This window comes from Pseudophryne corroboree, chromosome 2 (assembly GCF_028390025.1).
Source record: "Pseudophryne corroboree isolate aPseCor3 chromosome 2, aPseCor3.hap2, whole genome shotgun sequence".
NCBI lineage: Eukaryota > Metazoa > Chordata > Amphibia > Anura > Myobatrachidae > Pseudophryne > Pseudophryne corroboree.
The window spans coordinates 570983649-571191686 of record NC_086445.1 but is presented as its reverse complement, the minus strand read 5'-3'; the positions used below and the strand labels follow the sequence as shown (position 1 = coordinate 571191686).

The window sequence follows — 208038 nt, the reverse complement described above, 5'->3', positions numbered from 1 at the left end:
ACTGTATGCTAATAATAATGAACATTGAATTTCAAGTTTTAGAGAGATAATATTATTAAGCTAATGTTGGTTTGTTAATATGTTCTCTGGAGTTGGTGCCTATGCGATGACTCACAACAGCCGAGTAGTGAAGTGGTTAAATAATAAAGCATCCTTATAAGTGTTCCAACTTTAGATGTACACACAGTGGGAGGGGATAAAAGACAAAACTGTGGCCAGAGGGGGCTGCTTATGCTTACACAGAAAACTTCCTGGAGCTGTCAGTATAATGCGGGTTGTGCTATACTAGCAGTAGCAAGCTGCGTAAGTGAGCACAACAGGACTCTTTTGTGATCATAGTACATGTATCAGCCTGAATTGCAAGCCAAGTGTTCTCTGCAGACATAAGACAAGGAAAGATATCAGGATGAGAAGGAACATGACCCTGCAATTGCTTAAGTGCTGCCTCATGCTGAATGTCTTCCATATATTGATGGGATCCCACCTGAAAGGAATTGACATCCCTGAAAAGAAGCACCACAAAGTTCAGCATGGACATTGCAGCTACACCTTTCTTCTCCCTGAAATAGATAACTGTAATCCACCTCCTGTTGATTACCAGGTATCCAACTCTCTGCAGAGGGATGAACCGACACAACCTGAGCACCACTGGCACAGCAAGAAGATACAAGAACTGGAGGGCATCATGGAGAACAATACACAATGGCTGCAGAAGGTAAGAGACAGATATACTTACTGCTACTAAGGGGGAAACTCATGCACTACAGTAAAGCGGGTTCACCGGGCAGGGTCACCTTGCTCATTTTAACTGGCATTCCATAGAGGTGTGAGCAGGGATGAGGTTTTCCCATAATAATCTGAATGTATGCAGTTGCACATTGCTTTAAAAAGACGTGAAGTCGCACATAGCAGTCAATCCCTTTCTAGTATCATCTATCTAGTACTTTCTATAAAATGATAGAATCTGATTGGTTGCTATAGGCAACTTCTATACCTCTCTGGTTTTAGAAAGTTTGAAACATCTCTCCTCCTCACTTCCAGTGGAAAATAGCACTTAATTTAATCTGTACCTAAATGTATAGAATGGAAAATGTACTAAAATAAAAGCAAATACAAATGATAGACTGTGTATCAGAGTGCACTACAGATGTCCGCATACACCTATCATGGTGCGCCAGGAAAAAGGCAACTTAGCTGCACCATGGTTCTTATTCTCTCAATTATTTTGTTCATTTGCATTGTTTTCCCACTGGGTGAAAGCAGGGCCGGATCAAGCCTTGGGGGTACCCGGGGCACATTAGACAGGGGGGCCCTGGTGAAGGGGGAGGGGGGGGGGCTGTATATAAGATTGTGCATACTTCCCAACATGACCCATTCCAGGAGGGACAAAATGCTCTTTACATGGACTTCCTCTTAATATATGATTGTAGTCACCTGTGTTGAACTATCTAATTGATGGTGGATGTGTTTCAACACAGGTGATTGCAATCATAAGTTACAGTAAGAAGGAAGTCCAGGTAGAGAGCATTTGTCCCTCCTAGAATAGGTCATGTTGGGCTGTATGGATTGTGTATATTAAATTTAGCCCAATGGTGTATATTAGATTTAAGCTAATACTGTAGTTTAATAATGCCTGGGTACTGTTTATAGCTCCACCTAATTGAAAGACAACTATTTTATAAAATGTTATTGTAGTGGAATAAAGACAACTTAAACAACCTTAAAATACACATAGAAAAATAAAATCTATAATTTATCTTGTCACATGCAAAAATAGCAGCAGACTATGTACTACTACTTACACACTGGGGCAGGACTCAGGAGGACTCTGTGTGTGTGTGTGTGTGTGTGTGTGTGTGTGTGTGTCTCTCGACCCTCATTAGATAACAAGTTATACAGGACTCAGACACCAAGGTGTGGAGAGAGCTGTGAGTGACACAGGGATCCCATGATGTGTTACTTACAGCTCTCTCCACCCTCCTATATCTCCACTGGTCGGGAAGCTCCATCGATAGTTCATGAAATCTGATACTCTTGTGTCTCTGCCTGCACTGCATACTTTTCTGCTGCTGCATAAGAGGGAAAGCTAGTGATGTCAGTGTGCTTTGGCCAGACAGAGGGGGGCCCGGGGTACAGCATGCACTGCATCCCCCCCTTAATCTGGCTATGGGTGAAAGCAATAGGTATTTGTAACCTGTACACCACTACTGGGTTTGTGTGTTATAGCTGGCAAGAGACCGGGGACCAATATCAATGAGCCCCTCACGTAGCATTGTGCCAATTGTACAATACAGGTCTGTAAGTGTGTGGATGAAGTGTGCAAAGATGCTGTAAATGTGAGAAACTCGTTATCACTGGATCGCCTTAAGACGCCAATTGTTTTGAGCAAACGGGAATTTTTAGATGCCCAAACAATTGTCACAATTCAACTGTGTTTGGGCGCCCATGCACATCGCACATGTTGCGCCCAAACAAACCGGGTTTGACCGTCTAAAACAGCTAAACCCGTCTAAACTCCCTTTTTTAGATGTACAAACTCCCATTTGGACGCCAAAATGCCCAGTTTCAACACGTTTTTTTTTTCTCACACCTCAGGAGGCTGCGAAAAACAATGTGCCCTTCGCGCTCACTGAGTGCCCAAATGGCAGAACAATTGAATTGCTGTCATTGGGCGCGGTCTAGTGGCGGTCGCGATAATAACATCTGAATCAGCGCCCTAGGGGTATATTTACTAAGGTCCCAAATTAATTTGAATCTATTCGAGGTCCATTTTTTTTTCTAAGTGTGATCTCAGGAATTTACTAAACACAAATCTCGGCAGTGTTGGGGCTATTCGTATTGAGATACACTGCTGACCACACAAATATGAATGAATAGACCATGGGTCAAACACTGCTGTTATTTAATAGAACGCGGTAATTTACTAAGAATTCGCATTCTCAATTACTGCCGATAATAGCCAAACACTGCCGGGAAAGCATAGAATTCATTTAAAAAAATGGAGCTTTCAAATAGAACTGCTTTTTGCTTGCGGTCTGCGGCTAACCGCAAAGTTAATTGGGGTCACCCACAAGAGTGACCCCAATTAACCTTGCAGTTAACCGCAGACCGCAAAGTTCCCATCATAGGCTAGAATGGAGCGCCGCTAAGCTCCATTCTAGCCGGTGCGCTCCTCCTGATTGGCTGTGCGCTCTTTGCCTGTCAATCAGGAGAGCGCCATGATGTGGCGCTCCCTGATTGGCTGGCGGGACCTCTAGTGACAGCAGGCACAGGGGGTCCCGGCATTCGGGGAAAGGGGTTCCATGTTCACACATGTTTATTCTTTAAACCAAGTTTTTTGCAGTTTGTGGACCCTGTGGATTCTATGAAGAGGACCAATCATCACTGGATAATAGGTGAGTATTTTTTATTACAGGTTTCCAATTGGATTCTACTTGACAAGGGGACCGATAGGCTCCATGGGACACTAGGTAAGTATGTGTGAGTGTGTAAGTGTGCATGTGTGTTAATTAAAGTTTTACTTCCATGGTGTGTGTGTTCTGTTTTTATTTGGGTATTTTATTTGTTGTGGAACTACAGGTACCAGCAGGCTCGTTATTTCCCTGCATGCTGGTACTTGTGGTTCTCCAAGTACCAGCAGGTGAGGGAGGCTTGCTGGGACTTATAGTTCCACAACAAAAAACACCTATTCTACTTTTTACATACTTATGGCTATCAGCCCGGCACCCACCGCCCAGGGGTGCTGGGGACAGCCTCGGGCTTCACCCCTGGCCCTTGGGTGCCTGGAAGGGGAGGACACCTTGATTTAAGGGATACCCACTCCTCCAGGGAACCTCAGCCAGGGATGACTAGTTGGGGGGGGGGGGGGGGTAATGCCACGGCCGTAGGGACCTACATAAGTGTGTCCCCTGGCTGTGGCATTATCTCTCTGGCTAGTGGAGCCCGGAGCTGGTTGTATAAATACGGGGGTACCCTATGCATTTTTCCCCCTGTATTTTAACAACCAGGACCAGCTCAAAGGCTGGTTATGCTTAGGAGGGGGGTGTCAGGAATCGACTTACTGTAGCTGCACCTGTCCGCCGGTGCAACCTCCGTCTGAGGCTCCCATGTCTCGCTGCCACTGGTCACCTTGTCGCTAAATGCCATTCTGGGCCTAAGGACACTCCTGTTGTCAGCAGGCATGCACGCACGCCGCATTCCCGCCAAACCACGGCAAGGGCGCCGCCATGACAGTCCCACGTCAGCTCTTCTGCATCAGCCATCCGCATCAGCCAATCCAGAGCCTGGCCGCACCTCCCATTCACTCCCAACCAATACCTGCAGACCGGGGGGGTATATCAGGAGCAGCAGGGTGAGTCAGTCCTTGCCTTGTACTTCGTGTCATTCCTCTGACCTGTGTCTCTGGCTCCGTTCTCCAGTTACTCTTTGTACCTGCACAGCCTTCCAGTCTGGTCCTGCACTGCCGTGGAACCACAAGCACCAGCAACCCGGGTACCTATGATCAGCTTCACACCTTATCCAGCTACAGTGTGCTCCAGTCCTCTGCAGTAGAGACTCTCCTCCAGGTGCATCTCGTTAACCTACACCTGTTCGTCAGCCTGCAAGCTGCCAGTGTTATTCCAACCTGCACTGAGGATTTTAACCACTTGTTCCTGTCTCCTGCAAACAGTTACCTGGCTCGCTATTCCCACCATCATCCCTGCTGTGCTCCATGATCCAGGAACCATCGGTTCCCATAACGATAAATCGGTCCCCTGATCGATTGTTGCTCACGTCACAGACTTTGCCATAGAATTTCAGCTTCCACGCTGTTCCACCCACAATTGCATATCTTCTGTTGTCATCAGTATTCCTGCTGCCATATTGTTTGAATCAATTGCTAAATAAACAACACAGCGCACATGCGCAGGAATCTTATCCAGCCTCCTCGTTTTCTCCATCCCATCTCCACTGACCCACTAGTGCCCTCTCCGGGAACACAAACTAGACAGAGCCTAACAGGGGGACTCCACACTATTTTTTTTTTTTTACTTTTGACACTTTCAATACTATACACAATGAAGCCCTGCACGGATCTCACTGATCCAGCTGGGCTTCATTGTGTTAAGTCCGGCAATGTTTTACTATTCTCTCCCGTAAAACACTGCCAGCAATACGAGTGACTTCGACATCGGTGAACTCGAATTGAAAAAACACGGTAGTTTAGTAAATTATCGTGTTTTTAAAAAAAGTTGCATGTGTACACTGCCGATGTCAGCCGAGATTGATCTCGGCTGAAATCGGCAAAAATACTAATCGTAGTAAATATACTCCCTTGAGGCTTCTGATTATGTGGCTGAATTAGAACACTTCTATATGTTCATATTTTAATTAATATTATGTCAACAGTTAAAGAATGAAATGAAATAAGTGCTATAATTGTTATTAATCAATAAAATGCATTTATTAATCAATAACATACACTGTTGTTCATGTAAAATTAATTGTGTGTACAGTAGGAATATCCATATACTCTCAGTTCCCCTTCTGACAACCCCTCCTTCCTTCACAAGGACCAATGGGTCTATTTACTAAGCCTTCTCCATCTACTTTATCTCCATCCAAGGCTTAGTATATAAACCCCCAAATAACTAGAGAAGGCATCACTGGAAAAAAAAATGGCTTGTACCCATACTTCATAGTTCATAAGCTCAGTGTTATGTGGCTCGATATCTATAGGGTGATGCAGATTATTGGTATTATATTGCTCCAAACAGAAGTGCACAGGAAAATGTATACATTTGCCCCAATACAAAGTTATATGCATGTGCAGTGCGAATACATGCCAAATGTTCTCCGCAACTGGCATGCGTTCAGCTGTGCATTAGCCCCAAAGTGAATAATGGTTGACAATCATGGTCAAAAGGTTGACAGGGTCAAAAATTTACAATGAAATGGTCGACACATGAAAAGGTTAACACACTTTTTTTGGGTGGGTTTGTGTCAAATTTTACCTTGCAGCACATGGAACTCTAAATAGTGTACCGCATCCCCTAGCATGCATGGCTCACTTCACTCACCATGTTTCGGACATTCCCGATCCCCGGTTATTCCCAATCGTAGTCCATGTGGATGGAAAAGTATTATTTTTTTTTTATTTAAAAAAATTCATATCGACCTTTTCCTTACGTCGGCCATTGTCATCTCGACATTTTGACAATGTTGACCATATACATGTCGACCATTTGGTGTCGACCTATTGACTGTTGACCTTTAAACTGTCGACCTATCATCCGGATACCATTGGAGTTGTGGTTTATGTGTATGTCTGTGCATTCTGCTAAATTAAAATGCAGTACTTTGAAAATTCCTGAGAAGACTTTTATCTGACTGACTTAAGTAAATGTAAGTTGCACTAGAACAGGCATGTCAGACTCAAAATCCCAACTGGGCCGAATAATCAAGGTCTAAGTTTGGTGTGGGCCGCAAGAAAAATAAAGTGTTATATGCAATTTTCAAAGGTTTTTTAGAAAAACCAACAATAAAGTATAATCAAAGAGATGTCAAGTATCGTGAAGAAAACATTTACTTTAATGCAGTGGTGCAAGTAGGAAAAATTTCTTAGTGGTACTGTGTGTGCACAACGAAGGTGCGCATGCCAAAAAAATTGGTGTGTGATACACATATGGGGGCCAGATACAAATATGCCCTCAGTAGTGCAGTGCCAGATACACATAGCCACCAATAGTGCCAGATACACATATGCCACCAGTAGTGCAGTGCCAGATACACATATGCCCCCAATAGTGCCAGATATACATATGCCCCCACTGTGCCAGATATACATACGCCCCCACACTGCCAGATATACATATGCCCCCACGGGTGGTCTTCTGTTTGCCGGCGGTCGGGCTCCCGGCGCTCAGTATACCGGCGCCGGGAGCCCGACAGCCGGAATACCGACAATTATTTTCCCTCGTGGGGGTCCACGACCCCCATAGAGGGAGAATAAAATAGTGTGGCGCGCGTAGCGCGCCACCGTGCCCGTAGCGTGGCGAGCGCAGCGAGCCCGCAAGGGGCTCATTTGCGCTCGCCAAGCTGTCGGTAAGCCGGCGGTCGGGCTCCCGGCGCCGGGATGCTGGTCGCCGGGAGCCCGACCGCCGGCCAGCCGTAGTGAACCCGCCCCCACACTGCCAGATATACATATGCCCCCACACTGCCAGATATACATATGCCCCCACTGTGCCAGATATACATATGCTCCCACAGTGGCAGATACACATATGCCCCCACAGTGGCAGATACACATATGCCCCCACAGTGGCAGATACACATATGCCCCCACAGTGGCAGATACACATATGCCCCAACAGTGGCAGATACACATATGCCCCCACAGTGGCAGATACACATATGCCCCCACAGTGGCAGATACACATATGCCCCAACAGTGGCAGATACACATATGCCCCCACAGTGCCAGATATACATATGCCCCCACAGTGCCAGATACACATATTACCACACTGTGCCAGATACACACATTACCACACTGTGCCAGATACACATATTACCACACTGTTCCAGATATACATATGCCCCCATAGTGCCAGATAACATATGCTCCCAATGTGCTCGCCACCGCTGCTGCTTGGGATCTACTGTCTGGCTGTGTGTGAGGACAGGAAAGCGCAGCGCGCGCCTCTTCTGCTCCTCAGTCTGGTCTCCGGCGGCGCGGGTATCTTAAATCAGGTGCCGGTTCGTAAGCCAATCAGAGCTCGCGGACCGGCAGGCAATCAGGGGGGTAGGGATCAGTATTAACCTAACGTGTCAGTCAAAACTGTCTAAAGCCTCAAAAGGAAGGACTAACAGAAGCTTCTTAGAGTGGCTTCTCCCTATTTATGCTATCTGCATAATAAACAGACTGCCTCCAAAGTCTATAAACTGTGTTGCAACATCAAAACAAAAGGAAAATGATAGTTGAATAAATTGACTCTCAATATATGGGACAGCAACGTAACCTTGATTGCTGTTAATGCCCTGTCTCTACTGTATGTCACATAACAATCAGGAGAGAATGACCCAAAACAACAGGGAATGGCACAGTGAACTTTCCTTAGACTGCAGAACCCTCAAAACTAACTAATTTTCTTTTTTTTTTAAAGAATATGTTTATTGAAGGGCAAAACAGAACATAGGGGGTCATTCCAACCCGATCACTCGCTGCAGTTTCTCGCAGCACAGCGATCAGGTCGGAACTGGCTGGTGACGTCATGCCAGCCGTCGTTGCCTAGCGATCGCCTCTGAGGCAGAGGCGGTCGCTGGGCGTGAGAGGGCTGGATGGCAGCGTTAAGCCGCCGTTTAGAGGGCGCGGTCCAGCCAATGCAGACATGGCCGGACCGTTGGGGGGCGGGCCGCAGCGACTGCATGACGTCACACGTAGCCGCTGCAGGCCGGGGAGCGACGAGTAGCTCCCGGCCAGCACGCTAAAGCTGCTCTGGTAGGGAGCTACTCTTGAAGTGCAAAGACATCGCCGCCGTGCGTTGCCTTTGCACTTCTGCGGGGGGGGGGGGGGAGGGGGCGGCACTGACATGCAGGGCGGGATAGCCCTGTGCTGGGCGTTCTCCCGCATGTCAGTGTGAATGATCGTAGCTGTGCTAAATTTAGCACAGCTATGATCAACTCGGAATGACCCCCATAGTCCAATAGAAAAACACAGAAGTTGGGAAATACATGTTAAGGCATTAAGTCTGAAACCTGCAGAGTTTGTTGAATAGTGGAGACAAAGGCTAAATCGGCCAACAGCATGTAAGATATGTCATTGCTAGACCCAATTTTCAGTTTTATCAACAAAAGAATTGTCTAGAAATATAAAGACAAACAGCATAAAACAATAGACTAGAGAAGAGGAAGGAAAGAGAAGAAAAAAGTAAATGGCGTGGCAAGAACCATAAAAAGAGAAAGGGAAAAAGGACAGAGACAGGGAACAATTGTGGAAAGAGAAGAAAAAAGTAAATGGCGTGGCAAGAACCATAAAAAGAGAAAGGGAAAAAAGGACAGAGACAGGGAACAATTGTGGAAAGAGAAGAAAAAAGGAGATTTATGGTAAGAACTTACCACTGTTAAATCTCTTTCTGCGAGGTACACTGGGTTCCACAGGGATAACATCGGGGTGTAGATTAGGATCTTGATCCGAGGCACCAACAGGCTAAAGCTTTGACTGTTACCAAGATGCTGAGCGCCGCATCCTCTATAACCCCGCCTCCGTGCACAGGAGCTCACTTTCATTAACCAGTCCAATGCAGTAGCAGGCAAAAGAGATGACAACCGTTAGTAGGCACGTACGCCACATTCTGACGACAGGAGAAAGTATCAGCGACTAATACCATATAAACCCAAAAAAGCTAAGTGTGTCAGGGTGGACGCCTATGTGGAACCCAGTGTACCTTGCAGAAAGAGATTTAACAACGGTAAGTTCTTACCATAAATCTCCTTTTCTGCAGCGGGGTACACTGGGTTCCACAGGGATAACATCGGGGATGTCCTAAAGCAGTACCTGTTGGGAGGGGACGCACTGTAGCGAGCATAAGAACCCGGCGTCCAAAGGAAGCATCCTGGGAGGCGGAAGTATCGAAGGCATAGAACCTTATGAACGTGTTCACTGAGGAACACGTAGCCGCCTTGCACAATTGTTCAAGAGTCGCACCACGGCGGGCTGCCCAAGAAGGTCCAACAGACCGAGTAGAATGGGCTTTGATGGTAGCAGGAGCTGGAAGGCCAGCCTGTACATAAGCATGTACAATCACCATTCTAATCCATCTGCCCAGGGTCTGCTTATTCGCAGGCCAGCCACGTTTGTGAAAACCAAAAAGGTCAAAGAGACAATCAGACTTCCGAATGGAAGCTGTCCTCTTCACATATATACGGAGAGCCCGTACCACGTCCAAAGACCGCTCTTTGGATGACAATTCAGGAGAGATAAAGTCCGGAACTACAATCTCCTGGTTAAGGTGGAAAGAAGACACCACCTTAGGTAGATAACCAAGGCCTATCCGAAGAACCACCCGGTCACGGTGAAAAATCAGAAAGGGAGACCGACAGGTTAAGGCACCCAAATTTGAAACCCGTCTAGCAGAGGCAATAGCCAGCAGAAATAAAACCTTAAGAGTAAGCCACTTAAGGTCTGCAGACTCAAGAGGTTCAAACAGAGACTCTTGCAAGGCCTCCAGAACCACCGACAAATCCCAAGGAGCCACAGGAGGGACATAGGGTGTTTTGCGGATTCAACCTCCCTGAGTGAATGTATGAACATCAGGCAGAGTAGCAATTTTTCTCTGAAACCAAACTGACAAGGCAGAAATATGAACCTTGAGGGAGGCCAGACGAAGGCCCAAGTCCAGGCCCTGTTGCAGGAAGGCCAAAATTTAGTCTGTACTAAACCTGCAAGCGTCATGATTGTTAGCTGCACACCAAGCAAAGTAAGAATTCCAGATCCTATGATAAATCCGAGCAGAAGCCGGTTTACGGGCCTTCAACATGGTTTGAATGACCGCCTCAGAAAATCTTTTGGCCTTCAGTACTGAAGCTTCAAGAGCCACGCCGTCAAAGCCAGCCAGTCCAAATCCTGGTATACACAAGGGCCCTGAACGAGGAGGTCTGGGTGTTGCGGAAGTAGAAGGGGACGCTCTATCGAGAGACCCTGCTGGTCTGAGAACCAATGCTGTCTGGGTCACGCTGGAGCGATGAGAAGTAGTATTCCTCCTTCTTGCTTGAACTTCCTAATCACCCTGAGCAGAAGTGACACCAGAGGGAACACGTATGGCAGCAGAAAGTTCCATGGAATTGCCAGTGCATCCACGAACGCTGCTTGAGGATCTTTTGTCCTTACTTCGAAGACCGGAACCTTGTGATTGTGTCGAGACGCCATCAGGTCTACGTCTGGTAGGCCCCACTTGTCCACTAGGAGTTAAAATACTTCTGGATGGAGGCTCCACTCTCCGGCGTGTATGTCCTGATGTCTGAGGAAGTCCGCTTCCCAGTTTAGGACGCCCGGAATGAACACTGCCAATATGGCTGGCAGATGGCATTCCACCCCATGAAGAATCTTTGACACTTCCCTCATTGCCATGAGTCTTCGAGTGCCGCCTTGATTTATGTACGCCACCGTGGTGGCGTTGTCCAATTGTACCTGAATAGGCCTGTTCTGTATCAGATGCTGGGCCAGGTTCAGAGCATTGAGCACCACCCGCAATTCCAGAATGTTTATTGGGAAGAGAGACTCCTCCTTGGTCCACCGACCCTGAAGGGAGTGTTGCTCCAACACCGCACCCCAACCCCTCAGACTGGCATCTGTCGTCAGAAGGACCCAGTTGGAGATCCAGAAGGGACGACCCCTGCTCAATTGTTGGTCCTGGAGCCACCAGTTCAGTGACTGACGAACCTCCGGAGACAACAAGATCATGTGAGACCTGATCCGGTGAGGCAGGCCGTCCCACTTGGCAAGAATCAATCTCTGCAGAGGGCGGGAATGAAATTGAGCATACTCCACCATGTCGAAAGCCGACACCATGAGGCCTAGTACTTCGCAGAGTGAATCGACACTCGTGGGCGAGAGAGGAAGCATTGAATTCTGTCCTGAAGGTTCAGGACCTTCTCCTGAGACAATAACAACCTTTGGTTGTGAGTGTCCAACAATGCCCACAGGTGTACCATGCTCTGAGCAGGGACGAGGGAAGATTTCTTCAGTTGATGAGCCAACCGTGGGCTGTCAGAAACTGGACCGTCAGATCCAGATGACAGAGGAGAATTTCTGGGGAATTCACCACGATCAGCAGGTCGTCCAGATACGGTAGATGGCAGCGTAAAGCCGTCATTACCGCCTTAACCTACGTGAAGACTCGCGGAGCCGTGGTCAAACCAAAAGGTAAAGCCCGAAATTGATAATGGAGGTTGCCAACAGCAAACCACAGGTACTGCTGATGCGACATGGCAATCGGAATATGGAAGTAAGCATCCTGCATGTCCAGGGAGACCATATAGTCCCCAGGCTCCAATGCCAGAACAATAGAGCGAAGAGTTTCCTTATGAAACTTGGAGACTCTTACAAATTTGTAAAAGGACTTGAGGTTGACAATGGGCTGGGAGGAGCCATTCGGTTTCGGGACTAGGAACAGCTGTGAATAGTACCCCTTACCTCTCTGAGCCAGAGGCACCTGTACTACCACTCCTGTGTCCAGGAGGGATTGTACCACCAAATGAAGAGTTTTTGCCTTCACCTGATCCTAAGGGATGTCCATCAGGCAAAATCGATGAGGGGATCGAATCTTGAAGGATATGGCGTATCCGTGAGTGACGACTTCCCGTACCCAGGCGTTGGAAGTGGTCTTCAACCATTCCTGGGTAAACCTTAGAAGTCATCCTCCCCCAGGGGGAGGCCCGTCCCGTCATGGAGTAGGCTTGTCTGATTTGGAAGCCCAGGCACGTTTAGATTTGGGCTTAGTGGTTTTACAGGAGGACACCATCTGCACTCACCCCACGGGTAGTACACAAGACCAATGCTGCTAGGTAAGAGGGGTCCAGGGGTCTACTGATTAGCAAGGCTTGCAGAGGTCTAAGCCGCCCAGCACACAGGCCAGCCACTGTCAGCAGGGGGGGTTGTAGATTCAAAGCTGCAGCCGCAGCTTACAGCCCAGTTGTGCCCTGCGCTGACATCGCTACACTACAGGGTGACCAGTAGCAAGCAGCTGGAGCCCCCACAGTGTACTGCGCTGTCGCCTCCCAGGCCACTATCGCCTCTCACCTGCAGTCGCGGTCCGCGGCCGCCGTGCGTTCTCCTGGGACCTGCAGGCTCTGGCGCTGGTCACACAGAGAAGCCTCCTCCCGGCGCGTACAGCCGCCCGCCCTCTAGTCCCTGCAGCAGGACAGAGCAGAGACCCGATGTGCGACCGCTGATATTCAGAGGTAGGGGTGAATACCCCGCAGCGGTCTTCTCCAGGGGGGTGATGCTAGGGGATAATCGAGGTCCCGGCTTGGCGTGGGTGGAATGGCCACAACCTGCAGTAGTGGGTAAACACACTCCCCGGCTCGGTGACTCAGGTCCACCAGTGCTAGGGAACAGTAGAAGGCCGGGAGATCCACGAGGAGACTAAAACAAGTCAGGGACAGGCTATAAGGCACACTATAGGGGAATAGTAGGCAGAGCTCATCCAAAGCACGTCCAGACAGCTTGCTTGGCAAAATAACATTCAGCTCAATCGTTCACTCCTTTGAAAGTGCACCAACAATATCCTGGCCGTGAGGGACTACCAGGAATAGCCTGGAGTTAGGGTAGATGGGATTATTCCCTTATAAGTGTATTTAGAGGCATGCATATAGTTATGATCCTGAGGCATATTTTCCGTGGGTAACTTATAGTTTAAAAACCACATGCACGTAGGACTCCTGTATTTTAATGACATTAAGCCTGTTCATAGTTAGAGGAGGAAGAAGATGTAGGTACATATAGTAACTGTTTCCTCTATTAAATTTATTTGATGCTTAATGAAGTGTCAAAATGTATAGAATGTTTTGTGGTATTGTTTCCATTTATGCATAAATAGTTCTGTAATTATCAAATGCAATTTTTTTGTTAATATAAATTCCTTGTAAATATGACTAATTAGCACATATACATATTGATGTAAAGTGGTTATTGCAGTTGCTCTACACTGAGCAGAGGTACTTTCTTATTAAACGAAGATAAGCTCATTTAAAGACATTTGCAATTATTCTTTACAACCAAGAGTAGACCTCCTTACCTCTCTGTCATCTCAAAAGGATTACAAAGAAGACCGCATGATCTAGGTCTGGTAAGGTTTGGCAGAATTTCACTGCGTTCTCTTACATCATTTAGTGGGGTGTTATATTATACTAGCCTGGGCCCCATATCAAAATTAGCAATTTTCACCTTCACAGCATTGATGAATACTGGATAGGATCCATCAGTATAGTAAGACTGGTCATCCACTGTGATTGCATTTGGCATGGTGTGGTAACCAGAGCTTGCAGTCTGTGAGGGAGTACCAGCAGTAAAAAGAGTAGTTAGTGCACAAATTGTGTAGCAAAGTCATTACAGCACTTGACATCAGGCACATCTGCAAGGGGGTAATGTTCCATTCCCAAAAATGCATACATAAGCAAGATGTTTTATACCAGGGGCCCAAAAGTGGTAATTTTTTTTGTAAAATAGTAAAAATACTTCAAATACATTTCAATCATGGGACTTCCGTGGAGGGGATACATACGATCTCCTGGCAGACGGGATGCCAGCTGTCAGTATCCTGCCAGCAGCATCCTGTCTGTCAGAATACTGGCGGCAAGACAGCGAGCCCCCTCGCAGGGTCGCTGCGCTGCCACGCTTCGGGCCCGGTGGAGGGCTTAGCTTACAGAGGGTTCTATTCCCACTTGGTTGGTGGTATGGACCCACCAACCAAGTGGGAAGTACGAGCACGTGTCGGGATGACAACTGTCGGCTTATTGGTGGGTGTCGGGATTCCGATGGGTGCCGGGATTCTCCAACAAAACACTGATGGCAAGAACAAGTTGTGGGACATAGCTGGTCAGGTATTCGGTCTACAGTTCTACACTAAAAAGGTCTACAGTCAATAGGTCGACCATGATGATCACTGATAACTTATTCTTTGGAAATTATGTGTGATCACCAGAAAACAACCGCGCCCTGCAGAAATTAGTATGAAGTATTAGAGATGGAAGATATTGTGTATATATACCATCATGGATCAATAAACTCAGGGGACACCCTTATTGGAAAGAGAAGAGTCCCCTCTTTCAAATGATGTGGTTCCGTAGTGGTTATTATTGTATCTGGTGATCTCCTGTGATCACCAGGCAATATAATCCTGCACCACAGAAATAATGGAAGACGTGGAGGATGTGGTGGTGCTTAATGTGAGCAATTTCCCTATATTGCATCCTTTAACTGCTGCATAGTGCATGACCTGTATTACTCTGCACCTGCTTTCTACCAGTTAATAAACCAATCCCTATTTAAGTTACCTGCCATGTGTATTAATCTCAGGGGCTGGCAACTTTCAGCCTGGGGACAGAGGCGTATCTAGGGTAGGGCGAGTGGGGCACGTGCCCTGGGTGCCTTGGCAGGCCCAGGAGAGGGGGGCGCCGCCGGCGGCCAGGGCATCATGCCGCACTCGACCCCATCACGCCGAAAGCCGAAATGTGAGGGGAGGAGAGCGCACCGTCTCTCCCTCCCCTCACCGCCGCTGAAAGCCCTAGCAGCGCTGCCAGCAGCGCTGCTGTGTCCGGCCTCCGGCGGCGTTAGCCAATCAGAGCTTGCGGACCGGCTCCTGATTGGCTGCCGGTCCACGAGCTCTGATTGGCTAGCGAACCGGCGCCACACAGCCGCCGGAGAGGAGCGGTGAGGGGAAGGAGAGGCGCTCTCCTCCCCTCACATAGAACAAGCGGAGCCGCCGCGCCGGTGACTCGGTAAGTGACCGGGGGGTGGGGGAGAGAGCACAGTGGGGCATGTAACTGGCACAGTGGGGCATGTAACTGGCTCAGTGGGGCATGTATCAGGCACAGTGTGGGGCATGTATCTGGCACAGTGAGGTATGTAACTGGCACAGTGGGGCATTGTATCTGGCACTGTGGGACAATGTAACTGGCACTGTGGGGCATGTATCTGGCACTGTGGGGCATTGTATCTGGCACTGTGGGGCAATGTAAGTGGCACTGTGGGGCATGTATCCGGCACTGTGGGGCATTGTATCTGGCACTGGGGGGCAATGCAATTGGCACTGTGGGGCATGTATCCGGCACTGTGGGGCAATGTAACTGGCACTGTGGGGCAATGTAACTGGCACTGTGGGGCATGTATCTGGCACTGTGGGGCATTGTATCTGGCACTGTGGGGCAATGTAACTGGCACTGTGGGGCGTATATCCGGCACTGTGGGGCATTGTATCTGGCACTGGGGGGCAATGTAACTGGCACTGTGGGGCATTGTATCTGGCACTGTGGGGCAATGTAACTGGCACTGTGGGGCATTGTATCTGGCACTGTGGGGCATTGTATCTGGCACTGTGGGGCATTGTATCTGGCACTGTGGGGCAATGTAACTGGCACTGTGGGCCATTTTCAGTGGCCACACCCCTTCTTTTTTCGCCGCACATGCCTTCGGCGCGCGCACATGCTTATTTTGCTATGTTTTTTTTTCTTTGGGGGGGGGGGGGGGGGGCGCCATTTTACATCTTGCCCTGGGCTCCAAAAACCCTAGTTACGCCTCTGCCTGGGGAGCAGATTCAAGCAAGCGGCCCAGCTTTTCACAGGGAAAGAACGCTGAAGGCACTTGCATGTCACCGAAGCGTCATAAACCTCCTGACTGTGGCTGAAATACAGAATTTTAATAGCCTGGCAACTGAGGGGATAACTTTTTAGTTTGGGAGGGATTGCATGATGACTGCAGATGGTTGTCGATTGGTGGATTTAAGGTAGGAGGAACCATAGGGAAACAAGTGAGAGGATGTTGTATTAACTTCATCCTCTTTGCCAAGAAGCTTTTGTGAGGTAAGGTGCCCACATTTTGTGTACACCATTTGCTAATCAATTGTTGTACTGTATATTAATTTCTTTCTTCTCTATTCCTTATATTTCTATTTCCTTTTACTTCTTCTTTTTCTTACTTTCCTTTCACTTCACTATCTTTGGTTAGGCTCTGCTATGTCGCGGCCCAGGCGTGCTGCGGGGGTCTCTGTACGGTATGCGGAGGCCTCCGGCATGCTGGCTCCACAGGAGGAGAACTCCAGGCCTCGTTCTCGGGGGCGCCAAGCGCAGCGGCTGCCCGTCGCGGGCAATGTGGGCTTCGCGGCTGCCGCAGTGTCTTGAGTTGACCGGATCAAAGGTCGCACTCCGTTTCGCGCTGTTGCGTGGGCACCCTCTGGTTCCCCTCTGGGGTCCGGGCGCGGGAGATGCAGTGAATCCGTGAGGCACCCGCAGCGTGCGGCACCTTGCGGTACTGCCGTCGGCCTCACTGCTCGCTCAGGTCCTGGCGGCGGGGAGGCTGGAGCGGTTGGCACCCGCGTGACAGGGTGGCATGATACGCGGGCTAGGGGTGCAGTTTCAGATACCGCCGCACCTGTAGTTAGTCGGCAGGCGGGGGCTCATGGTGGGGCTTCTACCGGGAGAGTTGCTCCTGGTGAAGCTGCGGCATTGCCCCCGGTTACCGCTAGGCGCAGGGTGAGTGGTGGCAGGAGCGGGTACCTGCCTGCTGATGGGAATCTAAGAGGTTATAGGCCTCAATGCAAGAGGATGGAGGGCTGTCAGGCGGTGCAGCCATTTTGCAGCAGTGGAGGCATTGGCGGAGGTGCTTGACTATTATGATGGGATGGCTGCTGATAGTGGTGGAAGTGCGACATTGGCGTCGGCACATAGCTCTTTTCAAGGTGGGCAGCCATCAGACCCGGTGCGATTGACCTGTCCGCCGGAGGGTTAACGTGCTGGTGGGCAGGACTGTCCTGAATCAAGGAGACTTTGTCATTCACCACACGTCAATCTCCTAGCTGTCAGCGTCCGGAGTCTTACCGGTACGCTGGGGCCGTGGGCCTGGCTCCTCTGGCGGTGTGCGGGCAGCGGCGGAGGTGGTCTGCTGCGCCGGGTCCGTGGGCAGCAGTGGCGGCGGTGAGGGGGTCCGCTCGTGGCGGCGGGTTGCCGCTACAGCGGGTCGCTCTTGCTGAGCCGTTGCTAGGAGACCAGAGGCAGTGAGCAATGTGGCTTTGCAGAAAGGTCTGCATTACTGGGCGCAGCCATGTTGGAGACCAAGTTTTAAGCATAGTTCCTGTTTCCTGTTTCTTCCAGCCAATCCAGGGGAAGCTCTCCCTATGAAAGGGGGCTGGTTTAGGGCAGGGACGCCAATGCTTCAAGTTACAACCCTGTTGTAGGTGCTTTAGCCTGTGCTCCCAGGATCCTTGTCGTATTCTGGTTACTCCTGCTCCTGCTTGGTCGGTTCCTTATTGCTGCTGCAGTCCTGCCGTTCCTAACCTGCTACTGCCTGTGGAAGCGCTCTTGGAAAACCCGGTCCAGTAAGACTCTTTGGGCACAGTCGGCCTCGGGTCTTCTGCCTCGTCTTTCAAGCCACACTCCACAGATCTACTTCATCAGCCACGTCTTTGTACCACCGACCACAACCTGCAGATTGTTATCTTCAGCCTCATCCTCCAAACCACAGTCCACAGTCCTTGTCTCCAGCCACGTCTTCAACTACCATCCACAGTTCCACAGTTCATCATCTACAGTCTCGTCTTTCATATCACAGTCCACAGTTCTTTACCTCCAGCCACGTCTTTTAACCACCATCCACAGTTCCGCAGTTCATTATTCGAACCTGCAGTTCTTTATCCGCAACTACGTTCTTTAACCACCGTGCTCCAGCCACAGTTCTCTACCTCAGCCCTGTACATAATAAATACTATTTATTGACTTTCAGCCCCGCCTACGTTCTTCATTGCTCCGTGTCCCATGCGAATGAACTATATCCAACCCCCTCATCTTGTTCACCCACAGCCATCTACCTCCTTGGGCAAGTCTCAGCTGCCGGATCCTCAAACTTTGTTAGACGTGGCAGTAAGCACTGGCCCAATGGATTCGACAGGTGATCAGGCCTCAGGAGGGGATTCAACTGCAGATATCTGGTTTCGCTTAAGTAAGCAGGTGGCCACACAATCTCAAATTGTGCAGTTCATGCAGAATATGTCCAAACGTCTCGACTCTCTCTGTGCTGCCATGACGGCCCCTCAAGTATCTACAGCTGCTCCCACATTAGCACCTCCGGTCCCGCTTCCTCCTGTACCAGTACCACTTCCACGGTTGCATTTGCCATCTCCCAGTAAGTTCGATGGGAATCCAAAACAATGCCGCGGGTTTCTTAACCAATGCGAAATCCAGTTCGAACTACAGTCGGCCAACTTCCCATCACCACGAACCAAAGTAGCTTATATAATATCTTTACTTACCGGGCAAGCGTTGGAATGGGCTTCACCCTTGTGGGAGAGGATGGATCCCATCCTGTCTAACTATTCAGAATTCGTGGCCACCTTTCGAAAAATCTTCGACGAACCGGGCAGGACTTCTGCCGCCTCATTGGAGATCCTGCGCCTGCGTCAGGGCACGCGTATGGACAGTCAGTACGTGATCCAGTTTCGTACTCTCTCCTCAGAACTGAACTGGAATGAGGAGGCTCTCATTGCAGCTTTCTGGAGTGGTCTCTCCGAAAAGATCAAAGATGACCTCGCAACTCAGGATGTACCTGATAAGTTGGATAAATTAATTTCTTTATGCAATAAATTAGACCTGAGGTACAGAGAACGCTGTATGGAGAGGTCGCGGTCAGATCGCCCTAAGCCTAGAGTTGTTCTTCCACCAACACCATCATCACCAACTGCGGAAGAACCCATGCAGATCAATCGCTCCTGCCTCTCCAACGAAGAACGCCAGAGACGGTGACAAGGGAACCTCTGCTTGTATTGTGGTGCATCTGATCACTTTGTCAAAACTTGCAATCTACGTCCAGGAAACGCCCGCTCCTAGCTTGTGCTGGAGAGGTCAAGCTAGGAGAATTCTCAGAATTACATACCAAGAAAGAGTCTGTCTTGTTAACCAATTGGAGCTCCCTTCTTCTCTTCTCATCCCTGCACTACTCGACTCCGAAGCAGCAGAAAGCTTCATTACATCAGCTCTGGTCAAATGATCTGGAATACAAACGGTTCCTTTGGATCGTACCATTTCTGTTACTGCGGTGGATGGAAGTTATATCCCTGAGGGTATTATATCCTTTAGTACTATCCCTCTCAAGATGAAGGTTGGAGTTCTTCATTCAGAAAAAATCTCTTTCCTTGTGATTCCTAAAGCCTCTCATGAACTGATCCTAGGGTTTCCATGGTTAATCAGGCACAATCCCCACATAGACTGGCAAACTATGGATGGTCTCTCTTGGGGACAAGACTGCTTCCAGAACTGTTTACCTTCAGTAAGACCTCTCTGTTCTTCCAGTCCTTCCAGCCTTCCTGTGGAATACCAAGCCTTTCAAGATGTTTTCAGTAAGCATGGGGCGGACACCTTGCCCCTGCATCGTACTTGGGATTGTCCCATTGAGCTAGTACCTGGTAAGACTCCTCCCCAAAGGTTGAATCTACCCTCTCTCACTTCCCGAGACACAGGCCATGTCGGAGTATATCCGGGAGAACTTGGATAAAGGGTTCATCAGGTCTTCCACATCTCCGGCCGGGGCGGGGTTTTTCTTCGTCAAAAAGAAGGATGGGGGTTTGCGGCCCTGTACTATAGAGGTCTCAATGACATAACAATTAAGAACAGATATCCGTTACCCCTGATTCCAGAACTGTTTGACCGTGTTAAAGGAGCTACTGTATTTACTAAGCTGGACTTAAGGGGGGCCTACAATCTTATATGTATTCGCCCAGGTGACGAATGGAAGACGACATTTAATACCCGCAATAACCATTACGAATACCTGGTAATGGCTTTTGGCCTATGTAACACCCCAGCCGTCTTTCAAGAGTTCGTTAACGAAATCTTCAGAGACCTCCTCTATGACTGCTTGGTAGTGTATCTGGATGACATCCTCATTTTTTCTAGGGATCTGAAGACCCATCGGGAACAAGTCAGAGAAGTGCTAACTCATTTATGAAGGATTCAATTATTCTGTAAATTAGAGAAGTGCACCTTCGAAGTACCCACGATTCCATTCCTCGGTTCCATTCTTTCAGGGCAAAGGTTACAGATGGATCCTGCTAAAGTCCAGGCGATTCAGGATTGGGCACTTCCAGCTACCCTTAAAGGAGTTCATCGTTACCTGGGTTTCACTAACTTCTACCGAAGATCCATTCAAAATTATTCTTTTGTCATAGCTCCCATAACCGCATTAACTAGGAAAGGAGCCGATCCTGCCAAGTGGTCTCCGGAGGCTTTGGAAGCCTTTTCGTTTTTAAAGGAGGCCTTCATGACCGCTCCAGTTCTTCGACAACCTGATCTCAGCCATCCGTTCTTGGTGGAGGTTGATGCCTCTACTGTAGGAGTAGGAGCAGTATTATCCCAGCTCTTGGAGGACAAGAAGGTCCATCCTTGTGCGTTCTTCTTCCGAAGATTTTCCCCCACTGAACAGAATTATGCTATTGGGGAACAGGAATTACTGGTGATTAAGTTGGCCTTTGAGGAGTGGAGGTATTTGTTGGAGGGAGCTCAGCATCCAATCTCGGTAACCACGGATCACAAGAACCTCCTGTATCTACAGTCAGCCCGATGTCTGAACCCACGCCAAGCAAGATGGGCTCTCTTCTTTACCCGTTTTAACTTTAAACTTAGCTACCGACCAGGTTCCCTCAACAAAAAGGCAGATACATTATCTCGCTCCCTAAGTTCTGAAGAACCCTCTGACCGTTCAAAAGAGCAATTCATCCTGGAATCCACCTCTTTTTCAGCAACTAATACCTCTCCACTTCCTCCTCCAGGAAAGATCTTCGTTGCACCAAATCTTTGCAAAAAACTTCTTACATGGGCTCACTCCTCCTCCTTCATGGGCCATGCAGGCGGTCATAAAACACTCAAATTCATTCAGCGCTCCTACTGGTGGCCTCATCTCAGAACTGATGTTCAGGAATTCGTGGCTGCCTGTCCAAAATGTGCCCAGCATAAGAGTCCCAAAGGTCCTCCAGCCGGGTTACTCCATCCGTTACCTGTGCCACTAAGACCATGGATGCATATTTCTATGGACTTTATTACTGATTTACCTACGTCTGTTGGACGGAACACCGTATGGGTCATAGTTGACCGATTCTCTAAAATGGCACACTACGTTCCTCTGGCTAATTTTCCATCAGCATCCCAGTTGGCAAAATTATTTATTACAGAGATCTTTCGACTTCATGGTCTACCGCAGGAAATCGTGTCTGATAGAGGTCCTCAGTTTGTGGCCAAGTTTTGGAGATCCCTATGTTCTGCTCTTGGTGTGAAATTTAAATCCTCAGGATATCATCCCCAAACGGATGGTCAAACAGAGAGAGTGAACCAGGATCTGGAGACTTTTCTGCATTTATTTATGTCCTCCTCACAGGACGACTGGCTGGACTTCCTCCCGTTCGCAGAGTTTGCCCATAACAATCTCTATCACTCTGCCACAAAATCTTCTCCATTTTTCATTAATTATGGTTACCATCCGAGAGTTCCTGACTTCCAACTTCTGCCTATGCTCGAGGTTCCTGCCGCAGAGTCAACACTTCGACAATTTACTGAAACCTGGAAACAAATTCACAAGGCCTTGCTCAAGACATCCAAGAGGTATAAGGCTTATGCAGATCTGAAGCGAAAAGCTGTACCAAGCCTTATGGTAGAAGATCGGGTTTGGGTTTCCACACATAACCTAAGGTTAAAGGTTCCTACGAAAAAGTTTGCTCCCAGATTTATTGGGCCCTACCCAATCGAAAAAGTTTTGAATCCTGTGGCTTATAAAGTGAAATTACCTCCGCAGTTAAGAATCCCTAATGCATTTCATATTTCTCTCTTAAAACCTTTGGTACTTCATCGATTCAGAGCTGCTTTGCCTAAATCACCCAAGATCCAAGCAGCACAAGGAGACGAATTTGAGATTCACAAGATCCTCGATTCTCGCAGATGTTATGGTCGCCTCCAGTACCTTGTTGATAGGAAGGGATATGGACCAGAGAAGAGATCTTGGGTAGAAGCAGACGATGTCCATGCTCCAAGACTTCTTCGGACATTTCATGCCAAGTTCCCAACTAAACCATATAGGTGTACGGAGACCACCCGCAAAGGGGGGGTACTGTCAGCGACCGGAGTCTTACCGGTACGCTGGGGCCGTGGGGCTGGCTTCTCTGGCGGTGTGCGGGCAGCGGCGGAGGTGGGCTGCTGTGCCGGGTCCGTGGGCAGCAGTGGCAGCAGTGAGGGGGTCCGCTCATGGCGGTGGGACGCCGCTACCGCGGGTCGCTCTTGCTGAGCCATTGCTAGGAGACCAGAGGCAGTGAGCAATGTGGTTTTGCAGAAAGGTCTGCATTACTGGGTGCCGCCATGTTGGAGACCAAGTTGTAAGCATAGTTCCTGTTTCTTCCAGCCAATCCAGGGGAAGCTCTCCCTACAAAAGGGGGCTGGTTTAGGACAGGGACGCCAGTGCTTCAAGTTACAACCCTGTTGTAGGTGCTTTAGCATGTGCACCCAGGATCCTTGTCGTATTCTGGTTACTCCTGCTCCTGCTTGGTCGGTTCCCTATTGCTGCTGCAGTCCTGCCGTTCCTAACCTGCTACTGCCTGTGAAAGCGCTCCTGGAAAACCCGGTCCAGTAAGACTCTTTGGGCATAGTCGGCCCCGGGTCTTCTGCCTCGTCTTTCAAGCCACACTCCACAGATCTACTTCACCAGCCACGTCTTTGTACCACCGACCACAACCTGCAGATTGTTATCTTCAACCTCATCCTCCAAACCACAGTCCACAGTCCTTGTCTCCAGCCACGTCTTCAACTACCATCCACTGTTCCACAGTTCATCATCTACAGTCTCGTCTTTCATATCACAGTCCACAGTTCTTTACCTCCAGCCACGTCTTTTAACCACCATCCACAGTTCCGCAGTTCATTATTCGCAACCGCGTGTTTCAAGCCACAACCTGCAGTTCTTTATCCACAACTACGTTCTTTAACCATCGTGCTCCAGCCACAGTTCTCTACCTCAGCCCTGTACATAATAAATACTATTTATTGACTTTCAAACCCGCCTACGTTCTTCATTGCTCCGTGTCCCATGCAAATGAACTATATCCAACCCCCTTTTCTTGTTCACCCACAGCCATCTACCTCCTCGGGCAAGTCTCAGCTGCCGGATCCTCAAACTTTGCTAGACGTGACACTAGTGGGAAGGTCGGTGGTACGGGGCTGATGGAGTGCATCTGTCGGAGGCCAGCGGGGCCATATTTCTGGAGGATTTGATGTGAAGTCTGCGTTTTCAGTCAGTTTTTTGCTGATGGTTTATTTTCCTGCAGTTTGTTAGGGTTTCAGGTTTGAGCTATGGTGGCGGTGCTGGTTCTTAGGAACCTGGAAGTTGTAGGAAAAAACTGTGTTCCCTAATGCACACCGAGTGAATAATATTACTATATAATAATAGTCAGATAATACGGAGATCTTAGTTGCGTATATCTGCAGATATAGGGTTAAGCCCCCAGGCCGATCGACAAGGCTTCTCCGTCACTGGGGGTCCCTATTACTAGGTATGGGCCTGGGGTGCAGGACCCCACAATGTCGGCACAGGTCGGCCACCCCAGGTCAGCACACAGGTGAAAATTAATAGGGGTTAATAAGAAGCACAGAAGTGCTATGTAAGTGGTGTGATTAAAAAATATATACAAAGTGATAGGAAAAATAATAAGTGTTAATAAAGTGTTAGGGTGTGCCGACCTGCAACAGCCCACCCATACCGACACAGGGGCCACTGCACCCCACACCCACCCCATAAATGTATTACATATATATATATCTGGGTTAAATTCCCAGTGTAAGGCCACATGGTAATGGCACCTACAGCATCTGAGAGCCAGCTTACCTGGGGATACCCCTGACTTCCCCTATGGCACTACTAGAGTCAGCAATCCCTCCTAATGCTGACCCATTTGTGCCTCTCTATATACAATACACAAGGTGGGAAGCTGCTCAATCAGATTGTAATGTCACTCAGGTGCTAAAAGGGGAGGGGTAATTCTGTGTAGGAAAAAACTGTGTTCCCTAATGCACACCGAGTGAATAATATTACTATATAATAATAGTCAGATAATACGGAGATCTTAGTTGCGTATATCTGCAGATATAGGGTTAAGCCCCCAGGCCGATCGACAAGGCTTCTCCGTCACTGGGGGTCCCTATTACTAGGTATGGGCCTGGGGTGCAGGACCCCACAATGTCGGCACAGGTCGGCCACCCCAGGTCAGCACACAGGTGAAAATTAATAGGGGTTAATAAGAAGCACAGAAGTGCTATGTAAGTGGTGTGATTAAAAAATATATACAAAGTGATAGGAAAAATAATAAGTGTTAATAAAGTGTTAGGGTGTGCCGACCTGCAACAGCCCACCCATACCGACACAGGGGCCACTGCACCCCACACCCACCCCATAAATGTATTACATATATATATATCTGGGTTAAATTCCCAGTGTAAGGCCACATGGTAATGGCACCTACAGCATCTGAGAGCCAGCTTACCTGGGGATACCCCTGACTTCCCCTATGGCACTACTAGAGTCAGCAATCCCTCCTAATGCTGACCCATTTGTGCCTCTCTATATACAATACACAAGGTGGGAAGCTGCTCAATCAGATTGTAATGTCACTCAGGTGCTAAAAGGGGAGGGGTAATTCTGTGTAGGAAAAAACTGTGTTCCCTAATGCACACCGAGTGAATAATATTACTATATAATAATAGTCAGATAATACGGAGATCTTAGTTGCGTATATCTGCAGATATAGGGTTAAGCCCCCAGGCCGATCGACAAGGCTTCTCCGTCACTGGGGGTCCCTATTACTAGGTATGGGCCTGGGGTGCAGGACCCCACAATGTCGGCACAGGTCGGCCACCCCAGGTCAGCACACAGGTGAAAATTAATAGGGGTTAATAAGAAGCACAGAAGTGCTATGTAAGTGGTGTGATTAAAAAATATATACAAAGTGATAGGAAAAATAATAAGTGTTAATAAAGTGTTAGGGTGTGCCGACCTGCAACAGCCCACCCATACCGACACAGGGGCCACTGCACCCCACACCCACCCCATAAATGTATTACATATATATATATCTGGGTTAAATTCCCAGTGTAAGGCCACATGGTAATGGCACCTACAGCATCTGAGAGCCAGCTTACCTGGGGATACCCCTGACTTCCCCTATGGCACTACTAGAGTCAGCAATCCCTCCTAATGCTGACCCATTTGTGCCTCTCTATATACAATACACAAGGTGGGAAGCTGCTCAATCAGATTGTAATGTCACTCAGGTGCTAAAAGGGGAGGGGTAATTCTGTGTAGGAAAAAACTGTGTTCCCTAATGCACACCGAGTGAATAATATTACTATATAATAATAGTCAGATAATACGGAGATCTTAGTTGCGTATATCTGCAGATATAGGGTTAAGCCCCCAGGCCGATCGACAAGGCTTCTCCGTCACTGGGGGTCCCTTTTACTAGGTATGGGCCTGGGGTGCAGGACCCCACAATGTCGGCACAGGTCGGCCACCCCAGGTCAGCACACAGGTGAAAATTAATAGGGGTTAATAAGAAGCACAGAAGTGCTATGTAAGTGGTGTGATTAAAAAATATATACAAAGTGATAGGAAAAATAATAAGTGTTAATAAAGTGTTAGGGTGTGCCGACCTGCAACAGCCCACCCATACCGACACAGGGGCCACTGCACCCCACACCCACCCCATAAATGTATTACATATATATATATCTGGGTTAAATTCCCAGTGTAAGGCCACATGGTAATGGCACCTACAGCATCTGAGAGCCAGCTTACCTGGGGATACCCCTGACTTCCCCTATGGCACTACTAGAGTCAGCAATCCCTCCTAATGCTGACCCATTTGTGCCTCTCTATATACAATACACAAGGTGGGAAGCTGCTCAATCAGATTGTAATGTCACTCAGGTGCTAAAAGGGGAGGGGTAATTCTGTGTAGGAAAAAACTGTGTTCCCTAATGCACACCGAGTGAATATATTTTTTAATCACACCACTTACATAGCACTTCTGTGCTTCTTATTAACCCCTAACACTTTATTAACACTTATTATTAACACTTATTATTTTTCCTATCACTTTGTATATATTTTTTAATCACACCACTTACATAGCACTTCTGTGCTTCTTATTAACCCCTATTAATTTTCACCTGTGTGCTGACCTGGGGTGGCCGACCTGTGCCGACATTGTGGGGTCCTGCACCCCAGGCCCATACCTAGTAATAGGGACCCCCAGTGACGGAGAAGCCTTGTCGATCGGCCTGGGGGCTTAACCCTATATCTGCAGATATACGCAACTAAGATCTCCGTATTATCTGACTATTATTATATAGTAATATTATTCACTCGGTGTGCATTAGGGAACACAGTTTTTTCCTACACAGAATTACCCCTCCCCTTTTAGCACCTGAGTGACATTACAATCTGATTGAGCAGCTTCCCACCTTGTGTATTGTATATAGAGAGGCACAAATGGGTCAGCATTAGGAGGGATTGCTGACTCTAGTAGTGCCATAGGGGAAGTCAGGGGTATCCCCAGGTAAGCTGGCTCTCAGATGCTGTAGGTGCCATTACCATGTGGCCTTACACTGGGAATTTAACCCAGATATATATATATGTAATACATTTATGGGGTGGGTGTGGGGTGCAGTGGCCCCTGTGTCGGTATGGGTGGGCTGTTGCAGGTCGGCACACCCTAACACTTTATTAACACTTATTATTTTTCCTATCACTTTGTATATATTTTTTAATCACACCACTTACATAGCACTTCTGTGCTTCTTATTAACCCCTATTAATTTTCACCTGTGTGCTGACCTGGGGTGGCCGACCTGTGCCGACATTGTGGGGTCCTGCACCCCAGGCCCATACCTAGTAATAGGGACCCCCAGTGACGGAGAAGCCTTGTCGATCGGCCTGGGGGCTTAACCCTATATCTGCAGATATACGCAACTAAGATCTCCGTATTATCTGACTATTATTATATAGTAATATTATTCACTCGGTGTGCATTAGGGAACACAGTTTTTTCCTACACAGAATTACCCCTCCCCTTTTAGCACCTGAGTGACATTACAATCTGATTGAGCAGCTTCCCACCTTGTGTATTGTATATAGAGAGGCACAAATGGGTCAGCATTAGGAGGGATTGCTGACTCTAGTAGTGCCATAGGGGAAGTCAGGGGTATCCCCAGGTAAGCTGGCTCTCAGATGCTGTAGGTGCCATTACCATGTGGCCTTACACTGGGAATTTAACCCAGATATATATATATGTAATACATTTATGGGGTGGGTGTGGGGTGCAGTGGCCCCTGTGTCGGTATGGGTGGGCTGTTGCAGGTCGGCACACCCTAACACTTTATTAACACTTATTATTTTTCCTATCACTTTGTATATATTTTTTAATCACACCACTTACATAGCACTTCTGTGCTTCTTATTAACCCCTATTAATTTTCACCTGTGTGCTGACCTGGGGTGGCCGACCTGTGCCGACATTGTGGGGTCCTGCACCCCAGGCCCATACCTAGTAATAGGGACCCCCAGTGACGGAGAAGCCTTGTCGATCGGCCTGGGGGCTTAACCCTATATCTGCAGATATACGCAACTAAGATCTCCGTATTATCTGACTATTATTATATAGTAATATTATTCACTCGGTGTGCATTAGGGAACACAGTTTTTTCCTACACAGAATTACCCCTCCCCTTTTAGCACCTGAGTGACATTACAATCTGATTGAGCAGCTTCCCACCTTGTGTATTGAACCTGGAAGTTGGCCGGGTTCAGAACGGTCATTTAATATCTGGTTGGTTTAGTGAATATTTTTCTCTGAGGGACAGCTCCTTTTAACAAAGTGGTTAGAGTCTGTGCTAGTTTTTAACTGTAGGGACATCACTGGACCAGGTCGGTCCCTAGGTACACTTTAGTTGAGCTGTCCTTTGAGTTGAATAAATAGGACAGTTGGTCCAAGTTTCTGTTTGGTGGTACCCGTAAGTGCAGGATGAATAGCTTGGCAGATGGAGTTGGGGAAGGAGGCAGTAGGCCCATCCCAGTGCTTAAGGGCAGGAGGCACTGAAGAAATTCTTAATTTGAATTTTTTATTTATTTATTTTTAGATATTTTTCTTTATATGTCAATGATTTATGCACCGTTCTTCTCCCCACCACCATAGTTAGAGGAGGGAATTTTTATTTTCAGTTTAGATTCAAATACGTAGGCCTTCCTCACAAAATAAATAAGCTGTCCCTTTTCACCGCATTTTCAGTTGTCTGTGTCATTTTAGTATTAAGAGGGTATGAATGAGGTATGGATGCTATCTGCCATGGAGAGTTTATCTGCAGTCAGGTGACCCTGGAACACTTAAATTGCACTGGCCCAGGGGGGTAGATGGCACCCTGCCCCCCCTTCCCAGCCAGCCCCTGATTAACCTCCATCGTACACCACTGACATCTATTACCATCACAGGATCTGGCAATAATAACACCTATTAAGAAGTCCAGAGATGAGGGGTTCTGATTTATTAACATTTACTTATACAGTGTTAACATACAGTAACAATGCTATTTCACTTACAGTGAAATAACATTTATAGTGCAATAGAGATTGGCAATAAATAGCCACAAGTAATTTGTCTGCGGGAGACGGAATTGATGATGCTGTAACACGTTTCATTGGACTACTGTGTTCTGTATCCAATGTCCGTGACTTCTCAGCTTTTATTGAAAGTAAAAGAATTTGCCTAGCGTTGGTAATGGATGGTATGCTTGTTGTCCCTTTGAGAACTTAACAAGCGTTAAAATTTTACATACTTTCTTTCCAATTTATTAAGACAATTACAGGAATTTACCAAAACACATGAGTCCCAAGTGGGTGGAAATAGAACAAACTGTAAATTACTGGAATGCTCAGATACAGATGGGTCCACGGTTATCTTGACTAGTTTTCTGCGCCTAGGCACAACATGACTTATTAGCATAAACCCTTCATCTATTGTTCTCAGCTGCAATACAATACAGAGAACAATGCAGCAGGGGATTAAGTCATTACAGCAGGGGATAAAGTCCGACTAGCCAGTTTTAGTTAATCCTATTAAAGGTGATAAAGGGGAACCCAGGAAGGGGTACCCTTTGCTTAACCAAGTTCAAGCACGCATTCAGTCAGTCAGCATCAGATTCATACACGGCTTCTAGGGCAGATAAAAGATCTGCTCCTATTAAGTTTACAGGGCAGTCTTCAGATATGAGAAACTGTGTGACAACTGATTTACCCTCTGGGCCAGAAACTTTTACTGGTTTAGATTGTTGTAGGAACTGTGTTTGACCATGTAAACCTGTAGCAGGTACTTGATCGACTGAAATTAGATTTTTGGGCACTAAGTCTTTCCTTATTACAGACCTGGCTGCCCCGGTGTCCACCAAACACTGGATGGTTGGGCCTCCATCAAGAGTTAGAGGTAAATTACATTGGGGTCCTGCCTTAGATACTCTACAGGGAAAGGTGGGCACTCGGGGGCCGTATTCCTAATCTGATTTGTGTTTGTCTTGGGGATGGTGGCTGCTCTGAAATGGTTTTTGCAAATTGGCTTGCTGATTTTTCCATTTCCGACAGTCCTTTTTAAGATATACTTTCCTTGCAAAAATATATTGTCAGCAGCTAAATGTGAAGGCTTCAAAGGTGTTTATCAGTTTGCGGTTATAACAGGTGCGAAGACAGAACCAGACATATGTAGGTTATGAGTGTAACAAAAGTCCCCTGTTACCCCACGTAAAACCGCAAACTGGAATTATAGCTTGCTAAGAAGATAGGAGTTTATTAACCAATAGGATAAGAAGAATATGATAACCAATAGAATTAAAGAGATCATTAACCAACAGGATTAAGTTTTGTTTAAGGAAAGTACGTCACTGTATGCAAATATGTACCTTTTTATAAGGTAATGCTTTCAGGAAATAAAGCAGCTCTGCACTCATATTCTCAACTGAACACACGTGACTGGTTATTTCAAATGATAATTTGATGACTGGTCACTGGCTGCAGCCGTGTATGAACCTGATGCTGACTGACTGAATGCGTGCTTGAACTTGGTTAAGCAAAGGGTACCCCTTCCTGGGTTCCCCTTTATCAAAGGTCAAGATAAACATGGACCCATCTGTAGCACATAGTATAGCACATAGTATTTCAAAGGAATTGCGGTGATTCTGTATGGGACAGTGTCCTGTCCACTAATTTTATTGGACAGTGCTGTATGTGACGTAGGGATGTTATAATGACAGGTGATTGGATGCAAGCAGAATGCCATCAACTGTGTGTTAGATACTAAAATGAGAATCGTCCCCCTACACAGAGCCGGATTAATGGCGGGGCGGGCGTCCCGGGGCCACCACACAAGTGGGGCCCCCACACACTGTCCTCACAACTGCAAAAAAACATTGGAGTAGGAGTACAGCATTTACCTGTCCCCTCTCCGCCTTCCTCGGTAGCTGAGACGTTCCATTACAGCTGCGGCCGCCGAGGAGCTTCACTCACTGCAGTGTGAAGACTTGAAGATTATCTCGCGAGACTTCACACTGCTGCTCACACACTCCTGTTCCTATGTAAGCGATGTCTGACTCCAGGCCTGTGCCCCAGCGCCAAACTCTTCCCGCACGCAGCCCCACCAGAGGAAGACAGAGCCTTAAGGGGCTACCTACTGCTGGGTCCATGAACCCTCGCTGCAGGTCCCTGGTTCCCAACCCCCCCTGGCAACTAGAACACTTATGAATGGAGCCAGGGTGGCTGTTCACACACTCCTTTACCTATGTAAACTATGTCTGCCCCCTAGCCCTGTTCCTCACGAGAGCTCCACCAGAGGAGGACAGGGCGAAAGGAAGCAATAGCAGCCGACAATTAGTCTTGGCACTGAGGTGAGGTCTCTAGGTCCCAACTAGCAAGCAGGGTTTAGTAGTCCTACAGCAGTTGGTCACCTGAAGTCACCCCCCCCCACCCCTTCCCACACGCAGCTCCACCAGATGAGGACAGAGTCCTAAGGGGCTACCTACTGCTGGGTCCCAGAACCCTCGCTGCAGTTCCCCGCTTCCCAGTACCACCAATGTGGACTCCTGGGAAAGCAAATCCCCTCCCCCCCTTACCGGCAACTAGAACACTTATGAATGGGGTGGGGTGGGCGTTCACACACTCCTGTGCCTGTGTAATCTATGTCTGCCCCCTGGCCCTGTTTCTCACGAGAGCTCCACCAGAGAAGGACAGGGTGAGAGGAAGCAGCAGCAGCCGATAATTAGTGTGGGCACCGAGGTGAAGTCTTTAGGTCCCAACTAGCATGCAGGGCTTTGTAGTCCTAGAGCAGTTGTCCACCTGGAGTCACACCCCCTCTCCCACCCGTGTGTGTGATACAGTGTTTGCATGGCTTATATCAGGTATATAACACTAGTCAGTCAGAGGGGCTTCTCTCTGCAGCCAGGATAACCCATATTGTGTGTCCCACCTCCACAGAAAGTTGGTACTCCTCTTTAATTGGTCCTAGGTCCTGACCAGCGTACTGGGCTTTGTCGTCCTACAGCAGTTGGCCAGTCAGGGTCCCCCACAATACTGTATCTAAGGTGCTTATTGGTTTTCTTGTGTCTCTACCCATTTTACTAGGGAATGTGTACCTTTTTGGCAGGTACAGTACCTTTTTTTATGGTCTGTACCGATTTTTGGCCCTAGCAAAGCATATGGGGGAATTGGTGGCCACCAGTCTGGGTGTCTGTGGATGGGGCGCCGACAGGGCTAATGCGCTGTGGGCAAAGCACAATCTGCACACACCTAGTTACGGCCCTGCAAACATTGTTCAAAGTGGACATAGAAATGCTCATATCTGCCAAAGTGAGTCATAAATACAAAAAAAAAAAGGCCCAATTAAAAGAATAGGACAAGACCCAATCTCTACCAGCTCTGAGCTGGTGCAGAGGGTTGGGAACAAAATGCCGGCTTTGGGTATGCCCATTCAAAGCTTAACTGTGGCATGTGCAGAAAAGGCCATAATAGAATCCTATGTAAAAAAAAATTGCACAATGTTTGTTGTCCTGAAGACGGGGAGGTGGTCCCCGAAACGTTGACCTCACTTAATACATGCTTTGTTTGATTCACCAGTCTCCGAGTGCCTCCTCTATTTTTTTCAAGATATATATATATATATACATATACATACAGGTAAGCCGATTGGAAAGGCACTCGCTTTAAGAATCTAGTGCGTGAGTGCCTTCTGTGAGGGTCAGTATATCCAAAGAATGATCAGCGGCACTCCATGGCTTTTCAATTACAAGTATATTTGCATAATTACATGTACAGGATAACCGACATTTCGGGGTTCAAAGCCCCGTTTCAGGGTGTGCATGTCCTATAAGAACATGGAATTTTGTTTTTTTTTTGCATGTATTCTTATATGACATGTGCACCTTGTGTGGAGTTTACACCCCTAATGAACGTCGGTTATCCTATACGCATAATTATGCAAATATACTTGTGATTGAAAAGCAGTGGAGATATATACTGTGTATATGTGTGTGTGTGTGTGTATATATATATATATATATATATATACATTCCAAAAAGGACCGGCACTCCCACTGATGCTTGCATAAATGCTCCGGTGCCCTCCAGGAAAAGTTCACAGTCAAAAAGAAGAGGCGGCACTCGGAGGCTTAAAGGTGTTGAATTGTATTGTCACAAACGAGAACTAACGTTTCGGGGTCAAATTACCCCTTTGTCAAAGTGAACAGGTGTGTAAAAAAACAAAGAAGTACCTTAAATACCGAAGAATCCCCTTCAGGTGAGCCGACGCTGATCGGGCCGCGCTGGCTGTGTGCTTCATTTCCGGTCCTGGAAATGAAGCACACAGCCAGCGCGGCCCGATCAGCGTCGGCTCACCTGAAGGGGATTCTTCGGTATTTAAGGTACTTCTTTGTTTTTTTGCACACCTGTTCACTTTGACAAAGGGGTAGTTTGACCCCGAAACGTTAGTTCTCGTTTGTGACAATACAATTCAACACCTTTAAGCCTCCGAGTGCCGCCTCTTCTTTTTGACTATATATATATATATACTGGTGCCCTCCTCAAAACCACTGCGGGTCCAATGTAGCATGCATGGAGGCGGCACTCAGACGGATAATTGAGACAACAGACAGCTGTATATATCAACGTTTTGAAGCAACCTTTACTTCGTCATCAGGACAATACATAAAGACAAATAACATACCTTTATACCCCACCAAGTGCCTGTCCAGGTGTGCGACTCAAGTGAATCCGCGCCCACAAATGACGCCTCAACCCTGCGCCGCATCACCATGGTAACGACCACAATCAGCCCAAATTAAAAACACGGAGGTACAATGAATGTTTGCAATCATGACAATAAACACAGGATTACAATTCAGTTATGCTCTGAGATACATAATATCGAGTTAGAATCATGTTATACAGCAATAAAGTATGTATACAAACGAGTCACCGCATATCATCACGGTGAGCCGCAAAACTCTTAAATCTTAAAGGCACATATTGAGAAACTAAGTCTTATGTAAAACTATGGAGACCAAGGGTTTCGTTTAACCCCTTAGGGGATTGCGTTTCTAATACATGAATCCACTTAGATTCTTTTTGTAACAATCTAAGTGAGCGATCACCTCCTCTAATCCAAGCTGGTTCATGGTCGATGATCATGTAACGCAGAGATGCCAAGTTATGTCGCTGCTGCACAAAGTGCCTTGCCACGTGCTGGTCACTTTTGCCACTTGCTAACGCTGCCTTAATGGCAGATTTATGGTTAGCCATCCGTTCACGTAATGTGCGGTCACTCTTGCCTATATAATTGAGTCCACATGGACATGTGATCATGTATATAATGAACCTTGATCTATTTTTGGATTGCAGTTCTGTGATATCAGGCCGTACAACCCAATCTCTAATGGTCTTGCCCCTGGTAGACATCATCCTGGTCTCTTCTAAATTAAGATCCTTGTCTGTAGAAAGAATAGGCCATAATCTCTTAGCAGCATGTATAATATTTGTACTGGATGTATTATAATGGTTAACCCAAGGGAAACACCCTTTCAATTCTGATTTGACTTTAGGTACCAATAGCTGTGTCCGACTGTTCTGCAATGCCCTAGCTTTTGCCTGCATCAATTGGTCATATTTATATCCACGTTGCACAAACTGTTGTACCATTTTATCAATGGATACAACTGCTGTTTCCCTATCACTGCAAATGCGAACTAACCGCAAAAACTGCGAATAAGGTAAACTATATTTCTCTGACGTCCTAGTGAATGCTGGGAACTCCGTAAGGACCATGGGGAATAGCGGGCTCCGAAGGAGGCTGGGCACTCTAGAAAGATTTATGACTACCTGGTGTGCACTGGCTCCTCCCACTATGACCCTCCTCCAAGCCTCAGTTAGATTTTGTGCCCGGCCGAGGTTGGATGCACACTAGGGGCTCTCCTGAGCCCTTAGAAAGAAAGTATAGATTTAGGTTTTTTATTTTCAGTGAGACCTGCTGGCAACAGGCTCACTGCAGCGAGGGACTAAGGGGAGAAGAAGCGAACTCGCCTGCTTGCAGCCGGATTTGGCTTCTTAGGCTACTGGACACCATTAGCTCCAGAGGGATCGACCGCAGGCCCAGTCCTTGGTGTTCGGTCCCGGAGCCGCGCCGCCGTCCCCCTTACAGAGCCAGAAGCAAGAAGAGGTCCGGAAAATCGGCGGCAGAAGACATCAGTCTTCACCAAGGTAGCGCACAGCACTGCAGCTGTGCGCCATTGCTCCTCACACACACTTCACACTCCGGTCACTGAGGGTGCAGGGCGCTGGGGGGGGGGGGGCGCCCTGAGAAGCAATTATAACACCTTGGCTGGCAAAAATACCACAATATATAGCCCTAGAGGCTATATATGTGGAAAATACCCCTGCCAGAATCCAGAAAAAAGCGGGAGAATAGGCCGCGGAAAAGGGGCGGAGCTATCTCCTGCAGCACACTGGCGCCATTTCTCCTTCACAGATCCGCTGGAAGGAAGCTCCCTGGCTCTCCCCTGCAGTCTACACTACAGAAAAGGGTAAAAAAAGAGAGGGGGGCACAAAATTTAGGCGCTGTATAAATTATATAAAAAAAGCAGCTATAGGGAACATAACTCAGTTAGTCCCTGCATTATATAGCGCTCTGGTGTGTGCTGGCATACTCTCACTCTGTCCCCCCAAAGGGCTTTTGTGGGTCCTGTCCTCTGTTGGAGCATTCCTTGTGTGTTTGCGGTGTGTCGGTACGGCTGTGTCGACATGTTTGATGAGGATAATGATGTGGAGACGGAGCAGATGCCTTTAGAAGGGATGTCACCCCCTGCGGGGCAGACACCTGAGTGGTAGAGCTTATGGAAAGAAATGAGTGCACGTATAGACTCCTTACATAAGAAATTTGACGACATGCCAAATGTGGGACAGCCGACTTCTCAGCTCGTGCCTGTCCAGGCGTCGCACAGGTCATCAGGGGCTCTAAAACGCCCGCTACCTCAGACCGCAGACCCAGATGTCGACACTGATACTGACACCAGTGTCGACGACGATGAGTCTAATCTGATGCCCACTAAGGCCATTCACTGCATGATTGAGGCAATGAAAGAGGTGTTACACATTTCTGATATAAATACAGGTACCACTAAAAAGGGTATTATGTTTGGGGAGAAAAAACTACCCATAGTTTTTCCCCCATCAGATGAATTAAATGAAGTGTGTGAAGAAGCGTGGGCTTTCCCTGATAAAAAATTGGTAATTCCAAAGAAGGTACTAATGGCGTTCCCTTTCCCGCCAGAGGATAGGTCACGTTGGGAAACACCTCCTAGGGTGGATAAAGCGCTCACACGTTTGTCTAAAAAGGTGGCACTACCGTCTCCGGATACGGCCGCCCTCAAGGAACCTGCTGATAGAAAGCAGGAGGCGATCCTGAAGTCTGTATATACACACTCAGGCATTATACTTAGGCCAGCTATTGCGTCAGCTTGGATGTGCAGTGCTGCCGCTGCGTGGTCAGATAAACTGTCAGAAAATATTGACACATTAGACAGAGACACGATCCTGTTAACCATAGACTATATAAAAGACTCAGTCTTATATATGAGAGATGCACAGAGGGAAATCTGCCGACTGGCATCTAAAGTAAGTGCATTGTCCATTTCTGCTAGGAGAGGCTTATGGACTCGCCAGTGGACAGGAGATGCAGATTCTAAAAGGCACATGGAAGTGTTGCCATATAAGGGTGAGGAATTATTTGGGGATGGTCTCTCGGACCTAGTTTCCACAGCAACGTCTGGGAAGTCAGCATTTTTACCCCATGTCCCCTCACAGCCTAAGAAGGCGCCGTTTTATCAGGTTTAGTCCTTTCGGACCCAGAAAAACAGGCGTGGAAAAGGCGGGTCTTTTCTATCCAGAGGCAGAGGTAGGTGAAAAAGGCTGCAACAAACAGCAGGTTCCCAGGAGCAAAAGTCCTCCCCCGCTTCTTCTGCCAAGTCCGCCGCATGACGGTGGGGCTCCACAGGCGGAGCCTGGTACGGTGGGGGGCCGCCTCAAGAATTTCAGCGATCAGTGGGCTCGCTCACAGGTGGATCCCTGGATCCTTCAAATAGTATCTCAGGGGTACAAACTGGAATTCGAGGCGTCTCCACCCCACCGGTTCCTAAAATCTGCCTTGCCGATTGCTCCCTCAGACAGGGAGGCGGTGCTAGCGGCAATTCACAAGCTGTATTCCCAGCAGGTGATAATCAAGGTACCCCTACTTCAACAAGGCCGGGGTTACTATTCCACACTATTTGTGGTACCGAAACCGGACGGTTCGGTGAGACCCATTTTAAATTTGAAATCCTTGAACACATACATAAAAAAATTCAAGTTCAAGATGGAATCGCTCAGGGCGGTTATTGCGAGCCTGGAAGAGGGGGATTACATGGTATCCCTGGACATCAAGGATGCTTACTTGCATGTCCCCATTTTCCATCCTCACCAGGAGTACCTCAGATTTGTGGTACAGGATTGCCATTACCAATTCCAGACGCTGCCGTTTGGACTGTCCACGGCACCGAGGGTATTTACCAAGGTGATGGCGGAAATGATGATACTCCTTCGAAAAAAGGGAGTTTTAATTATCCCGTACTTGGACGATCTCCTAATAAAAGCGAGGTCCAAGGAACAGTTGTTGGTGGGAGTAGCACTATCTCAGGAGGTGCTGCACCAGCACGGCTGGATTCTGAATATCCCGAAGTCACAGCTGGTTCCGACGACACGGCTACTGTTCCTGGGTATGATTCTGGATACAGTCCAGAAAAAAGTGTTTCTCCCGGAGGAGAAAGCCAGGGAGTTGTCATCTCTAGTCAGAGACCTCCTGAAACCAAAACAGGTATCAGTGCATCGCTGCACGCGGGTCCTGGGAAAGATGGTGGCTTCTTACGAAGCAATTCCCTTCGGCAGGTTCCATGCCAGAATCTTTCAGTGGGACCTGTTGGACCAGTGGTCCGGATCGCATCTTCAGATGCACCGCTTGATAACCCTGTCTCCAAGAACCAGGGTGTCTCTACTGTGGTGGCTGCAGAGTGCCCATCTTCTAGAGGGCCGCAGGTTCGGCATACAGGACTGGGTCCTGGTGACCATGGATGCCAGCCTTCGAGGCTGGGGGGCAGTCACACAGGGAAGAAACTTCCAAGGACTATGGTCGAGTCAGGAGACTTCCCTTCACATAAATATTCTGGAACTAAGGGCCATCTACAATGCCCTAAGTCAAGCAAAATCCCTGCTCCTACACCAGCCGGTGCTGATCCAGTCAGACAACATCACGGCAGTCGCCCATGTAAATCGACAGGGCGGCACAAGAAGCAGGATGGCGATGGCAGAAGCCACAAGAATCCTCCGATGGGCGGAGAATCATGTACTAGCACTGTCAGCAGTGTTCATTCCGGGAGTGGACAACTGGGAAGCAGACTTCCTCAGCAGACACGACCTCCACCCGGGAGAGTGGGGACTTCATCCAGAAGTCTTCCAGATGCTGGTAAACTGTTGGGAAAAACCACAGGTGGACATGATGGCGTCCCGCCTCAACAAAAAGTTAAAAAGATATTGCGCCAGGTCAAGGGACCCTCAGGCGGTAGCTGTGGACGCTCTAGTGACACCGTGGGTGTACAAGTCGGTTTATGTGTTCCCTCCTCTGCCTCTCATACCAAAGGTATTGAGAATAATAAGAAGGCGAGGAGTAAGAACGATACTCGTGGTTCTGGATTGGCCAAGACGAGCGTGGTACCCGGAACTTCAAGAGATGCTCTCAGAGGACCCGTGGCCTCTACCGCTCAGACAGGACCTGCTACAGCAGGGGCCCTGTCTGTTCCAAGACTTACCGCGGCTGCGTTTGACGGCATGGCGGTTGAACACCGGATCCTAAAGGAAAAGGGTATTCCGGAAGAAGTCATTCCTACGCTTAATAAGTCCAGGAAAGATGTTACGGCAAAGCATTATCACCGCATATGGCGGAAATATGTTGCATGGTGCGAGGCCAAAAAGGCCCCAACAGAGGAATTTCAACTAGGTCGATTTCTGCATTTCCTGCAAACAGGAGTGAATATGGGCCTAAAACTAGGCTCCATTAAAGTACAGATCTCGGCTCTGTCGATTTTCTTTCAAAAAGAACTAGCTTCAGTACCTGAAGTTCAGACATTTGTGAAAGGAGTGCTGCATATTCAGCCCCCGTTTGTGCCTCCTGTGGCACCTTGGGATCTCAACGTGGTGTTGAGTTTCTAAAAATCACATTGGTTTGAGCCACTAAAAACCGTGGATCTGAAATATCTCACGTGGAAAGTGGTCATGTTATTGGCCGTGGCTTCAGCCAGGCGAGTGTCAGAATTGGCGGCTTTATCATGTAAAAGCCCTTATCTGATTTTCCATATGGATAGGGCAGAATTGAGGACTCGTCCCCAATTTCTCCCTAAGGTGGTGTCAGCGTTTCACCTGAACCAGCCTATTGTGGTGCCTGCGGCTACTAAGGATTTGGAGGACTCCAAGTTGCTAGACGTTGTCAGGGCCCTGAAAATATATGTTTCCAGGACGGCTGGAGTCAGAAAATCTGACTCGCTGTTTATCCTGTATGCACCCAACAAGCTGGGTGCTCCTGCTTCTAAGCAGTCTATTGCTCGCTGGATTTGTAGTACAATTCAGCTTGCACATTCTGTGGCAGGCCTACCACAGCCAAAATCTGTAAAAGCCCATTCCACAAGGAAGGTGGGCTCATCTTGGGCGGCTGCCCGAGGGGTCTCGGCTTTACAACTTTGCCGAGCAGCTACTTGGTCAGGGGCAAACACGTTTGCAAAATTCTACAAATTTGATACCCTGGCTGAGGAGGACCTGGAGTTCTCTCATTCAGTGCTGCAGAGTCATCCGCACTCTCCCGCCCGTTTGGGAGCTTTGGTATAATCCCCATGGTCCTTACGGAGTTCCCAGCATCCACTAGGACGTCAGAGAAAATAAGAATTTACTCACCGGTAATTCTATTTCTCGTAGTCCGTAGTGGATGCTGGGCGCCCATCCCAAGTGCGGATTGTCTGCAATACTTGTAAATAGTTATTGTTAACTAAAGGGTTATTGTTGAGCCATCTGTTGAGAGGCTCAGTTGTTTGCATACTGTCAAACTGGATATAGTATCACGAGTTGTACGGTGTGATTGGTGTGGCTGGTAAGAGTCTTACCCGGGATTCTAAATCCTTCCTTATTATGTCAGCTCGTCCGGGCACAGTGTCCTAACTGAGGCTTGGAGGAGGGTCATAGTGGGAGGAGCCAGTGCACACCAGGTAGTCATAAATCTTTCTAGAGTGCCCAGCCTCCTTCAGAGCCCGCTATTCCCCATGGTCCTTACGGAGTTCCCAGCATCCACTACGGACTACGAGAAATAGAATTACCGGTGAGTAAATTCTTATTTTCAGTTTTTGAGGATGAAAACTTTGTGCGTGAAGCACAGTATTGCGATCTGTAGGTTTACTATACAACGCTGTACTGATACTGTCACCATTAAGGATAACCTGTAGGTCCAAGTAATTTACTACCCTATCACTGATGTTATGTGTAAATTTGACTGGATGTTCAGATACTTTGTGGTCTTCAATGATACTTATCAGCATCTCTTTAGGCCCTGACCAAATCACGAACAGGTCGTGTATATACCTTGTATACATAACCAAGTTGGCACAAAAAATAGGGTTATTAAAGAAAATTTCCTGTTCGGTCATAAACATGTAAGCGTTAACGTACGATGGGGCCATATTCGACCCCATCGCACAGCCAGACGTTTGGATGTAAAATTTGCTGTCAAATAGAAAAAAATTACAAGTCAAAATCATCTCGAGTAGATCGACAACAAAATCGACATCAGGCCCCGTATATAATGGATTCTCATGTATTAAGTTACGCACAGCTGTAAGACCTACACAATTAGGAATCACTGTGTACAAGCTGGTAATGTCTATACTGCAGAGGAAACTTCCACTAGGTATGGGGCCAAGGTCATTAAGCAATTTCAAAAACATCATTGTATCCAACAAGTAACGTGAGTGCCCCCTAATACAGGGTTGCAACAAAGCGTCCAAATATTTCGCCACTTTATGGAACAAGCTTTTACGGACAGAAATGATCGGTCGCCCCGGTGGATTAACCAAAGATTTATGGATTTTGGGTAAAAGATATATAATCGGTACCACCTGGTGATCCTCCATTAATGCCTGCATCAAAACATCCGTAATAATACCATGTTCAACAGCCATCTCAAGTTTATTACGTAATTTTTTGCTGAACACTCATTCAACTGACGTTCCACTCTGTCTTATAGTCTCCCTTTGTCAGCGGGGCGTATCGTGATGTCAGGGTAGCAGTTTGTGTAACGTGGATAGAAATATGACCAATTGATGCAGGCAAAAGCTAGGGCATTGCAGAACAGCCGGACACAGCTATTGGTACCTAAAGTCAAATCAGAATTGAAAGGGCATTTCCCCTGGGTTAACCATTGTAATACATCCAGTACAAATATTGTACATGCTGCTAAGAGATTATGGCCTATTTTTTCTAGAGACAAGGATCTTAATTTAGAAGAGACCAGAATGATGCCATGTTTTACCAGGGGCAAGACCATTAGAGATTGGTTTGTACGGCCTGATATCACAGAACTGCAATCCAAAAATAGTGAACAGAATATATTTTTTTCCTTGCAGAAGGGCTGTTATAGATGTATTAATTGCTCCACTTGTAGTGCACTTACTGTGGGCAAATACTTTTGCCATCCAAGAAATGGTAAAAGATATACGATACAACATCGCGTTACATGTACAACAAGGTTCATTATATACATGATCACATGTCCATGTGGACTCAATTATATAGGCAAGAGTGACCGCACATTACGTGAACGAATGGCTAACCATAAATCTGCCATTAAGGCAGCGTTAGCAAGTAGCAAAAGTGACCAGCCCGTGGCAAGGCACTTTGTGCAGCAGCGACATAACTTGGCATCTCTGCGTTACATGATCATCGACCATGAACCAGCTTGGATTAGAGGAGGTGATCGCTCACTTAGATTGTTATAAAAAGAATCTAAGTGGATTCATGTATTAGAAACGCTATCCCCTAAGGGGTTAAACGAAACCCTTGGTCTCCATAGTTTTACATAAGACCTAGTTTCTCAATATGTGCCTTTAAGATTTAAAAGAGTTTTGCGTCTCACCGTGATGATATGCGGTGACTCGTTTGTATACATACTTTATTGCTGTATAACATTATGATTCTAACTCGATATTATGTATCTCAGAGCATAACTGAATTGTAATCCTGTGTTTATTGTCATGATTGCAAACATTCATTGTACCTCCGTGTTTTTAATTTGGGTTGATTGTGGTCGTTACCATGGTGATGCGGCGCAGGGTTGAGGCGTCATTTGAGGGCGCGGATTCACCTGAGTCGCACACCTGGACAGGCACTTGGTGGGGTATAAAGGTATGTTATTTGTCTTTATGTATTGTCCTGATGATGAAGTAAAGGTTGCTTCGAAACGTTAATATATACAGCTGTCTGTTGTCTCAATTATTCGTCTGAGTGCTGCCTCCATGCTTGCTATATATATATATGAGGCTCCAGCAGGGACTACGTTGAAGACGAGACCAGCATTCCATTTAGGCAAATTGAATTTAATGTCATTCATGACATATGTGCAAATTCAGCATATTTAGCAGAGACAGATCATCAGAATGAACATGTTATATTGGTTAATCTCACAATTTCTGGGGGCCTCCAACCAGCCCAGTCACAGCTCCAAGGAAGCTTTGAATGGACTGATTGGAGGCCCCCAGAATTTGTGAAACTTCAGTTTCTTGTTCATTGATTTCAGTGGTGACTGTCTCATTGGTGGGAGCTGGGAGAGTGTCTGCAGGGACAATGGTGTTGCAGCGTGGTGCTGCTTGAAGTTGTGCCCAGCGGTTCCGGTTACTCTCATGACTGCCTGTTCCTACTTCTGTTAGGGGCCGTTGCGGCGGTGGCGAGGCAGGGACATAGCATGGAAGCACCATAGCAGGAACAGTGTCACGATGTTATGGCATCATACAATACGCCGCGCAGCCCGTACCAAATCAGGTGACAGGGGTAACCAGGGGAGGTGATAGGGGCACCCTGGCCGGCTTGATATATTTATTTCCTTTTTGCCTACTTATGCTGCGCTGGACTGGCTGCTGGTGTGGTCAGTTTATCACACTGCAACACTGTTTTGTGCATGCCCCCTGAACCTCGGGGACCTCCTTAACTTTGGGGCCAAGGACAGGTGTACCCTTTGTAACCCCCTTTTGTCAGGCCTGCCCTCACTATAGGGGGGCACTCACACAAACCAAAATAAACAGAAAAGGGCAGCATTAGTTATGGGGTGAATACACAGACCAATGGGAAGCAACTAGCGTATACATTTAATTTGCCGGCTGTCGGGATCCCGGCGTTCAGGGTACCAACGCCGGAATCCCGACAGCTGGCAATGCCAGCAGCCGGAATACTGGCGCTACAGGACTATTCCCACTCGTGGGTGTACTACACAACACCCATAGAGTGGTAATAGAACCTGTGACGAGCACAGCAAGCCACTGAGCACGCAGCGCGGCGAGTGCAGCAAGCCCGCAGTGGGACTCTATGCTCCCACTGCTGGCATACTGGCGGCCGGGAAGACGCTGTCGGTATATTGACAGCGCTGGTAAATCATATTGAACCCGCAGAGTGCTTGCTGCTTCCTCTAGTCACACCCAAAAGTCCTAGATAAACTGTAGAGGAACATCCACACGTTTCTTGCCCTGTAACCACCACAGATATTAATTCGGTCCTGAACACAGTCCACTGAAAGAACAGGTAATGTACTACACTATTGGGATCTGAATATCAGCACATTGCATATATTGTTACCACTATAGGTCTCAGCAGAGGCAGAACTCTGGGAGGCAACGGAGTCATCTGCCGCCGGGCTCCTGCTGTGAAGGGGGGCACCTCTCCTCCCATTCTGTGACACCATTGAATTAAGTTAATTGAGAGCTGCCACTATCTCTTCAGTGGCCGACTTCCAAACTGGTCCCTGCACCTTACAAATCACATCCTTTTTATTATACTGTAGATACACATTTTTCAAGAGTCATATCCAGGATTAGAAACCACGATTACACTGGAAGCAGACACCTTACGGATGAAGCGGTTTGCTCCTGTATAGGAAATATGAGAATTTTAACTATATGAAGTTACTTCTCTGACAATTACAAGTAACTTCTACTTCATATAGTTAGAATTCTCATAACTCCATCAGTAAAGTGTCTGCTGTCAGTGTAACAGGTCATGGATTCTATTCCTGGGTATGACTGCTAAGAAATGTGTGATTTAAAATAAAAGACAATTAAATGTGTAAATACAGTATATACATTTTTTTCAGAACACACGCACACATACATACATACATGAATCTTAATATAGGAAATAGGGGGGCACCAATATTTATCTTGCCTCCGGGCAACTGGGACGAACTTACGCCACTGGTTCTCAGTGGTTCTTATAGCTCTCAATATTTGTGTTACAGCTAGAAAGCTACATCCAGCACAGTGGCAAGGGTGAGATGGGAAACTCCCAGCAACCTCCTGCACAGAATCTAACAAATACTATATTGGAAATCGGAGCAAATCTGCTCACTCAGACTGCTGAGCAGACACACAAGCTGACTGATGTGGAGACTCAGGTACAGTAGTACCATAGATTGAAAGTTGGAACAGTGCAAATTATCATGTGCCAATACGTAATATGTGGCACAAGCTGGCAAGTATTAATACAGTGCAATAAGTAGTAAGGAATAATACCGACTTCATAAAGCTAATATATTTATTATGAAGATGTAGTATTGCACTTTTGTTTGTCGTGTATTTGCAGCTATCTGCACTGTCATATTTCTCTCTACATTTTCTTCCTATAATGTTTCTATGTTCTGAGCTGGCAGCTTCCAGGCATTCTCAGAATTTTCCATTCATTGCTTCTGTCTCATTCCTCAGCATCTTTCACATCCGTCCGTCACCGTCTGGTTCTAGTCTCTGTTCCCATTTGCTGGCTGTTTGTCCTATTCAGTACTGTGCTCTTGTGTCTGCTTCTTTTGCAGAAACCAGTGTCCCCATTACCTTTCCGCAAGTCCTCCTCTCTCTTCCTTTATTAATATTAGCTATTGTATCTGCCCATGTTCTTTCTTTTGTCCCAACACATGTTCTGTGTAACTTGTCATGCTTCCGATTACTACTTCAACAGCTTTGTTTACCTTCGCTGTCTTCCGTAGCAGTGAGTCCTATAACATTCAGTACATATTTTCTGTAATCCTTACATTAACATGAAATCCATCATGTACATTATTATGGTAGCTCTTCTGCTTTTCTCACTCGTATATATTTGAAAAGATGTAACCATTATTTAGCAGATTCATGCATTTATGTATTTATTAACAGGTATACATATGCCACACTTATTACGCACAACTTTACAGGGTTTATTAGTCCTTCACTGTTAAAGAATATATTATATGGGTTACCATGGTGATGGTGTTGGGGTCCTTTACCCTCTAGCTACACATACCAACTTATACCTCTAGAACCATCCCTTACAGTCTCTACATTTGAGGTCCATGTTTTACGCCTCTACCAACCTACTAATCTTCGAGTTGCTGTAATTTACCATCCCCCTGGCATTTCCTCCAAATTCCTTGACAACTTTGCTTTGTGGCTTACTGACTTCCTCTCTTCAGATAATCTCTCCATTATCTTAGATGATTTCAACATCCCTATCGATAACCCCACAAAATCACCTGCCTCTAAACTCCTTAACCTCACCTCTTCACTTGGTCTCTACCAGTGGACCTCCTCACCCTCCATGTGAATGGGAGCTCAGTGGATCTGGTTTTCACTCACCGATGTGAGATTTCTGATTTCTCCAACTCTCCTTTTCCCCTCTCTGACCACACATCTCTCCCTCCTAAGGCTACCATCACTAAGCGTAACATTGAGGCTATTGACACCTCATCCCTATCCTCCCTGTTCAACTCACTTCTCTCTCCTATTCTCTCTCTCTCTCGTGCCCTGAACAAACCACATCCCTATACAATGCATCCCTTATTTCTGCTCTTGAGTCTGCCGCTCCACCAACCACACCTCAACCCTGGCACACCAAATGCACCAGATATCTTCAAAAATGCTCACGTATTGCCGAACCCTTCCCTCTTACCAACTCTGACATCTTTTTCCCATGTGTCTGATGAGAAAGTTATGGCCCTCATCCGTCCCCCCCACCACCACCTCTCCACTTGACCCTATCCTCTCCCACCTCCTCCGCTACCTCTCTCCTTCTACCTGTTCCCATCTTGCCCACCTTCTCAATCTCTCCCTCACATCAGGCACTGTCCCCTCTGCCTTCAAGCATGCTCTTCTCTCTCCTACTCTTAAAAAACCTAACCGTGATCCAAACACCCTCTCCAACTACCGACCCATCTCTCTCCTCCCTGTTTCCTCCAAATTCATTGAGCGTATTGTCTACAACCTCCTCACTGCCTTTCTTTCCTCCGAAACTGCCCTCACAAAAGTCTGCAATGACCTCCATGCATCCAAATCTAAGGGCCACTACTCTCTGCTTATTCATCTTGACCTCTCTGCTGCTTTTGACACTGCGGACCACCCTCTCCTTCTGCAAATCCTACACTCTATTGGTCTTACGTGATACTGCCCTCCACTGGCTGTCCTCCTACCTCTCTGATCGTTCCTTCTCTGTCTCCTCTCATGACGCTACCTAACCCTCACTTTCATTAACTGTTGTTGTCCCCCACGGTTCTGTTCATGGTCCTCTCCTTTTCTTTTTCTATATACGTCCTCTTTAGGTGAACTCATTAGTTCTTTTAACTTCCAATATCACCTCTATGCTGATGACACTGAAATCTACCTTTCCTCCCCTGACCTCTCCTCGGCTCTTCTCACTCATATCTCCAACTGTCTCTCTGCTATCTCTTCCTAGATGTCCCTGCGCTTTCTCAAACTCACATGTCCAAGACTGAGCTGATCGTCTTCCCACCTTGCCACACAACGTCATCTCCCACAATCTCACTATCTATTGATGGCACGACTATCTCCTCTAGCCCCCAAGCTGTCTTGGCGTAATCCTTGACTCCTCCCTTTCCTTCAAATCACACATTCGGCACCATTCACAAACCTGCCATTTTCATTTAAAAAATATTTCCTGGATTAGACCCTTTCTCACCCAGGATGCTACCAAGACCATTATCCACTCACTGGTCATTCCCAGACTGTAATCTCCTCCTAACTTGTATCCCTGACAATTACCTCTCTCCACTCCAATCTATCCTCAATGCTGCAGCCCAGCTCATCTTCCTCATCAAATGTACTATGTCCATCTCCCCTCTACTACAAGCCCTTCACTGGCTTCTCTTCCTTTTCAGAATCCAATTCAAACTTCTCACACTCACTTACAAAGCACTTACCCACTCCTCTCCCATTTACAAATCTGACCTTATCTTCCTTTACTCTCCCACCCGCCCTATTCGCTTTGCTAATGCACGCCGGCTCTCCTGTCTTCTCAAAGATTTTTCACGTTCTGCTCCCTGGAATTCTTTACCTCTCCCCCTCAGACTCTCCACCTCTCTACAGAGCTTCAAACGGGCTCTTAAGACTCACTTATTTATCAAACCCAGCCAAATCTCATCCTAACCCCCTGTTCCACGCTCTGTCTATCCCATCTGTGTCACCCCTGTCTGTCTGCCCCTTCCCTTTAGAATGTAAGCTCTCAAGAGCAGGGCCCTCTCTTCCCTCATGTGCTTATCCTTTTCTTACTTTAATAGTCCTCGAATGTCCCAAATCCTGTGTTTTTTGCCACCCTGATACTTATTTCAGTGTCATCTACTGATGTAGTTATGTTTAGTTACCCTGCACTTGTGTGATGCGGAACCATTGTGGTGCCATATAAATAAAGAATAATAATAATAATAATAATAATAATAATAATAATAATAATATTTTTATCCTGTGCATAAAAGAACTCATTAGTTCTACATCAAATGCATAATACATTAAAACAAATCAGTGAATTGCCATTTTTTGAAGTAAAATGTGTGTTCACACTAAGGCCCTCATTCCGAGTTGATCGCTCGTTGCCGTTTTTCGCAGCGTATCGATCAGGTGGAAAAACGGCATTTATGCGCATGCGCATGGTACGCAGTGCGCATGCGCTAAGTACTTTCACACAAAACTTTGTAGTTTTACACAAGCTCGAGCGACGCTTTTCAGTCGCTCGATTGTTCGTTGTTTGATTGACTGGAAGTGGGTGTTTCTGGGCGGCAACTCAGCGTTTTCAGGGAGTGTGCTAAAAAACGCAGGCATGCCAGGTAAAAACGCAGGAGTGGCTGGAGAAACGGGGGAGTGGCTGGCCGAACGCAGGGCGCGTTTGTGACGTCACACCAGGAACTAAACAGACTGCAGTCATCGCAAGATAGTAGTAAGTATCGAGCCACTCTGAAACTGCATGAAATTTTTTAGTAGCAGAACTGCTAACCTTTCGGTTGCACTTCTGCTAAGCTAAGATACACTCCCAGAGGGCGGCGGCCTAGTGTGTGCACTACTGCTAAAAGCAGCTACCGAGCGATCAACTCGGAATGAGGGCCCATGTCCTATTTTCTTCAACAACACAACAAAAGTATTTATGCACTTTAGCTATAGCACCATATATCACTCAAGGGTCTATTTACTAAGCCTTGGATGGAGATAAAGTGAACGGAGATAAAGTAACAGCCAATCAATTCCTAACTGCCATGTCACAGGCTGCGTTTGAAAAATCACAGGAGCTGGTTGGCTGGTACTTTATCTCCGTCCACTTTATCTCAATCCAAGGGTTAGTAAATAGACCCCTAAAACATCTTTGGTCATCAGTCACTTATGGCGGGATGTAATGGAGTCCGAGATCACCGGAGGTATGGGATGCTGGCTGATCTCGGATTTTTTCTTAAGGGGCAAACACTTACAAGGCAAAACCTTGCTTTGTAAGTGTTTGCCCCTTTCAAAAACCACCCTAGATCGTCCGACATACCGCATTTCTGGCCATCTCGGACTCCATTACGTTCCGCCTCCAAAAAGCTCCTGGCAGATTATATAACAACTGGAAGTCCATCCCCCTCCCCCGTTTGCTGAGAAAAAAATTAATTCAGAAGTATCTTTAGTCCAAAGTTTATAAAAATAAATGTGTGTATGTAGTAATGTTAGTTGTATCCTTTTGTTTTTTAAAGCAACCTGCACCTTAATTTTATCCTTTAAAACAGGTCAGCTGATTTCTCACATAAGGGGGGTACTCACGGAGCGATCGCTGCTTAAAATCTAAGCAATCTGACTAGATTGCTTAGATTTTAAGCAGTGATCTCTCCGTGTGTACCCCTCACAGCGATAGCGATGCGCAGTCCCACGCATCGCTATCGCTGGTGCTAGAGTGGCCTGCATGCAGGCCAATCTAGCGGGTCACTCACTTCACCCGCTGGGTGAAATGAGCGCCCTCCCCCCGCACGCTCAGCACACATCGCGCTTTGCTGAGCGGGGGGAGAGATGTGTGCTGAGCGGTTCGCTCAGCACACATCTCTCCCCAGATCTGCCAGTGAGTACTGGCCTATAGGATAATACCATCACCAGAGATGGCTATTGCCAATTGACCATATACAATGAAAACTTCTCCCATCACCCACATGCATTCTTATTATTTTATTAGAATCTACTCCTGGAAGCCCAAGTCTGAGTTCCCAGTACAGAGCATATACAAAGCCGTGCAATGCATATGAGTAGGGTGCTTGGACACGCTGGCAAACTGGTATTTTTCTTATGTTCTAGAGGATACTGGGGATCCATTTAGTACCATGGGTTATAGACGGGTCCACTAGGAGCCATGGGCACTTCAAGAATTTGATAGTTTGGGCAGACTCCTCCCTCCATGCCCCTCCCACCAGACCCAGTTTAGAAAATGTGCCCGGAGGAGCCGGTCACGCTTATGGAAGCTCCTGAAGAGTTTTCTGCATTTATGTTTCTGTTTGTTATTTTCAGGCAGTACTGGATGGCACCAGCCTGCCTGCTTCGTGGGACTTAGTGGGGGGAACGGCCCAACCTCTTGCAGGGTTAATGGTCCCGTTCTCTGCTGATAGGACACTAGCTCCTGAGGGAACTATTCGCAAGCCCCACCACGGCGAACTTACATTCCCGCAGCACACCGCCACCCCTAACAGTGCCAAAAGAAAGAAGAGTGGTGAGTACTAAGCCGGCGTCCCGCTTAGCGGGTCACCGGCCATTACGGCTGCATGAGGATATGGAGATGCGCGGCTTCTAACCGGGCCAGATTGCGTCTCCAGACTCAGTACACAACTGCGTCTCAGTACACTGTACACAGTACCCACACTGGCAAACAAAGCCTTAAAACGGTTCTCTTTCCATTTTAAGCACAAATTACCTCAGCCAGTATAAAAAAAAGCGGGAAGACCGCTCACCATTGAAGGGGTGGGGCTTCACTACGAGCGGATCCAGTAGCTCACCAGCGCCATTTTCACTCTGCAGTGGACACAGATGCTGACTGGAAGGGACGCACAGCTCCCCTGGTGTGGCTCCAGATTACCTCAGCGGTACCAGGGGGTTATAGCAGGGTGGGGAGCGATTATTAGGGTTCTAAATCCCCAATCTGGGTACTTAATCTGTGACCCAGCTAAGCTTGGCATTCACAATAAGGGCGCTGTGTGCTGGCTCCAGAATACCTCTGTCTCTCCCTGGAAGGGCTCTTTGATGGTTAATTGTGCTTTTAACTGTGTGTGTGTGTGTGTGTGTGTGTGTGTGTGTGTGTGTGTGTGTGTGTGCTGTCACATTTACAATATGTCAGGCAAAGAGTGTGTTTCATGTACGGCAGAATTTTCCTCTTCCCCAGGGAGCTCACTACTATGTACTCAATTTAGTGCACCTTCTCAGACTAGCGGGGCTGAACCAGCGTGGTTGGATTCCATTAAAGGAATGATTTCCAATATCTCTAATAAATTGTCCCGCAATGAGAAAGAGACGCAATACTTAAGACAGCCTGTGGATGAGATTATGAATAGAGACTCAGGGGGACATGTACTAAGCAGTGATAAAAGTGGAGAAGTGAGCCAGTGGAGAAGTTGCCCATGGCAACCAATCAGCATTGATGTAACATTTATAATTTGCATACTATAAGAATATACAGAGCAGCTGATTGGCTGGCATGGGCAGCTTCTCTACTGGCTCACTTCTCCACTTTTATCACTGCTTAGTACATGTCCCCCTCAGTCCCCAAGCAAGCGTCTCAGTCCCCTGCCATTTGTCTGCAAAAACGAACTCTGGCTCATATCCTGCAGTCTGACTCTGTTGTGAGGGGTCAGACAAGGAGGAGGCGGAGGTGGATGTGGATTCAGAAGGGGGGACGCTGCTCTGTCACGGGGAATAGATGCTCTTATAGAAGCTATTAGAGATGTTCTGCAAATCCCTGATAAGGTGGCAGAGGAGTGTGAGGAATCTTATTTTAATGTAAAAAAGAAGTCCTCAGTCACTTTTCCTGTTTCAAAGGAATTGAATACCCTGTTTGAACAACCATGGGTTAATCCTGATAAGAAATTTCAAATCCCTAAAAGGTTACTCTCATCTTTTCCTTTACCCCCTGGGGATAGGAAAAAATGGGAAAGTCCACCGATAGTGGATGCATCAGTGTCCATGTTGTCAAGAAAAATTGTATTACCTGTCCCTGGTTCAGCCTTCCTGAAAGACATGGCTGATCGTAAAATTGAGACTACACTCAAATCATTGTACACAGCTGCTGGGGTGGCCCAGTGACTCACTATAGCATGTGCGTGGATTACTAAAGCCATTGCTAAATGGTCAGGTAACCTAACTGAGGGGTTGGATTCCTTATCAAGAGGGGAGATCATTTTACTCCTGCAACATATACAGGACTCTGCAAACTTTATGGTGGAAGCCATAAAAGAAGTAGGTTTGCTTAATGTTCGCACCACTGCTATGGCAGTGTCAGCACACAGGGGCTTATGGTTACGCCAGTGGATGGCCGATGCAGAATCCAGGAAAGGCGTGGAAGGCCTACCCTTCACAGGAGAGGACTTATCTGGAGATGAACTAGACAAATGGATCTCCAAAGCTACTGCGGGTAAGTCCACATTTCTTCCTTCTGCAGCTCCCCCAACCAGGAAGACCTACTCAGGACCTACTCTACAGTCCTTTTGGACTGCCAAGTTTAAGGGCAAAGTCAGAGGATCTTCTACAGCCAACAGAGGCGCTAGAGGTAAACCACGCAAACTGCCGGTTCTCAGGAACAGAGCTCCAGCTCTGCTTCCTCAAAGCCTTCAGCATGACGGTGGACCGCGATGCCTAGAAGACTGATGGGTGGGAGCCCGACTAAAAAAATTTCAGTCACATCTGGATGACATCATGCCCCTGGGTCATAGATCTTATTTCCCAGGGCTACAGACTGGAATTTCAGGAGCTCCCACCAAACAGATTCTTCAAATCAGGCTTACCAGTTTCACAAGAGGCAAGTATAACCTTACAGGATGCCATTCAAAAACTGGTACAGACTCAGGTCATTGTTCCAGTTCCACCTCATCTCCAAAACAAGGGATATTATTCCAACTTGTTTGTGGTACGGTTCGGTAAGGCCGATTTTGAATCTAAAATCGTTGAACCCGTACTTCCAAGTGTTCAAATTCAAGATGGAGTCTCTGAGAGCGATGATCTCAGGTCTGGAGGAGGGGGAATTCCTAGTGGCTGTGGATATCAAGGATGCGTACCTTCACATTCCAATCTGGCTGCCTCACCAGGCTTATCTACGATTTGCGCTGCAGGACTGTCACTACCAGTTCCAGGCCCTGCCTTTTGGTCTCTCCACGGCACGAGGGTGTTCACCAAGGTGATGGCAGAGATGATGTTTCTCCTTTGCAAGCAGGGAGTGAACATAATTCCATGCCTGGACGATCTTCTGATAAAGGCTCCGTCCAGGGAGAGGTTGTTGAACAGGATTGGCCTCACAACCAAACTACTCCTGGATCACGAGTGAATTCTAAATCTTCCAAAATCTCACTTAGAGCCAACTCGGAGTCTCCCATTTCTGGGAATGATACTGGACACATAGTCACAGAAAGTTTTTCTTCCATTGGAGAAGGCATTGGTAATCCAGTCGATGGTTCGGGATGTCCTGAAGCCAACCCGGATATCTGTGCATCTATGCATTCGCCTTCTGGGGAAAATGGTGGCCTCTTACGAGGCTCTTCAGTACAGGAGGTTTCATGCAGGGCCGGCTCAGGGTCTTTTTGCACCCCGGGCGGCCATAGGGGGCATGGCTTCAGAAAGAGGGCGTGGTCAGTTACGCCCCCTGTACAGTAGTAGCGTCGCTGAGATGATGTGCGGTGCGCGATGACGTCATCGCGCACCGCACAGCAAAGGTCCTCTCCACGAAGGAAAGCTAGTTTCCCTTCACAGCGGGAGAGCGGGCAGCGGGATAGTGGCCAGCGGCAGCGGTGGGCACAGCAGCAGCGGATCTTGCCATGGTGCGGCGCCCTCCGGATGGCGCCGGCGCCCTCCGGAAGGCGGCGCCCCGGGCAAAAGTCCTGCTTGCCCGTGGCAAGATCCGCTACTGGTTTCATGCGAGACCCATCCAGCTCGATCTGTTGGACAAATGGTCCAGATCACATCTTCACATGCACCAGTTCCACCTCATCTCCAAAACAAGGGATATTATTCCAACTTGTTTGTGGTACGGTTCGGTAAGGCCGATTTTGAATCTAAAATCGTTGAACCCGTACTTCCAAGTGTTCAAATTCAAGATGGAGTCTCTGAGAGCGATGATCTCAGGTCTGGAAGAGGGGGAATTCCTAGTGGCTGTGGATATCAAGGATGCGTACCTTCACATTCCAATCTGGCTGCCTCACCAGGCTTATCTACGATTTGCGCTGCAGGACTGTCACTACCAGTTCCAGGCCCTGCCTTTTGGTCTCTCCACGGCACGAGGGTGTTCACCAAGGTGATGGCAGAGATGATGTTTCTCCTTTGCAAGCAGGGAGTGAACATAATTCCATGCCTGGACGATCTTCTGATAAAGGCTCCGTCCAGGGAGAGGTTGTTGAACAGGATTGGCCTCACAACCAAACTACTCCTGGATCACGAGTGGATTCTAAATCTTCCAAAATCTCACTTAGAGCCAACTCGGAGTCTCCCATTTCTGGGAATGATACTGGACACATAGTCACAGAAAGTTTTTCTTCCATTGGAGAAGGCATTGGTAATCCAGTCGATGGTTCGGGATGTCCTGAAGCCAACCCGGATATCTGTGCATCTATGCATTCGCCTTCTGGGGAAAATGGTGGCCTCTTACGAGGCTCTTCAGTACAGGAGGTTTCATGCAGGGCCGGCTCAGGGTCTTTTTGCACCCCGGGCGGCCATAGGGGGCATGGCTTCATAAAGGGGGCGTGGTCAGTTACGCCCCCTGTACAGTAGTAGCGCCGCTGAGATGATGTGCGGTGCGCGATGACGTCATCGCGCACCGCACAGCAAAGGTCCTCTCCACGAAGGAAAGCTAGTTTCCCTTCACAGCGGGAGAGCGGGCAGCGGGATAGTGGCCAGCGGCAGCGGGGGGCACAGCAGCAGCGGATCTTGCCATGGTGCGGCGCCCTCCGGATGGCGCCGGCGCCCTCCGGAAGGCGGCGCCCCGGGCAAAAGTCCTGCTTGCCCGTGGCAAGATCCGCTACTGGTTTCATGCGAGACCCATCCAGCTCGATCTGTTGGACAAATGGTCCAGATCACATCTTCACATGCACCAGAGGATCAGACTGTCACCAAGAGCCAGGATCTCCCTTCTGTGGTGGCTACAGACTTCTCACCTAATCGAGGGCCGACGGTTCGGGATTCAAAACTGGATTCTGCTAACCACGGACGCAAGCCGAGGAGCAGTCACTCAGGGAGTGCAGTTTCAAGGAAGATGGTCAAGTCAGGAAGTCGTCCTTCCAATGAACATTCTGGAACTCAGGGCTATATACTGTACAATGCCCTTCTGCAGGCCTCACATCTTCTTCAAGATCAGGCCATTCAGGTCCAGTCGGACAATGTGACGGCAGTGACGTACGTAAACCGACAGGTCGGAACGAAAAGCAGAGCAGCAATGTCAGAGGTGTCAAGAATTCTCCTCTGGGCGGAAAAACACACTGCGGCGTTGTCGGCGGTCTTCATTCCGGGAGTAGACAACTGGGAAGCAGGCTTCCTCAGCAGACACGACCTGCACCTGGGGAAGTGGGGCCTGCACCCGGAGGTGTTCAGGTGCTTGACACATCGATGGGGATGTCCACAAATGATGGCCTCTCATCTCAACAAGAAGCTCAAGCGGTATTGTTCCAGATCGAGAGACCCACAGGCAGTGGCAGCAGACGCTCTGACGACTCCATGGGTCTATCAGAGATGGTGTACGTGTTTCCTCCACTTCCTCTAATCCCAAGAATTCTGAACAGAATAAAAAGGGAATAAGTTGATGCAATTCTCATTGCTCCGGACTGGCCAAGAAAGGCCTGGTACGCGGATCTTCTCAAGATGCTCCTGGAAGATCCGTGGCATCTACCTCTTCGCGAGGATCTTCTACAACAGGGCCTGTTCACCTATCAAGACTTACCATGGCTACATTTGACGGCATGGAAGTTGAATGGTGGATTCTAGGTCAGGAGAGGCATCCCTGACAAAATCATCCCGACTATGACCCAAGCCAGAAAAGGGGTAATGTCTAAACATTACCACCATATTTGGAAGAAATACGTCTCTTGGTGTGAGAGCAGAAAATATTCTGCAGTGGAATTTCATCTGGGACGTTTTCTGCTTTTCTGCAGTCAGGTGTGGATGTGGGCCTACGTTTGGGCTCCATAAATGTACAGATTTTGGCCTTGTCTATTTTCTTTCAGAAACAACTGGCTTCTCTTCGTGAGGTCCAGACCTTCTTGAAAGGTGTTCTGCAGATCCAACCTCCCTTTGTGCCTCCCACGGCACCTTGGTATGTCAATTTGGTGCTGCAGTTCCTCCAATCGGAATGGTTTGAACCGTTACAGGAGGTAGATGTTAAATTTCTTATGTGGAAGACCGTCACACTGTTGGCCTTGGCTTCAGCAAGACGTGTGTTGGAACTGGGGGTATTGTCCTACAAGAGCCCCTATTTAATTTTCCATGAGGACAGAGCTGAACTCAGGACTCGTCAGCAATTTCTTCCTAAGGTGGTGTCTGCGGTTCACATCAACCAACCTATTGTGGTTCCGGTTGTTACCGGCACCTCTGTTACTTCAAAGTCTTTGGATGTTGTGAGGACTTTGAAGGTGTATGTGAAGAAAACAGCTTGTTACAGGAAAACGGACTCGCTGTTTGTTCTTTACGATCCCAATAAGATTGGGTGTCCTGCTTCAAAGCAGTCAATTGCGCGCTGGATCAGGCTCACTATCCAGCATGCTTATTCCACGGAAGGATTGCTGGGTCCTAAAATTGTACAGGCCCACTCGACTAGGTCGGTGGGTTCTTCTGCCCGCGGTGTCTCGGCCTTACAGCTCTACCAAGCAGCTACTTTGTCAGGTTCGAACACGTTTAAAAAGTTCTACAAGTTTGATACTTTGGCCTCTGAGGACCTTCAGTTTGGTCAATCAGTTCTGCAGGAACCTCAGCACTCTCCCACACGGTTTGGGAGCTTTGGTACTTCCCCATAGTACTAAATGGAACCCCAGTATCCTCTAGGACGTAAGAGAAAATAGGATTTTAATTACCTACCAGTAATTTTTTTTCTCGTAGTCCGTAGAAGATAATGGGCAACCGTCTGGTGCTTCTTTCTTCCTGCACTGTTACATAGTTAAGTATTGTTGTTTGGTTCAGCTGTTGCTGTTCCTGTTTCAAGTTTGGTTAGCTTAGCTTTCCTTTTGTTTGTGTGTGTTGGTTCGGAATCTCACCACTATCCTTTTATATCCTTCTCTCAAAGTATGTCCATCTCCTCGGGCACAGTTTCCTGGACTGGGTCTGGTGGGAGGGACGTGGAGGGAGGAGCCAGCCCACACTATCAAATTCTTGAAGTGCCCATGGCTCCTAGTGGATCCATCTATACCCCATGGTACTAAATGAATCCCCAGTATCCTCTACGGACTACGAGAAAAGGATTTACCCGTAAGTAATTAAAATCCCATTATTTCTCGTCACCACTGTGAGCCAGAATTGCTGTGGAAGGGATCACCAATCAGCTACCCCAGCACATTTTTTTTGAAGAACTGGACTGTACATTTCTATAGTTGATAGTATATTAAAGTTTATGTATTTAATTTTTTTCTGCCAACTCTGCAGAGAATTTTTATGATATGTGATTGATTGATTGATTGATTGATTTGATTTATTTATAACCTGTATGTACGCTGTAGGTTCTGAACCAGACAAATAAATTAGAAAGTCAACTCCTGGAAAATTCCATATTCACCAACAAGCTGGAGAAAGAATTACTGGTACAGAGACAAGAAATCAATAAGTTACGTGAAAAGAACAGGTAGGAATCTATGAACAAATGGGTTACTGCTATAAAGTCATTGTAATGTGTAGTAAGCTTTATTTCTTGGCATTTAGAAGAGGCTTTATTATGCAGGTTATGTAGATGTGTACATATACTGACTCAGAAAGAAGACATACTGTAAGTGAAGTAACATGAGGCTGCAATAAATGCAGCACATCTGCAGATATGTCTTATTTATCACTTGTACAGGTAATGCCAGATCCCATATAACTTTCTTTTGTACTCCTACCCTACGCTATAGGGGAGAGGTATCACACCTTCTAAAGAGAACAAGTGGAGATTACCCACAGCAACAATCAGCATCTACTTATCATTTATCTAGCACAGTGGTTCCTAAACTGAATCATTGCACTATAGAGTATCAGAATTATTTTCATAGCACCCCTAGGCCAAATGTTTCTTGCCTATTAAACTGACCATAAATAATAATTAAAATTTGTCCTGGACCACCAATCCAAGACACCCCTGCAAGTGCCCCGAGGCACCCTAGGGTACCACGACACACAGTTTGAGAACCACTGGTCTAGCACATTCTATAAAGTGATAGCTAGAAGCTGATTATCCTCCACCTGTCCTCTTTATCATGTTAGATACATGTAGCAGCATGCCATAGCAGGTGTCCTACATGTTTTCTTTTCTCTTAAGATGAAATCACTAGCATTGAATTCTTGTTTTCATACAGTTCACATTAAGGCCTGGATTTATCAATCCTTGGAGAGTGATAAATAGCACGGTGATAAAGTACCAGCCAATCAGCTCCTAACTGTCATTTTTCAAACATATCATTTAAATGTATCACCTTGTTATTTATCACTCTCCAAGGCTTGATAAATGGGGGCTCAAGTTTGGATTGTTCAGCATTTGGTAGCTGAGAGGTAACACGCAATAGCTTTTATGAACTGAATAAACATTAAGGGGCTGATGCATCAAGCAGTGAAAAGAGTAGAGGAGTAGACCTCGTTGAGATAGCATTTATCAAGTACAGTCTATAAAATGATAGATACAGATATGTCCTCATCATACATCATTGCTGCAGCCGCGCCAAACAGCCCCTCTAGCCACGCCGGGTTCTGTGGGATAGTGTCAGCTAGTGTCCGGCATCTTTGTTGTGTCTTTTTTGCTGTAACTGTGTCTTAGTAACAAAGCTATGCAAGTAGAACACACCAGGAGACTGTGCTGAGTAGTTTCATATATGACACTTGTACATCTGTGTGTATACAAAGTGCTACAATGTAGCAGCTATGGCTTTTTTCCTTTCCAAAGTTCCATTGTGCTTCATATGGGGAAGATGTACTAAGCCTTCGAGAGTGATAATGTGGAGAGAGATAAAATACTAACCAATCAGCTCCTGTCTTTTTTTAAACACAGCCTGTAATATGTCAGTTAGGAGCTCATTGGCTGGTTTTTTATTTCCATCCACTTTATCTCTCTCCAGGGCTTAGTACATAGACTCCTAAGTTGCAGAATGATATACAAGCTGCATGGGGCCCGGCGGTTCACTCACGTCAGGCATCTCGCTCTGCTTGGCATATTGAGGCTGGATGTATGAGGACACATCTGTATGAGTGGTACGTCATTTCTCATTGCCGCAAATAGCTGTAATAAGTAATTATAATTATAGGGTTATAAACCTGATAATTAATCAATGGGCCCATATAGGATGTTATTTGGATATAAATAAATATATATAGTTATGATTTTAAATATATCGGATGTTATTATGATATTAAAAGAAACAGGAACATGGTGTGGCAGGTAACAATAATTTATTAAAACAGAAATAGAAAACATTAAATAATTATAAAATCATTTATCTGAACCTTATAATGTCCTAAGTATTGGACAAGACATTTGTGTCCTAGCGCCGGCCTAGTGTACAGTATATAGACTGTATGTTAAAAACTGTGACTGTTGATTTACAAACTACTACATGAAATAAAGAAAATCTAATAATAATAATAATAATAATAATAATAATAATAGTAATATCCATACTTGGTGATTATAATGTTACTTTGCACAGAAGCGTATAGCTCAGTTGATGTGGCAGGAATCTCTATATAATCTATGCCCCATCTGTTTTCAGTTTTTTGGAGAGCAAAGTTCTGGAGATGGAGGAAAAACACCAGGAAGAAACAGAAGTGATGAGAGCTGAGAAGCTGCATGTAGATGAGCTACTCTCCAAGCAGAGTGCGCTCATAACAGAACTAGAGCAGCAGCTCAACACGGCAATCCTAAACAGCAGCACGTTACAGAGACAGCAGGCGTTCCTCATGGAGACTGTGGGCCAACTCGCCAACCTGGTTTCACAATACAATCGTTAGTACAAGTGTAGACGAACAACATACTGTATCAATAATATGTTTCATTCCGAATACATATATTACCAGATGCCATTACAGCGTGGATTGTGCAAGGTAGTAGGGACATGCGGTGAGGTAAATGGCTCAGGAGGCACTGGATAGTACAAGAGCCAGATTTACACACAGTATATGAGCCCAAGGGTTCATGTGAGCATTACACACCGGTGCAGCAGTATATACTGTACTCCTGGAATTTGGTGAATTTGAATCAGAGATGTGGGAAAAAGATAGGCAGGGGAGGCAGTGCCTCACCTGTCATAGACTTTTTACTCCAGAGTTTTAACTATAAAAAGGATTAGAATAATACAAAGAAGATATTGCTAATATATTTTTTTGTCATTTTCATATACTTTACATGGTCAAAACTCTGGCGTATACGCCTCACCTCACCGCACGTCACTGCAATGTAGCACTTTTATGTATATCAAATAACGTAGGACTGTATGCCATAATTCAGTGTATAGTAATATGTTTTTTTCTTATGGAACAGAACGCATGAAGCGTTGCATTTTGCATGAGATGTATCCCGCCACACATTGCAAGCATAGCAGCGTTTATTAGTGCAGCATGCTTGAAAAAAATCACAAGTGACGACAGCTCTTCTGATAAGAGCTGTCTTTTTTGATAGATGGACTCCTGTGTTTATGACCCAGGAGTCCTTATGCGTATGCTGGCGTGGCGTATAGTAGACTTTCAGGGAAGTCTACTATAATAAACCCATAGGTTTCTATTAGGCAACATTATATAAAGATAGCATTGCCTACTGGGTGCAAGCTCTGGAATGTATCACATTCTAGAGCTTGGGGGGTCATTCCGAGTTGTTCGCTCGTTATTTTTTTGTCGCAACGGAGCGATTAGTCGCTCATGCGCAATGTCCGCAGTGCGACTGCGCCAAGTAAATTTGCTATGCAGTTAGGTATTTTACTCACGGCATTACGAGGTTTTTTCTTCGTTCTGGAGATCGTAATGTGATTGACAGGAAGTGGGTGTTTCTGGGCGGAAACTGGCCGTTTTATGGGTGTGTGCGAAAAAACGCTACCGTTTCTGGGAAAAACGTGGGAGTGGCTGGAGATAGGGAGGAGTGTCTGGGCGAACGCTGGGTGTGTTTGTGACGTCAAACCAGGAACGAAACTGACTGAACTGATCGCAGATGCCGAGTAAGTGTGGAGCTACTCAGAAACTGCTAAGAAGTGTCTATTCGCAATTTTGCTAATCTTTCGTTCGCAATTTTGATAAGCTAAGATTCACTCCCAGTAGGCGGCGGCTTAGCGTGTGCAAAGCTGCTAAAAGCAGCTTGCGAGCGAACAACTCGGAATGAGGGCCTTGGTGCATGTGAGCAAAGTGCTCAAACCTCCGAAAACAGCATTTTCTGAGGTTTGGCTGCATTGTTAGCTATGATGCATCCCGCTTAATATGTTATCTGTGTGTGTCTGCTTAACTCCGTAGAGTGGTCTGTAATGTAATGTTAGTGGCCTCCCGGTAGCTATAAATCGTGTAAAGCTGCCAATCTTAGCTAGTGAGACCCATAGGAAGAGGCATGAAGTTTTCCTCCTGGTTTCTTTGTTGGAACATCAATAAAGCAAACATGTTACTGCCAAATAAGTACAATTTCATGAAACATAAAATAAAACTGTGTCCATGTGGCGGCTGTTTGGATCTACATGGTCCTAGTGGGATTCTCTCCTTTGAGTTACTGTAAATGTGGAGTATAAAGAAAATATATTTTTCTGCTATTCTATTATTTTCTCCTCTGAGTCTCTTGTTAGGACTCTCTGTCATTATTTTAAAAGATGTATCATTTGCTTTCCCAGATATCCCTGTCATTCCAAAGGAGGAACAGATGAGTTTCCAGGATTGTGCAGATGCTTATAAAGCTGGAGTCACATCAAGTGGAGTGTACACTTTGCGCTTCTCTAATGCTACAGACTCCGTAAAAGTGAGTGGTAGTAAACTGTATCACCGCCATTGATATATATGTTTGGCATATTGAAATAAGCCATGATAGAATATATTCATGTACTTGGTAGGTAGGTGAATTTGGTTCTGATAATCATATTTGTGACACACACGCAGCTGCGATAGGTGTGCACTTTACAGATAAATACTATACAACAATATGACCCACGGCATAAAAAGCTCTATAGCACAGTATGTAAATAACACTAGCTTTAATAGACTTTACACATTTACCGAGCCATATATTCTGATGTCCTGCATGTATGTTACCTGAGCTAGCAATTTATCATACATGATTGTTGGTTACTATACGGAGTACATTACGGTAAACCATAGGGACATACAATACAGTAGATAGCTTCAGAAAACCAAATTGTTTTGATTAAAAGTGGAATGATGGAGAGACAGTAGACATATTTTGCAATTAAGTATTTGTTTTCTACTGATGATTTACGAAGCTTTAAGGTTCTGATTACAGTGATTGATAGATTTTTCTAATACACCAGATAGAAAGATGAAAACAATAAATCTTTACACACACACACACACACACACACACACACACACACACACACACACACACACACACACATTTCTCTGCACTCATGATTGTCAAATGAGTCTCTAAAATAGGGAATTCAATGCATTCCATATGGCCACTCAAGGAACATGTGTTACCACTGGAGGTTTAATTCCATGATCGCAGCTGGCTGAAGATAAATACACCATAGCTACACTATGCTGTGCCATCTTTATGTTACTTCAGTTATGAACACTTGCTGTGGGTGAAACAATGAGCATGTCAGCCAGAGCAGAGGGGTTAAATCTGTAGTATCTGCATTTTATTGTGTACTACCATGCCATCAGAGGAGGCCCCCTTCCACTATACCTACCAGCTAGTGGAACGTGACTTCAAGTCGTGTTTGATAAATAAACGTAATGCTATGCCTATGAACTACTTAGGTCAATGAATGATAGGACATTTACTTTGACACGAGAAAAGTGAGCAGTACTTAGCTTTAATAATACAAGAAGAATGATAATTGCTGAGCCATCCACAACCATACATTCCATATGTGTATGGAATTTTAGGATCACAAAATAGGAACCACCTGCATGCCTTACTAAAATCACTGTCTATTAATCAGTATGTGCATATCTTTGAGACTGAGACTACAATTGGGCAGGCACAACCTCTCTGGGACTTTCCTTGACTTTCTAGATCTTTCTTTGCATGAAATGTTTACAGTACATTGTCAGCCTTTCCATCTTGTGACATGTTGCTATATGCTCTATTCCCAACTTATTTTTTAGTTGCAGACTCTCTGCCCAGTCCAGCACATGTTGCTGTGTATTGAACTGTGCAATCTCTAGTGACTGCATGATATGCGCGGGGGGAAAGGGGAAGGGAGGGGGTGAAGCGATCGCATTGAGCCCCCCTTCCCCAGATATGCTCTGGCAGTGCTGCGCATACCTTTATTTTCATAATTTTTGGGAGGTACAGGATGTCGCCATGCCTCATGGAAGGATTTCCAATAAGGCAGTACAGGCGGCCGACTGGGGCCCTGCCCACTGCCGGCTTTGTTTTGATCCATCTGAGCGGCCACGGAAGGGTGCAACTTCATAGTGAGCTCAGTGCGAGCACCGGCGCCAGGGCCACGTTCATGCCCACTATGCCATATTCTTGTAGCTCAGCTAGGGCTCAGACATGGCCTGGGCCTTGCGTGGCCCTTCAGATGCAGAGATGTGGTGTCATAGGTCCCGTTACCACACTTCCTCTCCACCCATGCACAGACAATTAGGGATGGACTTTGGAAGCCCATCATCAAATGATGGCTAGGCTTCCACCATCAAATCTTTCGATGCGATGGTAACTAACCATAAAAAGAATTCAATAGAAAAACAAATTCATATGATTTGCACATGCGCAAGAAAAGCACCTGTTGCTTTTCAGTGACAATCAGTGAGTCGCTGACACGTTACTGAAGCAGGTTGCAGTGATGAGGGGATGATGACAGTGATGAGGGCAGAGCTGGATTTCTCATAAGGCAGTAAGGCAGCCATCTGGGGCCCAGAGAGACCTAAGGGGCCTGCCCACCGTCGGCTGGTTATTTTTATTCAGACTAAGATCCTTTTAAAAGGTCCGTCTAAGCTGCCACATAAGGGCACCCCCCCTTAGTGGGCTCAGTGTGGCCGCGGCACCAGGTCTCCTGCAGTTAGCTCCGCACGGGGGCCAATGTGTGTGTTTTTCTTACATGTGGGGGTGCACATTTTCTTGAGGATTATAAAATGTGGTAAGAAACCATACATAATTAAAACAGCATTAGAGTAAATGCAGAGCAAAAGTATGTAGTGTACAAAAAAGTAACATATGGTATCAATACATATAGAAAGATAGATAGATTTTTTTATATGCTCTTTTCAACTGAGGTTTTTTTTTTCTTTTGCATGAATAATTTTTATTAAGGTTTTATTCCATTAACCACAGAAAGGGGAGGGGTCAACTTAGGTTTGTGTACACCCATTCTATATACCTACTGTATTTGTTTACACATTCTGGTATTCTTGCCCTATACCCATACAACTTGCCCTACCATTTTATTTCTTATATGGTTTCTATAAGTTTAATAAAAATTTACCTGAAAAAAGGAAAATAATAAAAATAATAATGCTTATTACAGAACCATCAATAAAAGGTTGAACCCATTTAATTGTTTTAATATCTTGTAATGGTGTTATGCAGGCGTTTTGTGAGATGGACACTAGTGGTGGAGGATGGACTGTCATTCAGCATCGCAAGGACGGATCTGTGAACTTTAACCGGAATTGGAAGGAATACAAAGAAGTAAGTTGAGTGTTGACCTGTCCTCTTATTCCTCTCCTCATAAAGTACAAGCCCTGAATAGCAGATAGGAGTGTTGTATCTTCTGCAACATTGTGTATTGCTGCAATGTTAGAAGCAGCTGGTAAGATTTTCTCTGTAACAAAAATGTTCTTGTTGCTTTATCTTCCTCTCACCTGAACAATGTCTTGAAATATCTGCTTATAACACTATGCAATTTTAAGTAATTATACTATGCCAATGTGATGCAATAGTAACTATGCAGAGCTACTTGTATCTTCATTCTAACCTTGTATGTCCGTAGAGCACCTAACCCTGGAGGCAGAGGCGGATTGGCCATAGGGTCTACAGGGAAGATTCTCGGTGGGCCGACACACCCATGGGGCCTGTTTTGTTTGAGGACATGTGGTCCTTTTTATAGACATAATGAATAAGATGCAAAATAATTTGCATATATGAAAATTACTTTGCCACTTAGCCTGTGATTGCAGATGATCTAGTGTATGCTCTGTCTGCCTGCTTGGCTGACATATAAGATTGAGTGAATAGTGATTGAGATACGGTTAATGTATTAAGCAAGAAAATATATCTTTCTAAAGAATGATATAGTTTCCTAAATTCTGAAGGTGTATCATATAATGTGCTCATAATATTGAATTTTATTTCTTTTTAACTTCCCCCTTGATGCTGGACATGCCCACTATCTGGAAAGTCTTGGGTGTGTGTGTGTGTGTGTGTGGGGGGGGGGGGAGGGGTCCTGATGCCATGGCCCATGGCTAGATCTTACACCTCTGGTGCTGGCCATGTGGGGCCACTAGTACAAATTTTTCCAGGGCCGCATTTTGTTACCAATCCGCCCCTGCCTGGAGGCATAGTGAAATCACTGGCTGCTGCAGTTATTATCTAGTGTTATTTCCAGTTTCAGCATCATTCTACCACTGATGATTGGGTTCTTGAGAGAGAAAAAAGGGTTATAACTCTCCCATGTCTCCCAAGTGCCTGGACCCAGCAAGACAATAGTTATAGCTGTGCTGTATAGTTGTTATAGTAACAGTTTTGCAGTACAGATATTTAAGGGTAGAGAGGGGCACAAGGTGGAAAGAAGGAAACCCTAAGTTGGCAGAGGGAGACGGCAATATACTGTACCAGGAGGATTGTCACAATCCTGATTAAAATCATAACATTTGGTGACTTACCTCTGCCATTTGTCCTATATCCTGCATGTTTTCTCACTGGAAATACAGCTCTCCAGTACCATGAAGTACCCGAGTGAGTTCTCTGCCTGGGAACAAGTCTTGCTAACGAGGTTCATCTATGCTGATTAACCTTCTGTGTGATTAGAGAATCTATGGGGCATTGCCAAGAGAAAGATGAGAGACATGAGACTGAACAATGCAGAAGAGCTGGAGGCCACTATTGAAGCATCCTGGTCTTCCATAACACCTCAGCAGTGCCACAGGCTGATAGAATCCATGCCACGCCGCATTGAGGCAGTAATTCATGCAAAAGGGGCCCAAACCAAGTACTGAGTACATATGCATGATTATACTTTTCAGCGGGCAGACATTTCTGTATTTAAAATCCTTTTTTTATTGATTTTATGTAATATTCTAATTTTCTGAGATTTTGGATTTGGGGCTTTCTTACGTTGTAAGCCACAATCATCAAAATTATAACATATCTCACTTTGCATGTAATGAGTCTATGTAATGCAGGTTGAGTATCCCTTATCCAAAATTCAAAATCACACATTTTTGGTTCCCCTACTGAGATAATGACACATATATATATACACTGCTCAAAAAAATAAAGGGAACACTAAAATAACACATCCTAGATCTGAATTAATGAAATATTCTTATTAAATACTTTGTTCTTTACATAGTTGAATGTGCTGACAACAAAATCACACAAAAATTATCAATGGAAATCAAATTTATTAACCCATGGAGGTCTGGATTTGGAGTCACACTCAAAATTAAAGTGGAAAAACACACTACAGGTTGATCCAACTTTGATGTAATGTCCTTAAAACAAGTCAAAATGAGGATCAGTAGTGTGTGTGGCCTCCTTGTGACTGTATGACCTCCCTACAACGCCTGGGCATGCTCCTGATGAGGTGGCGGATGGTCTCCTGAGGGATCTCCTCCCAGACCTGGACTAAAGCATCCGCCAACTCCTGGACAGTCTGTGGTGCAGCGTGGCTTTGGTGGATGGAGCGAGACATGATGTCCCAGATGTGCTCAATTGGATTCAGGTCTGGGGAACGGGCGGGCCAGTCCATAGCATCAATGCCTTTGTCTTGCAGGAACTGCTGGCACACTCCAGCCACATGAGGTCTAGCATTGTCTTGCATAAGGAGGAACCCAGGGCCAACCGCACCAGCATATGGTCTCACAAGGGGTCTGAGGATCTCATCTCGGTACCTAATGGCAGTCAGGCTACCTCTGGCGAGCACATGGAGGGCTGTGCGGCCCCCCAAAGAAATGCCACCCCACACCATTACTGACCCACTTCCAAATCGGTCATGCTGGAGGATGTTGCAGGCAGCAGAACGTTCTCCTTGACGTCTCCAGACTCTGTCACGTCTGTCACATGTGCTCAGTGAGAACCTGCTTTCATCTGTGAAGAGCACAGGGCGCCAGTGGCGAATTTGCCAATCTTGGTGTTCTCTGGCAAATGCCAAATGTCCTGCACGGTGTTGGACTGTAAGCACAACCCCCACCTGTGGACGTCATGTTTCTGATCATTTGAGTAGACACATGCACATTTGTGGCTTGCTGGAGGTCATTTTGCAGGGCTCTGGCAGTGCTACTCCTGTTCCTCCTTGCACAAAGGCGGAGGTAGCGGTCCTGCCGCTGGGTTGTTGCCCTCCTACGGTCTCCTCCACGTCTCCTGATGTACTGGCCTGTCTCCTAGTAGCGCCTTCATGCTCTGGACACTGCACTGACAGACACAGCAAACCTTCTTGCCACAGCTCGCACTGATGTGCCATCCTGGATGAGCTGCACTACCTGAGCCACTTGTGTGGGTTGTAGACTCCGTCTCATGCTACCATTAGAGTGAAAGCACTGCCAGCTTTCAAAAGTGACCAAAACATCAGCCAGAAAGCATAGGAGCTGAGAAGTGGTCTGTGGTCACCACCTGCAGAACAACTCCTTTATTGGGGGTGTCTTGCTAATTGCCTATAATTTCCACCTGTTGTCTATTCCTTTTGTACAACAGCATGTAAAATTGTTTGTCAATCAGTGTTGCTTCCTAAGTGGACAGTTTGATTTTACAGAAGTGTGATTGACTTGGAGTTACATTGTGTTGTTTAAGTGTTCCCTTAATTTTTTTGAGCAGTGTATATTATATTATATATCTTTATAATATATCTATATCTACACATAATATTTAATATATATGTCATTTTCTCAGTAGGGAACCCAAAAATGTGGGATTTTGAATTTTGGATAAGGGATACTCAACAACTGTATATTAGTTTCACAGTTTAAGTTGAATTACTGAAATAAATTAACTTGTGCACGATATTCTAATTTTCTCAGTTTCTGCATTAGCTATGGACACTCAGCTATTTATGAGCTTCATACATTCAGACAGATCACAGTCCCCAGAGAAACGTATGGGGACTGCTCTGTGGAAGGAAAATATAGTGATTGCCGCAGATATCTTTTACTTGCTATGGTCCTTTGATCATATATATATATATATATATATATATATATATATATATATATATAGGAAGCCTTAACTGATGTGGAAATACTCTGAAAACTGTAGATTTACTGCAAATCCATGTTGGTGCATCTGCCCTCAGGAGAGCAGAGAGAGAAATCTGGAGGGAAAAGACTGTGAGACAGACCAAACAATTAGAGAGAGAGAAAAAGATAAACTAAAAAAGTAAAGAGAAAGAGACAAAGAGGTCAGAGAGAGAGAGAGACACCAAAATGCATACAGGCACATAGCAGAAAGAGTGAGAAAGCAGAGAGTGAGACATACACAGGATTAAGTACCATACACAGCATACTTGCCTATTTTATACACAAATACACACACACACACGAAAAAGAAAATGTGGACACGCCATACTAACCTACTGTCCAGGAATATATTGGGAGGCTCTGGAATTTCGTGGAATTCTCCTACACTCCATGAAGAACAGAACAGACTCCCCAATCTGGTCTACTTTCCATGTAAAGTGCAAGGTTCGTGACCTTGATGACTCATTTTGCAGTGCCTGGCATCTGCACCCCTCTTCCCCCAGGAGATGCCAGTGGAGGAGGTTTGTGCAGGAGGTGCAGGGAAAGTGACGCCAGTATAAAGTAGGAAGTTATGACACACACAAACATACAAGACATGCAGAGACATGCAGAAAGAAAGACATAGATGGCATAAGGGCCACATACACTAGACCGATAATGCCCGATTTCAGCCCAATTCGGGCATTCGGCCCGATATATTGAGTGAATTCTGGCATTCGGCCCGATATATTGGGTGAAATCGGCCATTTTCAATGTGCTTTTCCCCCGATCCGATCGGATCCCCTTAGATCTGACATATCACGAGTGCTGCACTCGTTATACAGTATGTCGGATCCCGCAGTAAATGGATGGGAAAGTAAAAGATACATCGTATGCAAAAAAAACTGCATACGTTATATCTAATACTATCCTGCCAACAGGAAGGCTGCCGGGAGGTTGGAGGAAATCTTATATGATATGACGGACCGTCATGTCGTATAAGTTTATGGGGCCCTATATACGAAAACAATAGGAAAGACAAAGGACACAGAGGGCCTGATTTAGAGGTGGATGCAGAAGCACAAGCTGCAGCATCTATTGGCGGTCACATTGTGACTTTATGCAAATGCCGCTACAAAAGCCTTCTTTTATGTACATCTGTGCATTGGAATGTGCAAGGACTGAGGTGCCCACTTTCAGTGCCCATACATGTTACCGGGACCGGGACCTCTGTACAGTCTGTTGTCTCCCGGGTTTTCGGGTACGGCACATCGCGGACCGGGTAGATAGATTGTTGGGAGGGACTGGTAAAGACCCGGCGTTCTTGGTGCATGTTGGCACCAGCGACAAAGTGATAGGTGGGATATCCTTAAGAAAGACTATAGGGAATTAGGCAAGGACATCTAAGGTAATATTCTCAGCAATATTACCAGTGCCATGCGCTAGCCCAGGGAGGCAGAGGAAGATCAGGGAGGTAAATGTATGGCTTAGAGACTGGTGTAGGAAGGAGGGGTTTGTGTTACTGGAACACTGGGCGGACTTCTCAGTCAGGCGCCATCTTTTTTGTCGTGATGGATTGCACCTGAATGAGGAGGGGGCTGCGGTGCTGGGGGGTAGGATGGTTAGAAGGTTGGAGGAGCTTTTAAACTAGGAGCCTGGGGGGAGGGTTTAGCTAGAATCTACGGGACAAACAGGGAGAACAGTAAAGATCGGGGTAAGGAACAATTTGGGGGAGGAGAAGGGGGGAGGGAAAGATCAGCAGGCAAGGGCATCTGCATGGGTATTGACACCGGATTTATGGACACGGGTATTGTCCGAGATATTCCAAAATTATTACCTACGGATGAGTATTCCACAACAATACAGAATATAGAAAAGGATGTCCAAAGCATAAGGGAAGATACTAACATCAGGGGGCAGGACATAGAAATACTTATTACGTCAAATAGTGCTAGTAGTGAGGAAGGAGGTATTAAATATGATGGGGGTGGTAATGGGGGGAGGAGATTAACAATAGGTAAGAGTAATTCTAGAAAGACACTTGTAAATACAGATAAGATACCATTAAAACAAACCGTCAAGGGAAAAAGCTAAAATGTATGCTTGCAAATGCAAGAAGCCTATCGGGTAAAATGGGAGAATTGGAATGTCTTGTATCAAAATTCCAATACGATATTATAGGTATTACGGAAACATGGTGGGAAGACTGGGTGCGTTTTTGGAGGGTTATTCTCTTTTTAGGAGGGATAGGGCTACCAATAGGGGAGGAGGGATATGTCTCTTCGTTAAACCATCTCTTAAACCATGTATAATAGATACTATCTGCAAGGGTATTGGAGATAACGTGGAGTTGCTATGGGTTGATATCACAAGTGAGGGCGTTGAAGCAAAGAAACTAGTCATTGGCACGTGTTACAAGCAACCGGATATCAGCATACATGAGGAGGAACAACTCTTACAGCAAATAGAAAAAGCAGCAGGAATGGGGGACATCCTAGTGTTAGGAGACTTTAACTATCCTGATATAAATTGGAGGAACGATTCGTGTTTAAAAACTAGGAGCAGCAGGTTTTTAAATACATTGAAGGATCAATTCCTGACTCAATTAGTCGAGGACCCAACTAGAGGTAAAACTATCCTGGACCTAGTTATTACCAATAACGTGGACATTATATCAAACATTAAAGTTGGGGAGACCTTGGGAAACAGCGATCACTATATGATCACTTTTGACATTAGTTTCAAGAAAAATAGCTATAAGGGAGCAACTAAAACATTCAACTTTAGAAAAGCTAACTTCAATATGCTGAGACGGACACTAAACGGCATTACCTGGGAAGAGTTGTTTCATGGCAAGGACACTTCGGTAGTGTGGGATGCTTTAAAAGGGTTGCTTGAAAGCAATATTCACAAATTCATTCCAATGAGCAGTAAACGCAGGAGTATTAAGCACAAACCAATGTGGATTAATAAGGAGGTCAAAGAAGCAATGGCTAATAAGAGGCGTGCTTTTAAAACATTTAAATCGGGGAGGAGTCATTCCGGTTTTACAAGGAATGCAATAAAAGTTACAAAAAAATAATAAGAGCAGCTAAAATTGCAAACGAAAAACAAATCGCTATAGAGAGTAAACCAATCCTAAAAAGTTTTATAAATATATAAACAGCAAAAGGTTGAAGAAGGAGAATGTGGGCCCATTAGAGGATGAATTGGGATCATTGACAAACAATGACAAATTAAAAGCGGAAATATTTAACAATTTTTTTTCATCAGTATTCACTAGGGAGGATGCACAGGTGACAGTAGTGCTTAACGACAGCGAAGGTAATGACTCTTGGCTAGATACCTGTTTAAGTGAGGAAGTAGTCCTGGAGAGACTAAGCAAAATAAAGATTAATAAATCACCAGGCCCAGACGGTTTTCATCCGAGGGTTATTAAGGAGCTTAGGACACAGCTAGCAAAACCCCTATACCTGATTTTCAATAGTTCGATTAGATCAGGCATGGTACTGTTATGCACACCAGTGCCTGCAGGAATGTACTGGTGTCAGAACTGTTATGCACTCTAGTGCCTGCAGGAATGTACTGGTGTTTGAACTGTTATGCACACCAGTGCCTGCAGGAATGTACTGGTGTCTGAACGGATAGGTATGCAAAACAAATGAACTCACAGACAGACTGGGGAATATGACATTACGTACACAGAAGGTGATAGGGTAACAAAATAAACACAAAGTGAACAGAGAAGCCCAGAGGCTAAGGAACTGGGTGTCTCCCTAGTATTAGTAATGCTCAGATGGGAAAAGCAAGATGTTGTGTTTTAATACGTAGAGAACCCGAAATGCTGTTGCTAAGGGCAACAGCAAAACCCTAAAGGGTTACCAACGGGTGTGGCAGTAAACTCCTTGGTCAGAGATGGAATGATAGACACAAGGAGAGTCTCCACAATCCTAATTCTCACTTGCAGTGCACAGGTTCAGCTTACTGCCACTAAACTGACACCTGACACCTTGCACAGTGAGACAGGATTTAGGCAGGCAAGTCTTAGAATACAGCCGCAAACTTGCTAAGTTCACAGAGTAGTAAAATAACCCCAGCAAGCTAAACGACTGACTCCAGTCTTACTGCTAGGTCTGGATTGGCAGAGTGTAGTACCAAATCCCCAGGCCTATTTGCAGTAAGCAACAACAAATACAAAGCTACACAGTACTGGCTAACTTTCAGGAACTGACTAACCAACAAAGATTCAGCAGCATCTGCTTAACCTGAGAAGAGGCCTTATAAAGCAGGTGCTGTCCACGCCCCACTCAGACCTCACAGACTGTGAGCACAAAAACCAGCACCGGATCCCCTGCAGTGCACAGAGCCTGTAACCACTGCACAGCAAAAGACCCGAACCGGAGTATCAGCTGCGCTCAGGTTACTCCGCTAGCACTTGTCTCCCGGTTGCCATGACGACGTGGCAGCACAGGGCAGGAGACCCTAACAGGTACCAAAGGATTGGCGCATAGCTGAGGTAGTGCCTTTATTTAAAAAGAGAACTAAAAATAATCCTGGAAGCTATAGACCAGTTAGTTTAACCTCTATAGTGGGTAAAATATTAGAAAGCATTTTGAGGGATAGCATAGAGGAGCACCTACATGCAACTAAGTTTATTACTAAAAGTCAGCATGGGTTTGTAAGGCACAAATCATGTCAAACCAACTTAATTAGCTTCTACGAGGAAGTGAGCAAGAATCTTGACCATGGAAAAGCAGTGGACGTGGTTTACTTAGATTTAGCAAAAGCCTTTGATACAGTGCCACATAGGAGACTGGTGCATAAATTAAGGGAACTTGGCCTAGGAAATATTATTTGTACTTGGATAGGTAATTGGTTGGATAACAGGGAACAACGAGTAGTGGTAAATGGGATGTTCTCCAGCTGGGCACCAGTAGTCAGCGGAATACCACAAGTGTCCGTTCTTGGCCCACTGCTGTTCATTATATTTATCAATGATCTAGGAATAGGCCTGGAGAGCACAGTGTCAATCTTTGCAGACGACACTAAACTGTGTAAGGTAATTAACTCAGAAACCGATGTGGAGTCTCTACAGAATGACATAGTTAAACTGAATTCTGGGCGTCTAAATGGAAAATGAAGTTCAACATAGACAAATGCAAAGTTATGCATTTTGGGACAAAAAACACACTTGCATCCTACACTCTAGATGGAGAAAATCTAGGGCAGGGCCATAACTGGGGGGGGGGGGGGGGGGGGGGCCCGGGTGCAGGATTTGAGGGGGCGCCAAGGAGTTACAGAGGAACAGGGTTTTTTTTTTTAACCGGCAGTGAGGCAGCAGACCGCACCTTTGGCATTGTCTCTGACCCACCTGTCTGCCCACAGCTGGCTCCAATGATGTGCGGGTGAGTTCCAGTACCTGGGATCTCTCCTATGCCGGCTACTGTCTTAAACTCTCTTCTTTGCCACGCAGTGCTGCGACTAGCGTGCGGTGCACTGTGCAAGCTATAGAAGCGCACTGTACTCTCAGTTAGCAGTATCAAGCTCCGCTTTGCCTCCCAGATGGGGGGATTTGGTGTAGCTTATTGGGGGATGTAGTGTAGTGATGTAGTGTACCATATAGGGTATGTAGTGTAGTAATGTATTGCAGTATATAGGGGCATGTAGTGCACTGATGTGGTGAATCATACAAGGGGATGTAGTGTAGTGATGTAGTGTAGCATATAGGGTATGTAGTGCAGTGCATAGGGGCATGTAGTTTACTGATGTAGTTCAGCGTGTAGGGGATGTAGTATAGTGATGTAGTGCAGTGGATAGGGGAATGTAGTGCAGTGATGAAGTGTTATGATATAGTGCAATGTATGGGGACACACAGTGGAGCATGTAGTTGAACACACTGGCAGGGCATGTGACGCATACTGTAGGGCATTTGTGGCACATAGGGGAATATTGTTCAATAGTATCCCGTTTTTTCAAATTTCCTGGTAATCTGATATTTTACTCTGACAGAGTTTGTTATCCTCTTGTTTTTGTTTTTTTCTGTTTTTTAATGGGGGGGGGGGGGGGGGGGGAGTTGCGCAAACTATTGCCTTGCCCCGGATGATGAAAATCCTAGTTTCGGCTCTGTCTAGGGGTAACTTTGGTGGAAAAAGATTTGGGGGTGCTCATAGACAATTGGCTTAGTAACAGTACACAATGCCAAACTGCAGCACAGAAGGCAAGTAAAGTGCTTGCGTGCATTAAACGGGGTATTAAGTCCAAGGATGAGGATGTAATCCTGCCGTTGCACAAATCATTGGTACGCCCACACCTGGAATATTGCATTCAGTTCTGGGCCCCATATTACAAAAAGGATATCGGGGAACTAGAAAGAGTTCAAAGACGAGCTACTAAATTAAAGGATTAGAGACACTGGAATATGAGGAGAGGCTAACTAAATTAAATATGTATTCACTAGAAAAGAGGAGACATTATTAATATCTTCAAATATGTAAAGGGTCATTACACGGAGCTAGCAGCGGATTTGTTTATTAAAAGAACTCTGTATAGGACGCGTGGGCACTCACTGAGGCTAGAAGAGAGAAAATTCCGTACACAACGTAGGAAAGGATTCTTCTCCGTAAGGGGAATAAAGATTTGGAACTCACTGCCGGAGAAGGTAGTAATGGTAGACTCTGTAAATGCATTTAAAAATGGATTGGACAAATTTCTAACAGGAAAACATATCAAGGGCTATAGCATTTAGCATATTGATATTAAAATTATCTGGGAGTGGTAAGAATCATTGCTGTAAATCGGTACTAAACCATTACTTCAGCATGCACATTATAATATGAACAGATTAATGCAGAATACAGGTGGAACCCAATGGACATTTTGCCTCTTTTCAACCTCACTGACTATGTAACTATGTACTAATATCGATAGGTGCATCCTTGGAGACTACCATCAGTCACACCATTGAAACTTGCATAAGCCCTATGGCAGGTGCAGTGTCTCTGTCTGACTATGGCCTCCTATATCTGCGGCTATGCATATGTATTTCTGTGTATGCAGCCACTGTCACGCCCCTAAACTCCCATAACATGCCCATTAAACAGTTTTTGTGTTCATTACTACTGCCACCTCCCAAGAATGCCCTAAACGTTTTCACAACATTTCTAATACCGTGCATCTTGATTTCAATAGCTCCATTGTGCATTCACTCTGCGTAACATATGCCCTGAAGGTTTAGGGATTTTTGAACATGCGCAGTTGCACAAACTCGCTCAGTTATGTGAACATCACCAATGCGCATGGCACAGAATCAGGCCTAGAGTGTGATGGATAGATGTGGGCTGGCGCCTGTGAGTATGTATGATTATATGTGGCAATTTAAATTAATACTAGTGTTTGCCATGCTTCACATGCATGGATGTCTGCTATTGCTCAGCGGAACTAATTTTACAAACACAGTAGTTGCATCTCATATTGTGATGTACTATATATTTTATATTGTGCACATTGATCACAAAGTTTCTTTGTAAACAATATTTGCAGTTTTTCCTTCATGAATTAACACAAAAAGATGCATGGGTCTACGAACTCATGAGCAAGACACCTAAAGCTGCCCGTGGGAGAAGCAGCTGGTCCTGAGATCTACGCCTGCAGACCTGAGCACTGGGTGTGCAATACATGTATGTGTGTGTGTGTGTGTGTGTGTGTGTGTGTGTGTATATATATATATATATATATATATATATATTTCTCCTACGTCCTAGAGGATGCTGGGGTTCCAAAAGGACCATGGGGTATAGACGGGATCCGCAGGAGACATGGGCACACTATAAGACTTTGAATGGGTGTGAACTGGCTCCTCCCTCTATGCCCCTCCTCCAGACTTCAGTTAGCCTTTGTGCCCAGAGGTGACTGGACACACACTAGGGGAGCTCTACAGAGTTTCTCTAAAAGACTTTATGTTAGGTTTTTTATTTTCAGGCAGACCTGCTGGCTACAGGCTCCCTGCATCGTGGGACTGAGGGGAGAGAAGTCAGACCTACTTCTTCTTAGTTCAAGGGCTCTGCTTCTTATGCTACTGGACACCATTAGCTCCAGAGGGTTCGATCACTTGGTTCGCCTAGCTGCTTGTTCCCGGAGCCGCGCCGTCAACCCCCTCACAGAAGCCAGAAGAAAGAAGCCGGGTGAGTATTGGAAGAAAAGAAGACTTCAGTGATGGCAGAAGACTTCAGTAATGGAGGTAACAGTAGCGGTAGCGCTGCGCTCCATGCTCCCACACACATCACCAACGGCACTTGCAGGGTGCAGGGCGCTGGGGGGGAGCGCCCTGGGCAGCATGTTACTGAGGTTCTGTATTTTACACAGGCATTCTCGGGGCCCGGACACCGGGTATGATACCCCCGCCGAACAGCAGCGGTAGCGCTGCGCGCCAAATCCCGCACACGCCAGCGGTCACTTGGATGCAGGGCACCAGGGGGGGCGCCCTGGACAGCAATATATAAGTGTTTTGGGACGGTATATAGTGCCTAGACACTATATACGGTCCCCTGCCTGTATGTTATACTTTATTATAATGAGGCTGAAGTGCGCCGAATAGAGGGCGGGGCTTAGCCTTCACAGCAGTGTTCAGCGCCATTTTTCTCTCTGTCCCTGCCAAAAAGGTGATGCAGTACAAATGATGGGAGGGCACAGAGTTTTTACTGGTATATTGAGTGTAACACTGTCAGGGTACAAGTTGCCGTTTCATGGGGTAAGTGGCAGCACGCAGCAGCTGAGGAATCACACAAGTCCAGTTTGTGGTGCATCTGGCCACAGACAGTTTTATTAAACAGAAAATAAAACAAACACCAAAAGAAAATACCTTGCCTGTCCGGCACTAACTAAACACAGGACGTTCCTAACTATCACTAAACAAAAACACAGAGTTCTCCAGTAAACACTGTATGGCTCACTTGCATAAAGAAGCGTGTTTCTCTCTTCAGAGATCCTCCAGTCTCCTCAGGCAGTCTGCCCACACTAATTAGGCCAGCAGCTCTATAACACTCTTACACAGCTGAAAGCCTGATTAGCCTTCTGTGAGGCCAAAGACCCGAACTGGGCCCAATGTCTGGAACTTGCCCCATCTCTCTTTCAGGGCCCTTATCCAGATTTTCCAACAAACTGAAAAGGTTCTGACAAAACAAAACATTTTCCTAGAAGTTTTCATTTTTCTAATACATGTAAGACAAGAACCTGGGACAAACATACCTGCCCTCAAACACTATTCCAGTGTTCTTGTCACATGAGATATATATATATAACACTAGTTGTTTAGAAATGGCCATATAATCATTGTTGTGCATTTTTCTGTGTAGTTCCCTGTCAATTATACCCACTATAGTTCACATGTGTCTACATGAGGGAGTGATCGGTCACAAACCGATATGGGGTCACTGTCGACATCGCCGATGCCTGTTGGTACTTGACAGAGTCAACGGATCGGTAGAGGTATGCTTGTCATAGGTACACACTGTATGGGGAACACAGTAATATGTGGGTGACCCTGTTGGCACCAACTATGATGACTGGGTGTAAAAATATATGAGAAACCTATACCTGTAGGTGTATATATGTATGGTATGTTGCAGTGGGCTGTAGCTCGAGCACAGACGTGATAGTAATTTGTGGGGGCGTCCTAGTGAAATTCGGTATGTGTTTCACTCAGATCCCTCGGGGTCACAAAAATGTTATTTTGCCCAATCACTACTCCCTGTCGTCGACATGAATTCTATGGTCTATGTCGGCCATAATGTTTCCTGATTAGATCCGCTGATGAGATGTATATATAGGTATATGTGTATATATGTGTATTTAAATGTGTACACTTATATTACAATTTATTATGAATGCTGAAGTAAAGTTATTTTTTCTCATGTGCTGGTCGCTCTGTTGATGAAGCTCTAGGTCAGCCGTGACAAGATGGTCTCGAATCCTCACGAGGAGTCCGAGTGTTTATTCTTTTACTGCCATGGATAGAATAAAGTGAATGTCTACCCCTGGTCTACACGGGGCCCTGTCAACAAGGATTGTATACAGGAAGCTAAGTTATATTTTTAATTATATGGTTAGATGATATTGGCGTTACATGCACATGGGGGTGTACTTGTATTCAAAGATGGTCGGTTACCTTGTTATCCGATATAATTACCCTGGGGAGAAATTGGATATTCCATGGGTCTTATCTAGAACATTGCAGCATGCTGCTGTGCGACTACAAGAGGTATGCACTGACTCCGAGAAATACTGGAGCATCTTCCCTATGAAGGGATAATCTGGTTTGGGGAGGGCTTGGTTAAATGGATCTTGGCAGATACCACTGGTATGTCTACCGTCCTGAGCTATGTTCCCTCACAACGGTTGGTGATGCATTTTTTGTGGGATGCAGTCATTTTGACGGGTTAGATACCGTTTTGTTTTCCCCTTCTTTGCAGGTAGAGGAAGGTGAAAAGGTAAGAGGTCTGCGGCCTTTTCAAGTTCGCAGAGCAAGATATCGTCCTCTGTTTCTACCACGTCCACCGCAGATCGCTGGGTCTATCTTGCTGGAACCCTCACCGGTGGGAACTCGTCTAATACTCCTCAGTCAGTCCTGGAATGGACTTGACACAGTGGGTAAGAATACAGTCCATAGGGGGACATACTTGAGTTTCCAGATGATTCCCCTCGCTGATTTTTAAAATAGATCTTACCGATTCTCCTATGGACGGGGAGGTAGTAGGCGACGCCATACAAGGTTTGGTTCAGGATCAGGACATTGTCCTGCTGTCCCTAAAAAAAAAAAAAAAAAAAGAGGGAGTAAACTGGCTTTTTCGTGCTTCTGAGACCAGACAGCTCGGTCAGAACAATCCCAAGAAGATTTCTTCTTAAGAAGTTAGAACTACAAGTTGGAATCTCTCTGGGCAGGGATTTCCGGCCTGTAAAAGGAGAAAGAAGTTTTAAGTGCGGTGTCATCCGCGTTAATCTTACCTATTTTTGCTATTCAGGATCGTCATTGCCAGTTCACCAGACTGATGGTGGTAGGATGGTTTCCGTCTTTAGTAAGAGCCATTATTTTTCTGTACGGGGATGCTCTCCTGACTACGGCGAGGTCAAGAAACAAATGGTAAAATTCGTTGTTTCTCTCTGACGGTTCTTCGTCACAAAGAATCACTGTTGATCCCAACGATGCTGAGGTCGGAGTTGGGAATAAGTTTGGATACTGATCGGTTAAGAGTTGTTTTTTTCCTGTGGAAAGAGATCTGATGATCCAGAGTTGGATCAGATTTGCAACAGTGTAAACCCGTCGATACCTTTCGTTTATGCGGAAGATGGTTACGGCCTACAAGGCCATTCGGTGAGCAGGTCAAATGCCAGAGTGAGTGAGCATATGGTCCGGGTCTTACCTGCACATGCACCGGTGAATATTCCTATTTTACAGGACCAGGATATCTCTCCTGTGGTGGCTTCACAGTTCTCACCTCCTGCAGGGACGATGGTTCGGGATCCAGGATAAGATCCTGGTATCCATGGATACAAGTCTCCAAGGCTGGAGAGCAGTTTTTCCAAGGGAAGAATTCCCAAGGGGAAAGGTCAAGCCGAAAAGCTTGCCTGCAATAAGCATTCTTGGATTAAGAACTATTTACAACGGAACATCTTCTTCGTGTTCTGCCCGTCTTAATTCTGTCGGACGACTAAACAGCAGTGGCGTAAGTAAGCCACTAGGGTGGAATGAGGAGCAGAGCAGAAATGGTGGAAGCCACAAAAGTTTCCGATGAGCGGAAAGGCAGGTAAACGCTCCATTAGAGATCGTCGTTCCGGGTGAAGACAATGGAGAAATAGACTTCCTCAGCACGATCTTCATCCAGGAGACTGGGGTCTTCATCAAGAAGTTCACAGAAATGACAAGTCTTTGGGGAATTCCTCGATTATATGTGAGGGCGTTTTTGCCTCAATAGGATACTTCGGGGATGTTGGTCAAGGTCAAGGGACACTCAAGCTATAGCAGTGGATCCCCTCGTGACACCTTGGATGTTTCAGTCGCTCTATGTGTTCTCTCCACTTTCACTCTTTCCGAAGGTGATAACCATAAGAAAAACAAAGATTCAGGCGATCCTCATTGTTCCGGTCTAGCCAAGGAGGGCTTGGTATCCAGATCTTCAAGACTTACTCATAGAAGATCCCTGGCCTCTAAGAGTGGTCCTGTTACAGCAGGACAGGGCGGGTACCAAGATTTACCGGGGCTGCGTTTGACGGCTTGGCGGTTGAACGCCATATCCTGGCCGAAAGGGTATTGCCAGTAAAGTCATTTCCACATTGCTTCAAGCTAGTAGATATGTGTCTTGGTGTGAATACAAGAAGGCTCCTACGGAGGAATTTCGGCTGGGTCGTTTTCTCCATATTTTTGCATGCAGTGTGGATGCAGGCCTAAGGCTAGGCTCCATTAAAGTGCAGGTTTAGGCCTTATCTATTTCCAAAAAAAAAAGGTAGAGTGGGCCACCTTTCCAAAAGTTCGGACTTTCGTGAAAGGAGTGCTGCACTTCCAACCTCCATTTGTGCCCGGTGGCACCATGGGACCTTAATGTGGTGTTACAGTTTCTTATGTCACACCTTTACGTAAGGTACAAAATTTCTCTCTTGAAAAGTGGTCATGCTATTGGCATTGGCGTCCGCAAGGCGGGTGTCAGAATTGGCGGCTTCGCCTCACAAGAGCTCTCTTTGATCTTCCTTGTGGATAGAGAGGAATTGAGAAATTGGCAACAGTTTCTGCCTAAAGTGCTTTCTGCGTTTTTACAGGAACCAACCTATTGTGGTTCCTGGGACTGCTTAAGCCTTGGCTGGTTCGAAGTCTCTTGTGGTAGTCAGAGCTTGAATTTTTGAGTCGCCAGGACGGCTCAGATTGGGGAAACAGAGGTTCTGTTTATCCTGTATGCTCCCAACATAATTGGGGCTCCTGCTTCTGAGCAGGCTATTGCACACTGGATCTGTGATACGATTCGGCAGGCTCATTCTACGGCTGGATTGCCATTACCGAAGTCGGTGAAGGCCCACTCTACCAGTAAGGTGGGCTCTTCTTGGGCGGATGCCCGTGGAGTCTCGGTGGTTCAACTTTGCCGAGCGGCTACTTGGTCGGGTTCAAACATTATTCCTAACTTCTACAAGTTTGATATCCTGGCTGCTGAGGACCTCAGGTTGCTCAATCGGTGCTGCAGAGTTATCCGCACTCTCCCGCCCGGTCTGGAGCTTTGGTATAAACCCCATGGTCCTTTTGGAACCCCAGCATCCTCTAGGACGTAGGAGAAAATAGGATTTTAATACCTACCGGTAAATCCTTTTCTCTTAGTCCGTAGAGGATGCTGGGCGCCCGTCCCAGTGCGTATTGTATCTGCAGCTATTGGTTGTCGTTGCACTCATGTGGGGTTTCTTGCACTCATGTCTGTTGCTGCAGTTATTCGTGCCATGACATGCGATATATGATTATCGGTCATGATGCACACACGTCGTGTTACGTTTTCGGTCAGCATTTTGCTGTATGGTTTTTCCATGCCGTCAGCTGGTGTTCTGTTGAATGCCACGTTCTGTGGCATGTTTGAGGTGTGAGATGGTATGACACTCACCGTGTTCAAACATTAAATTCTTTCCTCTAAATGTCCGTCTCTCTGGGCACAGTTTTCTAACTGAAGTCTGGAGGAGGGGCATAAAGGGAGGAACCAGTTCACACCCATTCAAAGTCTTATAGTGTGCCCATGTCTCCTGTGGATCCCGTCTATACCCCATGGTCCTTTTGGAACCCCAGCATCCTCTACGGACTAAGAGAAAAGGATTTACCGGTACGTATTAAAATCCTATTTTATTTATATACATACAGTCATTTTGGGCTTAAGGTGCCTGCACACGGCACGCGCCGAGTGTCAAGCGTCTGGTTATTCCTTTATTGCTCATCTCCGCAATGTTACATCGAGATCATACATACCTCAGTTTCTTTCTAGGTCACTAAGCTATACAATAGTGAAAACGCAATCCATATTCCTCCAGGAGTTTTGCGTGATGCCGGAATGAAGACAAACAATTTTTTATTTCTCTATAAACAGTCCCTAGAAGTATATGTCTCAAAAGAAATTGCTATTTACAGACACAACCCTTACAGTTTTATTATATGTATAGATTGTATTTTCGAAAAAATATTTTTTTTTGTTTCTCTCCTAAGAAACTTCAGCACATTTTGTGGACTGCAAAGTATGATCAAGTTCAATACTACTGAGTATACTGTATATCCATTCCTTTCCTTGCCAGTAATACAAATAAGCAATCAGTGCTGAGTTATAACAATTCTACATCCCTAACATTGTTTACTGGGAATTGCCATAATAATGTCTAAGAAGTTGAGCAATAATATAATGTATTGGCTGAGACAATTCTGTCATATTGGAAATGTTCTCTATTTGAATAATTTTAGATCTAAGCAGTATAATAAATCTTTGCTAGCATACTTTCTTAGCAGATGAGTTTATCATCCAAGTCAGTGACTTTGCATGCAAGAAGCACAGATTACACTTTGCTGTGGTCTGTATGATTATACACTAATTCCAGAAAATGATTGAGAGCATGTGTCGTTTCATATTGACTCTTTATTTGTGCCCATAATAATGTTTAGGCAAGAAATACAGTATGAATAGCATAGTTTGCTGAAAATTTTCTTAAGATGTACTTGAGTCAATAAATGTACAATTGGGATTTTGAAACATGATTCAAATAAGTAATGCTTCATGGGCTGTAAGTAGGGGTGTGCATGTGGCACCATCGCAGACCCTCAGCACCTGCATCTGGCTAGAACCCTGTAGCCAGTATCACTGATGCAGTGCCAGCAGCAGCGTCCGAAGGTCATGAACCCTACAGCCTGTACACTTGCTCGGAGTGTCAAAATGTCAATGCTTCGCTGATCTGGTCATGGTGTGTTATCACACACGCCAACACCCTGGGGCACAGCTTCATGATGGCATGTGCTAAGGGAGAGGGGGCAGTGGTGGCACAGAGCCCACTGTAGACTTGTTATGGGACTGTTCATAGACTGAAGAGCACTTTTGAAGAGCTGCATTATGCTCTCAGCAACAGGTGAACTGGAGTAGAAAGAAAACCTATTCCATTAGTGCACAAAGTGGCCTTAGATAGAGTAAGATTTCCATGTGATTTTGTATGTTGCTCAGTCACCCTAAAATAGATACTATGTAAGAAATACATTCCTGACAGCTGGCTCTGCAATACACAGAGCAGAGGATCACATGCCACTGCTTTACCGTGTGTGCTGTAAACTAAGTCACAGGAGATTAACTGGTTCATAAAGGCACATAGTCATGTGTGCACTCATAGTTCCTGTATTTGTTTTCATTTCCATGGAAACCAGAGCATTTTTATATTTGCCTATTCATTTACACTTGTAAAATATTATTCTCTGGCAAGTTGTGAGCTGCTTAAACCTCTCCAACATAACCAAGCAGAGGCCAATTCCTTATATTTATACACATCTAGATAAAAGATAAGTAGTAAAATACACTGTACATAATGTCATATGATGATTAATGGACTTCAAGTTATAAAACACAGGACACCGGAAGGAATAGCAGTATAATTTACACTATACTATACTTAAAAATAGGTACAAATAGTGTCTGGATAATATGTATCCAGACCATACTGCTTGTGATACATGCACTTGCAATACTCACTTGCTTCCACTAACCAAGCTCAGACAAACCAAATGTTTTAAATGTCGTTAACTAGCACAGAGGTTCCCAATCATTGGGGTATATTTACTAACATTCGTAATTTTCGGAAAAAGGTCAAAGTTCAATCACGAATGACATCGAAAGTGTAAAACTGCAACTTTTTGAATTTATTACGACTAATTTACTAAGCTGTCGTATTCGGATTTTTCATTTGTTCCGATGTCGATGTCATTCGTGTTTTTTTTACCTTTTTTACGGCAGTGATTAGCAAAACACTGCCGACTTTTTCAAAATGAATCTCGGCCGGATCTGTGTGATCCGTGCTGGGGTTCATTTTTTTTTTTTTAAATAAACACTGTAAAACGGAGAAAAAAAATGCGTGGGGTTCCCCCTCCTAAGCATAACCAGCCTCGGGCTCTTTGTGCCGACCCTGGTTGCAGAAATATGGGGGGAAAAATGACAGGGGTTCCCCCATATTTAAGCAACCAGCATCGGGCTCTGCGCCTGGTCCTGGTTCCAAAAATACGGGGGACAAAAAGAGTAGGGGTCCCCCGTATTTCTAAAACCAGCACCGGGCTCCACTAGCTGGACAGATAATGCCACAGCCGGGGGTCACTTTTATATAGTGCCCTGCGGCCGTGGCATCAAAAATCCAACTAGTCACCCCTGGCCGGGGTACCCTGGGGGAGTGGGGACCCCTTCAATCAAGGGGTCGTCCCCCCCAGCCACCCAAGGGCTAGGGGTGAAGCCCAAGGCTGTCCCCCCCATCCAATTGGCTGCGGATGGGGGGCTGATAGCCTTTTGTGAAAATGAAAAGATATTGTTTTTAGTAGCAGTACTACAAGGTTCAGCAAGCCTCCCCCGCATGCTGGTACTTGGAGAACCACAAGTACCAGCATGCGGCGGAAAAAACGGGCCCGCTGGTACCTGTAGTACTACTACTAAAAAAATACCCAAAAAAAGACAAGACACACACACCTTGAAAGTAAAGATTTATTACATACATCCACACAAACATACAAACATACTTACCTATGGCCTCACGCAGGTCGGTCCTCTTCTCCAGTAGAATCCAAGGGGTACCTGTTGAATAAATTATACTCACCAGCTCCAGGGTCCCAGGCTCCTCGTAGCATCCATTTGTAATCCACGTACTTGAATAAAATAAAAAAACGGACACCCGAGCCACGCACTGAAAGGGGACCCATGTTTGCACATGGGTCCCCTTTCCCCGACTGCAAGAAACCCACTCTGACTTCTGTCTAAGTGGGTTTCTTCAGCCAATCAGGGAGCGCCACGTTGTAGCACCCTCCTGATCGGCTGTGTGCTCCTGTACTGACTGACAGGCAGCACACGGCAGTGTTACAATGTAGCGCCTATGCGCTCCGTTGTAACCAATGGTGGGAACTTTCTGCCCTGCGGTTGACCGAAAGTGACCTCACCGCTGAGCAGAAAGTTCCCACCATTGGCCCGTTTTTCCGCCGCATGCTGGTACTTGTGGTTCTCCAAGTACCAGCATGCGGGGGAGGCTTGCTGGGCCTTGTAGTACTGCTACTAAAAACAATATCTTTTCATTTTCACAAAAGGCTATCAGCCCCCCATCCGCAGCCAATTGGATGGGGGGGGACAGCCTCGGGCTTCACCTCTGGCCCTTGGGTGGCTGGGAGGGGGACCCCTTGATTGAAGGGGTCCCCACTGCCCCAGGGTACCCTGGCCAGGGGTGACTAGTAGGATTTTTGATGCCACGGCCGCAGGGCACTATATAAAAGTGACCCCCGGCTGTGGCATTATCTGTCCAGCTAGTGGAGCCCGGTGCTGGTTTTAGAAATACGGGGGACCCCTACTCTTTTTGTCCCCCGTATTTTTGGAACCAGGACCAGGCGCAGAGCCCGATGCTGGTTGCTTAAATATGGGGGAACCCCTGTCATTTTTTCCCCCATATTTCTGCAACCAGGGTCGGCTCAAAGAGCCCGAGGCTGGTTATGCTTAGGAGGGGGGACCCCACGCATTTTTTTTTCCGAAAATAACCACTTTCCCACCCCTTCCCACTGATATACATGCACGGATCTCATGGATCCGTGCATGCCTATCCAATCACGGGAAAAAAAAGCAGGTCTGTTTTTTTTTAGCACTTTTTTACGAGTTGTAATTTTTCACGGCAGTGTTTTTTTTTTTTTTGCTTTGCACTTCTTAGTAAATTACCGAGATTCATAGTTAAACAGCCACGTTTTGACCGATGGTGTATTCATTCGTAATTATTTTCTTGGACTTCCCAAAAAATACGAATGCCCTCATCACTGCCGTGATTTGAGTTTAGTAAATTACCGAGATGACACTTTGAAGAAAAAACGGCATCTCGGTCAAAATCGGGACCTTAGTAAATATACCCCATTGTCCTTAAGGCATCCCAACGGTACAGGTTTTAAGTATATCCATGTCTCAGCACAGACGGTTAAATCAAATTGGCTGAGACACTAATTTAAGTCATCTGTGGCCAACCTGGAAAGGGAAGTTCTAGCCCACCCTATCAAAAGCCTTTTGGACTTAAAGTGAAAAGAGAATAGAAGGAATTACTGTAGATGATGATTTTATGTCCAATCAATTCAATAGTACCATGGACATTTTCTGATGCTTGAAAGGTGTCATGACTGTGGTTTTGTGAACCCGGTGTTAGTGAAGTCTGTGCGGGCAACTGGAGGACTATGTGAATATTAGGCTGGTCTGTAGGAATCAGTGAGAAGAAGGAGCAATCCCTGACCGGGGATCGAACCCGGGCCTCGGCAGAGGAAACCGTATCCTGACCACTGGATTACCAGGGACTTTGATAGCAGGATGATGAATGTATAGGTGAGACTGTACTGGATATAATGTCACAGGAGTAGGTGTTTGTGTACTCAAGGTTACTGGCAAGATAGTAAGATGGACTGGTTACTGGCGAGACTGGAATGCAACTGTAATGCGTGCTGGTACCGGATATAACTGGAAACGCAACTGAAAGTAGAACGATGACTGTGGCTATAACTCTAGTACGAGGCTGAAGAACCCTGCGGCTGTGACGGTAGAATACTGCAGCTGTGGTCTTCAGTTGAGACTGTGGAATACTGCGACTGTGCCTTTAAGATGAAACACTGCAACTGTGTCTTTAAGTTGAGACTGTGGAATACTGTACTGTGCCTTTAAGATGAAACACTGCAACTGTGCCTTTAAGTGGAGATGGTGGAATACTGTACTGTGCCTTTAAGTTGAGACTCGTGGAAATACTGGATATCAATGCAACACAAATGTAATCCAAACTGGGTAACAAAGAAACAGAGTTTTTACAGGAACTAAAGTACAAGGGTTACCTTTAGGGAGCTCAGCTTCAAAGCTCACACAGAGCTGTGTGTGACACGAGGAACTGGCAGTGTTTCCAACTCCAGACTTCAGACTTATACTTCCTGGTCCTTGGTGATTGGTGAGCAGTGTCAGGTGATTCAGAGAGTCTCAGGCTGACACAGGATTGGACAGCTCTGGGTCAGGTGAAACAGTCACTGTCATGTGAGTACTCTAGACTAGGCTGTGAAGTGGAGCGAGGCCTAGCAGGCCGAGAGAACACTGAAGCCTGAACTTCTGCAAACACAGGATGCTGGCCTTTTAGGCCTAAACTTCAGATTGCTGAATTCAGACTCACACAGAAGATCACCACAGGTGGAGCTCGTTAACTATTACCTTCCAGGCAGAGAACTCAGGAAACTCATGGTATTGGCATGCTGTTTATCTCAGTGAGCAAAAAGGCACAGGATCCAGGACAGATGGCAGGGGTAAGTCACCAAATACGAGAACTACAGTCAGGATCGTGACAAAAGGAAACATTAAGGGCAAATCATTCACCTGCACTTTGCCAAAGAATGGCCTATAAAAATAGTAATTTTGCTCAATTTGGGGCATATTTATTAAACTGAAATTGCGGAAAATCCCCCAAAAATCTAAAGATCCACCGGACTTAAGATGGAGGGACTGCAGCAGGTATATTTTGCAGTCTCTCCATTTCCGACCGCAAAGCAGAGTTCTTAGGTGTCTATGGAGGCTGCTATGCTGTCGGATTTACCAAGCTCCACATTGCTTACCATTCTGGCGCTTGGCCCCAGCCACTAAAACTTAGTAATGGCCTTTATTATGAGGCATACTGTGACAAATTACATGGCCCAATGTGGGCACTGCTATTAAGTAGTTAGGACTGCTGTATCAGAGAAGCCGTGAAGTGGCCAGCAGCTAAACATGTGTTTGCAAACATTTGTGACGAATTCTCTGAATTTTATTACCAGATAGACTCAGGGATGGTTACAGGTAATTTTCAGTGTGCAGAAGGGAATTTGGGGGTGGGGATTTGCACCCCCCTTCCTCTTTGTTTGAATTCAGACTCACACAGAAGATCACCACAGGTGGAACTCGTTAACTATTACCTTCCAGGCAGAGAACTCAGGAAACTCATGGTATTGGCATGCTGTTTATCTCAGTGAGCAAAAAGGCACAGGATCCAGGACAGAGGGCAGGGGTAAGTCACCAAATACGAGAACTACAGTCAGGATCGTGACAGTACCCCCCTCTTCAAGGGTGGACTCCGGACACCCATCTTTGGTCTTAGAGGAACTTGAGAAATTCATATAGAAGAACTTAGGACCTTCGTTGATGCCTCTTCTTACGGGAACATTTGGTTTTGACCAGGGAGAGCAGAATCTCCTGTAAAGAAAAAACTTCCTTAGAAAACATGGGACCTCCCCTGAAAGAAGTAGCATCATAAACTGGATCAAATTCAGAGTCTGAGTCCAAGTCTATTGGAAGATACCAGTCTTCTTTGGGAGTAACTACATCCATTTTGTAAGCTGCATTAACAAGTTCAAAACAACACAAGGAACTTGGAGTGAAATCAATGGAAACATAACCAACTCCTAAATCAACAGGCTGTTGTCTTTGTACTGTTTTCCAATTCTTGGCATTCCTGAAATTCCTAATGTATTGGTTCATCAAGGCATTATCTTGCTCAGAAAGCGATGGGTCAGAAAACGGAGCATTGGCTGAATGTTCTGAAGACTGAGTGGAGGATGAAATTGGACTCAAGGAAACAGATGACACTGAAACAACGTTAGACTGAGGTACACATTCAGACATTAGGTCAATAGCCTTGGTATTTTTCTTGACTTTAGATGCTACAGCAGAATTATCCCGACATCGAGGAGAAGAGGTATTAGAATTCCCAGCGGATGCTGTGGACTCAGTGCTGGAAGACAAGGAAACAGAATCAGAGACAGACTGAAGTCTAATTTTAGAACTCGATGGTGGAAGTCCTTTACTGGGACCAACTGACAAAAGTTTTTTACTTGGACCAATGCTTAGAATCCGTTTGAGTCCAGATGAGCTTGAACAGACTGAAACTGGAGAAATCTTTGGCTGGATGAGTAGGACTGGATTGGATCCGAGGATTCTTGAATTGGCTGGAGCCAAAGGAGACTGACCAGGCTGGTCATGGAGTATCGCTGGACCGGATGGAACCGGGACGGACTGACCAGGCTGGGCCTGGAGTATTGCTGGACCGGCTGGAACCGGGACGGGCTGACCAGGCTGGGCCTGGAGTATTGCTGGACCGGCTGGAACCGGGACGGACTGACCAGGCAGGGCCTGGAGTATTACTGGACCGGCTGGAACCGGGACAGACTGACCAGGCAGGGCCTGGAGTATTGCTGGACCGGCTGGAACCGGGACGGACTGACCAGGCGGAGCCTGGAGTATTGCTGGACCGGCTGGAACCGGGACGGACTGACCAGGCTGGGCCTGGAGTATTGCTGGACCAGCTGGAACCGGGACGGACTGACCAGGTGGAGCCTGGAATATTGCTGGACCGGCAGGAGCCGGGACGGGCTGACCAGGTGGAGCCTGGAGTATTGCTGGACCAGCTGGAACTGGGACGGGCTGACCAGGTGGAGCCTGGAGTATTGCTGGACCAGCTTGAACCGGGACGAACTGACCAGGTGGAGCCTGGAGTATTGCTGGACCGGCAGGAGCCGGGACAGGCTGACCAGGTGGAGCCTGGAGTATTGCTGGACCGGCTGGAACCGGGATGGGCTGACCAGGTGGAGCCTGGAGTATTGCTGGACCAGCTGGAACCGGGAAGGACTGACCAGGTGGAGCCTGGAGTATTGCTGGACCGGCAGGAGCCGGGACGGGCTGACCAGGTGGAGCCTGGAGTACTGCTGGACCGGCAGGAGCCGGGACAGACTGACCAGGCTGGGCCTGGGCTATTGCTGGACTGGCTGAAACCGGGACGGACTGATTCCAGCTGGAACCGGAGTGAGTAGAATCCAAGTGTTCAGATGGTCCATCCTGGACCTGAACCATGCTGGATGCCAAAATGGTGGTGCTCTCAGAAGACGGCGAACAGGAGTTCATAACTGCATCTGTAGCACAAAGATTCCCATCTGGAAACTTGTCTCTGGATACTTCCCTTGGGGCTGAAACTGTGGTGACCCCTCCTGGGGTTGACGAATCAGACACCTCTCTCAGGGTTGCTATCTCCAGCACCCCTCCTGGGGTTGACAGATCAGACACTCCTTCCTGAGTAGAAGACTCATATGCCCCTACTAGAGCCTGAACACTGGATAACCCTCCTGGGGCTGCACGCTCTGAACCCCTCACTGGGGCTGGACGCTCTGAACCCCCTCCTGGGGCTGGACACTTTGAAGAACCCCCTCCCGGGGCTGGACGCTCTGAAGAACCCCCTCTCGGGGCTGGACGCTCTGTAGAACCCCCTCCCGGGGCTGGACGCTCTGAAGAACCCCCTCCCGGGGCTGGATGCTCTGAAGAACCCCCTCCTGGGGCTGGACGCTCTGAAGAACCCCCTCCCGGGGCTGGACGCTCTGAAGAACCCCCTCCTGGGGCTGGACGCTCTGAAGAACCCCCTCCTGGGGCTGGACGCTCCTGAAGAACCCCCTCCTGGGGCTGGACGCTCTGAACCCCCTCCTGGGGCTGGATGCTCTGAACCCCCTCCTGGGGCTGGACGCTCTGAACCCCCTCCTGGGGCTGAAGACACGGACACCCCTCCTTGGGCTGTAGGCACGGACTCCTCTGTGACTCTAAATGGCTTGAACATTCTTCTCTGGACACCCAATTTGGGATAAGGTCTTCTAATCACCAGACCCCAGTCATAAATTTGAGTCTCTTTCAGAGTAGCCTTCTTGATACCCCCGTCAGCAGTAGCAGGATCGGCTACTGTGGATGACTTGTAGACATGAGCACTATGATACTGAGATTTGTCACCATTCCCTGGCTTGCGAAGAATGCAGTCTTTAACAAAATGACCGGAATTTCCACAGTAAAGACAGAGGTGTAGCTCCCTACGCCGCTGACGTTCAGCTTCAGAGAGCTTGGGCCGTGGATAGCTCTGATGAAAAACTTTTCCTTGCACAGACGAAGAGACTCTATTAACTGGATGGGACAAAACAGGATCAACAACGTTGGTAGTATTCCTGAAGAGAGCAGGCATCACAGAAAGAATACTAGACAAAAGTTCTTGTAACTGTAATAACATCTGGTAGAAAATCTGCAGTTGGTCAGGAGTCTTAGTGCAGAAGGTCAGAGAATCTCTGGAGAACGAATTCTGCTGCAGACACTGTGCCAATTGATGCTGAGTCGACTCCAAACCCTCCAAGCGTCCTGCAATATTGCTTAGGAGGTCCTGCGTCAGACAAACACTTTCGGCCGGGTCCATGTGGCCAGTTCCTACTGTCATGACTGTGGTTTTGTGAACCCGGTGTTAGTGAAGTCTGTGCGGGCAACTGGAGGACTATGTGAATATTAGGCTGGTCTGTAGGAATCAGTGAGAAGAAGGAGCAATCCCTGACTGGGGATCGAACTCGGGCCTCGGCAGAGGAAGCCGTATCCTGACCACTGGATTACCAGGGACTTTGATAGCAGGATGATGAATGTATAGGTGAGACTGTACTGGATATAGTGTCACAGGAGTAGGTGCTTGTGTACTCAAGGTTACTGGCAAGATAGTAAGACGGACTGGTTACTGGTGAGACTGGGATGCAACTGTAATGCGTGCTGGTACCGGATATAACTGGAAACGCAACTGAAAGTAGAACGATGACTGTGGCTATAACTCTAGTACGAGGCTGAAGAACCCTGTGGCTGTGACGGTAGAATACTGCAGCTGTGGTCTTCAGTTGAGACTGTGGAATACTGCGACTGTGCCTTTAAGATGAAACACTGCAACTGTGTCTTTAAGTTGAGACTGTGGAATACTGTACTGTGCCTTTAAGATGAAACACTGCAACTGTGCCTTTAAGTGGAGACGGTGGAATACTGTACTGTGCCTTTAAGTTGAGACTCGTGGAAATACTGGATATCAATGCAACACAAATGTAATCCAAACTGGGTAACAAAGAAACAGAGTTTTTACAGGAACTAAAGTACAAGGGTTACCTTTAGGGAGCTCAGCTTCAAAGCTTACACAGAGCTGTGTGTGACACGAGGAACTGGCAGCGTTTCCAACTCCAGACTTCAGACTTATACTTCCTGGTCCTTGGTGATTGGTGAGCAGTGTCAGGTGATTCAGAGAGTCTCAGGCTGGCACAGGATTGGACAGCTCTGGGTCAGGTGAAACAGTCACTGTCATGTGAGTACTCTAGACTAGGCTGTGAAGTGGAGCGAGGCCTAGCAGGCCGAGAGAACACTGAAGCCTGAACTTCTGCAAACACAGGATGCTGGCCTTTTAGGCCTAAACTTCAGATTGCTGAATTCAGACTCACACAGAAGATCACCACAGGTGGAGCTCGTTAACTATTACCTTCCAGGCAGAGAACTCAGGAAACTCATGGTATTGGCATGCTGTTTATCTCAGTGAGCAAAAAGGCACAGGATCCAGGACAGATGGCAGGGGTAAGTCACCAAATACGAGAACTACAGTCAGGATCGTGACAAAAGGAAACATTAAGGGCAAATCATTCACCTGCACTTTGCCAAAGAATGGCCTATAAAAATAGTAATTTTGCTCAATTCGGGGCATATTTATTAAACTGAAATTACGGAAAATCCCCAAAAAATCTAAAGATCCACCGGACTTAAGATGGAGGGACTGCAGCAGGTATATTTTGCAGTCTCTCCATTTCCGACCGCAAAGCAGAGTTCTTAGGTGTCTATAGAGGCTGCTATGCTGTCGGATTTACCAAGCTCCACATTGCTTACCATTCTGGCGCTTGGCCCCAGCCACTAAAGCCATCTGAAGATGGCGTTAACCCATATTAGCCTATGGGCTTTTTTAATGTAGATTTTAACGGGGAGAGACCCTCATATAAATTTAGTAAAAAATTATTTTTATCACAAACACATTTTTAATGTGGATTGTGATAAATATGGCCCTTAGGATGAGCAAAATTGGAGTATGAACAGTCACTTTAAAGTGTAAAGTGTAAAGTTGTAGATACAGTAACAGAATGGACAGAAATGATGGCAATATAGGTTAGTGACACTGCCAGAAGCAGGTTACTTATTTATTCTCAAAGACCCGATTGTTGTGGTAATCTCACCTTGGGGCATTTGCATCAACGTTTGGAGAGATATAAAGTGGAGAGAGTTAAACTACCAACCAATCAGCTCTGGTCATTTATCAGACACAGCCTGTAACATGGCAGTTAGGGAGCTGATTGGCTGGTACTATCTCTCACTTTATCCCTCTCCAAGTGTTGCTACATATGCACCTTTTCTGTAGGTGAACCATGGATTGTGTTATTGTTTGGAAAACCTCTGGATCAATACTTCCATTCAAATTTTGAAAACATTCTCATATTCTTATCAAGACTGATCTATAAAAGGATAGGTTAAAATATATTCCATAAAGTATATACTGTATCAGGGGTGTTTTATTAGAGGAAGAGGCCTGTGTCCAACCTCCTCCATCCAGGCCCCCTCCTCTCTGCTGGCAGAGCTGCAGAGTCTGAGCACTAGATGGCTCAGACTCTACTGTGAATGTGCAGACCTCTGGGAAAATGGCACAGCGCCATTTTCCCAGTGATTTCACTACTGCGCATGCGCAAACCGCTGGGAAATGTTCACCACACATTTACCCATAGATTTCTGCAGCACTGCTGCCATTGGCGTGGTACTCCAGAGGGGTAAGTATTCAAGAAATGGGAGCAACGTGTGCGGTGTTGACCTCCCTGGACTTAGGGGCATGTGTGCACCGCACACCCTGCTCCCATTATAAATACACCAGTGTACTGTACATATCCACAATGTAGACATTCTGTTAGACCATCAGATACTAACACTTGTCTGAATGCCCAATACCTGTATGAAGGAAAATAGCTACTATAATCCGCATTTACTTATTTGCTAAATTACTTGGCATTATCACCTCAATTTTGTGTAGAGTTAATACAGCCTCAAAACCAGAAAGAGAATATTGCATATTGGTATATATGTATGTGTATATATGTTGATACATATCTTGCTGTGGTGGTTTGCTGAGATTGCCCATTAATGGACTTATGTGTGCCCTCACTTCCCCAACTAGAGGGGCCGTGACCTGTGGGTTTCTGGCAGCAAAGCCCATTCCACTTACCGGTGGTTTTTAGTGAAGACTGGGAATCCACCCAACCAGTTTGGAAAATAAAGTGGCCATGTCTGTGACTGATACATATTATTTTGCTGTATAAACATTCTAATATTAGTTTTTTTTTTTTTCCTGGTGTTTCCCAAAGTGGGTAAGCACCCTAAAGGCCCATACACACGTTCTCTTGAACGGCCGATATATTGCAGGTCCGTCGGCTAGTGTGTACGGCCGATACGTCTGTGAACTCCGTCGTTCACAGACGTTTCAGCACAGCCGACGGCCAATATATCTACCAATATATTGGCGCGTCGCTGTGTATGTACGGGCGGTCGGCCGACCGCCCGTATACATGCTGCGGCGGCCAGCGGTGAGTGACAGCTGAACTGGGCGGGCGTGTGTACACGCCCGCCTAGTTCATGACCTCAGCCCCCGACGGATCGGGCAGTGTGTATGCTCAACGCACTGCCCGATCCGTCCATAGATATATCTGCCGATCAATTGATCGGCAGATATGTCTTCCAGTGTGTACCCACCTTAACAGTCCAGATTTTATGGATATCCATGATTGAGCACAGTAGGTTAAATCTAAATGACTGAGGTAGGTACCAATTAAATAACCTTTACTGAAGTATGGTACCCTTTAAACCTGTAATGTTAGGTGCTTCAATGACTCCGTTTGGGAAATATTGTATTAGACTATATTCTAGAATTGTATACTAATGCAACTAGCAGAGCCGGCCTTAGGCATAGGCAAACTAGGCAAATGCCTAGGGCATTTGGTATGCTTAGGGGCACCAGCAGCTTCTGCTGATTAAAATGATATGCGGCATGCCTATACTCTGTGTGTGACTGCGGCTGTATCTGCTTACGAAATGCTACGTTGCAGTGTATTCCTGTAATGTAGCATTTCGTATGCAGATACAGCCGCAGTCGCACACAGAATATAGGCATGCTACATATCATTTTAATCAGCAGAAGCTGCTTGTGCATCCTAGCCACATAGGAATGCAAATATTATGATGCATTTTCATAAACAAAAGGCGCCCGACGTTAGCAGAGCTACCAGCTGACTCATGCCAGGCATCTCCTGCCGAACTAGCGGCGGTGCTAGGGGGCACCAGCCAAAATCTTGCCTAGGGCATCATATTGGTTAGGGCCGGCTCTGGCAACTAGTATTATAAGCTATAGGGCCAGTTGTACTAAGCCTTGAAAAGTGATAAATATCGAGGTGATAAAGTACCAGCCAATCGGCTCCTAACTGCCACATGTCACGATCCAGGTAATTCCTTATCAGTATTTACCTTCCAAATGCCTCCTGAGACTGTCCCAGCGTTCCAAGCCTGGATTCCATCTGCACTGTCTGTGTGCAGCACGCTGCATCTCATTGTTTCTAATCTCTTTACTGTGATTCTGGCAGCATCAGGGTTAAGTTTTACATGCAAGTTACAAACAATCTTTCCCTCCAAAAGCTAACATGGGCGCAGCCATGTTTTCCTAATCACATGTTACCTTTCAGCCTATCAGCTGCACTCTGGTTTCTAACTAATTATCCAGCAGCTGCACTCTAGACTCTGCTTAATCAGCCAGCCAATCCCTGTTTCCCAGCTGGTATAAATATCTTGTTCCTGGGCTGGAAAGAGGTCAGTGCTTCAATTGTCTTCAGTGATTCCAGTGTGCAGTCCTCCCATGGACTTTCTCTGCAGTACAGCCTAACTCTGCAGTGTCTCATCATTGCACCTTGTGACTGGCAGTTACCTGACACTGGCTTCCAGCTTCCAGCGGTGCTCTGCCCTGCCAGTAACCATCGGTGTTCCGCCATCGATCTCAAGTCACCATCGGTATTCCACCATCGATCCCAAGTCACCATCGGTGTTCCACCATCGATCCCAAGTCACCATCGGTGTTCCGCCATCGATCTCAAGTCACCATCGGTGTTCCACCATCGATCCCAAGTCACCATCGGTTTTCTGTCATCAGTATTCCTCTGAACTGTTTAATAAATCCTTTGAACTTTCCTTCGTTGTCTTGGTCACGCCTTCGGGCATTTGTTCTAAAGGTACCCTGTATGTCCAAGAACCCTGTACTGCCTCCCAGGTACACATATTCCTCAGCCCCTACAACTGAGGCTTCCCCCTGGTCAGCATCAGCCCTCAGTTGTGACACCACATCACAGGCTGGGTTTGAAAAATGACAGTTAGGTGCTGATTGCTTGGTACTTTATCACCGTGATATTTATCACTTTCCAAGGCTTAGTACATCTGGCCCATAATATTTATTTTATGATTGGACAATATTGAATGTTTCAATAAAATAAATTTAAAGAAAGAGCTTATGGTCAATCCTCGTGCCTGAAATTCTGTTGTCATTGTAAGAAAAATGGTATAATGTCTAAAAGTAGAACAAAACACAACTTTGCCTTTTCAGGGGTTTGGCTCGCCTCCTGATGAGTACTGGCTGGGCAATGAATTTGTTCATCAGTTAACATCTCAAGGCTCATACACCCTGAGGATCCAGCTGCGAGACTGGGATGGAAATGAAGCGTATTCCCTGTATGATCTATTCTCTTTGGGTAACGAGGAAAATAATTACAGGTGAGCACTAATAGCACTATTAAAGATATATAAGTCATTCAAATCCTGTCAATATTGGGACCAACTATTGCAGGGGCATTCAACATGTGGCCCTCCAGCTGTTGTTGAACTACACTTCCCTTCACGCCCTAAAGAAAAACTGTGGCAGGGTATACTGGGATGTGTAGTTCCACAACAACTCAGGAGCCGTATGTTGAATACCCCAGATCTATTGCAATGACCGGTGGCCATGTGACCGTCCCTTCCGAGTCAGACCTCCAATGTTGCAGCGGTCCTGAGAGAATTTCTACCCTATACCGCCCTAATTCCTACCCCTAACTCTCTCACCAGTGCCTAACCCTGACCGACCCCCCCCCCCACACACACACACCCTGACCCTAATGTTGACATTCTGACAATGTAGACATTTTGCTTGTTGACTCTTTGAGAATGCCTACATGTTGCATTTTAACAATGCCCCCATTATAACTGTTGACATTGTGGTATTGATGTTATGAATGTCGACTACACATTTTGTTATTGTCGAACTTTTGAATCCATCCATTTATATGTACAGGTACATGACCCATTCTAGATTTTCATGGTTCGTTTGAACAAATTTGATTATTGTGTTGATTTGTGACTTGTGATTGAAGGGCACATGTGCTAAATGGACATAAGCCTTAAAAACGATAAATACAGTGAAAAGCTTTGTACATATCGCTTCTCAATATGTACTAAAGCATTTTCACAGCTTTTTATCTGTGTGTGCAAAATTATGGTCTGAATATCGCTCCTCCATAGGTTACTATGGTGGCGATATTACACTTAGGGGGACATGTACTAAGCAGTGATAAAAGTGGAGAAGTGAGCAGGTGGAGAAGTTGCCCATGGCAACCAATCAGCTGCCCTGTATACTTTTATAGTATGCAAGTTATAAATGCTACGTCAATGCTGATTGGTTGCCATGGGCAACTTCTCCACTGGCTCACTTCTCCACTTTTATCACTGCTTAGTACATGTGCCCCTCAGTTACCACTAAACTGTTAGATGACTCAGGGCTGGTGCTTTTCTGTAGCGCTGGCTTCATCTCAAAGGGCTGCCATTATCTGCCCCCTCTGCAATTCCGAGCTGTGGATGGGTTTTCATTTTTGTCTTTTTGTTAATTGTAAATAAAGTTATTATCTTGTTATTTGTTTTTGTTTTTAAAAACCCCTCTGCCGAACCTGCTCATCATATACTAGTTCAGTGTATCTCCCTCATTCCCCGGCTCTTCCATGTCCCACTCCAACTACTTTCTCTGTTTTTTGTTTTTGTGGGGGGAAGGGATGGGGGGATTGTTGCACCAATGTTATTTCTTGCACAATGCATATCCTTATTATTATGCTCATTACCAACTGAATTCAGCCCTCTATACTTACAGTGTAAGGATAAATGTAATATCTCCAGCAGCTACGATGTATCAGAATTTGTCCACATTCCAATATAATTTACAAATGTAACTTTCTTTGTTGTTTCTGGCAGTCTGTCAGTAAACATGTATTGCTACTACTGTTGCTGATAGAAATAAATAAAATGTGTAGAAACGCACTCAAGCTATAATAAGTGTATATTATACTTCCAGAACGCAATCCACCATTCATAGATGTGCTGAGCACCATGTTCGGTCTTGTATATTAGTTGGAAATTTCTAATTATAGCTGTTCATCTAGTTTATGGAGTTATGCAAGAGTAGAGTTAGATAAAAAAAATGCATGTACATAGCAATTTTAATTATAAATTAATTTCTTTATTGTGTATGATAATTGCATAATGGTGTCCCATATCAACCTATATACAGCATATGTGTATTCAGATAATAGATACACTTAGCAACTCCAGAATACTGTCCAACAAATACAACATGTGCTGAGCACTAGGTATGTTTGTTCATAATAGACGACAACTATACCATGATTGTACACATCAGAAATAAGAGCCAGAGATACTCTGTACTGATTTTGAATGTATAATTTAACACATAATTTAATAGCAATATTATGTAATAAAATGTAGCTTTTTTTGTGCACCATAAAAAAAACAATGTTTTTGAATGAGGGGAGGAGTCTACAAGCTGGGGAGGGTTCGGGTGTCCCCACCCACGACTGGATCCTATGAGTAGGGGGGGTTTGGGTGTCACACCCGCGGCTGCACACTATGGGGAGGGGTCTGGAGGGTTTGAGTGTACATCAGCACCGTGGTTTTACAAACACTTTTCTACATGTCGATATTAAGACAGCGTTAATGAAGAACAAGTGTACCTCTACCAGAATATATTGTACGAGTATTCTGATAAATACATCCGGTCTCAGACCGCGCATTGTTTATATATATATAAAATTGACACTATATGCTGTTATGCTGACTGTCTCCATGTGAGACACACCTGTGAGTGGCAATAAATTCTTATATTTTCAAGGAAAAGTGGTGAGTGCCTGTACTCTTTTGGGATATATTTTGGACTTCTCTGGAGCCCTTTATGGAGCACCGCCTATGTTGTGGACTGTAGCAGTGAGTGTGGACTTATCTGGATATATATATATATATATATATATAATTTTATATGTGTTCATATAATAATCCAATGCAATTTTATTGTCATGAAAATAATTATCTGCATTGCAAACGTGACATGTGTGCCTGTATCTGCTATGTGAATTCACTGCGGTGTATTCCAGATATATCTATCACTGTATACTGTACCCTAGGGGACTAGGTGCATCTGGGTCAGTATATAGTGCGTCACAGTATTTACCTATTACATGTATTCTACTGTGTACTCAGTCACATAATACCGGATTTATTCGCAGGTGTTGTGTACTGGGTACTCGGTCACATGCTAACGGATTTATTTGAAGGTATTGTACTCTGTCTGGCCTCATCGTACTAAACTGCTCTCTATTGCATTTGTGTGTAATGTTTAACAAGTAGGGCAGTAAATCTGGGGACGCTCCTGCATCCTGCAGAGCATGCACAATGGATTTACCTGAGGGGGAAGTTTTGTGTGATGGTTTGTGTACTATGGAGGTCATTCTGAATTGATCTCTAGCTGCCGTTATTCGCAGCGATCAGGCTAAAAATGTGCATTTCTGCACATGCATCCGCATTGCGCATGCGCAACGTACGGGTACAAAGGTCTTTGTGGTTTTGCACAGGTTCTAGCGACGTTTTCATTCGCACTGGCGGCCACAATAAGATTGACAGGAAAGGGGTGTTTCTGGGTGGTAACTGACCGTTTTCAGGTAGTGCTTAGAAAAACGCAGGCGTGCCAGGGAAAATGCAGGCGTGGCTGGGTGAACGCTGGGCGGGTGTGTGATGTCAAAAGCCAACCCTCCAACGTTAGAATCATCGCACACAAAGAGTAAGTTCAGGGCTGGCCTTGTTTTGCACAAAATGTTTTTGCAGACGCTCAGCTGCACAGGCGTTCGCACTTCTGCGAAAATACACTCCCCAGTGGGCGGCGACAATGCGTTTGCATGGCTGCTAAAAACTGCTAGCGAGCGATCATCTCGGAATGGCCTCCTATGTCTCATACATCTCCCAGTCAGTCCGCAGTTCCTGTAATCAATCTGGAGCCAACATGGGCTGCATTCTCAAACCTACTGGGTACTCTAGTTGAACGCTTTATGCCCCCTATGGGACCACCTGTAACATTACAATCACTGACGTCCCCATGGTTACTCCTCTTTGGGCAGGAAAATTTTACCTCACGGGTTGTAGCGGATGACTCATTCCTTGGTCAGGCAAAACCCTATTCCAGGTCACTCTTGTGTCTCTGGGTCATCTAAGCGGGCTGCTCCCTCCTCCCTATCCAATAATCTCTCTGATATTTTATCTGAAGAGCGGGGGATCATGCTGTCCTGTCAGTCCCTATACTAGATGTTTCTGACAAGGATTTTTCATTGCTAAATGATACCACTGCCCCTGTGGTTACTGGGAAACAAATCCTACAGATCACTGATAAGAGGATTCCCCATCTATGGTTAAACAAACTGAACAAACTGTTATGTTCACACGTCAGAGGGTAAATAAAACTCTGTTACCACAATCTGACCATTAAGTGTACATCAGACAAGACCCCTGGTCTAATCCAGGGAAGACATTCCCCCTGTCTACAACGGGCATTAGCTCGATATCCTCCCCCTGCAGAGTTATATAACAAGTAGGTAATTCACTGCAAGTGAACTCATGTGTCACCCATTGGGTGTCGTCCACTCTGCCTCTCACCACTGACCCTTCACTGTAGGAACCGACAGATAAGCGTGTGGAGGGATGCCTGAAGTCTATTACGTCCTTACAGGTGTTGTACATAGAACACGATTGCGTCCTCTTGGGGCTGCAAAATAGATTGATGACTGGATCAGGCATTAGAAGAAGAGCTGCCCGAGGATATATCTAACAATGCCAGACATTCCCTGTCTCACAAAACCACCGCCACCTTTTTCTACACCAGAAGGCGTCCCCTGATGCGGACGTGTTGTCTGCCAAGGCATCGAATACGTCTGTCCTGGCTCGCCGTATTCTGTGGTTGAGGTCATGGAAGGTGGATCTGGACTCCAAAAGTCTGTGGAGGTATTCCCCTTTACTGGGGACATCTTATTTGGGGAAGACCTAATAAAAAATTGGGTCTGAATCGGCGGCTACTATGACTGCCTCTCTCCCAAATGCTACTTCTTCTGCACAGAAGGCATAAGGTACCACCTTTCCCTGCTTTCGGCCTTAAGGGAAAGCAAAGGTCAGGCATACCCGAGATTGTTTTGTGCTCCCAACAACCACTAAGCCCAAGGCCTAACTCTCCCGGGCTGTTCATCTGTATGGGTGCGAGAAGTTGTCTCTCACAGGTACGCAGTCTCTTTCAAGAGACGTCCACCATTGCCAGTTCCGCACAACGGTTATACCTTCGGATCCATTAAAGGCGCAAGCTCTACAGATGGTTGTACGTTCCCTCCTGGATACAGGAGTGGTAGTGCCGGTACCTCTGTCCCAGAGTGGCATAGGATACTACTCGTCCCTGTTTCTAGTCCCGAAACCTGATGGGTCTTTCTGGACTATTCTCAACCTCAAATCACTGAACAAATTTGTGAGAGTGTCCAAGTTCCATATGGAAACATTGCACTCAATTGTACTGGTCATGGAACCCGGAGGCTATATGGTATCCCTGGATATACAAGATGCTTACCTGCATATGCCTATTGCCATATCGCATCAGCAATATCTGCGGTTTGCTATTGGCAACCTTCACTATCAATTCCAGGCTCTGCCGTTTGGACTGGCCACGGTACCTCGGATCTTCACCAAGGTTATGGCCATGATGACGGCTCATCTCCGTCGCCAGGAAGTCAGGATCCTGCTGTATCTGGACGATTTGCTGATTCTGGCAAACTCCCACGATGACCTCCCCTCAGTCATCTACAACTGACTGTAAACTTCCTACAAGCCCACGGGTGGCTCATCAACTGGAAGAAGTCCTCGCTGGTTCCTGCTCGGAGCATGGTTCACCTGGGGGCACTACCGGACACACACAGTCAACTGCTGTTTCTGTCTCCAGAGAAGGTCCTGAAACTTCAGAACAGAATCAGATACTTCCTTTCTCGCCCAAGAGTGTTGATACACTCGGTGATGCAAGTAATAGTCCTCATGGTGTCGGCTTTCGACATGGTAGAGAACGCTCAATTCCATTCCCGCCCTCTACAGAGGTTAATCCTTTCCAAGTGGGATGGCCTGCCTCAATGGATCAGGTCTCACATGATCTCCTTGACTCCGGAGGTTCGTCTGTCGCTGACCTGGTGGCTACAGGACCAGCAGTTGAGCAACTGGGTCCTACTGACCACGGACGCCAGCCTGAGGGGTTGGGGTACGGTGTTGGAGCAACAATCTTTCCAGGGTCAGTGGACCATGGAGGAATCACTCCTCCTGATAAACATTCTGGAATTACAGGCAGTGTTAAATGCTTTGTCTCTCGCCCTGCCTCTGATACAGAACAAGCCTGTTCAAGTATGGTCAGACAACGCCACCATGGTGGCATACATAAACCATCAAGGCGGCACTCGAAGCCGCATGGCAATGATGGAAGTGTCAATAATCCTTCATTGGGTGTAACGCCTTCTGCCGGCAATATCGGCAGTATTCATTCCGGGAGTCCTCAACTGGGAAGGTGATTTTCTCAGTCGTCAGGATGTGCACGCCGGAGAGTGGAGTCTTCATCAGGAAGTCTTTCAAGTCCTAGTGAACAAGTGGGGCATACCAGATGTAGACCTGATGGCGTCTCGACACAATCACAAAGTTCCGGACTTCGGATCAAGAACCAGGGATCCTCAAGCAGCATTCGTGGGCGCGCTGGCAATTCCATGGAACTTTCAGTTGCCCTACGTGTTCCCTCCAGTGTCACTCCTGCCCAGGGTACTACGGAAGTTCAAACAAGTAGGAGGAATACTACTTCTAGTCGCTCCTGCATGGCCCAGACGGCATTGGTTTTCAGACCTGCAGGTTCTGTCGATAGAGCGTCCTCTTCTACTTCCTCAACACCCAGACCTCCACGTTCAGGACCCTTGTGTCGATCCAGACCTGGCCAGACTGGCTTTGACGGCGTGGCTCTTGAAGATTTACTCCTGAGGGCCAAAGGATTCTCCGAGGCGGTCATCCAAACTACGCTGAAGGCCCGCAAACTGGCATCTGCGCAAATTTATTATAGGGTCTGTAATTCTTACTTCACCTGGTGTGCTACTAAGAATTACAAGGCTTACGAATTCAGTACTTCCAGACTTCTGGCTTTTCTGCAACAAGGCCTTGACTTAGGCCTTTGTCTGGCCTCCCTCAAGGTTTATATCCCTGCCTTGTTGGTATGGTTTCAGAGAAAATGTGCGTCTATTCCTGACGTTCATTCTTTCACTCAGGGTGCTTTACGGATTCAGCCTCCCTATGTCCCTCGACTCCCTCCTATGGCTCCATGGGATCTGTCTGTTCTGAATGCCCTGCAAAAGTCTCCATTTGAACCTCTTGAGCCAGTGGACCTTAAATGGCTCACGGTCAAAGTCCTGTTCCTACTGGCTATTGCCTCTGCTAGGAGGGTGTCGGACCTAGGCGCTTTGTCCTGTCATCCACCCTTTCTGATATTTCACTGTGACCGGGCAGTTCTTAGAACTTGCCCTGGTTATTTGCCTAAGGTGGTGTTATCTTTTCACCGTAACCAAGAGATTGTGGTTCCAGCTTTCGTCTCTTCTGGTTTGTCCTACAAAGAGCGGTCTTTGGATGTGGTACAGGCTCTCCGTATATATATGGAGAGGACTGCCTCTATCAGGAGGTCAGATTCTCTTTTTGTTCTTTTTGCTTTTCACAAACGTACCTGGCCTGCGACTAAGCACACCTTGGCCAGATGGATTCGAATTGTGATTGCACAAGCTTATGCACAGGCTGGACCTCCAGCTCCTGCTGCTATTAAAGCCCATTCTACTCAGTCTGTTTGACCCTCTTGGGCAGCCTGCTGTTGTGCGTCCGCAGAACATTTGTGCAAGGTGGCTACATGGTCCTCAGTGAACACGTTCATTAGGTTCTACGCCTTTAATACTTCCACCTCCCAGGATGCTTCCTATGGATGCCGAGTTCTCATGCCCACTAAGGCGCATCCCCTCCCTTGAGGAACTGCTTTGGGACATCCCCGATATATTCTCTGTGGAACACAGTGTACCTCACTGCAGAAAAGGAGATTTATGGTAGACTTACCATTGTTAAATCTTTCTGCGAGGTACACTGGGTTCCACAGGGCGCCCGCCCTGATGCACCTAGCTTCTATGGGTTTGTATGGCATTAGTTGCTGGTCCCTTCTCCTGTCATGAGAATGTGGTTCTATGTGACTAACATCTGCCTTCTCTTTTATCTGCTCTGCATTGGACTGGTTAACGAAACTGAGCTCACAGTGCCTGGAGGCGGAGTTATAGAGGAGGCCCCAATGCATCTGGGGACAGCTAAAGCTTTAACCTGTTGGTGCCTGGGCACATGGTTTGGTGAAGAGCTAACAATGGGACTCAACAATTTTAATTGTGTTAAACAGTGCTGCTTACACACATGTGCACAAAGGGCCTAATTCAGAGTTGATCGCAGCAGCAAATTTGTTAGCAGTTGGGCAAACCCATGTGCACTGCAGGGGGAGGGGGGGGGCATATATAACATGTGCAGAGAGAGTTACATTTGGGTGGGGTGTGTTAAAGCTGAAATCTAAATTGCAGTGTAAGAATAAAGCAGCCAGTTTTTACCCTGCACAGAAACAAAATAACCCGCCCAAATCTAACTCTCTCTGCAAATGTTATATCTGCCCCCCCTGCAGTGCACATGGTTTTTCCCAACTGCTAACAAATTTGCTGCTGCGATCAACTCTGAATTACCCCATAGTGCACATATTTCTGATGATGCTTTGGTGGCTGCAGTAAGTCAACGCCTGGGAAAAGGTAATTTATTATTTAGGGGGGCAGTACCTGTGGCTGTGGAGGATGAGTGTGGCTCGTTTTCCTTGTCTACCTACATTTCCTGGAGATGAACCCCACTCATCCCCCACATCCTCAAAAGCATCATATAAATATTACTATTAATAATTATTATTTTTTATAATTTAATTTACGCTTCCTATTAATTTGCTCATTATTTGACTACTATATAATTCATGACAAAAAAGCAGTCATGTGCTTATGTTAAGAAAAATGTTTCACAAAATGAGAATGAATGATTTTTTTTGTATGTGCTTAATGAATCCATTATATTCCGTCAAGATACAACTACGCAAAATAATGTTACAAGATGTTTCAGATCCACTCTTCAGTGACAGTACTGATATGGAGAAGAGTTTCATTCCATGTTTTCTAATAGCTTTGTTCTCAGGTGACCACTGCAATTACTGACAGTTAGACACAGCCGCTGTTAGGCTAGCCGCAGCCTCCTTGTTCACTTCAAGACAAACAGGACATGTTTTTGTGTGGGTTGGAAGTCAGCTTGTTTAATAAAAGCTGTTGTCTTTGACATCTCAAGCAAACAACACTTTAGATAAACAAGTGGAAATGTTACAGGGTGTTTGGGTTGGCGTGACACGTGTGCATGGGGCGTGTACTGCTTTTGTCCTTTCACAGATATCAGACTGAATGCTTTGATGCTATGTCCCAAAGGAAGGGAACCTGCATTGGCCCAGAAGCCCAAATATTATCACAGAAGGGAGAGAACAAAATGCACACATACTATACAAGAGTCACAAACCTCAGGGCTATAGACAGAATATCAGCTTTGGAGACATCAGCTCTAATCTCCTCATTGCTTCACCAACATTTAATAACCACTGTCCATATTATTCTAACAGATGTTCCTATATTACATTTGCAGTGTCCATATGTAACTTACTGCCTAATTCACTAAAGATTGCAATTGCAGCAGCTTTGCAATTGCAATCCCTTGCAATGCAATTGCAGGGGGAGGTGCATACCACCTCCTGTCTACAATTGCAATGCAATCGCATATGAGGTGAACTTCGCAACCATCGGTCATGGTATTCATCTGCGACGGTAGGTTGAGTAAGTCTGAGCTTACTCAGGCTTGTCGACGCAGTCCTGTGCAGTCCTTGGCCTCACCCATTCTGGAAAACGGGGACGACATGCCCCCATTTTCCCGAACACAGGTCACCCCTGCCAATCAGGCAGAGTCATTCACATTCCTGCTGCACTGAGATCACAGGACCCATTCTGCACATTGGAAATGCAGTAAAGAAACGCATATGCGATATTTACTGAATCACCCCCTTAGTGTCTGTTAAGTACCAATAGGGGTGTCACTGTGCCACTGTTATACCAGCAGTGATTAGTTAAATAAAAGGTAGTATATGAGAAGGGGGAGTTGGGCTGCACACCCTAATTCTAAACATAATAAGAGGTGCTACATGCTTGTAGTGCCATACAGATAAAAAGAGAAAATGTAGGTGCACACTCTAAACACTAAGACTGGCAATCGGAACATTTATAATAAACTCAATTTAGCATGGAGTAAAATTGAGGTTCTTGGCCAATAATATAGGCTCACCTACAGTAACATGGCCAGATGAACTCATCAGGTGGGTCCTTAACATTCCTAAGGTTCAAGTTCAGAGCACGGGACCACCTACACAAGTACAACCCGAGGCATCACACTAGTGATCCATTATCATGAATCCCATGTGTTATTGGATGATAAAGGGTGATTTACCACATGGTAAAAATGGCCCGGACTTGGATAGCTCGATAGCGTTATCGGGCTTAAAAGCCTGTTATTATCGAGCAGTAAATCACTGCATCTAATAGGATACCACCCTAATAGACTCCTAAGAAGAATCTAATTCAAATAAAATCAAGTAACACAAATGACATGCATTGTTATGGAACGTATGATACTATATAATGACCTGATTCAAAGTTGGATGCAACGGTGTCCATGTTTGTGTCTTTTGCCATAGTAGCATCTGTAACTTTATGTTAATACTAGTAAGCCCTTCCCTGGTATACTGTACATTAGTGTGTCTGAATATGCAAGGACTGAGACACCCACTTTGTACACCTATAGACGCAACAATCCCACTTAGACACAACAATTGCATGCACCTTTAAAACTTGCATCAGCCCCATGCTAGGTGCAGAATCTCCATCAGACCATGACCACCAATGTACACTATTAAGTGTGTGAGTTCACAAATACTTCTACGACTAGCCCATAACATGTCATAAGACATTACATCTCTGCGCCTGCATAGCCAACCTCCCAGTCACTGCCCAGGAATGCCCAATATATTTACAATACATTTTAGACTTCGTACATCTCAATCAGTCATGCGACTCTGTGTGCGCACAGTGCAGTGTGACTGTTTAGCGACTTAGACATATACACAGTTTAAAAACTTCAACATTTTGTGTGATTATCACCAGTATTGAATTTGAGTTAGAATCAGGCCCAATGTGTTGTCATCTCTAACTCATGCTCTCAGAACAGCATCATGCCAGCCTGGGTGTCATGTGATCTCACTGAGTCCTAAACTCAGACGATCGACTCCGCTAAATAAACAGAAAAGGCCGTATCAACTGAAAACAAATTTAATTTGGATGGTTATTTCTCTTTGAATTAATTATGGATCTGACTTTTGTCTGTGTATTTAGTATGACAAGATCTGAGAGAGTGTGTGTGAATTTAGGGCCTAATTCAGACCTGATCGCATCAGCAAAATCTTTCTCTAATGGGCAAAACAATGTAGCACTGCAGGGGGGGGGGGGGGGGGCAGATATAACATGTGCAGAGAGTTAGATTTGGGTGGGTTATATTGTTTCTGTGCAGGGTAAATACTGCCTGCTTTATTTTTACACTGCAATTTAGATTTCAGTTTGAACAGACCCCACCCAAATCTAACTCTCTCTGCACATGTTACATCTGCCCCAAATGCAGTGCAGCATGGTTTTGCCCATTAGAGAAAAATGTTGCTGCTGCGATCAGGTCTGAATTAGGCCCATAGTGTGGATCCGACAGTTTCTATATATTTAGAACAAACTTCTTTTCTCTTTTGATCAGTGCTAATGACACAACCTCTTATGTGTAGTATGTTATGCTGGCTGTCAGGATCCCTCGCCCAGCATGCCGGCCACGGTGTGGGTATGGTGGCACGCTATGCATGCCACTCTATTTATTCTTCCTCCAGGGGGGGTCATGGACCCCCCAAGAGGGAGAATAGTTGCCGGTATGCTGGCTTTTGGGATCCCGGTGCTGGTATACTGAGCGCCGGGATCCCGACAGCCAGCATATCAAATGCCTCCCCCTCTTATCACTTTCTTCCATTTTGCAGGCTGAATCTGAGAGGATACAGTGGGACAGCGGGACGGACAAGTAGCTTTAGTGCCACAGAGACAGACTTCAGCACCAAGGATGTGGATAACGACAGATGCAGCTGCAAATGTGCTCAGATATCAACTGGAGGTAAAGTTACATGTTTAGGCATTAATCTGCCATTGCCATTCCTTGTCTGTAGTATTCATGTTCCATCCACATTATTGCCATAATAGCATATATGGCATATATAGTTTCCATATGTTTTTAGTGTTAAATGTTGTAAATGGCCCAATTTCTGTTTGCAACATATGCATCAGAGGATATGATTGTGCAGTCATGATGTTGTCAGTCTTGATGGCGATTGTAGAGTGTTAGGTTTAGGTTTAGGGTTATACTGTGGTTAGGGTTATACTGCGGTTAGGGTTATACTGCGGTTAGGGTTATGCTGCGGTTAGGGTTATACTGCGGTTAGGGTTATACTGCGGTTAGGGTTATACTGCGGTTAGGGTTATGCTGAAGTTAGGGTTATGCTGCGGTTAGGGTTATGCTGCGGTTAGGGTTATGCTGCGGTTAGGGTTATACTGCGGTTAGGGTTATGCTGCGGTTAGGGTTATACTGCGGTTAGGGTTATGCTGCGGTTAGGGTTATACTGCGGTTAGGGTTATGCTGCGGTTAGGGTTATGCTGTGGTTAGGGTTATGCTGCGGTTAGGGTTATGCTGCGGTTAGGGTTATACTGCGGTTAGGGTTATACTGTGGTTAGGGTTATACTGCGGTTAGCGTTATCCTGCGGTAGAGTTTAGGTCTTAAATGCTGTAAATATGCTATACCAACATGCGGACTGTCAAAATGGGCAATATAAAAAATTACGGCATTCAGACCATACCAACTTTCAGTTTTTGTGCACACCGCCTCAGGGTGTGGGGGTGTAATCCATATATACAGTGTTCAGTATACCTGTCTGTCTCAGTGGCATTCAGCACTGTCTGTGCATAGTGGGGTTTATTAGGCTCATGTAGAGTAAGACTCAGCTGTAAAACTGGTAGCGTACAGAAAGCACAAGGCTTTACAATGTTAGCACTAAGCGCTAAAGTCACATTAGCTTAATTATGGACAATATAATACTGTAATGAAGTGGCATATACACAAGAGAGATTGAGAATGTTGTCTTGGATCTCATTAGAAAATGTAATTATTGTACATTGAAATATATATGTATACAAATTAAATTGTTTCTATTGTTTTCACCTGTAAAAATGAAATGAGAATTTTCTTTCCTACTGTACATTAGTCCATAAAGTTTTTACAACCTAAACTTTCATAGAGACTATATAATTACAATGGCATATTCCTTATGTGTTTGTTCCAACCTATTGTTTAGCCATTTGTGTAACCACTTTCACATACTTACATATACTCTTGAAAAACAGTTAAAACTCTTTATTATTATTTTTTTTTTTAATTATTATTTAAGTAATTAATTAATTCATTATATAGTGCCGCAAATTCCGTTGTGATTTACAATTTATCACCCTCTTCTAACAAGACTCCTACTTCCTTAGGTTGGTGGTTTGATGCCTGTGGTCCTTCCAACCTAAATGGTATCTATTATCCAGGTGGATCTGGTACAGCTAAGTACAATGGAATTAAGTGGCATTACTGGAAGGGACCCAGCCATGGCATAAAGTCTGTCATCATGATGATACGCCCTGCAGACTTCTGAGCTGGTCAACAGAGCTGGTTTCAAAGCCTTACAAGCAACTATAATTATTATTATTATAATGTATGATCCGAGAAACGGTCATTGTGCATTGACTGTTCCTGCTGCACGTCCTTTAACTGATGCATTTTTCAGAGATTATGGCAGGAAAGGTGGACCTAAGGTGACCCATTTATGCACCAGCTTACCATGTTGTATCTGCAATCTCCTGAGGACAGGTTCTGCTCATTATGTGATTACTACAGCTGTTACAGAACTACATAAGCCAACTACAATCATTGCTACTTATCAGTCGCCTCTGATGTCCTTATAAAGACTCCGCAATGAGAGGATACTGCCTCAGTATAATATACTGTTACTATTACTTAGGTGCCTCACTTGCTCAAAGCAAGAAGTAATAATATAAGTTCTATGACCACTGACAAATGATGAATTTGGTCATATCCTCGGTCACTCTCTTCTGTCTAGTAATCTAAGATCCTGAGACTTGTGTATCTGATAAATAACCTCCAGGTTGATCTGATATTTTCCATTTCTCACTGTAGAAAATGTTTTTTAACCTGTATTCTTCCTTGCTGACCATATGTTCAGTGATGTGTTCCACACGCTTATTCTTCATGTAAAGCGTCATGGGGTTGTTTTTTTAAGGGGACCAAAATAGTAAAAGTCATGCGGTGGTCTTTCAAGGGGACCAAAATGGTATAGAATGTATAATGTCACAAGCCGTCACATACATGTTTAGACACACTTTGAAACCTTACAAAAGTAAAGACTGTGGTGAGTGTTGGAAACTAGCGGTCAAGGCAATGTCATAACCTCTGCGTCTGAAAGAACTGGAATTTCTTCCCACTCGAGCTCCTTTACCTGGAACTAAAGACTCTGGAAGTGGAATGTCAGTACTCACCATGCAACTGTGGAAAGTGACTCCTTGGGTTTAAATGCATTGTCTAATCAATATTGATATCAATATGTAACCTTTTAAGATGAGGGTGAACTACCATGACAACAAGACGGTTCTACGAACATATCTATCTCTACTAAATTATATTTTTACCTTTGCATCTTATTGGCATTATATATATATATATATATTTCTCTGACGTCCTAAGTGGATGCTGGGGACTCCGTCAGGACCATGGGGAATAGCGGCTCCGCAGGAGACAGGGCACAAAAGTAAAAGCTTTAGGATCAGGTGGTGTGCACTGGCTCCTCCCCCTATGACCCTCCTCCAAGCCTCAGTTAGATCTTTGTGCCCGGCCGAGAAGGGTGCAATCTAGGTGGCTCTCCTAAAGAGCTGCTTAGAGTAAAAGTTTTGTTAGGTTTTTTATTTTCAGTGAGTCCTGCTGGCAACAGGCTCACTGCATCGAGGGACTTAGGGGAGAAGGAGTGAACTCACCTGCGTGCAGGATGGATTGGCTTCTTAGGCTACTGGACACTAGCTCCAGAGGGACGATCACAGGTACAGCCTGGATGGGTCACCGGAGCCGCGCCGCCGACCCCCTTGCAGATGCTGAAGAAAGAAGAGGTCCAGAAATCGGCGGCTGAAGACTTCCCAGTCTTCTTAAGGTAGCGCACAGCACTGCAGCTGTGCGCCATTGCTCTCAGCACACTTCACACCAACGGTCACTGAGGGTGCAGGGCGCTTGGGGGGGCGCCCTGGGCAGCAATGAAATACCTATGCTGGCTAAAAATACATCACATATAGCCCCTGGGGCTATATGGATGTATTTAACCCCTGCCAGGTTGTCAGAAAAACGGGAGAAGAAGCCCGCCGAAAAGGGGGCGGGGCCTATTCTCCTCAGCACACAGCGCCATTTTCCCTCACAGAACTGCTGGTGGGAAGGCTCCCAGGCTCTCCCCTGCACTGCACTACAGAAACAGGGTTAAAACAGAGAGGGGGGCATTTTTGTGGCGATATTATTACATATTAAGATGCTATAAGGGAAAACACTTATATAAGGTTGTCCCTGTAAAATTATAGCGTTTTGGTGTGTGCTGGCAAACTCTCCCTCTGTCTCCCCAAAGGGCTAGTGGGGTCCTGTCCTCTATCAGAGCATTCCCTGTGTGTGTGCTGTGTGTCGGTACGTGTGTGTCGACATGTATGAGGACGATGTTGGTGAGGAGACGGAGCAATTGCCTGTAATGGTGATGTCACTCTCTAGGGAGTCGACACCGGAATGGATGGCTTATTTAGGGAATTACGTGATAATGTCAACAAGCTGCAAGGTCGGTTGATGACATGAGACGGCCGGCAAACCAATTAGTACCTGTCCAGGCGTCTCAAACACCGTCAGGGGCTTTAAAACGCCCATTACCTCAGTCGGTCGACACAGACACAGACACGGACACTGACTCCAGTGTCGACGGTGAAGAAACAAACGTATTTTCCATTAGGGCCACACGTTACATGTTAAGGGCAATGAAGGAGGTGTTACATATTTCTGATACTACAAGTACCACAAAAAAGGGGTATTATGTGGAGTGTGAAAAAACTGCCTGTAGTTTTTCCTGAATCAGATAAATTAATTGAAGTGTGTGATGATGCGTGGGTTTCCCCCGATAGAAAAGGCGCTCACACGCTTATCAAAACAAGTGGCGTTACCGTCTCCAGATACGGCCGCCCTCAAGGAGCCAGCTAATAGGAGGCTGGAAAATATCCTAAAAAGTATATACACACATACTGGTGTTATACTGCGACCAGCGATCGCCTCAGCCTGGATGTGCAGCGCTGGGGTGGCTTGGTCGGATTCCCTGACTGAAAATATTGATACCCTTGACAGGGACAGTATTTTATTGACTATAGAGCATTTCTATATATACGAGATGCACAGAGGGATATTTGCACTCTGGCATCATGAGTAAGTGCGATGTCCATGTCTGCCAGAAGATGTTTATGGACACGACAGTGGTCAGGTGATGCAGATTCCAAACGGCACATGGAAGTATTGCCGTATAAAGGGGAGGAGTTATTTGGGGTCGGTCCATCGGACCTGGTGGCCACGGCAACAGCTGGAAAATCCACCTTTTTTACCCCAAGTCACATCTCAGCAGAAAAAGACACCGTCTTTTCAGCCTCAGTCCTTTCGTCCCCATAAGGGCAAACGGGCAAAAGGCCAGTCATATCTGCCCAAGGGTAGAGGAACGGAAGAAGACTGCAGCAGGCAGCCCCTTCCCAGGAACAGAAGCCTTCCACCGCTTCTGCCAAGTCCTCAGCATGACGCTGGGGCCGTACAAGCGGACTCGGGTGCGGTGGGGGGGGTCGTCTCGAGAGTTTCAGCGCGCAGTGGGCTCACTCGCAAGTGGACCCCTGGATCCTACAAGTATTATCCCAGGGGTACAGATTGGAAATTCGAGACGTCTCCCCCTCGCAGGTCCCTGAAATCTGCTTTACCAGAGTCTCCCTCCGACAGGGAGGCATTATTGGAAACAATTCACAAGCTGTATTCCCAGCATGTGATAATCAAAGTACCCCTCCTACAACAAGGAAAAGGGTATTATTCCACACTATTTGTGGTACTGAAGCCAGACGGCTCGGTGAGATCTATTCTAAATCTGAAATCTTTGAACACTTACATACAAAGGTTCAAATCAAGATGGAGTCACTCAGAGCAGTGATAGCGAACCAGGAAGAAGGGGACTATATGGTGTCCCTGGACATCAAGGATGCTTACCTCCATGTCCCAAATTGCCCTTCTCACCAAGGGTACCTCAGGTTCGTGGTACAGAACTGTCACTATCAGTTTCAGACGCTGCCGTTTGGATTGTCCACGGCACCCCGGGTCTTTACCAAGGTAATGGCCAAAATGATGATTATTCTTCAAAGAAAAGGCGTCTTAATTATCCCTTACTTGGACGATCTCCTGATAAGGGCAAGGTCCAGAGAACAGTTAGAGGTCGGAGTAGCACTATCTCAAGTAGTTCTACGACAGCACGGGTGGATTCTAAATATTCCAAAATCGCAGCTGATTCCGACGACACGTCTGCTGTTACTAGGGATGATTCTGGACACAGTCCAGAAAAAGGTGTTTCTCCCGGAGGAGAAAGCCTGGGAGTTATCCGAGCTAGTTAGGAACCTCCTAGAACCAGGCCAAGTGTCAGTGCATCAATGCACAAGAGTCCTGGGAAAAATGGTGGCTTCTTACGAAGCGATTCCATTCGGCAGATTTCACGAAAGAATTTTTCAGTGGGATCTGCTGGACGAATGGTCCGGATCGCATCTTCAGATGCATCAGCGGATAATCCTGTCTCCAAGGACAAGGGTGTCTCTTCTGTGGTGGCTGCAGAGTGCTCATCTACTAGAGGGCAGCAGATTCGGCATTCAGGACTGGGTCCTGGTGACCACGGATGCCAGCCTGAGAGGCTGGGGAGCAGTCACACAGGGAAGAAATTTCCAAGGAGTGTGGTCAAGTCTGGAGACTTCTCTCCACATAAATATACTGGAGCTAAGGGCAATTTACAATGCTCTGAGCCTAGGAAGACCTCTGCTTCAAAGTCAACCGGTGCTGATCCAGTCGGACAACATCACGGCAGTCGCCCACGTAAACAGACAGGGCGGCACAAGAAGCAGGAGGGCAATGGCAGCAAGGATTCTTCGCTGGGCGAAAAATCATGTGATAACACTGTTAGCGGTGTTCATTCCGGGAGTGGACAACTGGGAAGCAGACTTCCTCAGCAGGCATGACCTCCACCCGGGAGAGTGGAGACTTCATCTGGAAGTCTTCCACATGATTGTGAACCGTTGGGAAAGACCAAAGGTGGACATGATGGCGTCCCGTCTGAACAAAAAACTGGACAGGTATTGCGCCAGGTCAAGAGACCCTCAGGCAATAGCTGGGACGCTCTGGTAACACCGTGGGTGTACCAGTCGGTGTATGTGTTCCCTCCTCTGCCTCTCATACCCAAGGTACTGAGAATTATAAGAAGGAGAGGAGTAAGAACTATACTCGTGGCTCCGGATTGGCCAAGAAGGACTTGGTACCCGGAACTTCAAGAGATACTAAGAAGGGACTTGCTTCAGCAAGGATCATGTCTGTTCCAAGACTTACCGCGGCTGCGTTTGACGGCATGGCGGTTGAACGCCGGATCCTAAGGGAAAAAGGCATTCCGAAAGAGGTCATCCCTACCCTGGTCAGAGCCAGGAAGGAGGTGACCACACAACATTATCACCGCATTTGGCGAAAATATGTTGCATGGTGTGAGGCCAGGAAGGCCCCCACGGAGGAATTTCAACTCGGTCGATTCCTATATTTCCTGCAAACAGGAGTGTCTATGTGCCTCAAATTGGGGTCCATTAAGGTTCAAATTTCGGCCCTGTCGAATTTCTTCCAGAAAGAATTGGCTTCAGTTCCTGAAGTCCAGAAGTTTGTCAAGGGAGTACTGCATATACAACCCCCTTTTGTGCCTCCAGTGGCACTGTGGGATCTCAACGTAGTTCTGGGATTCCTCAAATCACATTGGTTTAAACCGCTCAAATCTGTGGATTTGAAATATCTCACATGGAAAGTGACCATGCTGTTGGCCCTGGCCTCGGCCAGGCGAGTGTCAGAATTGGCGGCTTTGTCTCACAAAAGCCCATATCTGATTGTCCATTCGGACAGGGCAGAGGTGCGGACTCGTCCCCATTTTCTCCCTAAGGTGGTGTCAGCGTTTCACCTGAACCAGCTTATTGTGGTACCTGCGGATACTAGGGACTTGGAGGACTCCAAGTTGCTAGATGTTGTCAGGGCCCTGAAAATATAGGTTTCCAGGACGGCTGGAGTCAGGAAAACTGACTTGCTGTTATCCTGTATGCATCCAACAAACTGGGTGCTCTTGCTTCTAAGCAGACGATTGCTAGTTGGATGTGTAGTACAATTCAGCTTGCACATTCTGTGGCAGGCCTGCCACAGCCAAAATATGTAAATGCCCATTCCACAAGGAAGGTGGGCTCATCTTGGGCGGCTGCCCGAGGGGTCTCGGCTTTACAACTTTGCCGAGCTGCTACTTGGTCAGGGGCACACCCTGGCTGAGGAGGACCTGGAGTTCTCTCACTCGGTGCTGCAGAGTCATCCGCACTCTCCCGCCCGTTTGGGAGCTTTGGTATAATCCCCATGGTCCTGACGGAGTCCCCAGCATCCACTTAGGACGTCAGAGAAAATAAGAATTTACTTACCGATAATTCTATTTCTCGTAGTCCGTAGTGGATGCTGGGCGCCCATCCCAAGTGCGGATTGTCTGCAATACTTGTACATAGTTATTGTTACAAAAATCGGGTTATTATTGTTGTGAGCCATCTTTTCAGAGGCTCCGCTGTTATCATGCTGTTAACTGGGTTCAGATCACAGGTTGTACAGTGTGATTGGTGTGGCTGGTATGAGTCTTACCCGGGATTCAAAATCCTTCCTTATTGTGTACGCTCGTCCGGGCACAGTATCCTAACTGAGGCTTGGAGGAGGGTCATAGGGGGAGGAGCCAGTGCACACCACCTGATCCTAAAGCTTTTACTTTTGTGCCCTGTCTCCTGCGGAGCCGCTATTCCCCATGGTCCTGACGGAGTCCCCAGCATCCACTACGGACTACGAGAAATAGAATTATCGGTAAGTAAATTCTTATTATATATATATATATATATATATATATATATATATATATATATATATATATATTATGTGGTGAGGGACAAGATTTGCTTCTGTTTGTCCACATAGTTTATGGTTGGCAGCCACCAGCACTGGTTTTGCCTATTACATTGACCATAAATAATTTGAATTGGTCCTGGACCACCAATCCAAGGCACCCCTGCAAGTGCCTACAGGCAACCCAGTTTGAGAACCACTGGCATAGACATTGCCTAACCTGGTATTATTATTACTACCTACCAACACTATTTAACTTCAGCCACTGTTAAATGTACTAGGAATTGGGGATCCACTGCATTTGGTAAAACAATTTTGCAGATTGAATATAAAAAATAATCTTCTTGTGAACCTAATACCATGATTTAGCTATTTACTGTACATATACCCTTTTATATTACTTTATATCCCTTTATCTTGATGTATTAGTGTCTGTAATGCCTATCATTGAAACCCCCCACCTCCTCCCCCCATGCATTGCATCTGGTTATATTATATTTATTTTTGTAGCAATAAATACTGTGCAATTAAATGATAATCAGACAAACTAGCATTTAATAGTCATTTACACATCCCAAACAGTTGTATTAATCTGCAGCACAATGGCCCCAACAATGTTCCATTTGTCAGGGAATAAGGATAACTGTCAGCATGTGTAATGAATAACAAATAGACAAATGTAACCATGCGCAATACTGTTGTAAAGGTGTCAGTAAAAATAATCACCATTTGAGATAGAGTTCCAAGGTGAAGGACCTTTGTGAGCAGGTCAAATATTCTACAAGAAAAAACAAAGAAAAAGCGCCCTACTGAGCCTATGTTGAAAATGCTGCCTGCTGCTCTCATGGGAAAAGGGTATTAGCACACCCTGAACAATTAGAAGAAAAAAGAAAAAAGAGAGCGCAAGCAGACTACATAAACATTTGAACAAATGTATTCATAAAATATGTTAAATCTCAATCAGTTAAAAAGTGAAATTGATTGGAGCTAATAATAAATTCAATTCAACAAAGAATCCACACTCGGCATATGATATATAATAGTCCCACAATACTAGTGCACTAGTAGATGACACAATAGCCGGTAACCGATCTTTAATAGAACCAATGATCCATCAGTCTAGTATGATTATTAATGACTGGTAGTTTGATATGGAATTTTTCATATAGTACTATAGAAATGGTTCCAAACTGAATGATTTCCTTTAATCTGTGTAGCAATGGTATTCTTGCTATTGGATAGACCGGTTTATGAAGATATCATACTAAAATAGGATGAAATGAAGTGAAGTGCAAAGCTCCGTCTGTCACTCTCTCACTGTGACCAATATCCAGAGCTGAATTGCTTACCGCTTCCACAGATGTCCCAGCGGCACTGACCATGAACCGGGCGCCGCTGATTCAACCCTCTGAGGAAACGACCAACGTTGTCGGTCGAGAAACGCGTCAGGGCTCAAAGGATCCAGGCACTCGTCAGTCCTACGAGTTTTATTTATACCTTCAATCTCTGCCGGAATTGATTGACCAGTTCCGAAGCCACCTGCAATTGGTCCCGCTTGCTATACGGGGACCGTGGCTTTTCATTTGATTCACTCGGAATCTACAGTGCTTAAATCATCTGGAGCACCAGTGATCCATTTTGGAGGCGGCAGTGAATGAGATATCCTGCCTACTGGTCCGGCAGGAGAACGGGAGGTCGAGCCGCTAGAATCAGCGGCGCCCGGTTTATGGTCAGTGCCGCTGGGACATCTGTGGAAGCGGTAAGCAATTCAGCTCTGGATATTGGTCACAGTGAGAGAGTGACAGACGGAGCTTATGCACTTCACTTCATTTCATCCTATTTTAGTATGATATCTTCATAAACCGGTCTATCCAATAGCAAGAATACCATTGCTACACAGATTAAAGGAAATCATTCAGTTTGGAACCATTTCTAAAGTACTATATGAAAAATTCCATATCAAACTACCAGTCATTAATAATCATACTAGACTGATGGATCATTGGTTCTATTAAAGATCGGTTACCGGCTATTGTGTCATCTACTAGTGCACTAGTATTGTGGGACTATTATATATCATATGCCGAGTGTGGATTCTTTGTTGAATTGAATTTATTATTAGCTCCAATCAATTTCACTTTTTAACTGATTGAGATTTAACATATTTTATGAATAAATTTGTTCAAATGTTTATGTAGTCAAATATTCTACAAGAAGCTTGTTAACATGCTCAGATGATCTTTGTGTTCAGAATGTGATCTCCTCCATGGTTTATGCCCACAGGGTTAGAGGGTATGCGGTCAAGATCCCGCCAAATGGAATTCCAGCAGTCGAAATACCGACAACGGGATCCCGACCGGCAAAATCCCGACATATTCTCCCTCTGTGGGTGTCCACGACACCCATAGAGGGAGAATAATTTAGTGTGCCGAGTGTAGAGCGGCATCGTGCCCGCAGCGAGGCGGGCGCAGCGAGCCTGCAAGGGGCTGCGTTGCGCTCGCCCCCTTGTCGGGATTGTGCTGGACGGGATCCCGGTGTCGGTTTTCCGACCGCCGGGATTCCGTCCGGAGGTAATATGTACTGATCCCGGTTAGAGGCATACCATATGAAAAGAGAAGAAACAGCAACAATGCCACAATGCTTAACGCCTTTTGCGTTAAGCGTTGTGGTATCATTAGTAATACTGGTTGTGGACTAAGATCTTGCCGACTCTGAAGCCTGCATGAGACGGAGGGTGTCCGGGACCCTGCTTATCCTGCCAAAAAGGACTGGTCGATGAGTATGGCTTATCCTCTAACCAGAGCTTCTTGTTGTTACATGCTTTAACATTTCTTTTGTTTGTGAGTGCATTTGTATTAAAAAATCTTTTAATCCTTTATCAAAAAGGTGTGCACTATTGGTTGTTGTTCCTTCTCTTTTCATATGGTATGCTTCTAACCCTGTTGACCTGATCACAAAGGTCCTTCACCTTAGAACTCTAACTCAAAGGGTTATTTTTTTATTTTTTTTTAATTGAGACCATTGCACCGGTATTGTGCAGGGTTACATTTGTCTATTTTTGATCCAAATTGTTTGTAGAGTGTCTTGTGAACCTCTCAATTAATGTATTGGGGATGTAGTTATATGACCGACGGTCAGGAGGCCGATGGTCACATAACCTCCCGCTGCATCCCAAACACTAACAAGACCGACAGTAAGCATGCCGACTAGAAGGGACTATACCCACTTGTGGGTGTCCACAACACCCATAGAGTGGGAACAGAACCTGTGGCGAGCGCAGCGAGCCCGCAAAGGGGGATTCGTTGCGCTCGCACCCTGCCGGCATTCTGCGGCCAGGATCCCAGCGTCTGGATGCTGACTGCCGGGATCCCGGTCGTCGGTAACGCAGCCCCAACCCGTGTACTGTACTGCATGATTTAGTTGATAACACAAACCTACAAAATACTTTTTGTATATAAGCATGTGTAATGAAGGCACAACTGAATCTAATGTGTTACCCTGACTAACAGGAAGCCTTTTACTTCTCCCATGCATTGCGGTGCATGAGATTTTTATCTAAACATGACCAGTTCACATGCCTGTGTTTAAAAAGCAAATTATTTTAGTAATATTGTAAAGATGTATTTAATTTCCAACTTACTTTAATATTCCAAAATGTAAATGCTATTTTGAAAGGTATATGAATTAAATTAAAAGATCCATGGGTTATTCATTTTTAACTAAATGGGCAGAAAAGTACCATATCTCCTGGATAAATTGGGCCAGGTTGACATCAATCTTTTATAATCTATATACTAGGAAGGACCCTGCTGTGCTTACCGATAGGCTTAAACTCTGCATGTACAGACAGGTCCTTTTAATTAGATTTCTACCCATTTTTCACCAAAAGTGCCAAGTCTGACCTGGGATTAGGAACACGGTTCAAAGACAAGTCAGACCTAGAACTAACCCCCGTTCCCATGGGTTCAGTGCCGGCCCTTATATATATATATATATATATACACCCAGAACGCAGGACCAGTGACTTTCAGTGTGTGTGTGTGGGGGGGGGGGGGGGGGGGGATCTGTTTAGGAGGGTGTATGCAGTCACAAGCTGTCGACAGGGAGTCAGGCAGGGAGAGATTACAGCCCACCCGTATGAAACAGGGATGGGGTAAAAAAAATGGAAAGGACCATATGGGTGGGGGGGGGGGGGGCTGTAGTCTCTCCCTCCCCAGTAACAGCTGCCGACAGACACCATTTGGATCTCTGCCATTTCTGACCAATCACCATGCTGTAAACGGATGACCCGGGTTACCCGTTAACACTGCTCCTTAACCCGGGTCTTCACGGATCCAACCCTGCAAGCTATGTTGGATGGATTCCCATTTTTCTTTTTTTAACCCTTTTACAGTGAGAAAAAAACTCAGGTTGACATGCATTCATGTGCAAGAACACAGGTTTGTTAAAGCAGTGGAAAAGGGGTATAAGGGACAGTCTGGATTTTGGGTCTATATGTCTGCCCTGGACAGCTAGGGTTGGGCAAAAAACTGCATGCCATCAATCTGCCAATGTGTATTGTCACTGACCAACAGCTTTCATAGGCCTCCATGCATTCAAGGAGCTGGGCTGTGCTGAAGATGGCACTAGTCATGGGATCCGGTCTGAAGATCGACAGTATCTAGGTCGATAATGTTTAGGTCGACCACTATAGGTTGACAGTCACTAGGTCGACATGGATGGAAGGTCGACAGGGTTTCTAGTAGAGATGAGCGGGTTCGGTTTCTCTGAATCCGAACCCGCCCGAACTTCATGGTTTTTTTCACGGGTCCGAGCAGACTCGGATCCTCCCGCCTTGCTCGGTTAACCCGAGCGCGCCCGAACGTCATCATGACGCTGTCGGATTCTCGCGAGACTCGGATTCTATATAAGGAGCCGCGCGTCGCCGCCATTTTCACACGTGCATTGAGATTGATAGGGAGAGGACGTGGCTGGCGTCCTCTCCATTTAGATTATAAGAGAGAGAGATTTACTGGAGCTTAGGACTAGGAGGAGTACTGTAGAAGTGTAGAGAGTGCAGAGAGTTTACTAGTGAGTGACCACCAGACAGTGCAGTTTATTTAATATATCCGTTCTCTGCCTGAAAAAAGCGATACACACAGTGACTCAGTCACATACCATATCTGTGTGCACTGCTCAGGCTCAGCCCAGTGTGCTGCATCATCTATATATATTATATATCTGTCTGACTGCTCAGCTCACACAGCTTATAATTGTGGGGGAGACTGGGGAGCACTGCAGTGCCAGTTATAGGTTATAGCAGGAGCCAGGAGTACATAATATTATATAGTGAGTGACCACCAGACAGTGCAGTTTATTTAATATATCCGTTCTCTGCCTGAAAAAAGCGATACACACAGTGACTCAGTCACATACCATATCTGTGTGCACTGCTCAGGCTCAGCCCAGTGTGCTGCATCATCTATATATATTATATATCTGTCTGACTGCTCAGCTCACACAGATTATAATTGTGGGGGAGACTGGGGAGCACTGCAGTGCCAGTTATAGGTTATAGCAGGAGCCAGGAGTACATAATATTATATTAAAATTAAACAGTGCACACTTTTGCTGCAGGAGTGCCACTGCCAGTGTGACTGACCAGTGACCTGACCACACTGACCACCAGTATAGTTAGTAGTATACTTATATTGTGATTGCCTGAAAAAGTTAAACACTCGTCGTGTGACTTCACTTGTGTGTTGTTGTTTTTTTTATTCTATAAAAATAAAACTCATTCTGCTGACAGACAGTGTCCAGCAGGTCCGTCATTATATAATATATAATATATACCTGTCTGGCTGCAGTAGTGATATATATATATTTTTTATATCATTTATCATCCAGTCGCAGCAGACACAGTACGGTAGTTCACGGCTGTGGCTACCTCTGTGTCTGCACTCGGCAGGCAGTCCGTCCATAATTGTATACCACCTAACCGTGGTTTTTTTTTCTTCTTTATACATACATACTACTACGACATCTCTTTATCAACCAGTCTAAATTAGCAGCAGACACAGTACAGTACGGTAGTTCACGGCTGTGGCTACCTCTGTGTCTGCACTCGGCAGGCAGTCCGTCCATAATTGTATACCACCTAACCGTGGTTTTTTTTTCTTTCTTCTTTATACATACATAGTTACATAGACATCTCTTTATCAACCAGTCTATATTAGCAGCAGACACAGTACAGTACGGTAGTTCACGGCTGTGGCTACCTCTGTGTCTGCACTCGGCAGGCAGTCCGTCCATAATTGTATACCACCTAACCGTGGTTTTTTTTTCTTTCTTCTTTATACATACATAGTTACATAGATATCTCTTTATCAACCAGTCTATATTAGCAGCAGACACAGTGCAGTACGGTAGTTCACGGCTGTGGCTACCTCTGTGTCTGCACTCGGCAGGCAGTCCGTCCATAATTGTATACCACCTAACCGTGGTTTTTTTTTCTTTCTTCTTTATACATACATAGTTACATAGACATCTCTTTATCAACCAGTCTATATTAGCAGCAGACACAGTACAGTACGGTAGTTCACGGCTGTGGCTACCTCTGTGTCTGCACTCGGCAGGCAGTCCGTCCATAATTGTATACCACCTAACCGTGTTTTTTTTTTCTTTCTTCTTTATACATACATAGTTACATAGACATCTCTTTATCAACCAGTCTATATTAGCAGCAGACACAGTACAGTACGGTAGTTCACGGCTGTGGCTACCTCTGTGTCTGCACTCGGCAGGCAGTCCGTCCATAATTGTATACCACCTAACCGTGGTTTTTTTTTCTTTCTTCTTTATACATACATAGTTACATAGACATCTCTTTATCAACCAGTCTATATTAGCAGCAGACACAGTACAGTACGGTAGTTCACGGCTGTGGCTACCTCTGTGTCTGCACTCGGCAGGCAGTCCGTCCATAATTGTATACCACCTAACCGTGGTTTTTTTTTCTTTCTTCTTTATACATACATAGTTACATAGACATCTCTTTATCAACCAGTCTATATTAGCAGCAGACACAGTACAGTACGGTAGTTCACGGCTGTGGCTACCTCTGTGTCTGCACTCGGCAGGCAGTCCGTCCATAATTGTATACCACCTAACCGTGGTTTTTTTTCTTTCTTCTTTATACATACATAGTTACATAGACATCTCTTTATCAACAAGTCTATATTAGCAGCAGACACAGTACAGTACGGTAGTTCACGGCTGTGGCTACCTCTGTGTCTGCACTCGGCAGGCAGTCCGTCCATAATTGTATACCACCTAACCGTGGTTTTTTTTTCTTTCTTCTTTATACATACATACTACTACGACATCTCTTTATCAACCAGTCTATATTATTAGCAGCAGACACAGTACAGTACGGTAGTTCACGGCTGTGGCTACCTCTGTGTCTGCACTCGGCAGGCAGTCCGTCCATAATTGTATACCACCTAACCGTGGTTTTTTTTCTTTCTTCTTTATACATACATAGTTACATAGACATCTCTTTATCAACCAGTCTATATTAGCAGCAGACACAGTACAGTACGGTAGTTCACGGCTGTGGCTACCTCTGTGTCTGCACTCGGCAGGCAGTCCATAATTGTATACTAGTATCCATCTCCATTGTTTACCTGAGGTGCCTTTTAGTTGTGCCTATTAAAATATGGAGAACAAAAATGTTGAGGTTCCAAAATTAGGGAAAGATCAAGATCCACTTCCACCTCGTGCTGAAGCTGCTGCCACTAGTCATGGCCGAGACGATGAAATGCCAGCAACGTCGTCTGCCAAGGCCGATGCCCAATGTCATAGTACAGAGCATGTCAAATCCAAAACACCAAATATCAGTAAAAAAAGGACTCCAAAACCTAAAATAAAATTGTCGGAGGAGAAGCGTAAACTTGCCAATATGCCATTTACCACACGGAGTGGCAAGGAACGGCTGAGGCCCTGGCCTATGTTCATGGCTAGTGGTTCAGCTTCACATGAGGATGGAAGCACTCAGCCTCTCGCTAGAAAACTGAAAAGACTCAAGCTGGCAAAAGCACCGCAAAGAACTGTGCGTTCTTCGAAATCCCAAATCCACAAGGAGAGTCCAATTGTGTCGGTTGCGATGCCTGACCTTCCCAACACTGGACGTGAAGAGCATGCGCCTTCCACCATTTGCACGCCCCCTGCAAGTGCTGGAAGGAGCACCCGCAGTCCAGTTCCTGATAGTCAGATTGAAGATGAAGATGTTGAAGTACACCAGGATGAGGAGGATATGGGTGTTGCTGGCGCTGGGGAGGAAATTGACCAGGAGGATTCTGATGGTGAGGTGGTTTGTTTAAGTCAGGCACCCGGGGAGACACCTGTTGTCCGTGGGAGGAATATGGCCGTTGACATGCCTGGTGAAAATACAAAAAAAATCAGCTCTTCAGTGTGGAGGTATTTCAACAGAAAAGCGGACAACAGGTGTCAAGCCGTGTGTTGCCTTTGTCAAGCTGTAATAAGTAGGGGTAAGGACGTTAACCACCTCGGAACATCCTCCCTTATACGTCACCTGCAGCGCATTCATAATAAGTCAGTGACAAGTTCAAAAACTTTGGGCGACAGCGGAAGCAGTCCACTGACCAGTAAATCCCTTCCTCTTGTAACCAAGCTCACGCAAACCACCCCACCAACTCCCTCAGTGTCAATTTCCTCCTTCCCCAGGAATGCCAATAGTCCTGCAGGCCATGTCACTGGCAATTCTGACGAGTCCTCTCCTGCCTGGGATTCCTCCGATGCATCCTTGCGTGTAACGCCTACTGCTGCTGGCGCTGCTGTTGTTGCTGCTGGGAGTCGATGGTCATCCCAGAGGGGAAGTCGTAAGCCCACTTGTACTACTTCCAGTAAGCAATTGACTGTCCAACAGTCCTTTGCGAGGAAGATGAAATATCACAGCAGTCATCCTGCTGCAAAGCGGATAACTGAGGCCTTGACAACTATGTTGGTGTTAGACGTGCGTCCGGTATCCGCCGTTAGTTCACAGGGAACTAGACAATTTATTGAGGCAGTGTGCCCCCGTTACCAAATACCATCTAGGTTCCACTTCTCTAGGCAGGCGATACCGAGAATGTACACGGACGTCAGAAAAAGACTCACCAGTGTCCTAAAAAATGCAGTTGTACCCAATGTCCACTTAACCACGGACATGTGGACAAGTGGAGCAGGGCAGGGTCAGGACTATATGACTGTGACAGCCCACTGGGTAGATGTATGGACTCCCGCCGCAAGAACAGCAGCGGCGGCACCAGTAGCAGCATCTCGCAAACGCCAACTCTTTCCTAGGCAGGCTACGCTTTGTATCACCGCTTTCCAGAATACGCACACAGCTGAAAACCTCTTACGGCAACTGAGGAAGATCATCGCGGAATGGCTTACCCCAATTGGACTCTCCTGTGGATTTGTGGCATCGGACAACGCCAGCAATATTGTGTGTGCATTAAATATGGGCAAATTCCAGCACGTCCCATGTTTTGCACATACCTTGAATTTGGTGGTGCAGAATTTTTTAAAAAACGACAGGGGCGTGCAAGAGATGCTGTCGGTGGCCAGAAGAATTGCGGGACACTTTCGGCGTACAGGCACCACGTACAGAAGACTGGAGCACCACCAAAAACTACTGAACCTGCCCTGCCATCATCTGAAGCAAGAAGTGGTAACGAGGTGGAATTCAACCCTCTATATGCTTCAGAGGTTGGAGGAGCAGCAAAAGGCCATTCAAGCCTATACAATTGAGCACGATATAGTAGGTGGAATGCACCTGTCTCAAGTGCAGTGGAGAATGATTTCAACGTTGTGCAAGGTTCTGATGCCCTTTGAACTTGCCACACGTGAAGTCAGTTCAGACACTGCCAGCCTGAGTCAGGTCATTCCCCTCATCAGGCTTTTGCAGAAGAAGCTGGAGACATTGAAGGAGGAGCTAACACGGAGCGATTCCGCTAGGCATGTGGGACTTGTGGATGGAGCCCTTAATTCGCTTAACAAGGATTCACGGGTGGTCAATCTGTTGAAATCAGAGCACTACATTTTGGCCACCGTGCTCGATCCTAGATTTAAAGCCTACCTTGGATCTCTCTTTCCGGCAGACACAAGTCTGCTGGGGTTGAAAGACCTGCTGGTGACAAAATTGTCAAGTCAAGCGGAACGCGACCTGTCAACATCTCCTCCTTCACATTCTCCCGCAACTGGGGGTGCGAGGAAAAGGCTCAGAATTCCGAGCCCACCCGCTGGCGGTGATGCAGGGCAGTCTGGAGCGACTGCTGATGCTGACATCTGGTCCGGACTGAAGGACCTGACAACGATTACGGACATGTCGTCTACTGTCACTGCATATGATTCTCTCAACATTGATAGAATGGTGGAGGATTATATGAGTGACCGCATCCAAGTAGGCACGTCACACAGTCCGTACTTATACTGGCAGGAAAAAGAGGCAATTTGGAGGCCCTTGCACAAACTGGCTTTATTCTACCTAAGTTGCCCTCCCACAAGTGTGTACTCCGAAAGAGTGTTTAGTGCCGCCGCTCACCTTGTCAGCAATCGGCGTACGAGGTTACATCCAGAAAATGTGGAGAAGATGATGTTCATTAAAATGAATTATAATCAATTCCTCCGCGGAGACATTGACCAGCAGCAATTGCCTCCACAAAGTACACAGGGAGCTGAGATGGTGGATTCCAGTGGGGACGAATTGATAATCTGTGAGGAGGGGGATGTACACGGTGATATATCGGAGGGTGATGATGAGGTGGACATCTTGCCTCTGTAGAGCCAGTTTGTGCAAGGAGAGATTAATTGCTTCTTTTTTGGGGGGGGTCCAAACCAACCCGTCATATCAGTCACAGTCGTGTGGCAGACCCTGTCACTGAAATGATGGGTTGGTTAAAGTGTGCATGTCCTGTTTTGTTTATACAACATAAGGGTGGGTGGGAGGGCCCAAGGACAATTCCATCTTGCACCTCTTTTTTCTTTTCTTTTTCTTTGCATCATGTGCTGATTGGGGAGGGTTTTTTGGAAGGGACATCCTGCGTGACACTGCAGTGCCACTCCTAAATGGGCCCGGTGTTTGTGTCGGCCACTAGGGTCGCTAATCTTACTCACACAGTCAGCTACCTCATTGCGCCTCTTTTTTTCTTTGCGTCATGTGCTGTTTGGGGAGGGTTTTTTGGAAGGGCCATCCTGCGTGACACTGCAGTGCCACTCCTAGATGGGCCCGGTGTTTGTGTCGGCCACTAGGGTCGCTAATCTTACTCACACAGCTACCTCATTGCGCCTCTTTTTTTCTTTGCGTCATGTGCTGTTTGGGGAGGGTTTTTTGGAAGGGACATCCTGCGTGACACTGCAGTGCCACTCCTAGATGGGCCCGGTGTTTGTGTCGGCCACTAGGGTCGCTTATCTTACTCACACAGCGACCTCGGTGCAAATTTTAGGACTAAAAATAATATTGTGAGGTGTGAGGTATTCAGAATAGACTGAAAATGAGTGTAAATTATGGTTTTTGAGGTTAATAATACTTTGGGATCAAAATGACCCCCAAATTCTATGATTTAAGCTGTTTTTTAGTGTTTTTTGAAAAAAACACCCGAATCCAAAACACACCCGAATCCGACAAAAAAAATTCGGTGAGGTTTTGCCAAAACGCGTTCGAACCCAAAACACGGCCGCGGAACCGAACCCAAAACAAAAACACAAAACCCGAAAAATTTCAGGCGCTCATCTCTAGTTTCTAGGTCGACAGGTCTAAAGGTCGACATGAGTTTTAAAAAAAAAATATTTTTTTGAATTTTTTCATACTTAACGATCCACGTGGACTACGATTGGAACGGTAAAGTGTGCCGAGCGAAGTGGTAGCGGAGTGAAGGCACCATGCCTGAAGCATGCGAGGGGACGCGGTGCACTAATTTGGGATCCCGGTCACTCTACGAAGAAAACGACACAAAAAAACAACTCATGTCGACCTTTAGACCTGTCGACCTAGCACACGTCGATCTAGAAACCATGTCGACCTTCCATCCATGTCGACCTAGTGACTGTCGACCTATAGTGGTCGACCTAAACATTGTCGACCTAGATACTGTCGATTTGATGAACCACACCCCTAGTCATTGTAGCCTATATGCTACAGATTACAATTATTATTGGGAGAGATACCCCCACATCACTCACCAGTTATGTGCGGTCAGCACAGAGGCCGGTGGCAATAGAACGTAAAGTAATTCTTTATATTTTACACAACACAGGGATGTGCTCCTACTGGAGCCCCTTTCCCTGCATGTGAACTATAGTACAGTACTTCCCAGCTGTAGATCATTTCTTATTGCCGCGAATAATAGCAATAAGAAATTATAATTATCGGGTCAGAAACCCGAATATTAGTAAATGGGTCCCTTAGTGAGAAAGAATATAAAGTACAGTGGCTTACTTTGCTAGTGGTAAAGCCATTTATCTGCTCAAAAGAGTTAAGGTTACGTGTCATTCGACAATTGTTTAAGTCCATGTCATTACTTTAACATTATTTTATTGGATGTCAATTTGTCCTCTAAGCCAGCATACTGAATCCACCTTGTACCTGTATTTCAGATAGCCCTGCAGCTGTCCTTGTTACTGAGTGTGCATGACTTTATAGTCTTACTCTTATGCTAGCCAACGTTTACTGTACTGTGCACCAACTAGCTGCAATGTGCACCAACTAGCTGCAATGTGCACCAACTAGCTGCAATGAGTACTGTAATGTTTTATAGGCAGGGACAAGTCTTTGTGTAAGTATTGCTAATTTACTATTTTTTGTGTTGGAATTTTTATTACAATTAAATTGATATTGTATTCAATATCAGGAGTGCTGAGATGGGGGTGTACTGATTACTTGAGCCCATGCTTGTTGGGCGGGACCAGTGTGGCCACATCTCCCAGATTTGCCCATGACGCCGCAGTACCCGTGCCCTGTAGATCTCTTAATGGACATGTTCAGCACTCTTTGAACTGTAGTCCTTGCAGAGTTTTGAGAGAGCTTGCAGCTCAGAGTTGCATGTTTTGTAGGATATTACTGCACAAATCACCAGTACAGATACTCTTACTGCCGAATCTCTAATGTTCAAGTGTATCACCTTGTTATAGAAATTGTTAAAATATATATTGCGCATGTTTGATTAACTTAACCTTTGTTGAACCAAAGAGTTACCTACTCTAATTCTATACAAATCACTTACCGAGGAGGCCATATTGTATGTAAGTGCACAGTATAACTTTGATTATTTATATAGTGATTGGAGTGACATCTCTGCTGGTACGGAGAAAAGTATTTCCAGGAGAGGACCAGCCTTCATCAAGGTACCTCCACTCTGTACACATTGTGCCCTCAAGCACTATCTATCTATCTATCTATCTATCTATCTATCTATCTATCTATCTATCTATCTATCAATCTATCTATCCAGGGCCGGATTAAGGGCCACATGGGCCTGGAGCTGAAAATATTCAATGGCCTATTGTGAAAAATGGGGAGGTGTGTTTAGTGCTATATGGGTGTGGCCAGGGCCATGTGGGCGTGTACAACCCTACACTATCAGCTCCAATGTCTCCCTAAATATGTAAAAATATAAAAAAATTGCATAATTTTTTGAGAAAAATAGAAATGCAATCTTAATTGTTATGATTTATGACTGACCATGTGACCAGTAGATGGCTAGTGATCATGCTGCCATGATGATGGGCCTATTTTAATGTGAAGGCCTGGAGCTGGAGCTCCATCCGCCCCATTGTTAATCTGGCCCTGTATCTATCTATCTATCTATCTATCTATCTATCTATCTAATGTAACTATACTTAATTTGTACATAAGTAACTGTGGTTCCTGAGGTGTGTAAAACTAGATATAGCATAATGTAGGTTGTACCTTCCAAAGTCCTGTCACAATAGAATAGAAACATGCATGCATTATCCTCCAAATCGAAATGAAGTTTCTAAATTAGTACATTAAACCTTCCCAAGCTTACCCACAGTCAGTTAATATTTCCCAATGCCTCAGTTACAGATATAGAAGATGTTATAGTGCTGTGTATGTCAAGAGTTACGGCACTTAGCAGCATCCTACTGTGTGTCAGCCTAAGGTGGTGATTTTCCATCCCCCGTAATCCCCCTGATAACCGTCATTTCTTATTGCCACTTATCGCAGCAATAACAAATTATTTCATAAATTGGGCTGTTTCAGTTTCTTCATACCTCCCAACTGTCCCGATTTTCGCGGGACAGTCCCGTTATTTGGGGACTGTCCCACCCGCGGGCGGCAGTGTCCCGCAGTGGGGGGGGGGGCATTTGGGAGGCTCTGTGTCTCGCTGCCCTGCTTAGCAGAGCAGCGGTGAATAGACGCTGTGCGCATGCGCACAGCGTCTATTCACTTGAGTCAAAGGGAGAGGGGGCATGCCAGCGTCTCACATAGCGCTGGGCATGCCCCCTCAGTGATGAAAACGGGGCGTGGCTCGCGATCACAGGTCCTCCCGTGAAACCACGCCCCTTTTCTTAGGCCATGCCCCTTTTTCGGGGGCGCGAAAACAAAGGAAACAAAGAAGTTGGGAGGTATGGTTTCTGTATTGCAGCACGCTCATAATAAATAGCCAACAAAGGGCCTAATTCAGAGCTGATCGTAGCAGCAAATTTGTTAGCAGTTGGGCAAAACCATGAGCCTAATTCAGACCTGATCTGTGCTGTGCGAAAACAGCAGCCGATCAGGTCTGAACTGCGCAGGTGCCGCCGCTGTCTGACTGTTTCATAAGTACAAAATGTATTTATGTATTCACCAGTTGTTGCAGCTTGACCCTGTCACCGCACTTGGGGGATTAGCCCCTTGGGCTAGCTGTATGTGCTGGAGTGTGAGTGAAGCTGGATGGCCTAATAATGCTACTCTTCATGAAGGCCGCAGTGATAGTAAGAAACTGATGCTGCAGTGGAAGTCAGAAGGACAGATGCAGGCTGGCAGGATGGATTTGCCTTTCACAGAGGTGCTGGAACTGTATGCCAGGTTGCACAATTGGTATGGGCAGCGACGTATACTGAGACAGAAGGATGGGATAGCTGGAGCAGGCTGCTGACAAATAATGCAACAGTTGCAAGAACACACTGGAACAGAATGCCGTGAAGCAATACTGGAGCAGGTTCCCAGAATATACTGAAACAGAATGCTGTGAAGCATTACACAACCAGGAGCCAGGGTGCTAGTGGTAAATGTATTATAGCGGCACACATTGTGCCGCTATAACACTTCCTCCTTCACCTCATTATCGAGGCGAAGTAGGAAGGGACATAAACAACATGTATTAACATATTGTCTGCCACCTCCGGCAATGCCTCCCCTGAGCGCATCAGCTCAGTGCTGATGCGCTGTGTCTCCTTCCCGGCCAGCTCCAGTGTGAATTTGTGGGATTTCACTACTCACACAAGGGCCCTCATTCCGAGTTGTTCACTCGCTAGCTGCTTTTAGCAGCAGTGCAAACGCTAAGCCGCCACCCCTTGGGAGTGTATCTTAGCATAGCAGAAGTGCGAATGAAAGGATCGCAGTGCAGCTACAAAAAAAGATTGTGCAGTTTCAGAGTAGCTCGAGACCTACTCCTACCTTGCGATCACTTCAGACTATTTATTTCCTGTTTCTGCTGCGGGGTACACTGGGCTCCACAAGTCTGGACAATGGGGTTTAGAGTAGGATCTTGATCCGAGGCACCAACAGACTCAAAGCTTTGACTGTTCCCAGAATGCACAGCGCCACCTCCTATATCACCACGCCTCCCAGCACAGGAGCTCAGTTTGTCAGTTGGTGCTGCAGTAAGCAGGCACTTAACAGAGGGGCTGCACCAAGCAGCCCTGAGAAAAGCTTTTAATGAGGTAAAAAGTGAAGACTTCAAGGGCAGCAGCGGTGGTAAATGTCTTCTGACATTCTCTGCTGCAGCTCCAGCTCTCCCCAGCGGCGCTGTAAACTCCAGAGCCCTGGTTGCCGGGTACCTACAGCGGAGGCTCCGGTTTTCTTCATGTTAGACACACACGGCTGGGGCTCTCCAGGATCGCGGGGCCGCGCTTCGGGAGGTGGTAAGTGGTTCCTGCTTGCGGGACCCGGTCTTTATCACGATCCTGCGCGGTCAGTGGGAGGCGGGCCGCGTGCGCTGGCGGTGGACACTGTGGCAGTACAGGCAATCCCACTAGATCACCAGGGCATGGGCGCAGGTCGGGTTTTCTCTCTAAACCACTTCTTATATCGCCCACAGTACCCGGTGGTTTTGCCAGCAAGGGGGATAAGCCTTAGACCTGAAGCCCCTCCCCCAGCCCCAGGGCGCCATTTCCCGCAAGTGTTCCCGCCCTGGAGCTGCATATCTGTCTTTTCCTCACTCCCAGTCAGTGTCTGCGGCGCAATTATCCCTCAGCTCACTGTTCCTGGGACTGCTTGGGCAAATCCTCCTATGTAAAGCCGCCTGGTTGTCAGCGCTGTGCCTTTACATGACACTTAAGTATTCTACCTGCCTTTTTAGTCAGTGATAGTTAGGAAAGAGTGCATTTAGTCAGGGTTTTATAGTACAATTACCCTGTGATATACATCCAGTTCTTACTGTGTACTGTTATATCTACTGTTATATAGCTGTGTAAGCTAGTCCAGTGCATTATTATTGTCTGTAATAACCTCTGCATTGTACAAACTGTGACCTGTGCAGTGGCGTAACTAGAAATTTTTCTCCCCCAAGCCAAAAAAATCCTTCGGCGCCCCCCCCCATAACCCCCATAATTGGCACTAGTAAAGGGACAAATATGCGCGCGCCGTAGGCGTGCGCCGCCAAAAAGGGTGTGTGGCTTCGTTGAAATGGGCGTGGCTTTGCGTAAAGGGGCGTGGCATTGCAGGAAAAGACTACCTTATACCCCAGTTTTGCACCTGCACGCCCAGATGTTAGCCACCACAGGAAAGAAAAATAATCCTGATTCATGCCCCTTACATTATTTGTCATTTCTCAAACGTCCTAGTGGATGCTGGGGACTCCGTAAGGACCATGGGGAATAGCGGCTCCGCAGGAGACTGGGCACAGCTAAGAAAGAATTAGGACTACCTGGTGTGCACTGGCTCCTTCCACTATGACCCTCCTCCAGACTTCAGTTAGAATCCTGTGCCAGGCCGAGCTGGATGCACACTAGGGGCTCTCCTGAGCTCCTAGAAAGAAAGTATATGTTAGGTTTTTTATTTTACAGTGAGATCTGCTGGCAACAGACTCACTGCAGCGAGGGACTAAGGGGAGAAGAAGCGAACCTACCTAACTGGTGCAGTGGCGGAACAAGCAAGCGGTGGGCCCAGGTGCGACAAAATGCTTTGGGCCCCCCCCCCCATCCAAGTCCACCCCGGGGGCAGTGCGCGCCGTAGGCGCGCGCAAAAATACATAGTGGCGTGGCTTCGTGGGGAAGGGGTGTGGCCACAAAATAATACCAACACAGTAGTCTCCATTATTCAAATTACGCCGCACAGTAGCACCACTACACCAGGTAGAGACCCTTTTACACCTTACAGCGAACAGATTCCTCTTTTTACACATTACAGCAGACAGCGTGCCCTTTTTACACATAACGGCAGACAGCGTGCCCTTTTTACACATAACGGCAGACCGCGTGCCCTTGTTACACATTACGGCAGACAGCGTGCCCTTTTTACACATTACGGTAGACAGCGTGCCCTTGTTACACATTACGGCAGACAGCGTGCCCTTGTTACACATTACGGCAGACAGCGTCCCCATTTTTACACATTACGGCAGGCAGATTCCTCCTTTTTACACATAGCAGCAGGCAGATTCCCCATTTTTACACATAGCGTCAGGCAGCCCCCCTTTTTTACACATTACGGCAGGCAGATTCCCCATTTTTACACATAGCGTCGGGCAGATTACCCCTTTTTACACATAACGGCAGACCGCGTGCCCTTGTTACACATTACGGCAGACAGCGTGCCCTTTTTACACATTACGGCAGACAGCGTGCCCTTGTTACACATTACGGCAGACAGCGTCCCCATTTTTACACATTACGGCAGGCAGATTCCCCTTTTTACACATAGTGGCAGGCAGTCCCCCATTTTTACACATTGCGTCGGGCAGATTACCCCTTTTTACACATAGCGGCAGGCAGTCCCCCATTTTTACACATTGCGGCAGGTAGTCCCCCCTTTTTACACATTGCGGCAGGCAGTTCCCCCTTTTTACACATTGCGGCAGGCAGTCCCCCTTTTTTACACATTGCGGCAGGTAGTCCCCCCTTTTTACACAGTGCGGCAGGCAGTCCCCCCTTTTTACACATTGCGGCAGGTAGTCCCCCCTTTTTACACATTGCGGCAGGCAGTCCCCCCTTTTTACACAGTGCGGCAGGCAGTCCCCCCTTTTTACACAGTGCGGCAGGCAGTCCCCCCTTTTTACACATTGCGGCAGGTAGTCCCCCCTTTTTACACATTGCGGCAGGCAGTCCCCCCTTTTTACACATTGTGGCAGGCAGTCCCCCCTTTTTACACATTGCGGCAGGTAGTCCCCCCTTTTTACACATTGCGGCAGGCAGTCCCCCCTTTTTACACAGTGCGGCAGGCAGTCCCCCCTTTTTACACATTGCGGCAGGTAGTCCCCCCTTTTTACACATTGCGGCAGGCAGGCACAAGAAAGAAAGAAGGAAAGAAAAAGAAAGAAAGAAAGAAAGAAAGAAAGAAAGAAAGAAAGAAAGAAAGAAAGAAAGAAAGAAAGAAAGAAAGAAAGAAAGAAAGAAGAATTATACTTACCCTCAGGCTCCTCGGTGCAGCTGCGTCAGACGACGATTCCCGGGCAGTAGAGGAGGTGGAGGAGGGAGCCGGAGGACGGAGCCGCAGCAGCGCTTTGTTACTGGTGGAGGCACTGCTGCTGCTGCCCCTCTGCTTCCCTATAGGCTGTTCTCGGAAGACAGCCTATAGGGAAGCAGAGGAGCAGCAGCAGCAGCGCCTCCACCAGTAACAAAGCGCTGCTGCGGCTCCGTCCTCCGGCTCCCTCCTCCTTCCCCCGTCTGTACCGCTGCTCAGCTCCTATCTCCGGGCGGCTGTGCGCTGCGGGCAGCGGTTGCCTGCAGCGCACAGCTGCATGTAATGAGTCAGTTTGACTCATTACATGCTTGGGCCCCTGGACAGAGGCGGGCCCCAGTGCAGTGCACTGCCTGCACTGCCGGTAGTTCCGTCTCTGAACTGGTGGTAGCTTGGGCTTCTTAGGCTACTGGACACCATTAGCTCCAGAGGGATCGACCGCATGGAACCGGCCATTGGTGTTCGGTCCCGGAGCCGCGCCGCCGGCCCCCTTACAGAGCCAGAAGCAAGAAGAAATCCGGAAAATCGGCGGCAGAAGACATCAGTCTTCACCAAGGTAGCGCACAGCACTGCAGCTGTGCGCCATTGCTCCTCATACACACTTCACACTCCGGTCACTGAGGGTGCAGGGCGCTGGGGGGGGGCGCCCTGAGAAGCAATAAATACACCTTGGCTGGCAAATATATCACAATATATAGCCCCAGAGGATATATATGTGATAAATACCCCTGCCAGAATCCATAAAAAAGCGGGAGAAAAGTCCGCGAAAAAGGGGCGGAGCTATCTCCCTCAGCACAATGGCGCCATTTTCTCTTCACAGTGCAGCTGGAAGACAGCTCCCCAGGCTCTCCCCTGTAGTTTTCAGGCTCAAAGGGTTAAAAAGAGAGGGGGGGGGGCACTAAATTTAGGTGCAATATTGTTTATACAAGCAGCTTTTGGGGGGAAAAATCACTCAGTTATAGTATTATTCCCTGCATTATATAGCGCTCTGGTGTGTGCTGGCATACTCTCTCTCTGTCTCCCCAAAGGACTTTGTGGGGTCTTGTCCTCAGTCAGAGCATTCCCTGTGTGTGTGCTGTGTGTCGGTACGGCTGTGTCGACATGTGGGATGAGGAAGGTTACGTGGAGGTGGAGCAGAGGCCGATAAATGGGATGTCGTCCCCTGTGGGGCCGACACCAGAGTGGATGGATAAGTGGAAGGTATTAAACGACAATATCAACTCCTTACAAGGCTGGATGACGTAAAACAGCTGTGGGTCAGCCGGCTTCTCAGCCCGCGCCTGCCCAGGCGTCTCAAAGGCCATCAGGGGCTCAAAAAAGCGCCCGTTACCTCAGATGGCAGACACAGATGTCGACACGGAGTCTGACTCCAGTGTCGACGAGATTGAGACATATACACAATCCACTACGAACATCCGTTACATGATCTCGGCAATAAAAAATGTGTTACGCATTTCTGACATGAACCCAAGTACCACATAAAAGGGGTTTTATTTTTGGGGAGAAAAAGCAGCCAGTGTTTTGTTCCCCCATCAGATGAATGAATGAAGTGTGTAAAGTAGCGTGGGTTCCCCCAATAAGAAACTGGTAATTTCTAAAAAGTTACTGATGGCGTACCCTTTCCCGCCAGAGGATAGGTCACGTTGGGAGATATCCCTTAGGGTGGCTAAGGCGCTCACACGTTTGTCAAAAAAGGTGGCACTGCCGTCTTAGGGTACGGCCACCTTGAAGGAGCCTGCTGATAAAAAGCAGGAGACTATCCTGAAGTCTGTATATACACACTCAGGTTATATACTGAGACCTGCAATCGCCTCAGCATAAATAGTGCTGCTGCAGCGTGGTCTGATACCCTGTCAGATAATAATAATACTCTAAGACAGGGAAAATAGTTTGCTAACATAGAGCATATTAAAGACGTTGTCTTATATATAAAGGATGCACAGAGGGATATTTGCCGGCTGGCATCCAGAATTAATGCAATGTCCATTCTGCCAGGAGGGTATTAGAAACCCGGCAGTGGACAGGTGATGCTGCCTATAAAAGGCACATGGAGACAGGTGCAGTAGGGGCGCGTCTCGGGAACTTCAGGGACCAGTGGGTTTGCCCACAGGTGGATCCCTAGGTTCTGCAAATAGTATCACAGGGATACAGGCTGGAGTTCGAGGTGACTCCCCCTCGCCGTTACCTCACCTCAGCCTTGCCTGCTGCCCTCGGAGAAAGGTAGTACTGGCGGCAATTCACAAGCTGCACTTCCAGCAGGTGAAATCTAGGTACCCCTCCTTCAACAAGGCCGTGGTTACTATTCCAAAATGTTGTGGTACCGAAACCAGACGGTTCGGTGAGACCCATTCTAAAATTGAAAGCCTTGAACACTTATATACGAAGGTTCAAGTTCGAAATGGAATCGCTCAGGGCGATTATTGCAAGCCTGGAGGGTATCACTGGACATCAAGGATGCTTACCTGCATGTCCCTATTTACCCTTTTCACCAGGAGTACCTCAAAATTGTGGTACAGGATTATCATTACCAATTCCAGACGTTGCCGTTGGTCTGTCCCCGGCACCGAGGTATTTACCAAGGTAATGGCCGAAATAATTATCCCGTACTTGGACGATCTTCTTATAAAGGCGAGGTCCAGGGAGCAGTTGTTCGGCGGAGTAGCACTATATCGGGAAGTGCTACAACAGCACGGCTGAATTCTGAATATTCCAAAGTCGCAGCTGGTTCCTACGACGCGTCTACTGTTCCTGAGTATGGTTCTGGACACAGAACAGGATAAAAAGGGTTTCTCCCGGAGGAGAAGTCCAAGGAGTTGTCGTCTCTAGACAGAGACCTCCTAATACGTATACAGGTGTCGGTGCATCAATGCACGCGAGCCCTGGGAAGGATGGTAGCTTCTTACGAAGAAATTCCATTCGCCAGGTCCCATTCAAGGATTTTCCAGTGGGATCTGTTGGACATGTGGTCCGGGTCGCATCTTCAGATGCATCGGCGGATAACCCTGTCTCCAAGGGCCAGGGTGTCGTTGTTGTGGTGGCTGCAGAGTGCTCATCTTCTAGGGGGCCGCAGATTCGGCATACAGGACTGGGTCCTGGTGACCACGGATGCCAGCCTTCGAGGCTGGGGGGCAGTCACACAGGGAAGAAACTTCCAAGGCTATGGAAAAGTCAGGAGACTTCCCTACACATAAATATTCTGGAACTAAGGGCCATTTACAATGCCCTAAGTCAGGCTAGACCCCTGCTTCAACACCGGCCGGTGCTGATCCAGTCAGACAACATCACGGCGGTCGCTCATGTACACGACAGGGCGGCACAAGAAGCAGGATGGCGATGGCAGAAGCCACAAGGATTCTCCGATGGGCGGAAAATCATGTGTTAGCACTGTCAGCAGTGTTCATTCCCGGAGTAGACAACTGAGAAGCAGACTTTCTCAGAAGACACGACCTCCACCCGGGAGAGTGGGGACTTCATCCAGAAGTCTTCCAAATGATTGTACACCGTTGGGAAAGGCCACAGGTGGACATGATGGCGTCCCGCCTCAACTAAAAGTTACAAAGATATTGCGCCAGGTCAAGGACCCTCAGGCGATAGCTGTGGACGCTCTGGTAACCCCGTGGGTGTACCAGTCGGTGTATGTGTTCCCTTCTCTGCCTCTCTTACCCAGGGTAATGAGAATAATAATAAGGAGAGGAGTAAGAACTATACTCATTGTTCCGGGTTGGCCAAGAAGAGCTTGGTAACCAGAACTCCAAGAAATGATCTCAGAGGACCTATGGCCTCTGCCACTCAGACAGGACCTGCTGCAGCAGGGGGCCTGTCTGTTTCAAGACGTACCGCGGCTGCGTTGACGGCATGGCGGTTGAACGCCGGATCCTGAAGGAAAAGGGAATTCCGGAGGAAGTTATCCCTACGCTATTTAAAGCTAGGAAAGAAGTGAACGCTAACCATTATCACCGCATATGGCGGAAATATGTTGCGTACTGTGAGGCCAGGAAGGCCCCAAGGGAGAGATTTCAGCTAGGTCGATTTCTGCACTTCCTACAGTCAGAGGTGACTATGGGCCTACAATTGGGTTCCATTAAGGTCCAGATTTCGGCTCTATCGATTTTCTTCCAAAATGGAACTGGCTTCACTGCCTGAAGTTCAGACATTGTCAAGGGAGTGCTGCATATTCAGCCTCCTTTTGTGCCTCCAGTGACACCGTGGGACCTCAACGTGGTGTTGGGTTTCCTAAAGTCAAAACCGTGGATTTAAAATATCTCACGTGGAAAGTGGTCATGCTTTTGGCCTTGGCTTCGGCAAGGCGGGTGGCAAAATTGGCGGCTTTGTCATGCAAAAGCCCCTATTGGATTTTCCATATGGATAGGGCAGAATTGAGGACTAGTCCCCAGTTTCTTCCTAAGGTGGTATCAGCTTTTCACTTGAACCAACCTATCGTAGTGCCTGCGGCTACTAGGGACTTGGAGGACTCCAAGTTACTGGATGTAGTCAGGGCCTTGAAAATGTATGTTTCCAGGACGGCTGGAGTTAGGAAGACTGACTCGCTGTTTATCCTGTATGCACCAAACAAGATGGGTGCTCCTGCTTCAAAGCAGACTATTGCTCGCTGGATTTGTAGCACAATTCAGCTTGCGCATTCTGTGGCTGGCCTGCCGCAGCCTAAATCTGTAAAAGCCCATTCCACGAGGAAAGTGGGCTCTTCTAGGGCGGCTGCCCGAGGGGTCTCGGCTTTACAACTTTGCCAAGCTGCTACTTGGTCAGGGGCAAACACGTTTGCAAAATTCTACAAATTTGATACCCTGGCTGAGGAGGACCTTGAGTTCTCTCATTCGGTGCTGCAGAGTCATCCGCACTCTCCCGCCCGTTTGGGAGCTTTGGTATAATTCCCATGGTCCTTACGGAGTCCCCAGCATCCACTAGGACGTTAGAGAAAATAAGATTTTACTTACCGGTAAATCTATTTCTCGTAGTCCGTAGTGGATGCTGGGCGCCCGTCCCAAGTGCGGACTGTCTGCAATACTTGTATATAGTTATTGTTAACTAAAAGGGTTATGGTTGAGCCATCTGTTGAGAGGCTCTGTTATGTTCATACTGTTAACTGGGTATAATATCACGAGTTATACGGTGTGATTGGTGTGGCTGGTATGAGTCTTACCCGGGATTCAAAATCCTTTCCTTATTGTGTCAGCTCTTCCGGGCACAGTATCCTTACTGAAGTCTGGAGGAGGGTCATAGTGGGAGGAGCCAGTGCACACCAGGTAGTCCTAATTCTTTCTTAGCTGTGCCCAGTCTCCTGCGGAGCCGCTATTCCCCATGGTCCTTACGGAGTCCCCAGCATCCACTACGGACTACGAGAAATAGATTTACCGGTGAGCAAAATCTTATTTTTTCCTCCTTATAGTAATGCCCAGTATACATTATTCCACATACTGCAATGGCCTTAGCCATTATGCCACACACAATAATGCACATGACACAATATGCACACACTGTAATGCCCCCGACACATTATGCCACACACCGTAATGCCTGTGACACATTATGACAGGAATCGCAATGCCCGTTATACATTATGCTACACACTGCAATGCCCCTGATACATTATAGCACATACAATGTCTGTGACACAGTATGACACACACCACAATGATCCTGAGACATTATACCACATACCACAATGCCCGTGATATAGTATACAACACACCGTAATGCCTGACACATTATGACACACACCGCAATGTCCGTGATACATAATGCCACACACCGTAATGCCCATTACACATTAAGTTCTACAGTAAGGCTTCTAATTACTTTTAAATTACCTGCTCGTTGCCAGGGGTTTCATGCTCTTGGTTCCATGCACAGTGCCAGGGGTTTTCATGCTCAGGGTGTCATGCTCGTTGCCAGGGGTTTCATGCACTGGGTGTCATGCTCGTTGCCAGCGGTTTCATGCTCTTGGTTCCATGCACAGTGCCAGGGGTTTTCATGCTCAGGGTGTCATGCTCGTTGCCAGGGGTTTAGTGCACTGGGTGTCATGCTCATTGCCAGGGGTTTCATGCACTGGGTGTCATGCTTGTTGCCAGGGGTTTCATGCACTGGGTGTCATGCTCGTTGCTAGGGGGTAGTGCTTGTTGCTAGGGCCATGCTCCCAGTGCCACATATGCCCCCAGTGCCAGATATTCCCCCACAGTGCCAGGTATATGCCCCCAGTGCCAGATATTCCCCCACAGTGCCAGGTACATGCCCCCAGTGCCACATATACCCCCCCCCCCCAGTGCCACATATGCCCCCTCAGTGCCTGCTCCCCCCAGTGCCAAATATTCCCCCACAGTGCCACATATGCCCCCTCAGTGCCTGCTCCCCCCAGTGCCAGATATTCCCCCACAGTGCCAGGTATATGCCCCCAGTGCCAGATATTCCCCCACAGTGCCAGGTATATGCCCCCAGTGCCAGATATTCCCCCACAGTGCCACATATGCCCCCTCAGTGCCTGCTCCCCCAAGTGCCAAATATTCCCCCACAGTGCCAGGTATATGCTCCCAGTGCCAGATATTCCCCCACAGTGCCAGGTATATGCCCCCAGTGCCAGATATTCCCCCACAGTGCCTGCTCCCCCCCCCCCCCCCCCGCTCCTTTGTGTTGGAGGGACACGGAGCGCATAGCGCGCCTCTCCTGTGTCCCTCCTGGCTCTCCTGCCGGTCTAATAAAGGAAGTGCCGGTTCGTGAGCCAATCAGAGCTCACGAACGGCACTTCCTTTATTAGACCGGCCGGAGAGCCAGGGAGGGACACAGGAGAGGCGCGCGATGTGCGCTCCGTGTCCCTCCTTACAGCAGCGGAGGGAAGGAGACCGCAGATTGACATGCGGACGCTCGTCCGCATGTCAATCTGTGCAAAGTCAGTGGCGCCCCCGCAGCCCCTCGCCCCCAAGCCACCGCGAGGACTGCGGGGGCAGTAGTTACGCCACTGCTTCTGTGTGTGCATTTGATAGCTGAGTGTTGTCCATCTCGTGTCTTTCACTCAACTTGCTATCCCTATATTCTATAACCTGAGGGGGCTTGGTGCGTCAGGTGTTATCTACTATAGGATTTTCACAAAGATATACTGTATTACGTATTTTTCTCTGTGATTTAGTCACCATATCTCTCCTTTATCTCTGCTAGTGCTGACTACACTGCGCAGGGGTTTGGGTTTGGGATATTGTGCTGCTGATAATTGTACTGGGTTACCTCATACTGCAAGTTATATCATGTCTGCTTCTGAGGGTAATGGTTCTGGGGCGGAACACACTGCTGGTGTTGCTGAAGCCACAGGCACATATGAGGAGAATATAGCAGCTGAGGGCTCTGGTTCTGGGGGCTCCTTGCCCCCCCAGTGGGACTGTGGCAACGGAGGCACATACTGACCCACCGTGGGATGCTTTTCCCACGCTCCTGCATATGCTAGTTCATAAACTAACACCCCCTATGGGACCCCCAATGCCGGTACAACCGTATGTGGGCCCTGCAGCTAACCCGCTGTGGGCGGACGATTTATCTGCTCAATTAAAGAAGTTGAACCAGTCCTTGACTACTAAAAAGTCTGACCAACGCTCGCCTAAGTCCAAGAGGTCCTCTAAGCGAGCGCTCGTCTCCTCACAATCCACTGCTGTCACTGACACCTCGTCTGATGAGGACGGCACTTACACTGACCCCACAGGTTCTGACTCAGATACGGCTGATGGGGAGGGTAGTTCACATGTGGATGTTCCTGACCTTGTGGAGGTTATTAAGTTAATTCTGCAGATTACGGATGATCCCGAGCCATCCGTGCCTCCTAAGAAACCAGATAGGTTCAAGCGTCAGAAGGTGGTTAAACAGGTTTTACCTCACTCTGATCACCTAGTGGATATACGTCAGGAACCCTGGGAAAACCCGGGTACGAAGTTTGTGCCTCAAAAGAAGATGCTGACTCGCTATCCCCTCACGCCAGAGCTGTCTAAGAATTGGGAAACACCTCCTCCAGTGGACGCACATGTGGCTAGGATGGTGGTTTCCTCAGCTCTACCTGTCACTACCGTCACGTCTCTGAAAGAGCCTACGGATAAACGTGTGGAGGGTTCTCTAAAAGCGATCTACACCCTCACGGGTGCTGCACAGAGGCCTACTATTGCAGCTTCATGGGCTGCTGAGGCTATTGAAGCATGGGCCTTGGAGTTAGAAGCTGAAATCTCCTCTGACCATGCTAGACAATGCTTGTCATATATTGTCACAGCTTCTCGCTATATTAAAGAGGCGGCTTCTGATGCCGGTATCTTGGCAGCCAAGGCCTCTACTACGTCAGTCCTGGATCGCCGGATATTGTGGCTGAGATCCTGGTCTGTGGATCTGGACTCTAGAAAAACCCTGGAGGTACTCCCTTTCAAGGGAGATATTCTGTTTGGGGAGGACTTAAATAAGATAGTGGCTGACTTGGCTACTGCCAAAACTGCCTGTCTACTTAATACCGCTCCTTCTGTGTCGAAGGCTAAAGGTACGTCCTTTCGTCCTTCAGGTAAAGCAAAAGGTCAGGCGTACCATAAGCAGGCCCGCACTTCCAAACCTGGTAAGCCGAAGCCCAAAAGAGCCTGGGCTGCCCGTCAGCCAGCTGCCAAGACCGATAAGCCTGCCGCATGATGGAGAGGGCCTCCCCCTGGGGGATCCCAGGGTGGGGGGCCGGCTTCTAGGGTATACCCAGGAATGGTTGAAGACCACTTCAGATGCCTGAGTACGGGAAGTCATTACTCGAGGTTACGCCATTGCCTTCAAAAACCGACCCCCTCATCGATTTTGCCAGACAGACGTCCCTTTGGACCGGACAAAGGCAAAAACTCTACACTCGGTGGTACAGACCCTCCTGGATACAGGAGTCGTAGTACAGGTGCCTCTTGCTCAGAGGGGCCGGGGGTACTATTCTCCGCTGTTTCTAGTCCCGAAACCGAATGGGTCCTCCCGGCCCATTCTCAACCTCAAGGCATTGAACAGGTCTGTGAAGATTTCCAAGTTCCGTATGGAAACCCTTCGCTCTATAGTTCTGGCCTTGGAACCTGGGGACTACAGCGTCTCCTTGGACATACAGGATGTTTACGTGCATATTCCTATAGCAGTGTCACATCAGCAATACCTGAGGTTTGCGATTGGCAACCTCCATCACCAGTTTCGGGCGTTACCTTTTGGTTTAACAATGGCTCCGCGAGTCTTCACCATAGTTATGGCGGTGATGACAGTGGTACTCCACCGACAAGGGGTCAGGATACTGACGTATCTGGACGACTTGTTAATCCTGGCAAATTCCCCAGATCTTCTCCTGTGTCATCTGAATATGACGGTCCGGTTTCTACAAGCCCACGGGTGGCTCATCAACTGGACGAAATCCTCCCTGGTCCCTGCTCAGAGCATGGTGCACCTGGGAGCGCTGTTGGACACTCACAACCAGAGGTTGTTCTTGTCTCAGGAGAAAGTCCTGAAGCTTCAGGACAGGATTCGTTGCTTCCTTTCTCGTCCACAAGTGTCGATACATTCAGCGATGCAGGTCCTGGGCCTCATGGTGTCAGCATTCGACATGGTGGAGTATGCTCAATTCCATTCTCACCCCCTCCAGAAGCTGATTCTAGCCAAGTGGGTCGGCCTGCCTCACCGGATCAGGTCTCAAATGATCTCATTGACTCCGGAGGTCCGTCTGTCACTGCTCTGGTGGCTCCAGGACCAACAATTGTGCAGGGGCCGTCCCTTCTGGATATCCAGCTGGTCCTGTTGACGACAGATGCCAGTCTAAGAGGTTGGGGCGCGGTGCTGGAGCAGCACTCCTTACAGGGTCGGTGGACCAAGGAGGAATCTCTCCTCTCGATCAACATTCTGGAGTTGCGGGCGGTCTTCAAGGCGTTGAACCTGGCCCAGCATTTAATTCAGAACCGTCCTGTTCAAGTACAGTCGGACAACGCCACCACAGTGGCTTACAAAAATCATCAAGGCGGCACTCGAAGCCGTTTGGCAATGAAGGAAGTCTCACGGATTCTCCAGTGGGCAGAACGCCATATACCGGCAATATCGGCAATATTCATTCCGGGAGTCCTGAATTGGGAAGCGGACTTTCTCAGTCGTCAGGACGTGCATGCCGGCGAGTGGGGCCTCCATCCAGAAGTGTTTCAACTCCTCGTGAAAAGGTGGGGTCTTCCAGATGTGGATCTGATGGCGTCTCGACACAATCACAAGGTTCTGGTCTTCGGAGCAAGGGCAAGGGATCCTCAAGCAGCATTCGTGGATGCGCTGGCGGTGCCGTGGAGGTTTCGGCTGCCGTACGTGTTCCCTCCGGTGTCACTCCTGCCCAGGGTAATTCGGAAATTCAAACAAGAAAGAGGAAATCTGCTTCTCATAGCTCCGGCGTGGCCCAGACGGCACTGGTTCTCAGACCTGCAAGGAATATCGTCAGAGCGTCCACTTCTATATCCACAACACCCAGACCTCCTCGTTCAGGTCCCTTGTGTCTACCAGGACCAAACCCGGCTATCTTTGACGGCGTGGCTCTTGAAGCTTCCGTCTTGAGGGCTAAGGGTTTTTCTGAAGAGGTTATTAAAACTATGTTGCGGGCCCGGAAACCGTCTTCTGCTCGGATTTACCATAGGGTCTGGCATTCATACTTTGTTTGGTGCGCATCTAACAATTATGATGCTTCCAAGTTTAGTACAGCCAAACTTTTGGCTTTTCTGCAGCAAGGCCTGGATTTAGGTCTGCGTCTGGCCTCCCTCAAGGTTCATATTTCTGCCTTGTCGGTGTGGTTTCAGAGAAAAATTGCGACTTTACCTGATGTTCATACTTTCACTCAGGGTGTGTTGCATATCCAACCTCCCTATGTCCCGCCTGTGGCTCCTTGGGACTTGTCGGTGGTTTTGGAGGCATTGCAGGAGCCTCCATTTGAACCTCTTGGTTCAGCTGACCTTAAGTGGCTTTCCCTTAAGGTGGTGTACTTGCTGGCTATTGCCTCTGCTAGAAGAGTGTCGGATCTGGGTGCCTTGTCTTGTAGTTCCCCATATCTGATTTTCACCGTGACTGGGCGGTCCTTAGGACTCGTCCCGGATATTTACCTAAGGTGGTTTCTTCATTCCACCTTAATCAGGAGATTGTGGTTCCAGCCTTTGTCTCTCCTGATTTGTCTCCCAAAGAGCGGTCTTTAGATGTGGTACGGGCTCTCCGTATCTATGTGAAGAGAACTGCTTCTATTCGAAAATCTGATTCTCTCTTTGTTTTGTTTGGATTTCACAAACGTGGCTGGCCTGCTCACAAGCAGACCCTGGCCAGATGGATTAGAATGGTGATTGCACATGCTTATGTGAAGGCTGGTCTGTCAGCTCCTGCTGACATTACGGCCCATTCTACTCGGTCTGTTGGACCTTCTTGGGCGGCCCACCGTGGTGCGACCCTTGATCAATTGTGCAAGGCGGCTACGTGGTCCTCCGGGGACATGTTTATAAGGTTCTATGCCTTCGATACTGCCGCTTCCCAGGATGCTTCCTTTGGACGACGGGTTCTTGTGCCCGCTACAGTGCGTCCCCTCCCATAAGGAACTGCTTTAGGACATCCCCATTGTCCAGACTTGTGTAGCCCAGTGTACCCCACAGCAGCAAACGAGTTTTATGGTAAGAACTTACCTTTGTTAAAACTCTTTCTGCGAGGTACACTGGGGTCCACAAGGCGCCCACCCTGACGCACTTAGCTTCTTTGGGTTGATATGGCATTAGCCGCTGACACTTCTCTTGTCGTGAGAGTGTGGTGTATGTGGCTACTAACCGTTGTCGTCTCTTTTCCTGCTACTGCATTGGGCTGGTTAACTAAAACTGAGCTCCTGTGCTGGGAGGCGGGGTGATATAGGAGGCGGCGCTGTGCATTCTGGGAACAGTCAAAGCTTTGAGTCTGTTGGTGCCTCGGATCAAGAGCCTACTCTAAACCCCATTGTCCAGACTTGTGGAGCCCAGTGTACCTCGCAGAAAGAGTTTTAACAAAGGTAAGTTCTTACCATAAAACTCATTTTTGACGTCACAAACACGCCCTGCGTTCGGCCAGCCACCGCCTAAGTTTTCCCAGCCACTCCTGCGGTTTATCTGGCACGCCTGCGTTTTTCCACACACTCCCCGAAAACAGTCAGTTACCTCCCAGAAACACCCACTTCCTGTCAATCACTCTGCGGTCAGCAGTAAGACTGAAATGCGTTGCTCGACCTTGTGTGAAACTGCAATGGCTTTTGTGAAAGTACGACGCGCGTGCGCACTGCTCCCCATAGGCATGCGCAGAATTGCCATTTTTTGACCTAATCGCTGCGCTGCGAACGAAAGCAGCAAGCAATCAACTCGGAATGAGGGCCAAGATCCCCTGCACATTCCGGAGCCGGCACTTTACCACAGCCAGGGACAGCTCTGTCCCTGCTGTGGTCCATGGGCATCGCCACCTACAGCTGTCGAAATCGTCAGCTGCAGGTGTCACCTGACCGTTCATACATTGCCCTCATATATCGCCCTGCTATCTTTTAGACAGCAGCGCCGATATGGACAGGGGCGCATAGCACTCTCCACAGCCTTCTTACATGGGGGTGAAGCAGTATAGCACACATAACGTGCACTGATACCGCTTCTCCCCCATAGTGCCCGTTCTTACATTTACACCCTAGTCCTCTATGTATAATTGCTTACATTATAACTCCTATTCTCTGGGAGAAGCCTGGAAAGGAAATGCAGCTGACCACTATGGGGTGAGGCGGCACAAAGTTGTACTAGAAGGATGTGAAACCAGAGCCAACCCTGACCAATTTGGTGCCCTAGGCAACATTTTGTATGGTGCCCTCCATGTGGGAACTTTTGCCCGATAGCATTGCGGAATGGGTGTGGTATTATAGAAAGGTGTGGCCACATGGTGCTGTGCGCCCCTTCCTCCCTTGTTTGTGCTCCCCATCCCATACAGCTTCATTCCTGTCCCCTTGTGTCTCTCCAGTCAACACAATTGTCTCTCCAGCTCCAGAACATTGTTAAAATAGTGCACACTTGAAATCGTGATAGTCAGTATGCCGACTAACAATGACTATTCCCACTCGTGGGTGTCCACGACACCCAGAGAGGGGAATAGAACCTGTAGCGAGTGAAGCTCGCCACCGAGCCTGCAGCATGGCGAGCGCCCCCTCATTCTGCGGCCGGAATCTCAGCGTCAGGATGCAGAGCACTGGGATCCCGACTCTCTCAAACAACATGAATAAATCCCTGCAGACTCCGACCCCAGCCCGCACAAGTGACTATCTAGCCACCAAACATACCATCTTTACTGCCTTCTGGTTGCTCACTCCTGTCTTCTGACTGCACTTCGCCAATGCTCCTCTGGTGTGCATGTCTCAGCGGTGCTGTTTAACATCACGTATGCTGTGCTGCAATGAGAAAAGCTTTATTGCACCGGCCACCACCAGTGCAATAAAGCTACAATGGTAACAGCAGCTGCAATAAAGCTACAGCCCGAAAGTGCTAGTTAGAATTTGGATGGCCAGCCTGCCTAAGTGCCCCTACACTTTTCAGATGCCCCATGCCATCTGTCTAGGGTGGTCATTCCGAGTTGTTCGCTCGTTGCCGTTTTTCGCAACGCAGCGATTAGGTGGAAAATGCGCATGTGGATGGTACGCAGCGCGCATGCGTTAAGTAATTTTACACAAAACTTTGGAGATTTACACAAGCTCGAGCGACGTTTTTTCAATGCTCAAGTGATCGTAGTGTGATTGACAGGAAGTGGGTGTTTCTGGGCGGAAACTGTCCGTTTTCAGGGAGTGTGCTAAAAAACGCAGGCATTCCAGGTAAAAACGCGGGAGTGGCTGGAAAAACGGGGGAGTGGCTGGCCGAACGCAGGGCGTCTTTGTGACGTCAAAGCAGGAACTAAACGGACCGAGGTGATCGCATTCTAGGAATAGATCTGGAGCTACTCAGAAACTGCAAGGAAATATTTAGTAGCAATTCTGCTAATCTTTCGTTCGCACTTCTGCTAAGCTAAGATACACTCCCAGAGGGCGGCGGCCTAGCGTTTGCAATGCTGCTAAAGGCAGCTAGCAAGCGAAAACTCGGAATGACCACCTATATTGCTTATGCCTATGGCCGATTTTGTGTGAGACTGTCCAAGATAGCAGCGTTTATAGTTCAGAAAGGCAGGGACTGCTGGGAAGAGGATGCCAGTCACATTTCAGATACGTGACTTAAAAACGGTATCCCGACTATGTTGACATGGTCATTAGGACATGGCCAAAAGGTCGACATGGCAATAGGTCGACATGTAAAAGATCGACAGTGCTTATGGTAGACAGGTACAAAAGGTCAACAGGTTCAAATGGTCGACAGAGCTTTTTTTTGCCATTATAATCAACTTTTTCTTACTTTACCAACCACGTGCACTATGATTGGGATTAGTTACCTAAACAAACCTAGCCATGCCATGGGATGTGGTAGACCAGTGGGTCTCAACCCCGGTCCTCAAGTACCCCCAACAGTTCATGTTTTCCAGGTCACCTAGCAGGTGAACAGGTGTATTCATTACTCACTGACACATTATAAGAGACCAACAGGTGGAGCAAATTACTTCACTTGCAATCCTGTGAGGAGACCTGGAAAACATGAACTGTTGGGGGTACTTGAGGACCGCAGTTGAGAACCACTGTGGTAGACTAATTGGAGTTCTACGTGATTTGACGAGGAAAACAACACACACAAAAACCTTACTACTGTCGACCTAATGACCCTGTCGATCTTTTGACCCTGTCGACCTAATGCATGTTGACCATTAGTGGTCGACCTAATGACTGTAGATCTTTTGCTTGTAGAAAGAAACTTGGGGATACCGCAGGCGGCCAGCAGAGGCTCAAATGGGCACTAAGTGATACTGCTGGACCAGGTAATGGGATCCTTGACTCCGGTGTGTGACAGTCCCTTTGCATTGTCCCCCACTGTGTGGGAGATATTGGCATGTGCACCTGCTATTACTGTGCATCACAATCACAGGAAGTGCTCTGGAGAATTACTGATTACATAGAATTACATTTTTTAATATGAAGCTGTCTCCAAAATTGTCTCCGACTCCACATTTCTGATTTAGACTGTAAGTTTCAATGGGGCTGGGACATTTGTGATTGGGAACTATTCTCTGCACAGTGTTGATTATTTGATAGTACTATATAAATAAATGATAATAAAGCTTAAATAATTTGGGAATACTCAAAATACACCCATTTTCAGAGGATTGCCCACAGAAAGAGTTTATTCAGTAGGCTCCTACAGTACTTCTTGAACTACATTCCGGCCTCACATCTAAGTCTTTCTGTTTCTATGAGTCACTTTATCCCGATACTGTATACTGTTAATTATATGATGAAAAATAGTTAAAATGCAATCACTGCTATGGCATAATTGTATAGTTCCTTACAGTGAACAAATTCCTATATCACATATGTTTATATAATACATTACGAGATTTTCACCTCAAACTCAAGCTGAGACCACATACCAATAATTGTAAATCACATAACAAAGTGACTCTCATACTAAATAGGGACTTGCCAGGGATGATATATAGTAATGTGGTAGACAGGGCTGAAACGAAGATTTTTGCCCCTCTCATCAAAGCGGATATCAGCTACAGATTGTGTGGGAAAGAACTGGCCCAGGGGGTTCCCTGAGAGATGGAGGCCTGGGTCTACTTACCCCTTAGTCCCCCCCCCCCCCCCCGCTTCCCTTAATATGACCCTGCCCTACCCTCTGAAGCTTACCTTCACCGCTGCATGCTTCTGACTCATCACGTGTCTTGCTTTTCCTAACCATCTCGGTGCCTCCCTCAAATCCGGCATCTGGGGCACATGCCCCTTTAGCTGCCCCTAGTTGTGACCCTGTGGAAGGGAATATTATAGATGTCTGTTTGGTGATCAGAGCTTACATAAATTTGGTACTGTCGTCATTCTCTTTCCAAGATTCGAAAATAAAAAATGAGGCAGAAAACTGTGACATTCCTTATGTGCCAAGGTCATACCACAATCAAAACAACCATGCTTCCATATAGCCTTGCCAATCCCCCAAGTAATGTAGACGGGTATGGGTCATAGGGTCGACATGTATTAGGTCGACAGTCATTAGGTCGACCACTATTGGTCGACAGTGACTAGGTTGACACCTGAAATAGGTTGACAAAGTCATTGGGTCGACATGGAAAAAAGTCGACATGAGTTTTTTTTACTTTTTTGTGCCGGCTTCATCGTAAAGTGACGTGGAACCCCAATTAGTGCACCTTGTCTCCTCGCATGGCTCGCCATGCTTTGGGCATGGTGATCGTAGTCCACGTGGATCGTAAAGTATGAAAAAGTTTAAAAAAATGAAAAAAATTTGAAAAATGCATGTCGACCTTTTTCCATGTTGACCTAGTGACCATGTCGACCTATAGTGGTCAAACTAATGACTGTCGACCTAAGCGTGGTTGACCTAATGACCGTATCCCTTGTAGACAGTACTATGCCCTGTTTCTGAAAAATCAGGACTGTTGGCTGGCAGGATCAGTGCTACACTTATCTATGTGGACTTACGTTTAGTATGAATCCTCTGCTTATACAGTGCGATAATTCTGTCATTAGAGTGTGTCATCAGCCTAATAAAGCCCAGCATGAATGCAAAACTTTGGAGGAAGATTAGCTGGTTGAGGTGGTGTTTCGCGGTTGCATAAAGTCAAGCTTCTCCTTGGTTGTCCCATTTTAAATGGCTTTACACAATAAGCAAAATTATTGTGTGTTAGCCTGTCTCGCTCAAACCTTGTATCTGTCACCTTGTTAAAATGTTATGGTATTTAACACTAATAGATTTAAGCAGCACTATAAAGCTCTGTGGTACCAGGAGGTTAGCGGGCAAGCCATGATATACTATAGACATATGTCACACAGCGGCAGATTTATTAAGCCTGGTGAAGTGATAAAGTGAAAGGTGATAAAGCCCCAGCCAATCAGCTTCTAACTAACATGTTACAGGCTGGGTTTGACAAATGACAGTTAGGAGCAGACTGGCTGAAACTTTATCTCCGTCCACTTTATCACTTCACCAGGATTAATAAATCTGCCCCAGAGCTCTTACTTCATTGGAGCCGGATGTAGGAATTTAATTATACCCCAAGCGAACAGAAACTAGAACAGCTGCCTTCACGTCAAGCACAAGATTTTCCTTTCACATAACTATGAGAAAATAATTCTGGTTTCAAATGTCTGTAAATCAACAGTATGTCAATTTTAGATTTTTTTACTATTATTTTGCTGGGGTAAGGTAAAATTAACCTTTTTTCTTTTTTTTTAAGGGTAAGTCCCACAGGCCAGGGTACAGCAAAAAGATAGAAGGTAACAAAAACAACTGTAAACAAGGCATAGCAGTATCATTTATTTTTTTACTTTTACAGCTGTAAGAGTAAGCCATAAAGTATTGGGGGCCTAATTCAGCATGAGTTACAGTTTTGCAAAAAAGTCCTTTCTCTAGCATGCAGGGGGGCCGCCCTGCCCAGGGCAAGTCTGCTCCGCACGCTGGGCCCTTCCACCCATTAACATGTGAAAGCTTCGCTCAGCAGCGATGCGCTAGCATGTTAAGGGTAGCCCTCTGCCTGCACAGCCTAGCTGCGAGGACAGACAGCTACCCGCCATGTTTAGGCTAACAGCAGCTGTGTGTTACTTCACGCAGCTGCCTTGGACCGCCCTGCACATGGTCCCCCCTCAACGCCGCAATGCCACCCCAAAAATGTTGCATCTACACCCCCTTCCACCCCACGAACGCTTCTGTCTGTCAATGAGGCAGAGGTGTTCGCATATGTGAGATGCCATCACATCTCACTGTGTGCGCACGCGCAGTGTGGCTTCTGCACACGCGCACACTCCAGAAGGGCTTCAGCATCGTAGATGCGTTGCATTCTGAATGAGTCTTATCTTACAGGGACCAGCAGTTGTCTCCATGCCTTGCTCCTGCTTATTAGTTACTATAGGTATGGATAGATGAGGCACAGTGACCTATCTCAAAGTCACAGCCCCCCTGTGTAAGCAGCTTTTGCAGGAAGTGTAGGTTGCCAGTAGCAGCTGCGTCATGGTCCGGTGTTGCCCTCCACCTGTGCCTCTTACACTAAATGGTGCAGACAGGTGACCTTCCTTGTCTGTGCAGAGGCGCCCATGGGGTCCCTTGCAACCAGCTGCAGCTGGCCCCCTGCATGCCGGTTCCTCAGCATCTCCAGGACCAGGGTCCTGTGTGAGTTTGGTGAGGAGGAAAGGGGTGGGGAGGGTCAGTGCAATTGAGACTCAGAGGGAAGGTAGGGCCCCCTGTAGGGTGGCCAATCCTGGGCCATTTTTTGAATCCCGGGAATCGGGATTGAAAAATGTTCAATCCCGGGATACCTGGGATAGGCTGCATTTCAGCCCAACATATCCAAAAATAGGTTGCTGGCCAATCTCAAAATCCCCGGGATTGGAAGCTCCAATACCAGGAATGAATCCCGGGCAATTTTAGGCTGGGATCCTGCCAATCCCGGTCATGGGATTGGCCACCCTAGCCCCCTTTCTCTTCGGCCAAACCACTTCCTCTGGTTTCTCCTTATTTATGGCCTGCCGCCACTGTGGCATGCGGTGATGAGACATTCTGACTTATTATAGTACTGCTGGCTGCAGGCTCCTTCATTTTGGTGAGCCACGGTGCAATGCATCGGCTGCACCGCCGGTAGTTCCACAACTGCACCCAATACCAAATTACCTTTAATTGATGTTGAGACATATGCCGAAGGTGATAATAACCACATACCTCCCAATTTAACCCATTCCATGAGGGTCAAAATGGTCTGTTTCTGGGCTTCCATCTTTATTTAGGATTGACATTACCTGTGTTGAACTAGCTAATTGATATTCAACACAGGTGACTGCAATCTCAAATTAAGAGGGAAGTCCAGGAACAGAGTATTTTGTCCCTCTTTGAATGGGTCATGTTCAGGGCTTTCAAAATGTATCTATATATCTCTGGGGACCCTGCTATTTCCCTTGTCACCCCCCACCTTTTAAAGCAGAGGGTGGCTTTAACTTTTCAAAAGTTGCAGTACACCCTTGTTTTAAGAACAGTACAGGAAATGGGAAAACTGAATACTCCAGTTAGGAATAGGTGAGGTGGGTTATCTTTTAGGGTATGTACCAAACATGGGCGCCATCTTGAAATCGGCCATCTTGAATCTGAGCCAGTTTTTTCAAATGGAAAGGTGTTCGTGTAACATGTCAACATTAGAATTTGAAAAGTTTATTGCTGCAAACAGATTTGAAATAGCAGTTATGGTTCAAAAGTTACAACACTTTTTTATTGGAAATACAGGCTGAACTTTTCTCCATAAAGGACAGTTATTTAATGTGTGGGCATTGTGCAGCGTTGTGTGCTCTTCACAAAGGATGCCAAAACCATTGATGAGGTTGTCTCGTCAGTAGCACTTTTTGGACGACCACTCCGTGAGTTGTCAGCCACAGTCCCGGTTTCTCTGAATTTGGAAATTAGGCACCTGCCAGTTTGTGTTATGTGAAACTGGAGGTCTTTCTGGGTGCCAGTTGTTAAAATCTGCAGTTATGACACGGAAACTTCATTCTCCAGACATCAAAATTACCTCAATTCTCTCCTCTTTTGTCAAAGACATCTTCAGTTACCTGCAACAAAAAAGTGTTGTAACTTTTGACTTACTTAGATTCAAGATGGCCAATTTCAAGATGGTGCCCATGTTCGGTACATACCCTAAAAGATAGCCCACCTCACCCATACCTTACTGGAGTATTCAGTTTTCCCATTTCCTGCACAGTTTTTGAAACAAAAGGGTGCACTTCAACTTTTGATCATGCTGTATATATATATATATATATATATATATATATATATACACACATATATATATATGTATGTATATATATATATATATATATATATATATATATTCAAAGAATCGCTGCGGCACTCAGGGTCTTGTAGAGAAGTCAAATTGTATTGTTACATCACAACATAGAACACCAACGTTTCGGGGTATCTAGCCCTGTTGTCAAGATGTGAATATAGCTATTCTCTCTACTGAGGGCACCGGGGCAAGCATCAATTACGAGGAGTGCCGGGCTTTCCATTCGAGATATATATATATATATATATATATATATATATATATATATATAAAGAGAGGGAGAGGACAAGCGCCTGATGGTGCAGTAATTTTCACACTTGGTCTAGTGACGTGACGACACTCATAAGGGTAATCTGCGTACCAGATGAGGGATTTTTTATCATGCACATCAAACACTATTGCACTGGCCTTCTGTCTGTTGCTCACAACAAAGGGGGTCTGTAAACAAAAAGCATAAAAAACACCTCTCATGGTGCAGTATTGTTGTATCAGATTGAAGGATATTCAGCACCTCTCTGGGTAATATGCGTGCCAAAAGGTTGGAATAGATTAGCAAATCACAAGGAGTCTTTATCCTCCAAATCGTAGTCGACACTACAACGGAATCTAAAATCAACAAGCACAAAACACACACCTCATAGTGCGGTATCAACTAGTGCAATATAATGGATTTTTTGTAGTTCAATTGAGAATATGCGTACCACAAAAGGGAAAATAATCATGCATATCGTAAGGAATCTTTTTCCCGGTGCAATGATGTATTTCACGAATATTCGTAGTTCTCTCAATGTAAGCAAGAATCGTGTTGACTTTATGGGAAAGATATTTTAATATTTTGTATAAAAAAGTACACAAGAGAAAAACAAAGAAATAAAAATTAAAAGCTTATCTGAACAAATCAGGAAATATAGGGCAGTCCAGGGTATGTCCACAGTGAATGCCTTCATCAGGATGTAATCAGGAAAAGTCCTCAACGCGTTTCACCTAAAAAGGCTTCCTCAGGAGTGTCTATAGGGATAACCACTGTCTTTCCTGTTTTATCCTCTCCAGGATTAGGGGGTGGTGATCAATTATGCTAATTACTTCCGGTCCGGGTTTCCCGCCAAAAGTAACTTCACATTCAAGTTTGTAAAACCATAACATAAGATACATACAGTTAACATTTATAAAATCTTTATAATCAACAGTTACATATATTAAATAAATGCTCTAAACACAGTAAATTGAAAGCCTGGACAACTGGAAGTGACGCTCCCGGAAATCAACTGCCGGAAATGACGTATCGCGGAAACAGAACAGTAACGCATAAATCAATCTATGCTCCAAGTTTTCAGTGCAGGCTGATCTTGCACATTTAGAGCAGTGACAGGTATGTTTAATACATACAAATGAGAAGAACATCGGAACCGGGAATGAATAGCCGATCACGGCGTTACCGGAAGTTCCGTACCGGAAGTGGCTGTACATTCCACCGCAAGGAGCGCAGTGGAACGTACAACCAGGAACTAATGTCTTAGAAAAGAATATATGGGTTTAATACAAATATTCACCTTTACACATTTGAAAAAAATACTAAATCGGCACTAGATGGATTAATACTTAAACACCGATCTTAGATATAACTATAATACATTAATTTAAAAAAAAATATTAATATATATGATCAAGTCAATCACACTGTGTATTCCATAGGTAGCAAGAGGATAATACTGAAGCATAAAATGTAATAGGTAGTTTGCAATAGGCGGAGTTTAAAGGAAGGGGGCAATTTCGGAACCTTCATTATGACCTAGTGGGCTTAATGTATTTAGAGTGAATATCCAGAACATCTCTCTTTGAGACAACAACTTCAGAAGATCACCTCCTCTTGTTCCCAACAACATTTTCCAGGCCTTTGAATGTAAAGGTATCAGTATTTGAGGCATGGTGGGTAGAAAAGTGTCTCGATAAAGGGTGACTCTCTACTTTGTTCTTGATGTTTCTTAAATGTTCTTGTATCCTTAATTTAAGGGGTCTCTTAGTTTTGCCAACATATTTGAGTCCATATCCGCACTCCACAAGATAGATTACAGATGTGGTGTTACAGTTGATAAATTGTCTGGTTTTGTACTTCTTTGTATTAGTTGAATCGTAGAAAGTTTTTCTATTCGGATTTACGTGCTTACAAACAATACAGTGTCCACACTTGTACGTTCCAGTACATGTGGGCATGGTTTGGATCGTGTTTTTTTGTTTTTATTTGACTTGGTGCGAGTATTTCTTTTAGGTTTCTTGACTTTTTGAAAATGATTTCTGGACGATCTGGCAAAACTGAGTTTAAAACAGGATCCATCTTAAGTATGTGCCAGTGTTTGGCAAAGGTGTTTCTAATGTTTTTCTCATTGCTGTTAAATTGTGTGATGAATGGTGCTAGGTAGTTCTTCCCAGTATTCTTCGTCTTAGTTTCCAACAGTTGTTCTCGTTCCAACCCTTCTCCTTTTTGTAAGGCGGAATTAATGATATTTTCTGGGTATCCTCTTTCTCTAAATCTGTTCATGTATATTTCTGATTGTTTTTCATAAGTTCCTGGATCTGTACAGTTGTGTTTAATTCGATAAAGTTGAGAAAAGGGTATATTATTTTTCCAGGATGTGGTGTGAGCACTCTTGTAGTGTAGATAACTATTGGTATCTACAGATTTTATGTAATTTTTTGTGATGACTTTGTTTGCTTCATTGGAGAGTACCAAATCTAGAAATTCAACTTTTGTTTTACTACTTGAGTAGGTGAATTTCAAATTGAAGTTATTAACTTGCAATGATGCCATGAATTCTGTGAAAGATTCTTCCGTTCCTTCCCAGATTAAAATTATGTCGTTGATATATCTTTTATAGAGACAGATATTAGAGGAAAAGAGGGAGTTATTGTAGATATGTTGGTCTTCCCACATGCCCAGTAATAAATTTGCATAGCTTGGTGCAAACACCGTACCCATGGCTGTGCCACGGGTTTGTATGTAGAATTGATCCAAGAATTTGAAATAGTTATGGGTTAAAATGAAATGGATGAGTTTGCAGATGAAATCTCTGTGTGGTTCTGATATTTTGGGATCTTTTTCCAATATTTTAGTACAGGCTTCTATCCCTTTTTCATGTGTAATGCTGGTGTAAAGTGACTGGACATCTATGGTGGTCCATAAGAAGCTTTCTTTCCATTCAAAATCCTTCAGAAGATTCAATATACTGGAGGTATCTTTAAGAAATGCTGGTAACTTTGTCACATGTGGCTTCAGCATTACCAGCATTTCTTAAAGATACCTCCAGTATATTGAATACTGGGAAGAACTACCTAGCACCATTCATCACACAATTTAACAGCAATGAGAAAAACACTAGAAACACCTTTGCCAAACACTGGCACATACTTAAGATGGATCCTGTTTTAAACTCAGTTTTGCCAGATCGTCCAGAAATCATTTTCAAAGAGTCAAGAAACCTAAAAGAAATACTCGCACCAAGTCAACTAAAAACAAAGAACACGATCCAAACCATGCCCAAATGTACTGGAACGTACAAGTGTGGACACTGTATTGTTTGTAAGCACGTAAATCCGAATAGAAAAACTTTCTACGATTCAACTAATACAAAGAAGTACAAAACCAGGCAATTTATCAACTGTAACACCACATCTGTAATCTATCTTGTGGAGTGCGGATATGGACTCAAATATGTTGGCAATACTAAGAGACCCCTTAAATTAAGGATACAAGAACATTTAAGAAACATCAAGAACAAAGTAGAGAGTCACCCTTTATCGAGACACTTTTCTACCCACCATGCCTCAAATACTGATACCTTTACATTTAAAGGCCTGGAAAATGTCAAGTTGGGAACAAGAGGAGGTGATCTTCTGAAGTTGTTGTCTGAAAGAGAGATGTTCTGGATATTCACTCTAAATACTTTAAGCCCACTAGGTCATAATGAAGGTTACGAAATTGCCCTCTTCCTTTAAACTCCGCCTATTGCAACTACCTATTACATTTCATGCTTCGGTATTATCCTCTTACTACCTATGGAATACACAGTGTGATTGACTTGATCATATATATTAATAATAATTTTTTTAAATTAATGTATTATAGATATATCTAAGATCGGTGTTTAAGTATTAATCCATCTAGTGCTGATTTAGTATTTTTTTCAAATGTGTAAAGGTGAATATTTGTATTAAACCCATATATTCTTTTCTAAGACATTAGTTCCTGGTTGTACGTTCCACTGCGCTCCTTGCGGTGGAATGTACAGCCACTTCCGGTACGGAACTTCCGGTAACGCCGTGATCGGCTATTCATTCCCGGTTCCGATGTTCTTCTCATTTGTATGTATTTAACATACCTATCACTGCTCTAAATGTGCAAGATCAGCCTGCACTGAAAACTTGGAGCATAGATTGATTTATGCGTTACTGTTCTGTTTCCGCGATACGTCATTTCCGGCAGTTGATTTCCGGGAGCGTCACTTCCGGTTGTCCAGGCTTTCAATTTACTGTGTTTAGAGCGTTTTTTAATATATGTAACTGTTGATTATAAAGATTTTATAAATGTTAACTGTATGTATCTTATGTTATGGTTTTACAAACTTGAATGTGAAGTTACTTTTGGCGGGAAACTCGGACCGGAAGTAATTAGCATAATTGATCACCACCTCCTAATCCTGGAGAGGATAAAATAGGAAAGACAGTGGTCATCCCTATAGACACTCCTGAGGAAGGCTTTTTAGGTGAAACGCGTTGATCTTGACCGCATCCCAATTAAATACATTGAAATACAAAATTATAGACCAACAACCCCAGAACATCAGAGGAGGGGACCGCAATAAGGCCTTATTACAACGGGAGGCTAGATGGATTCACAGACTTAACCCAGTAGCCCCCAGGGGGTTAAACGAACAATTTAGTTTAAACTGTTTCTTATGATTTTATGGTTCGAGCAATGTATAACTCATCACATTGATGAATAATATGTGTTATTGTGAACTGTTTCAACCTCCATGTGTATCCTGTCCATATGCCACTATTAACAAAGCAATGCTCTTTATGATAGATGAAATGTACATGCAGGTGGCGGAGTCTTTCTGTATTTGACACATTGATTAGTTTTGTTTAATGGTTTCTAAGGCAGCCAGGAGTCCAGCGGGGACAGCGTTCACAGCGTCAGCAGTGAAGCAGTGACGTCATCTACCCCCGACCCTGTGGCCAGAAACCGAGTTTTAGGTGAAGGTATAAAGGTATGTTTTGTGTACTACAATCTTTGTTCTGAAGAAAGTTATTAATATAACTGAAACATCAACAGCAGCGAGTCTCTGTATTCGTTATTTATTACCAAGACCTGAGTGAGTGCCGCCAACTGTTTATGCTACATAGACCGTAAGGTTATAGGAGGGCACCCGGGCATACTACGTAGAGGAATTGAGTGCCGAGTCGCAGTACTCTCTCTCTCTCTCTCTCTATAAAACACAATAGTATCTTTATCTTGCGCCAAACTGAGAGCAGCACAACGGGAGAGATCCCCGTTGAAAGACCTCAATAGCATACAGAATAAAAACAATTGACAGAGTCTGTCACTTCCACACACAGCCAAAATCATGCAGGATCTACTGTGTGAGATTTATTGAGGAAGTGATATTACTTGCATCTTTGTGATTGTCAAACCAGCTACTTGTTCTTTGGTTATTGTTTTCATACTCAAACCTACTCATGACAACTAAGCCTGTCTTCCACATTTGTTACCCCTGATGAAGTCGATAAGACGAAACGCGTTGGGTTTGTCAGTCAGAAGTTTTCAACCTAGTTTGTGAAAATACTCCCTATCGAGCTCGCACCTATCAGGAGGTGAGGGAGTATCTAGAATTAACATCATTTAACAAACGTATTGGTTGTATTTTATTGATTTTTCGAGATTCTTGTGAAATATTACATGATGAACTATATACAAAAGTTCATCTGTTCAAATGTATGCTATTAAATTAATTTTTTTATTAATCGGCCTTGGGCCTCTTGTTTGGGTGATTATCTGGTGAGGGGTGTCTGTTACAGGTCCCCAGATACAAACATTTTCCAGTATACAACTCATGCCTATAATAATAACGCTGGAAGATCTTGTTTAAACACATTCTATTTAGCGCACTTGGGAAATTGTTTTTATTTTATATATATATATATATATATATATAAAATTGACACATATACACACATAGAAATTATATAGTCATATATATATATATATATATACATACACACACACACACACACACTATATACACATATACATACTGTATGTAAAGAGATACTCTTGTCTGTAGGGGGAGTTGGACAGCGATGGTGCTGCAGGCAGCTTCTGTGTGGAGCCTTTGACTCAGTGAGCCTGATGGGTGGTTTTCCTGCTGGGCTACCCAACTCTTCGGCAGTGGTGGCAGGGACAGACAGGGAAGCGCCAGCACAGCAACATGCGTAATGACGGCAATACAGCACGGACCACAGCAACTGGACAGAGTGATTGAATAAAAGGGGGGGGGGGTTGGGGGCCTATTAACGGTTTTATTACTTAAATTGAGCAGTTGGAGCATACACTTTAAAAAGCAATATTGGCACTGCAGCCACATTTTTTGTGTTCCAGATCCTTGGGGGCCCCCTGAACCCCGAGGCCCTGTACGGGCATCCCCATTTGTACCATCCTGTTGCCGATCCTGGTCATGTTGGGTGGTATGTAACCAGATGTCCCCATATATGTGCGTGTTGGGCAGTGCACTAGAGAGCCTGGCTGGACCCAGGTACTTTTCAGGGGGCATGGCCTAATCACAGGAGGCGTGGCCACGCACCCTTAGAAAAAAAAATTGTATTTTAAGCACCTCCCTGGCCACATTGCAGTCCAGCACACAGCTGGGCTGAAGAGAAGAGCTGCTGCTGCTGCCTGGTAAGGGGGAGGGGACCCAGGCCCCTCCATCATACCTGGGCCGGCGGGTAATTAGCACCACTGGTGTTGGGATCCTGATAAAGAGTGAGGTACTGTTGAGAAGTGGAGATATTATTTAATAGAAGGCCACAGTTTATGTGTTACTTTAGTATCTTTTTTTATACTAATTTTTATTATTTTTCAAAATGGGTTTGCAAAAAGAAAAGGGGGTGGGTGGGGGGGGGGGGATAAAACAAAGGATAATTTTACCAACAAATCACCTAAGATTACCCCATAGGAGATTGCCAACAGTCCTTTAAATGACCCCTCGCAGGAGACGTATTAGGGTCTGAGATCGGCGGAGGTGCTGGATGCCTAAAAAAAGTCAGAGATCAGTTGGCATCCCGCACCTCTGGCAATCTCAGTCCCTAATATATCTCGACCATCATCTTATTGTGCAAGGATTGATGATATGCATTACAATATCACGTTTCAATTAACTTTATTGTTCTTCTCATGTAAGTATCTCTATGTGCTTCTAGAAAAGATATATTACGTTTTATGTGTTATTTTTGTATTTTCTGCACATTGTTGTTGCTCAACATGATGCATTACATGCCATACAGTGCATACACAGTTCAATGCAAAATGTACATCACTAACCAAGGCAGAGGCTGCCCTCTGGTGTTGGAAAGAAAACAATCTTGTATAATGTAAATGTTACCCTCTGGCATTTGAAATCTGAGCATCTAGAGAAAAACGAGGCTGAAGTAAGCTTCTTATTCGAGCTCCAGCTTCTTATTCAGAACATGTTGTATTAAAACAATTATCAAGTTGAATCACTCAGTTAGCATATACCTTACAGAAACTTAAATTGTATTTTGCCTGTGCCAACAAGCTTTTAGGCATGAAATAGGATGGCGAAACACCATATTTTACTATTTTCAATATGTAGCTGCAGTTTTACAAGGGTTTAATAAACTTGGGCCACAAATTTGACACCTGAACCCAAAAGAGGGTGGTCACTTACATATGACACATTTGTATTTTGCTATTATCTAATTACTCTGCCCCAGGGTTAAAATAGGCCGGAACAGGGCAGAACTGCGTTTCATCAGTTGTATTTGGAGGCGGACCTGCCTGCGCTTGCCCACCTTACCACCGCTTATCACCAGTACAAGCAGTGATGCGACTGCTGGTGATATAAGATGCTCACCATCTGTGCGCTGCCACCGCCACACCACCACCCGTATAAAGAGATGTGGTAGGCTGGTTGTACTACAGCGACAAATCCCGCCTTTCCCCCTCCAATGGCAGTCCCCGGAATAAGACGTGGTGATGTCACAGAGTGGTGTCTAGTTTCATTCCTGTGGCGAGGGGAGAAGCAGGGCATTAGGAGTCAGAAGGAACCCATGGCATCCGCTGTGTTGCATACAGTTAAAACTGGCACACAGACTGCAGTGCTTGACCAGCCCCTAACTCATACACGAGATGGGACCTGCTCCCTCTGTTCTGGATGTGGGAGGTGGTGGTAAATAACAGGTGTTGAGTGGAGGGGGAGAAAGGCAAGCAAACATATTATTGTACATGTTTATGAGTGGTATTCTGAGGTTAGGAGGGGTTGTTGGTAGTGAATGATTGGTGGGGGTGCAGTGCAGCTGGGGTGTCTTTAGTGACTGTGGGGCAGATTTATTAAGCCTGGTGAAGTGATAAAGTGGAAGGAGATAAAGTAACAGCCAATCAGCTTCTAACTTCCATATTACAGGCTGGGTTTGAAAAATAACAGTTAGGAGCTGACTGGCTAGTGCTTGATCACCTTCCACTTTATCACTTCACCAGGCTTAATAAATCTGCCCCTGTGTGGTGGGAGTGCTGCTGGGGTGTCTGTAGTGGAAAATGGGTGGAATTAGTGAAAGAGGGATAAGGGTATTTCTGGTGTCTTAGTAAAGCACTGGTAAAAAAAACAACAACTATTAAGTTAGTAATAAAGAAAAAAATAGTGTTCTACTTTATGTGACTTTTGTGTCTTGTCTCCCCCAGATGACTAGTCGTGCGGCATGGAGGATTAACAAACAACGGCAGGTCCGTTGCTAATCTTCTATGTGCACCGCTCAAGTTGGGCTTTTGTATGATACTATTGTATGTCTGATCTAATGTTTAGCACTTGGAATGTAGGGGGGCATAAATCTACCTGCTAAGAGGAAGAAAATCCTTTTATATTTGAATAAACTTCAAATAGAGATTGTTAAATGAAACAACCTTTGCTGGTCTGTCCTTGCCTCCTCCATGTACAATTCTAAAGCCAGGGGTGTTGTTATCTTGATCAAGCAATCATTAGCCCACACTATCCATTCAGTAGTGATGGATCCCCAGGCTCCTCTATTATATTGGACATTTTAATGTAGTGTCCTCACCAAGCATGGACAGGAATTCTTCTTTACGGCAGGGCGGCATGGTTCCCAAAATAGGTATCTTGTATTTATCCTGCCAATTGAAGGTTGTTGATTTGTGGAGAGCGTACTATCTGCTTGAGCGTGACCACACGTGTTTGTCTGCAGCCCATGGTACGCTCTCCTTCATTGACTATTTACTGTCATCAGACCATATGTTTCCAAAAGTCATGGAAGCTAAGATAGAGGCCATACACCTTTCAGATCATGCTTTATGCTGGATGAAGTGATCAGTGCATATTGACAAGGGCCCAGTAAGGCAATGACGCTTCCAGGCCCATATGGCAAATTCTTTGAAATTCCGTAACATTGTGAAAGCAGCGTGGTTAGAGTATAAACACAATAATTCAGGTTGCGAGACTGAGAAGCCGCTGCTGTTTTGGCAAGCATCTAAACCTGTAATACAAGGAGTAATTCTCTCATATATGCCCTCATTCCGAGTTGATCGCTCACTAGCTGCTTTTAGCAGCATTGAACACGCTAAGCCGCCGCCCTCTGGGAGTGTATCTTAGCTTAGCAGAACAGCGAACGAAGGATTAGCAGAACTGCTAATAAATAATTCCTTGCAGTTTCAGAGTAGCTCCAGACCTACTCAGATTGCGATCAGCTCGGTCCGTTTAGTTCCTGGTTTGACGTCACAAACACGCCCTGCGTTCAGCAAGACACTCCTGCGTTTTTCCCTGACACGCCTGCGTTTTTTTGCACACTCCCAGAAAACGCTCAGTTACCACCCAAAAACGCCCGTTTCCTGTCAATCATTCACCAATCAGCAGTGCGACTGAAAAGTGCCGCAGGATCCACAGCAAAACTGCTGAGTTTTTAGTTAAATAACTAAGCACATGCGCCCTGCGTGCCTTGCGCATGCGCATTTTGCAACAAATCGCAGCATAGTGAAAATCGGCAACGAGCGAACAACTCGGAAAGACCCCCATTGTGTCCACAGGGACAAGAATTTAGGTGCCTCCTACTTGGAAGGTCAAGCTAATTTGACTGCTTCCTATCAAAATTTCAAGGTTTCCCCTAATCCAGCGATATGGTCACTTGGGACCACTTATTTGAAACCTTATGTAAATTTGGGGCCCAACTGATTTTATAGATATGTTATCACGTCTGTATACTGACCCTGCCACCCAGGTGCTGGGAAATGGTTTTATTTCTTCCCCATTTTACATTCAGAGAGGACCTCGCCAGGGCTGTCCCATATCCCCTTTACTTTTTGCATTAGCATTGGAACCCCTGGTGAACCCTTTCTGTGCTGCCTCTTATTTCAAGGGAATCTCTGTTGGAAAGAAGGAAGTGAAATTAGCATTATTCGCTGATGATATGTTGTTATCTGTCTCTGTTATAAACTATTTTGGTTCTTTTGCAGGCTACAAGGCAAACATTGTCAAATCGGAACTTCTTTCTTTGTCGGGAGATGTGTCAAACTTTACTGCACATCCCCTCTTAGCTGAATTCCCCATTGTTCAAACAGCTCTTAAGTACCTGGTCATTCTGATACCTCCCTCACTCGAAGCGGTATATAGGGGGTAATTCCAAGTTGATCGCAGTAGGAAATTTTTTAGCAGTTGGGCAAAACCATGTGCACTGCAGGGGAGGCAGATATAACATGTGCAGAGAGAGATAGATTTTGGTGTGGTGAGTTCAATCTGCAATCTAATTTGCAGTGTAAAAATAAAGCAGACAGTATTTACCCTGCACAGAAACAAAATAACCCACCCAAATCTAACTCTCTCTGCAAATGTTATATCTGCCCCCCCCCCCCCCCTGCAGTGCACATGGTTTTGCCCAACTGCTAAGAAAATTCCTGCTGCGATCAACTTGAAATTACCCCCATAGTGTGAATTTTAAATCAGTATTGGTGACCCTGAATGGTCTTCTGGCTGGCTGGATGCACTTACCCCTGTTGTTATTAGGTAGGGCTACTGTTCTCAAAAGCATTGCTTTCTCCGAAACTTTCTTATTTATTGCAAATGTTGCCATTCTGTCCAACAAAAAAGGACAGACTTTATGTTGATTTGATATTTTCAAAATTTCTGTGGGCGGGAAAGAAACCCAGAGTGGCTTATGCCAAACTTTTGCTGCCACGATCTGAGGGGGGGGGGGCTAGGCATTCCAGATCTAGAGGGGTTCAGCAGCTCACTTTTATTCTGGTACATTGTTGATTGGTTCTGAAATCGTTCTAGTTTTACAAATTATGCATTGGAGGAGGAATTGTTTGCCCCTTTTTCCCCTAGTGCACTTCTCCATACCCCGAAAACTAAACTGCCTCTCCAACTTAGAGATAATGTTTTATTTTCAGACACATACGCTGCATGGCAGCATATGAATTCCAAATTACAAAGGAATCTGAGTTCTTCTAGATTCACTACATTTTGGGGCAACCCTGGTTTTAGTCCTGGTATTGAAAATCCAACTTTTAAATATGGAACAAGGTGGGCATTTCCTCTATCCGTAATGTATATGATCTGAGTGGATCTAATTTATTACCCTTTGAGGAATTGAAACGTAAATTTACTATACCTAACTCAAATTTTTATATGTACTTACAAATTCAACATTTTATTGGGATAATGGCACCACCAATGCCCTCTCCGGGAACCTTTGATCCTGTCCACAATCTCCTTTCTATTACATGTACTTTGGTTTATAGATTGTCCTATTTCTATGCTCATCTTAGAGTATTAATGGTGGGAAAATAATGGAAATGCTTTCTTACTAAATGGAGGGAGGACGTCCCCTGATTCCTAGATTACAGTAAGTACAAGCAAATGCTTAAAATGTAATTTTTCGTTGTTTTTGGACATGTGGGAAAATTGCTAAATTCTGGAACAAAGTTCTAAACTACTTTAACCAGATTTTCTCTTAAAGGCTAACAAAAGATCCTTTAGCTTGCATCTGCACCTGTTTTCCCAATTGGTCTCTGGGTCCAGACAAAAAAACAAATTATCCCTGTCTAAACGGTTATTCTTACAGTGGCAAAAAAAGTAATTTTGAATCATTGGACAAAAAGATCATCCTCTTCTTTGGGTGAACTTAAAAATATACTCTTACGCACCCTCTATTTTGAGCGTCAATCCACTTTACCAGATATTGAACGTGGGGTAGCTCGTTTTTACACAAAATGGGAATATTTTATCAATAGTTTGGACTTAGACACACAGGCTTATATTGAAAAGCTTTTTGAGAACTTGGGTTCTGTACAAACGTATTGATCCCCCCCTAAGAGACACATTGGGTGGGCAATACCTAATGTATTGGTTCCAGTGGTGTTTATGAGCATGGGATACTCTTGTTCATACCTCTGTGCTAACGGGTAAACTGTCTTCCCTTTTCCCTCCCCTCTGTGTGTATACCCCCTTTTTTGTTTGTGTGTGGATTGTGTTTATACTATGTTGATTTACTTACACATTATATCATGTCATTTCTTTTTGGACTCCAGACTATCCTGCATGATATTGGGTGTACATTGTACAGTGCCTTGCTGAAATATTCACCCCTCCTTGGCTTTTTACCTATTTTGTTACATTACAACCTGTAATTTTTTATTATTTTTTTATCTGAATTTTATGTGATGCATCTGCACAAAATAGTCTAAGTTGGTGAAGCGAAATTAAAAAAAATGACATAAAAAATAATTTTTATAAATAAAAATGTGAAAATTGGCATGTGCATACGTATTCACCCCCTTTGATATAAAGCTCCTGAAAAGTTCTGGTGCAACCAATTACCTTCAGAAGTCACATAATTAGTGAAATGAAGTCCACATATGTGCAATCTAAGTGTCACATGATCTGTCAGTATAAACACACCTTTTCTGAAAGGCCCCAGAGGCTGCAACACCAATAAGCAAGAGGCATCACACCATGAGGACCATGGAGCTCTCCAAACAGGTCAGGGATAAAGTTGTTGAGAAGTACAAGTCAGGGTTGGGTTAAAAAAAAATATCCAAATCTTTGATGATCCCCCGGAGCACCATCAAATCCATCATCTTCAAATGGAAAGAACATGGTACCACAACAAGCCTGCCAAGAGAGGGCCAGTCACCAAAGCTCACAGACCGTGCAAGGAGGGCAATAATCAGAGAGGCAACAAAGGTAACCCTGAAGGAGCTGCAGAGTTCCACAGCAGAGACTGGTGTATCTGCGCATGTGACCACAATAAGCCGTACACTCCACAGAGCTGGGCTTTATGGAAAAGTGGCCAGAAATAAGACATTACTTAGTGTTAAAAATAAAAAGGCACGTTTTGAGTTTGTCAAAAGACATGTGGACGACTCCGCAAATGTATGGAGGAAGGTGCTCTGGGTCAGATGAGACTAAAATTGAACTTTTCAGCCACCAAGGAAAACGCTATGTCTGGTGCAAACCCAACACATCCCATCATCCCAAGAACACCATCTCCACAGTGAAACATGGTGGTGGCAGCATCATGCTGTGGGGATGTTATTCAGCAGCAGGGTGTGGGAAACTGTTTTGAGTCGAGGGAAAGATGGATGGTGCTAAATACAGGGATATTCTTGAGCAAAAGTCTGCCTATGATTTGAGACTGGGACGGAGGTTCACATTTCAGCAGGACTATTATTATTATTATATTACCAGTTATTTTACATAGCGCACACATATTCCGCAGTGCTTTACAGAGAATATTTTGGCCATTCACATCGGTCGCTGCCCCAGTGGAGCTTACAATCTATATTCCCTACCACATGTACACGCACACATATTCATATTAGCGTTAATTTTGTTTGTTGGGATCCATTTAACCTACCAGTATATTTTTTTGGGATTGTAGGAGGAAACCGGAGCACCCGGAGAAAACCCACGCAAGTACGGGGAGAATATACAAACTCCGCACAGGTAGAGCCATGGCAGGAAACAAAGCCATGACCTCAGTGCTGTGAGGCAGTAATGCTAACCATTACCCCATCCGTACTGACCCGAAGCATACTGCTAAAGCAACACTCGAGTGGTAAGGGGAAACATTTAAATGTGTTGGAATGGATTAGTCAAAGCCCAGATCTCAATCCAATTGAGAATCTGTGGTCAGACTTGAAGATTGCGGAAACCATCCAACATGAAGCAAACAACAAATAGGACAAAATAACAGAAAACTTCAGCATGCATAACTATTCACCCCCCTAAAGTCAGTACTTTGTAGAGCCACCTTTTGAGGCAATTCCACTGCAAGTCACTTTGGATGTCTCTATGTGCTTGCCACATCTTGCCACTGGGAGTTTTGCCCATTCCTCAAGGCAAAACTGCTCCAGCTCCTTCATGTTGGATGGGTTCTGTTTGTGAACAGCAATCTTCAAGTCTGAGCAAAGATTCTCAATTGGATTGAGATCTTGGCTTTGACTAATCCATTCCAACACATTTAAATGTTTCCCCTTAAACCACTCGAGTGTTGCTTTAGCAGTATGCTTCGGGTCATTGTCCTGCTGGAAGGTGAACCTCCGTCCCAGTCTCAAATCACAGGCAGACTGAAACAGGTTTTGCTCAAGAATATTCCTGTATTTAGCACCATTCATCCATCTTTCCCTCGACTCGAAACAGTTTCCCAGTCCTTGCTGCTGAAAAACATCCCCACAGCATAATGTTGCCACCACCATGTTTCACTGTGGGGATGGTGTTCTTGGGGTGATGGGATGTGTTGGGTTTGCGCCAGAGATAGCATTTTCCTTGGTGGACGAAAAGTTACATTTTAGTCTCATCTGACCAGAGCACTTTCCTTCATACATTTGGGGAGTCGTCCACATGCCTTTTGGCAAACTCAAGACGTGCCTTCTTTCTGAGACCTTCTTACAATATTGTGAAAACCTCTATACAGCACCTCTAGATAATCCCACTGAGGGTATGGAATTTTTAGACAAAGCAGGTTTATCCATATTAACAGAAGAGGAACGGACGTCATTGATGGAACCAGTAACAGAATCAGAATTGCTATATTTGATTAAATCATTACATAATGGGAAAACACCGGGCCCAGATGGGTTCGGAGCGGAATACTATAAAATGCTGGCTCCCCATGTATTACCTTACTTGTTAACACTGTTTAATTTGCTATTACAAGGGAACTCTCCTCCTTCAGGATTCACAGATGCTAGAATAGTGGTATTCCCGAAGCCAGGTAAAGACCCTGAATATATCCAGTCTTATCGACCTAAGTCTATCCTAAACCAGGACCTGAAGTTATTCACTAAACTATTGGCCACTCGTCTACAATTAATACTACAACGTATTTTGCACCCTGCCCAAACTGGGTTTGTAAAGGCTAGAACATCAGTGCATAACGTGCGTACACTGATTGCAGCAATACATAGTGTTAAGGACCCCGCTAATTCTAAAGCGATGGTGGTTAGTTGCGACGCTGATAAAGCGTTCGACCGGGTATAATGGTCTCATTTGCTTAGAATCTTTCACACACAACAATTCGGAGTGGAATTTATTAAAGTCTTCCATATGCTTTATTCTAATCCACAGGCGTACCTCACCATTAATGGATTAAACATGTCCTCATTTTCATTACACAGAGATACGCGTCAGGGATGTCCCCTTTCTCCCCTACTTTTTCATTTGGCTCTCGACCCGTTGATACGTACTTGTATACAAGATGTTTCTTGGGAAGGGATAGACATTGGTTCAGAATCAGGCGATTTGTTACTTTACTTTAGCGATCCCATAATGGCGTTCCCCTCTCTATTGACCATGCTAAATGATTTAAATTTGATCTCAGGCTTTTTAATCAACTTTGACAAAACAGAGGCATTGGCTCTAGGTCTCGGGGCTACACAAAATTGGGTCTCCCAGTTCCCTTTCAAATGGGCCTCTGGTTTTATAACCTATTTGGGCTTACGTTTTTCATCCAAATTAGCTGATTTGTACACATTAAATTTTTCTCATTCTATCAATAAAATGATAGATGATTTTACACGATGGCAGCGCTTGCCAATTTCATATCTGGGTAGATGTCATTTGTACAAGATGATTTCCTTTCCCCGCCTACTATATCCGATCCAAATACTTCCATTTTTATTGACTAAACGTGATATACACACGATTAACAAAGCCCTTACCAATTTTATTTGGGAGAATAAACGCCCGCGCATAGCCCTTTTTAAGCTGAAACAACCGACTTCATTAGGGGGAGTGAATTTGCCATGTCCAGAAGACTACTCCCTGGCCGCTAATTACAGATATGCTATTGATTGGGTTGGAGGCTCTGCTAATTATGTTAATATGACATTGGAACAGTCTATGATACCCCATGGTACCCTACCTTCCATATTGCACTCTTCTGACTCTTTTGCATTGGCATCCCTGCACTCGAACCCATTATTGTTTTCTCCATGCAAAGCATGGACTCACTTACGAAAACGCATGGGACTTACAACTGCATGTTTCTTATTTCAACCACTCTAACATAATTCCAGATTTCCAGGGAGGGGAGGCCGATATGATTGTTAATAATTGGTATTTTCACGGCTTACGTTTAGTGTATCAATTACTGAAGTACTCACCCTATCCCAATTTAAACTCAAGTTCCCGAATCTTCATTTTCCACTTTTTGCATATTTTCAAGTACGCAGCTTTGCAACACGGCTGATAACACGCTTACAACCTGCTGATTACAACTTTCCCCTGGACGTCCAACTATGCTTAACACCTCATTCTCCTTTTTCCACATCCTTTATATATGCATATACCAGACGTAAGATAGATTTGACCGGACAAACTGCTGGCCTGGCTAAATGGACAGATACTTTGCCAGGAGTTGATCTACAAACTATAATACACTGGCACTTATTACTTAACAAATGTCTAGTTTCTTCTTCCTATGCAGAGATGCATTTAAAATTTTACATAGGGCATACTACACTCCTCGTCTTAGATATCTTACGGGTATATCTGACAAGTCTCAATGCTTCAAATGTTCCTCACCTGATGCCGATATCATCCATTGTCTCTGGTCCCTATCATACAATTGTTCTGGAAAGATGTCAGTAATTACATTACAACTACTTTGAATATTTCTTTCAATGCTACCTTAATTTGGGTCTTTTGGAATCAGTATGATATTTGTTATTCTTCATTATCTCAGGGAAATAAACTGCTATTAGCACGGGTTGCAGCAGCGTCGAAAAAAACTATACTGTCTCAGTGGATACATAGGGCCCCTATACCCATAACCCTCCTATTCCCTAGACTAACATATCTTTATTAAATGGACTGGGTAGAATGCTCTGTTAGAGCAGAATCCAACTCTTCCAAATTCTTTGCAATATGGTTACCCTACATTGTCACCCTACCGAAGTCAACTCGTGATAACATACGCAAAGTAGTTAAACATACCACATGGTACAACACCGGAGTCCTCACGAGAGGCTCACCACCCTTTTAGCCTTCACTCCCATACTATACTAGCCACCTCATTGGGTTTCTTGGTATCGCTGAGTCAATTACTCTATGTATAAGACCGCTTTCTGTATTTTGCTAATCTACTGTGATTTGTTTTGAACCAATGCAATGTTATACATTCCTACATCCTTCTTTTATTATTCTCTTCACATTCTCTTACTAGCATTGTGATGATGTGCGTATTTTTTCTTAATAAACATATTTTTTTTTAAAGAGCCTTCTTATTTTTAACACTAAGTAATGTCTTTTTTTCTGACCACTTTTCCACAAAGCCCAGCTCTAAGGAGTGTTTGGCTTATTGTGGTCACATGCGCAGATACACCGGTTTCAGCTGTGGAACTCTGCAGCTCCTTCAGGGTTACCTTTGGTCTCTGTGCTGCCTCTCTGATTAATGCCCTCCTTGCCCGGTCTGTGAGTTTTGGTGGCCGTCCCTCTCTTGGCAGGTTTGTTGTGGTACCATGTTCTTTCCATTTGAAGATGATGGATTTGATGGTGCTCTGGGGGATCATCAAAGATTTGGATATTTTTTTATAACCCAACCCTGACTTGTACTTCTCAACAACTTTGTCCCTGACTTGTTTGGAGAGCTCCTTGGCCTTCATGGTGTGATGCCTCGTGCTTAGTGGTGTTGCAGCCTCTGGGGCCTTTCAGAAAAGGTGTATTATACTGACAGATCATGTGACACTTAGATTGTACACAGGTGGACTTCATTTCACTAATTATGTGACTTCTGAAGGTAATTGGCTGCACCAGAACTTTTGAGGGGCTTCATATCAAAAGAGTTTCCTGAGTGCTGAGTTCTCTGCCTGGAAGGTGAGAGTTAACGAGCTGTTTATTAACATTCTGTGTGAATACTGAATTCAGCAAGTCTCTCTATGCTGTGCCTACACAGCAATCATTTGTTGTCATTATACTATATGCCTCTCTGACTCCAGTGGTCACCAGATACATTCTCCATTGTGATTGGCTCTCTGGTGTTTGGGACTAAAAGCCAGCTATGCTCATTTTAGTAGTTTAGGCCTCAGTGTATTTCCGGCCTACTAGGCCTCACTCCACATCAGAGCCTAAACTGGAGTATTGACATGACAGGGTCTGATCACCTGACCTGGAGCTATGCAATCCTGTGCCAGCCTGAGACTCTCTGAATCACCTGACTCTGTTCACCAATCACCAAGGACCAGGATGTATAAGTAAAGAGACTTGTGGTACAGAAGCTGCCAGTTCCTAGTGTCACACAGCTCAGTGTGAGCTTAGTAGCTGAGCTCCCTAAGAGGTAACACTATTACCTTAGTTCCTGTAAAACGCCGCTCTTTTGCTACCCAGTCTGGGTTACAGTTGTGTTTTCAGTTATATCCAGGATTCTTCAGTCTTGTCTTAAAGACACAGTTGCAGTCTTCATCAGTCTCGTCTTAAGGACACAGCCACAGTATTCTTCAGCCACAGTCTTCAGTTCATCTTCAGCCTCGTCTTAAAGTCACAGCCACAGTCATTGTTCTACTTACAGTTGCGTTCCAGTTATACCGTTATCCAGTAGGGTTCACAGTGCAGTTCTCAATCTCACCGGTAACCAGCCGGGTTCTCAGTCTCACCAGTAACCAGCCCGGTTCTCAGTCTCACCGGTAACCAGCCCAGTTCTCAGTTTCACCGGTAACCAGTCCGGTTCAACATCTTCAGCTCTTCTCCCAGTTCTGCGCATCTCCAGAGAACCCATTTCATAGTAACCTTGAGTACACAAAAACCTACTCCTGTGACAGTATATCCAATTCATTCTCATCAATACATTCACCATCCTGCTATCAACACCAAGTCCCTGGTGATCCAGTGGTCAGGATACGTCTTACTCTGCCGAGGCCCGGGTTCGACCCCCCGGTCAGGGATTGCTCCTTACTACTTCATCTCACTGATTTCCACAGACCAGCCAAATATACACATAGTCCTCCAGTTACTCGCACGGACTTCACATACTCGCAGGGTTCACAAAAACCACAGTCATGACACCTCACCCTTGGCCAGCGGGTAACAATGCAGGTGATTTGAGCTGTTTTTCTTGGTCCAGGCTGAGACTCTGACCGTGAAACAGCATCTATCCAGCGGATCCCTTTATTTAAACAGGTCGGATGAGCAGAAGCTAACATCATATGTGATGGTTACTGATTGTGAGACCTTGCCGTCAGCATTTATCTGATTTAACAGCTACACTGATTCACAAAGCAACATTGTGGGGCAGACATATTAAGCCTGCAGAAGTGATAAAGACGTGATAAGTGGAAGGTGATAACGCACCAGCCAGTCAGCTCCTGTCATTTTTCAAACCCATAATGATTGACTGGTGCGTTATCACCTTACACTTACAGTATCACTGCTTTATCACTTCTCCAGGCTTAATATATCTGCCCCATTATTACTAACAAATACTAATCACACTGAACACTCAGCAAACTAGCTGATATATTGCATCCTTCCAGCACTGGTGCTGAATAAGTAACTATTATTGCTCCCAATAACAACATTTCTCTGACGTCCTAGTGGATGCTGGGGACTCCGTCAGGACCATGGGGATTAGCGGCTCCGCAGGAGACAGGGCACAAAAATAAAGCTTTAGGATCAGGTGGTGTGCACTGGCTCCTCCCCCTATGACCCTCCTCCAAGCCTCAGTTAGGTTTTTGTGCCCGTCCGAGCAGGGTGCAATCTAGGTGGCTCTCCTAAAGAGCTGCTTAGAAAAAGTTTTTAGGTTTTTTTATTTTACAGTGAGTCCTGCTGGCAACAGGCTCACTGCAACGAGGGACTTAGGGGAGAAGAAGTGAACTCACCTGCGTGCAGGATGGATTGGCTTCTTAGGCTACTGGACACCATTAGCTCCAGAGGGATCGAACACAGGCCCAGCCATGGAGTCCGGTCCCGGAGCCGCGCCGCCGACCCCCTTGCAGATGCCGAAAAGTGAAGAGGTCCAGAAACCGGCGGCAGAAGACTTTTCAGTCTTCATGAGGTAGCGCACAGCACTGCAGCTGTGCGCCATTGTTGTCACACACTTCACACCAGCGGTCACGGAGGGTGCAGGGCGCTGCGGGGGACGCCCTGGGCAGCAATGAGAATACCTTGTTCTGGCTAAAAAATACATCACATATAGCCCCTGGGGCTATATGGATGTATTTAACCCCTGCCAGGTCTCACAAACACCGGAGAAGAGCCCGCCGAAATAGGGGGCGGGGCCTATCTCCTCAGCACACAGCGCCATTTTCCTGCTCAGCTCCGCTGCGAGGAAGGCTCCCAGGACTCTCCCCTGCACTGCACTACAGAAACAGGGTAAAACAGAGAGGGGGGGGCACTTTTTGGGCGTTTTTTGATATATTAAGCTGCTATAAGGGAGACAACACTTCTATAGGGTTGTTCCTATATATTTATAGCGCTTGGGTGTGTGCTGGCAAACTCTCCCTCTGTCTCCCCAAAGGGCTAGTGGGGTCCTGTCTTCGATAAGAGCATTCCCTGTGTGTCTGCTGTGTGTCGGTACGTGTGTGTCGACATGTATGAGGACGATGTTGGTGTGGAGGCGGAGCAATTGCCGGTAATGGTGATGTCACCCCCTAGGGAGTCGACACCGGAATGGATGGCTTTGTTTATGGAATTACGTGATAATGTCAGCACATTACAAAAATCAGTTGACGACATGAGACGGCCAGCAAACCAGTTAGTACCTGTACAGGCGTCTCAGACACCGTCAGGGGCTGTAAAACGCCCTTTACCTCAGTCGGTCGACACAGACCCAGACACGGACACCGAATCTAGTGTCGACGGTGAAGAAACAAACGTATTTTCCAGTAGGGCCACACGTTATATGATCACGGCAATGAAGGAGGCTTTGCATATCTCTGATACTGCATGTACCACAAAAAGGGGTATTATGTGGGGTCTGAAAAAACTACCTGTAGTTTTTCCTGAATCAGACGAATTGAATGAAGTGTGTGATGAAGCGTGGGTTAACCCCGATAGAAAACTGCTAATTTCAAAGAAGTTATTGGCATTATATCCTTTCCCGCCAGAGGTTAGGGCGCGCTGGGAAACACCCCCTAGGGTGGATACGGCGCTCACACGCTTATCAAAACAAGTGGCGTTACCGTCTCCTGAAACGGCCGCCCTCAAGGGTCCAGCGGATAGGAGGCTGGAAACTACCCTGAAAAGTATATACACTCATACTGGTGTTATACTGCGACCAGCCATCGCCTCTGCATGGATGTGCAGTGCTGGGGTGGTTTGGTCGGATTCCCTGACTGAAAATATTGATACCCTAGATAGGGACAGTATTTTATTGACTTTAGAGCAATTAAAGGATGCTTTTCTTTATATGCGAGATGCTCAGAGGGATATTTGCACTCTGGTATCGAGAGTAAGTGCGATGTCCATATCTGCCAGAAGAAGTTTATGGACGCGACAATGGTCAGGTGATGCGGATTCCAAACGGCATATGGAAGTATTGCCGTATAAGGGGGAGGAATTATTTGGGGTCGGTCTATCGGATTTGGTGGCCACGGCAACAGCCGGGAAATCCACCTTTTTACCTCAGGTCCCCTCCCAACAGAAAAAGACACCGTCTTTTCAGCCGCAGTCCTTTCGTTCCTATAGGAACAAGCGGGCGAAAGCACAGTCATATTTGCCCCGAGGCAAAGGAAAGGGTAAGAGAGTGCACCAAGCAGCTTCTTCCCAGGAGCAGAAGCCCCCCCCCCGGCTTCTGCAAAGCCCTCAGCATGACGTTGGGGCTTTACAAGCGGACTCAGGGGCGGTGGGGGGTCGACTCAAGAATTTCAGCGCACAGTGGGCTCACTCACAGGTGGACCCCTGGATCCTGCAGATAGTATCTCAGGGTTACAGGTTGGAATTCGAGAAGTCTCCCCCTCGCCGGTTCCTAAAGTCTGCTCTGCCAACGTCTCCCTCAGACAGGGCGACGGTATTGGAAGCCATTCACAAGCTGTATTCTCAGCAGGTGATAGTCAAGGTACCCCTCCTACAACAGGGAAAGGGGTATTATTCCACACTATTTGTGGTACCGAAGCCGGACGGCTCGGTAAGACCTATTCTAAATCTGAAATCTTTGAACCTGTACATACAAAAATTCAAGTTCAAGATGGAGTCACTCAGAGCAGTGATAGCGAATCTGGAAGAAGGGGACTTTATGGTGTCCCTGGACATCAAGGATGCTTACCTGCATGTCCCAATTTGCCCTTCACATCAAGGGTACCTCAGGTTCGTGGTGCAAAACTGTCATTATCAGTTTTAGACGCTGCCGTTTGGATTGTCCACGGCACCTCGGGTCTTTACCAAGGTAATGGCCGAAATGATGTTTCTTCTGCGAAGAAAAGGCATATTAATTATCCCTTACTTGGACGATCTCCTGATAAGGGCAAGGTCCAGGGAACAGCTGGGGGACGTAGTAGCACTAACCCAAGTAGTGCTGCAACAGCACGGGTGGATTCTGAATTTTCCACAATCTCAATTGACCCCGACGACACGTCTGCTGTTCCTGGGAATGATTCTGGACACGGTTCAGAAAAAGGTGTTTCTTCCGGAGGAGAAAGCCAGGGAGTTATCCGAACTTGTCAGGAACCTCCTAAAACCAGGGAAAGTGTCTGTGCATCAATGCACAAGAGTCCTGGGAAAGATGGTGGCTTCTTACGAAGCGATTCCATTCGGCAGATTCCACGCACGAACTTTTCAGTGGGATCTGCTGGACAAATGGTCCGGATCGCATCTGCAGATGCATCAGCGGATAACCTTATCGCCACGGACAAGGGTGTCTCTTCTGTGGTGGTTGCAGAGTGCTCATCTGTTAGAGGGCCGCAGATTCGGCATACAGGACTGGGTCCTGGTGACCACGGATGCCAGTCTGAGAGGCTGGGGAGCGGTCACACAGGGAAGAAACTTCCAGGGAGTATGGTCAAGCCTGGAGATGTCTCTTCACATAAATATACTGGAGCTAAGAGCGATTTACAATGCTCTAAGCCTGGCAAAACCCCTGCTTCAGGGTCAGCCGGTGTTGATCCAGTCGGACAACATCACGGCAGTCGCCCACGTAAACAGACAGGGCGGCACAAGAAGCAGGAGAGCAATGGCAGAAGCTGCAAGGATTCTTCGCTGGGCGGAAGATCATGTGATAGCACTGTCAGCAGTGTTCATTCCGGGAGTGGACAACTGGGAAGCAGACTTCCTCAGCAGACACGATCTACACCCGGGAGAGTGGGGACTTCATCCAGAAGTCTTCCACATGATTGTGAACCGTTGGGAAAAACCAAAGGTGGATATGATGGCGTCTCGCCTCAACAAAAAACTGGACAGGTATTGCGCCAGGTCAAGAGACCCTCAGGCAATAGCTGTGGACGCTCTGGTAACACCGTGGGTGTTCCAGTCAGTGTATGTGTTTCCTCCTCTGCCTCTCATACCAAAAGTACTGAGAATTATACGGCAAAGGGGAGTAAGAACGATACTCGTGGCTCCGGATTGGCCAAGAAGAACTTGGTACCCGGAACTTCAGGAGATGCTCACGGAAGATCCGTGGCCTCTACCTCTAAGACGGGACCTGCTTCAGCAGGGACCGTGTCTATTCCAAGACTTACCGCGGCTGCGTTTGACGGCATGGCGGTTGAACGCCGAATTCTAAGGGAAAAAGGCATTCCGGAAGAGGTCATTCCTACACTGGTAAAAGCCAGGAAGGAGGTGACTGCACAACATTATCACCGCATTTGGAGAAAATATGTTGCGTGGTGTGAGGCCAGGAAGGCCCCCACGGAGGAATTTCAATTGGGTCGATTCCTACATTTCCTGCAAACAGGATTGTCTATGGGCCTCAAATTGGGGTCCATTAAGGTTCAAATTTCGGCCCTGTCGATTTTCTTCCAGAAAGAATTGGCTTCAGTTCCTGAAGTCCAGACTTTTGTAAAAGGAGTACTACATATACAGCCCCCGGTTGTGCCCCCAGTGGCTCCGTGGGACCTTAATGTAGTTTTGGATTTTCTCAAATCCCATTGGTTTGAGCCACTCAAATCGGTGGATTTGAAATATCTTACATGGAAAGTAACCATGCTACTGGCCCTGGCTTCAGCCAGGAGAGTGTCAGAATTGGCGGCTTTATCGTATAAAAGCCCATATCTGATTTTCCATTCGGACAGGGCAGAACTGCGGACGCGTCCTCAGTTTCTGCCTAAGGTGGTGTCAGCGTTTCACCTGAACCAGCCTATTGTGGTGCCTGCGGCTAATAGCGATTTGGAGGATTCCAAGTTGCTGGACGTTGTCAGGGCATTGAAAATATATATTTCAAGGACGGCTGGAGTCAGAAAATCTGACTCGCTGTTTACACTGTATGCACCCAACAAGCTGGGTGCTCCTGCTTCTAAGCAGACGATTGCTCGTTGGATTTGTAGCACAATTCAACTTGCACATTCTGTGGCAGGCCTGCCACAGCCTAAATCTGTCAAGGCCCATTCCACAAGGAAGATGGGCTCATCCTGGGCGGCTGCCCGAGGGGTCTCGGCATTACAACTCTGCCGAGCAGCTACGTGGTCGGGGGAGAACACGTTTGTAAAATTCTACAAATTTGATACCCTGGCTAAAGAGGACCTGGAGTTCTCTCATTCGGTGCTGCAGAGTCATCCGCATTTTCCCGCCCGTTTGGGAGCTTTGGTATAATCCCCATGGTCCTGACGGAGTCCCCAGCATCCACTAGGACGTCAGAGAAAATAAGATTTTACTTACCGATAAATCTATTTCTCGTAGTCCGTAGTGGATGCTGGGCGCCCATCCCAAGTGCGGATTGTCTGCAATACTTGTACATAGTTATTGTTACAAAAAAATCGGGTTGTTATTGTTGTGAGCCGTCTGTTCAGAGGCTCCTACGTTTGTCATACTGTTAACTGGGTTCAGATCACAAGTTGTACGGTGTGATTGGTGTGGCTGGTATGAGTCTTACCCGGGATTCAAAATCCTTCCTTATTGTGTACGCTCGTCCGGGCACAGTATCCTAACTGAGGCTTGGAGGAGGGTCATAGGGGGAGGAGCCAGTGCACACCACCTGATCCTAAAGCTTTATTTTTGTGCCCTGTCTCCTGCGGAGCCGCTAATCCCCATGGTCCTGACGGAGTCCCCAGCATCCACTACGGACTACGAGAAATAGATTTATCGGTAAGTAAAATCTTATTTTTTTTCCATGTTTCCTTAAAAGATTGAACGAACTGCTGTTGTTATATGCTGCATCTAACGGATATAACAAGGAACTTAAGAGCAACTAATTATTGTAGTTACTCATGCACATCAAAGAGACTGTATTCTGTACCCACTATAGGTCAAAGTAATCAGGTGGTAATCGCATTCAATTATTCCTTTTCATATTAGAAATCTGACACTGTGACTTTTACATGTGGTATCTGAGGGGTAAAATAAAAGAGAATATTAGCCATAGGCGTGCACATGGGGGGTGCCTAGTGCGCACAGGCACCCCCTAATGTCGGGCACCTCCCGCACGTCACGCCTGCTACGATCCGATCATCGCTGTCTGTGTACAGTAGCACACTGATAGCGATGATCGGATAACCTACTGAGTCTTGCATCGCCCGCTGCCCAGTAAGTCACCCCCTCCCGCTGCGCAGCCGCTGGTCAGACTGCGTTACAGCTGAACTGTCAGCTTCTTTTTCGTGGTTGGGTGGCTGGCCGCACAGCCCAGCCCACCCACCGTAATGGTCCGACTGCCTCGCGGTGTGACATTAGAATGTCACACCGCACGCCCTCCCTTCCTCTCCGCCCACCCTGCGCTATTTCCCCGGCTCTCACCCACGCTCAGTTCTAATGGCAGAAGTGGCAGTGAGTGTGTGTGCCTTGCCCTGCCATTTTGGACAGCACACCACGCCAGGACCGTCTGGACAGTGGAGCTAAGCCCCTAGCACCGCTGGAGCCTGGAGGAAGTCAGAAGGTCAGGAGGACAGTAGTGGTCTCTCATCCTGCCTGAGCCCTCATAATGTGAGTGTAGTCAAGTTTAGAATCACTCACTCACTGTGTCTGTGTGCACCAGGGAAAAGATAGGAGTTCAGGCCAGGCAGGGGGTGAGGGGGATAACATTATGACTAAAAAAAATAAAGGGATATTAATTTTTATATATATATATATATATATATATATCATATGTAAGCTCCGGCACTCCAGCTGCTAGTTACTTGCTGTGGTGCCCTCCTTGTGGGTTTGCTGACCCACCATGATACAATCAACAAAAACAGGCGGCACTCACAGACTTGTATCGTGCATAAGAGCCACCCCTCCAGGTGAGCTATTTATTGAAAGTCCAATAAATAGCTCACCCGGAGGAGTGGCTTTTATGCACGATACAAGTCTGTGAGTGCCGCCTGTTTTCGTTGATTATATATATATATATATAAAAAACACTTATGCATACTGTGCTCACAATATCTATTCCAATAATTTGTCAACACTTTTTCAATGGTGAGAGATAAAATCTTTACACCCAGAAAATTATTTGGACCGCGACTTCTCTATTCGAACCTGTAGTCCACCAGGTCACATACATCTACAAAAAATAAAAATAGTGGAGGCGCTCCATAGTGCATTAAAAGATTTATTTGGTAAATATATATATCAGGTACAAGGCTACAGATCACTTATAGCCTCCTGTACCATTACAATCTACTGTGTGGGCTGGTTACCACATGATTTGAATCAATAATACTCCACCAGGCAAAGCTCCAGCTTCCTTCTGCTCCTGTCGGGATCCTGCACCACACTACTTCGTCTCACAGAGCCAGGAACCTATATGTGTCGGACCACCTCAGAGTGAGCTAACCGGAGCTGCAAGCCTGCTGTGGTGACATCAGGAAGCCACACACTAACGCGTTTCGTGGATCACATCATCAGGATCCCGACAGGAGCAGAACAGATGTCAGCGAGGTCCCAGGCTTACAGCTTATTAGGTTTAATAAACATCTGCCAGCCCTCACTGTACACTCTATTTAATCAAATTCCCTATATTATTTAGTTTGCATTGACTACTAATATATGGTGCTAGGCACCACTCCAGTCGTGCACCCCCTGATAAAATGTTCTGCGCACGCCTATGATATTAGCAGACTATTGCTGCAGTAATTTGTTTATATCAAGGACATTATGTTTTTTTTTTTTGTGTAAACTGTTTTTATTAATTAAAGCAGCAGGCAAAACATTACATCAATACTTTTCCAATAAGGGGGGACAAAATCATCACATATCATAAGTGTCAGTACAATACGCTTAAAGCGTCCCAAGTATGAAAATAAATTGTCTGCTTAACTTACAACATCATAACTTATAAAGGGGGAACATTTTAACAAAACAGCATAAGAAAAAAGGAAAGAGGAGAAAGAGAGAGAAGAGAAGAAAGAAAAAGGAAAGGAAGGGGAAAATTAAAACAGGTAGAGTCAGGTGTGAGTGTCTGCGCAGAAAGGACTGGTTGTATGGGGGACAAAGGGGGGATCTTTACCAATTAAAGCTCTGAGGCATATTAGAAAGGCATCGTAATCGGGATATGAATATGAGGGGGGTTATGTCGCCATGTAGGACCGATACACAGGTGTGTCCTTAAAGTCGTACCAGGGAAACCAGATAGCTGTGAAGTTGACCGTTTTTCCGGATGAGAAGGAGACAAGGTCTTCCATATCTAAAAAGTGATCGATCTTTGTGAACCATAATTTAATCGAGGGTGGTGAGGTGGATCTCCAAAGAATTGGAACAACCGCTTTTGCTGCGTTACTAAGATGTCTCAACAGGGAATGTTTGTAGGAGTGCGCCTCTGCGGAGGTATGATTGAGGAGCCAAAAACCCGGGTCTTTCGGGATCTCATCTCCCACTATCAGTTCGGAACACTTAAATACCTCTGCCCAAAATGGAGTTATAAGAGGGCAATCCCACCAAATATGTATAAAACTCCCTGGGGCAGTTTTGCATCTCCAGCACAGATTCGTAAGGGAGGGAAACATTTTATTGAGAACAAGAGGAGTCCTATACCACCTATATATAAGTTTATAGAGGGTCTCTAATGTCGATAAGCATAAAGAGCTCGCTTGGGTGTTACTAAATACGGAATCCCATTTGATCTGCGTAGGTAGCCCTGATAGTTCCTTCTCCCAGGAGGCCATGAAGGTAGGTGGCTGCGGGAAAAAGTCTTCCATGATAAGCGCATAAATTTGTGAGGTAGTATGTGTGGGGGAACTAGGAGAAACGCATAGTTTTTCAAACCCAGTGAGATCCCTAGTTATGTCAGAGAGGTTCTTAGAAGATGATATAAAATGATGAACCTGCAGGAACCTCCAAAACTCAGCACTATGTAAGTTCCAAGAAGATTGAACATCTGAAAAGGAGCGCACCCTACTCGAGCTCACCAGCTGACCGACCCTAAAAATCCCGGCTTCCGCCCATGGAGCAAAGGCTGTCCCGTGGAGACCGGGAGCAAATTCGGAGTTATGGAGAAAGGAGGTTAGGGGGGACCATTTGGAGGATATATGGCTCTGAGATCTCAGCGTGGCCCATAATTTAAGCGTGGGGGAGACCGTGGGGTGAGTAACCTTCGGTAGGGTAGGAAGCCAAGGTGCAATTTCGATATAATGTGGAAGACCGCCCTCCTCTAGTAGAACCCATTGTTTGCATTCCTTAGCACGCGTCCATTCCAGAATCCTATTCAAATGTACTGCGTGGTAGTAGTTAATAATATGTGGAAGTTGTTGCCCCCCTTGATGTTTTCTCCTAAATAAAATATCGTGTTTAAACCTGGGTGTCTTACATCCCCAAACAAATGCGCGAATAAGATTCTGGACGTCTCGGAGCCAAAGTAGGGGGATGTGTATTAGAAGGGTCTGGAAAAAGAATAATATCCTAGGGAGGGCGTTAATTTTGATAACGTTGATCCTGCCGAACCATGACAGTCTTAGTTTCCTCCATTTCTGGAAGTCTAGACGAAGCCTTGCCAACAAGGGGTTAAAATTTAGGGAGAATAATTTGGATAAATCGTTGGACAGTAATACCCCCAAATATTTTAATTTGTGATCGTGCCAAGTAAAGGGGAAGGCATGTTTCAGACCCTCTACTATATCAGGAGGAGTAGTTAAATTCATGGCAATAGATTTGGAATAATTTATTTTGAAATTAGAGAGGGCTCCAAACTTTTCAAATTCTACCATCAGGTTTGGTAAAGAAGTGACCGGTTTTGAGATTATAGCGAGTAGATCGTCGGCATATAAAGCCAATTTGTATTCAGTCCCTTTTACCAGCAAACCCGAGATATTCGGGTTAGCCCTAATGCTTCGAGCTAATGTTTCCATGCAAAGGACAAAGAGCAATGGAGATAGTGGGCAGCCCTGTCGCGTGCCATTGGAAATAGGAAAGGAATCAGAAAGGGAGCCATTAATCCTAATTTTGGCAGACGGGGAAGTATAAAGAGATAGGATTCTGTGAAGACAGGTGTTACCGAGCCCTAGATGCTTCAGTATGCCAGACAAAAAGTCCCAGTCCACTCTGTCAAATGCTTTTTCGGCATCAGTCGACAGTATGATTGATGGGGATGAAAGCTGGCCGGCATAGTGAATCATGTTGAGCACTTTAGAGGTGTTATCTCTAGCTTCTCGGCCTAAAACAAATCCAGCTTGATCTCCATGTATCAGACCAGGTAATAATAGTTTAAGGCGGTTTGCAATCAGTTTGGCGAAAAGTTTTATATCTATATTTAATAGTGAAATTGGCCGATAACTGGAACAAAGACTGGGGTCTTTACCCTCTTTGGGTAAAACTGCGATATGGGCTTCGAGAGATTGTGGGGAGAAAGGTGATTGTTCTGATATAGTATTAAAGGCTCTCGTGAGTAGAGGGACCAATTTCTCCTTGAAAGCTTTATAATAAGCAATGGTATATCCATCAGGGCCGGGACTCTTGCCGTTGGGAGAGGATTCTATAACTTTCCTAACCTCCTCAGTAGAAAAAGGGGCATCTAGATCTTCTACTTCTTTTGTGGATAACGTGGGGAAGTCTAAGGTCCGTAAATAGTCAGTTATGGCTGTTTGATGGGACAGCTTGTCAGTCCTTCCGGTCGGACCAGAAAGGTTATACAGAGTGGAATAATATGCCCTAAAGGCCCTAGCGATGTGAGGTGTCTCATGTTGGGGCTGACCGTGGCTATTTTTAATTGTGTGAATAAAAGTAAGAGCACGTTGCTCTCTAAGGGCTTTAGCTAGTAATTTCCCAGGTTTGTTACCCCATTGATAGTATCTGCTACGGCACTTCCGATAAGAAAATTTGACTCTGTCAGAGAGTAGCTTATTCAGATCTGCCCTAGCAGCTTCAAGATCAGCGTAATATTGTGGGGTTTGGAATTTCTTGTGTAAAAGCTCGAGAGATTGAATTTTAGACAATAAATCACCCCGAAGTTTCTCCCTCTGCTTTTTACGGAAAGATCCTATCTGGACACAAACCCCCCTGATGACACATTTGTGTGCTTCCCAGACTGAGACTTTAGAAATGTCATCTAGGTCGTTGGTACAGATATAAGAATCTAAGGCGCTGTCGATTTGAGACCGACAGTCCGCGTCCTGTAAAAAAGTGTCGTTAAAACGCCAGGACCATTGGCGATGTGCACTGGGAGGCAAGCGTAAAGTGAGGTTAACTGGGGCATGATCTGACCACACGATTTGTCCTATAGAAGCATCAGAAAGGAGGTGTAGGTGCCGGTGGCTCAGAAACAGGTAATCGATTCTAGAATATGTCTGATGTGGGTGTGAGAAAAAGGAATAATCTATTTCAGCAGGCTGTGTCAGTCTCCATGTGTCAATCAGCTGGTGGTCGAGCAGGGCGCGCCTCACTCCTCTATGCTCCTTCTCCGGCCTGCAGGAAATCTTTTTAGAATTGTCCTGGCGGGGATCTAAGGTCCAATTTAAGTCACCTCCCATCACCACCACCCCCTCCAAGAGAGGTTCCGCACTATCCAGAACTGAGGACAAAAAGGAGGGCTGCCTAGCATTGGGCGCATATATGTTCAAAAAAGAAAAGCGTTGACCGTGTATGTCGCATTTCACCAGCAACCCTCTACCTTCAGCTATTCTATGGGAGGTAACATCAAGGACAGGCAAGTGGCGAGCCAGTAATATAGCTACGCCCAATGTCTTACCGGCAGAATTATTGGACAGGAATACATGAGGATAATAGTGACTTTTTAGGGACGGCACATGTCCCATCTTAAAATGCGTTTCCTGAATAAAAGCGACGTCAACTCTCTCATCCCTAAGCCATTTAAGGAGTTTAGACCTTTTCTCAGGAACATTCAGCCCTTTTACATTAAGGGTAGTTACATGTAGATCGTTCACCCCCATTGTCACGGCAGACCTAAGGGCTTCACGATAGTCTTCCCTACGACAGACACTGGGGGAGGGAAAGGAAGAACAGCAAGGGAAGGAAATAGAAAGAGAGGGAAAGCAGAGAAAAGGAGAAAAGATGGTGCAGCGTGGGAAACCATGCCGCAAAGTACTTTAGTTTTAAACAAAGATGACAGTACTAGAAAAAGGATTGCTGCAAAAAGGACAGGAGCGGAATCCTGCCGACTCCCAGTCCAAAGAAACAGGGGATGCAGCATAGAGGGGGTCCTACGGGGGGCCCAGGACAGCGACCGTCCACAAGATAGAGGATAAACAAATATATGGTATTTACCGAGGTGTGCACAAAGGCACAGGTGAAACAAAACTAAAAAAATAAAAATAAAATAAAATATGAAAGCGTATATAAAGATATACATGTAATCCTTAAACTATCAAACCAGGTTTCATAGAGGCTGAACAATTGTGTATATGAGTGTCGTCACCGAAATAATGAATGCAGTTAAAACAAAAAACAAAATAACATATCGACGACACCCCATCACTCATCTTTGAAACCATTACAACTGTACAATGTTACATAAACCGATCTCACTATTTAAGAGAGAGAACCTAGTGTATGACATGAGTAGCAGGAATATTCACGTCCGCATGGGATGAGACGTCTCCCTCAGGGAGGCTCAGAAGAACGTGAACTAGGAGTAGTTCCCCGCGTCCGAGGGGAACGCACTTGTTGCCATGCGTCGTCTGGAGGGAGCACAACAGGTAAGTCCGGTAGGTGGTGAAAAGCATCCCAATCTGGTAACGGTACCGGAGGTATTCCCAAGGTCATGAAGAAGGCCTGTAAGTCCGAAGGTCTAGAGAGACTCGCGATCTTGCCACCATGAGAAACCTGGAGGGAGAAAGGGAAGCCCCATCTATATTTCAGTTCGAGTTTCCTGAGAGAGTCTGTCAGAGGCTTCAAGGCTCGACGCTGTTGTAAGGTCGACCAGGCGAGATCAGGAAATATCTGAATCTTGTCCCCTTGAAAGACAATATTGTCCAGCTGACGAGCCGACCTCATTATTTCCTCTTTTTGGACATAATAGTGGAGCCTGCAAATCACGTCACGTGGCCTGTCAGAGGGCAAGCCGCGAGGACGGAGGGCTCGATGAGCTCTATCAAATATAATGTCCTTGTTCGGATCCAGGTCAATAAGTTCTCCAAATATTGTAGTTAAGGCAGTTGTCAGGTCACCCTGTTGAACGCTCTCAGATAGGCCCCTGACTCTGATATTATTTCGCCGGCCGCGATTATCCATATCCTCAATACGTGATTTTAGAAAAGAGATATCGTCCCTTTGATGAGATAGAACCTCCCGAAATTTAGTCAGAGACTCCAAACTAGACGATTCATGGCGTTCCAAGACATCGACACGGGTCGCAATTTGGGACATATCTTGTCGGAGCGCTGTCACTTCCTGAGTGATGGTGGAAAGCAAGCGAGTCTCCAAGGCCGAGAAATCTTGTTTCGTGGGGAGTGATTTTACATGAGATAAGATCTCGCTTATCTCCGCAGACAGAGAGGGGCCCTGTGAAGGCAGCGGAGTCCCCGGGGATGTCATGTCGTCTACCAGGCTGCGCAGATTCGGGGAGGCCGGGACAGCTGGAGAAATCGCGGGTAATGAGGTTGGAGTTGTTAAGAACTGACGTAGGTCTGACGAATGTCGGTTCGTAGGGGATGAGATCGCGACCGGCTTGGTCTTGGCCTTTTTTTTCTTTATCCCTCTCACCATGAGATCGGTCTTCAAATAAAGCAATGTAGTATTACACTTTCACATATCCTCGGCAGTATAAAACATGTGGACCGTCGCCGTGCAAAAGCCCCCACGTGGCTTTAGGGCAACATCAGGCAGGCAGGCGCATAGCTAGGGAGCCATATGTCAGCTCACAGTGGCAGGACGTCCAACTTGGTCCAATTGAGGTGCAATTACGGGACACTATACGTCAGAGAATATGCGGCCGTGACACCGCTCCACAGTATTCTGGAGAAATGGCGACAGCGGGTGACGGGCCGTGTGGAGTCCGCTGAGCAGGTAACCCACTGATGCAAACAACTGAATGGGTGGATGGATGGATGAGGGGCACTTCTGCGGATGGCAAATGGCAAAAAAAAAAAAAAAAGGAACAAAAGGCTGTAGTGCCCAGCTTTATATTCCAGCTTTATGTTCCCCCCTCCCCCTCCCCTCGCTGGGGCACCACGGACCACAGGTACGGGAACCGCACCTACGTCCAGAGGCCCAGCGGGAGAGAGACAGACAGTACCTGCTTGGATACAAAGATGGCCGCCGGGCGCCCGTCGGCTCCGTCCCGCGGGGCGAGTCTCAAGGTCCCTGCTGTGCAGAAGCGTGCAGCGGACAGCCGGCAGCAGGGAGTCTCTCCTGGCCGCGGTCAGCGGCGGTATGCAGGAAAGAGCTCCGGAGGAGGTCTGTGGCCCGAACTGTGGGTCCCGGAGCCGCGTCCGGCTTGAGGAGAAAATTGAGGCCCCGGCTTCCGTGAGCCCCGTAGGCCGCAACCCGCAGGAGCAGTGAAAACTGCTCCCCGATTCCGCGGCACTTCGGGGGGGCACAGCAGGGGGAGCAGGAGGTACAGAGGAGGTACTGGGGCAATTAGAAGAGCTCAGGATAAGTATATATATATAATATACAGCCGTGGGTCCCAGGAGCTCTTTCAGAACACAGCTGCCTCCTTCAGCAGCCAGGCCACGCCCCGACATTATGTGTTTTGTATCTAATCTATTTATCACTTTTCACTCGGATGCTCTCTCATTTACAAATACATGTGATTATCTCTGCTATCAGTAGCGGATCTTGCCACGGGCAAGCAGGACTTTTGCCCGGGGCGCCGCCTTCCGGAGGGCGCCAGCGCCATCCGGAGGGCGCCGCACCATGGCAAGATCCACTACTGTGCCCCCCGCTGTGTCCCCTGCTGGTCCCCCGCAGTGAAAGGAACTAGACGCTATGCGTCTAGTTTCCCTTCCTGGAGAGGACCTTTGCTGTGTGGTGCACGATGACGTCACAGCATTGTGGGACTGACAGACGCTAGGGGTCATATTTGACCTCTAGTGTCTGTGTATTCTGTACTATGGGAGAGACGTCATGACGTCTCTCCGATAGATCCGAGGAGAGGAGCGGCGCCGGCGGAGGTCTGCAGCCGTCAGGAGCGGGGATTGTAAGGATTATTTTTTGTGTGTGTGTGTGCAAGCGGTGCTACGCTACAGGGGGCACAAATGGGGACACAACTCTACAGGGGGCGTAACTGACCACGCCCCCTGTATGAAGCCACACCCCTATTCTCCGCCCGGGGCTCCAAAGTACCTAGAACCGGCCCTGTCTGCTATACTTTTATTTTAACAGGGATGCATAAAAAGTAGCTGCCTGTTCCACGTTTCACCCAGGATTGTGCACTAACCACCCTCTCATCAGCGACTTCAATGCTTTGCAAAGCCACAGACAGTAGAAGTGACTAAGGGCTTAATTCAGACCTGGTCACAAGCAGGCGTTTTTTGCACTGCTGCGACCAGATAGTCATCGCCTACAGGGAGGGGGTAATCACTGTGCAGGGGTGCGAATGCATGTGCAGAGAGCAGTCTCTGCACAGCTCAGTACTTACTCTTCCAGTGCTATGATCGGACCCGGAGCTGACGTCAGGAACCCTCCCTTCAAACGGCTGATACGCCTGCATTTCTCTGGACACTCCTAGGAAACGGTCAGTTGACACCCACAAACGTCCTCTTCCTGTCAATTTTCTTGCGATCGCCGGTGCGATCACTTTCTTCGACCATCCCATCGCTGTCCTGCGCTCCCCCTAGCTGGAGTGACCTCGCACCTGCGCATTGTGGTGCATACGCATGCGCATTTCAAACCCGATCGCTGCTGAGCGAAAACACACAGCAGCATGACCCCCTAAGAGTGAACTACATCCAGGTACTAACTTTCAATCTATTCTCTGGTTGCTTCTAGGGGATGGAGTCAGTTTACCGGCTGTCGGGATCCCAGCATTCAGGAGACCGACGCATGAATCATGGCACCCGCCGATAAACCGACAGTCGGCATCCCGACACCCGCCCATACTTCCCACTCGGTTGGGGGGTCCACACTACAAACCAAGTGAGAATAGAATGGTATTCTGGAAGGATACTGATAGCTGGCATCCCGTCTGCCAGGATATCGTATTTATCCGGCTTCTAGGAATGAAACTACCGTATATAAAGCATTTGTGAGACAAAGACTATGAATGTAACACCTCTTGGTGTGACCTGCATTTTTGATACCAAAACATTACAACAAAGGGATGTGCATGCAGAATTATAATTATTTGCACTCAGTACAACTCTATTCGGTACTACATTGAATACTGAATGAATCTATGCACAAGTGGATGATTCTTGTTAAAGAATTAACTGTTCCCATGAATTGAGGAAATGATCATCTATTAATCAAGTCCTTTTAAAATTTTCATGAGGTTTATATCATACACTCCATAAAAACTGTTGCATATACATACAGCGTGTCTTTGAATTTAAATAACAAAGGTTCTTTTTCCTACTACATGGACCAAGAAAGTAATTGATTGGGCCAGATTAACAATGGGGTGGTTGGAGCTACAGCTCCAGGCCTCCACATAAAAATAGGCCCATCATCCTGGCAGAAGGATGATGACCAGCTGCACAACTGGCCAAAAATCATAAATCACAAGTATAAAAATAGTTTTTGTAGTTTTCTCACAAAATTATGCATTTTTTTATGTTTATGTATTTAGGGCTCATATTGTATATTGTATATTGTACACACTCATCTGTCTCTGGTCACATTCACACAGCACTCATCACAGCTCCTCCTCTCTCAGTATAGGCCCTTGAAAATTTTCAGCTCCAGGCCCATGTGGCCCTTAATCCGGCCCTTTACCCTATCATTATAAACAGCTATTGATGTCAATATCAGTATGCACCATTAACCACTTGCCTGGCATGGTTGCATCAGATACAACCACACCAGCCAGTGCTTTATCTTACCTGGTCGCACAGGATGCTACCAGTCAGATAAACAGTGTTAGCAGCGGCAGGGAAGAGAAACCTCCCACCGCTGCTGCTGTCAGAGGGACCGGAAGGTTCTTCTGCCTCCCTGCACTCTCCCTACTGATTGCCGTGCTGCCGATCACTGTTGATTGGTCAGCACTGCAGGACCCCAACCCTCCACGGCTGCAGACAATGGCAGCAGCTGGGGAGTGTAAATTAATCCCCCAAGCCACCCCCGGACCCCCCTGTATACCTGGAGGCTGTCCCGGCTTTCAAAATGAAAGCCGCAATGGTCGCGATGTTTCTGATGGTCGCAATGGTCGCGATCGATGTTTCGATGAATGAAAAAAATATATATATTTTTTTTTTTTTTACTTTTTTTTTAACTAAAATCATTTTGGATAGGGTTAAATTCATGTTCTTCACCTAATTTACTCATAAAAAACCTCAACAATTTCGGAGCGTTTTTTTTTGGGAAAAAATCATCAGTTAAGTGGTTAAATAATAGATAAATGAGTGTCTCATTAAATTGAGAAGAGGTATATGCAGATCAAAATTTACAGCCACTCCCGCGGCTCAATACACCAGTAAAGGTAATTGAACCCCAAAAATGTATCCAATATAAGGAGATATGTACAGGGTGTATCCACTTTATATTTTCGACTGGTGCGATTGCATGATTATTGTGTGATGATCACCTTTGCATTATGGCTTTGAATAATGTTGTCTATTGACAAATTCTTAGCACTTTATTTTAACCACTCAGAAATAGTCTTTTTTTTTCTTTATGAGTGAATTAGGTGAAGAACATGTATTCTTAGCCAAAATGATTTTATTTAAATAAAAGAAAAAAATATTTTTTAGATATTTGTAAAAAATGTTTTACCTTTTCCCCCCAAACATCGGAGGGCACCATCGGAAATGGCGCGACCATCGGGACTATCATTTTAAAAGCTGGGACAGCCACCAGGTACACAGGGGAGCTTGAGGGAGTTAATTTACACCTTTCCAGTGGCTGCTATTGTCTGCAGCGCTGGGTGGGGGGTCCTGCCATGCTGACCGATCAGCAGTGATTGGCAGCACGGCAAACACTGGGGGACGGTGCTGGTACGCAGAGAGACCTTCCGGACCCTCTAAGAGCTAAGGCAGCGCAAAGTCTCTCTTCCCACACTGTCTATCTGACTGGTAGCATCCTGTGTGACCAGGCCAGATAAAGCACTTGCTGGTGTGGTCGCATCTGATGCGACCATGCCAGGCAAGTGGTTAAGGATATAGAATAAAAGTTATTTCTTCTTTGGGTTTCCATGGTCTCCACAGGGTTAACCTTGGGTATGGCTGGATGGCTGGTGGAGACCAAGACTGGCACTGAACAGAAAAGTTTGTGAGCCTCCCAGGATGTACAGAACTGGTCTCCTCTCCCCTTATACCCTGCCCCCATGCTCAGGCACTTCAGTTTTTTTCAGTGCCAGCAGGAGCTGGTCACACTGAAAGGGTCTGCATACTGCAGTCCAAGCTTTTTTAATTTTTTTATGATTTTTTCTTTTTCTTTGAGTAATCAGCACCTGGCAGTCCAAAGGACACCAGCGCTGATGATCCAACACCCCCACCAGACCACGACACCACGACTGGGTAGGTTATGTTGGCAGGACCCCTGGCAATCACCTTACACTAGCAGAGGCACAGAGGTGCCCAGGACTGCAACTGGATAATACTGGGCAAGACAGATTCCAGGTTGTGGGACCCGCATATAGTTCACTCCATATGCCGTCGGCCCCGGAAGACGGCCGACAGCCCTGATGTGCTCTGGATTCATTAAAAAAATGTCAGCGGCCACGCTAGACCACCAGGGATGAAATGTACACTGGTGCTGGGGACCCTTGCTGGCCAGGAGAGCTGGTGGTGGAAATCAGCATATGGGAGGTCAGCACTTCCCCAGCGCCTTCCCCCCCAGCCCAATCTGCCATTGTCGCAAGAAAAATTGAGGACAGAGGAAACCCTGACGCCAGCGCAAATGAAACCTATTTTCCTTAGACTTTCTATTCTAACACTGCGTTTGTGATATATATTATTATTAACACTGAAGGATTATCTTCATTGCTATCCATGGATGCTATTATTTTAATAAACAATTGACATTCTTTTCACAAAAATATATAATTTTTAATTTTTTTAATTTTGGGCTCATCAACTCTGAGCAACAGATACACCTACTTCAGCTAGGGACCTCTCCCTGTACTCTCATTAACCCATGCATACCAGGGCACAGCAGGCGCTAACAGCAGATACAGGACTTGAGATTAGTGCATGTGCTCCATGTGGTTCTCTCATTGAGAATTCAATGCTTTCATAGCAGATTCTCAAAAGCAGAAACCTGGCACATGTCATTTATGTCCCACTTTCTTCTGACTTTTCCTTCCTCCCTTTCTTGGAATCTCATTTAGATCAGAATTCCTTATTTTCAGAAAATAAACACTGAATTCAATATTACTATCTATTTCTGACCACGGCTAATCACGTATTACGATCTGTGGATTGAAAGTTGCCACTTTATATATTACAATTTTGCTGCATAGGGCATATATAGAACAAGGATACAATTGGCAATTTTGTTCCTAATGGTTGGCTGGAAATATGTTCTCTGCAAAAGATTGATACTAATGGGCCCTACACACTGGCAGATTTCTGTGAACGATATGAACGTTCTCGTTCATTAATGAACGAGAACTCGTTCATATCATTCAGTGTGGAGCAGAGCCGGTCCTAGGCATAGGCAAACTAGGCAAATGCCTAGGTCATTTGATATGCCATGGGGCACCAGCAGCTTCTGCTGATTAAAATGATATGCAGAATGGCTATATTCTGTGTGTAGCATTTTGTATGCAGATACAGCCGCAGTCACACACAGAATATAGGCATGCTGCATATGATTTTAATCAGCAGAAGCTGCTGGTGCCCCTAGGCATATCAAATGCAAATAAGATTATTTTTCATTAAAAAAAGGTGCCCGATGTTATCAGAGCTGTGAACTGATACATGCCAGGCATCTCCTGCTGCATGGCACATTGAGGCAAGATTTATGAGGACACATCTGTATCCAGCAGGAAGGGGTCACAGCGTTAACGGCATATGTGTAAAGTGAATTATGCATGTCATGTGTATAAATGCATTAATAATGTGCAGCAAATGTGTAAGGGGCACTATGTGTTAGGTGCCACGGTCCGCGGCGCCGCTCGGTCTGCTTCCGAGCGACGCTCACGGCCGCCGCACCTCCCTCCCTGCCCGCCCGGCGCCTAGCAATGCCAGGACGCCGTGCATACTGTAGCCGCCGGGTCCCTGGCAACGCTAGGACGCCGGGCGTCCTCAGCCGCTGGGTCCATAGCAACGGGGACGCCATTGGCGGACCGCGTTCCCCGTTGCCAGATAGGATTGAATAGTTGCTCGTGCAGCAGGGCAGCTGCACGGCAACTAGTAATTAGGGTCTGGGGGCTGGTCTTGCTGGCCCTCCTGTCATTGGCCAGCAGGGTCTTTTTATGGGAGCCAGCACACTGCAGCCTCGCCGGTGATAGCTTCCTGTATGCTGTTCCTGCCTTGCAACGTCTGTTCCTGGTCAGCTGTATCTGGTCGATCCTGCTCCCTGTGCTCCTGAGTTCTGGAGTTCTGAAGCCGGTCCTGGGAATCCTTCCTGTCCAAGTGAACCTGTTGCGGTCATCTGGGGGTTCTCGCTTGTTGGGGTTCTCTCCCGGTTTCGTGAGTAGCGGCTTCTGCCGCATGTTGCGGCCTAGGCCGCTTAGTCCTTGTTTTACTTTTGTATTGGTGGTTTTTGCGGAGGTTTCCGCTTTTCACTGTCATCCCCGGAACTCGGCGGTGCCGTGTGGGGGAGTGGACAGTGGTATCTTTTGTTGTTCTTTTCCTTTGGCGGCGTGCCGCACATATATTTAGTTTTAGGGTAGTTAGTAGCCCCTAGCTTCTGTTTGCTTTAGTTAGAGGTCCCCTTGTTATTATCCTGTCTCGGTTCACGCCTTGTCTCACTCTAAGACCTGGGGGCATCGGAGTTGGGCAGACCTAATCCGCCCTTCAAACGCGGCTGCCGTGGGCCCAAGAAACCATAGTCACTCAGGCGTGAACTGACCACACGGGTAAAACAACGGAGGTAGGGTGCTAGGGGCTATTCCCGTACCATCCCTTATTTCAGCGTCACGTCCTGGTGCTCTGGACTCTCTACACAAACATCTCTCCAGTTCTGAGCATCAGGAACGTAACATTATCACCGGCCCAAAAACAAACAAACAAAAAAAAGAATAATATTAAGAGTTATTTGTTTTTGGTGGGCCTTGAAATTCGGCCTCATGAATCCGGCAGTATTAGGACCGAATCCCAGCCAGCTTTTGGCCAACCAGATTCAGGAACTAACTCAGATGGTTCAGGATCTTACTCTTCGGGTGAGATCGCAGGAAGATCTTTTGCGAGCCTCCCCGAATATGATTCCGGAACCAAAGATGCACCTTCCTGACCGTTTTTCAGGTAACCGAAAGGATTTTTTTAATTTCAAGGAAGCTTGTAAGCTTAATTTTCGTTTAAGGCCCCGATCCTCTGGTACTGAGTCTCAACGGGTCGGGATTGTGATGTCTTTACTACAAGGCGATCCGCAAACCTGGGCTTTTGGGCTAAAAGCCGATGATGTTGCCTTGCTATCTGTAGATGCCTTTTTAAAGTCTCTAGGCCTTTTGTACGATGACCCTGATAGAGAAGCGTCGGCTGAGAGCCACTTGCGTGCACTTAAGCAAGGGAAAAATCCAGCAGAGGCGTATTTTACCGAGTTTCACCGTTGGTCGAACGACTGTGGCTGGAATGACCCGGCCCTGCGCAGTCAGTTTCGCCTCGGTTTGTCTGAAGTTATTAAAGACAGTCTCCTGCAGTACCCCGCTCCAGAGACTTTAGACAAACTCATGGAGCTTGCTATTAAAATTGATCGTCGTCTCCGGGAGCGGAGGGCTGAAAGAGGAGCTAGTTTCAGGCCTAGTCCATGTGTGTATACTTTCCCTGAGGAAGTCGAGGAGCCCATGCAAATGGGTCTCTCCCGGCTGTCCCCAGAGCTTGTATTGTGGTGGCAAGGGACATATCGCACGTAATTGCCCGAATAAGCAGGGAAACGCTCTGACCCAGTGAATTGTGAGGGGGTTCACTTGGGTCTGCAGTTGATCTCCTCTAATGATTCCTTATTAGTTCCTGTAAAAATTTCCTTTGGTAGCCTCAGTTCGTTGGTGTCGGCCTTCGTCGACAGTGGAGCTGCGGGAAATTTCATGGATCTTGGTTGGGCTCAGGTTTTGGACGTTCCACAGATACCTTTGGATAAACGTATCACCATGCACGGCTTGGATGGTGGTCCGCTTTCTAATGGGGTAATCACTCACCGCACACCTCCAGTACTACTGACAGTGGGGGCCCTACATTCGGAGAAAATCGAATTTTACCTTACCCATTGTCCGGCTGTCCCCGTAGTTTTGGGTCACCCCTGGCTTGCCTTTCATAATCCCACCATAGATTGGCGGTCTGGGGAGATTTCCCGATGGGGTCCCTTTTGTGTTAAGGAATGTATTTCCCGTCCAGTCCGGGTTGCGGCAGTCACCCCAGAACTTATTCCTTTGGAATATCAGGACTTTGCCGACTTTTTCTCCAAGGGTAATGCGGATATTCTGCCTCCTCATCGGTCCTATGACTGCGCTATCGACTTAGTTCCCGGTGCCTCTTTGCCTAAGGGGAGACTATATGCCCTGTCTGGGCCGGAAACTACGGCAATGAATGATTATGTACAGGAGAGCCTAAAAAAAGGCTTCATTAGACCCTCGAAATCTCCATTGAGTGCAGGGTTCTTTTTTGTTGAGAAAAAAGATGGGTCGCTCAGACCATGTATTGATTATCGGGCTCTGAATAAAATTTCTGTTAAAAACACCTACCCCTTGCCACTGATTTCAGTACTGTTTGATCAGCTCCGGACTGCCGTTATCTTTTCCAAGATAGATTTTAGAGGGGCTTACAATCTCATCCGAATAAAATCTGGGGATGAGTGGAAGACGGCTTTCAGCACACAGTCGGGACATTATGAATACCTGGTGATGCCGTTTGGGCTGTCTAATGCTCCTGCTGTATTTCAAGATCTCATTAACGACGTCCTTCGCGACTTTCTAGGAAAGTTCGTAGTCGTTTATTTAGACGACATTTTGATTTACTCTGAGTCTTTTGAACAACATATTACCCATGTGCGACTGGTCCTTCAGAAGTTACGGGAAAATCATTTATACGCCACACTGGAGAAATGTGATTTCCACATCACAGAAGTGTCCTTCCTGGGGTATATTATTTCTCCTTTGGGGTTTTTGATGGAACCAAAAAAACTCCAGGCCATCCTAAATTGGGCACAACCCACGAACTTAAAAGCAATTCAGCGCTTTTTAGGGTTTGCAAATTACTATAGGCGTTTTATTCATACCTTCTCAGATTTGGTTGCTCCTATTGTGGCATTGACTAAAAAAGGAGCGGATCCTTCCAATTGGTCGCCTGAAGCCAAGTCTGCCTTTCTGGCCTTAAAGCAGGCCTTTGTCTCAGCTCCAGTACTCAGACACCCTAACCCGGATCTCCCCTTTATTGTCGAGGTAGATGCCTCAGAGGTTGGAGTGGGGGCTATCCTTTCTCAGGAAGACCCGGAGTCTCAGGAATTACACCCATGTGCCTTCATGTCCAGAAAATTCTCCTCCGCAGAATCCAACTATGATGTTGGTAATCGAGAATTGTTGGCAGTTAAATGGGCTTTCGAGGAGTGGAGGCACTGGCTGGAAGGAGAAAGGCATACCATTACGGTGTTTACTGACCACAAGAACCTGCAGTATATTGAGTCAGCTAAACGGCTTAATGCTCGACAGGCACGTTGGGCGCTGTTTTTTACTCGTTTCAGGTTTATTATCACCTTCAGGCCCGGTTCCAAGAATACAAAAGCCGATGCCCTGTCACGTTGTTTTCTTCCGGGTTCACAATAACCACCCGGCTACTACCCCCATAGTCACATCGTCTATCATCCGGGCTGGCCTCACACAGGATTTATTTACACAGCTAGTCCAGCTTCAGCAGCAGGCTCCCAAAGTCACTCCTGCAGATCGTCTCTTCGTCCCTGAATTTCTGAGAGGCACTGTTCTAGCTGAGTTTCATGATAATAAGGTTTCTGGTCATCCGGGTATCACTAAGACCTTGGAGTTAATCTCTCGCTCAGTGTGGTGGCCTAATCTTTCAAAAGATGTAAGGGAATTTGTCCGTTCCTGTCAGGTTTGTGCTCAGTACAAGGTATCTCGATCGTAGAAGTAGAAAAAAACAAGGAATTCATTCTAGTCCACAAAGATTGCTGCAAAAAACATACATAGCTAACATACCAAAACACATGGATCAGGTAAGTTTTACACAGGTCCACCCTCCTTTGGCAGCAAAAACCATAACCAAACGTTTCCTATAGTTGCATATCAGACCTGCACAACGGTCAGGGGGAATTTTGGACCATTCCTCTACAAAACTGTTTCAGTTCAGCAATATTCTTGGGTTGGCTGGTGTGAAACGCTCTCTCGAGGTCATGCCACAGCATCTCAATCGGGTTGAGGTCAGGACTCTGACTGGGCCACTCCAGAAGGCGTATTTTCTTTTGAAGCCATTCTGTTGTTGTTTGAAGCCATTCTGTTGTTGATCTATTTCTGTGCTTTGGGTCGTTGTCCTGTTGCATCACCCATCTTCTGTTGAGCTTCAATTGGTGTACAAATGGCCTTAAGTTCTCCTGCAAAACATCTTGATAAACTTTGGAATTCATTTTTCCATCGATGATAGAAATCTGTCCAGGCCCTGAGGCAGCAAAGCAGTCCCAAACTATGATGAACCCTCCACCAAACTTCACAGTTGGGATGAGGTTTTGATGTTGGTGTGTGGTGCCTTTTTTTTCTCCACACATAGTGTTGTGTGTTCCTTCCAAACAACTCAACTTTGGTTTCATCTGTCGATAGAATATTTTGCCAGTAGTGCTGTGGAACATTCAGGTGCTCTTTTGCAAACTTCAAACGTGCAGCAATGGTTTTTTTGGACAGCAGTGGCTTCCTCCGTGGTATCCTCCCATGAGCTCCATTCTTGTTCAGTGTTTTACACATGGTAGATTCGTCAAAAGAGATGTTAGCATGTGCCAGAGATTTCTGTAAATCTTTAGCTGACACTCTAGGATTCTTCTTCACCTCATTGAGCATTCTGCGCTGTGCTCTTGCAGTCATCTTTACAGGACGCCCACTCCTAGGGGGTAATTCAGAGTTGATTGCAGCAGCAAATTTGGTAGCAGTTGGGCAAAACCATGTGCACTGCAGGGGGGGGGGGCACATATAACATGTGCAGAGAGAGTTAGATTTGGGTGGGGTGTGTTCAAACTGAAATCTAAATTGTAGTGTAAAAATAAAGCAGCCAGTATTTCTAAGCCTAGGGGTTCACATACTTTGTCCACCGTGCACTGTGAATGTTTACATGGTGTGTTCAATAAAAACATGAGAACATATAATTGTGTGGTATTGGTTTCATCAGACTGTGTTTGTCTATTGTTGTGAATTTAGATGAAGATCAGAACACATTTTATGACCAATTTATGCACAAATCCAGGAAATTCACATACTTTTTCTTGCAACTGTACCTAAGGTATTGTCTAAGGGCCTAATTCAGACCTGATCGCAGCAGCAAAATCGTTATCTAATGGGAAAAACCATGTGCACAGCAGGTGGGGCAGATATAACGTGCAGAAAGAGTTAGATTTGAGTGGTTTATTTTGTTTCTGTGCAGGGTAAATACTGTCTGCTTTATTTCTACACTGCAATTTAGATTTCCGTTTGAAAACATCCCACCCAAATCTAACTATCTCAGCACATGTTATAGCTGCCCCACCTGCAGTGCACATGGTTTTGCCCTTTAGAGACAAATGTAGCTCCTGCGATCAGGTCTGAATTTGGCCCTATATTCCTTATCAACGAGCCAATTGTGGTACCGGCCTTCCACGAACCTGGTCTTTCTCAAGAATACACCTCGTTGGATGTGGTCTGTGTTCTCAGGATCTACGTGGACCATACTGGATCCACGTGGTCCTTATTCATCCTTTATGGATTCCACAAGCAGGGCTGGCCTTCCAATAAGCAAACGTTGGAACATTGGCTCCGCATGACCATCTCACAGGCTTTCACGCAGGTGATCTTCCTGATCCAAGTACAGTCTATGCTCACTCTACTCGCTCTGTGAGTCCTTTGTGGGCAGCACGCCGTGGAGTGACTGCTGAACAATTATGCAAGGCTGCTACGTGGTCTTCTGTCCACACGTTTCTTAAGTTCTATGCCTTTGATATGTTTACCTCTCAGGATGGAACCCTTACCGCAGTGTCCTCCTTTCAGCTTAGGAGCATTCCTTCCCTATTACAACTGCTTTGAGATATACCAAGGTTAACGCTGTGGAGACCATGGACCCCGAAAAAAGAAATAAAGAGTTATGGTAAAAATTTACCTTCGTTAACGCTTTTTCTTTGAGGTCCATGGGATCCACAGGGTGCCCACCCTGATGCACCTAGCTTCAATGGGTTGCTTTTATAGTCACCAGTTCCCTTCTCTTCTCTATGAGAGTGTGATTTTCTGTGTGTGTACCATTCTTCCTTCTCTCCTCTCTCCAGCTATGGGCTTGTTAACTAAAACTGAAGTGCCTGAGCATAGGGGCGGGGTAGGAGGAGAGAGGAGCTCAGTGTATCCTGTGAAGCTCACAAGCTTTGCTGTTACGTGTCAGTCCTGGTCTCCACCAGCCATACCCAAGGTTAACCTTGTGGATCCCATGGACCTCAAAGAAAAAGAGTTAACGAAGGTACGTTCTTTCCTATTTTAATTTGCAACATTTATCTAAAAGAGAATGCCCCAGCAAGACTTTGTTTGTCTTTTTTTTTTTGCTTCAGACAAATTTATAAATGAGTCAGTAAGGTCCTGATTGCAGCCAGGTGCATATGACTAGAAAACTACTTGGAATCTGCGATTTCATTATTTTCCGCTCAAGCCGCTGTTTTACCTCATAACAATACTAATACTTTTGTGAGAATTCCTAATACCAACATCCAAAGTTGCTAACATTACCAAATCATATGCAGGATGTTAATATTGTATTGAGATTTAACCTATAATAATTACTTGTGTATATAGAAATGCACTGGCATATCTAATGCTGTTTTTTAGTTAGTTTACTTATAGTCTTGTTTATGTTTGTTATATATCTTTCCTCATGTGCCTTTCCTTTTCTTACTTACACTATCTTATACTCCATACTCCCTTGGATGGCACCTAAACCCTGGTTTTCTATACCTTTCCTATATTGTCTTGAACTGTAAGTGCTATTTTCTTGTTTGCTCATTTGATTATGTGCTGTGTAATGGGAGCTGTGGATCCCTTGTGGCGCCATATAAAGGATAATAATAATAATAATAATAATAATAATAATAATAATAATAATAATAAAAACAATAATAATAATAATAATAATAATAATGATAATAATAAAAATAAATTATTGCAATCATTTGTTGACTAAGAAGGCCCTCCAGAGAAACCGAACTGAACTGCTGTCAGTGTATACTACAGCATATTGTGTATTTTATCTTCTTATTTGGTTTATAAAGATGTTCACTGTTCACATCACGGTTATCTGTTTTTATTTAATTTTTGGTGGAGTGAGCAAGTGATTTGATAGTTTCTAATCATATTACAGGTTGAGTATCCCATATCCAAATATTCAGAATTACGGAATATTCCGAAAAACTGACTTTTTTGAGTGAGAGTGAGATAGTGAAACCTTTGTTTTTTAAAGACTCAATGTACACAAACTTTGTTTGATACACAAAGTTATTAAAAATATTGTATTAAATGACCTTCAGGCTGTGTGTATAAGGTGTATATGAAACATAAATGAATTGTGTGAATGTAGACACACTTTGTTTAATGCACAAACTTATAAAAAATATTGGCTAAAATGACCTTCAGGCTATGTGTATAAGGTGTATATAAAACATAAATGCATTCTGTGCTTAGATTTAGGTCCTATCACCATGATATTTCATTATGGTATGCAATTATTCCAAACTACGGAAAAATCCCATATCCAAAATACCTCTGGTCCCAAGCATTTTGGATAAGGGATACTCAACCTGTAATAATAACAACCCTTGACATGGTACAGGCTATAATAAATATAACATCTACTGTATTTCACTGTATATGTATAATTAGAATGCCCTAAAAGATAGCATTAATGCTACAATAATACTGTATTGACCAATGAAACAATTGTTCTGTCTGACATAGAACTAGTTTAAGCTGTCTGTTCACCATGAGATAGTTTTAGTAACCTCTGTGTCCTTTCTGCAGGTGGTACAGGTTTATATGAGCTGGACTGATACCTCTGTGTCGGTTCCCAGCTGGCAGTTAGTAGGAATTCACCGCATAAACATCCCAGTTGGTGACTCTGTGAAGGTTTCTCTGAAAGCCTTGCCAAAGCAGCGAGCAGTTTGGACTAATCTCTGGATACTTGTGCCAGGGGAATTCCGCCTTTATGTTCGGGGTCAGCAGCCTTTTCAAGTTACAAAAGTGCCATCCAATATCATACCTCCCAACATGACCCTCTCCAGGAGGGACACAATGCTCTGCTTCTGGACTTTTCTCTTCATTTATGATTGCAGTCACCTGTGTAGAACAGGTTAATGGATAAGAAAGGTGTTTCAGCACAGGTGATGGCAATCATACATTAAGAGGTAAGTCCAAGAGCAGAGCATCATGTCCCTCCTGGAGAGGGTCATGTTGGGAGGTATGCAATATTGTACAGGCCAACTTTACAGTGCAAGGAGCATCACGGCCTCTCAGTACATGCTGAAGGAAATCCTGCACTGTCTTCTTTCTCCACCAGGTGGAGGTGTCATAACACAATTACGACTTGTTCCATACTGACTATTGTTACTCACTGAGAATGAGAGCTACAGCAATCAATAAGCCACCTGTGTAGACAATGCTGCGCTTCCGATTTGTGCCAAACCAATTGTTTATAGCCTTAATTTTCCTTCCTGTCATTTAAGTTTGTACTCTTATATGAGTAAGGTGATTTAATGTTATTATTTATTCCGTTATTAGACTGCTTATAAATTGCCAACATGGTCTATTAGACAGCTTTTAAATTACCAACATGTTCTAAAAAGTTGCCTCAGGTGGAGCAAAATAACATTCAATGCAAGCAGCATATAAAATACAATGCTCTAAAACATATTCACCTCTTTTTGTATTTTTCATGTTATTTCTCTTACAGTACATCATGTCTTACAGTATGAATACTAAAGTAATAACTTGATTTTCCGTAAATATTATAAATGAAAAAAACAGACGTTTATTGATTACATAAATACCTTGTCCGCTTGTTGTCCTTATAGGTCACACAATTGATTGGATCCTGGCTGTGTGCAATGAAAGTGTTTCAACTGACTTCAAAATAAATGCACCTGTCTGTGGGAGCTCTCACAGTTGGTGATTGTATTTACAAACAAAGACTTCACCGTGAACATCAAAGAATATTTAAAGCAAATTTGAAAAAAAGAAAGTAATTGAAAAGGACCAACTGGTTGAAATATATAAGAAGATTTCAAAGACTTTAAATCCTCTAGAAAACTGCTTAGGCTGTGCAGTGTTTTCAACAGTGCTTTTTTTTTAGTGTTCTTAAATTTTACGAAAACTGAGACCTTATTCAGGACTTAGGATGAAAACAGAAGGAAACCATTTAACCCATCATCTCTGAAACTATGGAACTACCAACATTTCCAATCTGCCTTTTGCCCTCATGCAAACTCATCATTGAAATGTAGTTTATTTTATTGTTACTCAAACATATTACAAATTGCTCTTCAGCAGCTAACCAGATGTAGACTTGATGATGCTCAGGTGTAAACCTGTGTCTTAATCAGACAGGGGCGGAACTGTGGGAGGCAGTGGAGTCGGCTGCCATCGGGCTCCTGATCTCAAGGGGGCACTTCTCCACTGTCTCCCGCTGACGATCGCTCGCTGCTACTTTTTTTTTTAAATTATTCCTACAGACGGAGGAGCTGTGTCCGTGACACGGAAGCTGCTTCCTGTGTATACAGAGAGCTGGCTCTGGCTGCAGCTCCTCCCGGGCCCTTCCAGTTAAGCAAGCCAGCCACGTGAAGCTCTCTGCTCCTCCATCAGGCTGATTATAGCCAAAGGTAGGCACTGGCCTCAAGCTGCACTATGGTGGGGAAGGTGTAGTTGGGGGTGCTCGGGGGGCTTTGATAAATGTTGGAAGAACTGTGTTTTGTGTGTGCATGTTTTAAGTGAGGTGTGTGTGTGTGTGTGTGTGTGTGTGTGTGTGTGTGTCAAGGAAAGTTGTGTGTTCAAGTAAAAGAGGAGTGTGTGTGTGTGTGTGTGTGTGTGTGTGTGTGTGTGTGTGTGTGTGTGTGTGTAAGTGAGAGGCATGTGTGTGTGTGTGTGTGTGTGTGTGTGTGTGTGTGTGTGTTTGTAAGTGAGAGGCATGTAAGTGAGAGGTATGTGTGTGAGAGGCATGTGTAAGTGAGAGGCATGTGTGTATGTGTGTGTGAGAGGCGTGTGTGTATGTAAGTGAGAAGCATGTGTGTGAGAGGCGTGTGTGTGAGTGTGTGTAAGTGAGGTGTGTGTGTGTGTGTGTGAGAGGCGTGTGTGTATAAGTGAGAGGCATGTGTGTGTGAGAGGCATGCATGTGTGTAAGTGAGAGGCATGTGTGTGTGTGAAGCATGTGTGTGTAAGTGACAGGCATGTGTGTGTGTGTGAGAGGCACGTGTGTGAGAGGCAAGGATTAAAGGAGGAATTTGAGCATTTCTACAGGACTATGGGGGTCATTCCGACCCGTTCGCACGCAGCGGTTTCTCACTGCGGTGCGGAATGCGGACAATGTTGCGGGGTACGTAGCGCCTAATGACGGAAGC

The 208038-nt window shown here is 46.0% G+C and overlaps 1 protein-coding gene and 1 long non-coding RNA gene across 2 annotated transcripts; both read left to right on the top strand.

The window, feature by feature from the left end:
* The first annotated feature begins 313 nt into the window (after positions 1-313).
* Positions 314-112432, top strand: LOC135036093 (angiopoietin-2-like). The gene is made up of 9 exons (XM_063954408.1): positions 314-715; positions 44919-45074; positions 57831-57952; positions 60063-60295; positions 62130-62275; positions 65039-65140; positions 97624-97790; positions 109639-109769; positions 111183-112432. The coding sequence occupies exons 1-9, from the start codon at positions 407-409 to the stop codon at positions 111341-111343; spliced, it is 1527 nt and encodes a 508-aa protein (XP_063810478.1). The 5' UTR covers positions 314-406; the 3' UTR covers positions 111344-112432.
* A 21391-nt stretch (positions 112433-133823) lies between these two features.
* On the top strand, positions 133824-207332 carry LOC135050984 (uncharacterized). The gene is made up of 4 exons (XR_010241971.1): positions 133824-134082; positions 154190-154229; positions 161936-162045; positions 206500-207332. It is a non-coding gene; the product is annotated as an uncharacterized LOC135050984 (long non-coding RNA).
* The last annotated feature ends 706 nt before the right edge of the window (positions 207333-208038 follow it).

Bases quoted from the DNA above. Each gene is read 5' to 3' on its own strand.
- LOC135036093 (XM_063954408.1), top strand. From the start codon at position 407: ATGAGAAGGAACATGACCCTGCAATTGCTTAAGTGCTGCCTCATGCTG. The intron at 65,141-97,623 runs GTAAGTTGAGTG...TTGCCTTTTCAG, and splicing joins ATTGGAAGGAATACAAAGAA to GGGTTTGGCTCGCCTCCTGA. The intron at 97,791-109,638 runs GTGAGCACTAAT...TCCATTTTGCAG, and splicing joins AACGAGGAAAATAATTACAG to GCTGAATCTGAGAGGATACA.